The sequence below is a fragment of the Schistocerca piceifrons genome, chromosome 7, assembly GCF_021461385.2.
Source record: "Schistocerca piceifrons isolate TAMUIC-IGC-003096 chromosome 7, iqSchPice1.1, whole genome shotgun sequence".
Taxonomy (NCBI): Eukaryota; Metazoa; Arthropoda; class Insecta; order Orthoptera; family Acrididae; genus Schistocerca; species Schistocerca piceifrons.
The window spans coordinates 486,710,342-486,946,711 of NC_060144.1; the positions used below are offsets into that span (position 1 = coordinate 486,710,342).

The 236,370-nt window shown below is 40.8% G+C and overlaps 2 protein-coding genes across 6 annotated transcripts; one reads left to right on the top strand and one right to left on the bottom strand.

Annotated features, from left to right (window-relative positions):
• The first annotated feature begins 52,839 nt into the window (after nt 1–52,839).
• LOC124805361 (zinc transporter ZIP1-like) lies at nt 52,840–93,471 on the top strand. Of its 5 annotated transcripts, none has more exons than XM_047265905.1 (5): nt 52,840–53,041; nt 89,976–90,122; nt 90,226–90,403; nt 90,484–90,586; nt 92,490–93,471. In XM_047265905.1, exons 3-5 carry the CDS (start codon nt 90,276–90,278, stop codon nt 93,261–93,263), a joined length of 1,005 nt encoding a protein of 334 aa, XP_047121861.1. In that variant the 5' UTR covers nt 52,840–53,041; nt 89,976–90,122; nt 90,226–90,275; the 3' UTR covers nt 93,264–93,471. The 5 variants fall into 5 exon arrangements, with proteins under 5 accessions (XP_047121861.1, XP_047121863.1, XP_047121859.1 ...); XM_047265907.1 differs by having other exon boundaries at nt 89,976–90,093; XM_047265903.1 differs by lacking the exon at nt 52,840–53,041 and adding an exon at nt 67,181–67,338.
• Nucleotides 93,328–197,247, bottom strand: LOC124805360 (ubiquilin-1). Its single transcript, XM_047265902.1, has 10 exons — nt 197,095–197,247; nt 196,741–196,942; nt 190,010–190,254; nt 177,682–177,820; nt 175,047–175,166; nt 154,766–155,118; nt 129,705–129,859; nt 114,509–114,728; nt 110,336–110,453; nt 93,328–94,903 (listed from the first exon to the last, which is right to left on the bottom strand). The coding sequence occupies exons 1-10, from the start codon at nt 197,194–197,196 to the stop codon at nt 94,827–94,829; spliced, it is 1,731 nt and encodes a 576-aa protein (XP_047121858.1). The 5' UTR covers nt 197,197–197,247; the 3' UTR covers nt 93,328–94,826.
• Nucleotides 197,248–236,370: the final 39,123 nt, after the last annotated feature.

Sequence of the window (236,370 nt, forward strand, 5' to 3'; positions counted from 1 at the left end):
CTAGCAATGTCTGTACGGACCAACGTACAAACGCCACCAGAAGCCCGCAAGGGTCCGACCCGATTTCGACAGAAAACACGGAACCCACGGAGGGTCGGTGAGTGAGCATCAGTAAAATGAGATTCCTGGAGAACCAGGAGGGCTGTGTGGCATAATGGAGCCAGCTGCAGCAAGATCAGGAACAGAAAGAGACCGGGCGACCTGGGGGCCGATAGACCGCGGCTCTCGGGGTCGCCGCGCTGCAGCAGACCTTTGACCTGGAAGGTGCCGGGAAGGGGCATCCCGGGAGACGCGCCCTTGACCGGCAGACGCCGAAGGAGTGGGACACTTCTCCGGCTGGGGAGGGGGAGCAGCGCCCAGAGGAGAAGGTGTGGGAGCCGCAGGGGAGGGGGGAAGGAGAGGGGTCCGGGATGGGGGTAAGGAAGGGGGAGGAAGGGATGAAGATGTAACCAAGGCGTAACTAGATGTCATGGACACAGGGTGCAATCGTGCATATTTCTTACGGGCCTCTGTGTAGCTTAAACGATCAAGGGACTTATACTCCTGTATCTTTTTTTCTTTCTTATAGACTGGGCAATCTGCTGAACGTGGAGAATGACTACCATGACAATTTACACATACAGGAGGGGGAACACAGGGACTCCCCTCATGGAGTGGACGTCCACAGTCACCACAGAGAGGGTCCTGGGAACAGCGAGAAGACATGTGGCCAAAACGCAAGCACTTAAAACACCTCATAGGAGGAGGGATGTACGGCTTCACATCACAGCGATAGACCATAATCTTAACTTTCTCAGGAAGGGTATCCCCTTCAAAGGCCAGGATAAAGGCACCAGTATCAATACGATTATCTTTAGGACCCTTCTGAACACGCCGAACAAAGTGAACACCCCGCCGTCCGAGATTGTCCCGAAGTTCCTCATCAGTTTGAAGGATGAGGTCTCTGTGAAAAATCACAACTTGTACCATATTTAGAGACTGGTGAGGGGTAATGGACACGGGTATTGTGCCAAGATGGGTACAGGCACGAAGGGCCACAGATTGGGCAGCTGAAGCAGTTTTTATCAGCAACGAACCCGACCGCATCTTGCTCAGGGAGTCCACTTCGTCGAACTTGTCTTCAATGTGTTCCACAAAGAATAAAGGTTTGACACTGGTGAAAGTATCTCCATCAGTCCTGGTGCAAACTAGATAACGGGGGAAAGGTTTTGCCCCTAGACGACGGGCCTGACCCTCCTCCCAGGGGGTAGCCACGGAAGGGAAGGCCGAAGGGGCAAGAGAAGCAGCACTTGAGGAATCAGTACCACGCAGAGAGACGGCCGCAGAAGAGCGGCCAGGGTTTTGGACCCGTATGCGTTTGATCTGCATAGCGTCCGCCCTGATACCACCCACTCCGATCAGGGGCTCTCCTCACGGGCGCCACCCAGCCACAGCAAGGGCCGTCTGGCACGGCGGCCATTGCCGGGAGTTCCGATGCTCCAGGATGACGAGCAACCACTCCAAGGCATGCATGAGGAGGTCACAGCTCAGGTATCAGAAGTGTGATCCCTGTGTGTTCAGGGGGCTCAACCAAAAGGGTACATAGCGACCCCACCACACGGGCTGGCTACCGTGCTGGCTATGCACCCTAGCATCAGACAACGACGTAAAAGAAAAGGTGGAATGTACTAAGAGGGCACACGTCGGAGACACTAGGTAAGGTGCTCTTCCCCAAATGGCTCACACTACGGAAGAGAAATTTTGGAATGGAGGTCAAACCCCAGAGGGGACCAAGGAATGCCAAAAGGAGGAGATGATTACGCAACAAAGCCGGAGTGTAAAACCAACAGAACCAGGAGGATAGCGGGGGCCAACATAAGCAAGGACACCAATAGAGGGAGAGGAGAGGGCGAGGGGAAAGGGGTATGGAGGGGAAAGGAGGGGAAGGGAAAGGAAATGCAGCCCGTGAGAGAAAGAAGGCTGCAATGGCTCGGGGCCCCGTGCTCGCCACGCACGTATCCACAAAAGAGTTGTGGACCCCCTGGGGGGGGGGTTTGTATCGTGACCGTGCCACCATGTTCAATTACAGTTGACTTGGCGATCACTTGAAACGTACTTATCATTTTAGCAGTAGCAGCACCAAATCTCCAAACGAAATGGAGAGAGAGAGAGAGAGAGAGAGAGAGAGTGAGAGAGAGATCCGTCGCCAATATCAGGTGAATAGTGAAACCCAAGCTCCGAAAATTATGCACACATATACATTTTTACACAATTACCTGACAGTTGGTATTACAATTTACCGGATTACAATTATAAATTATCACACCAAATTAATCTGACATATATTACACAAATGTTATGATTACTCCTCTTCGTTTCATGCATACAATTTGGTCAGAAAACAATTTTATCACTTGGCTTTACATGAAACAATCAGAACGAACAATGCCTTTGATAATTTCATTAATTAGTCGAAGATGTGCCTACCATGTTTTCGATATACGTATGATTTGGCTTTTTATAAGTATTAACAGTAGTTCGGTGTTTTTAACAGAAAAATATCTTCTGATGATTTGTTTGCTTTTGTTTGGTTTCATTATTTCGCAAGGTTTCACAATTATTTCGAAGATTAGTAAATTGAATTACACATTTAAGTTATACAGATTGGTAATAGCAGTACACATGTTAACCCAAACTTTGTTCCGTGTATTTTAGTTGACAAACGAAAACGAGTAACATGATACAATACGATTTTATTATATGCCAATTACAATAGCCTGCGGTAATTTCTGATGTTCCTACCAATTAACTGAGTTCCATAGTTTTGATATGTTTGTACTTCATAATAACAAAGTAGAGATAGCTGTTTCTGACAACATAATGTCGTTAGTTACAATCTGAGCGATCATTTGCTCTCAATGAACCGAGATTTCTGGTACTAGACTGTTAAATATGCCCTCTAAACTGGTCTACTAGGTAACAGTGGGAAGAACGATTGCTGGCAGGCCTCGATATGAGCTCCAGTCTCTCTAGTCTCACTATCAAAATCTTGTTGTTAGATACATGGGAGGAAGCTATATGTGGGTGCCTCTTCTACGAACGTATGCTTATGGAACTTCGACAGCTGACCACGCTGCAACTCACAACCTTGTGAACAGTCTGCCACTGGAGTTGGCTCATCATCTCCATGACGCTTTGGCGCTTACTATGAACCGTCTCTATCTCCTCCATCGCTCATAATTGGTACGGATCCCAGAGTGACGAGCAATACTAAAGCATTGGTGGAACGAGAGATTCGTGTAAGCTATTTCCTGTACTACATTTCCTGAGCATGCTTTCCATGAACCTCACAGTAATGCAACTGCCTTACCTGCGATTTACGTGCCCGTTCCACTTAAAATCGCGACGAAAGCATACTACACAACTGGCCATTAAAATTGCTACTCCACGAATGTGACGTGCTACAGACGCGAAATTTAACCGACAGGAAGAACATGCTGTGATATGCAAATCATTAGCTTCTCAGAGCATTCACACAAGGTTGGCACCGGTGGCGACACCTACAACGTGCTGACATGAGGAAAGTTTCCAACCGATTTCTCTTACACAAACAGCAGTTGACCGGCGTTGCCTGGTGAGACGTTGTTGTGATGCCTCGTGTAAGGAGGAGAAATGCGCACCATCACGTTTCCGACTTTGATAAAGTTCGGATTGTAGCCTATCGCGATTGCGGTTCATCGTATCGCGACACTGCTGCTCGCGTTGGTCGAGATCCAATGACTGTTAGCAGAATATGGAATCGGTGGGTTCGGGAGGGTAACGCCGTGCTGGATCCCAACGTCGTCGTATCACTAGCAGTCGAGATGACAGGCATCTTATCCGCATGGCTGTAGCGGATCGTGCAGCCACGTCTCGATCCCTGAGTCAACAGATGGGGGCGTTTGCAAGACAACAACCATCTGCACGAACAGTTCGACGACGTTTGCAGCAGCATGGACTATGAGCTCGGAGACCATGGCTGCGGTTACCCTTGACGCAGCATCACAGACAGGAGCGCCTGCGATAGTGTACTCAACGACGAACGTGGGTGCACCAATGGCAAAAAGTCATTTTTTCGGATGAATCCAGGTTCTGTTTACAGCATCATCATGATCGCATCCGTGTTTGGCGACATCGCGGTGAACGCACATGGGAAGCGTGTATTCGTCATCGCCATACTGGTGTATCACCCGGCGTGATGGTATTGGGTGCCATTGGTTACACGTCTCGGTCACCTCTTGTTCGCATTGAACAGTGGACGTTACATTTCAGATGTGTTAGGACCCGTGGCTCTTCATTCGATCCCTGCGAAACCCTACGTTTCAGCAGGATAATGCACGATCGCATGTTGCAGGTCCTGTACGGGCCTTTCTGGATATAGAAAATGTTCGACTGCTGCCCTGGCCAGCACATTCTCCAGATCTCTCACCAACTGAAAACGTCTGGTCAATGGTGGCCGAGCAACTGGCTCCTCACAATACGCCAGTCACTACTCTTGATGAACTGTGGTATCGTGTTGAAGCTGCATTGGCAGCTGTACCTGTACACGCCATCCAAGCTCTGTTCGACTCAATGCCCAGGCGTATCAAGGCTGTTATTACGGCCAGAGGTGGTTCTTCTAGGTACTGATTTCTCTGGATCTATGCACCCAAATTGCGAGAAAATGTAATCACATGTCAGTTCTAGTATAATATATTTGTCCAATGAATACCCGTTTATCATCTGCATTTCTTACTGGTGTAGCAATTTTAATGGCCAGCAGTGTACTGAATGTTTTCTAGATGTGACTCCTACCAGTCATCTGCAATGGCGTGATGATACAATAATGATTATTTCTGCCAATGTGCACAATTCATTACATTTGTTTATGTTTAGGGTCAATTGCCACTCACTGCATCACGTGTCGATCCTCTGCAAGACTCGCTGCGTTTCGCTATCATTTTCTAGCGTTGCTACTTCTCAGTATGCAACGGCATCAAGCCTCATGTAGCTTCTGACGGTGTCCAGGAGGTCATTCATACGTATTCTGAAAAGTAGTGGTCCTGTAACACTCACTCCGAGCACGCCAAAATTTTTGATGTCTGAAGATTTGTCTCCCTTAAGAATGACATGTTGCGTTCCGTTTGGTAGACGTTCTGCAATCCTGTCACACAGCTGGTCTGATACTTCGTATGCTCGTATGTTATTCGTTGGGCAACAGAGCGAAACACTGTTTAATCTATGCCGAAAGTCACGGGACATGACATCAACCCGGCTGCTGGCATCTAATGGTTTTCTGGGCCTCACGGACGGCAGAGAGAGCTGATGAAGTATTTCTCATTATTATTCCTGTTTCGCCCTAATTTTTACTCTCATAATTGATAATGTAATATTGCGTAATAAGAAGAGGATGGCTCATTTGTAAAAAACCAGTCTGTGATACACACAGCTGCGAATTGTTCGAAGATTCCATTTAATACGGCAAACTTCCAGAGTTTGAAGTTGTAAATGCAAAGCCACTAAGTATAAATGAAGGAGCGCTGCTTTCTAATCTTCTTCCTGTACAATTATTTCTTGTTCGCAATCTCTTGACTGTGAAGACCTGAAGTGTGTAGCCAGTTTGTCTGCAGGATATCTTATTTATATTTATGTCTGTTCCGTCATTAATACGTACCACTAATTGTCTTCTTCGCATTTGTGAAATTTGCTTTTTAATTAACGATTGTTTCAGCAGTTAGCAAGTGAGTTGGGAGACGTATTTTTTGCACACGAACTACAGGACACTACTGACCCCCCTTTCGTTAGTTACTTCTCAAATGCCCGGACACTCCTGAGACAGATTATGGGATCATTTCTCGGGTGCACGCAGTATTTTGCAATCAAAACTACGCGGTTCTGATCTGTTTCCGTTTTCGAACGTCGACGTTTGCCAGGTTGCTCAATGGTCCAACACTAAACAGCTCTATGAATAATGAATATGAGAGTTGACTTAGAAAGTTGCGATATAAAACCGGAGAACTTTCCTGTGGCTTACCACACTGTGTTCATCTTAGTGGAATTATCCATCCTCAATGTGGGTTGCCTGCACGTGGCGGGTGTCTTACTGTTCTGACAGGGGAAATTCCATATTGCACCCAGCCTCAGATTTGGTGGTAAGATGGCCCAGTGGATAACCCGTCAATAACTGAACACAGATGAAGCATGAAAACAGCAAGAAGGTTGTAAGGGGCTCACCACCCTGCTGGAGAAAATGTAATTTGCGCGCTGCCTGCGACAGAAAATTTCTTTGCTGCAATAGAGTCGCAGGTCAGAGCAGTCTCGGCAGCAGTTGCAGTCGCTCGCTGCCACAGTGCATTTGTAGTCTGTCGCTGGTACACCGCAGTTCATAGACATGTATTGTAAGGTATATTTTATTATTTTTATTGGCATGCGCGTAGTTACGTCACTTGTCTGAGATGTTAATATGAATTTGTTTCAATCTTTTTGTGATTTGTCAGCAGCAGTTGACCTGTATTTGTAATATTCAATTGTCCACTAAATGGATTGCAGATCTTTATCAGTGATGTAAATGATTCAGACTATAATTTTTACCAGTCTACAAAAAAGGAAGGAATAATTTTGCCTTAAGTCATTACCAGTCCCGACCCAGCCATTTATTTAAATTTAAATATATCAGAAATTTTCGCAGATCAGAGTCATGTGTTCTTTAGTAACCAGACGACCAGCTGTGCAGCTGTGTCAATAAGCAGTCAGTTTTTCTAATAATTCAGATTTCAGACAAATGTTGTCCAGTATTAGTGGATAGGCCAGTGTTACACTGAGCTGTGCCATTTACGAACAGATATATAGACAGCGTTATCCGGCGACACCATCATGAGGTAACAATTTTTCAGTTTATTCAGATTGATTTCACAGGGCCATGGCGTAGCGCTGCTTACGTCAAAATTTATCAGTTTTCATGACTTAATATATTAACAAAAAAAAATTGTTTTTATTTTTACACGGGAAGGTTACAAGGTTTACTGAACTATGAGAAAAAAAAAGAAGCAAAATAGAAACAGCGAACAGTCCAATCTCAAGATGTGCAAAATCGAGCGAACTGAAAGAGTCATCTTGTCTTGGTAGTGTGCTCATGGTGTTGGACTGCAAAGTGGGAGACCGTGTTCAAATCCACCCGGTACACCATTCTTTCTTTTTTTTCTTCACAAATTATGAACTGACCATCTGATCACTGACGTGCCTATTCTCTTTCTGTAGCCTTGGCAGTTGTCATACTATAAAATTATTGTGGAACATGTATCATGTGGTACGAATGTAAATGTGGTGAATAGTCAGAGCAGGCGAGATGCCGTATGGACTTTTCACAGAAATGAAAACAACAAATAAACGGGTGTTAACGGTGTTACAACAAAGGAATTCAAGAGTCTAAACGGAAGGCAAGAGTCGTAACATATGCTACTTTTGTAGATCACATAGGAGGTACGTACATGTGGAGATTCCTTCGTTACAATTCGTTGCTGCAGAGGGACGTCACACCACGACATAGGCCAAAATCTGAATACAGCCTACGGACACGTTGGTGACTGGACAACAATTCCTAATTTTGTGAAAGAACGCGTTTTTCTCGAAATGACTTTTTTATCCACACTAACTTCAAGTCTACTGAACCGATTGGCATGGCTCTGTTTCCGACGAAGCTAACTAATGCTATGTGATCGCCGTAAGCTTATTGACACCAGTGCTTACTGATTTAAGTTATATATTACAGCACTGAAGATGGTCACTAAGTGACCGAAAATCGATTTTGCGATAATAAACAAAAATATACAACCAATGCTGTCTCTCCTTCCAAGTATACTAACTAAATGGTCTAGGAGTTGTACCACTTATTCCGATCCATCAACTATAAATATTTTTACTTGGCCGACGAAGTCGAAAAATCTATGAAAAAACCCCATTTTTTTTCAAATGGCTGCCATTTTGTTTCCTATGGTCTAAATAACTTAAGCGAGGTACAACCCCTAAAGAATCTTATATATCCATCTTTTGAATTGCACATCCTTGTATTGGCCGTGTTTGCAGTTAAAATTTTTGGTATTTAAGGTCCGCCAGTTCCGCAAAACACCGTTTTCCTCAGTACCCAAACATGTTTCGGCACCACTGTGCCATCATCAGTGGGTTTTCATTTTTACCTATTCTGCAATGTGAACATTTTTGTTACATGATTATAAAATTATGTGTATTTGTAGTTCAAACTACAGATCGTTTCTTTTTGTAAATACCTTTACATTTGGTGAGCATGAATTTTCTGGACCACTTTTGTGTTAATTATTACAGGTAGCTTGTCATCTGCAAACAAACGATGTTGATGAGAAACTTTTTTTGCTGAGAGTTAACCGATCTTCTAGAGTGTAATTTAGTTTTTCGCGATGTTTTCGCGCCTATTTTCGTATTTACTTACGTTTTCGTGTGGCAAGCACTTCCATTCTCCGCATCATACTGAGAAGTTGTGATGCATACGTAGCAATAACAAGTATTTTCCATAAATAACGTAGTAAAACGCTTTTCACTACACCAGAACACAGTGTGATTGTGGTTTATTATGTGTCCCAGCCCAGTCAGTGTTCATTCGTTCACCAGAGAGTTCGGCGCCAAACTTGAATTTTATGTTTGCGCGTGCGCGTGCGTGTGCGTGCGTGCGCGTGTTTTCTGTGTGTTTCTTAGCTGTGTGTGTTGTCTTATATGGTATTCTAATTTGTGTGCAAATGGTACGTCTTTGCAGATTTTAGTGTATTTATTTTTCGTGTGTGTGTGTGTGTGTGTGTGTGTGTGTGTGTGTGTGTGTGTGTGTGTGTGTGTGTGTATACACATGCGAGCGTGTGCGTGCTTGTGTGTAGACTTTATCTGTTTGTGCTGTTTTTATTTGTTATGTTACTTTAATGTATTAAATAGTGTGCCCTTGCAGAGTGGAGAGCAGTGTATTCGTTTAAGACCTGTTTTCCTGCCGCTATTGCCTTCTGTATATGTAAGTTTTCCTCAATGGTCAGTTTGCTGTATAGGGTGTGGCTGGGTTTCAGTATTCTTAAGTCTGTTTCTATTGTGGTTGGGTGGTGGTTGTTGGCTATATGTAACAAAAATGTACACATTGCAGAATAAATAGAAACGAAAACCCACTGATGGCACAGTGGCGCCGAAACATGTTTGGGTACTGAGAAGAACGGTGTTTTACGTAACTGGCGGACCTCAAATCCCAAAGAATCTTATATACTTCGCTAACGTCGACAAAATTTTGATTTCAGACGAGCCGGCTGACCTGTTACATACCGCGCGTGGAGGTCTACATCGCAATTTTGTTTCGTTCCGACGGCGCTTCCGCCTTTGCTCTTCGACATTGCCGGTCGAAAAAATTCCAGTTCGTAGAGGAAATATCAATAAACATTTTGACCAAATTTGACATTGATATTGCAACTTCACTCAGGCTTGTACACAACCTTTTATCATGACTCGTCTGTAAAAGGGGTTCGGTTGTGCACAGTTGCATTCGCGCCCTATATTGAGTAAATAGCCTGCCTAAGTACAGCAGTGAATGAATTCAAGTATTTGTCTAAATCACGATCGTTCACAAATGATTTACATCGACAACAGTTTAGAATGAAAAATGTTTTTATTTTACTAAATCACATCCACAAAACAAACTGATGGCCACGTGACACTACGTCGGCGGCTCTTAGCCGCACCGACGGACCACGATCAAAAGACTGCGACCTTTGTCCTCTATCCTATGTCCTGTGTCCGGTCACGTGACACTAGAGTAGTCAAATATATTATTTCTAAACATGGCTATCATGCATTTACAATGTTACAATATTAAAATATGTGAAACTAAATACCTTATATTATTTTGAAGACAATCATCAGATTATTTACATATTTAAGGGCACTCCACTTTTTTGCAGTTTCACCCCCCTTCTTTTGTTTATCACGTCTTTGCCTAAAAGATGTGGCATACGAAATACTCATTTTGCTCTACATAGATCGAAAACTGAACAGTACCTTCACAATAAAAGACAATAACTTATTATGCAGAGGTTCTCATATATCCTTACAACTTTTTATATAAAACATGTTCTTTAATGTGCAAAATATTATCCCTGATACTATACTTTAAATTTGAGTTTTGAACTATTTTGAAGAGTTCTTATGTTTATGGCGTACTCCTATTTAAGTGACCAGATACCCAGCAAATCTAATGATTACAAAGAGAAGCACACCTTACATTATTAACATATGTACCAAGTTATATACTGAGGCATAGGCAATTATGTAACTAAGTAATTCAATGTGAAACTGTTATACGCTGCCTTCTCTCTTTATCAAGAAGGTGACTCCACAAATATATTGACTTGTGCTTGCTACACCCCCACTGTTCTTCCACAGTAAACATTACCACATCCAGAAAATTAGTTATACTATTACAGTATCCCTAGTAACCTCACAATATCTACAACACATCCCGAGTAAAAAATTCTGAAGGAACATGCTTTTTTCGGTCCTTAGATACTAAACCTCCCCGTAAGGCACACCGCTTTAACTCGTCACAAGCACTGGTTAGAAGTACTGTTACCAGCAAGCTCAAACTGATCGACACTCGTGTATGAGAGGAAAGAAAATGGTTCAAATGGCTCTGAGCACTATGGGACTCAACATCTTAGGTCATCAGTCCCCTAGAACTTAGAACTACTTAAACCTAACTAACCTAAGGACATCACACACACCCATGCCCGAGGCAGGATTCGAACCTGCGACCGTAGCAGTCCCGCGGTTCCGGACTGCAGCGTCAGAACCGCACGGCCACCGCGGCCGCCTGAGAGGAAAGACTTTGCAAGTGGGTACTACACGCGGTAAGTAAAGTGAACTGGCGACGAGTGCGGAGCCGACGATGATATTCACGCACTCGCTGAACACGCAGCTGCAACTTCAGCAAAGGCAGGCAGCAGGCAGGTATGTAGGTAGGTAGGAAGTGTGCAGGACGCGACACGCACGGCCGCCTTGTGACGGTCAGCGTGGCCCTGCCGGCAGATGGGGAGAGCGGCCGACCCAGACCCAGACCTACATACGCGACGAAAGTGATGAGCGCAGCCGGAAGAGCCGAGCTGAGCCGAACCGAGCCCAGCCAACGAAAGGCGAAGCAATGAGCAGCCGCCCAGCTCACGAGGGCCGTCTTAGGCCATAGAAATGCAACTGGGATAGCCTAAATCAGAGGTGCCCAACCTTATAGCTTACCTGGCCACGCTGGAAGAAGACTAGTATTTTGATTCGCACATTACATACTTGACGCTACGAACAGCAACGGCTGAGAAAAAGAATGGGGGGGGGGGGGGGGGGGGGGGGATGGAGCAATGACTCAATGGTATCGTCTGGTGGGAGTTTCAGACCGAAATTATTCAATTCGCCATGTTGTTGTTGTTGTTGTTGTTGTCTTCAGTCTTGAGACTGATTTGATGCAGCTCTCCATGCTACCCTCTCCTGTGCAAGCTTCTTCATCTCCCAGTACCTACTGCAACCTACATCCTTCTGAATCTGTTTAGTGTATTCATCTCTGTCTCCCTCTACGATTTTTACCCTCCAATACTAAATTGGTGATCCCTTGATGCCTCAGAATATGCCCTACCAACCGATCCCTTCTTCTAGTCAAGCAGTGCCACAAATTTCTCTCTCCAATTCTATTCAGAACCTTCTTATTAGTTATGTGATATACCCATCTAATCTTCAGCATCCTTCTGTAGCACCACATTTCGAAAGCTTCTATTCTCTTCTACGGCTGAAAGCAAGGGGAAACCACAGCCGTAATCTTTCCCGAGGACATGCAGCTCTACTGTATGATTAAATGATGGCGTCCTCTTGGGTAAAATATTCCGGAGGTAAAATAGTCCCCCATTCGGATCTCCGGGCGGGGACTACTCAGGAGGACGTCGTTATCAGGAGAAAGAAAACTGGCGTTCTACGGATCGGAGCGTGGAATGTCAGATCCCTTAATCGGGCAGGTAGGTTAGAAAATTTAAAAAGGGAAATGGATAGGTTGAAGTTAGATATAGTGGGAATTAATGAAGCTTCGTGGCAGGACGAACAATTCTGGTCACGTGATTACAGGGTTATAAACACAAAATTAAATAGGGGTAATGCAGGAGTAGGTTTAATAATGAATAAAAAAATAGGAGTACGGGTTAGCTACTACAAACAGCATAGTGAACGCGTTATTGTGGCCAAGATAGACACAAAGCCCATGCCTAGTACAGTAGTACAAGTTTATATGCCAACTAGCTCTGCAGATGATGAAGAAATAGATGAAATGTATGACGAGATAAAAGAAATTATTCAGGTAGTGAAGAGAGACGAAAATTTAATAGTCATGGGTGACTGGAATTCGAGAGTAGGAAAAGGAAGAGAAGGAAACATAGTAGGTGAATATGGATTGGGGCTAAGAAATGAAAGAGGAAGCCGCCTGGTAGAATTTTGCGCAGAGCATAACTTAATCACAGCTAACACTTGGTTCAAGAATGATAGAAGGTTGTATACATGGAAGAACCCTGGAGATACTAAAAAGTATCAGATAGATTATATAATGGTAAGACAGAGATTTAGGAATCAGGTTTTAAATTGTAAGACATTTCCTGGGGCAGATGTGGATTCTGACCACAATCTATTGGTTATGAACTGCAGATTGAAACTGAAGAAACTGCAAAAAGGTGGGAATTTAAGGAGATGGGACCTGGATAAACTGAAAGAACCAGAGGTTGTACAGAGTTTCAGGGAGAGCATAAGGGAACAATTGACAGGAATGGGGGAAAGAAATACAGTAGAAGAAGAATGGGTAGCTCTGAGGGATGAAGTAGTGAAGGCAGCAGACCATCAAGTAGGTAAAAAGACGAGGGCTAATAGAAATCCTTGGGTAACAGAAGAAATATTGAATTTAATTGATGAAAGGAGAAAATATAAAAATGCAGTAAATGAAGCAGGCAAAAAGGAATACAAACATCTCAAAAATGATATCGACAGGAATTGCAAAATAGCTAAGCAGGGATAGCTAGAGGACAAATGTAAGGATGTAGAGGCTTATCTCACTAGGGGTAAGATAGATGCTGCCTACAGGAAAATTAAAGAGACCTTTGGAGAGAAGAGAACCAGTTGTAGGAATATCAAGAGCTCAGATGGCAACCCAGTTCTAAGCAAGGAAGGGAAGGCAGAAAGGTGGAAGGAGTATATAGAGGGTTTATACAAGGGCGATGTACTTGAGGACAATATTATGGAAATGGAAGAGACTGTAGATGAAGACGAAATGGGAGATAAGAAACTGCGTGAAGAGTTTGACAGAGCACTGAAAGACCTGAGTCGAAACAAGGCCCCCGAAGTAGACAACATTCCATTAGAACTACTGATGGCCTCCGGAGAGCCAATCATGACCAAACTCCACCATCTGGTGAGCACGATGTATGAGACAGGCGAAATACCCTCAGACTTCAAGAAGAATATAATAATTCCAATCCCAAAGAAAGCAGGTGTTGACAGATGTGAAAATTACCGAACTATCATTTTAATAAGTCACAGCTGCAAAATACTAACGCGAATTCTTTACAGATGAATGGAAAAACTGGTAGAAGCCGACCTCGGGGAAGATCAGTTTGGATTCCGTAGAAATGTTGGAACACGTGAGGCAATACTGACCTTAAGACTTATCTTAGAAGAAAGATTGAGGAAAGGCAAACCTACGTTTCTAGCATTTGTAGACTTAGAGAAAGCTTTTGACAATGTTGACTGGAATACTCTCTTTCAAATTCTGAAGGTGGCAGGGGTAAAATACAGGGAGCGACAGGCTATTTACAATTTGTACAGAAACCAGATGGCACTTATAAGAGTCGAGGGGCATGAAAGGGAAGCAGGGGTTGGGAAGGGAGTAAGACAGGGTTGTAGCCTATCCCCGATGTTATTCAATCTGTATATTGAGCAAGCAGTAAAGGAAACAAAAGAAAAATTCGGAGTAGGTATTAAAATTCATGGAGAAGAAGTAAAAACTTTGAGGTTCGCCGATGACATTGTAATTCTGTCAGAGACAGCAAAGGACTTGGAAGAGCAGTTGAACGGAATGGACAGTGTCTTGCAAGGAGGGTATAAGATGAACATCAACAAAAGCAAAACTAGGATAATGGAATGTAGTCAAATTAAGTCGGGTGATGTTGAGGGAATTAGATTAGGAAATGAGACACTTAAAGTAGTAAAGGAGTTTTGCTATTTAGGGAGTAAAATAACCGATGATGGTCGAAGTAGAGAGGATACGAAATGTATACTGACAATGGCAAGAACAGCGTTTCTCAAGAAGAGAAATTTGTTAACATCGAGTATAGATTTAAGTGTCAGGAAGTCGTTTCTGAAAGTATTTGTATGGAGTGTAGCCATGTATGGAAGTGAAACATGGACGATAACTAGTTTGGACAAGAAGAGAATAGAAGCTTTCGAAATGTGGTCCTACAAAAGAATGCTGAAGATAAGGTGGGTAGATCACGTAACTAATGAGGAGGTATTGAATAGGATTGGGGAGAAGAGAAGTTTGTGGCACAACTTGACTAGAAGAAGGGATCTGTTGGTAGGACATGTTTTGAGGCATCAAGGGATCACAAATTTAGCATTGGAGGGCAGCGTGGAGGGTAAAAACCGTACAGGGAGACCAAGAGATGAATACACCAAGCAGATTCAGAAGGATGTAGGTTGCAGGAGGTACTGGGAGATGAAGAAGCTTGCACAGGATAGAGTAGCTTGGAGAGCTGCATCAAACCAGTCTCAGGACTGAAGACCACAACAACAACAATATTCTCTTCTTGTCCAAACTATTTATCGGCCATGTTTCACTTCCATACATGGCTACACTCCATACGAATACTTTCAGAAATGACTTCCTGACACTTAAATCTATACTCGATATTAACAAATTTCTGTTCTTCAGAAACGCTCTCCTTGTCATTGTCAGTCTACATTTTATATCCTCTCTACTTCGACCATCATCAGTTATTTTCCTCCCCAAACAGCTAAACTCCTTTATTACTTTAAGTGTCTGATTTCCTAATCTAATTCCCTCAACATCACCCGATTTAATTCAATTACATTCCATTATCCTCGTTTTGCTTTTGTTGATGTTCATCTTATATCCTCCTTTCAAGACACTGTCCATTCCATTCAACTGCTCTTCCATGTCCTTTGCTGTCTCTGACAATTACAATGGCATCGGCGAACTTCAAAGTTTTTATTTCTTCTCCATCGATTTTAATACCCACTCCGAATTTTTCTTTTGTTTCCTTTACTGCTTGCTAAATATAGAGATTGAATAGAATTGGGGAGAGGCTACAACCCTGTCTCACTCCCTTCGCAACCACTGCTTCCCTTTCATGCCCCTCTACTCTCTCAACTGCCATCTGGTTTCTGTACAAACTGTAAATAGCCTTTCGCTCCCCGTATTTTACCGCTGCCGTAAGTTTACATAAACGGAATTTTATGGAATTTACCAGTTGATATGGCGCGCGACTCTTTCCTGTGATCTTGTTCAGAGAGCGCACTGTAATCGATTATAGTTCGATGTCCGGGTGCGGGTGGTGCTCCGGTGGATTCTGAAGCTCATTCTGATGTGGGACGGCGTTGTTGGAACTTTTTGGTGTGTGTGTGTGTGTGTGTGTGTGTGTGTGTGTGTGTGTGTGTGTGTGTGTGTGTGTGTGTTTGTGTGTGTGTGTGTGTGTCTCGATACGATATTTGTTGGTACTAATTTATTTGCTCAACTGGAGTCCCGCCCGGAGTTGCGTTCATGTATGGTATATCTGACATTTGATGTGTTAGGTAAAGTGTACCTAAGAAGGGCGGTTTGGTACAGTATATACGTAGTGAGTTACTGCTGCTTGGTGTGTGTGGTCTTCTGGGACCTGAACAACACGATCCAGTCGATTTGGTTGTGTAACAGCATTTAGTCGTATGTTCTGTATTTTTCTCACTGTGTTATTATTAACTTGGTGGAATAGTCGCGTTTGGTGTCGTTAAGGCACTTTTAACACTGTGGTTTCACTATTCGTGTGCGCTTGGCTTTTATTGTTTTATTTTAAGAAGCGAGAATTGTTTATTAAGATTTGTGTGTGTGTGTTGGCTTCCGGCACTTAGAGCGCCAGAGTTAACGACGCCGTGGTTATGTGCTGTCGGGATGTTATATTGTATTTTTGAATTTTATCTTTTGTTGATATTATCTGTCATGTGTTACAAAACGTAACCAAGGTGCGTAAGTGGTGGGCAGTTGTGGGAGGCATGTCGGGGAGCTCTCAGCGGCTTGTTTCGGGGACCGTTTCTAGTGGGAATGCTCCGAAGTGTTGAGAGCTCGCTCGTCTGTGATTGCGTTGGGAGTTGCCCTCGCCCTTTGGTTGTATCAAAATGGTTCAAGTGGCTCTGAGCACTATGGGACTTAACTCTTGAGGTCATCAGTCCCCTAGAACTTAGAAATACTTAAACCTAACTAACCTAAGGACATCACACACATCCATGCCCGAAGCAGGATTCGAACCTGCGACCGTAGCAGTAGCGCGGTTCCGGACTGAAGCGCCTAGAACCGCTCGGCCACCACGGCCGGCGATGCTGTAGTACACAGAGAAGTTGCAGCATTAGAAAATTGCAGCGAAATGCACGAAGATCTGCAGCGGATAGGCACTTGGTGCAGGGAGTGGCAACTGACCCTTAACATAGACAAATGTAATGTATTGCGAATACATGGAAAGAAGGACCCTTTATTGTATGATTATATGATAGCGGAACAAACACCGGTAGCAGTTTCTGTAAAATATTTGGGAGTACGCGTAAGGAACGATTTGAAGTGGAATGATCATATAAAATTAATTGTTGGTAAGGCGGGTACCAGGTTGAGATTCATTGGGAGAGTCCTTAGAAAATGTAGTCCATCGACAAAGGAGGTGGCTTATAAAACACTCGTTCGACCTATACTTGAGTATTGCTCATCAGTGTGGGATCCGTACCAAATCGGGTTGACGGAGGAGATAGAGAAGATCCAAAGAAGAGCGGCGCGTTTCGTCACAGGGTTATTTGGTAAGCGTGATAGCGTTACGGAGATTTTTAGCAAACTCAAGTGGCAGACTCTGCAAGAGAGGCGCTCTGCATCGCTGTGTAGCTTGCTGTCCAGGTTTCGAGAGGGTACGTTTCTGGATGAGGTATCTAATATATTGCTTCCCCCTACTTATACCTCCCGAGGAGATGACGAATGCAAAATTTGAGAGATTCGAGCGCGCACGGAGGCTTTCCGGCAGTCGTTCTTCCCGCGAACCATACTCTAGTGGAACAGGAAAGGGAGGTAATGACAGTGGCACGTAAAGTGCCCTCCGCCACACACCGTTGGGTGGCTTGCGGAGTGGTTCATCTGAAGTGTCCACCTGCCGCCACTCAGTGGACGTTCAGATGCCGTACTGGCGTGAAAATTACAGCCTTTTCGCCGATGAACAGCTGTCAGTATGCTGGCGTGAACCAGGCGCCTGCTGCGTAGGCCCACTTGCAGCGACGTTCGCTGAACGCTCGTTGCGGAGACACTGTTGGTAGTCCCTTGGTTCATTGGGCTGTCAGTGGCTCAACAGCTGCACGTCCATTCTCCCACAGACATCTCCGCAGCCGTCACCCGTCTCTATGGTTCGTGGTGCATCTCAGTTGCCTCGGTGCCGATTTTGGATAGCGGTATTTTGCCATGCACGGTGTACTTTAACCAAGACGGCATGCGAACAGTTTAGACGCCTGGGCATTTCTAAACGCTTCCATCCTTGGCAACAAAGCTAATGATCATGCGGTTTTTGGATGTCAAATAAATAGCTCTATTTCTATATTGCAACTGCTGACGTCCAAATTTACCAGTTTAGATTCACAGTCAGTTAATTATTGGAAGGTTACATGTGAGTCACATATTTTATTGGGAGTTAGTCACTTTATTATTGCGAGGTTACAGAATAATAAACTGGTGGGAGGTTACACTGAATGTGAACGATGTACATATTTTTTCCGTTGGGAGGTTACACTTGTCAGCAGTGCTGCGTCATGGCCCTGAAAGATCATTCTGAATAAACTGAAAATTCTTACCTCAATGAAGTCGCCGGATAACGCATATATATCTGCTCCTATAAGAAATTTTTCTGGCACAGCCCTATGCAATGCTGGCCGCTAGATTTGCCATGTATAAAAAGACACAACTGATTTTTCTTTACAATAATCGGGATGACCATGGATTGCAGAAATTAGTAAATTCTTTAAATTCAAATGAATGTGTCAAAAAAGTGTCCCTCTAACACTTTCAACCCTATCAGTTTTCGTTACTAACTGTGATACTCGCTGTATAAGAATCTTGCACTTTTACAACTTTCCCAGCATGGTGCCTCGTGTGGTAACTGCTAATTATGGTAAGTCCTGTGTGGAACTTTTATAGCTGTGGTGCTCCTGGCAACCCAAGCTGCGGCTCGTGTCGCTTGGGCCTTCAGCGGCCCTGTCTGACGAATAGTCGTTATGGCCTCATGAACTAGCGAAGAGCGTGTTACTTTAACAGAAGAAGCACGACTACAATCTTTCGGGAAAAAAGAAACAGCAACGATGGCAAACGAAAAATGTGCGCCTTTACAATTACACCAAGTACGCTTGCAAAATTGAAGTATGTATTAGGTTGGTGTCCAAGTTCGTTTTAAAGAAAATCGTCTGTTTTGCATGTTGGTATTCCGATTGCTAAGGGCTTATTAATCGATTTTCATTTTTTATTTTTTAGTCCATTGTTACTATTTGAGTTTGCATATTGTCATTTCAAGACAGCGAGTGGAGCTGTGGACGCTATAAAACGGAGTGCAAAGTGAAGAAATCGGAATATTTCCGACATATTCTTCTGTTTGAGTTCAATTGGGTGGGGGGGTTACCAACAGCGAAGGCAGCCAGAAATATCTGCGCCGTGTATGGGGGCAATGCTACTGGGCAGAGCATGGCAAGAAACTGGTTTTCTCGTTTTAAGGACGATCGTTTTGACATTTATGTCCCTCCTCTTTCAGGAAAACATTCGGGGTTTGAGGAAGATCGTTTGAACGCACAATGATTGAAGTCAGTGTGCTCGAGGACTGGCGAATGTGATGACTGATCATTTCGCCATCGTGCGACATCTGCATGCAATGGAGAAGGTTCAAAAATCGGATGTACGGATACCGCATGCTCTAAGCCAAAAAATCACAAAAAATTAGCAGCTGGCCGTATTAGCATCTCTGTTTGCTCGTCATCAATTTGCTTGTGAACGACCATTCCTATGCTGTATCGCTACTGTTGACGAGGAATGCAGTATTTATGTTAACATAGGGGGATTAGAGGGAGGGAGGGAGGGAGGGAGGAAAGGGAGGGAGAGCTGAGCCCAAACACAGCAGCAACACCCCGTACAAAGATCTCCGCACATCCACAAAAGATAACGTTATGCATCAGGTGGAACAGCACTGGTGTGGTGTACTACGAATTGCTTCCTCTAGGTGTAACTGTCATTGCAGACATTTGTTGTGAACAACCGAGACGTCTTGAAGACGCAGTCTAAGAACAACGGCCAGGAAGACTGCGTGAAGAGATGCTACTACGTGGTAACTCCCGCCCGCATTCTGTTAGAATGACAAAAAAAACACTATACAGGAGTTGGATTTGGCAGTCATTCCGCACCCCCTTATTCACCTGATTTGCATCCTTAGATTGTTACCTTTTCCGCTCTCTGGAACCACCTTTCAGGACGAAAATGTACTCCGAACATACGACGAGATCTTCGCATCAAAACCACGGTCATTACACTCGTGGAATCGCAAAGTTACCCCAGCGTTGACATACTGTTGTAAATAGTGGAAGAAAATATATTCTTGATGACTGAAGTCTCTTCTTTGTTTTTGTTGTGTTTACTGAACTTACGGAAAAAACCCTATGAACTAATGGACCTACCAATAGAAGGCATCATGTAGAGTGACGAAAAGTAAATGTACGATATCAGAGCCAGATTACGAAAGATGGGCGTAACATTCCACTCAAAAGAAAGATATCAATAATTAAAATACAGCTGTCTATAAAGACAAGAACTACAAGAAATGCCAAAATTCATTTGAGGATGTTGGAAAACATGGCTAAAATACATTCTAGCATCGGGAACACTAATTTTAGGGCCTTAAAACAGTTGAAAAATCAGAAGAAACAAAGGGAAGTGTGAGGTACTCGGACAGTAGAAACATTAAAACCAGTAAGTAATAAATATATAAACACAAAGAAAATCACAGATGATTAATTTTCCATGGGTACACCTATAAGCGCGTGTCCTTTCAGTTCATTTGGGATTTCCACCTTTTACTTGTCACATATTCCTAGTGACACAGTTGAGTCGAACACTCATAGCAATTCTTTCTTCTGGGGCGATAAAAAAAGTTCGGTTGGTTCCTTTAAATACTGAAACAGAGCTACAGCACCTCACCAAGACCGCTGTGGCTCTCTTCCAACTTTATCAAGAGAAACTATAAAATTATTGCCCACATTTCCTTGTACACGCTCTTACATGAAAAATCCATTACGTTCACCATAAAATAATCCCTGCTGTCAAAAGCATTCACGTGTCATCGAGCGGCATGACACAAAGGCAATAAATAAAGAGTAATTTGTTTTGAGTAATTAAAATGTGATTGATTTGCCAAAATATAAAACTGCTATTATTAAAAGAAAAAAATTGGGACCAGATGTCCAACCATACGTTCGTCCCTCAAATTGTCGCCGACCGGATGTGACAGTGTGCTAATTTGCCTGTCAAGTAATATTCCGACCGTACTTCAAACCTGTTGTAAAAATATTTTTCGTGCGTCGGGGCGTAATACGCCCAACAAATTAAAGTCTCACTTTCCCTGATACTGAATTTAGGTGGTCTTCTCATTCCATGTCTCTTCCGGGATTGCGTTTAAATGTTTTAAATGACGTGATGCTCTCCAGACGTTCGTCATTAACCTTTTAGTCGGCTAATGTAGAGTTCTCTCTCTTCGTTATAGTCATTATCTTACATTTACCCACATTTAACAAAGGGCTAGTCGTTACATCAAGTCGAAATTTTGTCCTCAAAGACGATATTTTATTGTAGACAACAGTATAACGGTTATCAATCTTAGAAAGCTGCAGATCTTACCCAATAAATCGTTTGTGCATATTGAAAATATTAAAGATTAAAGATCACTCGCGAGATTTTCGTATTCTCTCGCTCGCTAAGAGTCCTATAGGCAAAATTAATAGGTTTTTTTTGTAGGAAATTTAATGTAATAACTTTTTTACTGGGAGAGGCTGTTATTCAAGAGAAACTTCCACACGTGACTTTCATACACACCTCCACTCCCATACTCAGGTCCCACAGGTCAGGATTTCTAATATGTTGTTCCTGGCAATCCCTCGTACCACTGTACAAAAATTTTTAACTTCACGGATTACTTCCCACATTCAACCTATTTTTGTCTTCATTGGCTAGTTTTACTACACCACCGGCTTAGTCGAGCCCTTACAAATTGTAAAAATGACTTTACTTTTGAATGCATTACGGGAACAGCAGTGATCAATGTCAAATATTTACTATAGTAAATATTTGTAAAATTGACGTTTACGTAAATTTTACCCAACAATTTTGTGAATTTTAACAGCATAAAATAAACAATTACATCCTTGCCTTCGTCAGGTCTTCTGACAACGAAACTACTGTGCTTGTAAGAGTGAAGTTTGGATCAAATTGTCAACGCAATTAGTTTTAGTGTAAAATTTACAAAATTTCGTCTTCCTTTCATTACCCACACGGACACGTTTAAATTAATAATAACGAAATAGGCGACTTTCCCGGTGGAGTAACAGCCCAATTAAGAGACAAAAAAGGTCGAATACCGGTAATAGATCGGGTAGTCTGAAGTTTTTGTACAATTGTAGGAGGGAGTGCCACGAACAACATACTAGAAATCCTGACTGGAGAGTGTGGGGATAGAGGTGCGTTTGAGGGTCACTTTCGTACATTTTTCTTCATTAACTCGAGAGCTGTGGCCTCCAGCGAAAACGTATCCCAGTACAAAATTTAACTACATTGAATTTCCTGCAAAAAGGTCCTGTTCAGATTTTCTGTAGCACTAATAGTTTGCGCGTAGCGAGTTGCAGAGTATGAAAACATTGCGCGTAGCTTTTGATTGATTTATGACTGCTATGGGACTAAACAGCGAGATCATCAGGCCCATAATTCAAAAGGTACGTGCCTAACAGTCACCCGTATAAAAACTGGGCGGATTCAGTCAGAGGAGTCAAACTATAAAACGAGCAAGCTAAAAACTCGCACAGTAGAAAGCGTAGTAGAGCAGATCAAATCTAGAAACTGGAAAAACAGACGGATTAAAGAGCAGTCTTTGCACGGAGGAGTGGTCATGGGTACCAGACTCAGAAAACACGAAGAGAAGCCCCGATCACAACCACACTGCCCTTGCTTCAGGAGGAAAGCAAAACCTTAAAACTGAAAATAAAAACCACTTTCACGAAGAAAACTGAGAATCAGTTCGGCCATCTGCGGAATCGTTAATATTAAAAACAAGGAATCTGGAATCCATACTTAGTACGAAGGGCCAAACGAAGGGGACATTCCACCAATACTTGGGATACCGTCAGTATGGTTCCACAACCACGTTTGGGTGGGGAGCGGTTCATTATGCAAGACGAAACGACGGGTGAGTCTAGTGTGACACATGCATATTAAACAGCGTAAGACAGTGGACTCGTTCCCAAAGGAGCGGAAGGAAGTGCGCCGAACTGCTGTAGTCTCCTTGATTGTGCGGAGTTTATTACTGAGAGCACTAGCGCACCAGACGTTATTCTATTTTTTGGCAAAAAGAGATTTGATGTGAATCCGCATATCTTCACCTGGAATCATGAAAGGGAATAGGGGGTAAGTATCTACATTTCTACCTAGACTGTCAAGCAGATCATTCCCTTGAATGTCCTCGTGACTTGGACCCAGAGAAAGACAACTGAGCAGGCGGAACGCCCAAGGGCAGAAAGAAGGTCATGGATAGCAGAGACCAAATGGTGAAGAGAGTATCATTGGTCTATAGCCTGCAGACTGCTCATTGTGTCCATATACACTACTGGCCATTAAAATTGGTACACCACGAAGATGACATGCTACAGACGCGAAATTTAACCGACAGGAAGAAGATGCTGTGATATGCAAATGATTAGCTTTTCAGAGCATTCACACAAAGTTGTAGCCGGTGGCAACACCTACAGCGTGCTGACATGAGGAAAGTTTCCAACCGATTTCTCATACACAAACAGCAGTTGACCGGCGTTGCCTGGTGAAACGTCGTTGTGATGCCTCGTGTAAGGAGGAGAAATGCATACAATCACGTTTCCGACTTTGATAAAAATCGGATTGTAGCCTATCGCGATTGCAGTTTATCGTATCGCTACATTGCTGCTCGCGTTGGTCGAGATCCAATGACTGTTAGCAGAATATGGAATCGGTGGGTTCAGGAGGGTAATACGGAACGCCGTGCTGGATCCCAATGGCCTCGTACATTGCAAGCATGTATTCGTCATCGCCATACTGACGTATCACCCAGCGTGATGGTATGGGGTCCCATTGGTTACACGTTTCGGTCACCTCTTGTTCGCATTGACGGCACTTTGAACAGTGGACGTTACATTTCAGATGTGTTACGACCCGTGGCTCTACCCTTCATTCGATCCCCGCAAAACCCTACATCCCAGCAGGATAATGCACGACCGCATGTTGTAGGTCCTGTACGGGCCTTCCTGGATACAGAAAATGTTCGACTTCTGCCTTGGCCAGCACATTCTCCAGACCTCTCACCAACTAAAAAGGTCTGGTCAATGGTGGCCGAGCAACTGGCTCGTCACAATACGCCAGTCACTACTCTTAATGAACTGTGGTGTCGTGTTGAAGCTGCATGGGTAGCTGTACCTGTACACGCCATCCAAGCTCTGTTTGACTCAATGCCTAGGCGTATCAAGGCCGTTATAGCCAGAGGTGGTTGTTCGGGGTGCTGATTTCTCAGGATCGATGCACCCAAATTGCGTGAAAATGTAATCATATGTCAGTTCTAGTATAATATATTTGTCCAATGAATACCCGTTTATCATCTGCGTTTCTTCTTGGTTTAGCAATTTTAATGGCCAGTAGTGTACATTGAAACACTGTGGAGAGAGGCCTGAGTAACAAAATGGATGCCCTGTTAATGGCTAGCAGCTCTGGTTTGGCCACAATACAAGATTCCAGCAGTAAATTTTATTCCATGCCAGTAGGAGATGTAAAACCTTATCCCGCATTATCTAACATTTTAGTATCATAAGCGCAGAAGACGGTAGCACCCTGGAAATCCTCAAGGATGGAACATACGAGAAGCTGATATATCACAGGAGTGACAGAGACCTTAGGACTCCAGAATAGGTCCGTGTTAATCCGTGGTCCAGGCACCGTCCACGGGGGAGGGAGGGGGGAGGGGGCGGTAAGAAATCCACGGGACACATTCCAGTGAGTGGAGATCCCGACAGAGGGAAGTGAGGCTCATTTCAACTGGCAATCCCACCCGAGGGCATGTATCAGGAGGGAGAGATCCCTCGTTTGCTAGTATAATTACCTACATGGGATGTTCAGGGAAGCAGAGATTAGCGATTCCGTAAGAAACAAGGAGTTGGTTCCATCATATTCGTATCCCCGTTTCTGCAAGGAGGCTGTCGACAGAACTAGTGCAAAGGCACCGATAGCCAGATGCACCCCATAATGATGAACAGGGTCAAGTAGTTTCAGAGCGGAAGCCACAAACCTGACTATAATAATCTCATCTGGACGAAACCAGAGCACGGTAAAGCTGGAGAACAGGGTGGAACAGTCTGCACCCCAAGATGGGCGGGCCAGGAAGTGGAGAGCATTAAGCTTCTGCATGCACGTAGTGTTCAGCTGACTAATATGGGCAGCCATGTCAGCTTTTTATCAAAAAGAGGGCCAAGAAACGGATCTGCGCCACAATATGTGGGCGCTGGTCGCCAAAATAAAGTTCTGGATCAGGATGTACTGTAGGTCTACGGCAAAAATGCATAACCCGCGTTTTGAAGGGAGAAAATTGGAAACCATGGGAAAGGGCCCACGCAGAAGCCCGTTGGATGGTACCTTGAAGCTGGCATTCAGCAGATACTACAGAGTGGGAGCTGCACCAGAGTCAAAAATCGACAGACATCGGAGTAACCAGAGGCCCAACAGAAGGTACAAGCCCATTGATGACGATGACACAGAACCCTGTTGGATACAATTGTCCTGGGTCAGAGAGGTGCTGCGTGAGGTGCTAACTCGAACCCAGAAGAGCCGGTGGGATAAAAATTCGCGGATAGTAATCCAAATGGGGCCATGAAAGCTCCAGTTATGGAGAGCAACTAAAATGTGACAGCGCCAGGCCATGTCGTGTGCCTTACTTAGATCAAAGAAGACGGCGACAAGGTGTCGGCAGCTAGTAAAAGCCCGTCTGATTGCTATTTCCAATCTAGGTAAATTGCCAGCCACATTGATATGGGGACGAAAGGCCCCGAGATTCGAGTGCCCAACGTAATCGGAAGCTAACTATCCTCTCTAGCAGTTTACAAAGTACGTTGGTCAGGCTAATGGGACGGTAGCTGTCTAGAGACGTTGGGTTCTACCCAGGCTGAAGATTGCAAAGGGAAAGCACCTGTGAGCCAAATGCGCTTGAAGACCTTGAGTAGATGTTGCACTGTATCGGATACTCGAAATTTGACGTCAGTTTATGCGAACCGATGTGCTGAATCTTATTCAGATGGCACCTTCTAGTGATTGAGAGACGAAGATGTTGTGTCACTGATGGCTTGGGTATAATGCCGAGCCACAACAGTAGAAGTGGCTGCAAATAGTTTCAAAAATTTATTATCTATCTTTGTGAACCCCAGATTTTTTCCTTCTTCACAGTGTGTAGCATGTGCTGATAGAACCTCAGAAGCTACATCAGGGCGATTGTCGACTGCAGTCACTTGTATGAAAGGAACAGTGGTTTCTACTTTTGAAATCATGTCACCTCATCTGCTTCCACCGTCAAATCCAGCATCAAAAGTACGTAAAGGAACAGTGTTCACGTCATCTTTTATGAAGCCTTTGGAGTAGTCCCTGCCTAAAGGGAAAAAGAAAACAGGACCAAAACTACAGGAAATACACCTCATTTAACAGAGCTTACTCCAGCAGCTTCATGTGATGCTTCTGATAAACTGTCAACATCTGGAGTTACCAGAGAGAAGCTCTTCATAAGGAAGAATCAGAGTGTCACGAAGCAGCAGGGTCATGGTGAGGAAGCCTCCAGTTCAAGCGTTGATGAAACCGTCTTGCAAGACTCATCTGATATGAAGAAGACGAGGAGTGTATTTACTGCGACGAACTGTGCTCAGCTGACACTTAAAGATATCTGGATTAAGTGCACTGTTACTTTCGCTGGTTTTATGAGCTTCGTGCAGGTATCTACTATTATACTTGGAAAGATTTTGCCGGCCGCTGTGACCGAGCGGTACTAGGCGCTTTAGTCTGGAACCAAGCTGTTGCTAGGTCGCGAGTTCGAATCCTGCCTCGGGCATGCCTGCGTGTCATGTCTTTAGGTTAGTTAGGTTTAAGTAGTTCTAAGTCTAGGGGCTGACGACCTCAGATGTCAAGTCCCATAGTGCTCAGAGCCATTTGGAAAGATTTTGAAGGTGACTTCTGTATCAAAACGCATGTAGACTAAACATTTTTCTTGTTACAAATGTTCAAATGTGTGTGAAATCTTATGGGACTTAACTGCTAAGGTCATCAGTCCCTAAGCTTACGCACTACTTAACCTAAATTATCCTAAGGACAAACACACACACACACACACACACACACACACACACACACACACACACACACACACACACACACACCTGCCCGAGGGAGGACTCGACCCTCCGCCGGGACCAGCCGCACTGACCACGACTGCAGCTCCTAAGACCGCTCGGCTAATCCCGCGCGGCTTTCTTGTTACAGCTGAAGCGTCTGCAGAGTAGCTGACAATTGTGCAACACACTTCACTTGTTGAAAATTCGGTACTAATAAAGGCTATGTTACCAATTCACTACATTTTAGCGTTCATTTTCAACCGGTAATTAGGAAACCCGGAATTAGAAACCATATTTTCCGGAGGTAAAAATTACATGTTTTCATTCTTTCTCCTGTCATTACAGAATGAGAACATATTCAGAAGATTTTTGCGCGGGTGGTATTCAACTATTCCCTAGTAATAGTACAGCACATTTTTCATGATTTGAAAACTGCTAATTAACTGGTAATCTTAAATTTGAAAACGGTACCCGGCGATAGGGCATTTTCCCCTACCCCAGACGTGGTAGTGGATATATTACGTTTTAGTCAATTCATTGACTTAGTAATGCCAACAAACAAAAAAAAAAAACAAAAAGAAAAAAAAAGTGGTTCAAATGGCTCTGAGCACTACGGGACTTAACTTCTAAGGTCATCAGTTCCCTAGAACTTAGAACTACTTAAACCTAACTAACCTAAGGACATCAGACACATCCATGCCCGAGGCAAGATTCGAACCTGCGACCGAAGCGGTAGCGCGGTTTCAGACTGTAGCGCTCGGCGTAAGGCCAACAGTTATCTGATGAATAAGTGAGTTTTGATGTGAAAGCGGACACTGGCCACATCCGAAACATTTCTTCTCCGTCCACCAGTCTGGGAGGCGAGAGTCAACTACAGGAAGCTCTGGAACTCAATGGCAGCCACGAGTTTTGCTGGTTTTCGCACAAAGATAAGAGTCCACGCTTGTAGCGCGGAAAGCGGCAGCGGCGATGCCACGAGGTCGTCGAACAGTGGGCTACTGTTTTCCGTTCGCGGTTTTGCCGTTAACAGCGTGTGGCGTTTACAAGGCCGGGCCTTACGTAATGAAACCGAGGGTTACAGTAGCGGCACGTGTGGTCGCCAATTACAGTGACACACCCACTTCGACGAACTTCCGACACTAGTCGGGAGGTGGCGGAACCATTTCAGGTCACCTGAAAATAAGAAAATTTTACGGGGGCGTTCAGTAATCAATGTTATACATTTTTTCTCGGCTAGTTACAGTTAAAAAAATGGTTGTTTGTTGAGGCTGGAAAAATGCAGGATTTGCTGTGGAACATTCCCGCTTCAGCCCCTATAGTTTCATGAAGTTCCGACAGGTGGCGGAGCTAGAAGTAGCCTTCAAAACGACATCTGTTACGGAGGTGTGTTTTAAGTGGAGACCTGTCATTGAGTTTATTTTGCGAAGAATCAGAGCAGCGCAGGTATTTAGAGGCGCTTGCAGAATGTCTACGGAGACCAGGCAGTGAACAAAAGCACGGTGAGTCGTCTGTCCTCAACACAACAAGGTCGCGCAAACTTGTCCGATCTCCCTAGTACCGGCCGGCCGTACAGAGCTGTGACTGCTGCAGTATTGGAACGTGCGGACACGCTCATTCGAGGTGACCGACGGATCACAATCGAACACTCCGCTGCACAGCTAGACGTCTCTGTTGGTAGAGCAGATACACTCATCCATCAGCTGGGGAACTCAAAAGTGTCTGCTCCCTGGGTTACTCACCGCCTAACGTAAGAACAAAAGAGCAACGGAGGACCATCTGGTCGTCATCATTCGAACCGGAAAGAAAACGGCAGTCCATGGAGTGGCGCCACACCACGTCTGCTACGAACAAGAAATTCAAAGCGTCGCCCTCAACCGGTAAAGTCTGGCTGCGGTCATCTGGCAATCTGAAGATGTTATTTTGTTTCATGTCCTCCCTCATGAAGCAACTATCAACTCTTATGTTCATTAAGTTACCTCACGAAATTGGAGAAACAACTTCAGTGTGTTCGTCGCCACAAAAATGCGAACTAATTGCTCCTTGAAACTTCCTGACAGATTAAAACTGTGTGCCGGACCGAGACTCGAACTCGGGACCTTTGCCTTTCGCAGGCAAGAGCTTCTGTGAAGTTTGGAAGGTAGGAGACGAGGTACTGACAGAATTGATACTGTGAGGACGGGTCGTGAGTCGTGCTTGGGTGGCTCAGTTGGTAGAGCACTTGCCCGCGAAAGGCAAAGGTTTACGAGTCCCGGTCCGGCACACAGTTTTAATCTGTCAGGAAGTTTCATATCAGCGCACACTCCGCTGCAGAGTGAAAATATTCTGGTAACTGCTCCTTCACGACAACGCAAGGCCTAAAGCCTGGGCACGCGAGAAGAGCTTACGGAATTTCACTGAACTGCTCTTCCTCCCCCGCCGGCCGAAGTGGCCGTGCGGTTAAATGCGCTGCAGTCTGGAACCGCAAGACCGCTACGGTCGCGGGTTCGAATCCTGCCTCGGGCATGGATGTTTGTGATGTCCTTAGGTTAGTTAGGTTTAACTAGTTCTAAGTTCTAGGGGACTAATGACCTCAGCAGTTGAGTCCCATAGTGCTCAGAGCCAATTTTTTCTTCCTCTCCCACCCTACAGCCCGGATCTAGCATCTTCCGACTTCAACTGTTTAGCCCAATGAAGGACGCACTCCGCGGGAAGCAGTACGTGGATGATGGGGAGGTTATTGAGGCAGCAAGACGTTGGCTCAGACATCGACCAGTAGAGTAGAATACAGGCCCTCACAATAAGGCCGTCCCACTGAACGCAGATTATGTTGACAAATGAGGGGTTTTTTTTTAGCCAAAGAAGGTGAATGATAAAGTGTATTGGAATCCTGAATAAAACCAACCTACTTTAAGAAAAAAAAATGTGTTGCACTATTTATTGAGCGCCTTCTGTGTTTATCCATATTAGGCCCCATCCTAAGAGTTAGTTCTTAAATAGAGGTTTCAGTCCATTGCAGGTACACGGTGATTATAATTAAACTTAAGCTACGTGAATCAGTGTAGACAAACGCACACTATTGGCCATTAAAATTGCTACACCACGAAGATGACGTACTACAGACGCGAAATTTAACCTACAGGAAGAAGATGCTGTGATATGCAAATGATTAGCTTTTCAGAGCATTCACACAAAGTTGGCGCCGGTGGCGACACCTACAACGTGCTGACATGAGGAAAGTTTCCAACCGATTTCTCATACACAAACAGCAGTTTACCGGCGTTGCCTGCTGAAACGTTGTTGTGATGCCTCGTGTAAGGAGGAGAAGTGCGTACCATCACGTTTCCGACTTTGATAAAGGACGGATTGTAGCCTATCGCGATTGCGGTTTATCGTATCGCGACATTGCTGCTCGCGTTGGTCGAGATCCAATGACTGTTAGCAGAATATGGAATCGGTGGGTTCAGGAGGTAATACGGAACGCCATATTGGATCCCACCGGCCTCGTATCGCTAGCAGTCGAGATGACAGGTATCTTATCCGCGTGGCTGTAACGGATCGTGCAACCCCGTCTCGATCGCTGAGTCAACACATGGGGACGTTTGCAAGACAACAACCATCTGCACGAACAGTTCGACAACATTTGCAGCCAGCAGCATGGACTGAGACCATAGCTGCGGCTGCCCTTGACGCTGCATCACAGACAGGAGCGCCTGCGATGGTGTACTCAACGACGAACCTGGTATCACGAATGGCAAAATGTCATTTTTCGGATGAATCCCGGTTCTGTTTACAGCATCTTTATGGTCGCATCCGTGTTAGGCGACATCGCGGTGAACGCACATCTGAAGCGTGTATTCGTCACCACGATACTGGCGGTTCACCCGGCGTGATGGTATGGGTTACCATTGGTTACACGTCTCCGTCACCTCTTGTTAACATCGACGGTACTTCGAACAGTGGACGTTACATTTCAGATGTGTTACGACCCGTGGCCCTTCATTCGATCCCTGCGAAACCATATATTTCAGCAGGATAATGCACGACCGCATGTTACAGGTCTTGTACGGGCCTTTCTGGACACAGAAAATGTTCGACTGCTGCCCTGGCCAGCACATTCTCCAGATCTCTCACCAACTGAAAACGTCTGGTCAATGGTGGCCGAGCAACTGGCTCGTCACAATACGCCAGTCGCTACTCTTGATGAACTGTGGTATCGTGTTGAAGCTGCATGGGCAGCTGTACCTGTACACGCCATCCAAGCTCTGTTTGACTCAATGCCCAGGCGTATCAAGGCCGTTATTACGGCCAGAGGTGGTCGTTTTGGGTCCTGATTTCTCAGAATCTATGCACCCAAATTGCATGAAAAGCTGGCCGCGGTGGCTGAGCGGTTCTAGGCGCTTCAGCCCGGAGCCGCGCGACTGCTACTGTCGCAGGTTCGAAGTCTGCCTCGGGCATGGATGTGTGTGATGTCCTTAGGTTAGTTAGGTTTAAGTAGTTCTACGTTATAGGAGGCTGATGACCTCAGATGTTAAGTCCCATAGAGCTCAGAGCCATTGCGTGAAAATGTAATCACATGTCAGTTCTAGTTTAATATATTTGTCCAATGAATACCCGTTTATCATCTGCATTTCTTCTTGGTGTAGCAATTTTAAGGGCCAGTTGTGTATTTACCGTAGGAGTACCCACTTTTATAGGAATCACGTTCAGATAGTGCACTGGAGGATTTGCGTTGTTAGTAATGCTAGTATCATGACCTGCCGTTAGGCGCTGGTACTTCTACGGCGACATAGGGTTAGAACTCCAATCCCACAATTTATCATAGTCACAGCTTCCCGGTCTCAGAGATAATTTAATTTTTTAAATACATCCTATGGCTTTTTTCGCTCTAAATTTATTTTTAGGACAAATGCTAGTGCTTCAGTGCAGCCTTGCACACTCTTCTGTCGAAGCCGTCTCAGTGAATGAATGGAGTAGAAGGCGGTATCTTATAATGTTAGTTTAACGAAGGTGTTACATTATTCTAAAAATTTACTTGATACATCAGTACTGTTTAATCTACTACTTGTCCTCATCTGGTTAATTTTTCATGTTTTTCAGCAAATATTCGTTGTTGGTCGTCTTAATAAAATGATGCAATAGATCAGCTGCCATTGTCGCAACCTTAAGTGCTCATAGCACTTTCCAGAAAATGGACCTATAATCATTCACTCGCGTAATGGAATCGAATGCCGATTTATGAGAGTCACTTCATTGCGAAGTTGATACTGACAACAAAACTGTTTTATCATCTTCCCACGATGACACTTCATCGTGTGATCGGTACGCCGACATAAAGGCTTCGCCGATTTTCGTCCATCTCATCATCGTAATCGCCGTTTCTCTCTTGCTTTTTACGAGTATATTGACTACAATCAATATTACCAACTTATTAAACGGAGAGAGCGCTGTGTGTACAGTTACGGATAATCAACATGGGTCTGGACCATATAAGCAGCGCTTTAATCGTAAAGCTGTTTCATCGAAACAGCAACAGTGCCGCTGCTCTTCGCGACTGTCGACGCAGTAAAGGAATACGGAGACAGCCTCTTTCCGCACAGGCGTTGAGGAACAGGACTCCGAAGTTTCGAATTAACTGGCGATTTTGGAATTGCTCATGGGATCGGTCGACGGCCAATTGCGTTAAAGACTGTTGAAGTTACTGTTGCCATGGTTGAGAATGTTTTACGCAATGTTCCATCTTCAGGCAGTGCACCAGGTGTGTCACGACATCTGAACATTACATGGTCGACCGTTGTTTCAAACAGTAGTAGTAGAGTCTCTAGCGCAATTCCAGGTTGTGAATGTAGATGGTCGTCACACTGAGCAACGATGGGAACCCGGTACGTCAACATGGTATGAAATTAACAAGTGTTACCCTCACATGTGAAAATTAATAAGTGATTCTTTCAATGGTATATTCGTTATTTCTCTTCCACATTGCCCTTCGATCACTCTTATCATGGGGGCCCTCTCAAATAGCGAAAGTTTAATTATAACCACCCTATACGCTAGAGGAAAGGCCTTCCTAAACAGTGTGGTGGCCAAGCAGTACTTGCTATCAGGTCACAGGCAAAATCTCATCTCTGGCCCAGACGGTACCCCCGTAAGACTATGTTGACTATGCTACAAATATAGCACCATTCTCATGCGTCATCTATTAGTGATCATTGGAACGGCAGAAAGTTCCTCGGGACTGGTAGAAGGCCCAGGTCATAGCAATCTATAAAAGGGGTAGAAAATCGGATGCACATAATTACCGGCCAATTTCACTGACATCGATTTGTCGTAGAATCATGGAATATACTTTGTGTTCAGACATAATGACCTTTCTAGACTCTGAGAAGCTCATCTGCAGAAACCAGCACGGTTTTAGGAAACAGCGGTCATGCGAGACACAGCTGGCTCTCTTTGTGCATGATATACAACAGGCTCTGGATACCGGCTCCCAGGTTGATGCCATATCTCTCGACTTTCGAAAGGCGTTCGACTCAGTTCCGCACTGTCGCTTGCTACAAAAAGTGCGCACTTACGGTCTATCCAATGACATATGCAGTTGGATAGAAAGTTTTCTAACAGACAGGGAGCAGTATGTCGTCCTGAACGGGGTAACTTCAACAGAAACAAGAGTAACTTCAGGTGTGCCCCAGGGCAGCGTAATAGGTCCTCTGCTTTTTACTATTTACATAAACGATCTGGTTGATGGTATTGACAGCGGCCTTAGACTGTTTGCCGATGATGCTGTAGTCTACAGGAAAGTAGTAGCACACGAAAGTTGTGAACAAATCAATGAGGATTTGCAGATAATAAATGCGTGGTGTAATGACTGGCAGTTATCTCTCAATATTATTAAGTGTTGTCTACTGCGTATAACGAGGTGAAAATCCCCATGAATGTATGAGTACAAAATAAATGATCAGTCTTTGGAAGCGGTAACATCAGTCAAGTATCTGGGTGTGACTATTCGAAATGATCTCAAATGGAATGATCAGATTACACAAGTAACGGGTAAGGCGAACTCTAGATTGCGGTTTATTAGTAGAATCATGAAGCGATGCAGTCCTTCAACAAAGGAAATAGCTTACAATACGTTAGTTCGTCCAGTCTTTAGAGTGTTGTTCGTCTGTATGCGACCCTTACCAGTTTGGTCTGATTCAAGAGATTGACCGAGCGAGGTGGCGCAGTGGTTAGACACTGGACTCGCATTCGGGAGGACGACGGTTCAATCCCGCGTCCGGCCATCCTGATTTAGGTTTTCCGTGATTTCCCTAAATCACTCCAGGCAAATGCCGGGATGGTTCATCTGAAAGGGCACGGCCGACTTCCTTCCCCATCCTTCCCTAATTCGATGAGACCGATGACCACGCTGTCTGGTCTCCTTCCCCAAAACAACCAACCAACATCAAGAGATCGAGAAGGTCCCCCGGCCGGAGTGTCCGATCGGTTCTAGGCGCTACAGTCTGGAACCGCGCGACCGCTACGTTCGCAGGTTCGAAAACTGTCTCGGGCATGGATGAGTGTGATGTCCTTAGGCTAGTTAGGTTCAAGTAGTTCTAAGTTCTAGGGGACTGATGACCTCAGATGTTAAGTCCCATAGTGCTCAGAGCCATTTGAGAAGCTCCAAAGAAGAGCGGCAAGATTAGTGACTGGTACATTTAGCCATCGCGAGAGCGTTACAGATCTCATAGAAAGTTTCAAGTGGGACACACTTGAAGATAGACGGCGCGCTAAACGGAAGGGGCTGCTCACTAAATTCCGAAATCCGATCTTCACCATGAATGTAGAAAAAATGGTTCAAATGGCTCTGAACACTATGGGACTTAACTTCTGAGGTCATCAGTCCCCTAGGACTTAGAACAACTTAAACCTAGCTAACCTAAGGACACCACACGCATCCATGCCCGAGGCAGGATTCGAACCTGCGACCGCAGCGGGCTCGCGATTCCAGACTGTAGCGCCTAGAACCGCACGGCCACTCCGGCCGGGCTGAATGTAGATCATTTATAATTTCCACCAACTTTCAAATCGCGTAATGATCATCATTCAAAGATAAAGGAAATAAGAGCTCGTACTGAGGCGTTCAGACAGTCGTTTTCCCCTCGCGCTATCCGCGAGTGGAACAGAGTGGGGGAAATATGACTGGCGCGAATTGTGCCCTCTACCACACACCGCTTGGTGGCTAGCGGAGTATATATGTAGATGTAGAATCGCACGATGCGATATTTTTGCAATATGCAGAACATGAAAGCTCTTTAAGAATTTATGTATTGCTATTCTTAATAAAAAAAATTAACATACTTGCGAAAACAGACTTCTTAGAAGCTGGCTTCCAGACGAATTACAAGAATTATATCCCGAGGTGACAAGTCACGGGATAGCGATATGAGCATACACAGATGGCGGCAGAATCGCGTACACAAGGAATAAAAGGGTAGTGCATGGCGGAGCTGTCAGTTGTACTCAGGTGATTTACGTGGAATGGTTTCCGACGTGATTACAGCCGCACGACGGGAATCAAAAAAAGTTTGAAAGCGGAATGGTAGTTTGAGCTAGACGCCAGGGAGCATTCCATTTCGGAAATAGTCAGGGAATCAATCCACAGAGTCAAGAGTGTGCCGAAAATACCCAATTTCACGCATTAACTCTCGGCACGGACAATGCAGTGGCCAACAGGCTTCACTTAACGACCGAGAGCAGCGGCGTTTGAGTAGACGTGTCAGTGCTAACACACAAGCAACACTGCGTGAAATAACAGCAGAAATCAATGTGGGACGCATGACGGACTTCCCTGTTAGCACAGAGCGGCTGAATCTGGCGTTAATGGTCTACGGCAGCAGACGACCGGGCCTTTGCTAACAGTACGACAGCGCCTGTAGCGCCTCTCCTGGGCTCGTAACCATATCGGTTGGACTCTGCTAAAAACTTAACTACGTCCGAACAGACCATGAAGGCCTAAAGGTTCTGACCAGCCGCCGTGTCATCCTCAGCCTACAGGCGTCACTGGATGCGGATATGGAGGGGCATGTGGTCAAAACACCGCTTTGCCGACCGTAGGTCAGTTTACGAGGCGGAGCCGCTACTCTTCGATTAAGTAGTTCCTCAGTTTGCCTCAAGGGCTGACTGGACCCCGCTTGCCAGCAGCGGTCGGCAGATCGGATGGGCACCCATCCAAGCGCTAGCCCACAGCGCTTAACTTCGGTGATCAGACGGGAACCGGTGTTACCACTGCGGCGAGGCCGTTGGCGATTGGACTCTATACGATTGGAAAAACGTGGTCTGGTGAAATGCGTCCCGATTTCAGTTGGTTAATAGATGATGGTAGTGTTAGAGCGTGGCGCACACCGCACGAAGCCACGGACCCAAGTTATCAACTGTGCATGCTGGTGGTTGCTCCATAATGGTTTGGGTTGTGTTTTCATGGAATGGACTGGGTCTTCCGGTCCACCTGAAGCGATCATTGGTTGGAAATGGCCATCTTTGGCCACTTTGAGACCTTTTGCAACCATTCATGAACGTCGTGTTCCCAAAAATAAACGGAATAATCATCTTGGGGTTTTTTCCTTGTTTGCTTTAACAATACGTATGTTTTTGGATACGGTCCGCCTTTAAAAAAACACAATTTTGTTTTTTAACCCAAACATGTTTCACTGCAGTTGCAGCATCTTCAGTGGGCTTTCATTTTTCATCTGTTAAAGTTAAAGAGTATTCTGTGCTGTTTGTACACATGTAGTTATTAGTTTTTAAATCGTAATTACATACATTTGAAAAAAAACCACATAAATTATGAATTCATACCTTTTTACCATATGGTGTGGTTTTCTGATCTGTTGTGTTTCTACAGTGACCGTTTTGGTCCACAGTTTGTCATATGCAACCACTTATACCTTAAAGTACATAAACTGTTTAAGCCAAAATTACGATTTGAAAAACGTGTTATTTCTATGCCTGAAATTATTTAATTCTGTGTGTGTGTGTGTGTGTGTGTGTGTGTGTGTGTGTGTGTGTGTGTGTGTGTGTGTGTTTTTACATAATGTTTCACTTACATTTTCTTTTTGTTCATCTTCATCACTGTCAAACACTATATAGTGAGTTGCCACTGTCACTATTTACCAACTGTAAAAACGAACATGGTGGGCAGTGCAACAGTTGAAGATATAAAAACAAGATGGCTGACAGTGGAACAGTTGAAGGTATAAGAAACAAGATGGCTGACAGTGGAACAGTTGAAGGTGTTCCACTGTCGGCCATCTTGTTTTTATACCTTCAACTGTTCCACTGCCCGCCATGTTTGTTTTTAGAGCTGGTAAACAGTGAAACAGTGACAGTGGCAGTGGCAACTCAATATATAGTGTCTGGCAGTGGTGAAGATGAATAAAAAGAAAATTTAAGTGAAACATTATGTAAGTAGACACACACACACACACACACACACACACACACACACACACACACACACACACACACACACACACAGAATTAAAAAATTAAGGCATAGAAATAAGTTTTTCAAATCGTAATTTTGGCTTAAACAATTTATCTATTTTAAGGTATAAGTGGTTGCATATGACAAACTGTGGAACAAAACGGTCACTGTAGAAATACAACAGATCAGAAAACCACACCATGTGGTAAAAAGGTATGAATTCATAATTTCTGTTTTTTTCAAATATATGTAATTACGATTTAAAAAGTAGTAACTACATGTATACGAACAGCAAAGAACACTATCTTTAACAGATAAAAAATAAAAGCCCACTGAAGATGCTGCAACTGCAGTGAAACATGTTTGGGTTAAAAAAACAAAATTGTGTTTTTCTAAAGGCGGACCCTATCCAAAAACATACGTATCATAAACCGAATTTTTATGGGCGACAATGTGCCATGTCACCAGGCCACATTTGTTCTTCATTGGTATGAAGAACATTCTGGACAGTTAGAGCGAATGATTTGGCCACCCAGATCGCCCGACACGAATCCCATCGAACATACTCGAGAGGTTAGTTCGTGCACAAAATTCTGCACCAGCAAAGCTTTCGCAATTATGGACGGCTATAGAAGCAGACAGGGTCAGTATTTCTGCAGGGGACTTCTAACGACGTTTTGAGTCCATGCCACATATAGTTGCCGCACTACGTCGGGCAAAAGGGGGTCGGACACGGTATTGGGAGGTATCCCATGACTTATCACCTCAGTCTAACTTTAGTACAGGAACCAGACGATGGTATGGTATAAAACGTTGATTTGTACTGAACCACAACCGGTTTCGAACTTCATTTTTTCTGCAATGGAAGCCTAGTGATCTAATCCCTTTTGATAAAAGTTAGTTTCGAGTGTCCCACGACTAGTATACCGGAACCCCCGAAGCCGGTAGGTCGCAGGGTCTGCCCCCGCCTCTTCAGATAAGCCCTACTGGATACGGCGACGTCCGGCGGGCCAGCTATAAATAGGCACTCTCCGTAGCTGGATCTCAACTGCTGACTCTTACGCTTCCCGTCATTTCGAACCGACGACTGTACTTCCACGCCTGCCTTTTACACCTGTAGTCTGCGTGGCACTGTCGCCCGCTACAGCTTCTGTCTGCCAGTTGTAGACTGTCTTTAGGTTAAAATTCACGAATGTATGTCTGATTCTTCTTAAATATTAAATTCCGCTCCAACTTTCTTATCAGCTAGTGAATCCCATGCCCGAAGGGCGCTTCAGGAACGTCTGCAAAATTCCTCACCTGCATTTCACTGGAATCAAACCGTTTACAGCCACAAATTTGATGCTGTGTTCAGCGACTTCTGAAAGAAATTCCGGGACAGTTGCAAACCTCGTTTTGTGAACACAGTAAAATCTCGCCGCGTATGAAACCGGCTTTCTCACTAGATTTAGGGTTGCTTAGCAGATAAGCTCACCGGACAACAAACCAGTCACATCTAGAGAAATCATTACAAACATCCTTTAATACCGAGTAATTCCGCTCCTGGACACGCTAACCGTCTGGATTCGGTTAGGAAGTGAGTCCACGAAGTTGTGTAGGTACGTCGCGTCCATGTTACGCCACTTGCTGAGAATTATATCGTGCAATTGCTCCAAATTGTGGGGATTCTGATGTTGGCGTTTCACCCGCTATTCTAACCTCTCCCACAGATTTTCGATGGGGTTTTGTAGGCCAGCTGAAATGTGATTGGGTGGGGGAGTGGTCAGAAAACCCGTCACATATTTTTCCAGTCCGACGAACTTTACTGTTGTCTTAATGTGTCTGTGTGAGCAAGGTGACAGATTCCAAGCGTTCATGGCATGCAGTTCCCTTCGCAATCTTCTCTCACTAACGAGTCACTATGGTACTTCCATTCTCTGCCTGCAGCAATTCCTGTCGAGTTTGCAAGCGTGAATCGCATTTCCAGTCCCTCTCAGTACCTTTTTCCGACCGCTATTCTGACATTTTTCGTGGCTGCCTGTGTTACGCCACTAATAAATTCAAACACTTCACACAACGTATGACCATGCACAAGTCCCAACAGGATTGCCCCTTTTTCCACTTTGTCACGCCCTTCATATTTACCTAAGTTTACGTACCAAGCCCGCTTTAAACTTACATGTCTCACTGATCGCTACTGCCTCACAGACACAGGCAGAGTGTGCACGGTTGAGCACGTCGCTATCGCTGCGCCATCTGGAAAGTCTTAACGATTCATCTGCATGTACGTACTGGGGTGACTATTTTTTTGTCCATTGAACTTAGAATACAACGAATTATTCTTTTCAGTTCGTAGGTTTGATGCAGTTCTCCGCTCTACTCAATCCTGGGCAGGCTTCTTCAATTCTGCCTAACAACCACAACCTACATTCATTTGAACCTCCTTACGGTCTGTTCATCCCTTGTTCTCTCCCTACAATTCCCCCCCCCCCCCCCCAGTCGTTCAACACAATTTCTATTACCAAACTGACGATCGATTCCATGACGTTCCAGAGCCACTGGATGTGTCCAGTCAGCCGATCCTTTCTTTCAGTTAAGTTGTCTGATAAGTTTCTTTCCCAGTTCGATTCAGCGCCCTCGCGCTACTTTCGTGAATTACCCATCTGATCTTCAGCATTCTTCTGCAGTACAACATTGCAGAAGCTTCTTTTCTGAACTGCTTATAGTCCAGGTTTCACTTTCGTACAAGGCTACACTCCATATGAATACATTTAGAAAAGAATTCTGAACACTTAAATTTTATATTTAATATTAAAGTTCTTTTTCAAAAATGCTTTTCTTGCTATAGACGATCTGCAATTTGTATCATCTCTATTTAATCAGTTAATTTTCTGCCCTAACAGTAAATATCGCTTACCGCTTTCACTGTCTCATTTGGTAATCTGACTTCCTCCGCATCGCCTGATTTAATTCGGCTACAATCCATTACTCTTGCTTTACTTTCTTTTGCGTTCGTCTTATAATCTCTTTGATCTCTTACAAGACACTATCCATTCCGTTCAACTGATCTTCGAATTCCTTTGTCATCCCTTGCAGAATTTCTGTATCACTGGAACTGAAGCTTTTATTTCTTCTCCCCGAACTTTAATTCGGTTTCCAAATTTCTCCGTTTCCTTTGCTGCTTACTCAGTGTAAACATCGAATAACATCGGGTAGAAGTTACAATCTTCACTCACACCCTGTTAAACTCCTGCTTTCTTTTCATGCCTCTCTCTTCTTAAGATTGCGGCCTGCTTGCGGTACAAATGTCGAAAAGGATATTCGAAATAAACATTGTCAAAACCTTTCTCTATATCTGCGAATGCTGTGAACATAAATTTGCCTTCCTTTAAAATATCTCCTGAAATAATTCGTGTAGCTGATATGGCCTTCTACAGCACTGCTTTTCTGTGGAATTTTAACTGATCTTCCCCAAGGTCGACTTCTACCAGTTCTGCCATTCAGTAATATCCTACAGGAGCCTTATAGGGCCGTAACTGTTTAAGATAGGTGACGCCTACCTTTTTGAACTACTGCCCATTTTGTCTCTGTTAGTCGTAAAATTTTCTAACCGTCCACCAGTTCCACAGTAATGGTGATTTATGATGTATGAAAGTAACTTCATATTCCAAAATTTATCAAATAGAAAAATAACAGGTTAAAGCATATAATAGTACCTACTTACCAAACACTTCATGTCAAATTTTTATGAAAACTTAAAGAAATTTTTTTTTCAATTCCTACCGCCGACCATGACAGCTGAAACCCCCACTAGTGGGTGGTAACGAGCAGGTTGACTATCACTGATTTACAGCAGGTATGAAAGTAAATGATGCACTCAATGTTGGATAATGGACATTCTACGGAGCTGTTCGCGGATGATGCTGTTCTCCATGGGGAGACAAACTCAGGATGACCTGAGAAGGAGCGCCGATTGGTGTAGGGACTGCCATATTGCACAAAAATAAGGATATATTCATTGCAGTTCTGCTACACTATTGGCGATACTTCATTGGTAAAAAACATCATCCACCTTTGTAAAACATCTCAGAGCTACCTGCAGTAAAACGAATGCATTAAACAGTTGTAGAAAAACGCTTGCAAGACTCATTCATTTGATTGAAGAACGCTGAGGAAATAACTGGCCTATAACCATTCGTTGGACCGGTTTTTTTATTACTGCCGGTCAGTCTGGAATCCTTAGCAAGTACGATTTATAGAGAAAACATCAAGGGCCAAAGGTGAACCCTCCCAAATAGCTGTGCGTGTTCCGGGATTCGGGCAGGCACGTCGGTCCCGGATCGAATCCGCCCGGCTGATTAACAACGAGGTCCGGCGTGCTGGCCAGCCTGGATGTGGTTTTTAGGCGGTTTCCCCACATCCAACTAGGTGAATAACGGGCTGGTACCCACATACGTCTCCGTTAAGGTATATACCCGTGTAGATACGGAATAAAAGAAGAGTAAGAAAGGGGCAAAGAAAAGCGGTGCATTTATTCGCGAAATTGTTTAGTAGACGCGAGAGCGTTGCGGAGATGCTGAGCAAACTCCTGTCCGACGCCACGAGAGAGGCGCTGGGTTCGTGGAGATGTTTACTGTTGAAATTCTGAGTGCTGTGAGGCAGCTGACTACTTCCTCCCACGCACATCTCGCGAAATAATCAAGACGAGAAAATCATAAATTATAGCTCATACGTAACTGACTGCAGCTCACATATTGTTAAAACGTTGGCATTACAGTTCCAATATCTCAATTTCCCTTCATCTGTAGTTGTTATAAAGCAAAACACTCCTTTAACACCTGTCGGGCAAATTGCCGAGTTCGGATCGGACAACCTTTCTTCAACCTTGTCTGGCGAAGATTTCAATGGACGAAGTTTTCGTGACACCACTGGACTCTACTATAACAGTAATTTTCTAGTCTTTCGTGCTTTCGAGAACCTGTTCTAAATGTCAACCAGTTCGTCGGTTTGGCACCTTCGACTAAACGAAGAAGGTAGATATGGCGGTGGTTGGACACCCATCGCTGCCATATAGCATCACCAAATTAAAAAAAAAAAAATTCCTATCCACGTGAGTGCTCTCATCGCTTCCTTTTCCTCTCGTGTGAACATCGATTAATATTAATCACGCTTTAACATTAACGAGATATTAATCAATTTGCATATAAAGTCTGCAATCAGCCTATTAAAATTAACGAGTACTCTGTATCAGTAACGAAACCTTCATGAAATTAAGACAGAGGTATGTTCCTATAAAGATATTTTGCACACGAAAAACGTTTCTTCAGAACTGGAATGAGGAATATGCTAACGCCATACGTCCCCTGGACTTGCTCGTCAACAGTTTATAGCCTTCAGCTTAGAGGCACAAATTTCTACCTCGATTTTCTCTAAGCGTTGAAGCGTGAATCCAAAATCCCAAATAGCACACGATTTTTTTTAAGTACGCTTGTACGATATTTCATCCTCGTCCGTGACCCACAATTGACGACATCCTCTTGTATGATTATGACTCACGTGCCGACGCTCTGTGGCCGTCGAGTTCCAATATTCTGCGAATTCAAGCCTTCGTCGCCGGTCAACAGCAGGCAGCAGGCATGCATGAAATAGGCACCTCCTGCAGAGGTCCATACGCGGCAGTGTTCGCCGAAAGGTCGTTGAAGAGCCATTTGGTAGCACCTTGGTTCATCTGGGAGGTCACTTGCTCAACAGTTGCGCGTCTGGTCGCCCATACACATCTCGGAAGTAGGCGTTCACCACTGTCATCTATGGCCCGTGGTCCACCAGTTGCCTCTGCGCCAGTTTTGCAAAGCGCCATTTTGCCATTCACGGTATACTTTAACCACGGCGGCCAGCAAACAGTTTACGAACTTTGTATTGTCGGAAATTCTTCCACTCTTGGCCTGGAAGCCAATGGTCATGCCGTTTTGAACATTTCCGCATTACGACAACGACTGCACTGTTTTCCGCGTGCCCCTACACGCTTTATATACTCTTCAGTGCTAGTGCAGCCGCCTCCCGTCTGAATGGTTACTGAACATTGACGTCGAACATTGGCGGTGGTCATATTTATGTGAATCGACAGTGTGGTTCAGCAAACGAAATAGGTATTCTAGCTGCCGTTCTCCAGAGAAATTGCGAGCGCCTCTGCGATAAGTCAGTCCAGCGATGCTGAAATTTTGCCCGCGAACAGCTCCTATCCATATCAAGTGGCGCTTCACCAGCAACTCCTCAGTGGGACTGCAGAGGACGCATGGAATTCTGTTGCTCGATTCTCATGGGACATTAGGTTCTTCTTTCAAAGAGTTCTCCTTACCAATTAAGCTACCTATTTATCGAACTAAGCAAAGCCGAAAGCAAGGCACAGACATTATTAGGACACTTTTGGTGCGGATTATTGGAGACTTCATGATTGGTCATTACATCATTAAAGAAACCCTAACCGGGAAAAGATTAAATTTCTTACCGATCGTCATTGTTTTAGCGCGCAAAAAACAACTAGGGTCATACGCGTCCGAGTCAAAACTATAGAACACGAACACAGAGGAGTTAAACGACTATACGTCAGTCCCAATGGACAGAATAGGAGACAGCTAAAAACAGGCACGTGGAAAAAGGGCTGAAAAGCGCCATACAGAAATGGAGGTCCAAAACCAAAAATTAAATGGCTTTCGTCATATTGCTTCGGCGGATAAAAAGTAAAACGCGGTCGACAGCCCGCGCGTCATTCGCTAAAACGGCTGATAAATCAGACGGTAAACCCAAGCTGGAAGGTAAATTTTCAAAAAAGGGGAATTCCAGCAGGAAGTGGCGGACAGTTAAAATTTGGGCACAATGTGTACAAAGTGGTGGGGTAGCACCACTTAGCAAATGACGATGGCTAAAAAAGCAGTGCCTAATACGTAGCCGAGTTAAAATAATCTCCTCCCGGCGGGAGGGCCGAGAGGGGGTCGTCAAACGCGCCAGGAGAGGCGATGCCAAAGGGACCACCACCTGATAGACGGCAACGCAGAGATCATCGGAGGGAATAGAGGTACCCACGGGCTGAGGTACGAGGACTGCAGCCTTGGCAGCAGCGGCAGCAGCCTTGTTTCCTGGCAGACCAACGTGACCAGAAACATGACACTGGCTCCACGAAGAGTGAGCAAGTGACAGTTCTCGTGGGCCCGCTGCACTAAGGGATGAGCAGCGTACAGCGCACAGACTTTGGAGGGCACTGAGTGAGTCTGAGCAGAGAACACAATTCGAAAGGCTGTGTCGCCAGATCATGGCCTGATACAAGGCGAAGAGCTAGGCTGTAAATACTGGTGAGTGTGTCGGAAACTGATATCGAAAGACACGGGTGACAAGGACGAAGGCACACCCGACCCCACGGTCAGAGAGCCATCAGTGTAGACCAAGCTACTATCACTAAGTTCCTCGCGAAGGTCGTGAAACTGGAGGCGATGGACCGAGGCTGGGTGAATATACAGGTGCTGGTGCCACCAAAGTTCACTATACCTCTGGACGCCCAGCTTCAACCACGGAGCTTCATCCAGTCATCTCTAATTCGGATACTTTTTAATGCATGATACGAACCTTTGTACTTGAAACCGTGTTTCAAATTCTGGTTTCGTTCGTGAGCATTCTTATGAAGCACAGTACGCTCAGAACATTGCCTCCGTTCTTAATAGCATTCAGTTATGCACACTTCACTTGTGAACGAGGCACAAGCAGTGTGAATGCGGGTGCACAGCACACAGTCTACACTGAATTCACTCAACAAACGAAACGCCACTGGAACTATGCGGTTCTATGTAGACTAAGTGAATGAACTTGCTCCTCTTCTAGCAGCAGTCCATCGCAAGGCCGATAATGGAACGCAATATTCCTAGTGACTGGAAGAAAGCGCAAGTCATTCCCGTTTACAAAAAGGTGCATCGCATACTTGCATAAAACTATAGGCCTGTATCTCTAACGTGTGTCTGTCGCATGGTTTTGGAGTGTGTTCTATGCTTGGCGTATTATGACATTTCTCGAGACTGAAAATATTCTCTCTAGGAATTAACATGGACTCCGCAGACAATGTTCGACTGAAATCTGTTCGTCCACACAACCCAAAAAAGTAGCAATAGATGCTGGCGCCCAGGCTGATGCTGTGTTACTTGACTTCCAGAAGATATTCGACATAGCTAAATGAACAAAATACGAGCGAGTGTAATATCCTATCAGCTGCGTGACTGGAATACAGAACTCCCTGCAAACAGACCACAGCACGTTACCCTTAACGGCGAGGACTCTTCAGGCGTAAAAGTAACCCGAGGGAGTGTTATAGGTCCATTTACATTCACAATATGTGACCAAATGGACAACTGCGGTAGTTCCATGAGGCTTTTCGCGGACGATGTTGCTATATACAGAGAAGTAGCGAAATATTTTAGCGAACTGCAAGAAGACCTGTAGAAGATCGACACTTTGTGCATGGAATGGCAACTGACCCTCAGTATAACGAAAGTTATGTATTGGGCACGAATGGCCAGAAAGACCCATTATTGTATGACTGAAGGATTGCAGACCAATCACAGGCAGCAGTTACATCCATACAATGTGTCTGAGTGCGCATATGAATCGATTTACAGTGGAACGACTACATAAAACTAATCACAAGTACGTTAGATGCCACATAGATACACTGTAAGAATCTTAAGGAAATTTAGTTCGCGAACAAGTTGATTAGACTACATAATTCTCGTTCGAGCAACACCGTAATATTGGTCATCAGTTTGGGATCCGTACCAGATAAGATTGGAAGTATTAGAGAAAATTTTAAGAAGAGTAGCACGTTTCATCACAGGTTCACTTAGCAGGTGCGAAAGCGTCAAAAAATGGTTCAAATGGCTCTGAGCACTATGCGACTTAACTTCTGAGGTCATCAGTCGCCTAGAACTTAGTACCAATTAAACCTAACTAACCTAAGGACACCACATACATCCATGCCCGAGGCAGGATTCGAAACTGCGACCGTAGCGGTCGCTCGGCTCCATACTGTAGCGCCTAGAACCGCACGGCACTCCGGCCGGCCGAAAGCGTCACAGAGGTTTTCAGCCAACTCTGGTGTCAGGTGCGAGAGAAGAGTCTGTGCTATCTCAGTTTCATTTTTTACGCATCCTGCGTAGAAAGTTTCAAAAGTTCTTGTTGTTGTTGTTGTTGTGGTCTTCAGTCCTGAGACTGGTTTGATGCAGATCTCCATGCTACTCTATCCTGTGCAAGCTTCTTCATCTCCCAGTACCTACTGCAACCTACTTCCTTCTGAATCTGCTTAGTGTATTCATCTCTTGGTCTCCCCCTACGATTTTTACCCTCCACGCTGCCCTCCAATACTAAATTGGTGATCCCTTGAAGCCTCAAAACATGTCCTACCAACCGATCCCTTCTTCTGGTCAAGTTGTGCCACAAACTTCTCCTCTCCCCAATCCTATTCAATACTTCCTCATTAGTTATGTGATCTACCCATCTAATCTTCAGCATTCTTCTGTAGCACCACATTTCGAAAGCTTCTATTCTCTTCTTGTCCAAACTAGTTATCGTCCATGTTTCACTTCCATACATGGCTACACTCCATACAAATACTTTCAGAAACCACTTCCTGACACTTAAATCTATACTCGATGTTAACAAATTTCTCTTCTTCAGAAACGCTTTCCTTGCCATTGCCAGTCTACATTTGATATCCTCTCTACTTCGACCATCATCAGTTATTTTGCTCCCCAAATAGCAAAACTCCTTTACTACTTTAAGTATCTCATTTCCTAATCTAATACCCTCAGCATAAACCGACTTAACTCGACTACATTCCATCATCCTCGTTTTGCTTTTGTTAATGTTCATCTTATATCCTCCCGTCAAGACACCATCCATTCCGTTCAACTGCTCTTCCAAGTCCTTTGCTGTCTCTGACAGAATTACAATGTCATCGGCGAACCTCAAAGTTTTTATTTCTTCTCCATGGATTTTAATACCTACTCCGAATTTTTCTTTTGTTTTCTTTACTGCTTGCTCAATATACAGATTGAATAACATTGGGGAGAGGCTACAACCCTGTCTTACTCCCTTCCCAACCACTGCTTCCCTTTCTTGTCCCTCGACTCTTATGACTGCCATCTGGTTTCTGTACAAATTGTAAATAGCCTTTCGCTCCCTGTATTTTACCCCTGCCACCTTTAGAATTTGAAAGAGAGTATTCCAGTCAACATTGTCAAAAGCTTTCTCTAAGTCTACAAATGCTAGAAACGTAGGTTTGCCTTTCCTTAATCTTTCTTCTACAATAAGTCATAAGGTCAGTATTGCCTCACGTGTTCCAGTATTTCTACGGAATCCAAACTGATCTTCCCCAAGGTGGGCTTCTACTAGTTTTTCCATTCGTCTGTAAAGAATTCGAGTTAGTATTTTGCAGCTGTGACTTATTAAACTGATAGTTCGGTAATTTTCACATCTGTCAACACCTGCTTTCTTTGGGATTGGAATTATATTCTTCTTGAAGTCTGAGGGTATTTCGCCTGTTTCATACATCTTGCTCACCAGATGGTAGAGTTTTGTCAGGACTGGCTCTCCCAAGGCCGTCAGTAGTTCCAATGAAATGTTGTCTACTCCGGGGGCCTTGTTTCGACTCAGGTCTTTCAGTGCTCTGTCAAACTCTTCACGCAGTATCATATCTCCCATTTCATCTTCATCTACATCCTCTTCCATTTCCATAATATTGCCCTCAAGTGCATCGCCCTTGTATAGACCCTCTATATACTCCTTCCACCTTTCTGCTTTCCCTTCTTTGCTTAGAACTGGGTTTCCATCTGAGCTCTTGATATTCATACAAGTGGTTCTCATATCTCCAAAGGTCTCTTTAATTTTCCTGTAGGCAGTATCTATCTTACCCCTAGTGAGATAAGCCTCTACATCCTTACATTAGTCCTCTAGCCATCCCTGCTTAGCCATTTTGCACTTCCTGTCAATCTCATTTTTAGACGTTTGTATTCCTTTTTGCCTGCTTCACTTACTGCATTTTTGTATTTTCTCCATCCATCAATTAAATTCAGTATTTCTTCTGTTACCCAAGTATTTCTACTAGCCCTCGTCTTTTCACCTACTTGATCGTCTGCTGCCTTCACTACTTCATCCCTCAAAGCTACCCATTCTTCTTCTACTGTATTTCTTTCCCCCATTCCTGTCAATTGTTCCTTTATGCTCTCCCTGAAACTCTGTACAACCTCTGGTTCTTTCAGTTTATCCAGGTCCCATCTCCTTAAATTCCCACCTTTTTGCAGTTTCTTCAGTTTTATTCTATAGGTCATAACCAATAGATTGTGGTCAGAGTCCACATCTGCCCCTGGAAATGTCTTACAATTTAAAACCTGGTTCCTAAATCTCTGTCTTACCATTATATAATCTATCTGATACCTTTTAGTATCTCCAGGGTTCTTCCATGTATACAACCTTCTATCATGATTCTTAAACCAAGTGTTAGCTATGATTAAGTTGTGCTCTGTGCAAAATTCTACCAGGTGGCTTCCTCTTTCATTTCTTAGCCCCAATCCATATTCACCTACTACGTTTCCTTCTCTCCCTTTTCCTACACTCGAGTTCCAGTCACCCATGACTATTAAATTTTCGTCTCCCTTCACTATCTGAATAATTTCTTTTATTTCATTATACATTTCTTCAATTTCTTCGTCATCTGCAGAGCTAGTTGGCATATAAACTTGTACTACTGTAGTAGGCATGGGCTTCGTGTCTATCTTGGCCACAATAATGCGTTCACTATGCTGTTTGTAGTAGCTTACCCGCATTCCTATTTTCCTATTCATTATTAAACCCTGTGTTTATAACCCTGTAGTCACCTGACCAGAAGTCTTGTTCCTCCTGCCACCGAACTTCACTAATTCCCACTATATCTAACTTTAACCTATCCATTTCCCTTTTTAAATTTTCTAACCTACCTGCCCGATTAAGGAATCGGGCATTCCACGCTCCGATCCGTAGAACGCCAGTTTTATTTCTCCTGATAACGACATCCTCTTGAGTAGTCCCCGCCCGGAGATCCGAATGGGGGACTATTTTACCTCCGGAATATTTTACCCAAGAGGACGCCATCATCATTTAATCATACAGTAAAGCTGCATGCCCTCGGGAAAAATTACGGCCGTAGTTTTCCCTTGCTTTCAGCCGTTCGCAGTACCAGCACAGCAAGGCCGTTTTGGTTATTGTTACAAGGCCAGATCAGTCAATCATCCAGACTGTTGCCCTTGCAACTACTGAAAAGGCTGCTGCCCCTCTTCAGGAACCACACGTTTGTCTGGCCTCTCAACAGATACCCCTCCGTTGTGGTTGTACCTACGGTACAGCTATCTGTATCGCTGAGGCACGCAAGCCTCCCCACCAACGGCAAGGTCCATGGTTCATGGGGGGGGGGGGGGGCAAAAGCTCTTAGGAGTGTGTAATTATCGTCAACAATTTACAAATTAAGAATGAAATACACTTGTTTTATAATTTGTAGTACACCGTTTCAATGTAACGGAGCATTTAAAATTTATCACAAACACATCATCATCATCATTAATTGTCACTTAAAAACGTATCAATGGCACAAGCCCTCCAGATAGAATGTGACGGCGAAGATTGGAGTTAAACAACACATGGTTAAGTGAAAGCGTAATGAATAACGTCGTGATTTCTGGTGTCCAAAGTTGTTCGTTCGCATCTCATTACATGCTTTCTTCTCGTCATTGTGACGTGTAGTATCGTAGTGCTTATCGAATTACGCTAAGATATACAGGGTGATATTTATTAATGTTTAAAAACCTCCGAAGCGGTATAGACGACGCTGAGACAATTTAATGTACGACACATGGGGCAGTAAATGTCGGCAAATATCTCAAAACTAGACGACAAATATTCAACATGTGACGCCACCAGATGACGTACGTCGCCTCACAAGGAGCGGTGAACCCTCTGTCTGTCGCACCTGGGGCTTAGAGTTCGATTCTTGCTTCTGGCAGACAGTATTTTTGCCATTGGTTTGGACGTCTGTGCGTTTACATTGAGGTAAGATAATTGTATTTACCGGTCTCGCGGTCTCCGTTGATTTATTGCAAAGTACAGTACAACGAGTTTACAGACGGTGCTTTGTGTGCCGTTTGAAATGTGCGTTGGGATATTCCACGAAAAGTTCCTCAGTAAGAGCCTTTACAAAACATTGCGTAGAATATACAAGGTGATGATTATTATTAACGTTTTAAAAACAGCCGAAGCGAGGTAGACGCTGTTACAAGTGGCGTGATATGACACATGGGGCTGAAAATGTCGGGAAATACCCCAAAAGTGAATCGCCGCACGTGCAGCGGTTGGACTTGTCGATCCTACAGTCGCCGGTAGGAGGCAGAGACACATTGCTGCACAACGATGCAAATTTCGAACACCCTTCGTAAATGTCTTCCACTTTTGCCAGCATTCTCAAAAATTTTAGAAAAAGTAATGTACAGGCAGCTTCTCAACCATCTGACCACAAATAACATATCAAGAACACAGTTTGGATTTTTGAAGGGTTCTGATATCGAGAGGGCTATTTACACCTACAGTGAAAATGTACTTAATTCATTAAATAACAGATTACAAGCAGCAAGTATTTTTTGTGATTTGTCAAAGGCATTTGATTGTGTGAACCACAACATCCTTTTAAATAAATTAGAATTCTATGGTGTCACGGGCAGTGCTGCAAAATGGTTAAAGTCATACCTCGCTAACAGGAAACAATGGGTGTCAGTGCAAGGGACTAGTGAATTAAGTCATCAGTCATCATCAAAATGGGAAGAAATTACATGTGGTGTCCCACAAGGATCCATCTTAGGGCCATTGCTTTTTCTTGTGGACATTAATGATCTCTCATCAGTTACACTGCCAGAAGCAGAGTTCGTTATGTTTGCAGATGACAGTATTGCAATAAGTAGTATGTCGAGTGTAGCTGTAGAAAGATCTGCTAATGATATTTTCATGGATATTAATAAATGGTTTAAAGCCAACTCACTGACATTAAACTTCGAAAAGACTCACTATATGCAATTCAGAACCTGTAAGAGGTTTCCACCCATCATATGCATAAAGTAAGAAGAAGAGCAGATAGAAGAGGTTGACAGTCTTAAATTCCTGGGATTGCAACTTGATAATAAATTCAGTTGGGAGGAGCACACCACAGAACTGCAGAAACGCCTTAACAAATCTGTATTTGCAATTCGAGTGTTAGCAGACATAGGCGATATAAAAATGAAAAAGCTTGCATACTTTGCCTACTTTCATTCCATAATGTCATGTGGTATAATATTTTGGGGTAACTCTTCAAGTCAAACAAAAGTTTTCAAAGTCCAAATGTTTAATCCTTATTTGTGGTGTAAATTCACGGACGTCCTGTAGAAACCTCTTCAAAGAACTGGGTATACTAACTACTGCCTCTCAGTATATTTACTCCTTAATGAAATTTGTCCTAAATAATATATCTCTTTTTCCAACAAACAACTCAGTTCATACATACAATATCAGGAACAAAAATGATCTGCACAAGGATTTAAAAGCACTTTAGTTCAAAGAGGAGTCCACTACTCAGGAACACTCATCTTCAATAATTTGCCAGCAAACACAAAAAATTAATTACAAATAAAGATCAGTTTAAAATGAGCCTGAAAGACTAGTGGCGAACTCCTACTCCTTTGACGAAATTTTTAATAGAAACAAATGATGTATTGTATATACTCATACTATTAGTATTGTTATTTCAGCTAAAAAAAAGAGACATGTTCCACATCCACGAGGATCTCCTCAGCACTGATCTATGGAACGAAAAACTAATCTAATCTTATCTGCGAGGTGTGGTAAACGTAAAGTGACAAAACTACTGCCCTCGTAATCAAACTACAGCTATTCTTATTTTATTTTTTGTTTTCTTCCTTCTTTTTCTCTTTACATGCATTTAGTAGAAGAAACGTCGGTCATTGATAGATAACGACGAAATTCGGAAGCTTGTTTATACTCGTTTACTCTTAGTAAAATGGCTTGCGCAATACCTGTTTAAATGTGGACGTGCATGGAGTAGGAAGAGGGTGACAAGACTGGTGCACTAGTACCCTCCACCTTACAACGCACGGAGGCTTTGCGGAGTACAGATGCAGTAGGAAGACTGGAAAGAGGTAGGCGAGGGCACGTGTGATGAGATGGGAACTGTTTTATGTAACAATGTGACCCAGGCTGCTCAGACTTGCAAACAAAAAGGGCGATTATACTGCAACTGCTGGCTGATACTGTTTACATAAGCAGGGGACCAGCATCCGGCCAACACGACGACTAAGAGATGAGACAGAAGTTTTGGCGCGTGTGCAGACGCTGATGTGTAGTCAGTAGCTGAGGCGGTTTCGTCCACAGCACCGGACGGTTGTATGCTTCGGGCGGAGAAGCGGCACTCATTCCAGCAGCCACACCTGGCGCACTTTCCGTCATCTTGCACGGAAGATTGCACTTTGATGGATACCTAAGGTGGCCACACCAAGCGTGTCTTTAGGGGTTCAACCGCCAACCGTTGTTTCTCCGGTAAGTGGTAAAAGGCGCTTTTAAGTAAAATCCGGTCCACACTAGATCAATAATATAGTTGTTGTTGTTGTTGTTGTGGTCTTCAGTCCTGAGACTAGTTTGATGCAGCTCTCCATGCTACTCTATCCTGTGCAAGCTTTTTCATCTCCCAGTACCTACTGCAACCTACATCCTTCTGAATCTGCTTAGTGCATTCATCTCTTGGTCTCCCTCTACGATTTTTACCCTCCACGCTGCCCTCCAATACTAAATTGGTGATCCCTTGATGCCTCAGAACATGTCCTACCAACCGATCCCTTCTTCTGGTCAAGTTGTGCCACAAACTTCTCTTCTCCCCAATCCTATTCAATACTTCCTCATTAGTTATGTGATCTACCCATCTAATCTTCAGCATTCTTCTGTAGCACCACATTTCGAAAGCTTCTATTCTCTTCTTGTCCAAACCATTTATCGTCCATGTTTCACTTCCATACATGGCTACACTCCATACGAATACTTTCAGAAATGACTTCCTGACACTTAAATCAATACTGGATGTTAACAAATTTCTCTTCTTCAGAAACGCTTTCCTTGCCATTGCCAGCCTACATTTTATATCCTCTCTACTTCGACCATCATCAGTTATTTTGCTCCCCAAATAGCAAAAATCCTTTACTACTTTAAGTGCCTCATTTCCTAATCTAATTCCCTCAGCATCACCCGACTTAATTAGACTACATTCCATTATCCTTGTTTTGCTTTTGTTGATGTTCATCTTATATCCTCCTTTCAAGACACTGTCCATTCCATTCAACTGCTCTTCCAAGTCCTTTGCTGTCTCTGACAGAATTACAATGTCATCGGCGAACCTCAAAGTTTTTATTTCTCCATGAATTTTAATACCTACTCCGAATTTTTCTTTTGTTTCCTTTACTGCTTGCTCAATATACAGATTGAACAACAGATTGAAGTAGAGTGAGTTAATAAGCGTGCATCGACAACATTTTTAGGCGAGTTGTTCAGTGAAATCTACATTATCCTCCGCAAGCCACCTAATGGTGTGTGGCGGAAGGTACTTTTGTACCACTAACTGAACCCTCGTGAATCGCGCGTGGGAAGAATGTTTGTCAATAAGTCTCCGTAACGGCTCTAATTTCTCGAATTTTCTCGTCGTGATGATTACGCGAGACGTATGTGGGGGAAGTAAAATGTTGTCCGACTTCCCGGAAATTGCTCTCTCGAAATTTCAATAGTGAAACTCTCCGAGACGGACAACGCCTCTCTTGTAACGTCTGCCAGTGGTGTTTGTTGACTATCTCCGTAACGCTCTCACGCCGGCTCAACGATCCCGTGACGAAACGCGTCGCTCTTCGTTGGATCTCTCTCTCTCTCTCTCTCTCTCTCTCTCTCTCTCTCTCTCTCTCTCTCTCCCCTATCAATCATACCCGGGAGGGATCCCAAACAGATGATCAGTACTCAAGAATAGGCCGAATAAGCACCTGATAAGCCACTACCTTCGTGGATGAGTTGCGTTTCCTGAAGATTCTTCCTATGACTGAGTCTGGCATCTGCTTTTCCCGCAATTTGTTTTATGTGGTCATTCCAATTCAGTCGCTCTGGATGGTTACTCTTAATATTTTACGGTATATATTGTTTCCAACGGACAGTCATCAACGTGTAACTGTACATTAGTGAATTTCTTTTCCTATGTACGAGCAATATGTTACATTTACTTACGTTCAGAGTCAACTGCGAGAGCCTGCACCATTCATCACTTCTCTGGAGGTCATTCTGCAAATCTTTAATATCTTCTGGCGTTGCCGCTTTGTTATAGACGACTGTATCATCTGCGAACGACCTTAAAGAGCATCCGATGCTTTCTACTTGACCATTTACATATACTGCAAACAGTAATGGTCCTATCACACTCCCGTGGAGCCTGTCGATTTTGTTCCGTTAAGAGCGACATGTTGAGTTCTGTTGGCAAGAAAGTCTTGAATCCAGTCGCAAATCTCTTCCTGTGCTCGATAAGCTCTTATTTTTTCATTAAACGGCAGTGCGGAAAGGTGTCAAATGTTTTCCAGAAATCAACGAATACAGCATCAACCTGAGCGCCTTTGGGCCGGTCTAACTCACTTATCATTGGACAGAAGTGACTAGGAAGAAGGATATTTAATGTAACTATCGAAATAACACTGTTTCTGAGTCTTATTAGTTGCTGTGATCTTCACTCAGAGATATGTTTTGAGGCAGGTCTCCGCAGTAGTCGACCCCGCACAAGCTTATCTCTGAACAACTGTTCAGCCATGTTAAGTTCCTTACTGTACTCAAGCCTTTGTCTCCCTCTACACTTTTTAGGGACTGGGTGTTGTGTTGTCCTAATCATCATCATCTCATCCCCATCGACGCGCAGGTCGCCGAAGTGGCGTCAAATCGAAAGACCTGCACCAGGCGAACGGTCTACCCGACGGGAGGCCCTAGCCACACGACATTTCATTTCATTCCCCAGACTTACTTCCATTACCAACTTCACAGCTTATGTAAGTCTTAGGATATGTCCTATCAACTAATCCATTCTTTCCCGATGTAATCTTCGGCATTCTCCTGTAGCACCATAGTTCAAATGCTTCTACTGCATTCGTGTCTGAACTGCTTATCGTACACGTTATACTTCCGTACAGACTAAAACCCATACAGATACACTGGCAGGAAAGAATCTCAACACCAAGAAGTAGTTGTGCGACATAAAATAAAGTTGGTAGGCGTGTTTCTACATCTGAAAGATGTACTCTACTGGCCATTAAATTGCTACACCACGAAGATGACGTCCTACAGACGCGAAATTTAACCGACAGGAAGAAGATGCAGTGATATGCAAATGATTAGCTTTTCAGAGCATTCACATAAGCTTGGCGCCGGTGGCAACACCTACAACGTCCTGACATGAGGAAAGTTTCCAAACGATTTCTCACACACCAACAGCAGTTGACCGGCGTTGCCTGGTGAAACGTTGTTGTGATGCCTCGTGTAAGGAGGAGAAATGCGTACAATCACGTTTCCGACTTTGATAAAGTTCGGATTGTAGCCTATCGCGATTGCGTTTTATCGTATCGCGACATTGCTGCTCGCGTTGGTCGAGATCCAATGACTGTTTGCAGAATATGAAATCGGTGGGTTCAGGAGGGTAATACGGAACGCCGAGCTGGATCCCAACGGCCTAGAATCACTATCAGTCGAGATGACAGGCATCTTATCCGCATGGCTGTAACGGATCGTGCAGCCACGTCTCGATCCTTGAGTCAACAGATGGGGGCGTCTGCAAGACAACAACCATCTGCACGAACAGTTCGACGACGTTTGCAGCAGCATGGACTATCAGCTCGGAGACCATGGCTGCGGTTACCCTTGTCGCTTCATCACAGACAGGAGCGCCTGCGATGGTGTACTCAACGACGAAACTAGGTGCACGAATGGCAAAACGTCATTCTTTCGGATGAATCTAGGTTCTGTTTACGGCATCATTATGGTCGCATCCGTGTTTGGCGACATCGCGGTGAACGAACATTGGAAGCGTGTATTCGTCATTGCCATACTGGCGTATCACCCGGCGTGATGGTATGGGGTGCCATTGGTTACACGTCTCGGTCACCTCTTGTTCGCAATGACGGCACTTTGAACAGTGGACGTTACATTTCAGATGTGTTACGACCCGTGGTTCTACCCTTCATTCGATCCCTGCGAAACTCTACATTTCAGCAGGATAATGCACGACCGTATGTTGCAGGTCCTGTACGGGCCTTTCTGGATACAGAAAATGTTCGACTGCTGTCCTGGCCAGCAACTGGCTCGTCACAATATGCCAGTCACTACTCTGTGGTATCGTGTTAAAGCTGCGTGGGCAGCTGTACCTGTATACGCCGTCCAAGTTCTGTTTGACTCAATGCCCAGGCGTATCAAGGCCGTTATTACGGCCACGGGTGGTTGTTCTGGGTACTGATTTCTCAGGATCTATGCACTCAAATTGCGTGGAAATGTAAACACATGTCAGTTCTAGTATAATATATTTGTCCAATGAATACCCTTTTACCATCTGCACTTCTTGGTGTAGCAATTTCAATGGCCAGCACTGTATATTCAAATTACAATCCAGTCGCATAAGAGTCGCGTTAGCAGCGCCACTACGGTGATGCAAATCAGGTTTGCTTTCAAAACACGCTGTAACGTCGTAGGCGTTCGTTACCTTTGAGATTGGGCGTGATGAGACGATTTTAGTCAAGAATGCCTCTAACGCGACGAAGACGCCATTGTCAATACCTCACTGAGTTTGAACGTGAGCGCGTAATAGGGTTACGAGAAGCTGGATCTTGCTTCTACGGTACTGCAGAAAGATTTGGCAGGAATGTAGCAACTGTACAGGACTGCTGGCAGCAATGGTCACGAGAATGTACAGTCGCAAAGAGATCATGCTCCAGACGGCCACGTGGCACTGTCGAGAGGGAAGACCGTCGTGTTCAGCGTGTGGCTCTGGTCCATTATACTGCATCTACAGCAAAAATTTGAGGAGCAGTTGGCACCACAGTGACAAAGAACTGTTACAAATCGGTAGCTTCAAGAACAGTTCCGAGCTAAACGCCTTGTGGCTTGCACTCCACTGACCCTAATCCACTGCCATGGGCGACTTCGGCGGTGTCAAACGGGACCACGCTGGAGAGCACGGCGGAGGCCTGTTGAGGTGTCTGGAGAAAGTTGGTTCTGCCTCGGTGCTTGTGATGGTCCTATGTTGGTTAGAAGGAACCCAGTTGAAGGCCTGGAACTATCGTCTGTGTGCCACACGCACTGGGCCTACACCTGGAGTTATGGTTTGAGGTGCGATTTTCAATGACAGCAGGAGCACTCTCGTGGTTCTCCTACGCACCATGTCTGCAAATTCGACATGTACTGCCACTCATGAACAGCATTCCAACGGGCGTTTTTCAACAGGATAACGCTCGCCCCCATACCGCTGTTGTAACCCAGCAGGCTCTACAGAGTGTCGACATGTTGCCTTGGCCTGCTCGATCGCCAGATCTGTCTACAATTGTTGATGACGGTGGTAATGATTGCTGTTTGTGGAGCGCTCAACAATGTGGTTATCAGTGCCCTTACAAATCCCCAAACTTGTTCACTGTCCAGTCTCGCCCTTTTCCCGAACGATGATGAAATGGTGAGGACAACAACCAGTCCCCAGGTGGAGAATACATCCGGCACCTACACAACACAATGCATGCACCTTTGCTACATGTACATCTACATTTATACTCCGCAAGCCACCCAACGGTGTGTGGCGGAGGGCACTTTACATGCCACTGTCATTGCCTCCCTTTGCTGTTCCAGTCGCGTATGGTTCGCGGGGAGAACGACTGCCGGAAAGCCACCGTCCGCGCTCGAATCTCTCTAATTTTACATTCGTGATCTTCTCGGGAGGTATAAGTAGGGGAAAGCAATATATTCGACACCACATCCAGAAACGCACCCTCTCGAAACCTGGACAGCAAGCTACATCGCGATGCAGAGCGCCTCTCTTGCAGAGTCTGCCACTTGAGATTGCTAAACATCTCCGTAACGCTATCACGCTTATCAAATAACCCTGTGACGAAATGCGCCGCTCTTCTTTGGATCTTCTCTGTCTCCTCTGTCAACCCGATCTGGTACAGATCCCACATTGATGAGCAATACTCAAGGACAGGTCGAACGAGTGTTCTGTAAGCCACCTCCTTTGTTGATGGACTACATTTTCTAAGGACTCTTCCAATGACTCAACCTGGCACCCGCCTTACCAACAATTAATTTTATATGATCATTCCACTTCAAATCGTTCCGCACGCATACTCCCAGATATTTTACAGAAGTAATTTCTACCAGTGTTTGTTCCGCTATCATATAATCATACAATAAAGCATCTTTCATATGTATTCGCAATACATTACATTTGTCTATGTTAAGGGTCAGTTGCCACTCCCTGCACCAAGAGCCTATCCGCTGCAGATCTTCCTGCATTTCGCTGCAATTTTCTAATGTTGCAGCTTCTCTGTATACAACAGCATCTTCCGCGAAAAGCCGCATGGAACTTCCGACACTATCTACTAGGTCATTTACATATATTGTGAAAAGCAATGGTCCCATAACACTCCTCTGCGGCACGACATTTCGACATTCTGGCGGCTACACCGGTTATTAATGTACCAGAATCTCACATTTGCCGTGGCTTATCTCGCACTTATATAAACCCTTGATCTTGCAATATTAATCAGTTAAATATGTTACTGAGACAAATGTATTCCCGAAATATCATTACTCTACATTATTTTTGGTGTCGCGATTTTTTTCCGTCAGTATATTTTCGGTAGACTGCCTAACAAATTTAAACTCGACGTTAGTAAATTTCCCATTTTCAGCTATGCTTTTCCGGCCGCTGCCAGTTTGCATTTTATATAGTCTCTACTAGGGCCATCATCAGTTATTTTGGTGTCCAAGTAGCTGAACTATTACTTTTAGTGCCTTATTTCATAAACCAGTGCCCTCAGGATCATCTTATTTCATTCGACTACATTCAGTTATCCTGAATCTTTTGAGGACATTGTTCTATCCGTCCAAGTGCTTTACTGTCTGACAGAATTGCTATGTCAGTGGCAAACCTAGATGTTTTTATTTCTTCTCCTTTAATACTGATTGCATTTCAAAAATGTTCTTTGGCTTCCTTCACTGCTCGTTCACTGTGTACTTTTAATAACATCGGTGATAGGGTTGCACCCTATCTCACTCCCTTCTCAACTGCTGCTGCAACTCTATTCTTGTGACTGCCGTCTGGTTTCGGTACAAGCCGTAGGTAACTTTCCGCTCCCCGAATTTTACCCCTAGCACATTCAGAATTTTGAAGGCTGTATTCAACATTGTCAAAAGATTTCTCTAGATGTGCAAATGCTATAAGCGTAGGTTTGCCTTTAAGCTGTCTTGTGAATAAGCCACTAGCGTCACGCGTTATCCTATGTTTCTTCGGAAACCAAACTGATCTTCCTCGGCCTCGGCTGCTACTACTTTTGCATTCTTCTATAAAAAAATGCGTGTGAGTATTTTGTAACCATGACATATTAAAATGATAATTCGGTAATTTCCAGATCTGCCAGCACCTACCTCCTATGGTGTCTGTTCTTTCGGACATGTCCGAAAGAACAGACACCATATCCATGTAAGTATACTTTTGTTGCTGTTCTCTTGGAATTAAAAAAACTGGCTAGTAAACAGAAGAGCCCAGGTTTGAAACCCATTCCAGCAAAAATTTTAACTCAACGCTGTTGATTCCGCACCAAGTCCCGATTCAGCTGACATCAATTAGTTCCTTCCCTTTCCTTTTTCTCCCCCATTCACCTTCAGTTTAAGTAACATGTATCACAGCTGCGGATTCCGCATGGCGTCTGTTCTTTTGGACATATACGGAAGAACAGACAACAAGTACAAGCCCTGTTCGTTCATGACATCCAGACCGCTGTAAATAAAGACGCTCAGGCTGATGCTGTAGTCCTTAACTTCCGCAAGCCATCTTCGCGAAGCCATTCAGAACAGTTTCACACTGCCGTTTCATGAATGAAAAATATTCTTACCGAGTATTGAACCAGACTTTTGACAGGATACTGGACTTCTTCGCAGACAGAACTCAAATTCGACAAATGTAGTAGTAATTTCAGGAGTTCCCAAGGTAATGTTAGGGCGCCCTTACTGCTTACGACATTTATTAGTGATCTAGTAGATAGCGTTGGAGACTCCTGGAGGCTATTTGCAGACGTTGCTGTTGCCTGCAGGAAGGCTCCAACGCCGGAAGAATGTGGCAAAATGCAGGGAGAGCTGCAGAGGATCAGCGGCTGGTGCAGGGAATGGCAGTCGACCCTGAATGTAAATAAATGTTACGTGTTGCGGATTAATAGCCAAAGAGGTCGACTACTCAGATTACACTATTGGCGACAAATCCATGCAAAAACTAATTACCTGAGAATACATTGGAGTAACCATGCGTAAGTACATTAACTGGAATGACCCCATTTAGTGGGAGAATCTTAGAGATTTTATTCATTCACGAAAGAAGTGACCTGCAAAACACCGATTTTGATTACTGAAAAGTTTCCGATCTCAACATCTAGATAGCATTTATCAACGAAAGTTTGGGAATTTGCGCTTGCCTAATAAGGCACACACCAAAATTTCAGCAGCTTTTGACACCCAGTTGTTTGACAATAGTTTTAACGAGACGATACACGTGTTTTCTGATAATGGACAAAATCGAGGATAGAGCTGTCCTTAGATTTTTGTTTTTGAAAGGCAATATTCCTGCGCAAATGAAATATACCTGGTGATCAAAAAGTCAGTATAAATTTGAAAACTGAATAAATCACGGAATAATATAGATAGATAGGTACAAATTGACACACATGCTTGGAATGACGTGGGGTTTTATTAGAACCAAAAAAATACAAAAGTTCAAAAAATGTCCGACAGATGGCGCTTCATCTGATCAGAATAGCAATAATTAGCATAACGAAGTAAGACAAAGCGAGGATGATGATCTTTACAGGAAATGCTCAATATGTCCACCATCATTCCTCAACAACAGCTGTAGTCGAGGAATAATGTGCACAGCACTGTAAAGCATGTCCGGAGTTATGGTGAGGCATTGGCGTCGGATTTTGCCTTTCAGCATCCCTAGAGATGTCGGTCGATCACGATACACCTGCGACTTCAGGTAACCCCAAAGCCAATAATCGCACGGACCGAGGTCTGGGGAACTGGGAGGCCAAGCATGACGAAAGTGGCGGCTGAGCACACGATCATCACCAAACGACGCGTGCAAGAGATCTTTCACAAGTCTTTTTTTGTTCTAATAAAACCCCATGTCATTCAAAGGATGTGTGTCAATTTTTACCTCTCTCTCTACATTATTCCGTGGTTTATTAAGTTTTCAAATTTATACTGACTTTTTGATCACCCGGTACATTGAGCGCTGTTAACAGTGACTGCACCAGCATTAACCACCGTGACATTTTGGTCAGTTGAGTTTAAATGTGCCCTACCAGTATGGGTCACGAACGTTTGGGACGGCCAAAAATTGCAATCCCTGACGAATATATTGCTCGAGTTCACCAAATGTTGCTAGAAAAGCGTATTAAGTTGAGAGGTAGCAGGAGCTATGAAATTGTCTAGAGAACGTGTTTGTCACATATTGATCCAAAATTTGGGAATGAGAAAGCTGACCGCGCGCTGGGTACCACGATTGTTCACTCCGTGCCGTCTCACATCTCGGCTGGTGCCATGGCGAAAACCCACGAATTGCGGTTCCAACTGCTAGGTCACCCTCCTTACTCACCAGATCTAGCCCCAAGCGATCTTTTTGTTCCGCCGGCTAAATGTTTGTCGAATCAAAAGGTCGTCACATTTTATAAATGTTATGCAGAGAAAGACACTATATTTGGATGGGTTAAAGAGATTGGAGCATGGCGGGGAAAAGTGTATAGACTTGCAAGGAGATTATATTGAAGAAAATAAACTGGAAGAAAAACGCCATTTCTTTGTTCCGTTGGAAACTCTTCAGACTGCCCTCGTAAGTAAGATTAGCAGAAGAGGTACAGAAGACTCAGCAAAGAGCGGTACGTTTCGCACGATCGCTGTGCCGGGCGAAAGAAGTACCGCTATGACCAACACACCACAGTGGTAGACACTACAAGAGAGGCGTTTTGCATCGCGGAAAAGTTTACTGATGAAATTTCGAGAGCGTACATTCCAAGACGATTCGAGTAACGTCCTCCCACACGCGGCGGGTCAATTAAAGCGTGCGATTCCAACTCTCGGCTTTGAGCCACGACGTCATTTGTGGCGTCATGAGTTTACGATACTAAGGATGTAAGCGGCATGTTATTAAATGTCATCTGTGGCTGCCTTTATTAATTGTAAACCAAGCCGTTTATTCCGAGGGTGCGATTTGGCAGGAGCGAAAAAACTAACATTTATGAGCTTCTTTCTCACAAACATATAGCCCTTTTTCGAATGTGGCTGCGGCTGGTCCCGGCGGAGGTTCGACTCCTCCATCGGGCATGAGTGTGTGTGTTTGTCCTTAGGATAATTTAGGGTAAGTAGTGTGTAAGCTGATGACCTTAGCAGTTAAGTCCCGTAAGGTTTCACACACATTTGAACATATTTTTTCGAATGTGGCACGATTTCTTCTAGGATTTACTGATGAAATTTCGAGAGCGTACATTCCAAGACGATTCGAGTAACATGTCCTCCCACACGCGGCGGGGTATCTTTTTGGTATCTCTGTCTACTTTAACTAATCAGCTCAATTGCCGATCCCACATTTCTTTTTTCCTTTATTTTTAACTAACTTGTTCCTGTCTGTTGAGTTTCCTGTATTTTATCATTGCTGTGATTCTGACGTTCTTACCGTAAATGTTAATTTCTCCCCAGCCGTAATTCCATTTTCCCCGAGGTTGTTCCGTTAGCCTATACATTTACTAAGAATTTAATTTCCGCGATTCTAGAGTTCGTCATTACATTACAGCAACATGTAAACGTTTACCAGTTGCATCTCTGCGTCAGGGAGCCAAAGCTGACAGGTAGAACCAAACGCTGTAATTTACCCCATACGTCCCGCGGAAGGATCACAACGAGAAAACTTGAGAAAATATTTGTTAAATAGCTTTACCGACAGTCATTCATTACACGTGCCATTCGTGAGGAGTAGGAAAGTAATGGAATACATTATGGTACCAGTAGTAGCCTTCACCACACACCTTCATAGAGTATTGATGTAGATGGAGACTAACCCAGATTTCCTGATTTTCGCGAGCTGCCGCATTCGCCATTAGCGTACTCGATTACGCCTCGAGACAGAACTAATTCTCATAGGTTTGGTGTTGCTACCTATTACTTCTCAATATCACAACCACTGGTTCCCACAAGCGCTGTGTGGGGCAGAAACACCTCTGGGATAGGTAGCTGGTGGATGGTAACGGCTGATCCTTTCACACAGGGTGCATGTGAATTCAATCAAATTGACTGACATGAAATGAACAGCTCGGTGGGGATGAAATCAATGCACACGTAATGACATGAAATTAAATCAGCGAGATTGCCTTATACCAATAGGGAGAACCTCTCCCGTAGTACTCAAAAATAATGCGACGGAACATCAGTGATATATGAATTTACTTAATTACATTTGAGCCGAACGTGGACGTTTGTTCAGATAGCCTAGAAATTTAAAAAAACTGCTCGCACTCAGCAAGAAATCCGGTAGAGTCCTGGTATGGTATATCTTTTCATATAAGAACATTGCAGATTCAGCACTTCTGAACAGTTTTCGTTTTTATCATTTTATATCATGCCATATTCCCTGATTATAGCTCAACTGACTTTTTCATTTCAGTGCTACTCGAAAACGTCCTCTAAAGTAGTCCTTTGAAAAAAAAAAAAAAAAAAAAAAAAAAAAAAAAAAAGAAAGCTACCGTCATACTATACCGTACTGTGGAAATTGCCTACGAATGGAAGGGGTGGTAAATTTCAATTCTTATGAGCTTCCACATTCACACTGAACGGAAAGTTGACTCCTAAGGGCTGTGAAACCTTTCCAGCTCAATATGTTCATTCGTGGCGCATGTACTGTTTCTACTAGTAGAGTACATCTTCCAAGATCCTGATTTAGCCACTGGAAATATTCGAGATTGGTTTGATATGTAGAAAGATGTGTAGATTAGCCCTATGCCAGATTATGTGCGCATTTCTTGCAACTTCAGTGTATCATTATGTTGGCGGCGAATTTCCAAGTCGCAGATTTATGCAATAAATATTTGTCGTTTTGCGTTACGGTCCCCATGCATTTTAGCTATCCGCCCGTTTTCTACAAATGAATCTTTCTGGTAGATAATGCAGAAAATTATAGTTAAGTTTTCCTCTAAATTTGTTGGCTACTGTCTCTTAACTAGATATGTTCCATGGCCATCGCCGGTAGGTGCTATTGTGTCGAATTCTGCACATGATTTGAGAACAAGTATAATATTCACGTTACAGCTATGTCGAATGACACAGTACTAGAAAATTATAAAGTAATTGTTGTAGCGAATGAAACTGCAGTTCTTTCTAAAATGTTCGCAGATTCATTCACGTTTTGCCAGTCAGCAATTTTGTGTCCTCGGTCTTCACATACCCCCTTACTGTTGAGTACACTTTCTCGTGCTATTTCTGAGCAGCAGCCACAAAAAGGATGAGGTCTATTACGAATCCTTTTGTAAAGACAGCCAATCTCCATTCCAGTTTCACCTGTTACTGACGTATCACGTAAGTATCCCTTTCCCATTCACAGTGAAAGTAACTAAATAAAAAATGAAAACAGTCAAACTGCGCAAAAACTCACAACAATAGCAGGTGAGTCACCGCAGTGATCAGGACTTTCAGCGCCCCCTTAATGGAGTCTGCACACCTCATCAAGACACCGGGCGCGGGTCATGAGGAGCGGGGTTCAAATCTTCGTTTGGCCAAGTTTTGCCATGCTTTCCCCAATAAATCTTTAACAACGTTTCTGCACCAAGACTGCCATCGATTTGCTCTCGTACACTCAGCCGTATGAGCTACGTCTTTATCACCCGTGACTGCGGCGGGTTAATCTTTGACAGTTATTCCGTCGTAATATCCATTATTTTGACGCCAAAACATTTCCCATTTTATGCTATATGATCAAGAAGCGCTCCTCTTTAGTCGTTCGCTTATATGTTAGGAGATCATTTTTCCTTTTTTATGCCAGCTATTGAGTTTTACGTCACAACATATTACTCGACCAATCACCTGAAAACATACATTATTCAAATATGAAACTAAAGGATTAGCACACAAATTCCCAAGATGTTCTCCATTCTTAGTAAATTTAGGCCTACATATTATGAACTTATTTTACGTTGAAGCCTGCTATTGTTGGAAATAAGTCTGCAAATACTACGCTAACATTAATACAAAATCTATTTATATGTTGTGCTGAACAAAACTTGCATTAGAGTAGCTCCACGTCTCCACGTTGCGCTTTTTGAAAACCATCTTCCTGCGTCATATTGGCACTAAATTTTATAGGTAATATGCAAGGTAATTTTGAATAACTCTTTATGCTACTTAAACATCGGTGCACGTAAATGCAGTACAAAATGGTTTTTCCATTTGCTACTAACACTGGTTTTAAATTTCATGTTCACGCTAGGGCATACAGTTGTCTTTACGTCGTAGATGCGCACGTTGTAAGTACCATGTCGTGTGTCTTTTTATACATGAAAAGTAGCTCTGAATGAAAATAAATCTCACCGGCGAGTTTTCTTCACTAATCAAAAATGAGGCCGATGTATATTGCACTCCAGTGAACAATTTGCTGTTTTAAACAAGATCCTCACCTGTTTCTGTAGCGGCACAGCGTCCTCCAGTCGCTCGAATCTTTCGAACTTGAAGCTGTTGCTACGATACAGTTCATTTTCGTGTTTTTTCCCTCCACAGAAACGTCGTGTTATGGCCCTCGGTCGAAATTCCATCACATGAGAATCGAGATAATGAAAATTGAACATTCGGAGCCTTCGCGGCCAGCGCGCCGGCTCCTCTCCGGCCAGCTGATTTTGACAGTCACTGACAACCGGCCCGCACACGCTCTTAAAACTCAATAAATCACACCACTGGTGATCACCACTGCTTGTTGGACTTCTATCGGCGTCGTCCGCATTGCCACATCCTGCCTCTTCCGTTTCATCCGCCGACTGTTTATCTGTCTCAGCTGTCTTTCTGCCGCTCTGTAACCCCACTCTCTTCAACATTCTCTCCATCATGCTCCTGCCTTCCGATTTGACTAGAGCTACCTGTCGAGACAGCGCTAAACTAACATCTGCGTCACAGCCTTCGCGATTTGTTGCCCCTACACATGCTTGCACAGTGGATCAAATATATAAAACCACAGTACATTTTTCAAAAGTTAAAGATTTTGAAACGCTGTACTATGCGAATTAATGTCTGCATTCCTGTTTTGTAAAACATTCAGTCGAAATAACTTCATCATTAAGATTATCAAATCGAGGCTATTTTGGGTGACGTATAATCTTTGACCAATGTTGAAAAACAGTTCAGCGGTTTGTTGTCAATATTTGTGTCTGTGTACTGTATATGCTTAAAGTTTGATGACTATGAATCATTCGTGTAAAGTGAGATGTGGTAGTCTGATTTGTTTTCATCGCAGTAGCAGTCTCACGAAACGAATTAAACTGTCCATATGTGAGGTTCGTACAATACTTACAAGGGTATATATTTCACTAATCACCGCTGTTGCGAAGATGGTATAAGTAAAACAACAAGCTAAACAAAAATGTGTCCCAAAAATGGATTTTTATTTATGTGTGACTTGTATGCTGTCGTCTTTTCAATGTTTGATAATACACTGAGCGATAAAAATCCATATCAAACGGCCGTTATTACTCTTAAGCTACCAAGAGCGCACTATGAGATATGTAATCATTTTGTAAGTTTCCTGATTTCGCGCCAATCGGTTTTTCGCAGTGATTGTTTTGCCAACTGCCTTGTGTAAATGTTGCAGTTAAAGCGAGATACATCATACGCGAATATATGTCGTAGTGATATGATTTGAGTTAGAAGGTATATCATACAGTGAATATAAGATATAGAACACAACCACCATCTTTTTTTTTTTCATGTATTTGTTGTAGCCGTACATGTCTGGGACTAGTGAGCATAGGAATTTACGAATGTTGATAGAGGAAGTAACTTATGCCAAATATTCTAATGTGATCTCTTTGCACCGTAAATTTCCTTTTGCCACAGTGAGTTTCCCTAACACGTTTTCTCTTACTGCACCTTTTTTCATCTACTGTTTCTGTCTGCATGTGCGTTTTGCAGAACATAGATTTACCTGTTTGCTGTTTACTTAAAATTTGACTTGTTTCACAGTGACCCTAGACATAATGTTAAAGTAGTTTTGTACTTAAGATAATCACTTTGTATCGTATGTAATTACATTTCCTATTATTCAGTCTCAATAAGCACTGTTATTCGAAGTAGAATTCTTGTTACAGGGTACAGAATTCATGAAGTTTATTTGCCTGTGGCTAGGCCATTTCAGTAAGAGACTGCACATGTGTTTCTTTGTTTTTTGTAATTAATCTGGTTCTGATGGGAAAATAAGGCTGAAAATAGTTATGAAACTATGTAATTTCTTAACACTTGTAAATTTTCTTATTGAGCTAATGCAGAACAGCAAAAAAAAAGGTATGTATTTCTGCTGTAGTTAATTTTCACGATACAGTGGTATGCAGATGATTAACTCATGGAGTGGTACCATTATATTACATCTTGGAGACTAATTTTATGTGAGGAAATTTCACACTGATGTAATTAATGACAACTAATTGAGATTACCCAAAGTCATGGACGTCCAGTTTTGATGTATTATAGACTGGGATACTGTAGTGAAGTAGCAGTGTATTTTAATAAAGATTCTGAAGGTGCATTAATGTATGCAATTCAGTTTGAAATGCCTTGTTAATTGCTCTCTATAGATTTTGTGTTGGCAACCCCACAGAAAATGCCATTTGATCTTTTATTCATGATGTTTTAGCATATTTACGTGTGAAGAATAATCCTGTGGACATTTTCTTTCACTTCTAAGACATAGCAACATATATAAACAGACAGAGGTGGAGGGGGACTGTGTATATTATAAAATTTTGATTGTGCGTATTATAAAATATTGATAGAGGTATTACATTAACAAATAGCTGAACTAAATACAGCTTTATAGAATAGAATGATCACTGTCTTTTGCATTGGTAATAGTGGTGACTCACTCATCTTGGCATGAACACGAGACACTGAAAGCTTTGGGGAACTCTGTATTGATTCTGTTGGCTCATTTTCATTCAGCACCCCATGAAAACCCTTGAAATGATCTAGCATAAATGCATTCCTATCAACAAATTTCTTCTTCTAATGTAAAAGCTATTTATTTAAGGACATCATCACCTGTGGTATGGACAGTGCCATGTTCACAAGATGACTTAATTGCTTAATATGCGTTTCCACGTACTTGTACCCTACCTTCATCATATACTGAAACAAACCGTGATTTATAATTTTTAGCAATCTCTTTTCCCATGGCAAATGCCGGGATGGTTCCTTTGAAAGGGCACGGCCGATTTCCTTCCCTCACCCGAGTTTGCGCTCCATCTCTAATGACCTCGTTGTCGACGGGACGTTAAACACTAATCTCCTCCTCCTCCTTCTTTTCCCATGGTGTCAGTCAGTATAAGTTTTCTTCTGACACTGCTAAACCCTGTGTCCTGTAACGAATAGTTGGCAGAGATGCCTAAGGGAGTTGTCGATTTATGTGCCCTTTAGGAAGGAGAGGATTCTGTATCATATTGTCACTCACATGTTCCTGTTCAGCATTAAATTGGTGAGTGTTCAGTTAGCCAGCCGAGGTTCTCTGCATTCACAAATTGTTGACATAATCCTTGAACAAAATGCTGTAAACAGGTCACCTAAAGAATATTTTTTATCTGCCCAAATATATAAACCAGTTGTATACTTAATATGATGACCATCACCTGAATCCACCATGAAGAAATATGTTTATTACTCTTTCAGTAGTCAATATTGTCTCCAAATCTATTTAATTTGATGATCCTGTCTTCATGTTACATGACATGAATTTCCACCTCCCATATTAAATGTACTCCACCAAGAGTACCTGCTGCCGCCTATTTATCGTGAAAACTTGTGCTCTACAGATGGCTTATCAGTCACTGCTTCACCCACAGTTTTTATTTGAATATAAATGGCAAAGGATACTTAGCATTGTGCAACATGTTTGGGTCTCTTCCTTTTCCAATCGCATTTGGAGCAGGGGAAGAATAAGTGCTTAAATGCTTCTGTACACAACTGTAATTCTTCTAATCCTACCTTTGTGGTCCCTACAAGTGATATGTAATGGGCTGAAGTATATTTCTAGATTGTTCTATAACACTGATTCCTTAATACTGAAAACTTTGTAAGTAGGTTTCAGTGCTTTAATGTGGCTGTCTTCAAGCATGTGCCAATTCATGTTTCTCAGCAGCCTCTCATGTGAGTCAAACATACATGTGACCAATTGTATTGTTCTTTGAACACTTTCAATATCCCCTCTTGGTACTATTTGGTATGGGTCTCATAAACTTGAAAAATATTTCAAGATATAACTGTCCTCTGTGGACCAATTACATTTTCTCAGTTTCCTGCAAATGAGCCAAAGTTTGACACAACCTTTGCAACTGAGCCTATGTAATCATTCATTTTCATGTCCCTACAGAGAGTTACACTACATCTGCAAAAAATCTGAATGTAACTATATATAACTCGCCAGAGGTTACTTATACCTCTGTCAATAACTCTCCATTCAAACGAACATGCCACATCCTTCTTTTCGAAAGAAGCCTCAATCCAGTCACAAATTGTGTTTGTTAACCAATATAATTGAATTTTTGTTAATAAACATTGGTGTGGTTCTGAGTCATATGCGTTTCAGAAGGTAAGAAATTCTGCATCTGTGGGTTTCAGGGTGTCATGAGAGAACAGTGCAACTTGTTCCACATGACCAGTGACGTCACTACCAGGGTTTTCATTACACCTCTTTTTTTGTCTAGGGTGGTGGTTTGAATCTTTATATAGATAACGATCAGTATGTGTGGCCTTTCTACACACCTTATGGCCCAACGTTCCGTACCATCGTTTAATCATAGACACATCCAGGAAATTCAATTGCTCATTCCTTTTCGTCTCCATAGTAAATTGAATTTTTGGATTAATGCTGTTTAAATGTGTCAGGAAGGCATCCAACTCCTCTGCTCCGTGTGTCCATATTACGAATGTGTCATCGACATAGCGATACCATTTGCTGGTGTCTTTCTGGCAGTCTGCAATGCCCGTTGTTCAAAAGTCTCCATAAATAGGTTAGCCACAGCAGGACTAAGAGGATTACTGTATGGTGTGGCAGGTGGCAGTTGATGTTAAATAACGAAAAGTGTGAGGTGATTCACATGAGTTCCAAAAGAAATCCATTGGAATTCAATTACTCGATAAATAGTACAATTCTCAAGGCTGTCAATTCAACTAAGTACCTGGATGTTAAAATTACGAACAACTTCAGTTGGAAAGAGCACATAGATAATATTGTGGGGAAGGTGAGCCAAAGATTGCGTTTCATTGGCAGGACACTTAGAAGATGCAACAAGTCCACTAAAGAGACAGCTTACACTGCACTCGTTCGTCCTCTGTTAGAATATTGCTGCGCGGTGTGGGATGCTTACCAGGTGGGATTGAGGGAGGACATCGAAAGGGTGCAAAAAAGGGCACCACATTTTGTATTATCACATAATAGGGGAGAGAGTGTGGCAGATATGATACACGAGTTGGGATGGAAGTCATTAAAGCAAAGACGTTTTTCGTCGCGGCGAGATCTATTTACGAAATTTCAGTCACCAACTTTCTCTTCCGAATGCAAAAATATTTTGTTGAGCCCAACCTACATAGGTAGGAATGACCATCAAAATAAAATAAGAGAAATCAGAGCTCGAACAGAAAGGTTTAGGTGTTCATTTTTCTCGCGCGCTGTTCGGGAGTGGAATGTAGAGAGATAGTATGCTTGTGGTTCGATGAACCCTCTGCCAAGCACTTAAATGTGAATTGCAGAATAGTCATGGAGATGTAGATGTAGACTGCCTGTAGCCACCCCGTCAATCTGTTCATAAAAGTTATTATCGTATTGAAAGTAGCTTATGGTGAGGCAGTGTCGGAAAATGCCACAATATCGCTAGGAAAAATATCCGCTATGCATAAGATAGCTTCGTTTACCGGAATCATGGTAAATAACGACACAGTATCAAAACTGACGAGGATATCATCCGGGCCATCGCTCGTTTCCTTTAGCTTGTCAATGAAATGTACTGAATTTTTAATATGATTGTCCATCCTACCAACCTAAGGTTGCAGCAATGAGGCAAGGTGTCTAGCTAACTCATGTGTTGGTCCGCCTATAGCGCTGACAATTGGTCTCAACTAATCTCAGGTTTATGTACTTTGGGTAAGCCGTAAAGTCTAGGTGGGTATGCTTCTGTTTTACAAAGCAGCTTCTTATCGTCGGAGGCGAATGTAGACGCTTTCTCCAGTCGATTGGTCATTCTTAAAATCTTCATGGTAGGATCTTTCTGGAGTTTTTTGTAATTAGAGGGAACCAAAATATCATTGATTTTTCCATGATAGTCCACACTGTTCAATATGACAGTGGCATTACCCTTATCTGCATTAAGAACAATAATGTTTTTATCTGCATTTATATCCCTCAACGCCTTCCTTTGTGCCTGCGGCAAATTACTGTTACGTGGCTTACATGTACGTAAAATCCTAGTCGTTTCCATCCTAATTATATCAGCGGACTGCTGTGAAAGCTGACGGGTACCTGCCTCAATATTTGCTACAATATCCTTTGTGGGTAAGTTTTGGGGCATCAAAGCAAAATTGCCTCCTTTCGCTAGTACAGAAATTTCAACTTTTGACAAATCTTTATCAGACAGGTTAATAACAGTTCGAGAATTGTCCTCAACTGAACCTCCCTAAATGCTGTTTTGTAAGTTATTTAACTTCTTCTTCTGTCTATTTACTAATATTTCTGCACTAACTTCCATAGTTTTGAATGTTAGACCGTTAATTTTATTCCAGTCACCACACTGCATAGTATTACTAACAAGGGAACCTCCCCATTGCACCCCCCTCAGATTTAGTTATAAGTTGGCACAGTGGATAGGCCTTGAAAAACTGAACACAGATCAATCGAGAAAACAGGAAGAAGTTGTGTGAAACTATGAAAAAAATAAGCAAAATATACAAATTGAGTAGTCCATGTGCAACATAGGCAACATCAAGGAGAAGTGTGAGCTGAGGAGCACCGTGGTCCCGTGGTTAGCGTGAGCAGCTACGGAGTGAGAGGTCCTTGGTTCAAGTCTTCCCTCGAGTGAAAAGTATAATTTTTTTTTTTTTAGTATTCAGACAATTATCAAAGTTCAGGCACTCACACATAATCAACTTCACTCTCCAAAATTCCAGGACATGTTCAGATTTGCTTGGACATATGCAGGATTTGACGGTCTACACAAGGAAAAATTTGAAACCGTTAAAAAAATATGTTTTGACAGAGCACAGGGAAAACTGTGCGACTATGAAACTGTTGCATTCATTTGTTGCAGTTTATGTGACACACACTTATGTTTTCATCACTTTTTTGGGAGTGATTATCATATCCACAAGAAAACCTAAATCAGGCAAGGTAAAACCCATTCGCCAAGTGTACAAGTTAGGTGGGTCGACAACATATTCGTGTCATGTGACGCACATGCCGTTACCAGTATCGTATAGAATATATCAGACGTGTTTTCCTGTGGAGGAATCGGTTGACCTATGACATTGTGATCAAATGTTTTCGATTCCCATTGGAGAGGCACGTCCTTTCGTTTACTAATCACACGGTTTTGCGGTGCGGTCGCAAAACACAGACACTAAACTTATTACAGTGAACAGAATCGTCAATAAACGAACGGACAGATCATAACTTTGCGAAAAAAAACTTTTCAGTCGAGGGAAGCCTCGAACCGAGGACCTCTCGTTTCGCAACTGCTCACGCTAAACACGGGACTCCTGAGCCTACAGTGTCCTTGATGTTGCCTATCTTACACATGGACTGCTCAGTTTGTACATTTTGCTTATTTTTTTCATAGTTCCACACAACTTCTTCCTGTTTTCTTGATTGATCTGTGTTCAGTTTTTCAAGGCCTATCCACTGTGCCAACTTATAACTAAATCTGAGCGGGGTGCGATGGGGAGGTTCCCTTGTAAGAACCAAGTGGAGATGAAAAAGCTTACTGCTGGTTTCCGCCAGTGCTCGCCGCATCTAATGAATTCTCTCACGTAGCATTGCAGATTCCATACGGTTGTAGATACAATGAGTTTGAGCCGAGCGAAACGTCCTCTTCACCTTCAGAAATTTCGGAACCGTCGAAGTGTCCCTGCAGTGCAACAGGAAGGTGAGGTTACACAGTTGTTGTTCTTTCTTCTTGCGCATTCCTTCAAATCGTCGAACCAGTGCTGACTTATCCTCCCCGTAAAGGCGTTTGATCATACAATGTAAGCTTGTCTTCACTTAAAATTAAGAATGACCAATCGACTGGTGAAAGCATCTTCATTCACCTCTGACGATAAGAAGCTGCTTTGTAAAACAGAATCGTACCCACCTAGACTTTACGGCTTACCCAAAGTACATAAACCTGAGATTACGTTGAGACCAATTGTCAGCGCTATAGGCGGACCAACACATGAGTTAGCTAGACACCTTGCCTCATTGCTGCAACCTTAGGTTGGTAGGATGGACAATCATATTAAAAATTCAGCTCATTTCATTGACAAGTTAAAGGAAACAAGTGTGGGCCCAGATGATATCCTCGTCAGTTTTGATATTGTGCCATTATTTACCGTGATTCCGGTAAACGAAGCTGTCTTATGCATAGCGGATATTTTTCCTACCAATTTTGTGGCATTATTCCGACACTGCCTCACCACAAGCTAATTTCAATACAATAATAACTTTTATGAACAGATTGACGGGGTGGCTATAGGCAGTCCTCTTAGTCCTGCTGTGGCTAACCTATTTATGGAGACTTTTGAACAATGGGTGTTGCAGACTGCCAGAAAGAGACCAGCCAGATGGTATCGCTATGTTGATGACACGTTCGTAGTATGGGCACATGGAGCAGAGGAGTTGGATGCCTTCCTGACACATTTAAACAGCATTAATCCGAAAATCCAATTACTATGGAGACAAAAAGGAATGGGCAAATAAATTTCCTGGATGTGTCTGTGATTAAACAATGGGACGGAACATTGGGCCATAAGGTGTATAGAAAGGCCACACATACTGATCGTTATCTACATAAAGATTCAAACCACCACTCTAGACAAAAAAGAGGTGTAATGAAAACCTTGGTAGACAGGGCATACAAAATTTGTGAACCTGTTAATTTTAAAGATGAGATTGAACATCTACGGTTAACTTTCGTGAAGAATGGCTATTCTAGCAAGGATATAGTTCCAGCACTTCGCTCTAGGCAGAGAATCAGGAGCAATGACGGACAACGGTCGCCCAAGGGCAAAGTTTTTCTTCCGTTCATTAGTAAGGTCACAGACTGCATTGGGAAAGTTTTAAGCAAGTATGGGGTGGAATCTATTTTCAGACCCACCAGAAAAATAAAAGAATATTTAAGATCGGCAAAAGAGGCAAGACACCCTTTGGCTACAAAGGGGGTATATAAAATTCCGTGTAGTTGTGGCCAGGTTTATATCAGTACCACAAAGAGAAGTGTGAACATCCGTCTTGTTGAACACAAGAGGAATTGCCGCCTGGGTCACATGGATAAATTGGCCGTAGCGAAACATGTTTACCAGGAAGGTGATCATTAAATAAAATTCAGCGAGACAAGTGTCATATCAAAAACCTCGCGTTACTATGCATGCATGTATAGAGAGGCTATCGAGATTGATAAACACCATAATAATTTTAACAGGAAAGATGAAGGTGTTAAACCGAATAAAATTTCGAGGTCAGCGTTGCACCGCAAGCGTGACGATCGATTACTTTCAATCGAGAGTGTTGGCATTACCAGAGACAATCTCATAGCCGACGTCATGTGATCAACAGTGGCTCCCTCTGTACTGCTTGTATAATCAGTGCTTCCTCTAGTTCTCTTCGCAGTTCACCTCTGTACCTGTGAGGATGTCTCCCGCAGTCGGAGACGAAACGTCAGGGGAGAGTTTTATACTTCGACCACTGCCTATCAGCCCGGAAGTTTTAAGTGAAGAGTATTCTGTCAAATTGCCACACTTCCATTTCTCTCTCTCTCTCTCTCTCTCTCTCTGCTTCCTATATCCTATACCTATTTTATGACAGTTCTTCATACCCATGAAGAGTGAAAAAAGTTCTCATTTATTTATCAGCTCTGCTGCTAATTCCGTTGCATTTTGTGTGTGCATTACAACCCACCACTTGTCCACTTTGATCAATGTGTATTGTCAGCTGTTGCCAAACTTGGAATAGACCATCAAATTTGCAAGTATATTTCTCATTAGTACATATTTAGATTTAACAGTTGCATTAAAACTCCTGTCCAGTGGATCATCCTATCCTTCCTTGGAGACAGTTCCAAGTTAATTTAAACCTCACAAGTAGGAAATGTCTGTTGCGCACATTCTGTACTCAAATAATCTGACTTGAATGTTTACTGTCCCTGTCATCCTGCTTGTGCATCTATTCTTTGATACTTATGTTTCTCTCCCTCTCTTGCCTCTTTTTTATTTATTTCCCCCCCCCCCCCCCCCCCGCCCCCCGCCCCTCACACACCCTTCAACTTAAACTCTCTCAATGTTCCTGTAGCCCTGCCCTACCACCTTTGTTCTTCCTCCATGCCACAGCCTTTCGCTATCTTCACCTCTCTTCCTTGTCCTATAAGTCAGCCAAAACTTCTGTGATAACCAGTTAAGTTATACTGTTATTAAGTCCAATACTTCTAATAAGGAACACATCTCATGTGCCTGTCTTTGTTTTAACATGTTGATTGCCATGTAGTTACTGGCAGCCACAGCAGGCAGCTCTATTGTGTGGCCCCCCCGTCTTGTGGAAGCCATCATGTGAAAAGGTGAATGTTCTTGTGCCCACTCAATCACTATTTAAACCAAAAGGTTGGTCTTCAGCAAGGCTGGCTCTATTTGCTGCATTGTGTGGAATTTTCAAGCCCCCATCCTTCCCAGGCTGCCTCCTTGCATTTTCAGATGTAGTCAACCTTTTTAACAGTGCAGTTAATCCTTGTCATCTTATTTTCACATACCACACTACTCATATGTCATTTTGGCGTGAATATGTCTTTAAGACCAGAGTCAGGTATGAGGCACCAGTCAGTGAAACAGAAGTGGAACGATTTCAGTGTAGTACATTTTGAGTCATAACTTCAGAAATAATTATGCAAGCAAAATTAAGTTATGTCATTTGCAGATTATGTAATTGTTATCCATTCAAACAATGTAAAATCCATTGCCCCCCCTCCCCGAGAGAATTTGTGCTCTCTTAGACCAACACCTATTACCCACAACCTACCCCCCTATATAAAAGATACCAACTATTTCCTCCACCGACTCTCCACAGTTCCTGTTCCTGTTCCTGTACCACATGATGCCCTGCTCGTCACTTTTGATGCCCCCTCACTTTACACTAACATCCCTAATGCCCATGGCCTTACTGCTATTGAACACTACCTTTCCCAATGTCCGACTGATTCCAAACCCACAACCTCCATCCAAGTCACCAAGACCAACTATATCCTCACCCTCAATTACTTCTCCTTTGAAGGCATTACCTACAAACAAATCCACGGCGCGGCTGTGGGCACCCGCATGGCACCATCCTATGCTAACCTATTCATGGGCCATCTAGAGGAATCCTTCCTCAAAACAGAGATCCAAAACCCCTCACTCGTTTCAGATTCATTTTGAAATCTGTGTGATCTGGATCAAGGGTGAGGACACCCTATCCACACTCCTCCAGAACCTTCTCCCCCATTCACTTCACCTGGTCTTATTCAAACCAAGAAGCCACCTTCCTCAGTGTTGACCTCCACCTCAAAAATGGCTACATCAATAGCTCTGCCCATATCAAACCTACCAACCCCCAGCAATACCTCAACTTCGACAGCTGCCACCCATTCCATACCAAGAAGTCCCTTCCATATAGCCTAGCCACCCATGGCTGTCGCATCTGTAGTGACGAGCAGACCCTCTAAAAATATATTGAGGGTCTCACTGAGGCCTTCACAGACCATAATTACCCTCCCAACCTTATACAAAAACAGATCTCCCATGCCTTATCTCTCCATTCACCCACCACCTCCCCAAGTCCCACTGTCTGGCCACAGAGCAGCCTTCCCCTCATGACTCAGTACCACCCAGGATTGGAACAACCAAATCACATTCTCCACCAAGGTTTCGACTACCTCTTGCCATCCCCTAAATGAAGAATGTCCTGTCCCCTCCCACAGTGGTATTTTGCTGCCCTTCGTATCCACACAGTGTTCCTATCCATCCCCAAAACAACTCCTGCTCCCAACCCCTTGCCTCATGGCTCATATCCCTACAACAGACCTAGATGCAAGACTTGTTCCATACATCCTCCCACCTTCACCTGCTTCAGTCGAGTCACAAGCATCACCTATCCCATCAGAGGCAGGGCTATCTTTGAAACCAATCATGGGATCTGCAAGATAAGCTGCAACCACTGTCCTGCATTCTACATGGGCATGACAACCAACAAGCTGTCTGTCCGCACGAATGGCCATCCACAAACTGTGGCCAAGAAATAGCTGGACCACCCCGTTGTTGAGCACTCTGCCCAACATGACATTCTCCATTTGAAGGACTGCTTCACAGCCAGTACCATCTGGATCCTTCCCACGGAAACCAGATTTTCTGAATTATGCAGTGGAAACTCTCCCTGCAATATATCCTACGTTCCCCTAAACCTCCTAGTCTCAACCTTTGTTAGTCATTGTCCCTACCCATCTAGCCCCTTCGCTGTTCCCATTCCAGCACTACACAGCCCTCATTCCACCAAAGCACCCTGTCTCTTTACTTCTCTTCTTTCCCATTACCCCCCCCCCCCCCCCCAGCCCTCTGTCTAACCTCCCAACTGCACCTAGCTGGCCTACCCTCTCTCCACATCGTCCATGCATATTCCCACAAGCAGCACTTTACCATCCCCCACCCCAACCCTACCCTTCTCTGCCCCAGCCTCCTCCTTACCACCAACACCCAGTTGCTTCTCGCATCATGCACAGCTGCTCGGAGTCAGGGCTCAGCAGCCAGAGATTGTGGTCATCGTGTGTGTGTGTGTGTGTGTGTGTGTGTGTGTGTGTTTAGTACATAAGGGAAAAAAGGCTGTGGTTGAATATCAGGAAGGCTTGCTATCCAACATGCCACGACCAATATTTTATGGCCAAAAACAAGCAGTTTTGAAAGTGCTTCCACTTATTGTTGTGAAAAATTAGTTTTATGCTAAATAAAGTTCTCAGAGCACAATCAATGTGAAATATGATGAAATTGGATAAACAGGTCTTGCATTTCAGTTGCTTCAGCTCCAAAATAAGGTTTGATAGATTTTTCTGTTTTACCTGAAGAAGAAGAACAGTGTAAATGGTATTAATGGCAGATCCAAAGAAGGAGTGATGGGGGAAGGATCCCATAGATGTCTTCATGTGTAAACACCCTTTAATCACAGTGCCTGGGTTCAAACGTCTATGGCATGTGACAGGAGTGCATAGTTAACAAATTCTTTCTCAATTTTTTACAAAGTGTTTTTTTTCTCAGTGTTTCTCTGATGGGTTTCTAAGAAATTGTTAGGCCATTGTATTCTGACATTTATCTTTGTTTCTTTATTATAAAATTTTTCGCTTATGTAGGGACTTTCAAGCTGACATCAGTATATTTCAAGTGTTGTGTAGGCACATGTTAGAAACAGAGCTGTCAACACTGCCACTTGAAATCTTTTCTGTTTTGAAAACCAAGATGACCAAATCCAGTGCTTCCTTTGTCATCTGTTTCACGATACCATAAATAATTTCCAGTAAGACACTAAATTTTATGGATGATTTTGTATTTACAACTTATTCTCACATGTCTTCATTTATACAAAACTTAGTCTTGTCAAATTCACCCTTTTGGAACCAAATTAAAATTTAAGATTTTGCTGCTCCCCACTCCCCCCCCCCCCCCACCCCACCCCCACCCCAAAAACTGTCGACGTGGTTGGTATCACAGGTCTCACCCCACCCACCCCCCATCTTGAGCGACTTCATATCAACAGCTTATATATATATAAAAACAAAGATGAGGTGACTTACCGAACAAAAGCGCTGGCAGGTCGATAGACACACAAACAAACACAAACATACACACAAAATTCAAGCTTTCGCAACAAACTGTTGCCTCATCAGGAAAGAGGGAAGGAGAGGGGAAGACGAAAGGAAGTGGGTTTTAAGGGAGAGGGTAAGGAGTCATTCCAATCCCGAGAGCGGAAAGACTTACCTTAGGGGGAAAAAAGGACAGGTATACACTCGCACACACGCACATATCCATCCACACATACAGACACAAGCAGATATATATATATATATATATATATATTTTAGTCGTAAAGCTCCCAACATGGAAGACGCTAAGTAAAGATGGTTCACTTCTGGGGCTTCTTATTCTTCTTGTTTGCCCACCAGGTCTTCATTCTTTGCGAGAATTCAGCTTTTCTTTCTTCGCTCCATTTTGTTCCAGTTCTCGGCGCTTTTGTCTCTGTTTTGACCTCCCATTTGTCAACTTTAAGTTTGAAATTGTTTCTTTTGTTCATGTCTTCAGTAGTAATGTTGGCTAATTCCAGATCTTTCTTTACAATTTTTGATCCATTCTCCTCCATTAACAAGGGATGCTGCGTATCTTACTATTTTTTTTGTAAGTCTGTGATCGGGAAGTCTCATTATGTGGCCATAGAATTTTAGACGCCTCTTCCTCATGTCTATCTCTATGTTAGAATATTCTTCAATTTTAGAATTTTTCTGTAATCTATACCCCTCTTTGGTCCATCTTGGTCCCAGAATTTTCCTAATGATTTTCCTTTCCTCTTTCTTCAGGTTTTCCATATCTGTTTTCCTTTTAAGTGTCAAGGTTTCGCTGGCATATAGCATTATTGGTTTAATTACCGACTTATAATGTTTAATTTTTGTATTTATAGATAGACATTTTTTATTGTAAATGTTTTGGACCAGCCCTAGACCCCTACGAGCTTTTAATATTCTTTCTTGTTGTGAGTATTTTTCAGAAATTATCTCTCCTAAATATTTAAAGTATGGTACCCTCTTAATTTCTCCATATTTGGTTTGTAACTTAGAAATTTCTAGATTTGTTGTTGTAAACACCGTTTTCTCAAAAGATATTTGTAGGCCAACTTTTCCTGCACACTCTTTTAAGGTTTCTATCTGTTTGACTGCCATTTCAGTAGAATCTGCCATTATTGCAAGATCGTCTGCGTAGGCTAAGTAGGGGATTTGTAGGTCATCTTTTTTGGTTCCCAGTGATATTGGTTTCCAGTACTTTTCTTTTTTGAGTTCTTTTTCCCATTCTGCCATGACTCTATCCAGAACTAAGTTAAATAACAGAGGTGATAATCCATCACCTTGTCTAACCCCAGTTTTTATCTCAAATGATTTTGAAAGTTTTCCCATGAATTTCACTTTGCATTTTGTATTTGTTAATGTCTGCTCTATGATGTTCCGTGTCTTCTTATCCAGTCCTTGTTCTTCAAGAATTTTAAATAGTGTGGGTCTGTGAATTGAATCATATGCCTTTTTAAAGTCGACAAAGACATATACTGTAGGCTTCCTTCGCATTTGTCTCATCCTTGTAATCAATTTCAAGTTTAAAATTTGTTCTGGACATGATCTGTTTGGTCTGAAACCAGCTTGGAAATCTGAGATTTTGGGTTCTAGCAGTTTTTGTGTTCTTTCAAGAAGACAAGCTGATAATATCTTGTATGTGACGGCAAGTAAGGAGATTCCTCTATAGTTGTTCACATCCGATTTATCCCCTTTTTTATGTAACGGATGTATTAGGGCACATTTCCAATCTTCTGGTATTTCTTCAGTAACCCATATGTTTTGAATAATTTTAACTAGCTCATTTCCTGAGTTAGACCCTAGACTTTTGAGAAATTCGGCTACAATTCCATCTTTTCCTGATGCTTTGTTAGTTTTGAGTTTGTTTATGTGTTTGATAATTTCTTCTTCAGTTGGCGGTACAGAGTCTTGCTGTTGCGGGGCTTTAGTGCTGGATATTGGAAGAGCTTCTGTTGGTTTTGGACAGTTTAGTAGCGTTTCAAAATATTTGGCTAATTCTTCACAGTTTTCTTCGTCGCTTAGTGCCAGATTCCCATCTGATTTCCGAAAACAGACATTTTGAGGGATATACCCTTTAATTTGGCTTGCAAAAGTTTTGTAGAATCCATGCGTATTATAATTTTTAAAATCTGCTTCTATTGATTCCAGTTGCTGAGTTACATACTTTCTCTTCTCTTGTCTAATAAGTTTATTTGAAAGTTTCCGTGTTTCTAAAAAGTTTTGAAGAGTTTTCTCATTTTTATTTGAACTGTACTTCGCAAAGGCTTCTGTACGAACTTGAATTGCCTTTTCGCATTCCATATTCCACCATGGATGTTTGTGCTTCTTCTTCAGTGGTATTTGCTCCTTCGCTATTTTTGTGATTTTTTTCCTTGAATGTTTCCCAGTATATATATATATATATATATATATATATATATATATATATATATATATATATATATATATATATATATATATCTATATCTCTCTCTGTTGTATCTCCATTAAATGATTTATGGAGGTTAGCACAAGGAAACTGAGTAGTACAAAATAATTATGTTATTCTCTGAAAACATTTGACTCTCCCCAGATTTTGAAATAAACACTACATTCAGTTCTGTACAACAAATAGAATTATTCCAACAGTTGATGCACACTACTGGCCATTAAAATTGCTACACCAAGAAGAAATGCAGATGATACATGGGTATTCATTGGACAAATATATTATACACTCCTGGAAATTGAAATAAGAACACCGTGAATTCATTGTCCCAGGAAGGGGAAACTTTATTGACACATTCCTGGGGTCAGATACATCACATGATCACACTGACAGAACCACAGGCACATAGACACAGGCAACAGAGCATGCACAATGTCGGCACTAGTACAGTGTATATCCACCTTTCTCAGCAATGCAGGCTGCTATTCTCCCATGGAGACGATCGTAGAGATGCTGGATGTAGTCCTGTGGAACGGCTTGCCATGCCATTTCCACCTGGCGCCTCAGTTGGACCAGCGTTCGTGCTGGACGTGCAGACCGCGTGAGACGACGCTTCATCCAGTCCCAAACATGCTCAATGGGGGACAGATCCGGAGATCTTGCTGGCCAGGGTAGTTGACTTACACCTTCTAGAGCACGTTGCGTGGCACGGGATACATGCGGACGTGCATTGTCCTGTTGGAACAGCAAGTTCCCTTGCCGGTCTAGGAATGGTAGAACGATGGGTTCGATGACGGTTTGGATGTACCGTGCACTATTCAGTGTCCCCTCGACGATCACCAATGGTGTACGGCCAGTGTAGGAGATCGCTCCCCACACCATGATGCCGGGTGTTGGGCCTGTGTGCCTCGGTCGTATGCAGTCCTGATTGTGGCGCTCACCTGCACGGCGCCAAACACGCATACGACCATCATTGGCACCAAGGCAGAAGCGACTCTCATCGCTGAAGACGACACGTCTCCATTCGTCCCTCCATTCACGCCTGTCGCGACACCACTGGAGGCGGGCTGCACGATGTTGGGGCGTGAGCAGAAGACGGCCTAATGGTGTGCGGGACCGTAGCCCAGCTTCATGGAGACGGTTGCGAATGGTCCTCGCCGATACCCCAGGAGCAACAGTGTCCCTAATTTGCTGGGAAGTGGCGGTGCGGTCCCCTACGGCACTGCGTAGGATCCTACGGTCTTGGCGTGCATCCGTGCGTCGCTGCGGTCCGGTCCCAGGTCGACGGGCACGTGCACCTTCCGCCGACCACTGGCGACAACATCGATGTACTGTGGAGACCTCACGCCCCACGTGTTGAGCAATTCGGCGGTACGTCCACCCGGCCTCCCGCATGCCCACTATACGCCCTCGCTCAAAGTCCGTCAACTGCACATACGGTTCACGTCCACGCTGTCGCGGCATGCTACCAGTGTTAAAGACTGCGATGGAGCTCCGTATGCCACGGCAAACTGGCTGACACTGACGGCGGCGGTGCACAAATGCTGCGCAGCTAGCGCCATTCGACGGCCAACACCGCAGTTCCTGGTGTGTCCGCTGTGCCGTGCGTGTGATCATTGCTTGTACAGCCCTCTCGCAGTGTCCGGAGCAAGTATGGTGGGTCTGACACACCGGTGTCAATGTGTTCTTTTTTCCATTTCCAGGAGTGTACTAGAACTGACATATGATTACATTTTCACACAATTTGGGTGCATAGATCCTGAGAAATCAGTACCCAGAACAACCACCTCTGGCCGTAATATAACGGTCTTGATACGCCTGGGCATTGAGTCAGAGCGTGGATGGCGTGTACAGGTACAGCTGCCCATGCAGCTTCAACACGATACTACAGTTCATCAAGAGTAGTGACTGGCATATTGTGACGAGCCAGTTGCTGGCCAGGACTGCAGTCAAACATTTTCTGTATCCAGAAAGACCCGGGTACAGGAGCTGCAACGTGCGGTCGTGGATTATCCTGCTGAAATGAAGGGTTTCGCAGCGATCGAATGAAGGGTTGAGCTATGGGTCGTAACACATCTGAAATGTAACCTCCACTGTTCAAAGTGCCGTCAATGCGAACAAGAGGTGACAGAGACGTGTAACCAATGGCACCCCATACCATCATGCCAGCTGATATGCCAGTATGCCGATGACGAATACACTCTTCCAATGTGCATTCACCGCGATGGCCAAACACGGATGCGACCATCATGATGCTGTAAACAGAACCTAGCTTCATCCCAAAAAACTGACGTTTTGCCATTCGTGCACCCAGGTTTGTCATTGAGTACACCATCGCAGCCGCTCCTGTCTGTGATTCAGTGTCAAGGGTAACCGCAGCCATGGTCTACGAGCTGATAGTCCATGCTGCTGCAAACGTCGTCAAACTGTTCGTGTGGATGGTTGTTGTCTTGCAAACATCCCCACCTGTTGACTCAGGGATCGAGAAGTGGCTACACAATCCGTTACAGCCATGTGGATAAGATGCCTTTCATCTTGACTGCTAGTGATACGAGGCTATTGGGATCCAGCACGGTGTTCTGTATTGCCCTCCTGAACCCACCGATTCCATATTCTGCTAACAGTCATTGGATCTCGACCAACGCGAGCAGCAGTGTCGCGATACGATAAACCGCAATCATGATAGGCTACAATCCGACCTTTATCAAAGTCGAAAATGTGATGGTACGCATTTCTCCTCCTCACACGAGGCATCACAATAACATTTCACCAGGCAACACCAGTCAACTGCTGTTTGTATATGAGAAATCGGTTGGAAACTTTCCTCATGTCAGCACGTTGTAGGTGTCGCCACCGGCGCCAGCATTATGTGAATGCTCTGAAAAGCTAATCATTTGCATATCACAGCATCTTCTTCCTGTCGGTTAAATTTCGCGTCTGTAGCATGTCACTTTCATGGTGTAGCAATTTTAATGGCCAGTAATGTAGCATAGGAGCAGGAGACATTAACTAGGGTAGAGTGCTCCAAATGTTCGGGTGTACATATCAATGAAAAACTGAAGTGGAAGAAACATATTACTAAGCTTTTCAAACAATTAAATTCAGCTAATTTTGCTCTTTGAACAATTGCTTATCTTGGAAACAAATGTATCACGCTCCTGACAAGTTGTTGTTGTTGTTGTTGTTGTTGTTGTTGTTGTTGTGTTCTTCAGTCCTGAGACTGGTTTGATGCAGCTCTCCATGCTACTCTATCCTGTGCAAGCTTCTTCATCTCCCAGTACCTACTGCAACCTACATCCTTCTGAATCTGCTCAGTGTATTCATCTCTTGGTCTCCCCCTATGATTTTTACCCTCCACGCTGCCCTCCAATACTAAATTGGTGATCCCTTGATGCCTCAGAACATGTCCTACCAACCGATCCCTTCTTCTGGTCAAGTTGTGCCACAAACTTCTCTTCTCCCCAATCCTATTCAATACTTCCTCATTAGTTATGTGATCTACCCATCTAATCTTCAGCATTCTTCTGTAGCACCACATTTCAAAAGCTTCTATTCTCTTCTTGTCCAAACTATTTACCGTCCATGTTTCACTTCCATACATGGCTACACTCCATACGAATACTTTCAGAAATGACTTCCTGACACTTAAATCTATACTCAATGTTAACAAATTTCTCTTCTTCAGAAACGCTTTCCTTGCCATTGCCAGTCTACATTTTATATGCTCTCTACTTCGTCCATCATCAGTTATTTTGCTCCCCAAATAGCAAAACTCCTTTACTACTTTAAGTGTCTCATTTCCTAATCTAATACCCTCAGCATCACCCGACTTAACTCGACTACATTCCATTATCCTCGTTTTGCTTTTGTTGATGTTCATCTTATATCCTCCCTTCAAGACACCATCCATTCCGTTCAACTGCTCTTCCAAGTCCTTTGCTGTCTCTGACAGAATTACAATGTCATCGGCGAACCTCAAAGTTTTTATTTCTTCTTCATGGATTTTAATACCTACTCCAAATTTTTCTTTTGTTTCCTTTACTGCTTGCTCAATATAGAGATTGAATAACATCAGGGAGAGGCTACAACCCTGTCTTACTCCCTTCCCAACCACTGCTTCCCTTTCATGTCCCTCAACTCTTATAACTGCCATCTGGTTTCTGTACAAGTTGTAAATAGCCTTTCGCTCCCTGTATTTTACCCCTGCCACCTTTAGAATTTGAAAGAGAGTATTCCAGTCAACATTGTCAAAAGCTTTCTCTAAGTCTACAAATGCTAGAAACGTAGGTTTGCCTTTCCTTAATCTTTCTTCTAAGATAAGTCGTAAGGTCAGTATTGCCTCACGTGTTCCAGTATTTCTACGGAATCCAAACTGATCTTCCCCGAGGTCGGCTTCTACTAGTTTTTCCATTCGTCTGTAAAGAATTCGTGTTAGTACTTTGCAGCTGTGGCTTATTAAACTGATTGTTCGGTAATTTTCACATCTGTCAACACCTGCTTTCTTTGGGATTGGAATTATTATATTCTTCTTGAAGTCTGAGGGTATTTCGCCTGTTTCATACATCTTGCTCACCAGATGGTAGAGTTTTGTCAGGACTGGCTCTCCCAAGGCCGTCAGTAGTTCCAATGGAATGTTGTCTACTCCGGGGGCCTTGTTTCGACTCAGGTCCTTCAGTGCTCTGTCAAACTCTTCACGCAGTATCATATCTCCCATTTCATCTTCATCTACATCCTCTTCCATTTTCATAATATTGTCCTCAAGTGCATCGCCCTTGTATAGACCCTCTATATACTCCTTCCACCTTTCTGCTTTCCCTTCTTTGCTTAGAACTGGGTTTCCATCTGAGCTCTTGATGTTCATACATGTGGTTCTCGTATCTCCAAAGGTCTCTTTAATTTTCTTGTAGGCAGTATCTATCTTACCCCTAGTGAGATAAGCCTCTACATCCTTACATTTGTCCTCTAGCCATCCCTGCTTAGCCATTTTGCACTTCCTGTCGAACTCATTTTTGAGACGTTTGTATTTCTTTTTGCCTGCTTCATTTACTGCATTTTTATATTTTCTCCTTTCATCGATTAAATTCAATATTTCTTCTGTTACCCAAGGATTTCTACTAACCCTTTTCTTTTTACCTACTTGATTGTCTGCTGCCTTCACTACTTCATCCCTCAGAGCTACCCATTCTTCTTCTACTGTATTTCTTTCCCACATTCCTTTCAATTGTTCCCTTATGCTCTCCCTGAAACTCTGTACAACCTCTGGTTCTTTCAGTTTATCCAGGTCCCATCTCCTTAAATTCCCACCTTTTTGCAGTTTCTTCAGTTTTAATATACAGGTCATAACCAATAGATTGTGGTCAGAGTCCACATCTGCCCCTGGAAATGTCTTACAATTTAAAACCTGGTTCCTAAATCTCTGTCTTACCATTATATAATCTATCTGATACCTTTCAGTATCTCCAGGGTTCTTCTATCATGATTCTTAAACCAAGTGTTAGCCATGATTAAGTTGTGCTCTGTGCAAAATTCTATCAGGAGGCTTCCTCTTTCATTTCTTAGCCCCAATCCATATTCACCTACTACGTTTCCTTCTCTCCCTTTTCCTACACTCGAATTCCAGTCACCCATGACTATTAAATTTTCGTCTCCCTTCTCTATCTGAATAATTTCTTTTATTTCATCATACATTTCTTCAATTTCTTCGTCATCTGCAGAGCTAGTTGGCATATAAACTTGTACTACTGTAGTAGGTGTGGGCTTCGTATCTATCTTGGCCACAATAATGCGTTCACTATGCTGTTTGTAGTAGCTTACCCGCATTCCTATTTTCCTATTCATTATTAAACCTACTCCTGCATTACCCCTATTTGACTTTGTGTTTATAACCCTGTACTCACCTGACCAGAAGTCTTGTTCCTCCTGCCACCAAACTTCACTAATTCCCACTATATATAACTTTAACCTATCCATTTCCCTTTTTAAATTTTCTAACCTACCTGCCCGATTAAGGGATCTGACATTCCACGCTCCGATCCGTAGAACGCCAGTTTTCTTTCTCCTGATAACGACATCCTCTTGAGTAGTCCCCGCCTGGAGATCCGAATGGGGGACTATTTTACCTCCGGAATATTTTACCCAAGAGGACACCATCATCATTTAATCATACAGTAAAGCTGCATGCCCTCGGGAAAAATTACGGCCGTAGTTTCCCCTTGCTTTCAGCCGTTCGCAGTACCAGCACAGCAAGGCCGTTTTGGTTATTGTTACAAGGCCAGATCAGTCAATCATCCAGACTGTTGCCCTTGCAACTACTGAAAAGGCTGCTGCCCCTCTTCAGGAACCACACGTTTGTCTGGCCTCTCAACAGATACCCCTCCGTTATGGTTGTACCTACGGTACGGCTATCTGTATCGCTGAGGCACGCAAGCCTCCCCACCAACGGCAAGGTCCATGGTTCATGGGGGGGCTCCTGACATATTTTGCATATTTCTACTCAGTAATGCCATACGGAATTATTCTTGGGGGTAACTCATCATTTAGAAATAAGGTATTGACTGTGCAAAAGCGAGCGGTAAGAATAGTGTGGTGCTCACCTACAGATACCATGTAGGTACGCCTCCAAGGAGCTAGGTATTTTAACTGCCCCCGTCATAAATACATATTTTCGATAATGAAATTCGCCATAAACAATCCGCACAATACGAGAAGAACAGTGATGTACATACCTACAACACTAGAGAGAAAAATGACCGTTACTACGCATTGTTAAAGCTGTCTGTGGCTCAGAATGAAGTTCAGTATGCAACAATAAAAATTTTCTGAACATTTTCCGAGTAACATAAAATTCTGTCAGGTAGTGAAACAAGTTTTAAATCATTTCTGCTGGACATCTCCTTCTATTCCATTGGCAAATTTCTGCTTAAAACTGGTGGTAGGTAGCAGTAAAAGAAGAAGAGGAGGAATAGTTTTTACGTGTAGTCACGTGAGTGAAACAAAATGATAATAGGTTCATTAATTTTGACACTGATCATGTACACATATCCTGTAAACTGACTTGTTCCATATCATTTGGACAAAATATCCATATCATTTTGACAAGATAATTGTTCAAATAACCTTTGGAACATATAACTAGCTAACTACCTTGAGCAAAGCCATACTTGATGTCCCACTATTTTTAGATAAGCTTCATATTCCTGTGGAGGAACCTGATATCCCTTTGAATGAGCAACTCACCTGTAGGGTAATAACTGAAAATGAAATCAAGGTTGTTTAAACGTGTTTTTCTGCATATCGCTGGTATCAGTGCAGTGACAATGCCAGTCCTACGCAGTATATGGTGTTAGGTGTTGTACAGGCTATTGCTGACAGTTTTCCTGTTCAGTATGGAATTATTATTTTATTTTCCATGTTACAGGTTTCCCAGCCAGTTGACCAGTACAAACAGAGTAGAGTGCAAGAAGTCTCACAGCAATTGTGAGGCTATTTCACATGTTATTTTTAATAGAGAAGAGAAGACTGCCTTTTATATAAATGTGAGATACATACCCTCATTGCAATACAGGTTATTTACTAGTCATGGATTGCCTTATGCTCTGTGTAATCATTATTTTAAGGCTATTATGTCATTTACTTCACTAATTTATTGCAATTAATTCCATTTTCAGCTACATACACTTCAACAAATAAAGAATATCCTGAAGAAGAAAAAAAAAACATGGAAATCAATGAAGCAAAGGGACTTGTACTTGGTACTCTATTTGTCCTAACATTTCTTTTTAGTATGTTACCACTTTTACTTATTAAAAAGTTTCGTGGAACCATAGATCCAAGCAAACGGCACAGGTGAATTTTAAATACAGGACTCCTAGCTTGTGTTGCTATGAAATATGTACATGCCGGACTAATAAACACTCTCTGTACAGGTATGCTGTGGTCATAAGCCACTTGAGTTGTTTTGCAGCTGGTGTTTTCATGGCTACAGCTCTTCTACATTTGTTTCCAGAAGTGAATGAAACTCTTAAAAGGGTATGTTGAAAATAAATGGAAGTGTGAGTCTTAAAATTGTTAATGGGTTCTTGCGTCATACCTTAGCAAAACAGTTTCCTTTTTAAGAACTAGATTCATTATTAAGTACATTGGAAAATAAGTCTTTAAAATAAGGCCGCAAAGGATGTTCACGAGATTGTCTTTTCTCTTAGTTAAAGTAAAATGCAGAAGTTTTTATGGCATTAATTATAATGTTCAAGAGAGAACATGCTATAACATTCCTACTATTCTCCCTATTATGCACTGTTTAAAGTGAGATGGAAAAATGGTCATACTGATTAATTCAATTAAGATGCACCTCTACCCCAGTATTTTGCAGGTATATGTTCTGACAGTGCCTCATGAATATTTTCCCTTGTGACATACACATCAAGGGGTTTGGTTTCATAATATAGAAAAATCATGTATGACCCACATGTACATTTTAAGGCCCCTTAAAGTTAATTGGGAGACACTGTCCATTGTACAACTTAATCAGTCACCATTATGGATCAGTTGTTCTCTGTCCTCTCCTCTTGCTCCTGTCATGTCAGTAAAAGCTCCCATATAGACATTCCCAGTTGCAGTATCTTATTCACGAATCACATTCTGCAGGGGTGAGTTTGCAAATGAAGAGTGTATATTGCAAGACTATGCTTACCCATATGTCAGGACTAAAAGTTAATTGTTTTGTCACTCAATGCTTAGAGCTTCACTTTCCTTTGATCTGAGCATTCTCTGCTTATGCCACAAGTAAAGCCCAGTTATGCTGTCCTTGTGCCTCACTCTTCACTCGGTTGGGTAATAAGTACTTTGGCCACTCCACTTACACTTTTTCAAAGTTACTTCGTATCACTAATGAATTGGTTAGTCACTTGTTTGTGAATAACAGTTCAAGTTTGCAAATGCCGATCTAAAAGTGATAAGAAGGCTAAGTTGGACTTTTCAGGACTGTATGACTACACCTCATACTTACACTGGCTGTTGTAATTGCCCCACAGTGCAATGCTTTGGATTTTTATCTGTTGCAACACAGTAAAGTCACTTATGTGCTACCGATCCCTATGGATGTAAAGAGTTAATTCACTGAAAAAATTATAATTGTTATAAGCATCCATTTGTTTTTAAAATATTTGCTGTTATGATACACTGCTGAATTTCTGCACTACTTTTGTGGTGCCAATTCTGATGCAACCATTTTTCCACCAGTGTTAAAATGGGACTGTACAGGATGCAGGAATACCTAACATGCACACTTTTTCCTGGCAGATTTTAAAACAATCGAGGCCGTCTGAAAGTTTCGCAGTTAAGAGAATCAGTTTTGTTCTGTAGCGGATGTTGACATGTCTCTAGTTGACAATAACAGTGAAAATCCGATCCAAGAAATTGTTACTGGATTGTCTCAACTAATATAGTGGCCATGTTGACTACTACACGGCAGGCGGCTCTCCTGCGCCACCACAAGTCTTGTGGCAGTTGAAATTTTAAGGTGTAGTTGTCATTACATTTAAAAGGAAGGAAGGTCTTTATAAATTTACATTTGATTTTAAAATGTAATATTCTTTCTCTGCTTGTAAAGCAAATTTATTTTAGCAAGTCTTTGATGTTAATTGTATTAACTCTGTGAATTATGTTCTCTAACAATATGAACTGAATGTGTGTATACCTACATGATTTTCCATACAATTTACTGTGCCTAAGACTTCAGTTCAGATGTTACTTTCTTGACTAAGATAGTTACGAATGAAATAATATTTTGAAGTATCTCAAGTTATATTTGATTTTCAAAGTATTTTAAGTGACTGTTTTCATAACATACTCTTGTATGTTGTGGTAGTGCTCTTATTTGCATAACTTCTGTTGTGAATTAATAATGCTTCTCTTACAATTGTCTGATTTGTAGGCCCTGTATTTCCTACAAATCAAAACTGACTTTCCTGTTGCCGAGTTTGCTGTATCTGTTGGATTCTTTGTGATACTGATCATTGAACAAATAGTCTTGGACTATAAAGAAAGAACGTTAACACAGGATATCCTTACACAGCCGGCAGAAGCGGAAGGTGAACAGTGGCTGTCACAACGTCGTAATAGCATAGAAGGCATCAGTGATCAGGTGCATTCTAATGAGCATGACGTTCCAGCAGAGGAGCCAGCTGCACACTCAGTATTCCGTTCAGTACTACTATTGGCAGCCTTGTCAGTGCATTCACTGCTGGAAGGTGTAGCAATAGGACTACAGCCTGATGTAATGAGTGTACTGCAGATATTTATTGCTGTGGTGCTCCATAAAGTTATTATAGCCTTCAGCTTGGGACTCAATCTCGTACAGAGCAGACTGAAACTTCATGCAATCATAAGATCCAATATTATATTTTGTGTTACATCACCTTTGGGGATAGGAATTGCAATGGGTTTAGAAGAATTTAGTCATAATGTAAACTCGTCAGTGATAAATGGTATTTTACAAGGCTTGGCTTGTGGAACATTTGTGTATGTTACTTTCTTTGAGGTCTTGCCACATGAAATCAACCATGGAGGAAATCGTCTCACTAAAGTTCTTGTTCTTCTGCTAGGATTTTCATTTATATGTGGGATCTTATTTTTGGAACCCAGTGACAGTACTCATTCTGAGACTAGTTCCTTAACAGTCTCTGGCAGACACATGTGGATAATTTAATTTAACATGTATTGTTCACTTTGTTGTTAATGTGAAGACTGTTATACCAAGGAAACACATGAAACAATTGGATAATGTAACTTTTTTAATTTTTTAAACTGCAATATACAATTTTCTTTTGTAACTATGACACCAATCATACATATATTGTCTGGACTGTTAAATAGCCCATATTTTGATGGAAAATAAAAACTGATTCCTAAGCTCACATGTACAAAATCATATTCACTAATTTATTTCAACACCAGCAACTTGCAGATTATGAACATAAATGGAAAAACAAAAACTAAAAGGAATTTGCAGTTTTTTTGCAACATGATTACAAAACAAAATTTACCAATTCTAAATGTGTATGTAATCTATTAAAACAGTGGATGCAGTACAACAGCTTTTATAAATGATGTGAAAAATTGCATATGCATAGCTTTATATTCAATTGTTTTCTGGTTACTGGTCAAAAGCTTGTGATCTCAAAATATATCTCATTTGACATGAATGAGTACTGCATTCAGTTTTGATACTGCAGTGACAACTTTTAATTCACTTTAATAATTGCCATCAAAAACTGATCTCAAATAACGAATGTAGATGAAACATCTCACACAACACGTAGCACATGCATTCACACCTTTACCGACATACCCAACATAAACAATCAGAGAAAGCATAACAACCTGCGGCATATCAAAATAATGTGCAGCACCTACAACACTTTAAACTGGCACATTGTGGAATCAAAAATAAATGTTTATTATGTCCAGGATCTACCACATAAATGACGTGATTTTGCAAGTTACATAATTCTCCTGAGAGAAAACTCCATAGATTTGCAGAATTAGTGACTATGAAATAAACCTTTGATGTTGACTTCAAAACTTGGATGCTATTCAGTATTGAATATAACTGTTACACTGTACCAGTCTTTCATTTGTGGACTCCCATATTTATCCACACACTTACCTAATTATATACACAAACAAAACAGACCTTTGGCAATATTGCTAGCACTGTTCTTGGGTTTGCATGTTTTCATTACTCAGAAAATTACATTACACGATGATTAGTAACAAGATTACAGTATTAGGCCTGAAGCCAGTTACAATGGTTTTTTCAAGATCCGGAAAAGTAGGAGAAACACTTTCCAACTACATATTTAACATAACACTGAAGAAAAGGCTTAACATACTAGAGAGAAACAGGTAATATATATATATTATTTATATAAATACACAGATGCACACACACAATCTTAAGAAGCTATAGTATGCCATATTGTTGCATGCTTATATGAACTTCTAAAATTTAAGTGTTGGGTGATCTGGTTTCTTGGTTTCCTTTTTTTTATTATCATCATTATTATTCCTGTAAAGTTCAAATTATGACAAATTTTTGTGTCAATAGTGAATAGTATCCACAAGTTTCAATGCTGCGCTGTCCAAATATCTTAATTATTTCGCTGTCCTCTTGAAAATATCTCTCTTAATGTAGTAGCCCCACAGTGGAAACCCAAACAAACCTGGGCAAGTACTACTCAGGGAATATGGAATTACCTCTGTAGTATTGTTAGCTTTGTGACATCTGACGACTTTGCAGTAGCCTCTCAACTGCAGCATTTATGTCCCCAAATGTTGCAATAAGAGCTGAAATTTTGAGAAAGTTATATGACAACTGAGAAAACTTGCACATTATCTGCAATCTGCTCGTATGAAAATTTTGAAATATTCAACATAATAGAAATTATATGCACGGACATAAACATTTACTAAGTAAAAATTACTCAGTGGCCATTAGAAGTAATAATAATTTACAATAGAAACATTTAAATGGATAACTACTAACACTTTTTCTATGTGGTGGTGTTTTTGTTGTTGGGGTGGTGGTGTTCAGTCTTAAAAGAACTATTTGATGTGGTTCTCCATGCCAGTCTATCCTGCGTAAGCCTCTTCATCTCTGTGTATCAACTGTCACCTGCATCTGTTTGAAATTGTTTACTGTAGCAGGGTTTATACACCCGAGGACAACTGGGGAAAAAAAACGTGTTTTTCCATCCAGTAAAAAATCAGAAAAAACCCAGGAATTTCTTAGAATTCTGGTAATTTTTCATTGCTTTAGTTTTCAGTTAGATTTTTGTAGTATTGAATGGTAAAACTGATCTCTAACGAAGAATTTTACTTTCGCTCGCTACTGCAGAATAATACTGCAGCCATAAAACAAAAATGAAAGAAAAACAATGTAAAACTTAATTTGCAAAGAAAATGGACCATTTACAACAACAACGACATATGGTGCACAAGCTTCTGCCAGCAGCAGAATACTTCAAAGGGTTTAGGACGACGACTACACAATACTTCATAACAACAAACTGCCTATGATGAGCATGATGTCACAGCTGTTTAAATTGGGTTCATGTGAGCAGTTGCTAGTGGGCATGTGGAGAGATGAAGTTGCGTATGAGCAGTGCCTTCTTCCACTTCTTGCTACTTGAAGTGTGGCTGTTGGCTAAATAGGCAGTAATTGCAAGCAGTCAGATGCTATCCAGAAAAATTTTTCTGGTGTGTTAAAGCTACCAGATTCGTACATATGCAGAGCAGTCACAGTTGTATTGGGGAGTAGTCTCTACATGATGCACATTTACATTTCACAATTTTTGCTGTTCTCTCTTTGTTTACCTGTAGTCATGTCAAAAATGGATTTTTGTGGCTGGATGCTATCAAGTGAATTGACATACATCCACAGGCTAAAATGTTATTAGTTTCAGTTTTCTGATTTGACCTGATTTCCACGTTATTGGCAATCAAGCATTAATCACCTTGAAGAACACTGAAGTAATTATTGTCAGTTTCCTAAATAAATTTAGTTTTTATTAATATTTTACACAGAGGCAGTAAATTTGTTTCAAATGAAATGTTTAATTCCACTCTATTGGCTAGTTTCAACTGTTCGCTGAATTTCAAGTGCACTTTTTCATCTTCTGGCATTTATGGCATAATGCCATAATAAAGAACCAAACACAAGATAACACAGTACTGGTACTACAAGAAAATGCTTCCCAAAAACCACACTGAAAAATTTTAGCAGAATTTTACATATCTATGTTCAGTGAAACATAACATTTCTTTTTATCACAAGACATATAACAACACTTGTTTGGTACCTCCTCTAGGCTTGTCACTATTTTTTAATTTGTTTTGTTTACTTCTTAAATTTACAGAATGTCATTTTACAGTCTGTTATTGACAGACAGCAAACCATTTTTTATTAATATTTAACTGGCCACAAGGCTTTATATACTGAAGCACCAAAGAAACTGGTATAGGCACGCATATTCAAATACAAAGATATGTCAACAGGCAGAATACGGCGCAGCAGTTGGCAACGCGTATATAAGACAACAAGTGTCTAGTGCAGTTGTTAGATCAGTTACTGCTGCTCTGCTACAATGGCAGGTTATCAAGATTTAAGTGAGTTTGAACGTGGCGTTATAGTTGGCGCATGAGCGATGGGACACAGCATCTCCGAGGTAGCGATGAAGTGGGGATTTTCTCATACAACCATTTCGTGAATGTACCGTGAATATCAGCAATCCAGGAAAACATCAAATCTCCAACATCGTTGCAGCCAGAAAAAGATCCTGTAAGAATGGGACCAATAATGACTGAAGAGAATCTTTCAATGTGACAGGATTGCAACCCTTCCACAAATTGCTGCAGATTTCAGTGCAGGGCCATGAACAAGTGTCAGAGTGTGAACCAATCAACGGAACATCTTCGATGTGGACTTTCAGAGCCAAAAACCCAATCGTGTACCCTTGATAACTGCACAACACAAAGCTTTATGCTTCACCTGGGCCCTTCAAACCAACAGTGGACTGTTGACTGGAAACATGTTACCTTCTTGGACAAGTCTCGTTTCAAGTTGTATCGAGGGAATGGTCGTGTACAGGTATGGAGACAACCTCATGAATCCATGGACCCTGCATGTCAGCACAGGACTGTTCAGACTGGTGGAGGCTCTGTAATGGTGTGGAGTGTGTGCAGTTGGAGTGATATGGGACCCCTGATATGTCTAGGCACGACTGACAGGTGACATGTATGTAAGCATTCTGTCTGATCACCTGCATCCATTCATGTGCATTCCGACAGACTTGGGCAATTACAGCAGCAGAATGCGACACCCCACATGTCCAGAATTGCTAGAGTGGCTCCAGGACAAACCAAACAACATTTCACAGTGCTCCACATGGTCACATGATTCCCCGCTACACACCCAATTCCCCACAGAAATGCGACAAAAAAAGCATGAGCAGAGGACGTCATAGTAGTTGCAGTTCTGCTGGCCACCAAACTCTCCAGACATGAACACTATTGAGCATATCTGGGATGCCTTGCAGTCTGATGTTCAGAAGAAATCTCCATCCTCTTGTACTCTTACGGAATTATGGACAGCCCTGCAGGTTTCGTGGTGTCAATTTCCACCAGCACTACTTCAGACATTAATCGAGTCCCTGCCATGTAGTGTTGCGAGACTTCTGTGTGCTAACGAGGGCTTTACACAATATTAGACAGGTGTATCAGTTTCTTTGGCTCTTCAGCATATTTACTCCTGGAGTAGAATATAAACTGCCAATTATACAGCCTTCACATATAACTTTTTGATTTTTTATACAGTAAGTCATGAAAAGCTGGTTGTTACAAACAACAGTTTATTTTTTATTTTTGGAAGAAATTTGTATTCTTTCTTAGTAGCTTTTGCAGTGCAGTGTGGATGCAAACTTGACTAGAATACACAACAGTAATGCAGAGTGCTTTGAGTTATACAGTGTAGTTCTGAATTTAATATTGTGCCAAGGACTGATATGTCATTTTGCATTCCTTATTTGGGTAGGACGGCAACAGCCTTGCTGCAGTGCATACACCGGTTCCCGTGAGATCACCGAAGTTAAGTGCTGTCAGGCATGGTCGGCGCTTGGATGGGTGACCATCCAGGCCGCCATGCGCTGTTGCCGTTTTTCAAGGTGCACTCAACCTCGTAATGCCAACTGAGGAGCTACTCAACCAAATAGTAGTGGCTTCAGTCAAGAATACCATAGTAACAACCGGGAGAGGGGTGTGCTGACCCCACGCCCCTCCTATCTGCATCCTCCACTGAAGATGACACAGCGGTCAGATGGTCCCGGTAGGCCACTCGTGGCCTGAAGACGGAGTGCTTTTTTTTATTTGGGTAGGGCATGATAAAACAACTGCCCTAAGGACAAACCAAACAACATGCCACAGTGCTCCACATGGACACGATTCCCCGCAACACACCCAATTCCACACAGAAAAGCGACGAATTCCACACAGAAAAGCGACGAAAGATGTATGAGCAGAGCACGTCATAGTTGCGCAGTAACATCTGTTTTCTGGTGCTTTCTAGCAACTGCTCAAACATATATAATCCTTACAGGTCGTGGGAAAATACTGTGAAAAGCGCTTTGAGAAGCGTTACTTTCAAAGTAAATTTCTTTCTATGCAAGATGAATTATGTTACGTGTGAGAATGTACAATGAATTTCTTAAATCACAGTGTGTTTGACTCTCATTAAAAACTGAATACTTTGAGAACCAGCCACATAGAAAAATTTCAGGCCCACATTTATGTCACTATTTAAAGTATTACTGGGACATTTGTGCTTGATACAACTTTAAGGGTAACATATGCTGTATGTGAAAGCTTAAGATTTTCTTGTACCTATACTATATGTGTATTAATTTAAACTATGAACTTTTCCTATTTGTGTGTTTGCACTGCTTAACAGTGATATTGCTATTTGCTAACAACAGCTGACAACATCAGTATCCAGTGCTCTGAATATCTGCTGTCACTGGCTGGCAAAGTCATGTGATGTTAGCTGTAATCGGCTGGCAAAAGCGCATCATTATCTTGCTTTCGATACTTTGGAAACTAGTGTGCTATGTTTGGCAGAATTCATATTTATACTTTCGCAATACAAAAATACGCAGCATACATGCTGCTGTTCACTCGTATTTTTTTCTGGGTTTAATTTCCTAAAGTGCTGGGAAGCCCTACGCCAGTATATAAAACCTTTACCATTCAAAGATTGGATAAATTTTACAGTACCAAGGTCAAGTATACTGTCACTTAAATGGTGAAAGTGTGTTTTCACCCAGGAAGATGTGTATTTTCACCCAGCAGAAAGTGTGTTTTTAACAGGGAAATCACAGGGAATTTTTTTCCTTGTCCACGTATACACCCTGTATAATCAAGCTTTGTTCACGATTTATAGTTTTTTCTCCTCACACTCTGCTCTCCATTATCAAATTAACTGTTCCCTGATGATGCCTCAGAATGTGCCCTGCCAACTGATCCCTTCCTTTAGTGATGTTGTGCCATTAACTACTTTTCTCCCCAATTCAATTCAGTATCACTTTATAGGATATTTGATAGGCTAATGTAATAATCAGGATTCTTCTATAGCCCCATGCTTCGTAAGTTTATATTTTTATCTTGTCAGAACTGTTTATTCTTCATGGTCTACTTCTGTGTAAAGCTACAATCCATACAAATACCTTCAAGAAATGACTTCAAACACTTAAAATTAATATTTCTCTCTTTCAGAGACACCTTGCCATTGCCAGTTTGCTTTTTATATCCTCTCTGTTTTGGCCATCATCAGTTATTTTGCTGCCCAAATAGGAAAACTGGTCTATCTTACTGTCACCAAAGCTTTCATTTCTTCACTCAAAACATTAATTGCCTTTTGAAATTTTTCTTGATATCCTTCACAGTTTGCTCAATGTATACATTTAATAGCATCAGGGTTATGCACTCTGTCTCAATCCCTTCTCAAATACGAGGTGTAATTGGAAAGTTTTAAGAATGGGCTTGGAATTGTACAATGGTGGTACTTGCATGCTACTGTGATGCATCTCCTTCAAAATAGTCCCCTTCTGACTGAACATTCCCAGAATTTTTTTTTTCTGTATTGTAGTACGACACTCTCCATATTTGCCTGGATGTATTCAATCTAGTCAAGTCACTTCCCTTTCAGTGAAAATTTAAGTTTAGGAAACAGGTAGAAGTCTGCAGGGGCCAGATCAGGCAAATATGGCAGTTGTGGAAGCACAGGAATTTTGAATTTGGTCAAAAATTCAATGATGGAGAAGGCATGATGAGCCGGAGCATTGTCATGGTGTAGCACAAATCTCCTGTCTTTCCACAATGCAGGCTCTTTCTTCCGCACCTATCGCGCAAACGCTCTAGGACACATCTGTAGTATTACTGGTTAATTATCTGTCCTCCAGGGGTAAAGTCAAGATGCACAATACCGCTAGAATTGAAAAAACATATCACCAACACTGTCTTCACCTATGATCGACTTTGGCATGCTTTTTTCGGTCATGGTGAACCTGGAGTCTTCCACTGTGAAGACTGCACTTTGGTTTCTGGATCATATCCATATACCCATGATTCATCACCTGTAATTACCCTATTTAACAAATCTGTATCATTTTTAGTACGATTAATCAGTTCTTGGCACACTTCAAGTCGGTATTGTCTCTGGTCACTTAACAACACTTCTGGAACGAATTTTGTGGACAATCTATGTATGTTCAAATCTTCAGTTAAAATTGACTGAACTGCATAGAAACTTAAATTAATTTCACCAGCCATCTCCATAATTGTAAGTCTATGATCAGAGTGCACTAAGTTGCGATCTTTCACAACATTTTCATTTGTTTCTGAGGTGGAAGGACAGCCAGATCATGGTTTATCTTTAAATGATTCGCAGCCATTTTTAAATCTGTTGAAAAAGACAAAAACATTTGACTGGCTCATACAGTTATCTCCAAAAGCTGTTTTTAATAGTTTGTAAGTCTCAGAAGCTGATTTCCCAGTTTTAAAAAAAATATCACACAAACTTGTTGCTCTGTTTTTACATCCATTTTCACGCAGACAGAATCTGGCAACAAGCCCTAACAGACCCGCACTCAACCAGCTGTCACAACCAACTGAAAAAAGAAAACACAGTTTCCTGTCAAGAGGGCATTCAAGGATAAGGCAATAACTCACTCCTCACCTTGCGTGTATCTGCCTGCCACACTAGTAAGCAGTAGTGGATCCATTCTTAAAACTTTCCAATCACACCTCGTACTACTTTCCTTTCATATGCTTCAATTCTTGTGACTGCCATCTGGTTGCCATATAGATTGTAGATCCCCTTCTACTTCTTGCATTTTCTCTCTGCAACCTTCCATATTTTGAAGAAAATATTCCAGTCAATAAGTTCAAAAGGGTTACTCTAAATCTACAAATGGAGGTTTGCCATTTTCAGCCTGTTCTCTAAGGTAAGTCATAGGGATGGTTTTGCCTTGCCTGTGCTTACATTTCTCCAGATTTGGTTGCAAGGTATACATTTTATGACCAGCTCAACTTTCCACAATTGAGTGATTCGCCAATAGTTCCCACTAGCTTTTCTGGCAACTTTTTTAGATTACAACTACCCACCATGATAATTGGTTACTATACCACTACCTTGCTTGACTTCTGCAGTGTGTCAGGTCTGGGATAGCTGCTCTGCTGAAGGTGAAACAAGTTCTTACATCATTCATGTTGTGAACCATGTTTCCAATGTTTTATCATGGAACTGTGCTTGTTTGCCTCTGTTCACACAGGTAAGCACCATCTCCCTTACTACGTTCTTTTCATGGTTTATTTTGTGCTGAGGAGTGTGCGGGCACAAGGTGGAGAGAGGATAGGGCAATCCCTCCCCTCCCTGCCACAGCCTCCTCCTTACTGCACCCAGTTGCCTCTCCCATCATGCACTACTGCTGCTGCTGCATGTAGTCTGGCTTCAGCTGCCAGAAATTGTGTGTGTGTGTGTGTGTGTGTTTTTGACAAAGGCCTTGTCAGTCGAAATCTTGTTTTGTGACAGTCTTTTTGTTGTGCCTACCTGCGACTCAGCATCTCTGCTATATGGTGAGTAGCAACTATCCTTTTCATAATGTTGTTACAGTCCATCATGGATTTTCCATTGTTTAATATTGAGATTTTAATTATTAAATGTTATCAAAGCAGTTTTGTTCATAAAATTATGTTTTTAAAATTATGAAGAAGATCACTCATCTCTTACACCACAATGCCATCTTTCAGTATGTCTGTTGCTTTTCTAAGAAAGGGGTTTCATTGTCACCTACGACTCTTTAGGCTGATGCGATTTACTAACTGTGTGTCTAAAGAAACACACTGGTTTGGTTTCAAAGTCCTGTCTGACTTTCTTTGCTGTCCACATTTCAGAACCATACAGGACATTCTATGCAAAACACTTGATCAGCCTTTTCCTTAAATATTTGTGCAAAAAACTCATTTTCTTATAAAATAACTGTTTTGCCATTATTTTCTATAATCCCTATATGGTTGTCTCCAACGGGTGTATACGACCCAGGATAACCGGGAGATCCGGTAAAAACCTGGGAATTTATTCATCCGGGAGAAAACTGGGAAAAACCCGGGAATTGTTTAGAATTCCGGGAATTTTTCATTGTTTTAGTTTTCAGTTAAATTTTTGTGATTTTGACTGGTAAGAACCAATACTCTAACAAAGGGTGTTATTGTATCCCGCCACTGCAGAATAATACTGCAGCAACAAAACTTGAACGGCAGAAAACCTCGAGTTGCAAAGGAAATGCGCCATATACAACAACAAAACAGTGCTCATACAAGCGTCTGCCAACAGTAAAGTGTGTCAAAGGCTTTAGGAACACTATGCAGTGCTTTATAACAACAAATTGCCTCCAATGAGCGTGACATGACAACTGTTTAAATTAGATTGGTTTGAGCAGTTGCAGGCAGGCTCTTGTGCATGCACAGTTGAGTCACGTATCAGTAGTACCTTCTACCGCTTTTGGTTACGGAAGTGTGGCTTGCCGCCACTACTTAATATTGCCCCTGTTCGGAAATATCGTAGATCCGGGGGATAACAAAACGGATTTTTGTGACCGGGAGCTATCAAATGAATTAAAATATGTTTGCATAAGCACGCTAAAATATGTTAATAGTTTCAGATTTTATTTCCACCTTTGACAGTCAAGCATTAATCGCCTTACAGAACATCGAAGTTATTTTTGCCAGTTTGCTAAAGAGATTTGGCTTTTATTAATCCTTTCTACTGAGGCAGTCAATTTATTTGAAACAGAGTGTTTAATTTCACACTATTGGCTAGTTTCAACTGTTCACTGCATTTCAAGTGCACGTATGGCATTATGCCATAATAAAGAACCAAACACGAGTACTGGTACTCCAAGAAAATTTACATACGGATGCGCATTTTAAGCCAAATTATGCATTCTAGTATGGTTCGCAAAATCCCAATGCTCTTGAAGTATCCTTTGATGTCTTGTTTCTTTTATGACATAATGTGAGATCTTTTAATGTTTTACACATACGAACATATGGGCTTCCGCGTCATCGTAGCTGCGCAAGTGCGGTGACACCAGTTATTTGGCACTTTCTTGCAACTGCTGAAACGAACCTATTTCTAACAGGTCGCGGGAAAATATTGCGAATGGTTGTTTGAAAAGCCTTACATTCAAAGCAGATTTCCTTCTATGCAAGATGAACTATGTGCGAGAATGTATGATGAATTTCTTAAATCACAAAGTGTATGACTTATTTAAAAATTCAACTCTTTGACCATTTAGAAGAATTTCGAGCCCAGAAGATGAGACATTTGCGTCGTTATTAAAAATTTTGCTGGCACATTTGTGTGATGTATCGATCAACATTATATGTGGAAGCTTAGCTTCTCTTCCAACTCACTAATCTTCGAGACCAATATTATATGTGAATGCTATGTATATTAATTTAAGCCATAACTTTTCTTATTTGTGTATTCGCGCTACTTAAGAGTGATCTTGTTATTGGTTGACTACATCACGTGTCCTATTGCTGTCATCAGCTGGTGAGATCACGTGAATGAGCTATGATGCTTACAAAAGTGCATCGCAATCTCGATTTTAATGCTTCGGAAAGTAACATGCATTGTTTGGTGGAATTCCAATTTATACCCTCATAATATGAAAATGTGCAGCGTACATGCTGTTGCACATCAAAGATCTTTCAAAACGTGTTTTTCCCCCGAGTTTTGTTTTCTAAAGTGCCGGAAAATTCTACGTTGGTATATAAAACCATAAACATTCGAAGGATTGATGACCTTTACAGTGCCAAGGAAGTGTATATGTCGCTTAACGAGGAAGAGTATACTGTCGCTTAACACGGAAAAAGTGTATTTTCACCCATGAGAAAGTGTATTTTTAACCGGGAAATCCAGGAAAAATCTGGGAATTTTTTTTCCTTGTCCTCGTATACACCCTGTCCAAGAGTTGGGTCAGAGGGATGTCTCCCAGATACAGATGGTAGAACAGAAAATTTAGCACTTCCAGCACATCGAAAGGCACTGAAGCACCTGACCTACAGTGGGTGGCTGCAAAAGGTGTCTGTACTCTGAAAAGCTTCCAGAGTTACTGTGGAAGGCATCACAAAACCACTGCAGATTACATTCCCTACATAATCCATTCTTCATTTTGTGAGCTCCTCTGTACTATTAGTAAAACCACATTTTCAGTGAACGAATTCAGATTTCTTTTCCTTAACATTTAAATTTTGTTCATGGTAAAGTTGCAGGTCTACAGAAAGTTAAAACAAACTACTAACTTTGTTGGCTTTCAGGCTAATGTCATTTTGGAGAAGGTAATTTTGGGTACTGGGGCTTGTCATTGTAAACTACTAAAACAGTTAAACTGCTGATGTTTCAAATGACATGCTGCGGTCCTCTTGAGGGCAGTTCACTGCTATATACTGGTGAATGTCTTCCTTTATATACTATCATTTTCAGTTATGTGGTGGGTACTGACATCACTTATCTGAGACGCCATTGGACAATTTGAAAAGGTTGTTATGGAGAGGTGATTGTACAGTACACTATTGCCTGTGCTAACATGGTGGCTGATTAGAAGGCAACACTGGTAGAAAATAGCGTTATCAGCTGTCTGTTGTTGCCTCTGGTAAGTGTTGGTAGGCAAACTCTCATTGGTGATTGCAAGATAATAGCAAACCGGCAGTTTTTATCCAAGGTGCGGTGTTTTCCTGCAGCAAGGCATTAAGGCCACATGGAAGTTCTCTCTCAATTGCTGTTTATACCGTCAAACACTGGTGGCCAGCAAGCACACGTGGTCAACTGGGCTGGAATCGCCAGCAGCCAGGCCTCAGGTAACTTACAACCATCCTCCCCATTCACATTGTTAGAGTGTTTTAGTATTTCAGTAGTCTGGGAGACCCATTAGCATTTGCATTTCAGAACACTAACAATATGTACTACTGGGACAGAACAAGTCAGACCACCAGGAAAGTGACCATCCTATCAGTTTTGAAGAACCTCACTGGTTGCTCAAAAGCCGTGGATGCAGCAACAGAAAATAGAGGCTACTGAAATAATTAAATGCCCTAATAACATGAAAAAAAGTGTGGTTCCTGGAGAGGGGCAGCAGCCTTTTCAGTAGTTGCAGAGGCTAAAGTCTGGATGACTGAAAGCTCTGGCCTTGTAACACTAACCAAAACGGCCTTGCTGTGCTGTTACTAAGAACGGCTGAAAGCAGGGCAAGCAGCTTTACTGTATGGTTAAATGATGATGGCGTCCTCTTGGGTAAAATATTCCAGAGGTAAAATAGTCCCCCATTCGGATCTCCAGGTGGGGACTACTCAAGAGAACGTCATTATCAGGAGAAAGAAAACTGGTGTTCTACGGATCAGAGTGTGGAATACCAGATCCCTTAATCGGGCAGGTAGGTTAGAAAATTTTAAAAGGGAAATGGATAGGTTAAAGTTAGATATAGTGGGAATTAGTGAATTTCGGTGGAAGGAGAAACAAGACATTTGGCCAGGTGAATACAGGGTTATAAATACAAAATCAAATAGGGGTAATGCAGGAGTAGGTTTAATAATGAATAAAAAAATAGGAGCGTGGGTAAGCTACTGCAAATAGCATAGTGAACGCATTCTTGTGGCTAAGATAGACACAAAGCCTAAACATACTACAGTAGTACAAGTTTATATGCCAACTAACTCTGCAGATAACGAAGAAATTGATGAAATGTATGATGAGATAAAAGAAATTATTCAGGTAGTGAAGGGAGATGAAAATTTAATAGTCATGGGTGACTGGAATTCGATAGTAGGAAAAGGGAGAGAAGGAAACATAGTGGGTGAATATGGATTTGGGGGGGGGGGGGGGAGGGGAGAAATGAAAGAGGAAGCCGCCTGGTAGAATTTTGCACAGAGCATAACTTAATCATAGCTAACACTTGGTTCAAGAATCACGAAAGAAGGTTGTATACATGGAAGAACCCTGGAGATACTAGAAGGTATCAGAGAGATTATATAATGGTAAGACAAAGATTTAGGAAACAGGTTTTAAATTGTAAGACATTTCCAGGGCAGATGTGGACTCTGACCACAATCTATTGGTTATGAACTGTAGATTAAAACTGAAGAAACTGCAAAAAGGTGGAAATTTGAGGAGATGGGACCTGGATAAACTGGCTAAACCAGAGGTTGTACAGAGTTTCAGGGACAGCGTAAGGAAACAAGTGACAAGAATGGGGGAAAGAAATACAGTAGAAGTAGTATGGGTAGCTTTGAGAGATGAAATAGTGAAGGTAGCAGAGGATCAAGTAGGTAAAATGACGAGGGCTAATAGAAATCCTTGGGTAACAGAAGATATATTGAATTTAATTGATGAAAGGAGAAAATATAAAAATTAAGTAAACGAAGCGAGCAAAAAGGAATACAAACGCCTCAAAAATGAGATCGACAGGATGTGCAAAATGGCTAAGCAGGGATGGCTTGAGGACAAATGTAAGGATGTAGAGGCGCGTATCACTAGGGGTAAGATGGATACTGACTACAGGAAAATTAAAGAGACCTTTGGAGAAAAGAGAACCACTTGAATGAATATCGAGAGCTCAGATGGAAACCCAGTTCTAAGCAAAGAAGGGAAAGTAGAAAGGTGGAAGGAGTATATAGAGGGTCTATACAAGGGCAATGTTCTTGAGGACAATGTTATAGAAATGGAAGAGAATGTAGACGAAGATGAAACAGGAGATACAATACTGTGTGAAGAGTTTGACAGAGCACTGAAAGACCTAAGTCAAAACAAGGCCCAGGGAGTAGACAACATTCCGTTAGAACTACTGACAACCTTGGAAGAGCCAGGCCTAACAAAACCCTACCATATAGTGAGGATGCTGTATGAGACGGGCGAAATACCCTCAGACTTCAAGAAGAATATAATAATTCAAATCCCAAAGAAAGCAGGTGTTGACAGATGTGAAGATTACCGAACTATCAGTTTAATAAGTCACAGCTGCAAAATACTGACACAAATTCTTTACAGACGAATGGAAAAACTGGTAGAAGCTGACCTCGGGGAAGATCAGTTTGGATTCCATAGAAATGTTGGAACACGTGAGGCAATACTGACCTTACGACTTACCTTAGAAGAAAGATTAAAGAAAGGCAAACCTACATTTCTAGAATTTGTAGACTTAGAGAAAGCTTTTGGCAATGTTGACTGGAATACTCTTTCTGAAGGTGGCAGGAGTAAAATACAGGGAGCGAAAGGCTATTTACAATTTGTACAAAAACCAGATGGCAGTTATAAGAGTCGAGGGACATGAAAGGGAAGCAGTGGTTGGGAAGGGAGTAAGACAGGGTTGTAGCCTCTCCCTGATGTTATTCAATCTGTATATTGAGCAAGCAGTAAAGGAAACAAAAGAAAAGTTCGGAGTAGGTATTAAAATCCATGGAGAAGAAATAAAAACTTTGAGGTTTGCCGATGACATTGTAATTCTGTCAGAGACAGCAAAGGACTTGGCAGAGCAGTTGAATGGAATGGACAGTGTCTTGAAAGGAGGGTATAAGATGAACATCAACAAAAGCAAAACAAGGATAATAGAATGTACTCAAATTCAGTCGGGTGATGCTCAGGGAATTAGATTAGAAAATGAGACACTTAAAGTAGTAAAGGAGTTTTGCTATTGGGGAGCAAAATAACTGATGATGGTCGAAGTAGAGAGGATATAAAATGTAGACTGGCAATGGCAAGGAAAGCGTTTCTGAAGAAGAGAAATTTGTTAACATCGAGTATAGATTTAAGTGTCATGAAGTCATTTCTGAAAGTATTTGTATGGAGTGTAGCCATGTATGGAAGTGAAACATGGCCGATAAATAATTTAGACAAGAAGAGAATAGAAGCTTTTGAAATGTGGTGCAACAGAAGAATGCTGAAGATTAGATGGGTAGATCACATAACTAATGAGGAGGTATTGAATAGAAATGGGGAGAAGAGGAGTTTGTGGCACAACTTGACCAGAAGAAGTGATCGGTTGGTAGGACATGTTCTGAGGCATCAAGGGATCACCAATTTAGTACTGAAGGGCAGCGTGGCGGGTAAAAAACATAGAGGGGGACTAAGAGATGAATACACTAAGCAGATTCAGAAGGATGTAGGCTGAAGTAAGTACTGGGAGATGAAGAAGCTAGCACAGGATACAGTAGCATGGACAGCTGCATCAAACCAGTCTCAGGACTGAAGACCACAACAACAACATTAACAAGGAGGATGGCTATAAGTTATCTGAGGTGTGAGTGCCAGCTGTGTGTGCTTGGTAGCCAGAAGTACCACTTGACCCAGGTTTAACAGTGCAAACAGCAGCCATGAGAGAACTGCCATGCGCCCTCAACACCTTGATGCAGGAGACCACCACCACCACCACCTGGATACTAGCTGCCAATCTGCTATTGCCTTCCAGTCACCAACGAGAGTTTGCTGCACCTACTAAAGTTGTCTTACAATCAGCCAACAGAGTAGCACAGGCAATAGCACACGGTACAGCTACTCTGCCATAACTACTTCTTCAAATTATCCAATGTCATCTCAGATATGTGACATCAGTATTCACCAGACAATTGAAAATGACAGTATATAAACGAAGGCATTCACCACTCTACAGCAGTTAACTGCCCTGAAGTGGACCACAGCAAGTCAGTCAAACTGTTGGCAATTTAGCTGTTTTAGTATTTTACAATCATGCAGCCCAATACCCAAAATTATCTTACAAGGGAAGGGCGCTAATTGTGAAATTCAGATTCAATTCATACTGCGCATAATAAAAGCTCATGGCCAGTGGTATAATGTGGCAATCCAAAACTACTAGCTTATATATATTTTGCTGCGAAAATGCAATTACTCAAAATTTCAAATTATATTTTTCAGGATAACGGATCTACTTGCATTATGTTCTGTGCATCATGCCAAGAATGAGAACCTTCAGGGATGTAGGACAAGTCAAGGTCTAAGTTAACAAATGAAAAACATAACAGGCACAGTCTGCTCACTGTATTAGCAATGATGTATACCTACACTGTCAATTATTCTTTGTGCTTATGTCAGCTAAACAACCCAGTTAATAAGACAGAGAGCCACTACTTAGGCGGGGGAGGTTACTGCTTCCTAAACTTTATTAAATAACTTGATCCAGTTTAGAGGAATTAGTGACATTTTCCAACTCAGCCTATAATTGGTATTACTAGCAAAAAATACCCACAGTCTCAAACTAATAAAAGAACTATGAAATAATGAAGTAAGGCTCTCCATCCAAAGGTTGGTTTCACCATTGTGCTTTATTACACAGGGTCTTATTGGAGGTCTAGTCTCACTCCTATCTTTGAACTGACTGGCGAAGCAAGCTGTAAGCGGACCTATAATTTAATGTAGATTTAGAACCAGGGAGCAATTTGGCTCATTTCATATTAACAATTCATTGCCAGAAGTGAAAAAAGCAATAAGGCAGAAGTGAAAAAAGCAATAAGTGACAGCATACAATCTTAGTACCAACATGGGATTGAACACCAGACCCTTGGATTTGTTGTCTGGCATTTACTGTTAGCCACACACTAATAACATATCTGTAATTTAATAATTTCACACATTAACATTTAACCTTTGACCATTATTACCTTGGAGATTAGCTTCCCTATTGACAAATCCCATGGCTGCCAACTGCTCCAGCTGTGCCCTATATCTTTCTTCCGGTGGCTGGTTACCGACTCCAGACTGTGTAGACATGCTGGACAACTGCAACACAAAAGAAAAGAGAATTCAGAGAGTGCAACCAATTCCAAAATTTAACAAAAGTAGTTTGAAGTAAATATAAGCTTGAAGGATAAACCGTTCCATAAAATAATTTATCCATGAGAGCTATGAATAGGATAATTTATGTCCTGTAGAAGCTCACTATACGTTTTCTGACTTGCATAACTTAATACAGTTACTGCACATTTGGAAGTGAACAGGATGTTAGTTAGTTTGTTCTGTGGCTCATTAACTGTGACCTCTAACTAATATAGAAAAAGAAAAACACACACACACACACACACACACACACACACACACAAGCACAGAAATTATTTTACGCAGTAGCAGTTGTCAAGTAGATATGATTTCATTTTGTGTTTGAAGTTAATTTTATTTCCATTCAATTCTTTACATCACTCTGTAAGTAGTCAAAGATTTTTTTTTCTCCGAACACCTGCCTGTGACCAATAGTGTAACTTACTTCTCATTCTAGTATTACATTTATGAATGTTACTGTTTCCACTGTGACAGTGTTGATAACACATTTCATATGGCAATAAATTTAGAGACTCTTGTTGCTGCACATCTCAATAGAATCTAGTCATCAAAATCAATTACATTTCAAGAGAAAGGATTAAAATAGCATGGGGACTATTTGGAGTAAACATGCAACACACTGGACTCTATGGCTTGAACTATTCTTCTTCTTCTTCTTTTTTTTCTAATAAAATATTTATGGTAAAATAGTCACATTTGTTCAGAGATAACAAATCATCCGTGAGTGGTAATCAGAAGACTTTTCTAACAGTATTAAAGAGTGCTTGTGCATTGTTGAGCCAGCAGACAACAGCCAGGTGTCTAGATGGTGCAATGAAGAAGGTAACTAAACTTAGGCAACTAGTACAGGGGTACTGAGAATGTAACTTCTGTTTGTAATTACTACCACAGTAGACTTGTATACACAACAGTGTTCATTGTCCAACAGTAGCACAGAGCTGCCGGTATTCATGGAAATCAATAAATGGAGAGTGCAATAATGTTTTTGACACAGTGGAGTGAGGAGATTGTGACTGGAGCTAAGACAATGATTTTGACTCGGAAACAAATACAGCGGACACCAGACACAAATGTCTTCATCCACAGAAAATAAAAGTCACGTTAATTCCAACTACTTGGTAGGTTCCCTGTGTTGTATTTTAGGACAGCAAAGGTTTGAACCTGATTTGAGATTTCCGACCAAGACAGTTATTATGACACCCTACTAGAATCGTATTACACAATCCAGAATGTTTTTGTCTGTGATGAATGCCCATCCCCTATGATGGTTGCAATGCACTGACACACTATATACTTTGGCTGGGAAACAGTATCTCATCCTCTCTACAACCCTTTTCTTAATCTTACTAATTGTAGCATGAAATTCAATGCTATAAACTTATCCTCAGTATAAGCAACATCATTCTTCAATATAGGGATAAAAAACATCTATTATTACAAGTACCACAACATGGATGGCAATTATGTTCCAATCAAATCCAAGACTTACTTCAATGTTTTGTTTCATTACATTTTGTGCTCTTAACTGGCCAATAGCTCTTAGTTTCCAGAAACTTCTTGTAAATATTTTGGTCTAACACTTTTCTCCTATCTTTTTGGGTGTACTTTAATTTCAGATTATTAATACACGTATAAACTGATGTATTATTATTATTATTATTATTATTATCATCATTATTACCACGAGTGCCCACATAAATTTATCTGGTGTGTGCGGGGCTGCAGGTCGGGGGAGCAAACTTTAAAATTACTGTTTTCATATAAATGAGTTGGTCAGTTTCAAGACGTTTCATGCCATGAGAACTAATTCTCATAGGTGAGACAGAAAAATTATTTTATCTCAAAGGGCTGATGGTTATCACTCACTTCTAGAAGTGTATGAGAATTCGGTAATGAGTAAAAATTATGTCTTACTGGTTCCAGGGGTATGGTAACTACCTTGGTTTATATTTCTGTTATCCCTTTTTTGTTCATACCTTCTCCTTCCTGCCATTGCAAGCAGGCCTCTTTCTGCTCTTTCATGCATCACTTTTGTTTATTTTTCATTCATTGAATTTAGTGTTTTACTTGCAATGGTTTGCAACAAAAATTTTATGTTAATGGCTTCTGTAATTTCTTATATTGCATATTGCTTTTTTCCATGATTAAAAATTATTATTTTGATTGAATTTCAGAGGCAGGTTTTGTTAAGACTTGAGATCCTATACAAGACATTTTTCCAGAACCGTAACTCTCTTCTTATGTCATTAGCAGAGAAAATAGTGAGGATAGCATCAGTACTTATATACTCATACAACATGGAAATAGTTTTTGTCCAACATCTGTGAAAAAGGGCAGCACTAATGTGCTTCTGCATTAGCTACATTTTAGTATACATAGTCTGAGCTCATTTTTTAAGAAGTTACCCACTTTGTGTGAGTCGTCAAAGTGTTACTTTTTGTGTTTGTGTGTGAGATATTTCATAGTTTTTAATACTATAACATTCTAATTTAATTATTACACCTTCAAATATGGTGCAGCTCTCCTGGAGCTTCTGTAAAGGTACTGGCAGAAGTAAAGCTGTGAGGACAGGGTGTGAGTCGTGCTTGGGTAGCTCAGATGGTAGAGCACTTGCCCGCGAAAGGCAAAGGTCCCGAGTTCGAGTCTCAGTCCAACACACAGTTTTAATCTGCCAGGAAGTTTCTTTTAATGACTTTACTATACAGCCGGCAGGGTTAAAATCGTACCTATACTCTGCATCAAACAACAGTGAAGTTACTTGCATGTCTAGTAGTCAAGTTATGTTTCAAATAACACTCATCTCTCATATGGTATATGAGGTTAATTCTTTTCTGTGATTTTTGTTTTCCTTCACCTCTACGGATGTTTTAGGATTTGTTTTGAGAGTGTTGGAAAAAGGGGGGGGGGGGGCTGATGTGTACTCTTCACACAGATCTGGAAACATTTTGTGGGACAATTTCTTCGTATCCCTCTGCTCTGCCACCCCCCCCCTCTCTCTCTCTCTCTCTCTCTCTCTCTCTCTCTCTCTCTCACACACACACACACACACACACACACCTGCTTTTGACACTATAGTGGTACTAGGATTTTGTTCTTAATTTGCTTTCCTGTTAATACTAACATGTTCTTTATTTGTTGAGTTTTTATTTTTGCCATTTTTATAATCTCCTTTATTATTTTTCTCTATTTGGCTATATTAATTTTATGTGATCTTGACAGCATTATGAAAAAAATGTTCTGCTTCCGTAGTGAAAATATCCTTATATTAGTGTTTATTGTGTTATGTTACTGAGATAATTGAAATATTTCTTCAAATGCTATTAATACCTATTCTCTAGTGAGTCAGTGAACTTTCTTCACTGTGTGTGAAATGTCTGCAAGCACCAAGTAAATGGGCTACTGCATCAGTTTTGCAATATTTCCACTCTCATTTATGAGAATGTCCATGGTACAGTTTTGAATGTTGTTCTAAAGATTGCACTGTTGGTCACCTGTTTAGATAGGTTTATATTTCTTTTGGGAATCAAAATGTTTATAGCAAAATTAACAAAGTTATTTTTAATAACACAATAGACAATACCAAATAAAACAGTTGACTTATTCAATACCAATGAATTATTAAAAATGAGATGGGCTAAAAAATAATATGAGTTCTGTTTAATTCCCCTTTTTAATTTTTAACCTGTATTTTCTACTTTCTCCCCCTTCCTCGGATCTCTTTTCCACAGACCTAACTTTTCCCCATTTACCCATACTATTTGCTGCTGGGGCTTTCAATTCCTCCTGTTCTTTCCCTCAAAGCCACCTTCTCGCATTTCACAGAAATGGTCCTCATAATTTTTCTCGTCTTTCCACACTCCTCAAGCCAAGATACATTCTCCATTGTCTGCTCTAGACAATACTGATCCAATAGCACCCTTCAATGACTCTACAATAAATACAAATACACATATAACATATGCTAATAAAAACAATTTGCCACTGCAACAAGAACATACCATTCTAGCCATGAACTGCGAGAAGACATCCTGTTGGTTTGCTCCCTGAGTATCTCCTGCAATGGAGCTGGTAGTGGTCGTGGTGCTTGTAGGTGTTGATGTAGCAGTTGTTGCTGATGAAGTGTTTGTTGCTGCTGCAGGTGAACTGGTAGTAGCACTAGAAGAAGTCGTCGTGGCAGCAGTAGTACCTCCCAATGTTGCAGGTGCAGTCATGCCCATACTGCACACATATTTGAAATATTACTGTTGTGCACAATGTATCTTTATATGTTAAACGGTCAGTTTATATTCTGCTACAATAGTGTCTTGTTCTTGAATCCACAAAATAACAAGCACAAAGTGGAAAAATTCAAAACAGGCCAGAGCTGCCTTATCAATAACTTCAGCAACAAGCCTACAAATCTAACACTTACTAAAATGCATTTCTGTGCAAAACTTTTGAAAACTGGAATACTTCTGCCAAACATTTACTATTCAATATATACTACCAAATTAAGGTTTAAACTATATTTGATGAATTAAAATTTGCTGTCTGATGGACAGAAATACCCAGAAAGCAGTTATTAAGACCATCATATTCCATTAAGTTTTTACTTGTGCCCCATATTATTGATGATTGTCAAATGGTTTATGGGTATGAGTAGGGTACTAGATTAGTCCTGCTCCCTTACACTCTGTGTTGCCTTCCATCAACTTACTAACTTTGAAAATTTGCACTGCTATCAATCTGCCAACACTCAATTGTTTAGTTCTTTTCTTCGTGATATTTCATACACAGCAATGTGGGCACAAAACAAGCTTAGCTTTAACAAGGGCAGATAAGAATTATTTGTTATCTTTTGTGAAAAAGCTGATGGAATGATCTGTGGGCACTGTGAAAAATACATCTTAGGAGTGGGCCACAATTTCAAACTATCTTCTCTTTTGAAGCAAGATTAATGTTACCACTCCAGCTCAATAAGTCTAATTTCCAGAATGGCATTCCTTCTTCAAAGACAGTGAATGTTATCTTCTGAAGAAATGGGGGGGGGGGGGGGGGGGGGGAAGGGGACAAAGTACACAGATACCATCGTAAGTCATAAATAACTATTGTCAAAAGTGTAAAAGATATATAAATGTGCTATTAGTTTTAATCACATTTGTTTTGAGAAATAATTGATAAAATAGTTTGAATAGTGTAGAACAGATAGGTAGCATTCAATACTGTTCTAACATGATCATTCACTGATTTCTCTCCGATACATCTGGGTATGAAAGTAGCTACAGTAACTCCCTCCATCAACAAAACCCACTTTTAAGGAAAACCATCTTTTAGCGAATATTTTCATCAGTCCTGGTGAAACTCGCATAAAGACAATGTCATTCCCTCCCCCACTTCAAGAAAAAGTCAACTTTTACAGACTAAACATGAAATATTCTGCAAATTAAAATCTAGTTTTTACACGATTTCTTACATGCCCTGTGAGTTTCTGATTTCTTTCAGTTTTACACTAGCCATATTTTGTCATGTACCACAGTAAATGGAAATTTATTCAATTGGTCGACAGATACCTAGTTAGTAGCTTGACTACCTTGTAGTGATAATCAGCAGATGCACTGAATTAATTTGAAAGAAATTTCCATCCTGCCTAATATGCAAGTTAGGTCATATGGTCTGATGTCACAGTCATCAAGCCTACGAAGTGCAAAAAATGTAGATGTTTGTCTATTGAAGTGTCAAAGTTTTCAGTTTTACTTCTGTGGAGTTACAGCCTGCAAGTGTAGAAAGATTAGAACTTAGTAAAAGCTGCCTATCATCCGTGATGTCAATGACAATCTTAACTTCCTAACATGGCGAACAAATATGATTTAGCGCTGTCTAAGTGTGCAGCATACTAAAAAATAAGAAAGCGTTCTTAAATGCCAAAGCTAACAGTTACTATGGATCCACATGGAAGAACATTCACATGTCTAAATTCAATTATGTGGAAAAAATTCTTTTAAAGTGGTTTCAAAGAATGAGAAGTGGCAGCATTCCTGTAAAAAGAAACATACCATACGAGAAGGCTCATGAAATTTCCCTGAAACCAGTGTTGAAAATTTCAGAGCATCAAATGGCTGGTTGAATGTTTTAAAAATGTCAATCTGTTGTTTTCAAGTGTAAATGCAGACAGTGGGATGGTAGGATGGTGGTCACAGGAAGTGTAAACTACTGGAAGAACATTACATGCCTCGATCGATGCAGGATTATGAGCTTCAGACACTTTCAATGCTAATGAAACTGGCACCTTTTATAATTTACCTCCTGCAAAATCATATTCCATTAAGGGAGTAAAATTCCACAGAAGTAAAAATAAATACAGAAAGGATGATAATGCTAATGTGAGTAAATAGTGATGGAAGTGAAAAGTTGCCTCCATTAACAATACAAAAATTTAAAACTTCCTGGTGTTTCGAAAACTTAAAAATGTTATTTTGTACTTATCAGTACAACAGCAGTGTCAGGATGAGGTTAGAAGTCCTTACGAGATTTTACAGGCATTTAGATACTAAGACGGGTGCAGCAGGAAGGAAAATTTTACTCATTATTGACAACTGCCCTCCACATCCCAAAGGAAACAATTTCTATGGAATGTAAATGTTGTGTTCCTCCAAACACCACAAGTCAACTGCAGCCTATGGATCTGAGCAACAAAATACGTTCTGTTGAAGCCAGAGTAGCAGTTGTGTTGAAGACAGTTTCATTCCTGACAGACAGGATGTGATTGCAGAATTCTACAGGCTATGCCTATATTTGTTGCTGCCTGGAATTCTGTAACCTAACAGACTGTGTTAAACTTTTTCAGAAGACTGGTTGCAGTATGTCAGCTGCTGTTGGAGACTACATTCTTCCAGAAGGAGATACTTCTGAGAATATGACATCTAGGATTTTGTTTTGATGATGTCATCCTGACTTCCCCATCCAAGATTGATGCAAGTAAAATGTGTGCATGCTTGTGTAGGAACACTCAGGCAGGGGCTGGTGGTGACATGATGAATAATAGTAATAAGAAGAAGAAGAAGAAAAGGAGACCGTTGCACCAAGTTTCACTGCTGCTGTGCGAGGAGCTGATATCATCAGAAATTTCCTTAAATCTTTTAATGTAGAGGAATCAATTTAACTTATATCAACCAACTGGAGCGATGACTTCTTTCAACACAATATACTGAAAGGATAAAACAAGGAAGTCTTCTTGATTTTAAAAGGATGTATTCTATGAGAAGTGTAATGATTATATATTTACTGCATTAAATTTGCAGCACAAAATACTGATTATTTTGTAATTAAATAGCACTTATATCATGTAAGGATGCTTCAATTATGATTTTGGGTTGCTCCTGTCACATACTCTGGCAAAAATCCCATTTAAGGAAAACCCCTGTTTGTGAAAACATTTTCTGGGTCTCAAAGAGTCATTGAAAATGAGTTTTACTCAGTTTCACTGTAGCTTGCTACAAACTGTCCTTCATTCCACTTTAAGAGCTTTCATTTGGACAATGTTTTCTTGACTCAAAATGAATCACATGCCAGCACTCCTTGGAGGATGAAGATGATAAGTAGTTGACACCTGAATGTTCAAACTCTTCACCTAAGTACATGCCTTTAAAGAAAGTCAAAGTTTAAAACTGACCTGATAAATGTCACTTACAGCAATGATAAAATGTATACTGATGAGGTAAAAAAATAAATAAATAAATAAAAAGGCCAATGAGGAAAAGCTAAACAGCCATAACAGAAACATGTGGATGACTGACAACGTACAAAGAAAAGCATGAGCTAGCCGTTCTGTAGTACACGAAAATGAACAACATAAAAGCTTAGGCTGGAGTCCAGAAAATAAACAAAACTAAAACATTTACCTCTTTGTGAGCTGATATAAAGTGCAGATGCCCACCGCATTTTACTGACATTCTTTCATAAGAAAATCAAATACGGCATTAAAATGTGACACACAGATTTGTACACCAGAGGCATCACAAATGACTAGTTACTCTCGCCGGATCAAAAAGCCATTGCTCAGGGAGTGTATTATCTAATGGGGCAGGTGACCGACATCTCGCCTCTGTGACTGGAAGCAGAAAAGCAAAGACCAGGCCATTGTGTTCACCACCCACAGCTTGCTGTATCTCATTTCCAGTCACTCTTCCTCCCACTAATTCATGACCTACATCAACAGTTAAATTAAAGCCAGCAGAGGAGCAACATATAGTTCAACCCTGTCTCCTCCACACTTATCCTTAACTAATATCAGCTTGCTTATTTTCCATTATCTGCATGTGTCCTGGTCCCAGAAGAATGTTTCCCCATTGTTGTAGCAAGAAAAGTGTACCTTCTATGTTTTGGGGCATTCTATTTGCTGGGAACATTTACTAAACTCCAGTGACATTAAGAGAATTAGGGCATATGAGGAATTTCTTCCATTAGTGATGCCCACTCATCTGGTTCTGTGATGTCAAGAACATATACAACTAATAATATTATGCCCTATGTGGGTATCTTGTGAATATATCCTGGAAACACAATGAGGGAAAGTCTGAGAAGCCAAGGGACTAAATCTGTTTTGACTTTCTTTGTTGCAGTTATAATACACATTACAATACTGTGAAACAAATATTTAAAATAACATTTGGAGCACTTTCTTTTCTAAAATTTGTAAAAAAAACCGCCTGTCTGATCTACTTAAAAAGTCAAACCAGTGATTTACTCTTACTTTAACTACATTTGGCCAGAGTGGCTAGAGATAGCAGTCACGTGCGCGCATGCAAGACTTAGGCAAAATCTCAATGCATAACAGTGATGTTGTGCCTGTTTGCAACTCAACATGTCACCTTTACGGTTAGTAGCAATCTATCCTTTTCAGAATATCACTGATATTCCAACCTGGATGTCACACTGTAAAAAATATATTTTGGATGCTTGTTACAACTTGATGAACTGACACCTGATCGGGAGTGGCAGCTCATCAGCCTTAGTACAGAAACTGGAAATGAGCTCAAGATTGGGCTAGTCCTGATGGCCCTTAGGGCTGTCTAATCCCCTAACAGTAGACTGCAATGAACGACAGGAACAGCTAGTAACAACACACATTTTCTTCCTACCAAAAATGTAAAATCGTTGTTTAGTGCCCATTTCTTGAGTCTCATTATCATCTGCAGCTTGCACATACTTGTCATACTGCTGGGAGATGAAATGGAAATTTTGAAGTTGTACCGAAGGTAACAGCACTGAATGTGGGCCCTCTACTGTGAATGTAATACTACCTGTAGTCATTAAAAAAAACATGGTAACACAACATTACTATGAGTGGCACTGTCCTTTTATATAAAACTATCAGATAGGACATCACTGACTCAACGTAAGTGCATGAAGAATATTGGAGTTTAACATCCTACTGACAAAATTGTTAAAGACCATGCAGAAGTTCAGGTTGGAGTGGGATCTACCCATTCTGGATGCTGACATGATATTTAACCACAGCAAAATGGATGCAGAGCTTCTAGTTAGTTTTGTTACTTACTCGATTGCTTTCTTCCAGCCACTACTCTCTCTGGCAACAGTATCAAGATTGGTAACTGGTCACTGGAGTGAAGATCACTGGCCAGGTCCTGTGTGTATGTATCAGCGAAGTCCTTTGAGTCTTTCACGGCAGCATGTGTGAATAAACTCTTCTCGGTTTTCAAGCCATATCAAATCAAAAAAAATTCTCAAGCTTTCGATTGCCATATCCACCACCATCATCAGGAGCAATACCACTGACTGTCAAGGCTGGCGCGGTTTTTTTACTTATATAGTCACGAGTGTGGCCTCTACCACCAATCAGCGAGGGCCAAAACAACATATGCCCGGAAAGTGAGTTGGGCAGCTCGTAATGCCTCTGGCTCACCACAGGACTGAGTGACATCACGTGGCACAAGGGGTCAGTGCCACATTTGCAACTGCTGCTCCTGCCTCACTTCAAGTATCGAGCATCTGTCGTTACTTCCTTTCAACATCCAAAACTCTCCACCATGCCCTACTAAGTGTGTACGCCTGATCTCTGTTGAAATTGTTGCTGTTCATTCTGATATAAGCTGCCTCTTTTATAACAGGATTCCATTATGTTGATGCAAGAGCCAAGACTCTTGTGTTTTCAAACTGTATTTTGGGTCTGTTTTCCAGGAAATGCTCAGCTGTGGCCAACTTGTCAAACTCCCTTCTTTAATATGAATCTTGTGCTTGCTGCAATTGTCTGACCTATATAGATGCTGCCACATTTACAAGGGCACCATACACACCAGGCACACAAAGAGCTATGTCTTCTTTAACAGTGCCCAGTACACCTCGTATCTTGGGGTGGGCAAGAACACTGGTCCCAGTCCATTTCTACACAGCACATGTCCTAATTTATCTGTCATACTGTGGGGCAATGAGCAGCAAGTTAAGACATGTGCTGGAGAGCCATGGACTGGGACCTGTGTTCTAGCCCACCCCAAGATATGCTGCACCCTCTTCACAGCTCTTCATGTGCCTAGTATGTATAGTGTCCCTTGTGAATGTCGCAGCATCTATGTTGATCAGACTATCTGCACAGTTGCAGAGCATTGTACCGAGCACAAGCAAAATATGAAACAGAGGGCGTTTGTCAAGTTGGCCACAGCTGAGCACTGCCTGGAAAACAGACACAAAATACAGTTTGAAGACTGATAATCTTGGCTCATGCATCAACATACTGGGATCCTGTTACAAAAGAGGTGGTTGGGATTAGTATGAGCAGCAACAATTTTAACAGAGACCAGGGGTACACACTTAGTAGGGCATGGGGGTGGGCTTTGGATAAGCAAAGGTGGATGCTTGCTTGACACTTGAAGGGAGGCGGGAGCACCAGTTTCAAATGTGGCTCCAGCCACTCGCACCAACTGACATCACTTGGTCCCCTGGCAGGCCAGAGCTTCTTTGAGCTGCTCAACTCACCTTCTGCGCACACATCATTTTAGCCATCTCTGATGGTGCGAGAGGCCACAATCATGGCTACTCAAGTGGAGAAACGTGCCAGCCCCAACAATCAGGGATCTTACTCCTGACTATGGCAGAGATAGCCATCAAAAGCTCAAGAATTTTATTCAAATTGATGCAACATGAAAACCAAGATTTTATTCAGTATCAGTGAAGGTCAGAGAGCATATCAAGGAGATCAATTGAGGAGATTAATCACATAGTAGTGCTGAAGTACATGTGTTCAGAAGCCCCCTCGAAGGAATACGTGCATGAGCTCTATTAGTCGAGTAGTACCTCTTCACATCTATGTCACTGTGTGGTAATAGAATGGGTAAAGCTACTTGGCACATACACCATGATAGTAACTGGTAGTGACAAGGTGAGGTAAGGAGTGACATGTACCACTAACAAAGACAGCTGCTCCTCTTTCTCCCTCCCCAAAGAGATATCCTTTCTGTGGAGGTTACAGCCTCTTAGTAAAGGTGAGTCAATAAGCTTTGAGTTATGTATACACACAACCACAAGAGCTTTTCCTTGAGCCTTAATTACTCCACATGCAACCTTGGCCCATCAATGAACAACTGTTTGGGAACCACTTTAGAGGTGAGGTTTTTTCCATGCTGAGATGGGGAAACTGTTCTAACTGGCAGCTTAAATGAACTGGTTCTCTCCATTTGGCCCCCACATCCATATAATCCCCTGGAGGGTCCTCTTCTTTTTCTTAAAGCAGAATTTATTCAATTTGGTCACTGGTTTTAATAAGCTTTCCAAGATTTTGGAAAGAATAACATTTCAAGTCACAGAGGAGACGTCAATGATCATTCAAATACTTACTTTGAAAATAATTTATTTTCTGGCACAATCACACACAATATCAATACAAAATTACCAGTTTCAGCTGTTTGGCAGCTATCTTCAGATCTACAAGATAAATAAGTTTGAAAAAGAAGCCATGTAGATTACGTTAAAACAAAACAAGTTTAAAGATTTTTTTGGTTTTGCATAATTTTTCCCCTTCAGTGATGAACATTAGGGCTTAACAATTTGCAGCACACACAACTGAAGTTTTCCTCATTTGTCTGTTATGGCAAGATTGTGGATTTGAGTGCAATGTTTGCTTTGCATTTTCTAGTTCCTGGCACCCAATCAATCTGTCAACTTTATAGCAAGCACTTACACTCTATATGTTTATGCCAATTTCCATAGCTGCGTGCATTGAAGTGGTTTTTGTACTCTTTTGTTCACTGACGCAAATGGAAATTACCATGTGAATATTCATCTTTTGGATTTACAGCTCTTGTAATGTTTCCACATTTGCAGTTACAATTATTGGATATAGGTTATGCTTTTTATGCAAAACATTACTTTCCTTGTTACTCAAACATGTTTTGTCACCTCTATGCCATCATCAGTGTGTTTTTTGTATTGAAATACTGTAAAAAGTTTGTATATTTTAGGTTGTAACTAGTCAAACAAAATGTGGCCTTAAGACAGTTTTTCTTTGTATTTTTTCTTACCTTGACTTTATATTACATGGTTTTGCAGGACCACCTATATGGTGTCTGGCACTAATAGCTTGTCATCTGCAAACCAGACAATGTAAATGTGAATTTTTTCCACAGGTAAACACATTCCATTATTTTTAAAAACGTGACTTTGACATGACTAATTGTTTTATTTATATATTTGTTATTACTCATGTTTTGTTATGATTGATCCTCTTCCTTTCGCATTCTGAGGGCTCTGTACACATATATTCAATGTACTCTCCGTAATTTCAATACACAAAGTTGTTCTCTCTCTCTCTCTCTCTCTCTCTCTCTCTCTCTCTGTGTGTGTGTGTGTGTGTGTGTGTGTGTGTGTGTGTGTGTGTGTGTGTGTGTGTGTGTGTGTGTGTCACATTTGTTCCTTTTCCGTTTACAAACCATATGGGGTTTGTAGCTATTTTCCTCTGTTATTTGTTTTATTGTGTTCAGCTCCTGTGTATAATTCTGTTTGCTTATGGGTGTTCTGTACAATCTGTGGAGCCTGAATATGAAGCTTGCTTGTGCGCCACTGTGTGGTTCGATAGACTGAATGGTGGTACTCTCAGTTGACGGCTTCCTGAATATTATGAAGCCATGGGTGTTCTCTCTCTTTTCGTACGATGAGACCCAGAAATTGTAGTGTGTTGTCTGTTTCTAATGTGAAGGTATTTTTTGGTGTAAGTTACTTATTTCATCGTGCAGCTGTTCTTTGTGTGTGTGTGTGTGTGTGTGTGTGTGTGTGTGTGTGTGTGTGTTTCTTCAGTCAGCCATATTATGTCATTGACATAATGGTAACAGCACATAACTCTGTATTTATTATTATTATTATTTGCATGAAGATCTTGTTTTCTAGGTTGTTCGTGAATATGTTGGCTAGGAGGCCACTAACTGGTGATCCACTAACTGACGATCCCATTGGCAGTCCTTCATGTTGGGAATAAAATTCTTTGTTGAATGTGAAGTAATTTTGCATTGTTATGGTATTGAATATGGTTGCTATTTAATTAATGTGCGAGTCTGGTGGATTTCCTTGTTGTTTTAGTCTTTGTGCAATGTGCTGATTTTTTCTTTTACTGGAAGGCAAGTGCATACCGATGTGACATCAATGATATATGGCTTGCTGCATCTGGTATGTCAATGTTCTTGATTCTCTCTACTGGTTCCACTGAATCTTCTAGGTTCCTGTTGTTTTCGAAAGTGTATATTGTCTTTAGTAATGTTTGTGTATGTTGAGCTAGGTGATACGATGGAGCATTTCTGAAGCTGATGATCAGTTTTAAACAGGTATGTTCTTTGTGCACCTTTGGTAGGGATTTCAGAGTGAGTGCCTTCTGAGATTTTTTGTGTCATTCTTTTTTATCAGGCCTTTCAAAAATGTATTTTCACTGCTGTTCAGTGCTTGCTGAATATTTCTCTGTCATTGCTGTTGGGTCACTGGCCAGTTTGGTGATGCTGTTGTCCTTCAGAAACACTAATGCTTTATCTATGTATTCCTTTTCATTCATAATCACCAGAGGCAGGTGTTGTGTAAGAGCACGAGAACACAGTAACACCCTAACTTTTGACACCTTGCGAATTTATTGGTTACTTTTCTTTGAATGCTGTAAACATAACACAGATGCTGGAATACAGCACTACTGCCCCTCTCAACTCCATGGAACTTGGCATCAGGGTCGTGAGCACATCTTCAGTTGCGCATGTTTTAAGGAGCTTTTGCGCACGTGCAACTCCAGTGATGTAATCGCCTTACAGGCCAAATACATACAGATTTCACAAACAACATGCACGGTTCACTATGTGCACAGCTAGCCCTTGCCACTCAACCAGAAGTTTACGTCAGTGCCCCCAGTTGGTAGCACACTGCAGAGACTTTTATCCCCGTTCACTCGGCATAAACACTGCTAGTGATAGCACACTCATCAGATATGCCAATTCACTCACTATACACTATAGTAAAATTACACTGGCTATCAGTATGTGTTAAAGTTGTACTGACAGTAAACCTATTTTGTGGGTTTCTGATTGAGTTATAGTATGTTAAGTTATGACTTATCATCCAGTAATCCATTTGAGGCAATGAGAACCAGAAGGGCCTAAAGCAGATCCATGTTGATTGTGAAATTTGTAGCATTAATTGAAGCTTCTGAAAGCTGTTGATCCTATGGTGCATCAGGTTTTTCTGTGCTGTAACCCCAAATTGTACAAGTGTATATGAAAATTTACAAAAAGCTGTATCACTGGTTTCTCTGATACTCACTTAAAAGTGGAATCGATGGCGGTGTGCTTTAGGTCCTTATGGATCTTGGCACCTCATTTGCATTCTAGTCAAGCGACCATGTAGGTAGACATTACTACTTGGATTTAATCATCTCCACAAATGGCACTTTGTGTTTGGAGTTGGTTGTTTACTGTGCAGGAATAGGTTTTTATGTGCAGCGTAAACATGAAGTATGTTGAATCTATTTGAAAATGTTAACAGAAAAGTAAAGCTGTGAGAAGGTGTCGTGAGCTGTGCTTGGGTAGTTCAGTCAGTAGAGCACTTGCCCGTGAAATGGAAAGGCCCCGAGTTCAAGTCTTGGTCCAGCACACAACTTTAATCTGCCAGGGAGTTTCATATCAGTATGCATTACACTGCAGAGTCAAAATCTCATTCTGGGAACAGAGGAGTAAATCGGCAGGGAAAAATAGCCACAAAGGAACTAGGGCCTCCAAGAACAGATCCTATGATTGAGAGAGATGAAATCAAATAAGCTCAACTACAAGCGAACATTAAACCAGGAAATGTACAGTTAGCACTAGTAGTTGTGTGAGTACAGTGTAAGAATATCTGATTTTCAGCCCAGAAGTAAATTTGTTAACTAATATAACTGTTAGAGATCTTGTACATTTGTCCAAAAAATTGGAAAAGTACAAAATCTCCCATTTACACAAAAATGTGAAGTGGTGAGCTGCAAAAGCTTTCATGTTATTTTGTTATTGCCCTAAACTGTACTTAATTATGTATAAAACAACAAAATTCCACAACAACAATCATTTCTTTGTCAGGTAAGCTATGCATATTATTATTATTATTATTATTATTATTATTATTACTATATCATCACCACCACCACCATCACCACCACCGTTTCCAGAATGAAATTTCACTCTGCAGCGGACTTGTGCTGATATGAAACTTCCAAGCAGATTAAAACTACGTGCTGGACCGAGACTTGAAATCGGGATCTTTGCCTTTCGTGGGAAAGTGCTCTACCATCTGAGCTACCCAAGCATGACTCACGATCTGTCCTCACAGCTTCAATTCTGCCAGTACCTCATATCCCACCTTCCAAAGGTCCCAAGTTCGCGTCTTGGCCCGGCACACAGTTTTGATCTGCCAGGAAGTTTCATCATCACTGCTGTTATTATTATTAGCAGTGGCTGTATTTGTAAACTTGTCGATAAGCATAACTGTTATACAGCAGATGCTATTAATTTCTCACACTCAAATTTATCTAAATCTAAAAATTTATGAATGCATTAAAATTTGGGGTACTCCACCTTTCTTGTTCTGTTATAAAGTGTTCAGATTCTGTAAGATCTTCTATTGTTTTGTGTGACAAGTGTTTCTCAATGTTGTGTTTTGGTCCTTTTTCCAGTAGGGTTTTCTCCTGATTTGTGAGTTTAATGCCAGTTAGGGTGACGAGTCTGGAATTGATGAGTGTAGCAGGTATGTTTGTGCTGTTTATGTTTCTCCCATTTTTCTTGTATTATTTTCTTTATTTTTTAAAGTTCGTTGTTGTGCAACTGTTTTTGCATACAGTTCCCCGATTTCATGTTTGAGCTGCATAATCTCTACTTTCCTTTCCAGTTTACTTGGTGCAGATGACATGCTGTTGACGGAGTTCTTTACATAGTCTGGAACCATATCATGAGTTAGATAGCTTTTGTTGAACTGTATGTTGAGGTTTGTATTCTGAAGTTTCATTAAAGTGTTCCCGTATTTACTGTGGAGCTTGCTGTGTAATGCCTGGCTGGGCCACGAAACATTAATCTTCTGGATTTGCAGCTCTTATATTTTTTTATGTTTGCAGTTAAAATTATTGGATATAGTTTCTGCCTTTCATTCAAAACACTGTTTTTCTTATTACATAATACAGGTGGTAATGCAAAGCCACATAATGTAAACTCAAGGTAAGAACAAAAAAACTACCAGAACAGTTTACACAAAATAGTGGCAATGAACATGTCTTAATTTTGTGAGCAGCTTTGTCTCTTCTGCTATAGGTCAACTGGCTCTTGCAAGGCACCTCATTGGGTAAGGCATATTTTAAACCTGAAGAAAGCACTCTGAATATGTTATGCCAACACCTGTGAATTAAAACTGGAACTGCAGCATCTTTATTTCTCGTCATTTTCCCCTCATCCAGATATTTTTTTTTTTTTTTTTTTTTTTTTTTTTTTTTACGTCTCTTACACCTAGGGACTAGAAAAATTCACATTTGCAATAAACATGAATATAGATGCAAATTCTGCATGAAAATGCAAAAATGTGAATTTGTGTAATAAATGCTATTTTGCAGTGAACCACAAAATGGTTCAAATGGCTCTAAGCACTATGGGACTTAACATCTGAGGTCATCAGTCCCCTAGAACTGAGAACTACTTAAACCTAACTAAACTAAGGACATCACACACATCCATGCCCGAGGCAGGATTCGAACCTGCAATCACAGCAGCAGTGTGGTTCTGGACTGAAGCACCTAGAACCACTCGGCCACAGCGGCCGGCGCAGTGAAGCACATCCAGATGAATTGTTTCATCAGGCATAGCTGAAATAGCTTTTTTTTTTTTTTTTTTTGCATACAAATATTGAAAAAGTAACCTGTTTTCAGTTACTGGTATTGCATATCATCTGGTGAAGCCCAATTTGGAAAGAGAGTCAGTGTAAGAAAGCATTTCCAAAATAAAGTGCACACCTATGCACAACGTATCACTGTGCTCATATGTTACACTCATGTCACATCACAAACAGTGGGCAGTTGAATTGGTACTATAAAATACACATGTGGCAATGTAGGGCTCAGCCATAATGCTTAAAATTTTAGAACAAAGAAATGTATTTGTCTGTCTGCTAGCTGAAGTTGACATTATGCAAAACTGTGGGCACTATAACATGGCAGTTTTAGGTGTAGGGTGTTTTGTACTACATTTCATAAGAAACTGGCAAATTTCCAACTGCAGCCAGCATAGCCATTACCAAACGTTTGGTGCACTCTGCTTTGCTTTGTGTTCAGTTCATTATTTTCTTAAAATGAGCTTGGAGACTAATCCTGGTACATCACAGGGTTCAAGTGCTATTCTCATGACACCCCAAGGGATCAGGGGGTCCATGTAGCAAGTCTGCTTTTGCAGAAACAAAGAACACTGTGTAGACTGTTTGGCCTGCAAGAGGGAAGTGGGGCCTGTTACCACCACACTACTCCTCACTTATCGAGCATTCGAAGTTCTCGTTTCTTTATGCTCGTGCCCCTTCGCTATACTGTAGTGTCTGCACTACTGTGACCACATCAAGAGTCTTCCTGTAAAGCACAACTAAGTTATTTCCAGTTATGCTTCCACCCTATGTAACTCATTGGGTCTATGTGTAGCGATGTCAGAGTATGGGCTGCATGACCCATGCAAGGGCTTTACAATATGTTAATCAACACTTATAAGTACAGATTCAAAATCTTTGTCAAGAACCACTGTCATTCAGAGAATCACTCTGCCCACCAGCAAAAAAGTGCTGCTGCTTAATGACAGAACAATCATTTATTGAAACTGTCAATAGAGCCGAAAAAAAAAAAAAAAAGAAAAGACTTTTTCTGAAAAAACTGTTGAAGTTTCCGTAGAAGCAACTATTCCACTCACAAAGCTAATAATTATAGAGAATGAAAATTATTTATTCCCTTTTACTATTATTTCATCTTCAATAAGTTTTTTCTTTTCTTTTTTCCTCTCTTTTACAATCAACTTTGTCTTAAGCCACGCAGCATGCCAAACTTTATGTAAAATAGATGCATATTATGCCAAAAACAGATGCTACTGTCATTCATTCACCAAAAAAAGGTGCTACATTTTAGGTTCTGTAGTTGTACGTTTGTCCTATAATTCTTAGAGGTCCATCATCATCAGACCTGTACAGCAAAAATACCCTCATCCAAATTCTGAAAGGCATATTAATTTCATTTTGTCACCTGATCTATCAACTCTGCTACTTCCCACTTTCCCAAAATTATTCATATGATATGCTACTTACCAAAAAAATGTTTCAAATGGCTCTGAGCACTATGGGACTAAACATATGTGGTCATCAGTCCCCTAGAACTTAGAACTACTTAAACCTAACTAACCTAAGGCCATCACACACATCCATGCCCGAGGCAGGATTTGAACCTGCGACCGTAGCAGTCGCGCGGTTCCGGACTGAGCGCCTAGAACCGCTAGACCACCGCGGCCGGCTACTTACCAAAACTGGCACTTCCAATGTTCTACACAAAGCCTTCAAACACCTGAATCTACAAACGTTTCATGTGTTTAGAATGACTTTAGTGCTAAATAAGTAGCATTGTAAATATATTTTCAGAGACAAAAGAAGTAGTGTACATAGATTACAGATTTAAGTGTAAACAAAACAATGCTTTACGTTACAAACCTGTTAACAAAACCAGGCGCAATATTACGTAACTGTTCTACTCCCTGCTGTATTTGAAGCAATGCATTTAATGCCTGGGGATTTGACATCAGATTATGGATTTCAGGATTTTGCAACTGCTGTAGAAAGTTTGGTAGCATCCGCCGTATCTGGTCCTGAAATTTATACAGAGACAGACCACATAAGTGTATCAGACTATTTATTAAGAGAAAGTAAACCAATGAAAGTAATAGCCATGTGTCTCACTGTTTAAATAACAGCAGCATGGCAGCTACTTAAATTTTATCATCATTTATATTGACACTCAAAATGACACTCAAGATGCAGCCTGAAATTTTATTCACTTTTCAAGAGAAACTAAACTGAGAGTAACGCAATTGTGCTGCATTCTGGCAATTTCTTTTAAGCATTTTTAACTGATCAATCTTTGGGAATAAGAATCTTACACTGTCTCCATAATTTGTAAGGTTTCAAGTGTGTTTTCAATTAGATAAAATGGGAAAGGTTATCCATATGTCTTCTTATTTTGGATCACAGTAGTACTTGATGAGGGCTACTTTAAAAGAGATTTATGTGAATGATCTTCTAATGAATGGAAGTTTTGTTGTATGATCAACCTCAGTTACTGCATCCAAGTGTTGTTAGCAGCTTCCCAACAGTGGTACTGTACTTTTGTCAGTAGTCACACGGATGTGATGCCATTAGAAGGAAAAAAGTACTGGGGTTCAAACACTCATCAACAAGGTAATCAAGATCTGACTGGATAAGGGTGGGCAAAAAAGAGACTGTGGTCTTTTCAAAGGAACTGTCTTGGTCTTGACTCATTTACGGAAACCATACAAAAGCAAATTATGGATATCTGGAGAGGGATTTGAACCTTATTCCTCTCATGTGATACTCCAATGTGTATACTATTTCACAATCCACAAACAATAGAAGACAGCTCAGGCCAGGATTTGGGAACAGGGAAGGAGGAAGTGAATATTTGCTATTGTGAACGGTGATTAACTGTAATTTTGTTGAGAATTAATGATGAAGCATTACACCTGTCTCTGACTTCTGAGAGAACAGCAAAAGGAAAGCAGTTCATTTTCGTGCTCATTTTCTGGGCTTCTAAATGAAAGTGAGTTACTTATTTAGAATTGTCTACATACTTTTGTAGTTTAATTGTAAATTTCTTGCTTGTTTGTGTATTTCGAGGTATAGTCTTGTGCTTTAGAAACTTTGTAGTACAGGTTTACACCATGTGCATTGCTGCTATCATCAGCCAGCAGCCGTCGTACTGGGCACAGTCAGTCATTGAATTTTGAACTAGCAGCAACAGGAGAGTAGTTTATTTTCCACCATCTTCAGTATGGACAGGGCTGGTGAATGCTGCATTCAGATGCATCTTGAGTTGGACACAGTTCACTCACAGCACCAGGCAGTGCTTGCTTTGGTCATGCAGCTTAAGCCTGCTGCCTATGGGTGTCATTGTGAGGGGCTGAATGTAATGATCCAAGGGACGACCAGCATGTCCCATGTGTGCACCAATTGGTCTACTATTATGGTGGGCCTAATTACTGCCTGCAATGAAATTGAACCTTCACCAGTGAGCGAATGGGAGGTTGTATATGCCAGGGTGCACCAGCTGGCAAAAAGACTTTCTGGGGAACTGATAGCAAAGCCTCCACAGTATGTCTGACAAACAGGTTTCAGGAGCTGTCTGTAGCTGATAATAATCCTGAGTCAGCTGCAGTCATTTTTTCAGTTCCACTGGAACCCCCTTAGTCTCCAAGAGCTGGGCATTAACAGTGGGTGGGATTATTGGTAGTAGGGAACTCCAATTTGGGCATATGGTGGAGCCCCTTAGGAATATGACTGCCAATCAGGGGAAGATAATTGTGACTCAGTGTATACTGAGGGAAATGATCTCAGATGAACAGCAGTTCCTTCAGATGTCACAAAGAGCACAGGGTGCAGCCATCAGCAGGAAGTGGCTCTGCCAGTACTAATGATATGAGCCATTTTGGATCAAAAGAGATTCTCTCATGTTTCTGGTGGCTCAACCAGTTTTGCTTCCAAGATGAAGCCAGGGCTACCCATGTATAGCATCACTGACAGACAAATTGTGGACCTTTGGTAGAGCTATGTGGAGGGTCTGAATCAGAGGCTCAGATGGTTCTGTGACTGTAAAGACTGCAATTTCTTTGACTTTCACCATAGGATGGAGAGGAATTAGGATCTGCTTAAGAGGTCAGGGGTCCATTACATACAGATGGCGACTAACTGGGTAATGTGAAGTGAACTGGGCGTTAGGTTCTCAGGGAAAATGCAAACACGGGTTCTGTTTCAAAGGACGCAGGTCAAGCAGAGGATGAGGATAGACTTCAGAAGCATTGGCATTATAAATGTAAACTGTAATAGCTATGTTGGGAAAAAACTACCAACAGGGTGTATCACTGACATGAAAGAAAAATCTCAGATTTTTACCAGATTACCTGATTAAATGCCCCCCATGAACCATGGACCTTACCATTGGTGGGAAGGCTTGCGTGCCTCAGCGATACAGATAGAAAGGTGCAACCACAACGCAGGGGTATCTGTTGAGAGGCCAGACAAACGTATGGTTCCTGAAGAGGGGCAGCAGCCTTTTCAGTAGTTGCCATGGCAACAGTCTGGATGATTGACTGATCTGGTCTTGTAACACTAACCAAAACAGCCTTGCTGTGCTGGTACTGCGAACGGCTGAAAGCAAGGGGAAACTACAGCCGTAATTTTTCCCGAGGGCATGCAGCTTTACTTTATGGTTAAATGATGATGGTGTCATCTTGGGTAAAATATTCTGGAGGTATAATAGTCCCCCATTCAGATCTCCGGGCAGGGACTATTCAGGAGGACGTTGTTATCAGGAGAAAGAAAACTGGCGTTCTATGGATTGGAGCGTGGAATGTCAGATCCCTTAATCGGGCAGGTAGGTTAGAAAATTTAAAAAGGGAAATGGATAGGTTAAAGTTATATATAGTGGGAATTAGTGAAGTTTGGTGGCAGGAGGAACAAGACTTCTGGTCAGGTGAGTACAGGGTTATAAACACAAAGTCAAATAGGGGTAATGCAGGAGTAGGTTTAATAATGAATAGGAAAATAGGAATGCGGGTAAGCTACTACAAACGGCATTGTGAGCACATTGTTGTGGCCAAGATATATACGAAGCCCACACCTACCACAGTAATGCAAGTTTATATGTCGACTAGCTCCGCAGATGACGAAGAGATGATGAAATGTATGACGAGATAAAAGAAATTATTCAGGTAGTGAAGGGAGACGAAAATTTAATAGTCATGGGTGACTGGAATTCAATAGTAGGAAAAGGGAGAGAAGGAAATGTAGTAGGTGAATATGGATTGGGGGGAAGAAATGAAAGAGGAAGCCGCCTGGTAGAATTTTGCACAGAGCATAACTTAATCATAGCTAACACTTGGTTCAAGAATCATAAAAGAAGGTTTTACACATGGAAGAAGCCTGGAGATACTAGAAGGTATCAGATAGAGGATATAATGGTAAGACAAAGTTTCAGGGACTAAGTTTTAAATTGTAAGACATTTCCAGGGCAGATGTGGACTCTGACCACAATCTATTGGTTATGAACTGTAGATTAAAACTGAAGAAACTGCAAAAAGGGGAAAATTTGAGGAGATGGGATCTGGATAAACTGGCTAAACCAGAGGTTGTACAGAGTTTCAGGGACAGCATAAGGGAACAAGTGACAAGAATGGGGGAAAGAAATACAGTAGAAGAAGAATGGGTAGCTCTGAGAGACGAAATAGTGAAGGTAGCAGAGGATCAAGTAGGTAAAAAGACGAGGGCTAATAGAATTCCTTGGGTAACAGAAGAGATATTGAATTTAATTGACGAAAGGAGAAAATACGAAAATGCAGTACATGAAGCAGGCAAAAAGGAATACAAACACCTCAAAAATGAGATTGACAGGAAGTGCAAAATGGTTAAGCAGGGATGGCTGGAGGACAAATGTAAGGATGTAGAGGTGCATATCACTAGGGGTAAGATGGATACTGACTACAGGAAAATTAAAGAGGCCTTTGGAGAAAAGAGAACCACTTGAATGAATATCGAGAGCTCAGATGGAAACCCAGTTCTAAGCTTCTAGTCCAAACTATTAATCGTCCATGTTTCACTTCCATACATGGCTACACTCCATACAAATACTTTCAAAAACAACTTCCTGACACTTAAATCTATACTCGATGTTAACAAATTTCTCTTCTTCAGAAACGCTTTCCATGTCATTGCCAGTCTACATTTTATATGTTCTCTACTTCGACCATCATCAGTTATTTTGCTCCCCAAATAGCAAAACTCCTTTACTACTTTAAGTGCCTCATTTCCTAATCTAATTCCCTCAGCATCACCCGACTTAATTAGACTACATTCCATTATCCTCATTTTGCTTTTGTTGACGTTCATCTTATATCCTCCTTTCAAGACACTGTCCATTCCATTCAACTGCTCTTCCAGGTCCTTTGCTGTCGCTGACAGAATTACAATGTCATCGGCGAACCTCAAAGTTTTTATTTCTTCTCCACGGATTTTAATACCTACTCCGAGTTTTTCTTTTGTTTCCTTTACTGCTTGCTCAATATAGAGATTGAATAACATCGGGGAGAGGCTACAACCCTGTCTTACTCCCTTCCCAACCACTGCTTCCCTTTCATGTCCCTCGTCTCTTATAACTGCCATCTGGTTTTTGTACAAATTGTAAATAGCCTTTTGCTCCCTGTATTTTACCCCTGCCACCTTCAGAATTTGAAAGAGAGTATTCCAGTCAACATTGCCAAAAGCTTTCTCTAAGTCTACAAATTCTAGAAATGTAGGTTTGCCTTTCTTTAATCTTTCTTCTAAGGTAAGTCGTAAGGTCAGTATTGCTTCACGTATTCCAATATTTCTACGGAATCCAAACTGATCTTCCCCGCGGTCAGCTTCTACCAGTTTTTCCATTCGTCTGTAAAGAATTCATGTTAGTATTTTTCATCTGTGACTTATTAAACTGATAGTTCGTTAATTTTCACATCTGTCAACACCTGCTTTCTTTGGGATTGGAATTATTATATTCTTCTTGCAGTCTGAGGGTATTTCGCCTGTCTCATACATCTTGCTCACCAGATGGTAGAGTTTTGTCAGGACTGGCTCTCCCAAGGCCGTCAGTAGTTCCAATGGAATGTTGTCTACTCCGGGGGCCTTGTTTCGACTCAGGTCTTTCAGTGCTCTGTCAAACTCTTCACGCAGTATCGTATCTCCCATTTCATCTTCATCTACATCCTCTTCCATTTCCATAATATTGCCCTGAAGTACATTGCCCTTGTATAGACCCTCTATATACTCCTTCCACCTTTCTGCTTTCCCTTCTTTGCTTAGAACTGGGTTTCCACCTGAGCTCTTGATATTCATACAAGTCGTTCTCTTATCTCCAAAGGTCTCTAATTTTTCTGTAGGCAGCATCTATCTTACCCCTAGTGAGATAAGCCTCTACATCCTTACATTTATCCTCTAGCCATCACTGCTTAGCTATTTTGCAATTCCTGTCGATCTCATTTTTGAGACGTTTGTATTCCTTTTTGATCGCTTCATTTACTTAATTTTTATATTTTCTCCTTTCTTCAATTAAATTCAATATATCTTCTGTTACCCAAGGATTTCTACTAGCCCTCGTCTTTTTACCTACTTGATCCTCTGCTGCCTTCACTACTTCATCCCTTAGAGCTACCCATTCTTATGCCTGTCAATTGTTCCCTCATGCTCTCCCCGAAACTCTGTACAACCGTTCCACAGGTTAGTGTTACCTTTTTTCAATTTTTTTTTATTTTTTTTTTTTATACGCCCCTTGACCTTTTTTTCTGGGCTATATAAAGGACAGAGTCTTCATCACACCAGTTGCTGACTTCGACGAACTGAAGGCTAGGATAAAGGCTGCTGTGGGTACTGTGACAGAACACATGTTACAGAACGCCTGGCGGGAACTGGAATACTGCCTCGACATTCTCATTCTCAGATCTACCAAGGGAGCACACCTTGAGGTTTACTAACATAAGTTATCTTAAAAAAAACTACGATCACTAACCTATGTAACGGCATCAAATGCAAATTATTATGTCAAACGGATATTATGTAACAGATTGTTGTAAGCAGAGCAAGACTTTGTGCTCACCCTGTATATTCCCTCGAACTCTAAAATTTATCCATCCTTTGAAAGGCAAAAGATTTATACACTGGTATAGAGCTTCTTGGCACTCCCAGCCAAAAAAAACACATTTTGGAAATATCTTTAATGCACAGTAACATGTACGGTGCCTATTTTCAGATTACGGAAGTATAAATATGAATTCCACCAAATACAGCACAGTATTTCAGAACACACAATACCAAAATATCATTAGTGTGATACCCATGCTACAATATGGAAACAGAGACTGTAGCAATGCTCTTAACGGCCTGGCAGTGAACTTCAAACTCTGGAAAATATGGCACGATAATATATATTCTTGCTTTGCAAAATACAACTACTACAAGCTGTACACTAAACATTTTTTGAGTTACCTGGTTGAATACATGTTGATTTTTGCCTACATTATTGATAATCTGCAAATGAAAGAACTAAAATAAATATGAGAAAGTAACTTCTAAGCTGGGTCGTCTTAAGTGTGTGTTACTCTGTAAGATATGTCGAACACAAATGCGACAGTAAAATTTTAAATAATGAAGTAAATGTCTGGTCTTCTGGGCCTGAAATTTTTCTAAGCAGCTATTCTTCAAAGTGTTTTGAATGAGGGACAAACACTCCAAAGAAATTTACGAGGGCCTTTCTTTTACAACCTCCAATCACTTAGTATGGAAGCTACACGAGCGGCAGAAAGTGGACAAGCTCTGTAGGAAACTGCGTAACTCTCGTACTACACACTCTGCCATTGCCGACCTCAGGGCATCAGTCTGCGTTACACTACAGCCACGTAAACATGGCTGCCGTCATTGGTGTAATTCAGTTTCTGCAAGCAGAAGAGAATAGTGCAACAGAAATTCATCAGAGAATTAGCCGAGTGAATGGCAATAACTTCATGACTGATGGTGTTGTGCATAAATGGTGCCAAAAGTTTAAAGATGGCCGAAATGGAGTGCGTGACGAAGGGAGCCAAGGACGCAAGTCTGTCGTTACAGGTGACCTTGTTGAACAAGTTGACAGAATGTTTAGAGAAAACTGTAGGTTCACCATGACTGCTTTGTCTATGGAAATTCCGGAAATTTCAAGATCTGTCATACACACCATCATTACTGAACATTTAGGCTATAAATAACTTAGTGCTCACTGAGTTCCAAAAATGTTGATGGACACCCACAAAAGTCACCATACGGTGTCAGCTTCTTTTTGAAATCGTTACTGTAGATAAAACTTGGATCCAATATGACACACTGGAAACAAAATGACAATCACAACAATCGATGCATCCAAATTCACCAAACAAACCCCAAAAATTCAAAAAAATCATTCAACAACAGAAAGGTTATAGCTACCACGTTTTGGGATTAAAAAGGTGTGTTGCTTGTAGAGTTTATGCAGCCCGGAACCACTATCAATGCAGCTGCTTGTTGTGAAACTTTACGACATTCGCGGAGAGCCATTCAAAACAAACAAAGAGGAATGCTGACTTCAGGAATTGTGTTGACCATGACAACACTCGTCCACACACTGCTGGCACAACCCAACTGCTCCTTGAACAATTTCAATGGGACATTTTCGATCATCCGCCATACAGTCCTGACCTGGCACCCACAGACTTTCACCTTTTTCCTGAACTGAAGATGTGGCTAGGAGGGCAGCACTTTCAAACCAACAAAGATCTTCAAAACAACATCAATGCTCATTTGGCATCACTGACGACAACATGTTTTGAAGAGGGTATTACAAAGCTTGTCCACAGCTATGATAAATGCCTCAATCTTTTCGGTGGTTATGTTGAAAAGTAACCATAAGTGTACAAAACTTTTGGTAGTAAAATAATTGTTTTCTGTGAACTTGTCTTTTATTTATAGTCTAACAAAGGATGAAAAAATAAATGGCCCTCATACTATGAAAGTAATGCCTCTCAAATCACCATTCGCAATAATTTCCCACAACGTGCTAGAAATGTATATAGCTGTGATGTCATGCTATCACACGAATAGTCTCCACTTCTTCCAAACTAACTACGAAAGTGTAGAATGGATATGACACATTCAAAGAAGTAGTACAGACAGCAATTGAGAGATTCATACTAAATACATTAGTAAGATACAGAACAGATCCCCAAGGTTCAAAAAAACAGATCATGACAATGTTTCAGAAACATGAGCTCTAAATTTAGCGCAGACTTCAATGCAAGATGCTTTTGACACTTTAGTGACCCAGCCCAAGCATAACTCGGGTTCGCCACACTTTGTCCAAAATAGTGCATCAGATTACGTCATGGATCACGATGTTCTCAAGGTGTAATTCTGCTGTTGCTCGAAACTTGGACTCATTTCACACAAGAACAGAGTATGAAAGTCTCGCTGCCTGTCCATTGAAAGATGCTATCTTCTGTTGTCAATTTCTAGAATGATTTCGAAAGGAACAGTAACAAATGCAAGAGTTGCTGTCGCAACTGACTGACCCAATTTATACTCTAATTAACCTGAGTTTTGTGGTGTATTCTTGAAGGTTTTGCAGTTTGCTGTAACTCTGCAACAAATATGTAGTTAGGTGAGCAAGAAATTTTGGATGTTCAACAGGAAGAATCCTGAGATTCTGGACTGGAGGGAGAAATATCTGAGGGGGGGACACTCCGCAAAATTCATATTCAAATCTGCAGTTCTCTAAAATTTTTAGTTGTTAGTATCGTTGCTACAACTACTGCTACTCTAATTTAGTTTGTTTTATTCATCTTAATCTTATCTTTTTTACAGATGAATGCCATGACAAAGACAAAGCAGCATCCAACATGGCTTTCCAAGATCTGTTTGGAGAACGCTAGACAATTTAGTGGCAAAATGTGCAGGAAAGGAAGCAACTGGTATTGCCCTGATTGCAAGATACCTCTCTTCATGCCAGAATGCTTCAGACTTTTCCACACAAAAACCAATTACTTGTGAATCTCCTGAAGAGCTCATCCCACACTTCTCTCTGATAAAGTGTGAAGAGAGCATATTTTAAAGTTCTATTTATGTCATTGCAGGTTTCACTGTGATTCACCAGGTGGTAAGGTGATAGCAATTTGCAAAATGGCGACTAATCAACATAAAACTTTTTGTGTGTTGCAGTATAAGATGACTTAATCCATCACTACCATGCAGCATGCATTGTGTCGATACTACAGCATACAGCCACTAACCCAACACAGCTTTCTGCAGGGGTGGCAACAGTTCAACAACACAGGTTGCCACTAAAGGAAAAAGCTCCACACAATTAGTTGAAATAGTAGAGTGTCTAAGAGACAGTCCTTCACACAGCCAAAAAAAATATCTACCAGTTGTCTGAGTCGCAAACTGGGCATTCCATATTCCACTGTGTGGAAAGAGTATGTGGAAGTTATTAGATCAGAAACCACATGATACCGCATACAGTTCCTACACTGTTTAAGGCCAAGTGACAGCGCCATCGGCACGTGAATTTTGTGAACTTTTCTAGGAAACAACAGAAGATGACAAATTTACACCTCAACTTGTGTCAGTGATGTGATGTCCCACATAAACAGTCAACCAAATCGTCACAATGACTACTAATGGAGCATGGCAAATTCCAATGTTGAAGTGGAGACAGATTTTCCAAAGATGGGTTTCTTCTGTGCTGTTTCGCACACGAAGGTATACGGACCCCAGTTTTGTCCTGGGTAAACTGTGATAGCTGATATCCCAAACTTCGTATTCTAATAAGATGGAGCTTCACCTCACTGGCATAGAGTAGGGCATCAGTATCTGAACAGGAGCTTCCAAACCAGTAGACTGGGTGCTGTGCTCAGGATTACCTGTCACTCTTCATGTGGTCCCCAACGCCTCCTCATCTTACAGTTTGTGATTTTTCTTCTTGGGGGATATGCGAAGGACTATGTTTGAACTTTGCTGATAACACCGACTAAACTCCTGGATTCCATTATCGCTGCATTGGAGAACACTGACAGGGACATGCTTGAGCACATATGATTCGAACTTGATCGCTGCATAAATGTTTGTAATGCAACAGGAGCAGTGCACATAGGGCATTTGTGATGGTGTGTAAGAAACTTAAAAGTGTACTTTTCCATACAATCTATCGTTCACTATTTTTATGCAATACTCTGTGAAATACTTTTATCCAAAACACATGAATTTCTACATTTCTAAACACCATGTACTTTCTGTCATCATTAGTGCAACATTTGTAATCTTTAAAACAACTAAAATAAATATGAAACATAAACCTTGAAACTTGGTATTCTTTTAATGTGTGTAACTCTTTTAACGTATAACAAACACAAACACCATATTTTCCACAACGAAACAATGGCCAGCTTCACTATGTGATAGCAATGGTTACATTCCTAGTGACAGTTCCCCCAAAAAGAGTACTGAACATGGCATTCTGAAAATCCTTCACGAAAGAAAATTAAATAAACATTCCAGTGTTTGACACAAGACAGCTGCCAACATGAATAGCTTAGAAGCATCTTCAGTGTAGCTACACTGCTTAAATCATTTAATAAAGGTAAATCTCCTTGTCAAGACTGTACACCTATTATGGTCCTTTCTGAGTTTGCAAATGTAATAGCTCCAAATTCAGTAGTCATGTACAACCACCCATGCTCAACAAAAGATCCGTACCTAAGGACTGGACAGTTGCACAGGTCACACCAATACAAAAGAAAGAAAACAGAATGAATCTAATGAATTACAGACCCATGTCACTGACATCTATCTGCAGTAGAACTTGGGAGCATGTATTGTTTGAACATGATGAATTATCTAGAATAAAACCATCTACTGACCCATAGCATGCATTTAGAAAACATTATTCTTATGAAACACAACTGGCTCTTTAGTCACACAAAGTGCTATCAACAGGGGATCACAACTGATTCCATATTTCTGCATTCCAAAACACTCTTGACATTGTTCCTCAAAAGTGGCTTCTCATCAAATTGCATGCCTATGCAGTGTCATCAAAGACGTGTGAGTGGATTCATAATTTCTTGTCAGAAAGGTCACAGTTCATGTAAATGATGGAAAGCCATTGAGTAACACATACAGAATATCTGGTGCTCCCCAAGTAAGTGTTACAGGCTCTCCGTTGCTCCTTATCTATATAAAATATTTAGGAGACAGTCTGAGCAGCTATATTAGATTGTTTGCAGACAATGTTGTCATTTACCAACTAGTGAGGTCATCAGAACATCTAAACCAATTGCAAAATGATTTAGACAAGATATGTGTATAGTGCAAAAGTGGCAACTGAACTGAAATAATGAGAAGTATGTGGTCATCCACACGACCACTGAATGAAAGCTATTTAAATTTCGGTTACATGATAAATACGATACAGGTTTCTTCTGTCGGTCACTCACTGTTTTTTTACTTCAAAATGATGAGTTTCAGTCAATGTTGCCCATCTTCAGATCATATGCTGTAGTTACAGAGTAATGTAATGGAACTATCAGTCCAGTGTCATACAAGATGAGCACCATTGCCTGAAACTGATCATTTTCAAATAAAAGTAGCCACACAGACAGAAAATAAGCCGATTTTGTATAAGGTTTGCAGATAACTCCCTGTTAATAACATGTCTGGTTTTGATAAACAATAGATCACGCAAATTTAACTGCTGCCGATTCAATTAATACTAGGTGTTACACTTACAAACAATTTCAACTGTAACGATCACAAAGAAAATTTTGTGGGGAAAGTGAACTGCATTTTGTAGACAGAGCACTTATAAGATGCAAAAAATCTATTTAAGAGCCTGCTTACATTATGCTTGTCCGCCCTCTTCTGCAGTACCGCTGCATGGTATGGAATCTTTACCACATAGGACTAACATTGGAAATCGAGGACAGCTTGTTTTGTATCATCACGAGAAAGGGAAGAAAGTGTCATGGATATGACACACAAGTTTGGGTGGCAATCAATAAAACAATAGTGTTTTTTGCTGTGGTGAGATCTTTTCACAAAATTTTCATCAGTAGCTTTCTCCCCCAAATGCGAAAATTTTTGTTGACTTACAAAAACACAGGGACGAATGACCAACATAATAGAATACAAGTGTGATTTTATAAGTCTGGTAAATTTCCACAAAAGAATGGAACATTTCATGTTTTGAGTCTTCATGGTTGGTAAGCTTTATTATTCCATGGATCATATAGAGAACTTCAACAATGTACAGCACACAGTTCGTTGTTGACAGCCGTCTGAATTGGTCAGTGTGTCTAAATTGATTGAAAATGGAGAGAACAGTTTCATGCTGTTATTAAACATTTTCATTTGAAGGGTTGGACTGCTGCACGAATCAGAACAGAATTGAATGAAGTTCTCATGGACTCTGCACCATCACTGAGGACCATTTACTTTTGAATTAATGAATTTAAATGAGGTCGGTCATTCAACTGTGGTCACCACAAATGAAACCACTGACAAGATCCATGATATGGTAATGCAAGACCGCCGAATAACAACTCGTGAGATTGCTGAGACTGCAGGCATCTCAACTGAGCGAGTACATAGTGCCTTGCACAGAGAATTGGCTATGAAGAAGCTGTGAGCAAGGTGGGTGCTGTGATTGCTCACAGTTGACCAAATGCTCATCTGGCACATTTCAACACAATGTCTGGATGTTTATTCGCAATGCACAAAATTTTTTGTGCTGATTTGTGACTGCTCATGAAACCTGGATCCATGGTTATAAACCAGAACCAAAACAACAGTCAAAACAAGGGACAAAAGCTGAGTAAAGTGCTCTGAAGAAGGCAAAGACCATTTTCTCAGCCAGTAAGGTGATGGCCACTGTTTTTTGGTATTCCAAAGGAGTAATTCTCATAGATTACGTGGAAAAAGACAGAACCATAATTGGACCTTATTATGCTTCTTCAACAGATCATTTCAAAATTGCATTGGCTGAAAAAAGACCACAGTTGGTATGCAAAAATGCACTCTTTCACCAGGATAATGCAGCATCCCACACGCCAGTGATAACAATAGCATAAGTGCATGAATTGGTTCCTCATCCACCCTATTCAACCGACTTAGCCCAAAGTGACTCCTTCGAGTTTTGTAACTTGAAACTCCAGCTGGCTGGGAAGAAATTGTCATTGAATGAGGAAGTGATAGCTGCAATCAATACGTATTTTGCAGAGTCTGACATAATCTTATTTTTGTGATGGGATGAAAAAACTGCAAGCTGGGGGACTGCTGGAACAAATCCCTCAAAGGAGACTACATTGGGAAGTAAGGGGAGTCTTTATGTAACAAACATTTTTTCCATGCTTTCTTTTTACCAGACTTATCAAACCATCCTTGTACGAGAAAACAGAGCTCACTCTGAAAGAGCTACGTGTTCATTTTTCCCACATGCTATTCGAATATGAAACGACAGAGAATCTCCTGATAAGCAGTTAGGTGTGAATTCCATGTAATAGACAAAGCAGAACCAAGTAAAGAGAAACTCACTGTAATGAATGAACAAATACTTGGGGATGCTGAAAGAGACTAAACGTCAGTCATATTTCCCCTTTTTCCTTTAATAACTGAAGCCTAAAATTTCCAGCAGAAGAAAGGATAGATTGCCAATTTGATCCTTGAAGCATCATCTGAGTGCCAGGTAAAAAGCACAGGGAAGGAAAGAAGGTAAGAAACTGTGATGAAGTAGGGCAGATGTGCTAGTCTGGAACAGCCAGAGACCTCCCGATGTCTGGTCTGCGCTGTGAGGCCAACTTGGGCGCACAACCACAAGACAACTAGCTTCATACAAATATACGTAATCCACTCTTGAATAATATGTGAAAAACTTCATCTGCTGCTTTGACTCTGCTCTCAGCCCCCCCCCTGCCCCCCCCCCCACCCCACTTGTCACTTACACCAAAGTGAATGAAAGAGAAAATGAATAATGTAGCATTTAGGAAGGATGGAAGGAAGAAAGACTGTTACACACTGATCTTTCAGCCAAGCCTTCTTCAGGCTGCAGCAGCCTACGAGGGGTCATGTATGCATGAGGCATGTTTGCTTGCGTGAATATTGAGTGTGTGTGTGTGTGTGTGTGTGTGTGTGTGTGTGTGTGTGTGTGTGTGTGTGTGGTTTTTTCTGAAGAAGACTGTCCAAAAGCTCAGTGTGTAACAGTTGTGCCGATCTGCAATTCGACATGTCTTCTTTATGGTCAATAGCAATCATCCTTTTCATAATGATTTTGATATTCCAACCAGGACTTTCCACTGTTTGTATAGCACAAAATGTATTCACTGGACATATCACATTTTGTGTGTTTTAGAGCACTGTTAAAGCTTATGAAACGTATTTAACATTTCAGAATTGTTTTTTCAATCTGGAGTGTAGCCTTGCAAACAATTTTACTAGCTAATCGTACAAATACTCTCAATGAAATCACTGTACAAAATGTTGAATTTACTGACTGCTTATGCTTAGATGGCTGCAAACTCTGGCAGCTCAGGCCAGTATGCAACTATCACATAGGATGGCAGCATCACTCTGAAGGGGGGCGGGGAAGGGAAGGGATAATAGTGTATGAGTGGGGGACAGAGAAACACTGTCTGGTGGAATATACAGGGCCTAGAATCCCAACAGGTGCAGCATCAGAAGAATGTAGGGCATGGCGATGGGGAAAAAAGGGAACGAAAAGGAGAGGAGTGGGGAAAGATGGGCAGGCACTAGCAGAGGGCATCAAACAAAGAGGCTGGAAGACAAGAATGGAGAGGAGATGATATGACAGAAGGGATGGAAACTGTTGGGTGGGTGTGATGATAGTTTGTTACCGTAGGTTGAGGCCAGGATAATTACATGAGCAGCGAATGTGTTTTAAGGAGAGCTCCCATCTGTGCAGTTAGAAAAGCTGGTGATGGAGCGGAGGATCCAGATGACTCAGGTAGTGAAGCAGCCATTGAAATCAAGCGTATTATGCTCACCTGCTAGTCATGCCACAGGGTGATCTACTTCACTCGCCCAGAAAACATCAAATCATGCTGCTGGTCAGCAACATGAACTCAATGAAACATAAGACGGTTCAGACAGCAAAAGGCAATAACTTTTAGCTTGTTCCAGCAATAGAAAAACATTTTCTGGAGCAAAACATAGTCAGTATAATACATTAGAAACTGTGCTGAATGATTTGTTTAGGGAGCAGTGAGAGAAGTGCTTAAACCCGTGAGTGCAGAAATTATCCAAGTTTAACCACATGAAATTGCTTGACAGCAAAAAATAACAAATTTCAAAGGAAGCCATTAGTGGGTTGCCACTTTCATAAAACATTGGGGATTTTCTCTTCGTAGACATACTTCAGTTGCAAAGGAGCTGTCGGTATACTTCGAGGAAAAACATGTCGCATTTCAGGATTTCATAATCAAACGGTGCACTGAAAATAATTATCTTCTTGATCAATATTTTGATAAGGAAAGTTGCCACTCACCACATAGCAGAGATGCTGAGTCACAGATAAGCACAACAAAAAGACTGTCCCCAATAAAGCAAGCTTTTGGCCTGTAAGGACTTCATCAAAAATAGACAGTAGGCACACGCGCGCACGCACACACGCACACAGACAGCCTCAGGCAACTGTAGTGACACACTGTAGTGTGGCTACAATTGCCGAAAGCTTTGTGACAGTCTTTTTTTTTTTTGTGCCTATCTGTGATTCAGCTTCTCCACTACATGGTGAGTGGCAACTTTCCTTATCATAATACTGTTACATTCTATCCTGGATTTTCCATTGTTTGTTTATCTTCTTGATAAGGAAGATAATGCATATCAAACTCCAGTGTATTTTGATATGCCAACAAATTAAATGGTAGAAGCAAAAGGGAACCAAGAAATCATGAGTGGTGAAAAGCAGCAAATGCCTTTCATGTTTGCTTGCACAGTCGATGGTCACAAACTGCCATTATTTATTGTTTTTAAACATAAGATATTATGCAAGTCTGAGGCATAACCAAAAAGCATTATCATATGTTCTAATAAACGTGGCTGGTTCACAGAGAAAATAGTATCAGAGTGGATTAAACTTTTATCGTAATGTTGTCGTCGTGCCTTTTTAGGTATGCTGACTGCAAAGAGAAAATTAGTAGTTGCTAGAATGGACTTGACTACAATTCCATGAGGGATGATGCCAATTCTACAGCCACTAGATGTTTTCTTAAACAAACTATTTAAGGACGAATGTAAAAATTTGTACACACAATTCCTAATAAAAGAAGACAGGCAACTAACACCTACAGGATGTGTAAAGTTTGCAAGCTTGTCTCAAGTGAATAAGTGGATTGAACAATCTTGGAAATGTGTCCTGAATAAAACTGTATATCATGCAGTTAAAAAATGCTGTGTTTCTAATGCATTTGATGGCACAGAGGACGATGCTCTCTATGAAGAGAGTAATGACACAAAATTGAGTGACTATGATCTGAGTAATAATTAAAAACAATATATACATATTTATGATAGTTCAATAAAATTTGTTTTGTACCTTCACTTTTCATTTCTAAGTCATTTTCTTTGTAGATATGTGATTGTATCCAGCCAGTTAGTGAGACTATGCCACTATGAGTCAGAAGACATGGTGTGCATTTTTTTCATGCATGTTTGTGTGATAGTTATTTACAGCTAATTGTTCTATTATGTGTTGTAAATTTGCATTCTTGTTTGCCACATCATTGGGGTTTCTCTGTAGCACCTGATTATTTAGTCTACCATACACCTGTGTGAGCCTCTTCATCCAGAAAAAAAAAGTCCCTCTTGGATGGAGAAAGAGGTTGATGTCCTTAGGAGCCTTAATACTAACATTTCACTGAGCATACAAGAAAATGTGAAAAATCCAAACTGTGCCCAGGTACGCAGTGCAGCAAGCCTCCCCTGTGACATCACCACTTGCAGTCAATCTGTGTGTAGTTTCTAATTATGGCCTCCTATACTATAGGTGGAGCGCTTGTGCTGGAAATGATTCTGTGTAGACAAATTATATTGTTTAGAATGTTAAAAAGTGCTCTAATAAAGACCATGTCTAGCCTCTAACACAAACAATACAAATCACTGTCTTGAATAGGTAGATTGCTATTCACCAAATTTATATCCTTCAAAACCGGTGCGATACTATATCAAACTAAAAATGTAACTTTCTTGGATGAAAATATTACGTTTCATTGAAAGAAAAAACAACTTTGGACGACATTCATATGATATGGAAAGACTGTCATATGACTTTAACACGAGTTGCGATATAGTCTTATGGCTTCAGTTGCCTTATTTCCACTCAGAATATTTCAATGGATATCGTAAATTCTCGCTGCTGACAGTAATAGTGACGTAACAGTTATTTTAGGTGTCCAGCAGGGTAAATTTACTTCCACGTAAATTACTACAAATAATTACTACTCCCTGAAAATTTCAAATTTCTGAAATGTGGAGCCACTATACACTTTCTCCATCATATGGTGAGCTACAATTATTTTGATTTTTAAATATGGCTTGAAATGAGGTATAAAACTGCATTACAACACTGCACAGAAAGTTAGTACAGTCAACAGAACAATAGCAAGCATTTATAATACGCAAGATCACACACTATGACATCCGACCTTCGTTGATGCAAAATATGATATAACCATCCCATCCAAACACATGCTTGAAAGGCATGGAAACAGGTTCAAATTTACATAAACATACATGACAAATGTATTATATAGATGTATTATGCCTCAATAGTGGGAAGCAACATATAACAATGTTTGTGCATCTTTTGGTGAAAGGAAACGCATTCGCCCTGTTGCTGCTTTCACATTGACCTTCGTAAGAATGTCCTTATCCACAGTTAAGATGTCAGGTTTCTCACGGTATACATATGAATGTACAGGCCTATAAGGATGTAGGAAGCTAATTGTAACATAATTGGTTTCTTTAATCTTCTCACTCTTTGTGGTACTGGTACTGAATTTCTCTGTCTATTGCATCATCAGCGTTTCAGATTCAACATTTGTTTCACAATCTGTATTTTCTTCCTCACTTTGGAATACCTCAGACATTTGCTCGAACTCTTTCTGCGTACGTGCTCTCTCTCCCAGTCTTCCCTTTTTCACTGGGGACTATGCAAGAGTTACCAAACTACCATTTAGTGCATCTTGAGCAACTTTTGGACTACAGATGTGTCTGACTCATCTGAGGAGCTATGCAGGTTTGTGGTTTACACTTAATTCAATGTAGTTGGGTCAGACATATGCCCTTGTACCTGAGAATTTTTTTCTACATTATCACATATTTTGTAGTCTGTTATTATGCCACTGATCATACACCCTCCCACAGCAACCACCCACATTTGCATATTGCATAGGTTTTTCTTGTATCTATTGTGCTCATCTTCCCAGAATGGATTACAGCAATACACGATTATCTCAAACTCCACCTTTAAGGTACGTTTGTTTAATTTCAACACACAACACCTTTTGCAGCACACACTGCCGCCCAAAATTTGACAGCTTGATATTGCCTTGTCTATATTGTTTCCTCCCCCCCATGAACCATGGACCTTGCCGTTGGTGGGGAGGCTTGAGTGCCTCAGCGATACAGATAGCCGTACCGTAGGTGCAACCACAACGGAGGGGTATCTGTTGAGAGGCCAGACAAACGTGTGGTTCCTGAAGAGGGGCAGCAGCCTTTTCAGTAGTTGCAAGGGCAACAGTCTGGATGATTGACTGATCTGGCCTTGTAACAATAACCAAAACGGCCTTGCTGTGCTGGTACTGCGAACGGCTGAAAGCAAGGGGAAACTACAGCCGTAATTTTTCCCGAGGGCATGCAGCTTTACTGTATGATTAAATGATGATGGCGTCCTCTTGGGTAAAATATTCCGGAGGTAAAATAGCCCCCCATTCGGATCTCCGGGCGGGGACTACTCAAGAGGATGTCGTTATCAGGAGAAAGAAAACTGGCGTTCTACGGATCGGAGCGTGGAATGTCAGATCCCTTAATCGGGCAGGTAGGTTAGAAAATTTAAAAAGGGAAATGGATAGGTTGAAGTTCGATATAGTGGGAATTAGTGAAGTTCGGTGGCAGGAGGAACAAGACTTCTGGTCAGGTGACTACAGGGTTATAAACACAAAATCAAATAGGGGTAATGCAGGAGTAGGTTTAATAATGAATAGGAAAATAGGAATGCGGGTAAGCTACTACAAACAGCTTAGTGAATGCACTATTGTGGCCAAGATAGATACGAAGCCCACACCTACTACAGTAGTACAAGTTTATATGCCAACTAGCTCTGCAGATGACGAAGAAATTGAAGAAATGTATGATGAAATAAAAGAAATTATTCAGATAGAGAAGGGAGACGAAAATTTAATAGTCATGGGTGACTGGAATTCGAGTGTAGGAAAAGGGAGAGAAGGAAACGTAGTAGGTGAATATGGATTGGGGCTAAGAAATGAAAGAGGAAGCCTCCTGATAGAATTTTGCACAGAGCACAACTTAATCATGGCTAACACTTGGTTTAAGAATCATGATAGAAGAACCCTGGAGATACTGAAAGGTATCAGATAGATTATATAATGGTAAGACAGAGATTTAGAAACCAGATTTTAAATTGTAAGACATTTCCAGGGGCAGATGTGGACTCTGACCACAATCTATTGGTTATGACCTGTAGATTAAAAAGGAAGAAACTGCAAAAAGGTGGGAATTTAAGGAGATGGGACCTGGATAAACTGAAAGAACCAGAGGTTGTACAGAGTTTCAGGGAGAGCATAAGGGAACAATTGACAGGAATGGGGGAAAGAAATACAGTAGAAGAAGAATGGGTAGCTTTGAGGGATGAAGTAGCGAAGGCAGCAGAGGATCAAGTAGGTAAAAAGGCGAGGGCTAGTAGAAATCCTTGGGTAACAGAAGAAATATTGAATTCAATTGATGAAAGGAGAAAATATAAAAATGCAGTAAATGTAGCAGGCAAAAAGGAATACAAACGTCTCAAAAATGAGATCGACAGGAAGTGCAAAATGGCTAAGCAGGGATGGCTAGAGGACAAATGTAAGGATGTAGAGGCCTGTCTCACTAGGGGTAAGATAGATACTGCCTACAGGAAAATTAAAGAGACCTTTGGAGATAAGAGAACGACTTGTATGAATATCAAGAGCTCAGATGGAAACCCAGTTCTAAGCAAAGAAGGGAAAGCAGAAAGGTGGAAGGAGTATATAGAGGGTCTATACAAGGGCAATGTACTTCAGGACAATATTATGGAAATGGAAGAGGATGTAGATGAAGATGAAATGGGAGATATGATACTGCGTGAAGAGTTTGACTGAGCACTGAAAGACCTGAGTCGAAACAAGGCCCCCGGAGTAGACAACATTCCATTGGAACTACTGACGGCCTTGGGAGAGCCAGTCCTGACAAAACTCTACCATCTGGTGAGCAAGATGTATGAGACAGGCGAAATACCCTCAGACTGCAAGAAGAATATAATAATTCCAATCCCAAAGAAAGCAGGTGTTGACAGATGTGAAAATTACCGAACTATCAGTTTAATAAGTCACAGCTGCAAAATACTAACACGAATTCTTTACAGACGAATGGAAAAACTGGTAGAAGCCGACCTCGGGGAAGATCAGTTTGGATTCCGTAGAAACACTGGAACACGTGAGGCAATACTGACCTTACGACTTATCTTAGAAGAAAGATTAAGGAAAGGCAAACCTACGTTTCTAGAATTTGTAGACTTAGAGAAAGCTTTTGACAATGTTGACTGGAATACTCTCTTTCAGATTCTAAAGGTGGCAGGGGTAAAATACAGGGAGCGAAAGGCTATTTACAATTTGTACAGAAACCAGATGGCAGTTATAAGAGTCGAGGGACATGAAAGGGAAGCAGTGGTTGGGAAGGGAGTAAGACAGGGTTGTAGCCTCTCCCCGATGTTGTTCAATCTGTATATTGAGCAAGCAGTACAGGAAACAAAAGAAAAATTCGGAGTAGGTATTAAAATTCATGGAGAAGAAATAAATCCTTTGAGGTTAGCCGATGACATTGTAATTCTGTCAGAGACAGCAAAGGACTTGGAAGAGCAGTTGAATGGAATGGACAGTGTCTTGAAAGGAGGATATAAGATGAACACCAACAAAAGCAAAACGAGGATAATGGAATGTAGTCGAATTAAGTCGGGTGATGCTGAGGGAATTAGATTAGGAAATGAGGCACTTAAAGTAGTAAAGGAGTTTTGCTATTTGGGGAGCAAAATAACTGATGATGGTCGAAGTAGAGAGGATATAAAATGTAGGCTGGCAATGGCAAGGAAAGCGTTTCTGAAGAAGAGAAATTTGTTAACATTCAGTATTGATTTAAGTGTCAGAAAGTCATTTCTGAAAGTATTCGTATCGAGTGTAGCCATGTATGGAAGTGAAACATGGACAATAAATAGTTTGGACAAGAAGAGAATAGAAGCTTTTGAAATGTGGTGCTACAGAAGAATGCTGAAGATTAGATGGGTAGATCACATAACTAATGAGGAAGTATTGAATAGGATTGGGGAGAAGAGAAGTTTGTGGCACAACTTGACCAGAAGAAGGGATCGGTTGGTAGGACATGTTCTGAGGCATCAAGGGATCACCAATTTAGTATTGGAGGGCAGCGTGGAAGGTAAAAATCATAGAGGGAGACCAAGAGATGAATACACTAAGCAGATTCAGAAGGATGTAGGTTGCAGTAGGTACTGGGAGATGAAAAAGCTTGCACAGGATAGAGTAGCATGGAGAGCTGCATCAAACCAGTCTCAGGACTGAAGACCACAACAACAACAACAACAACAACAACAACAACCACAACATATTGTTACCTTCTGTACTGTTATAACACCACCTTTTTAACAATAAACATGTTTTTCAGAGCTTTGTGTCACACTGTTGGAGTCTGAATGCAATTTAGTTTGCACAATGCAACACATTGATGTAGATATTAATTTATATCTCCTAATCCCATTGTCACCCAAACTTGATTTTTTACTATGTTGTACAGTGCAACACGAAGAAGCAAATTTATTTCTTGTGTCAATTTTGAAGGTGACTTGCTTTATTATATTCAAGGACAAGGTCACTGACTTTAACTGTGTACATTCTTCGAATACGACAAAATTGCGTATCATTGAAAAGCTTGTTTCAAAACCTTTCCAAAATTACCTGGTTCATTGTTCTACTTTTATTACACCAGAAGTTATATCTGCTTTCGTCAGTAGTGTTTATCAAATTTCTAGTACATTTTTAGAGCTTCGAGTGACCATTACTTTTCTCTTACTTGTGATAAAACTCTGTGATTTGATATTTTCCATTCTCTTGTCATGTGCAACGAACATACCAAATTTTACATAAATTGAAGACGGTCGGGTTGAAAACTGTACTTTTCCGTGTTGATTTGACATGGAATGACCCAGTTGCTGAACAGACAACAGTAAGGATCAGGGGAAAAGATGAAGTAGGACGGTGGAAGCCATACAACATGTGAAGTAAGGAGGGGCCAGGGAAGTACTGAGAGATGGGGAAAACAGTAGACAGGTTGTACTCAGCAGCAGTGTAAAAAGGTGCATGAATTCTCGTAATAACACGAGAGGGACGTGGCGACAGAGAAGAATGAGAGTGAGGGAAAGTGTATAGGTACAGGGCTATTACAAATGATTGAAGCCATTTCATAAATTCACTGTAGCTCCATTCATTGACATATGGTCACGACACACTACAGATACGTAGAAAAACTCATGAAGTTTTGTTCAGCTGAAGCCGCACTTCAGGTTTCTGCCGCCAGAGCGCTCGAGAGCGCAGTGAGACAAAATGGCGACAGGAGCCGAGAAAGCGTATGTCGTGCTTGAAATGCACTCACATCAGTCAGCATAACAGGACGAAGTTCAACAAAGATCCACCAACTGCTAACTCCATTTGGCGATGGTATGCTCAGTTTAAAGCTTCTGGATGCTTCTGTAATGGGAAATCAACGGGTCGGCCTGCAGTGAGCGAAGAAACAGTTGAACGCGTGCGGGCAAGTTTCACGCGTAGCCCGCGGAAGTCGACGAATGAAGTAAGCATGGAGCTAAATGTACCACAGCCAACGGTTTGGAAAATCTTACAGAAAAGGCTAAAGCAGAAGCCTTACCGCTTACAACTGCTACAAGCCCTGACACCCGATGACAAAGTCAAACGCTTTGAAATTGCAACAGCTCATGGAAGAGGATGCGTTCAGTGCGAAACTTGTTTTCAGTGATGAAGCAACATTTTTTCTTAATGGTGAAGTGAACAGACACAATGTGCGAATCTGGGCGGTAGAGAATCCTCACGCATTCGTGCAGCAAATTCGCAATTCACCAAAAGTTAACATGTTTTGTGCAATCTCACGGTTTAAAGTTTACGGCCCCTTTTTCTTCTGCGAAAAAAACGTTACAGGACACGTGTATCTGGACATGCTGGAAAATTGGCTCATGCCACAACTGGAGACTGACAGCGCCGACTTCATCTTTCAACAGGATGGTGCTCCACCGCACTTCCATCATGATGTTCGGCATTTCTTAAACAGGAGATTGGAAAACCGATGGATCGGTCGTGGTGGAAATCATGATCAGCAATTCATGTCATGGCCTCCACGCTCTCCCGACTTAACCCCATGCGATTTCTTTCTGTGGGGTTATGTGAAAGATTCAGTGTTTAAACCTCCTCTACCAAGAAACGTGCCAGAACTGCGAGCTCACATCAACAATGCTTTCGAACTCATTGATAGGGACATGCTGCGCCGAGTGTGGGAGGAACTTGATTATCGGCTTGATGTCTGCCGAATCACTAAAGGGGCACATATCGAACATTTGTGAATGCCTAAAAAAACTTTTTGAGTTTTTGCATGTGTGTGCAAAGCATTGTGAAAATATCTCAAATAATAAAGTTATTGTAGAGCTGTGAAATCGCTTCAATCATTTGTAATAACCCTGTATTGGGAAGGGGAGAATGGTTGTGAGGTGGAGAATGACAAGCCATTGGGAAGTTTTCTTGCATATGAGCAGGGGATTGGGGGGGGGAGGGGGGGGGGGGGAGCTAGTCGGAAAGAGGAGAGGAAGGTATTATGGAGCAGGAAGATGAGAGGTGGATAAAGGAGTGAAAGCAGGCAACTGTTTATCCATCATATTCATTAAACACTGCATTATAATGATCACATAGCTCACAACGGCATGACTGTTTTCACTTGTGGTCCCACCATTGTTCACACAAGATGATCTGAATTTGGTGTTCTGTGGAAAACAAATGTTCAAATGTGGGTGAAATCTTATGGGACTTAACTGCTAAGGTCATCAGTCCCTAAGCTTACGCACTACTTAACCTAAATTATCCTAAGGACAAACACACAAACCCATGCCCGAGGGAGGACTTGAACCTCCACCGGGATCAGCCACACAGTCCATGACTGCAGCACCTTAGACCGCTTGGCTAATCCTGCGCGGTTGTGGAAAATAGCCTATGTTGTTTCCTCCATAACATTAACTACAGTTAGATAAAAGACTACAAAGTTTCAACTGAGCTTCTTAAACCTACAATTTTGTCATTAGGAGACTAGGAGAAAAAGAGTTGTCAGAAATGTAATTTTGGATGCTCGTTTAGAATCTTAGACCAAGGGAGGCAGCCTAACAGTTGGTACTGAAATTAATAATGAAATTATGGCAACAGATGCATTATGAAACCCAAGATATTAGCAGTGGCAGAGGAAAATACCGACAGGATCAGTATGAGGGCAAGGGAGCTTGAGAAATGATGTGTATATATACGAAAGATGGCTAACAGATATTATTGTCAATTCCAACACACAGAATCACTTACCTGTAGTGCAGGATTTTCAGCAAACAATGGGTTTGTGTTAATGATTGCAGCAGCAGTACTTGGGTCAGCAGCAAAAGATTGCAACATTGATTGGGTATAAGGTGCAGACAGCATACTCTGTATAAGCTGAGGGTTGTCCACCATCTGCTGCATGACGCTTTGCATTGCTGGGGTGCCTAGGAGAGTAGCCGGACCAGAATCAGCTCCTGCGGCTGGTCTGTTTCCATTTCCTCCTGCTGTGGTCCCAGTAGTTCCTGTTCTAGTTCCTGTGGTTCCCGTTTCACTGCTAGGTGGTGACCATGGATTTGGCAACGGGTCTCGATTCTCCTGACCTTGCTGTGGGTTGTTTCCATCTGTAAACAATTACAAACTTCAAAATTCTGATAGCATAGTTATTGAACTGTGACATTAAATACTGTCATGCTTTATTTACTTGGTAGAACTCTTAGAAGAATAAATAAGCTCAACCACTATCTGATGACAGAGAGCGGAAAAAAGACATTAACTGTAGTATGGTTGCTACAATATTTGAACCTGAACACACACAAAAAAGCAAGATAATATGTAGCACCAATTTCATGATCATGCAATGAAAATCATACATTTTACATTTTTGTATAAAAATTGTTATTATTGTTGTCTGAGACTCATTTCACACAGCTCCATGCTATCCTATCCTGTGCAAGCCTCTTCATCTCCCAGTAACTGCTGCAACCTACATCCCTCTGAATCTTCTTAGTGTATTCATCTCTTGGACTTCCTCTGTGAATTTAAACCCCACAATTCACTCCAATACTAAATTGGTGATCCTCTGATGTCTCAGAATGTGGCCACCCAACCAATCCCTTCTTGTAGTCAGATTGTGCCACCAGTTTCTTTTCTCCCCAATTCTATGCAGTGCTCCTTATTACATCTACATCTACGTGGATACTCTGCAAATGACATTTAAGTGCCTGGCAGAGGGTTCATCGAGCCACCTTCACAATTCTCTATTATTCCAATCTCGTATAGCAGGCGGAAAGAACAAATGCCTATATATTTCCGTACGAGCTCTGATTTCCCTTATTTTATCGTGGTGATTATTTCTCCCTACGTAGATCAGTGTCAATAAGATATTTTCACATTCGAAGGACAAAGTTGGTGATTGGAATTTCGTGAGAAGATTCCGTCGCAATGAAAAACGCCTTTCTTTCAATGATGTCCAGCCCAAATCCTGTACCTTTTCTGTGACGCTCTCTCCCATATTTCGCGATAATACAAAAAGTTCTGCCCTTCTTTGAACTTTTTCGATGTGCTCTGTCAGTCCTATCTGGTAAAGATCCCACACCCCCCAGCAGCATTCTAAAAAGAGGACGGACAAGTGTAGTGTAGGCAGTCTCCTTAGTAGATCTGTTACATTTTCCAAGTGTCCTGCCAATAAAAAGCAGTCTTTCGTTAGCCTTCCACACAGCATTTTCTGTGAGTTCCTTCCTATTTAAGTTGTTCATAATGGTAATACCCAGGTATTTAGTTGAATTTACGGCTTTTAGATTACACTGATTTATCATGTAACCGAAGTTTAGCGAATTCCTTTTAGCACTCATGTGGATTACCTCACACTTTTCGTTATTTAGGGTCAGATGCCAATTTTTGCTCCATTCAGATATCTTTTCTAAACCGTTTTGAAATTTGTTTTGATCTTCTGATGACTTTATTAGTCAATAAACGACAGAGTAATCTACAAACAACCTAAGACGGCTGCTCAGATTGTATCCCAAATCATTTATATAGATAAGGAACAGCAAAGGACCTATAACACTGCCTTGGGGAACACCAGAAATCACTTCTGTTTTGCTCAATGACATTTCATCAATTACTATGAACTGTGACCTCTCAGACAAGAAATCACAAATCCAGTCGCATAACTGAGACAATATTCCATACGCACGCAATTTCACTACAAGCCGCTTGTGTAGTACAGTGTCAAAAGCTTTCTGGAAATCCAAAAATACGAAATCGATCTGAAATACCTTGCCAATAGCACTCAACACTTCATGTGAATAAAGAGCTAGTTGTGTTTCAAAGGAAAGATGTTTTCTAAACCCATGTTGACTGTGTATCAATAGACAGTTTTCTTCAAGGTAATTCATAATGTTTGAACACAACATATGATCCAAAATCCTGCTGCATATCGACATTAACAATATGGGCCTGTAATTTAGTGGGTTACTCCTACTTCCCAGTCTTTGGGTACAGATCTTTCCTCAAGCAAATGGGTGAATATGATTATTAAGTATGGAGCTAATGCATCAGCATACTCCGAAAGGAACCTAATTGGTACACAGTCTGGACCAGATTAGTTACATGCTCTACCTATCTGATCAGCATTCTCCTGTAGCACAACATTTCTAAAGCTTTTATTCCCTTATTGTCTAAACTGTTTATTGATTGTGTTTCACTTCCATACATGGCTACACTCCAGACCAATACCTTCAGAAAAGACTTCATCCCACTTAAATCTATACTTGATGTTAACAAATTTCTCTTCTTCAGAAACATTTTTCTTGCCATTGGCAGTCCACATTTTGTATCCTTTCTCCTTCAGCCATCATAAATTATTTTGCTGTCCAAATAGTAAAACTCATCTACTACTTTAATCTACTGCTTTAATATTTTGTGTCCTAATCTAATTCCCTCAGCATCACCTGATTTAATTCGACTACATTCCATTGTCCATGTTTTGCTTTTGATGTCACCAGCAAACCTCAAAGATTTTATTTCTTCTCCCTGAACTTTAATTCCTACTACAAAATTTCTTTGGTTTCCTTTACTTCTTGCTCAATCTACAAATTGAACAACATCGGGGACAGGCTATAACCCTGTCTCATTCCCTTCTTAGCACTGTTTCCCTTTCATGCTCCTAGACTCTCATTACTGCTAACTGGTTCCTGTAAAAGTTGTAAATAGCCTTTTGCTCCCTGTATTTTATCCCTGCTGCCTTCTGACTTTCAATGAGAGTATTCCAGTCAATATTGTCAAAAGCTTTCTCTAAGTTGACAAATGCTATAAACATAAGTTTGTCTTTCCTTAACTTGTCTTCTAACAAGGGGAGGCCGCCAATTGTGAAATTCAGATTCGATTCATACTGCGCATAATAAAAGCTCATGGCCAGAGGTGTAATGTGGCAAAGCACCAAGATGGACTTCTCAGCCGTTGTCGAGAAAATCGACAGTTAAAAGAAACCATTGCAGTGAAATACTCTCTACGATTAAAAATTTTCTACAGCGACGTGGCGCAGCGGTAAGCGCTCAGGTTCGTAATCCGAATCCGGATCGAATCTCACGCCATGCAATTTTTATATATATATATATATATATATATATATATATATATATATATATATATACACTTACCAAACAAAAGCGCTGGCAGGTCGATAGACACACAAACAAACACAAACATACACACAAAATTCTAGCTTTCGCAACCAATGGTTGCCTCGTCAGGAAAGAGGGAAGGAGAAGGAAAGACAAAAGGATATGGGTTTTAAGGGAGAGGGTAAGGAGTCATTCCAATCCCGGGAGCGGAAAGACTTACCTTAGGGGGAAAAAAGGACAGGTATACACTCGCACACACACACATATCCATCCACACATACACAGACACAAGCAGACATTTGTAAAGGCAAAGAGTTTGGGCAGAGATGTCAGTCGGGGCGGATGTACAGAGGCAAAGATGAAGTTGAAAGACAGGTGAGGTATGAGCGGCGGCAAATTGAAATTAGAAATTAGCGGAGATTGAGGCCTGGCGGATAGCGAGAAGAAAGGATATGCTGAAGGGCAAGTTCCCATCTCCGGAGTTCTGACAGGTTGGTGTTAGTGGGAAGTATCCAGATAACCCGGACAGTGTAACACTGTGCCAAGATGTGCTGGCCGTGCACCAAGGCATGTTTAGCCACAGGGTGATCCTCATTACCAACAAACACTGTCTGCCTGTGTCCATTCATGCGAATGGACAGTTTGTTGCTGGTCATTCCCACATAGAACGCTTCACAGTGTAGGCAGGTCAGTTGGTAAATCACGTGGGTGCTTTCACACGTGGCTCTGCCTTTGATCGTGTACACCTTCCGGGTTACAGGACTGGAATAGGTGGTGGTGGGAGGGTGCATGGGACAGGTTTTACACCGGGGGCGGTTACAGGGGTAGGAGCCAGAGGGTAGGGAAGGTGGTTTGGGGATTTCATAGGGATGAACTAAGAGGTTGCGAAGGTTAGGTGGACGGCGGAAAGACACTCTTGGTGGAGTGGGGCGGATTTCATGAAGGATGGATCTCCTTCATGAAATCCTCCCCACTCCACCAAGAGTGTCTTTCCGCCGTCCACCTAACCTTCGCAACCTCTTAGTTCATCCCTATGAAATCCCCAAACCACCTTCCCTACCCTCTGGCTCCTACCCCTGTAACCGCCCCCGGTGTAAAACCTGTCCCATGCACCCTCCCACCACCACCTATTCCAGTCCTGTAACCCGGAAGGTGTACACGATCAAAGGCAGAGCCACGTGTGAAAGCACCCACGTGATTTACCAACTGACCTGCCTACACTGTGAAGCGTTCTATGTGGGAATGACCAGCAACAAACTGTCCATTCGCATGAATGGACACAGGCAGACAGTGTTTGTTGGTAATGAGGATCACCCTGTGGCTAAACATGCCTTGGTGCACGGCCAGCACATCTTGGCACAGTGTTACACTGTCCGGGTTATCTGGATACTTCCCACTAACACCAACCTGTCAGAACTCCGGAGATGGGAACTTGCCCTTCAGCATATCCTTTCTTCTCGCTATCCGCCAGGCCTCAATCTCCGCTAATTTCTAATTTCAATTTGCCGCCGCTCATACCTCACCTGTCTTTCAACTTCATCTTTGCCTCTGTACATCCGCCCCGACTGACATCTCTGCCCAAACTCTTTGCCTTTACAAATGTCTGCTTGTGTCTGTGTATGTGTGGATGGATATGTGTGTGTGTGCGAGTGTATACCTGTCCTTTTTTCCCCCTAAGGTAAGTCTTTCCGCTCCCGGGATTGGAATGACTCCTTACCCTCTCCCTTAAAACCCATATCCTTTTGTCTTTCCTTCTCCTTCCCTCTTTCCTGACGAGGCAACCATTGGTTGCGAAAGCTAGAATTTTGTGTGTATGTTTGTGTTTGTTTGTGTGTCTATCGACCTGCCAGCGCTATATATATATATATATATATATATATAATAGAGGGAAACATTCCACGTAGGAAATATATATCTAAAAACAAAGATGATGTGACTTACCAAATGAAAGTGCTGGCAGGTCGACAGACACACAAACACACACAAAAATACACACAAAATTATTAAATATGTCTGCTTGTGTCTGTATATGTGTGGATGGATATGTGTGTGTGTGCGAGTGTATACCCGTCCTTTTTTCCCCCTAAGGTAAGTCTTTCCGCTCCCGGGATTGGAATGACTCCTTACCCTCTCCCTTAAAACCCACTTCCTTTCGTCTTTCCCTCTCCTTCCCTCTTTCCTGATGAGGCAACAGTTTGTTGCGAAAGCTTGAATTTTGTGTGTATGTTTGTGTTTGTTTGTGTGTCTGTCGACCTGCCAGCACTTTCATTTGGTAAGTCACATCATCTTTGTTTTTATATATATATATATATATATATATATATATATATATATATATATATATATATATATATGCGCCCAAACTCTTTGTCTTTAATATGTCTGCTTGTGTCTGTATATGTGTGGATGGATATGTGTGTGTGTGCGCGAGTGTATACCCGTCGTTTTTTCCCCCTAAGGTAAGTCTTTCCGCTCCCGGGATTGGAATGACTCCTTACCCTCTCCCTTAAAACCCACATCCTTTCGTCTTTCCCTCTCCTTCCTTCTTTCCTGATGAGGCAACAGTTTGTTGCGAAAGCTTGAATTTTGTGTGTATGTTTGTGTGTCTGTCGACCTGCCAGCATTTTCATTTGGTACGTCACATCATCTTTGTTTTTAGATATATATTTCCTACGTGGAATGTTTCCCTCTATTATAACCATATCATTAATTTGAACCCAACAATTACGTTTGTTATTGTCGCTGTTGCATCTCGAAATCTTTCCTGTCGTCTTATTTTCTCTTTATTTTCTCGTTCTGCGTTTACCAGTAGTCTCACTTTCTATTCACCTTCCCTTTTTACCGTAATACAAATTTATCCCGCCTATATATACTCTATAATACGTAACCCACTTCCAAACCATAACCAAAAAATTTTTATTTTGCGCTTTCAACAATACCGCTAACCGTTTCTAGTTCAATAACAGCTGCCTTCACGTATTAAACAACCATTTCGGCAAGTTCTAATAACTTTTACTTTATTTCCACTTCCGTTTTTCGTACATCACTGATCATTTTTAGCCGCTCTCCACAGGTTTTAACGTCATTATTTACAATTGTTAGCCCCATTTTCGTAATCTTTCACCACACCACCACGCCTTTTAATACATTTACACGTTTTTTTCGAAATTTTCCCGAATTTCTCCGTCCTTTAACGTGTTTTAGCGGCAACACAACCACCTAACCTTCATGCACATCGCTGTCTACCAACCCAAGTTCACCACAGGATCAACTTAACCAACACTTTTTCGCATTTTTTCATACCAGATCTCCAGTTATTTTCTAGTTCACCCTTATCTCTCCCCATATATTTTTATCTTTCATTTTCATTTCAACCTCATCTTACACTTTCCACCTTCTAATACCATGTCACCCTCACAACACCCCCACAACGACCCCATTAAGTTTTATTTACATTCCCTCCGCAAACATGCCTTCACCCTAGCCAGATTACGCTCGCATATTTTATTTTCTCAGGCTTGTCTGACATTTGGCATAACCCCCAAAGGCCTCACACTTAAAGTTCCCATCTCTGGCTGCAACCCTTCTTTCCATCAGTCCCTATACCAATTCCAAACTGAACAATCCACTGCCCTCACCCACCTAATCCTTGGTCTTTAAATATGTCTGCTTGTGTCTGTATATGTGTGGATGGATATGTGTGTGTGTGCGCGAGTGTATACCCGTCCTTGTTTCACCCTAAGGTAAGTCTTTCCGCTCCCGGGATTGGAATGACTCCTTACCCTCTCCCTTAAAACCCACATCCTTTCGTCTTTCCCTCTCCTTCCCTCTTTCCTGATGAGGCAACAGTTTGTTGCGAAAGCTTGAATTTTGTGTGTATGTTTGTGTTTGTTTGTGTGTCTGTCGACCTGCCAGCACTTTCATTTGGTAAGTCACATCATCTTTGTTTTTAGATATATATTTCCTACGTGGAATGTTTCCCTCTATTATATATATATATATATATATATATATATATATATATATATATAGAGAGAGAGAGAGAGAGAGAGAGAGAGAGAGAGAGAGAGAGAGGGGGAAACATTCCACGTAGGAAAAGTATATCTAAAAACATAGATGATGTGACTTACCAAATGAAAATGCTGGCAGGTCGACAGACACACAAACAAACACAAACATACACACAAAATTCAAGCTTTCGCAACAAACTGTTGCCTCATCAGGAAAGAAGGAAGGAGAGGGAAAGACGAAAGGATGTGGGTTTTAAGGGAGAGGGTAAGGAGTCATTCCAATCCCGGGAGTGGAAAGACTTACCTTAGGGGGAAAAAAGGACGGGTATACACTCGCGCACACACACACATATCCATCCACACATATACAGACACAAGCAGACATATTTAAAGACAAAGAGTTTGGGCAGAGATGTCAGTCAAGGCAGAAGTGCAGGGGCAAAGATGTTGTTGAACGACAGATGAGGTATGAGTGGCGGCAACTTGAAATTAGCGGAGATTGAGGCCTGGTGGATAACGGGAAGAGAGGATATATTGAAGAGCAAGTTCCCATCTCCGGAGTTCGGATAGGTTGGTGTTAGTGGGAAGTATCCAGATAACCCGGACGGTGTAACACTGTGCCAAGATGTGCTGGCCGTGCACCAAGGCATGTTTAGCCACAGGGTGATCCTCATTACCAACAAACACTGTCTGCCTGTGTCCATTCATGCGAATGGACAGTTTGTTGCTGATCATTCCCACATAGAATGCGTCACAGTGTAGGCAGGTCAGTTGGTAGATCACATGGGTGCTTTCACACGTGGCTCTGCTTTTGATCGTGTACACCCTCCGGGTTACAGGACTGGAGTAGGTGGTGGTGGTGGTGGTGGTGGTGGTGGTGGTGGTGGTGGGAGGGTGCATGGGACAGGTTTTACACAGGGGGCGGTTACAAGGGTAGGAGCCAGAGGGTAGGGAAGGTGGTTTGGGGATTTCATAGGGATGAACTAAGAGTTATGAAGGTTAGGTGGACGGCGGAAAGACACTCTTCGTGGAGTGGGGAGGATTTCATGAAGGATGGATCTCATTTCAGGGCAGGATTTGAGGAAGTCGTATCCCTGCTGGAGAGCCACATTCAGAATCTGATCCAGTCCCGGAAAGTATCCTGTCACAAGTGGGGCACTTTTGTGGTTCTTCTGTGGGAGGTTCTGGGTTTGAGAGGATGAGGAAGTGGCTCTGGTTATTCGCATCTGTACCAGGTCGGGAGGGTAGTTGCGGGATCCGAAAGCTGTTGTCAGGTTGTTGATGTAATGCTTCAGGGATTCCGGACTGGAGCAGATTCGTTTGCCACGAAGACCCAGGCTGTAGGGAAGGGACCGTTTGATGTGGAATGGGTGGCAGCTGTCGTAATGGAGATACTGTTGCTTGTTGGTGGGTTTGATGTGGACGGACGTGTGAAGCTGGCCATTGGACAGGTGGAGGTCGTCAAGGAAAGTGGCATGGGGTTTGGAGTAGGACCAGGTGAATCTGATGGAACCAAAGGAGTTGAGGTTGGAGAGGAAATTCTGGAGTTCTTCTTCACTCTGAGTCCAGATCATGAAGATGTCATCAATAAATCTGTACCAAACTTTGGGTTGGCAGGCCTGGGTAACCAAGAAGGCTTCCTCTAAGTGACCCATGAATAGGTTGGCGTACGAGGGGGCCATCCTGGTACCCATGGCTGTTCCCTTTAATTGTTGGTATGTCTGGCCTTCAAAAGTGAAGAAGTTGTGGGTCAGGATGAAGCTGGCTAAGGTAATGAGGAAAGAGGTTTTATGTACGGTGGTAGGTGATCGGCGTGAAAGGAAGTGCTCCATCGCAGCAATGCCCTGGATGTGCGGGATATTTGTGTATAAGGAAGTGGCATCAATGGTTACAAGGATGGTTTCTGGGGGTAACGGATTGGGTAAGGATTCCAGGCGTTCGAGAAAGTGGTTGGTGTCTTTGATGAAGGATGGGAGACTGAATGTAATGGGTTGAAGGTGTTGATCTACGTAGGCAGAGATACGTTCTGTGGGGGCTTGGTAACCAGCTACAATGGGGCGGCCGGGATGATTGGGTTTGTGAATTTTAGGAAGAAGGTAGAAGGTAGGGGTGCAGGGTGTCGGTGGGGTCAGGAGGTTGATGGAGTCAGGTGAAAGGTTTTGTAGGGGGCCTAAGGTTCTGAGGAATCCTTGAAGCTCCGCCATGTGCCACACTGAAATGTGGGGGCCACCTTTATTTAAGAGGCAGAGATCGAGTTGTGACAGTACATTTTCGACATCTCTACCTCGGCCAGTAAGCACGGTGCCACCCCACAAGGGGTTATGAGCATTAAAATCTCCCAAATGTAGATAAGGTTTAGGGAGTTGATCATCCAGTGCAGCCAATGCGCTCAGGGGTACTGCACCATCTGGAGGAAGATATACATTGCAGACAGTTATTTCCTGTGTCGTCCTTATCCTGACAGCCACAGTTTCAAGAGGGGTTTGAAGGGGCACAGGTTCACTGCACAGTGAGTTCAGGATACTGATGCAAACCACACCTGACATTCGATTATAGTCGCTACGGTTCCTGTAATATCCCTTATAGCTGCGGAGGGCAGGGTTCTGCATTGCCAGGAACCAGGTTTCCTGGAGGGAAATGCAGAAAGCAGCTGTTAAGCTTAACATTTGCCATAGCTCAGTCAGGCGGTGGAATAAACCACCGCAATTCCACTGGAGGATGACGTGATCGGAAGGCTAGGAAGGCATGGAACATTCAATGAGGCAGTTTACGCCTCAGGGTCACCTGCTGCCACCGATTTATTTCCTGAGCAGTCTGTATCCATGGTGTCTGGGGGTCTGGCGAAATCTAGGTCCTCAGCGGACGCCAGAATCTCCACCTCATCCTCAGAAGGAAAGCATGTAGATAGTGGTGATGTGGGTGCCATCATTAGCCCCTTGGTCTTGGGGGTCTTCTTTTTGGATTTCTCTCGCTGCTCCTTGGGTTTCTCTGGCTGGGAGGGCTTGGCTGATTCTGTCTCCAGGACTGACTATGATCGTGAAGCCCTACGACCAGCTACTTTTGGGCACTTCAGCCACTAGTGGGAGTATCTTTCCCAATAGCAGAAAACTGGGAAGGGAGTGACCCAAGGGACCCCTTCCTAACGATAGGTGCCGAAGAAGACTTGCACTTCTCCGGCTGAGAAGTGGGGACTTAAGTCCCCAACGGTTGGGGGAGGGTGGAGGGGGGGGGGGGCCGCAGTGCTCCCGAGGTAGGTGGTGTGGGAGCAACAAGGAGGGTAGTGCCCACGGCCATCAAAGGGGCAGGTGTAATCTACCGGCTCGGAGAGCCGACCGGAACTCACGGAACGGATGGGGCTACAACTGTTCTCGTAGCGGCAGCAGGGTATGAGGAGGCCATAGCCACAGGATGCAGACACTCAAATTTCCTCTTAGCCTCAGTGTAGGTCAGACAGTCCAGGGTCTTGTATTCCATGATTTTCCTTTCACGCTGTAAAATCCTGCATTGCACTGTGACTTATTACGCTCAGAGACTGCTGGTGTTTCATCACCAGCAAGTGATGACGTGGTATGCTTCATCGCGCGTCATCCACCTTGATGCCACCCACTCTGACCAGGGCCTTCCCCCCGGGCACCACCCAGCCACAGCAAAGACCATCTTGCAGGATGGCCATTGCCAGGAGTCCCAATGACCCAGGGTGACAGGCATCTACTCCTTGGCAGATGTGGGGAGTTAGTGGTGCAGGCATCAGCATAGCGATCCCTGTGTTCTCAGGGGGCTACAACCAACAGGGTACATGGCGGCCCCACCACAACAGACTGGCTACCGTGCTGGATATCAGGTGGAATCAAGTCCATGGTCATTGTCAGTGCAGAAAGCAACACTGCATAGTGCATGATGGAAAACACACCCAGGAAGGTGTCCTCACCCAAGAGATGGCGAATGAGCGGGACTGCAATGCGACAATGAGAAAGTGGGCTACAGATCTCAAGGTACGATTGACACAATGCACCATGTAAGGCGCCCTTCCCTAATTGGCTCGCTCTTCGGAAAATTTTTGAAGAATGGAGGTCAAACCCTACAGGGGACCATCACATAAAGGCCAGAACATGTGAGACTCCTTTTAGTCACCTCTTACGGCAGATAGGAATACCTTGGGCCTATTCTTACCCCCTGCGGGTCCGGAGGTACTCCGCCGTCCACCAAACCTACACAATATACTTGTCCATACTCACACAACCCCTGCTCCCAATCCATTACCGCGTGGCTGTAATAGACCTATATGCAAAACCTGTCCCATACATCCTCCTACCACCACCTACTCCAGTCTGGTCTCTAACATCACCTATCCCATCAAAAGCAGGGCTACCTGTGAAACCAGTCATGTTATTTACAAGCTGAGCTGCAACCACTGTGCTGCATTCTATGTAGGCATGAGAACCAACAAGCTATCTGTCCGGATGAATGGCCACTGACAAACTGTGGCCAAAAAACAAGTTGACCACCCTGTTGCTGAACATGGTGCCAAACACGATATCCCTCATCTCAATGACTGCTTCACAGCCTATGCCATATGGATCCGTCCCACCAACACCAGCTTTTCTGAATTGCACGGGTGTGAACTTTCACCTGCAATACATCCTATGTTCTCATAACCCTCCTGGCCTCAACCTTCATTAGTCACTGTCCTCAGCCATCCAGCTCCCTCCCTGGTCCCATTCCAGCACTACACAGCCATCATTTCACGGCCAAACCCAGTCTTAATTTCCTTTTCATTTCTCTCCTTTCCGCTACTTACCCCCGCCCCCCCCTCCCCCACCTTCTCTCCTGCCCTCCTTCTAAACTACAGAACTTCACTGTCTGCCATCCCCACCATATTATCCCTCCCCCTCCCCTCTCCAGCCTCCTTCTTACCCCCACCCAGTCGTCACTCCCATCATGCACTGGTGCTACTGCTCACAGTGTGGTTTCAGTTGTCCAAGACTGCAAGTGTGTGTGTGTGTGTGTGTGTGTGTGTGTGTGTGTGTGTGTGTGTGCAAGTTGTGTGTGTGTGTGTGTGTGTGTGTGTGTGTGTGTGTGTGTGTGTGTGTGTGCGCGCGCGCGCATTTTGTATTGCTGACGAAGGCCTTAATGGCCGAAAGCTATAATTGTGTGAATCTTTTTGTTGTATCTATCGTGACTCAGCATCTCCACTATATGGTGAGTATTAACTTTCCTTCTCTAATATTGATTCATAACCAACAGATTGCGGCCAGAATCCACATCTGCTCCTGAAAATGTCTTACAATTTAAAACCTGGTTCCTCAATTTCTGTCTTACCATTATATAATTATCTGAAACCTTGCAGTGTCTCCAGGGCTCTTCCACGTAGACAACCTTCTTTCGTGCGTCTTAAACAAGTGCTAGTTATGATTAGGTTAAGCTCTGTGTAAAATTCTACCAGGTGGCTTCCTCTTTCATTCCTTACCCCCATTCCATATTCACCCACTGAATAATTTCTTTATCGCATCATACATTTCTTCAATCTCTTCATCATCTGCGGAGCTAGTTGGCATATAAACTTTTACAATAATGCATTCATTACGCTGTTCATAGTAGCTTATTCACATTCCTATTTTTTTATTCATTGTTAAACTAACTCCTGCATTATCCCTATTTGATTTTGTATTTATAACCCTGTATTCACCTCATCAGAAGTCTTGTTCCTCCTGCCACCGAACTTCACCAATTCCCACTATATCTAACTGTAACCTACCCATTTCCCTCTCTAAATTTTCTAACCTACGTGCCCGATTAAGGGATCTGACATTCCACGCTCCGATCCGTAGAACTCCAGTTTGCTTTTCCTGATAACGACTTCATATGGTCACAAAATACAGCATGATACCCATATACTGGTATTCAACATCATACTAATATAGAGTTTAATGTTATACAATGCTCAAAACGTAAATGAAAAGTTACTCCAAGTAGGTACTACCCCTTTCACAGGAGATGAAATGAGCAGAAAAGTTAAAAGAAGATAAGAAACTGATATCATAATGCACATCTTGGCAAATGGTATTTGCCACGCAAAGAAAATTTATTTTGGTGTTGTTTACTGTTATTGCTCTACATACTCTTGCTTCACTAACTGTATTATAAATTTTTGTACCAAATGAAAATTCAATCATGAAAACTAACAAATTATGAGACAGAATTGCTGTCCATGTTTTACCTTCAGGAGACAAAATATTCAGTAGCGTCAAAAGACATGTACAAACGTAAAAGTGATAACACTATCCTAGCTTTCAAAACTAGTAGATCCTTTCTCCCTGAGGAGAGAATGATAGGTCAGGGAAGGCTGAAAAGAAAAGCAGGTCACTCAGACCTCAGGACAATAGGGACCAAGCAAAACATGAGTGGGTAATGAGGTAGCATCCGTTTGATACTGAAAAATCTGTTACTTTTTTTACACATCCACAGAACCATATAAAAAAATAATTATAGTCCACAAAAGACGCTGCGTCCACAAAAGACGCTGCGTCCACAAAAGACGCTGCGTCCACAAAAGACGCTGCGTCCACAAAAGACGCTGCGTCCACAAAAGACGCTGCGTCCACAAAAGACGCTGCGTCCACAAAAGACGCTGCGTCCACAAAAGACGCTGCGTCCACAAAAGACGCTGCGTCCACAAAAGTCAACATCCATATACCAGCAAATACTTGCTGATACGTTAATAAGTTCAAGCTAGTGGCAAAAGTGTAGGTAATCAAGATTTGCGTCATCTGTTCATTTGATTTTTAAAGTGATCTTTCTACACATATTTTCACTTCAAATCATCATCATCTTCATTAGCATACTGAGATAAAATAAATGTATATGATCAAATGACCCTCACTTATGGCCCATCATTGGCAAATTCGGAGAAGGACTTCTGCCATGCTAAATTTGTCCACTCACAGCTGAAAAATTTTGTGTACTTCTCATTCTTTGCCAAACTGGGAGAGCACTGGGAAGCTGAGAATGCCGGAAAACCACTCTACAGCCAAGTTCCTCTATCTGACTTCACAAATCTGGATGACTTAACTAGTTCTGCAGCTGTATCCTCTATCCTGTGACGTAGCTCATTAAAACTGGCATATGGTGGATATTGTTTGGACATGGGGGACTTCAGCTTTCCCTCTGTAGACAATTGCCTCCCACTGAATTGCCAGTGAATAAATTCCAACCAATGATGAGCCTGCACGTTTATTTCAGTGCAAACATCAACTTTCAGAGTGCAAGCATAGTTGTATCAGATATATACATTTACCAGCAGAACAGCAAATTGCCAGTAACAGTACTTACCACTTGTGGTTTAGCATTACATCTTGAGACACAATTTCATTAACTACACTGTTTCTGTCATTAACCTTCAGTTTTGTGCAGGCACAGTGCTAGTTGTGCACCAGAATGTTGTCTGGGGTAACACGGAGGTATCTGAGGCACGGACTATGCTCCAATAGCATACCTCTTTATGTAACCTGGAGCCCTTTGTCTGCATGCCTACTGTGGAGATGGAAAGGGAAAACTGGGATGTTTGTACAGTTAGGCTTAAGCTGGTCACAAAAGTATTTTTGAGCCTCTCTGGCGCTTCTGTTAGTCTTGCTTTAACCTCCTCTTTAGGATCTGCACAGGTGTGACAACACCGTTACTCTACACTGCCAAAGCAGATACCTCACACGCCGATGGTGGCTCGATAATAACTGGGGAGCAGAAATCAGGGAGAAGGAACAAACCTCACCATGTGTGTCAATCAAGGGAATGAGAGAGCATGAAAATATATGGAGATGTGCACATGAATAAAATAAGTATGCAGCTGGCACGGGTGGCTGACAACTGAGCACTCAGCACAAAGTACAAGGAGAGCTCTACGGAGGTTGAACTCAGCATAAACACTGGTCCACTTAGCTTACTGCCACCTGCAAGTAAACACTTCTGTCAGCGGGTCTGCACACACTACGTGACCTGTGCACCGTTCCGTGATAGGTTTTCACACTATTCCACCATGCTACCCAAGCCAGCTCATCTGCTCCATTGCAATGCCCGCTGGCATGGATATTGAAACCTAACACAATGCCCTGAATAGCTACAGGTCAGTCATCAGCTTATATGGAGCCTTTAGAATGAACCAGTACTGCTTGGTTATTGACAAATATTTATAAATGTCAATCTGTAGTGCTTTGTTATCGACAAATATTTACAAAGTTTTGGGCCAGCACACTGTCCTGAGGTAGATTATTTTTCTGTCCCCAATACTTGCTTCTTTCATTCTGGAATTCTACAACAAACATGAAGTTTTTCGATAGTGACTGGTAGCCAAGGTCAATGTGTAGTCTTTTGTTAGAAGGTATATCTTTTACAACAACGAAAATAATCAATTTTTGACAATATAATGTAACTGGATGGATAAAAAATCTACTCACCAAGGGGCAGCAGGAGAACAGACACATAAAAGAAGGTTATACTTATGCAAGTCTTTCCTTCTTATCCTGTCAGGTAAGTCTCCCCTGACCTGCGGTTCGAGCTGACTTTTCCGAAATCTACTCCTTTTCCTAAACCTCTCTAGTCCTTTTCCTTCACTCCTCTTCTTTTCCCTTCAACCCTTCTACCATAAGGAGCCACTGGCTCCGAAATATTGCGTAAGTGTAACCACCTTTCATATGTAAGTTCTCCTGCTGACACTTGGTGATAGATTTTTTTATCTATCCAGTTACATAATAATGATATGAATATAATAAAGGGAAACATTCCATGTGGGTACATAATAAGGTATATTATGGTACATAATAAGGTATATCTTTTGAACCCAATGTCTGAGAATAACTGTATCATGACTAGCAGACATGTTTATGTATGCCACGAGGGTTCTGTTTCATCTAAAAGATGAAGCTATATGGTTCCCTCACAGTTCTTACAGATTTGGAGGGGGAAGAGATATATCACAGTTGCTACAAGGATTATTACACAGCTTTTCCAGTTTTAGAACAGTAACAATCTTAGCTTCCATCCAGACGTAATCGGTTAGTTGATTACAACACAATTGTCGCATAATTTTAGTGGCATTTGTTTTCATCTACAAATGATCAATTTCTTTTGCTAGGATATCATCCAAACCTGAAGCCTTCCTCACTTTGCTTTTGGCTGTTACCTTTTTACCTGTGTGCTGAAGAGGAGTGAGGCAATGCTAGTTTCTTCTTTGCTCCTAGTTATTTTTTGAATTTAATTTGGAGTGCTTCTGATAGCATCTGTTGTTTTTAAGAGCTGGCTGGTGTGCTAGGAGTTTCAATGCTATTTGGCTCATTGATCCCATATCTAGCCTTGAACTGTCTTTAGCCAACATTTTTCACAGTTAGTACCGAATTGATTAATTTCTAAGAAACAGTAATTGTATTCTCAGAGAAGGTGGTTGTCTTCAAGTAACTATATATTCCTATCATTTCATTAGTGTTTCATTCCTTGTGCAAGAGCCTTGATGTAACTACACTGTCTCCACTTAGCATAGGCTGCCTTGACCTTCCTTTCACCGCTTCAAAAAATTTGCCCAACAACTTTGGTGTCAAGGTTATTTCAGCCACTGCACTACACAGTAGGATTTGGAATTTCTTCCAGTTACATTCTGTCAAAATTAAACTTTTAGTGGAGGGACTGCATGTGTTACTACATTGAAGTATTATTCATGGTGCACTGCCATTTATAGCTGAGTTTGATTCCCAACTGAAGATGACTGGGTCAGTCATCAGAATATTGTGCATAAAATGGAATCAACAATTTGGCTGTACATCTAAAAATACACCATTAATTAATCATACTGAGATAACCTGAGAGGTCAGAAGATTACTCTATTATGATCATCATCTAAGAGGACACGTTGGATGATGTGGCAGTTAAGTCTCCCATGACATAGCTGACTAACCCTGTCAGAGTTGCACAAGTGAGCATTCAGTGGCTTGTACACTGAGGTGATCATGCAGTCACATCGTTCAATTATCAGCATTTCCTTGCCATCTATGCCTTACACATCTGTCATCTGGATCTGTAGACTTGGTCTATTGCACTGCTGTACTGTCTGTGTGGCTTATCTCCCACTCACTGCATGACAAAGTCAGTCCTCAATTTTTCTAAGTTTTATTATTCACAGAGATTGAAAATTTTTACTCTTCTCTTCCCATACTAAGTCCCCACAGCCCAGCACTGCTTCACTGCAGGGATACATAAACACAAACCAACCACAAAGTGAAAAATTTTGACACGGCTAATTGGTCACCAAGAGTGCAACAGCAACACTCGAGTGTGTGAGTGAGGGCAAGCTCAGTGAAAAAGTGTGGGGAAGTGCACACCAAACTGCCTTTGCTGCTTCATAACGCTAAGTAAGATGCACTGGACAGGACACACCACCACCTATCAAGGACCTGACAGAGCAGTTACGGTACTGGAACAAACTAATTAATGTAGCACCCAGTGAGTGCCGAGCACATGTAATAAACTGGACTGATTAAGTCATTACGAATGACACCTCACAACAAAGCCTCTCCTCAGTTCAACATAAATACCCCAATCAGCTAGCTTAGAGGCAGTCGATTAGTAGGTCTGATGGCGTCTAGCTCTTTCACACTCAACTCTCTGATTATTCTATTGTAACATCTTTATAAGATTGTTCCAGTATTGTCACACTGTGCCAGTCATACTATCACTGCCTGGTGTAATGACAGAAGTTCTGTATCCATGTATAATGGACGACAGAGTCCAGGACTACAGCTGGGTTGTCCATGGGTCCACCATTATTCCAGTTCAGAACACATGCTGCTCTGATACTTCAGCTTTAAATGGACCAGAGAGTCTACCTAACCAGTGGACCTGAATCAGTATACATCATGACATCACAGTGTCTGACACCACGGTCCATCTCATTAGACAATGTGACGCAAGAGAGGGTATCAACCAAGCACTCAATTAATTATGATTAGTTCCTGATGAAGTTTCCAGAAGTTTTCACCATCGTGCTGTCTTAAGATTACACGATAGTAATGTATCACCATAGTTTTGTAAGTAGCATATACTTTACAAAAAAAAACACTGTTGCATTCATTTCCTAACCAAAGGCTTCAAGTACCTCCCCAGCTAGGCTTTCAATAGTTACATTTTTCACTTTTAATTTTTGGTGTGTATTCTTTTTCCTTTCACCTCAACCAAGGAACTAACTATTTTTATATGTGAAATACACTATGTGATCAAAAGCATCTGGACACCCCCAAAAACATATGTTTTTCATATCAGTTGCAGTGTGCTGTCACCTACTGACAGCTACTCTATATCTGTGACCTCATTAGTCATTAGAAATCGTGAGAAAGCAGAATGGGGCACTATGCAGAACTCATAGACTTCGAACATGGTCAGGTGATTGGGTGTCACTTGTGTCATACATCTATACGCAAGATTTCCACACTCCTAAACATCCCTTGGTCCACTGTTTCCGATGTGATAGTGAAGTGGAAACACGAAGGGACACAAACAGCACAAAAGTGTACAGGCCGACCTCGACTGTTCACAGACAGAGACCACCAACAGTTGAAGAGGGTCGTAAGGTGTAATAGGCAGGCATCTATCCAGACCATCGCACAGGAATTCCAAACTGCATCAGGATCCACTGCAAGTACTATGACAGTTAGGCGGGAGGTGAGAAAACTTTAATTTCATGATCGAGCGACTGCTGATAAGCCACACATCATGCCAGTTAATGCCAAACCACGCCTTGCTTGGTGTACACAATATGGCGATCCAATGGCAAGAGTGTGGGTACGGCGAATGTCCGGTGAACGTCATCTGCCAGCGTGTGTAGTGCGAACAGTAAAATTCGGAAGCGGTGGTGTTATGGTGTGGTCATGTTTTTCATGGAGGGAACTTGCACCCTTTCTTGTTTTGTGTGGCACTATCACAGCACAGGCCTACATTGATGTTTTAAGCACCTTCTTGCTTCCCACTGTTGAAGAGCAACTCAGAGATGGCGACTGCGTCTTTCAACACAATCGAGCACCTGTTCATAATGTACAGCCTGAGGCGAAGTAGTTACACGCCAACAACATTCCTATAATGGATAGGTCTGCACTGAGTCCCGACCTGAATCCTGCAGAACACTTTTGGGATGTTTTGGAACGCCAACGTGCCAGCCCTCACTGACCGACATCGATACCTCTCCTAAGAGCAGCACTCCGTGCAGAATGGGCTCCCATTCCCCAAGAAACCTTCCAGCACCTGACTGAGCGTATACCTGCGAGAGTGGAAGGTGTCATCAAGGCTAAGGATGGGCCAACACCATACTGAATTCCAGCGTTACCGATGGAGAGCACCACAAACTTTTAAGTCATTTTCAGCCTAGTGTCTAGATATTTTTGATCACATAGTATGTGAGTTCCACTCTGCACTCTTGCAATTCATCGAGGTGTCAGTCCTAGTGCAGATGTCTCTGTGCAGAAACTAGTCAGCATTGACACCTTTGCTTGCCTACTTATAATTTTATTATTAGTAAGTTGAGAAAGAGAGTGATCTCCATTAAAAATCCTGCAACCTCTTACAATATTTTTTGTCAATATAATTTCAGTAATTGCAGATTTTGTAAGCTGCATCACTATATGCTTGCAACGTATGCCTCTGTTTCTGTAAGATGCCTAAAACATGCAATCATTTCCAGTGTTATCACTACCATTACAAGTAGCTTATGTTGTTTAGTTTTCTAATTTGCTATAAAAAAGAAGTGCAAATACATAAACTTATCAATAGTCTACCAAACAACTGAAAGTAAATTTCTACTCAAAGTTAATTCGTGGCAGAAACTGGAGTTGACTGGAAAGGAATAAAACAAATATTAAAAGGCTAAATAAACCATTAAGAACGCACCACTATTGTTACTGCTACTGCCTGTTGTTGAATATGGATTTCGAACAAATTGCTCTGTTGCTGCAGTCAACATTGGCTCTTGAATGTCACGATACATCCGCTGCAGGGCATTATAACCACCTAGAAAAGAAAAGGAATTTAGTTATTTTCAATAAAAAATTTAATTTGTGTAACAAAGCATTATGTTTTATCTTAATGCTGATGATTTCATGCACAATGCTGTATCAAGACTCCAAGAAACTACTGTGAAGACCTGCTTGTCTCCCGTTGGCTGTGAATCACACAGCTGTTCAAAACTAAAGATGTGTTCACAAACACTGTAATTTTTTTCCCATATGGACTGTTAGACAGTGAGAGTTTCAGTACATCTGCTAAAATTGTTACAAACTAATATGGAAAAATTTTTAATTAATGTAAGATATAAAGTCAGTCAACATCCCATTCACACTCAATAGTTCACGATTTGAACTAAAAACATGGTCTAACTTAAAAATCTGCTGTAAAACCAGATCTATGAAGAGAATGAAAAATAAAGTAAGTAAACAGGAAAGTTTCATTTTCTTATCACTTAAAAAAATGAAAACAATGGAAAGGAAGAAAATAGCCAAGCACACAACAGCACATTAAAAAATATTGTGTTGGTGCTTAAGTTCATAGCATTTTTGTTTTGCATGTTGTTATTTCGGTTGCTATGGGTTTATTTATTGCTTTTCATTTTTTATTTGTAGTTCACTGTTGCTAACCGAGTCCACATATTATCATTTGGAAATAGTGGGTGGAACTGTGGATACTAGAATATAAAAGCGCCAAGTGGAGAAATCTGAACATATCCGAGATATTCCTCTGTTTGAAATCAACTGAAGGGTGACAGCAGTGGAGGCAGCCAGAAAGATTTGCAATGTGTATGGGAATAACACTATTGGAAAGATCACAGCAAGAAAATAGTTTTCTAGTTTCAACAACGATTGTTCTAACATCAGTGACTCTACATTCAGGTAGGCCTTCCGGGTTTGATGGAGATCATTTATACACATTAATCCATAATGATCCACATCTGTGTACTTGATAACTGACCAATGTGATGAACTTTTCCCCATTCCATCATCATGCAACATTTGAATGCAATAGGGAAAGTTCAAAAATTGGGTGTATGAATCTCACATATTCTAAGCTAAAATCAGTGGGTACCCATATTCACATTTCTGCTTACTTGTCATCAATTGGCTTGTGAACAACACAGGCCATTCCTATCCTGTATCATTACTGGTGTCAAGAAATGGTGTCTTTATGCTAACGTAACGAATCGAAAGGAATGGTTGAGCCCCATACAAAGACCTGTGTGCATCCACAAAAGAAAATGTTATGCATCTGGTGGAACTGCAATGGTGTGGCATACTATTAATTGCTTCCCTGAGGTGTAACCATCACTGCTGACATTTTCTGTCAACAACTGAGACATCTTACAGATGCAATCCAAGAACAACGACCAGAAAGACAGCATGAAGTGATGCTACTCATCGATAATGCCTGTCCACATTCTGCTAAACTGACGAAACTGGGTTGGGAAGTCATTCCACACCCATCTTATTCACCTGATCTTGTGCCATCAGATTTTCACCTTCACCACTCTCTATAGAAGCTTGACAAGTTCCTTGCCTTAAAACCACAAGATTTTTACAGTCACAAAATCGAAAAGTTACCCCAGCTTGGCAGACTATAGTATATAGTGAAGGAAAATATATTATTTATGACTAAAGTCTCTGTTATGTGTGTGTGTGTGTGTGTGTGTGTGTGTGTGTGTGTGTGTGTTCTGTATTTACGAAACTTATGGGAAAGCGCTATGAAGTTATGCACCAACCCAATACCTTTGTTTATAATTTAGGAAGCATATTGGGCATTTCACGAAATCTCAAAGTCATACTTGATTCATCCACATTTTGTAAATAAATCTGTCATCAACCCAAAGATTTGTCTGAACACCAAGGTGAAATGTTCTACTGGAAGTGGCATGTCCTTGCCTTCCTGATTTTGACATAACTTACACAGTTATAGGGGAACTTCTAACCATGGTGACACTTTGCATTCTTCAGAGATACAAATCACTGACAGGGGTGGAAGAAATGACTGGGACTGACTGATAACTGAACTCAATCTTTGGATAGTTAGGCACTTAGTCACCAAATCACACTTTTAATTTGTACCAAAATTAAGTTGGTAGATTCAAATATGAACAAAGTTATAAAGTCAACCCATGTCCATAAGTGATGACAGCATAAAAAAGATTATGAAAATATGACAGGACAGTAATAGGAATTTCTTTAAAAAAAGAAAAAAAAATAGGAGGGGGTGACAAAGTTGAACTGATAACGAAAGCTATATGGTGCACACTGTCAGAATATCTCAAGCTATGCTTGTCTATGTCAAGATTTTGTGAAGTTTGTTTTCCATACAGGAGGGTAATCTATGACTAGTGAGATTAATTTCAAGCAAAACAATGTCATTACAAAATAGAATTTCATAAAATATAACTGGTTCAAATTGCAGAGAAGTTTTTTCAACTACTTATGAGGTTGATCATTTTTCACAACACACTCTTTCATAAATTATTTCCAAGTAACTTAACCACAAAAATTACCTGGGATTGATTCAAGATTAGATATAGCACGGTCATGATTTCGCATTAGTTCCTGAAGCATGGATGGATTTCTCGCTAACTCCATTGTCTGGCGAAGCAAATCAGGATTATTCAACATGTGGCTAATTTCGGGATTTCTCTGAAAGAGAAGTAGCACTTTGAAATTAAAATTTTAGACATGTAGGAAATTTCATATACTACATTAATAGATAACGATAATGAGCACAATACCTATCAAATTAGTTTGAACTCAAGCTACATATAAAAAAAATCTTAAGACCCTACTGAGCCAGTGCACTAGTGCATCACAAAATTACATACCTTATGTGTAGCAAACCCTATTGTGTCACAGCTTGGATTACATGATACACATAAAATTACTTCTGCGTCATTAAGATTCATGATCCCTCAAAACTACTCATAACTCAAAAAAATTAGTCATAGCTGGATCCAAAACATGTAGCTCCTGCTTGACGGCTTTCCAAATGTACTCAATAAGTTTGTGGTAGTGGGGTATTGCAAGTGCACACTCATGCCCACGGAGTGTCCCTAAAATAATTCAGTAAGTTGGGAGTCAGGAGCAAAACACTGTTCCCCTTAAAGTATATTTCAGTTACAAAGTTCTGTAAAAAAACAAATGAGTGTTGTGATCCCACAGTAAATTTCTGTATCACTCCCCAATGAAAAACTATGACAGACATACCATGGTTGCCATGTTTTCCAATGTAAATATTCCTCAGATTGAGTATCTACGCTACTTTCTGAGAAATGGGATGCATCACATATTCTTCATGATACATTGGTACCCTGCCACTGAAGTATAGTAACATGTAGCAGAACTCAAATCTACAAGGCCTTTTTCCACATTTCAAGCAACCAACAGTGGTGTTCCTACAGAAGAAAATCTCTCTGCCTTGTAAGGTATAACTTTTATATCCCTGTACTGAACAGGTAATTCTGGGTGGCACTGATGCTCACTGGTGGTTGTTTTTGTTCAGCACTGAATTAGTGATTGACAATGTTCCACTGTGGTTTTTACGTCCACTGTTACAATCTGTAATAGTATCATCTGTCAACACATTACAGACATTTTCGAATGCATGCATATCCAACTGTACTATTCATTACAATTTACATGTCTGCAATTTCGATCTTTTAACTCCTAAAACTACATTCATGCTTACTGCACATACTAGCAACTAACACTGTTACATTCTGAAGATGTATATGACAAATGCTGAAAGAACCACAAAGGCTTACATAATTTTTATTCATTTCACTTATGGTGGAAACTACTGTATTTTCAGCACCTTTAGCCACTCCAAAATAATCTAAGGTTGAAGTTTCAGTCATGGAAATTGTAATAAACAGCACAACTGATGACGAATATCATGTCATTCACAAAATTCTGAGAGAATGTGACCCACAACAAATATAGGCAGTCCAGTCCCATTAATGTAACCACAGCCTATGTTCAACATCAGTGTGCAACAACTGCTCAGAGATAGCAGGTGGCAGCACTAGCAGTGGAGGGAATACAAGGCAAGTCAGGGAGATCCAGACAACAATGCGGTCATTGACGCAATGTGCAAAGGGAGTGATTTATGTGACATCCAAAAGAGCACGATCATTGGTTTTTGGGCCAAGGGTGGAAGTATTTCCGAAACTACTAAGCTTGTAAACTGTTCACCTGTCACCGTTGTTAAAATATACCGAGCATGGCAAAATGGTCCTATCCAAAACCAGCGCCGAGGCTACTGAGGTGATTTTTTTTTAATGGTTTTCGGGCGCAAAAGTGCTACAGTCATAAGCGCCCATTCTGTGGCTCAGTGAAGGGTACAAAACCGAAATTTAAAGCAGCAGTTTAAAGCAGCAGCAATGGGAGCGAAACTCCAGAAGGAGGGAAACTAAAAATGGGAGAAAATCTTAGAAAATTGCTATTGAAAGGGGGATTGTTTTCCCCAAAAAGAGCTTCAAATGACCAATGTCATCTCACTAACACTGATAAACTCAAGGATGCAATTGCCGAGTGCGCGTCATCTGCTAAAAGGGAAGATGTATCAGGCAACAGCTGTGAATGGATGTGTAGCAGACTAAAACAGGGGCACTGAAGTAAAAGTTGCTAAAAAGACAGTGCCCAATCCAGAATCTAGTTAAAATTACCTCCTCATGATGATGAGGATGGGAAGAAAGAGGACCAAGTACAGGGAAGAGGTTTTATTTCCCGTAATTTATTATCGGGGAGTGCAGATCAATGTGTGTGCTATAAAAGTGCAACATAATGACATAATACACTCTGTAGATCGGCAAAGGGAACCATGCAAACACTGGGCTGAGGAAGTGAGACAGCAGCCTTTGCCGCTGTATTGGCTGCCTCGTTTCTGCGGATACCAACATGCCCTGGGATCTAAAGGAATGCCATAGAGATGCCCCCCAAGTGCAGCATGTGAAGGCAGTCCTGAATCCGGTGGACCAGAGGGTGGACGGCATAAGGAGCTTGGAGGTTGAGAAGAGAGTTGAGCGAATCCGAGCATATAATATACTGTATCTGCTGATGGCAACAGATGTGTCGGACAGCCTGGAGAACAGCATAAAGCTCCGCAGTACGAAACGAACACTTGTCAGGAAGCCGAAATCTAATAGTGGTGTTGATAACAATATAGGCACTTCTGACGCCAAAGGTGGTCTTGGAGCCATCAGTGTAAATAAATGTGGCATCCTCCATTTGTGCACATAGAGCAGCAAATGTCCGATGATAGACTATAGGGGACGTACTATCCTTGGGAAGCTGACAAAGGTCATGGAGAAGGCAGGTCCGGGGATGAAGCCAAGATAGCGTCATACCCTCAATTGTAAAGGAAGTTTTAGGAAACTGGAAGGAAGGGGAATGTAGCAAGAGGACAGCTCGCCGATTGGACAGCAGAGGTTCAGCAGTCTCAGCGTAAAGGCTCTCCATGTGGCTGGTGTAAAAAGCTCCAACTGCTAAACGCTATCCACAGTGGCAGACAAGAGTCTAGACACCGAAGAATAGACGGTCGTGCAGAGGAGTAAACTATGCTCCCATAGTCCAATTTTGAGTGCACTAAGGCGTGATGTAAGCGGAGGAGGACCACTCTCTAGGCTCCCCAGGAGGTACCACTCAAAACACAAAGGGTGTTGAGGGATTGCAGACAGCGAGCCGAAAGACAAGAAACATGGGAAGACCAGCACAGTTTTCTGTCAAACATCAGTCCCAAGAACTTGGCAACATCTTCAAACAGAAGGGCAACAGGGCCTATATGTAGAGAAGGTGGATAAAACTTCGTACGACGCCAAAAATTCACACAGACGGTCTTACTGCGAGAAAATCAGAAGCCGGTTTCGATGCTCCATAAGTAAAGGCAATGGAGACATCCTCGAAGACATCGTTCAAGAAGGCTGGTCCGTTGAGATCTGTAATAGATCACAAAATCGTTGACAAAGAGGGAGCCCAAGACATCGGGAAGGAGACAATCCATAATTGGATTTATAGCAATGGCAGACAGTACAACACTTAGCACGTAGCCCTAGGGCATGCAGTTTTCTTAGGAGAAGGTGAGGGATAGAGCAGTGTTCACCTGCACCTTAAATGTGTGTTCTGTCATAAATTCTCCAGATCAAAAAATGTTGCTACCATTTGGTGTTTCCGGAGAAAGTTGTTCATGATATAGGTTGAGAGAGCAACAAGATGGTTAACTGCGGAACAATGCTTTCAGGAATTGCATTGGGCAGTGGTTGAAAGGTTTCGGGACTCCACCCACCAGCCTAAACAGCTATTTACCATACGCTCCAAAACCTTACAAACAATACTCGTTTGGTGATAGCTGGAGGGGAGATGTTTGTCCTTTCCAGGTTTTGGAACAGGAATGATGATAGCTTCCCGCCATCTTCTGGGAAAGATACTGGCGACCCGAAGTTGGTTACAAAGGCGAAGGAGGTAGCACAGACTAGGGTATGATAGATGCAGCAATATTTGGACATGGATACCATTTGGTCCCGGAGCAGAAGAGCGAGAGGCTAACAGTTTACGTCTCAGTTCCCGCATAGAAAGAATGGCATTATAGCTTTCGCAATTTGGAGAAGAAAAAGCAAGAGGCCGCCCTTCCACTACCTGTTTCTTTGGGAGAAAGGCTGGTGGGTAATTAGAAGAGCTCGATATCTCAGCAGAGTGTCGACCCAATGAGTGCGACTGGGTCCACTAAGGTATCCAGTGTAATGGTTAGCCCAGAGATCAGGGAATAGTTGGACTGTTGGATTCGGCTCTAAACAACTGATGAGGGAGTGAAGATATTAAAGGAGCTGGTAAGGAAGTCCCAGCTTGCCTTCTTGCTATCATGTACGATGCAACAGCATCACACACGTAATTGCTTATAGCAGATACAGTTGGCCAACATAGTATGGTGGTGGGAAACACAAAGATCACGCCTCTGCTCGTGTACTGCATCACGACACGCCGCGTTCCACCAAGGAACTTGGGGGCACTTGGACACAGGAGAGGTATGGGGTATTGAACATTCTGTGGCTGAAAGAATAACTTCTGCAACATGAGTAACCTGATCATCAATGCTAGGAAACTGACGGTTATCAAATGTTGTTAGACAGGAGAAAGTGTCCAAGCGGCTTGGAAAAACTTCCAGCATCTTGGGCGCACAGATGGCAGTCGTGGCTGTAATCAAAGGACTCATGGAAAATGGTCACTCGAGTGTGTATCAGCAAGAGCCAACCATTCAAAGCGCCGAGCTAGCTGAACAGTATCGACCGAAAATTCCAAATGAGAGTAGGTTGACATGGAGGCAGACAAAAACGTACATTCCCCAGTTTTGAAGCAAACAAGTCCTGCTTGGTGGAAGAGGTCACTCAACAAGGAGCCTCTCAGACAAGGGCACAGAGATCCCCAAAGCAGGTGGCGGGTGTTGAAGTCCCCAACCAGCAAATGGGGGGGAAGGGGGGGGGGGGGAACTGACCAAGGAGATGAAGGAGATCAGCTATTGCCATTGGTGTAGATGATGGGACGTTTATGGTACAGAAGAAAGAAGGTGAATCCAGAAAGGGAGAGATGTACAGAGATAGCTTGGAAGGAATTGTATTAAGTGGATTGGGTGATAAGGAATAATGTCATGGCGGAGAACCACAAGTCCTCCGTGTGCCATAACACCAGCAACAGTGGGGAGGTCAAACCAGACTGATTGGAAACGAGGGAAGACAAAGCGATCTTGAGGATGTAGTTTTGTTTTCTGAAGACAGAAAATGAGCAGGGAGTAGGACTGTAAAAGGATCGACAGTTTATCCTGATTGCAATGAATTCTGCAGATATTCCAACGGATAATTGACATAAGGTGGACAAAAAAAGAAAAAATCTCAACACAGTTGCCTTCAACTCAACAACTAAATGGCTCTGAGCACTATGGGACTTAACTTATATGGTTATCAGTCCCCTAGAACTCAGAACTACTTAAACCTAACTAACCTAAGGACATCACACAACACCCAGTCATCACGAGGCAGAGAAAATCCCTAACCCCGCCGGGAATCGAACCCGGGAACCTGGGCGTGGGAAGCGAGAACACTTCTGCACGACCACGAGCTGCGGACAACAACTCAACAACTGCTGAGAGCTGGTGGATGTAGGCATGGAATGGCATTCAGCCAGAGGCAGAAGATCCTGATCCATACGTTGTGCGGGGGCAGCTCCCGTCGCCAGTGATCGACCGGTTGATCAGCCGCCAGCAGTGCGTCTCAGCGGCACGGAAGATGGCCAAGAGCGGCTATCGCTGGGTGGCACTGTAGAAGAGACACGCCGTGGCGGAGAAGGAGAGGAACTGTGTTTCTTATGAGCACTTCTAGGAAGCACGATGTTGAGATGGAGGAGGAGTGAAGGGTTGTGAGGTCTGAGTACGTAAAAAAATCTTCACAAGTAAGCTCTTTTTTGGAAGTCCGGGTGTCCAATTTTGGGGCCTGTGATTTAAAAAGCAGGAGACAATAAAGGTTGAGCCTTAGTGTGAGTGGATGGAGATGTGGAATCAGCAATCTTTGGGCTTGCCGATTTGATGGCCATGGCGCTAAAGGTAAGATCGGATTTCCTGAATAATTCATTCATCTTTAAAAATAGGATATTCTCTAGAGGAAGGAGCGTGGTCCCCCATACAGTTGATGCAGTGAGGGGATGGGGATGGGCAATCACCCTCATGGGTATCCCTGCCACAGGTAATGCATTTGGCTGTATTGGAACACAACTGGCTGGTATGATTGAACCTCTGACACCCATAGCAACGCATAGGGTTGGGGATGTAAGGCCGACCTGAAATTCTCATTATCCACTTTAATGTTTGATGAAAGTTGAACTCTGTCAAATGTCAAGAATAGAGTGCGGGTCGGTACCAATTCTGAAAAGGGCAATGAATCAACATAATTATGCATCTACACTTGTTGATCATGTCCAACCCCACATCCAGTACATTTTTCCTCTGCATTATGTTAATTATTGGCAGGACAATGCAACACGTTACACTGCTCACAGCATACATGAGAGGTTTGAAGAGCACTAGAATGGCTTTACTGTACTCCCCTGGGCACCAAACTCCTTGGATTGAAACCCAATCTAGCAACTGTGTGACCACCTCAGTCAGGCTGTTCATGTCATGGGTCCTCAGGCGAAAAACCAAGCACAGCTGGCCATGGCACTGGAGTCAGCATGGCTCCCAATCACTGTCAGCACCTTCCCGAACCTCAGTAACTCTCTTCCTGCATGTATCACAGTGGCCAGTGCTGTATAAGGTGGTAATTCAGGCAAAGACAGATGGTCACATTAATGTGGCTGGGCAGTGTACACTGCAAGCGACTCATCTGAATAATGGAAATTCCATTCACCTTTTGTTTGTGAAAGGCATACAATACACGAACATTTTCTGTAATATAATTATTGATAATAACTTGGTTATGTGCATTGTACACAAGTGAAGAGAGTACAGATCTTTCAGGTGTAGAGTTGACACCTTGAATGGTTTGAGTGCAATGCGTGATAAAACAACTATCTTTGTAGTTGGTTGTAGTACTGAAGAAAATACGTCTAGTGAAATTTAACGGTACAATGTACTTGTGTACATTATAGACTGTGGTAGTTTCCCTTGTAAAAGGTGCTCTAACTCATGACTGACACGGTAGTATATGAAAAGCACAGTACAATTTCTAACAATATACCACTCTTGTGATGCATCTATACTTGATTAAAATTACTTTATGATTGGCAGGTTGCAGTGGTGGGGAGGAAGCAGAGGCGGCTATGGTGCTGGCATGCAACCAGCCACAATCCACAAGGCTCTGCATGTACCTACAAAACAGGTAACACTGCAAGCACTTGACACTCTAAAAAGAACTTTGATTGCATGGTGGCTGGCCCCTGTCACTCAACTTGAGAAAACAGCAGTTGCAAAACAATTTTAATCAGTGTAATTATTCCATTCACCATGAAGACAGGCTCACTCTTACTCATGAAGCACAGCATCTAATTCAAATGTTCCAAATTCCAGTCTTACCTTTGGTGTATACTGGTCAACATGCTTGGTACACTGTGCATGGCTATTGAGTAGTTGTAATATCAAAATGCCGTCCAAATGATCATACTGCACCTCAAGCTTTGGGTACATGTTATGGATACAATGGGGATGGGTGACATTTATCCTTAAAAACCTCCTACCGATACAAATGATTGATTGCAATGAGCTCAAAACATGCCTACCACTTTACAATACACTTCTGCAAACCTCCCAGATCCAGAGGCTTAACATCTGTTTGCATGACCTGCTGCCACATGCAAATAAAGAAACCAAGGACAAGAATTTCAAAAGAGTTCTGGAGTAGAGATTACTCTATAGTCCATAATATATAACTTTGTTTAAAGTCTTCTAACAGAATTAAGCTAACAGTAGCACAGCAAGTAGGAAAACAGGGAGCCATACTGACTGAGTATTCTATTGATGATTTCCGGCAAAGCTCAACCAGGATGGAAGGCAAGGAACAAGAAACTACGCAAACAAATTTTTTACAAAAACAATGAACTATTGCCTTCACAGTGATGTAGAAACTGACCACAAATATACAGTACAAACACTATAAATGAATTATATAGTACAGAGAATGTTTCAAACTTAAGAGAAGCACAAAACTTATGAAGAGCACTTAAACAGTATACAGATAGGTTGCACTGCCAAAACACTTCAGCTGTATGTATAAGTGAAATTCTGTCAGTTCAACGAGTCCAACGAAAAACACTGTCTGAAGAATAAGCAACAAGTTCAATCTTTATATAAGTCTTTCCGCTCCCGGGATTGGAATGAATCCTTACCCTCTCCCTTAAAACCCACATCCTTTCGTCTTTCCCTCTCCTTCCCTCTTTCCTGATGAGGCAACAGTTTGTTGCAAAAGCTTGAATTTTGTGTGTATGTTTGTGTGTCTATCGACCTGCCAGCGCTTTCGTTTGGTAAGTCACATCATCTTTGTTTTTAGATATATTTTTCCCACGTGGAATGTTTCCCACTATATATATATATATATATATATATATATATATATATAGGGAAACATTCCACGTGGGAAAAATATATCTAAAAACAAAGATGATGTGACTTACCAAACGAAAGCGCTGGCACGTCGATAGACACACAAACAAACAAACACAAACATACACACAAAATTCAAGCTTTCGCAACAAACTGTTGCCTCATCAGGAAAGAGGGAAGGAGAGGGAAAGACGAAAGGATGTGGGTTTTAAGGGAGAGGGTAAGGAGTCATTCCAATCCCGGGAGTGGAAAGACTTACCTTAGGAGGAAAAAAGGACGGGTATACACTCGCGCGCGCCACACACACACACACACACACACACACACACACACACACACACACACACACACACATCCATCCATCCACACATATACAGACACAAGCAGACATATTCAAAGGCAAAGAGTTTGGGCAGAGATGTCAGTCGAGGCGGAAGTGCAGAGGCAAAGATGTTGTTGAATGACAGGTGAGGTATGAGTGGCGGCAACGTGAAATTAGCGGAGATTGAGGTCTGGTGGATAACGGGAAGAGAGGATATATTGAAGAGCAAGTTCCCATCTCTGGAGTTCGGATAGGTTGGTGTTAGTGGGAAGTATCCAGATAACCCGGACGGTGTAACACTGTGCCAAGATGTGCTGGCCGTGCACCAAGGCATGTTTAGCCACAGGGTGATCCTCATTACCAACAAACACTGTCTGCCTGTGTCCATTCATGCGAATGGACAGTTTGTTGCTGGTCATTCCCACATAGAATGCGTCACAGTGTAGGCAGGTCAGTTGGTAGATCACGTGGGTGCTTTCACACGTGGCTCTGCCTTTGATCATGTACACCCTCCGGGTTACAGGATTGGAGTAGGTGGTGCTGGTGGTGGGAGGGTGCATGGGACAGGTTTTACACCGGGGGCGGTTACAAGGGTAGGAGCCAGAGGGTAGGGAAGGTGGTTTGGGGATTTCATAGGGATGAACTAAGAGGTTACGAAGGTTAGGTGGACAGCGGAAAGACACTCTTCGTGGAGTGGGGAGGATTTCATGAAGGATGGATCTCATTTCAGGGCAGGATTTGAGGAAGTCGTATCCCTGCTGGAGAGCCACACTCAGAATCTGATCCAGTCCCGGAAAGTATCCTGTTACAAGTGGGGCACTTTTGTGGTTCTTCTGTGGGAGGTTCTGGGTTTGAGAGGATGAGGAAGTGGCTCTGGTTATTTGCTTCTGTACCAGGTCGGGAGGGTAGTTGCGGGATGTGAAAGCTGTTGTCAGGTTGTTGGTGTAATGGTTTAGGGATTCCGGACTGGAGCAGATTCGTTTGCCACGAAGACCTAGGCTGTAGGGAAGGGACCGTTTGATGTGGAATGGGTGGCAGCTGTCATAATGGAGGTACTGTTGCTTGTTGGTGGGTTTGATGTGGATGGATGTGTGAAGCTGGCCATTGGACAGGTGGAGGTCGTCAAGGAAAGTGGCATGGCATTTGGAGTAAGACCAGGTGAATCTGATGGAACCAAAGGAGTTGAGGTTGGGGAGGGAATTCTGGAGTTCTTCTTCACTGTGAGTCCAGATCATGAAGATGTCATCAATAAATCTGTACCAAACTTTGGGTTGGCAGGCCTGGGCAACCAAGAAGGCTTCCTCTAAGCGACCCATGAATAGGTTGGCGTACAAGGGGGCCATCCTGGTACTCATGGCTGTTCCCTTTAATTGTTGGTATGTCTGGCCTTCGAAAGTGAAGAAGTTGTGGGTCAGGATGAAGCTGGCTAAGGTAATGAGGAAAGAGGTTTTAGGTAGAGTGGCAGGTGATCGGCGTGAAAGGAAGTGCTCCATCGAAGCAATGCCCTGGACGTGTGGAATATTTGTGTATAAGGAAGTGGCATCAATGGTTACAAGGATGGTTTCCGGGGTAACAGATTGGGCAAGGATTCCAGGCGTTCGAGAAAGTGGTTGGTGTCTTTGATGAAGGATGGGAGACTGCATGTAATGGGTTGAAGGTGTTGATCTACGTAGACAGAGATACGTTCTGTGGGGGCTAGGTAACCAGTTACAATGGGGCGGCCGGGAACTTGCTCTTCAATGTATCCTCTCTTCCCATTATCCACCAGGCCTCAATCTCCGCTAATTTCAAGTTGCCGCCACTCATACCTCACCTGTCATTCAATAACATCTTTGCCTCTGTACTTCCGCCTCGACTGACATCTCTGCCCAAACTCTTTGCCTTTGAATATGTCTGCTTGTGTCTGTATGTGTGTTGATGGATGTGTGTCTGTGTGCGAGTGTATATCCGTCCTTTTTTCCCCCTAAGGTAAGTCTTTCCGCTCCCGGGATTGGAATGACTCCTTACTCTCTCCCTTAAAACCCACATCCTTTCGTATTTCCCTCTCCTTCCCTCTTTCCTGATGAGGCAACAGTTTGTTGCGAAAGCTTGAGTTTCATGTGTATGTTTGTGTGTCTATCGACCTGCCAGCACTTTCGTTCGGTAAGTCACATCATCTGTGTTTTTATAATAGAGGGAAACATTCCATGCGGGAAAAATATATTTAAAAACAAAGATGATGTGACTTACCATACGAAAGCGCTGGCAGGTCGATAGAAACACAAACAGACACATACATACACACAAAATTCAAGCTTTCGCAACAAACTGTTCCCTCATCAGAAAAGAGGGAAGGAGAGGGAAAGACGAAAGGAAGTGGGTTTTAAGGGAGAGGGTAAGGAGTCACTCCAATCCCAGGAGCGGAAAGACTTACCTTAGGGGGAAAAAAGGACGGGTATACACTCGCACACACACACACACATCCATCCACACATATGCAAACACAAGCCTATATATATATGTGTGTGTGTGTGTGTGTGTGTGTGTGTGTGTGTGTGTGTGTGTGTGTCACATCTTTCTGTCAGACACAGAAAGTACCGTTTTTGATAGAGTGGCCATAAATATCAATCCTTCAGGGAGTTGAGACACGTCCGACAGGACAGGACAGGACAGGACAGGACACCCCCCCCTCCCCCGCCCGCCTCCCCCCCCCCCCCACACACACACAGACACACAGTGTGTCTGTGGGCTTGACTGCCACGATATCCTCAGTGCAGACGCACAACAGCTTCTGAACATTTTGTGGGAATACAGGAAATGCTGTGGGCAAATGAGGCAAATGGACAGGAACACAATTTTGTAGTATTTGACAAGTTGAGAATTTGGGTCGGACAGCAAGCATATTCTGTTAGCCAATGAGGTTAAGAAGAACACTTGCAAAAAGCAGGAAATTAACTTTCGCCATTTATTTCAATACCCCATTGTGGCTGACATTGGTACCTCCCTGAAATTCACTCTTGCTTATGCACCAGCTGACTGCTCAATACCCCAACTGTAGGTTTGTATTCCACCAGACTTTCATGTGCCTTATACAGTCATAGAGATGGACCCCGTATAAAAAAGAAATCATAGAGAAAATCTGTGAAGTTTCACATAAACTTTCCACAGAATAAAATGTGATTGGTCTACTATGTTTTACCTAATCCTGCAGACTTGTGGAATTCCCAGCTTCTGTTTTCCCATGTAGTTTTTACAAGAGAAAGTAAGGTAACTCTTTTCATTCACAGCGTTATAGCTGTATTTAAAATAACCACACTGATCCCCAGTACATTATTTCTACTGGGTGAAAAATAAAGGACTTGTGAATATTCACTTTCACGAAGAATACTGCACAACATTCGTAACAGATCTTTATTCCACAGATAAAAGGTTAGCAATATATTAATAACCTCACCTCCATGAGTTCTTGCATCTGAGGGTTTGATGTAATAAGTGCTCGCATGTTCTCAGGATCATTCATGAGCCTCTGTACAAGAGGATTATCAAGAATTTGTCGCATCATGTCAGGATTTCCAAGTAATTCACGTTGCATTCTCTGCTGCAGTTCCATGAAATTGGCTGAGCCCATTCCTAAGCTCTCTAGTCCTGCCAGGCCACCCAAGGTACCCAAACCAAAGGGTGTTGCACTAACATCAGCAGCTGTAATGTGAAAATTATGTTTTGTCAGTGAATCTATCATCCTAAGCTTTATACTGATATTATTTCAAATAAATTAAACAATACAGAACAATTCAAAAGTAAATTTAAAACATTAAAACTTTCTGGCAGCTCTGCCACTCAGGTCCATGTATTTTTCAAAATTACGAAAGGGTGCCTTAATACAAAGCAACACACTTGATAACACAAACCTCTACAAATAATTTTTTTCACACTACTTTCAAAATAAAAGTATGATGAACAAACACTGCCACTTGAATTATTACTTTTCTAACATAATTCTAATAACTGTATGAAATAGCTGGGAGTGTGGAATGATCTATTCACAAGATCCATGTAGGACGAAAAATATATTGGTTGGCTCATCTAGGAATGTACTCTCTCAGAATTTTAAAAGTAATCCAAATTGTATCACCAACATCTCCTTATAAGGTCAGCCACTGGAGTTGGCTGAACATCTCTGTAACACTTTTGTGCTTACTAAATGAACCTGTGGTGAAATGTGCTGCTCTTTTTGAACCTTCTATGTTTCCTATATCAATCCTATCCGATACGATGAGCAATAGTCCAGTACTGGTTGAACAAGTGTCTTGTACGGCACTTCCTACAAGGGTAGATAACACTTTCTGATGGTTTTTCCAATCAATGTAAGCCTCCATCTGCCATTCCTGTGATTATTTTTATGTGGTCATTTCAATTTAAATTGTCAGATATTTAATGAAGGTGGCTACTTTCAGTGATTATTCAGCTGCTGTGTAGTAATGAAACAGTGGAACTTTCACAGAATGTCTTTTCCAATACGTTAAAACAATCTTCAATTTTAACATTAATCTTTATTATATACGTCTGTGATTGAAGTGACACTGTTTTATGTTTGCTTTTTCTGTCTTTTTACATCATTGCCTAATTGCTACAATACATGCCTTTTTGATCATTATTTACTTCCTTATTATTAAAAAGAATGAGTGCTTGTGCAGAAAGAGGTAACAGAATATAAGTGTTTTAATTATCACTTGGGTTTACTTTGCTTCTATCCGATCATGCCTCCAAAAGCAACTATCAGAACCTGAGCTAAAATGTGGTTTCACTATTGTTCTAAATTTCTCTTTCATTTAGTTTCCATTACGATATCGCCATGCAAGAGAGCTAGTAACATGCCGAAATACATTGTTCCTTTATACACTAAATTGTGAAGTTACATTTATACTCTTGGATTTCCTTTCTACTGATGGTAAAATACTTCTGCGCAAAATAAGAGCAAAACTGGTGAACTACGAAAAGAAATATTTCATTTCTCAAAATACCAGTACTACCAAACTGGAAAGATGATGTCTTTGGTTTCAATGGCAATTCCAACATCGAGCTGAAAACTACAATTTGCAACAACTTACGTAAAGCTTCCATCGATGCCAGAATCCCTTATTTTGAAACTACACAATCCTATATCAATAAAGCTTTTGGAAAAGTACATGGACAAACCTGTGCCCACCAAGTCAAGTTTGCGAAAATGTTACAATGCACTAATGAAAATCATTAAAGCTGAAGTACAAAATAATAAGATCTGGATTTCAATCAATGAGTCAACTGATCATATGGGTCATTGTATTGCCAATGTTTTGCTTGACCGTTAGATTCTTCAGAAGGTGAATTAATAACAGGATTTCAGCTTACAGCAGTTTGTCTGGAAAAAGTTAACAATTCAAGTATTCCTTGACTATTCATCCATTCATTACAGTTCTTATGGCCAAAAGAAATTCAATACAACAACTTATTACTTTTTGTATCAGATGCTGCCCCAGAAATGAAAGCAGGTGAGCCAACTTCCAAAGTGCTCTTGCCAAACGTGCTTCATATGACGTGCATAGCACATGACTTTCACAGAGTGTCAGAACACACATGAAGATCTTTCTTGATGCCAACAAAATGATTTCTAGTATCAAGAAGATTTTCATGAAAGACACACCAAGAAGTCAGACATTTAGAGATACTGCCCCACAAATTGCCTTCTCAACCCTTCATAACAAGAAAAGGGGCGGAGGAATGGGGGGCGCATGATTTCAGCAGTGGTTTACTTCACTTCAGATTTCCCAATTATGATGATGGATGAGATTAGTGTTTAACGTCCCGTCGACAACGAGGTCATTAGAGACGGAGCGCAAGCTCGGGTGAGGGAAGGATGGGGAAGGAAATCGGCCGTGCCCTTTCAAAGGAACCATCCCGGCATTTGCCTGAAGCGGTTTAGGGAAATCACGGAAAACCTAAATCAGGATGGCCGGAGACGGGATTGAACCGTCGTCCTCCCGAATGCGAGTCCAGTGTGCTAACCACTGCGCCACCTCGCTCGGTCCCAATTATAAAAAGAGTGATTATTGCTATGGAGGATGAAACATCTTCAACTGTGGCAGCAAAAAAAATCTCGAAACTTCAGAAGTGAGAAATGACTTAACTTTCATTGGGGCTGAGTTTAGTTTTATGCCCCAAGTGAGCTGCCATCTTTGAGAAACGGGAACCTTTGACAATGTTTCTGAAAATTGTGGATGAAGCAGTGCAAAGTTGGAGAATGTGCAAGGAAAATGGCATTCGCTGGTTAGGGAAAAGTGTAAAATAATGTTTTCAAAAAAATCCTTATCTTATTAAACATTGAAACATTTCAGAAATTTGATAAAATCACAATTAAATTGTAGTAGAAATGGAGTCTACAATAGCTCAACATTTTACATTTGCTCCATTTACCTCCGTAGATTATCTGACAGATGACTTAAAATAAATCCAGAAAAAAATTTGGTTGTCATGTGCAACAAAAAAGTCAATAATGAATTGCAATGCCTGTGCCCAAAAGTACAATTAGCATAACGTTGCTTTAAAAATATTTTACAACACAACGTCAAGAAAAATATACTGATTGAGTTTTAATTATTTATGATGCCTATACTTCCAGTCTCTGGTAATAACAGAGAAATGGGCTTTTCTGTCTATTTATGCACAATATGTTACTTTTTTTCTGCTGAGAGTTAAATGCTAGTACCTGCATCAAGCATTGCCCCTCTGCATATCCTCTTCCATTTTATTCCCTTTCCACATACAACCTCATTATGAACTAACATCCTCATGGATTTTTTCTACATTATTCACTAGGCCACATACATGTTGTGAAAAGGAATTGTCCTATAACATTCTATAGGGATACATGCAAAGTTAGTTTTGTACATTTGAATATTGATTTCCGTTAAGAATGAGATGTTTGAACTCTGCAATCACAAAACTGGTCTGATTATTCTGTATGCTCTTGTTCAAACCCTGAAGAACGTATCGCCTTTAGCATCTCATGGAGCACAGCATCAACCCTGGTGCCACTATCTACTGCCTTCTGGGTCTCACACATCAACGGGGCAAGCTTGCTTTCCCTCAATCGGCATTTATAGAATCCATACTGATTTCTATACAGATCATAAAATGCGAACACAAAACGTTTACACAAAACGTTTCCCAAAATTCTCCGACAGGCTGACAACAGCAACACATGCCTATAGTTGCGTGCACTGTTTGATGATTCTTCTTGAAAGTGAGAATGAGCTGTGCATTTTTCCAACTGCAAAGTGGCATACAATTGGAAGACATAGACAGCACTGTTGAGCCACACAAAATAACTCAGTACAAAAACAACAACAATTATTATTATTATTAGGCCTATTATTATTATGAATCATCATCATCATCATCATGGTGATAAATTATCGTTACTATGTGTGGTTCAACAGTGCAGTGTTACGTCTTTCAATTGCATGTCACTTTATAACGACTTCGGTGTTCCTGACCTATCCAGGAATCTTAAAGGAAAACAGGACGAAAAGTTTAACGGGTATCTTCTGTGACCGATCTGGAGTAAGTTCATCACTGATTTAGATGAAGAAGATTACTACTACTACTACTACTACTACTACTACTATCTCCTCTGCATGCAATGGTCTATACCTGCATCAGAATAATACAGCAATTGGCGTAACAGAGCATGGGAGGCGGTGGTGATGTCAGTACCTTTTGGTCTAAAAAAAGAATATTGCTGCAGCAATAACAGATGGGCACATCCTTCCTGGGCACATTCATGTGCAGCCTATTTACATGCAATACTGAATTTGCTCACCAGGGTGGCAAGAGTATTTTCATATACGTGCAAATTTTTGCAGCTAATTGTTTACCACTACCACAGCAACAACCAGTCAGAGAATGAGCTTGATCACACCTTCTATTCTGCTCACAGTAACATCGCTCTGCTACCTCACATGATAACTGCTATGGTCAGTTGCTGATGACACATGCAGCTGGTAATGTAACATTGTTTTCATTCTCTCTCAACACCATGTTTACTTTTTCGCAGCAATGTCAAACTAGTTGCGAAAGTGTGCATATATATGAAAAGACTATTACCACCCTGCTAAGCAAATCCAACACTGCATGTAAATGAGATGTACATGAATGTATCTAGGACATGCCGAGCTGTTGCTGCTACAGCCATACTGTGTGTGCAGACCGAAGAGAAGTGACATCACCACCCCATCCAATGCTCTCGTACGATTTCGATTTAGACACAAGTGTTTAACAGAGCCTGCATTTCTACATCCTTGCACCCTACTAATAAAACATAAAGAGAAAATTCAACAAATAACTACATGCGAACATACCTGTCACAAAACTTGAGAATGGTAACTGTATGAATAGGTCAAACATTCAAATGTTTTACATTATACTACTGAACAATTCATTACAACAACCTTTGCAAACTCGCAAGCAAATTGACAAATTATAACTCAATCTAGATAGTGGGTTATTATGCCACCACATTCGAGATTTCAAATGAAGACCATATCAAACTCAATTCAGTATAAAGTGTAAGTCCTTCGGCACTTATGCAGTTTACAGTGTACATGCACTAATCACGAGGAAAGTACCTATTTTTGAAGGAAACATGTATTTCTGAAGATATAAACATATATATGCACGGAATAGCAAAAAAGTATTTATTTTCATATGGATGCAAAAAAATGAAAGATAAATTAACTGTCTGCTTTCACCAACTTATTCATGTTGCTATGCCAATAGGCAGACACTTTAATATATTTCATTGAGCATGTTCGAAAAATCTATCCTAATGCTGCAAATTAACTTGAGGTAGCTGTTTTTATCTGATCTGTGTCCCGAGCTTTAATGTATATCTGTACAAAATAAACAAATATGAGTTTTTGAGAAAATTTTGTTATTAATTCCATCTTTTTTGCAAAAAAAAAAGAAATTTTTTGAAATTCCGTGCATACATATGCAATACATCATTTTTGAAAAGAAAAAAAATTGAGACAGTTAATTGATCTTTTTTTTGCATCCATATGAAAATAAGTACTTTTTTGGTATTCCGTGCATATATATGCTTAAATCTTCAGAAATACACGTTTCCTTCAAAAATAGGTACTTTCCTCGTGATTAGCGCATGAACCCCCTAAGCTGCATAAGTGCCAGTCCTTCAGCCTGCAAGCATAAAAATATTGTGCCTGTCTAGATGACAATATAGCCATTCATGTGAGAATTTTTCACACAGTACTAGATAAACATAAAAACATTGGATCAGTTTCTACACAGTTTCACGTAAACAGTTTCTTAGCAGAGTAGCTGACTTAACTTGACAGTTCTCAAAACTAAAGGAATACCGAGTGTTATTTATAGTGTCAGAGTATTAGTCATTTTACAGTCAGTCATTAAAATTACCACCCTGCAAATGCAGCCAAATTACTCCATATTTCACTATCATCATTTCACTACAGTTACCTCTAATAGTTCTGCTAATCATACGCCAGAGCGTTATTAAACAGAATGTACATTTTTTGTGGCAGGAGAAGGATTTTTTTCTAATAATATTTATGATCCATCTTTTATTATGCCTAGCCCACATTATCTCTGCTTTTATATGGATAAAATACCAATGAATTCGCTGAAAACATTTGAAGAACAACGTGCAACACCTACCTTCAATGTGCAAGTTGTAACAGCAGGTGTGAACATATTCAATTTGACTGATTTATCATTAACATGTCGCACTAGTATTATCATGTGTAAGATGGTTTTTATGCAAAGCATAAACTGAACGAATTTCATCACTGACATCACTACAATTATATCATATAATTTAATCTGATCTTCTGACCACAACACCAAACATATAACGCTCTATACTGTCCAACTAGATGTCCTTCAAATATTTAGTTTTGCTTTATGATTCATGCTCATTTGTTAATAAAAAAAAATTTGAACTAGTCACCAACATGGCAAATAAATTAGCATTCTTGTCCGTTGACGAAAACTAACGTCGTTTAGTTCTTGTATAAGGCGATTATTTGTTTGGTTTCACCCCTACTGCTCACATCAACAAAACATGACCGCCACTGCTCATCCAACGTAGCTCAAAACCACATTCTCTTTTACCTGTTGTTCTCGGCGGTGTAGGTGTGGTTCCTGGTTGTTCACTTGCGTTGCGTGTAGTAGTTTTAATCACGAGGTGCACCGTTAACCCATCTTTGATGTTGTGTGTCTTAAGTGTTTCATGATCTTTCATTATCTTACCAGCGAATATTAAACAAAGCTGTTCAGGCTCGGCATTGAACTTCTTAGCTACGATCACCTTAAACTGAAACAGAATGACAACACGCAGATTACTATTAAAATATTACAAATAATTACACTAGCTTTGCCGAAAACTGGCTTCGTCATCAACTATTTACATGTGTAACCCATCAACACGGCAGTGCTGCGTAGTTGATGAATAAAAGGTGTACTCACGTCCTTTATTGATGCATCAGAGTCCACTTCCACTGTTTGTTTGTCTTTCGGTGTTTTAACAGTTAGATTAATTTTCTTCGGAGGCTCCTGACCTTCCGCCATCTTGGATTAGCGGGATGACTTACACAGCAAAGTGTATTTAATCTTTAAGTGCGTACATGGTCTAAGAATTCACGCAAATACATTGCCCTAAAAAGACATCTGCGGTAATGTAGAGTTTGTGATAAATAGTTGAAATATTCTACCATCAAAAGCGAAATCATTCAGCGTTGTGGAAGACAGAAAGAAATAAAAATCTGCTATTAAAGGATAAACTCAAATGCCAACGGGAAATCAGTACCGTGCGAAGTCTGCCTGTTCTTATTCACGGATCCAAAATAAATGTAAGAAGAAGTTCTACAATATTATTCCGTGACAAGTAGACGCAGCTATTACTGCCAAGATGCTCTTTATTACAGCATTTCGACGGGTTTTGTTCCAAAAGAAATAAAATACTTCTATATTACATCTGCTCTTTAAGTCGTTGGACGGTCAATGGACTAAGTATGCACACATTCTTGGTATCAATAAAAGTAGCTGAAATGAAATAAGCAAAAATGCTGCTAGAAAATAATACAGCCACCTGGAAACATTTAACGTACATAACGGCTTTGATTGATTTCAGCAGTAATTGTCTTACTCATGCTACAGCAAAAGTATTATGCATGCAATAGTTCTTTAAAAATAGCGATGCTGACCATATACACATCACATGTGTCTGACTAAGTTCATATTAATCGTTTCTAACCATCCATCAAGACTAGTTTTGTCAAAGTCACATGTTAATACAGTCATCTTTGTACTTCTAAACAGGTCTAGCCTATTATAAGTCCAAGATTCAAGTAGGTTTTCTGATTTGATTCAAGTTGGTTTTCAGATTTGATCTGGTTTATTTATTCACCCAGGGATCATAGAGGGGTCATGCTACGAATGCGAAACGTTACATATGTATTATTTGAAGTCTCCTGAGTGAGTGCGCCAAGTTCCCGTCACTTAAGAGAGATGGTGTAGCTGCAAGACAGTTTCAAAATCGTTTCTGTAGGTACGAAACCTGTTCAAAAAGTAAGGTGACTTTTCAAATTGAGCGGGCAACGTACATTCGATTATCGATCTCTTTTGTTATGTTGGTACACAATACACATGTCCCGAACACACGTTCACAGTTTCAAGTGTTAGCATACTACGTTTGTTTTTGATGGATTAAAAGGTTAGACATGTTTTAGTGTGCTCGGCAATTTTAGATTATTATAAAAGTTGAGCAAAGAACTTGCATCAAATTTTGGATGAAAAATGGAATCAAGTGCTGTAAGACATTTGAAATGTTGGCAGTGGACTGCTCTAAGTAAAAAGAATGTTTAAAAGTGGTACAAGCTCTTCCAAGATGGCCGAGAAAATGCCAGTGACGAACCTCGCTCTGGACGCCCTAGCACCTCAACAACAGATGATAACGTCGAAGCTGTGAAGAAAATTGTTTTAAAAATTCGTCGAATTACCGTAAGAGAAGTTGCTGAAGATGTTGGCATAGGGGTCGGCTCGTGTCATGGAATTTTTCGGATGTTTTGGACATGAAACGTGTGTCAGCGAAGTTTGTTCCAAAAACTTCTCACTTCTGATCAGAAGAACCATCGCATGATTATCGCTCAGGAGCTCTTAAATGACGTCAATGATGATCCTGATTTGTTCAAAAGGATCATAACTGCCGACGAAACATGAGTTTACGGTTAAGACTTCGAAATCAAAGCCCAATCGTCCCAATGGAAGCATTCTGGTGAGCCAAGACCGAAAAAAGCACGCCAAATTCGACCAAATGTCAGAGTTTTGATCGCTGTTATTTTCAATTACCATAGCGAAGTGCATCATGAATTTTTGCCTCATGGTCGTGCCGTCAATAAGGAGTATTACCTTGACGTTATGCGCCGTTTGCGAGAAGCAAAACGCAAAAAACGCCCGGAATTGTGGAAAAACAATTCATGGCGTTTGCACCTGCTCATTCATCATTGCTTGTCAGAGAGTTTTGGCGAAAAACTACATGACAATCATGCCTCAGTCACCATATCCACCGGATTTGGCCCCCTGTGACTTTTTCCTATTCCCAAAACTGAAAAGACCTATGACAGGATGAAGATTTTCAACGACTTAGGAAATAAAAACTGCATTGCTGGAGGTATTCAAGGCTGTACCAAAGAGTACTTATGAGAAGCGCTTTGAGGATTGGAAAAAGTGTTGACACACGTGTATTGTATCTGAGAGGGATAACTTTGAAGGGGACATCATGAATATTGATGAATAAATAAACATTTTCTCATAAACATATAAAGTCACCTTACTTTTGGAACACAACTTGTATGTTGCAAGCAACGTGCCATTATTGAATTCCTCACTGCAGAGAAAGAATCTGTGGGGAATATTCACAAACGCTTGTGCAAAGTCTATGAAGCAACTGCAGTCAACAGAAGTGCAGTTAGTCGCTGGGCAAGGAGGTTGAGGTCCATGGAGGTAAAAATAAGAGGAGTTGTCATGACGTCACAAACTTGCAGCCGAGCCATGTTAGCTAACCCAAAATATTCGCTTCTGTTAGTTTGATTCCGTGTAGTCATGAAGTGTTTTAATAAAAATGCCAGCTTGCGTCGCTTACTGGTATACTAATCGTTCTGATTGTAGTATAAAGTTTAAACAAATCAAATTTCATTCGTAAGTGGACTTATTTAAGCGCTATTTTCTTATATATACTTGAAATTCTGATGCACTGAAAGTTTTACACTACGGTTTTATTTCTGTAATTCGACTTTAGATTTCCTACAAATCCAACGCGAAGAGCTCTCTGGAGGTCAGCAATACACTTGGTTTTCAATGTTTGGTTATTCCCAAGTAACTGAAAAGTCCTGGCAAAAAATATCCTGGAAATGGGGACTAAGGTTTTAAAATTCCTTCGGAATATGTTTAGTGTATTCATCTCTTGGTCTCCCTCTACGATTTTTACCCTCCACGCTGCCCACTAATGCTAAATTTGTGATTCCTTGATGACTCACAACATGTCCTACCAACTGGTCCCTTCTTCTTGTCAAATTGTGCCACAAACTCCTCTTCTCCCCAATTCTATTCAATACCTCCTCATTAGTTACATGATCTACCCATCTAATCTTCAGCATTCTTCTGTAGTACCACATTTCGAAAGCTTCTATTCTCTTCTTGTCTAAACTATCTATCGTCCATGTTTCACTTCTGTACATGGCTACACTCCATACAAATACTTTCAGAAACGACTTCCTGATACTTAAATCTATACTCGATATTAACAAATTTCTCTTCTTCAGAAACACTTTCCTTGCCATTGCCAGTCTACATTTTATATCCTCTCTACGTCGACCATCATCAGTTATTTTGCTCCCCAAACAACAAAACTACTTTAAGTGTCTTATTTCCTAATCTAATTCCCTCAGCATCACCCGACTTAATTCGACTACATTCCATTATCCTCGTTTTGCTTTTGTTGATGTTCATATTATATCCTCCTTTCAGGACAGTGTCCATTCCGTTCAATTGCTCCTCCAAGTCCTTTGCTGTCTCTGACAGAATTACAATGTCATCGGCAAACCTCAAAGTTTTTATTTCCTTTACTGAGTGCTCAATATACAGATTGAATAACATTGGGGAGAGGCTACAACCCTGTCTCACTCCCACTGCTTCCCTTTCATGCCCCTCAACTCTTATAACTGCCATCTAGTTTCTGTATAAATTGTAAATAGCCTTTCGCTTGCTGTATTTTACCCCTGCCACCCTCAGAATTTGAAAGAGAGTATTCCAGTCAACATTATCAAAAGCTTTCTCTAAGTCTACAAATGCTAGAAATGTAGGTTTGCCTTTCCTTAATCTATTTTCTAAGATAAGTCGTAGGGTCAGTATTGCCTCATGTGTTCCAGCATTTCTACATATCCAAACTGATCTTCCCCGAGATCGGCTTCTACCAGTTTTTCCATTCATGTGTAAAGAATTCACGTTAGTATTTTGCAGCTGTGACTTACTAAACTGATAGTTCGGTAATTTTCACATCTGTCAACGCCAGCTTTCTTTGGGATTGGAATTATTATATTCTTCTTGAAGTCTGAGGGTATTTCGCCTGTTTCATACATCTTGCTCACCAGATGGTAGGACTGGCTCTCCCAAGGCCGTCAGTAGTTCCAATGGAATGTTGTCTACCCCCGGGGCTTTGTTTCTACTCAGGTCTTTCTGTGCTCTATCAAACTCTTCACACAGTATCGTATCTCCCATTTCATCTTCATCTACATCCTCTTCCATTTACATAATATTGTCTTCAAGTACATCGCCCTTGTGTAGACCCTGTATATACTCCTTCCACCTTTCTGCTTTCCCTTCTTTGCTTAGGACTGGTTTTCCATCTGAGCTCTTGATATTCATACAAGTGGTTCTCTTTTCTCCAAAGGTCTCTTTAATTTTCCTGTAGGCAGTATCTATCTTACCCCTAGTGAGATAAGCCTCTACATCCTTAAATTTGTCCTCTAGGCATCCCTGCTCACCCATTTTGCACTTCCTGTCGATCTCATTTTTGAGACGTTTATATTCCTTTTTGCCTGCTTCATTTACTGCATTTTTATATTTTCTCCTTTCATCAATTAAATTCAATATTTCTCCCGTTATTCAAGGATTTCTACTATCCCTCGTCTTTTTACCTACTTGATCCTCTGCTGCCTTCACTACTTCATCCCTCAAAGCTACCCATTCTTCTTCTACTGTATTTCTTTCCCCCATTCCTGTCAATTGTTCCCTTATGCTCTCCCTGAAACTCTGTACAACCTCTGGTCCTTTCAGTTTATCCAGGTCCCATCTCCTTAAGTTCCCACCTTTTTGCAGTTTCTTCAGTTTTAATCTACAGGTCTTAACCTATAGATTATGGTCAGAGTCCACATCTGCCCATGGAAATGTCTTACAATTTAAAACCTGGTTCCTAAATCTCTGTCTTACCATTATATAAACTATCTGATACCTTTTAGTATCTCCAGGGTTCTTCCATGTATACAACCTTCTATCACGATTCTTAAACCAAGTCGTAGCTATGATTAAGTTGTGATCTGTGCAAAATTCTACCAGGCAGCTTCCTCTTTCATTTCTTACCCCCAGTCCATATTCACCTACTATGTTTCCTTCTCTCCCTTTTCCTACTGTCGAATTCCAGTCACCCATGACTATTGAATTTTCGTCTCCCTTCACTACCTGAATAATTTCTTTTATCTCATCATACATTTCATCAACTTCTTCATTATCTGCAGAGCTAGTTGGCATATAAACTTGTACTACTGCAGTAGGCGTGGGCTTCGTGTCTATCGTGGCCACAATAATGTGTTCACTATGCTGTTTGTAGTAGCTTACCCGCACTCCTATTCTTTTATTCATTATTAAACCTACACCAGCATTAGCCCTATGTGATTTTGTATTTATAACCCTGTATTCACCTGACCAAAAGTCTTGTTCTTCCTGCCACCGAACTTGACTAATTCCCACTATATCTAACTTTAGCCTATCCATTTCCCTTTTTAAATTTTCTAACCTACCTGCCCGATTAAGGGATCTGAGATTCTACGCTCCGATATGTAGAACGCCAGTTTTCTTACTCTTGATAACGATGTTCTCTTACGTAGTCCCCACCCAGAGATCCGAATGGAGGACTATTTACCTCCGGAATATTTTACCAAAGAGAACGCCATCATCATTTAACCATACAGTAAACTACATGTATTTCATTAAATCTTCAGTAACCTGTTACAGTGGTTAAATTATAAGTACCTAAAGGGTTACACATTTGTGAAAGCAAATTTCCCGATCTATGTCCAGGCTATTTAGATCATTACATTAATCACTGTGTTGTCATGTTACCCTGTAAATTGCTGTTATTTGCCACACTGAATGTCACTTGGTAGGTACAATTTAAAAACAAAGCAGATGTGTAAACTACAGTGGGCCTGACAATCTTAAATTCCATTCTTTTCCTTTGTAATTTAACAAATCTTTTACTTTGTTGACATGACAGCTGGCTTGTTTACATCATCCCTGCATACATCTATGGGACATCAAAGGAAATAAGGCTAGTTTCTTGCAAACTTGAACATTTAAAATTTGCATTTGATTTGAAAATGCAATGAATACAAATCGGTGCCTCTAAACTATCAGTCATTGCTTTTGGAGTTCTGGCTTTATCAAATATCGACACAAAAACAATGAAAGTGAATAGAAATGGATTATAAAAGTACGCTTTCATAGCACATACTTCTCTTCTCCGTTATTGGAAGTGTATAAACAAAAAGGAATTACAGTAATGAGGGCAGAAGCGTCATATTTTCGTGGTGTATTACTGTATCAAATACACATTAAAGACCAGAAAAACGTTTGAAGTTGCGTTCCTTATGCTGTGTTGTTCACTAAAACAGTGTAACATTTACTATATAAAATAAATATCGCGTGCACACAACAGAAATAACGAACAAGAAGGAATTGTAAACACACGTCTGTTAATGTTTTGGGGGATCCAAGATGGCCGTAAGCCCTTCCCTCTGGCTTTAAAACAACGTACAGCATAAGTCTGTAGCTCCATCTCCCCTTATTCTACCTCCATGGTGAGGTCATCGGAAAGCAGTTCAGTGGAGCTCCGATTTGTGGTGTTTGGGAGACCATCCATGGGTGTCACACTTGACATGTTGCAGCAAGCTGATTTTGTCATTTGCGAGGACAGACGAGTTCGTGGAAAACATTTTGAGGATGATGATGAGGTGATTCACACAGTAAAGCACCGGCTCCACCTCCAGGACAAGGAATGGTACCGACAGGGTATACTCGCCCTTGTTTTGCACTGGAGGAAGACGATAGAACGAGATGGAGATTACATGGAAAAATAGCGTATGTAGATAAAACAATATCCTTCTGTGTGTGTAATTCTCATTATGTTCAGCAAAGAATTGTTGGAGAAAAAAATGCGATGCATTACTTTCTGGCAAACATTGTACTTTTTAATGAAGGAACAGTCCTGGAAATTCACTGAAGTGGTTTAGAAGAACCACCAAAATCCATATAATCAGTGCAGTTCTTTATCGCAAAGCATGTAATTTGGCCGGCCGCGGTGGTCTCGTGGTTCTAGGCGCGCAGTCCAGAACCGCGCGACTGCTAAGGTCGCAGGTTCGAATCCTGCCTCGGGCATGGATGTGTGTGATGTCCTTAGGTTAGTTAGGTTTAAGTAGTTCTGAGTTCTAGGGGCCTGATGACCACAGCTGTTAAGTCCCATAGTGCTCAGAGCCATTTGAACCATTTGAACCATGTAATTTGGGTCCATACCTCTGTCTAGAACCCATTTTTAACTTTAGTGGTTCACAGGGTAACTGCCTGGCTATCAATTGCAAGATTTGTCGATCGATTCCCAGTCAATCCTGCAAAGTTTCTACACATAGAACAACCTCTACCTCCAGTAATGATAATATGTGCAAAAAATTTGAAGCTGTACAGTGATTCATTGTACAAATTAATACTATGAACAATAGAACTTTGCCTAGAAAATATCTGTGGTGTTTAAAAGAATCCATCAGGTTGAGGACAGTTTATTTTTATGGAATCATCACAGTAAATACTCTACTTAAACTACACTGATGTGACAAAAGTCATGGGGTAGCGATATGCACATATAGAGGTGGTTGTATATGTATGTGAGGTATAAAAGGGCACTGCGTTGGAAGAGCTGTCACTTTACTCAGGTGATTCATATGGAAAATTTTTCTGGCTTGATTGTGGACACACGACGGAAAGTAACAGACTTTGACTGTGGAAAGGTAGTTGGAACTAATCACATGGGACATCTCATTTCGAAAATCGTTAGTGAATGCAATATTCCGAGATCCACAGTGTCAAGAGTGCGCTGAGAATACCAGATTTCAAGCACTACCTCTCACCGTGCACAGCACAGTGGCCGACAGCCAACTTTTTTGTCGGGTTGTCATTGCTAATAGACAAGCATATAGCTACAGAAATTGAATGGGAAGTACGACGAAATTATCCATTGGGACAGTATGGCGAAACGTGGAGTCAGTGGACTATGGCAGCAGATGACCGACATGAGTGCCTTTGCTGACAGCATGACATCGCCTGCAGCGTCTCTTCTGTGCTCATGCCCGTATCAGTTGTACCCTTCACAACTAGAAATCTACGTCCTGATCAGATCAGACGCTAATTCAGTTGATAAGAGGTGATGGTAGGAGTCGAGTGTGGCACAGACACCACGAAACCATGGACCCATGTTGTCAACAAGGCACTGTGCAAGCTGGTGGTGGCTCACAATGGCGTGGACTGCGTTTACATGGAACTAACTGGGTCCTGGTTATGTTCAGCTACTTGGAGACCATTTGCACCCACATCAACTTCATCTTCCCAAACCACAACAATGTGCCATGTCACCAGGTCAAAACTGTTTGCAGTTGTTTTGAAGAGCATTCTGGACAATCCGAGCAAATGGTTTGGCCACCCTTATTATCCGACATGAATCCCCTCAAACAATTGTAGGACATAACTGGGAGTTAAGTTCGTGCACGAAATTATGCACTGGCAACACCTTTGCAATTATGGATGGTTATAGAGGCAGCATGACTCATTATTTCTTCAAGGGACTTCCAACAACTTGATGACTCCATGCCTTATCGAGTTTCTGCATTACACCAGGCAAAAGGAAGTCCAACACAGTATTAGAATGCATCCCATATCTTTTGTCACCTCAGTGTTTATCAATCTCTGTGGCAACTCTGAGCATATGGATAAGTCAAATGCCCCTTTACATCCTTTCTCCTGAAGGTACTATATTCACAACGCTGTAGGAGAGCATATGTAATGTTTGGATGAAAAACAGACAAACTTGTGACAAGTTGAAGCTTTGGGTAAATGCCTGATATTTGTTCAGATAGCATAACTTTCAGGGACTATCCAATAATGGGAGGAATCTGGGTTCAGATCTCAGTCTGTCAAATAGTTTTAGCTTTCACTTACAATCAAGACAGCAAAGCTTTGCTTAAGACAAAAGAAATAACCCCCAAATCAATGTGTTGACTCTAGTGAATACAGTGTATCATCATAACAGAAAGCAAGTTATGATAAAGTGCTCAGTGCAGTGCAGCAGCGAAATAACCTTAAGGATGTCTGTAAGCCATATGAATGGTAACCAGAAAAGAGATCATCCAAAAAATACTTTAATTACCACTGTTAAATTTAATTTTATTTTGATCAACAAATTGTATTTCTATAGAATATAAAATATACACACTGATGTGCCAAAACATTATAACCATTTGCTAAATATAGTATTGGTCCTCCTATGAAACATCATCCAGTGGCGATTCTGCATCATATGGTTTCTAAAAGGCTTTGGGAGATTTCTGGATGTATGTGGTACCAGATGTCTATGCACAGGACATTAAATTTCCATAAAATACAGACAGGTTGTTTGCAGCCACACACCTGGCATCCACTAACATCCCAGGTGAGTTCCAATAGGTTCAGAGCAGGTGAATTCGGTGGCCAAGACGTCAGTGTGAATTCACTACCCTATTTCCAGATCCCATGTAATATGACTCTCTGGACTTCTGACATGCACAGTTGTCCTGGTGGAAGATGCCATCACTGTTGAAGAAGTCATCAAACATGAAGGGATGCATAAGGTCTGTGTTGTGTTCATATAGTCCACAGCCATCATCAAGGACGCCTATACCCATCGCCAAGGGAAGGGTCGCTTCCCCCTCCCCCCCCCCCCCCAACTCTCAGAAAAGGAAAAATTATAATGTACTCAGATTGTTTTCTTTCAAGATAATAATTTTAAACTCAGTACTACACAGGTTTTTAACCAGATTGGAACTGGAACCTTTTTATGGCTATTTACAGATCGCCATTTGTCTTCCAAAATATCAAAAATACACCACATCCCCAGGTCTAGATCCTCTCCAATAAGCTATAATAGTGGCGCACTTATCTGTCATGTTGACTTCGTTTACTCATATCGGTCGCATTAAAACCCACCTTAATGTCCACCCATAGCATAATTCTACCCCTGCAGCCTTGCAACCATGGTGCAGTGCATGTTTTCAGCAGCTGCTCAGCTTCGTGATGGCATATCTGGACAACACCATTGACCTTGTATAGCAAGAACTGTGATTCACTTGGCCAGGTGACATGTTCCTATTGACCCCTGGTCCAATGTCGATGATTATTAGGTCAACATGGGAACACATAGGAGTCCTCTGCTATACAGCCAAATTTTCAACTATGGTGCTGAATGGAGTTGTTCAAAACACTTATACTTGCACTAGAATTGTCCTCTGTCATCAGATCTGCCATAGCCCAATCTGCTTCCATGTCCTGTGATGTGGCATGGACACCCAACACCTTGCCATCTACTGCAGGTTTCGTCATTCTTCAACCACTTTCCACAGACGTTCACGACCATAGTATCTGCCCCTAGTCAAAGTCGTTTGTGTCAATGGATTTCCTCCTTTGCAGAAAGTATCATGACTAGAATGATTTCCCATACGTGTCTATTCTGCTAATATAGTTTGCTTTTAGCGATATATGCCCACAACGCCACCTGTTGTCATTCATTCCCACAGTGGGCAGTCATCATAATGTTGTCGCTCGTCAGTTTATCAGTTAACAGTTTAAGGGGCAATTGTTCAATCTCAGGTTAAATCCAGGGATAGCTAATGAAGGAAAAGGCTAACCATGAGATAACTTGGAGTGTGCGTTGTACGACACCATTTTATTTACCAGTTAGTTGTTCCTGGAGTAGAGTTCTGGTGCAGTTAATTTGACAACAACTTACGATAACACTGGGTATTTTCGCGTACATTATTTAATATTTACTTCAGTCATCGTCTGCAGAAATTGTGTGTCTTACTCGAGCAATAAGCGTTGCAGATCTCAAAATTATTCGTCTGAGGATATTTTGTTTCTGGTAGATAGACACTGTAGATGACCTCGAAAGTGTAATAGAAAACACGAAAACCTCTGCGGTCTCATTCATTAAAAACATTAGTGCAGATATTTAACTAAGTCTGTAGGGTAATTACATGCATAACAGTATTTGGTCTTTCATGAAATTAGTTAAAGGATCAAGTATTTGTTGTTTGATCAGTAACAGATCTTTCTAGATTTCCAAACAAAGTATAGGAAAAAATGCACAACAGTTTCCATTCATAAACAACTTCATACAGACCGACATAGCAGCTACAACAGATATACGATTTTTTCCCCCAAGAAACACACATATAAATACTACGCCTAGAAAAGGTAGCAGAGGCTACAGACCGGTGGCATCCCCTATGTGAAATGTAAGTTTCAAGTTGTGTTCAATGAAATTTACGATTTGATGAAGTATTCAAGCGAAGGACGCCACACCCCAAATAGGGACATAATATAAAAACAGCTTTGAAATGCGTTCTGCTTTGTGAAGTAGTTGGTCTTTTTAGAGTCTCTAACTGTGACAACACTGACATCATTAAGAGTGATTTGACTGACAATCACGAGAGATGTTACTGCTGTCGTATTTACGTCTTAGAACTATTAATTCACTACAATAGCAAGGGGTTTCTATGGAAAGCATCTTTGCTGAGTTATTGAACAGTGTGCATCTACTTTTGCAGTTATTGAGCATATATAAATCTTGTTTCTATCATGTGATTATTAATAATGAAATAGAGCATATACACTCCTGGAAATGGAAAAAAGAACACATTGACACCGGTGTGTCAGACCCACCATACTTGCTCCGGACACTGCGAGAGGGCTGTACAAGCAATGATCACACGCACGGCACAGCGGACACACCAGGAACCGCGGTGTTGGCCGTCGAATGGCGTTAGCTGCGCAGCATTTGTGCACCGCCGCCGTCAGTGTCAGCCAGTTTGCCGTGGCATACGGAGCTCCATCGCAGTCTTTAACACTGGTAGCATGCCGCGACAGCGTGGACGTGAACCGTATGTGCAGTTGACGGACTTTGAGCGAGGGCGTATAGTGGGCATGCGGGAGGCCGGGTGGACGTACCGCCGAATTGCTCAACACGTGGGGCGTGAGGTCTCCACAGTAGATCGATGTTGTCGCCAGTGGTCGGCGGAAGGTGCACGTGCCCGTCGACCTGGGACTGGACCGCAACGACGCACGGATGCACGCCAAGACCGTAGGATCCTACGCAGTGCTGTAGGGGACCGCACCGCCACTTCCCAGCAAATTAGGGACACTGTTGCTCCTGGGGTATCGGCGAGGACCATTCGCAACCGTCTCCATGAAGCTGGGCTACGGTCCCGCACACCGTTAGGCCGTCTTCCGCTCACGCCCCAACATCGTGCAGCCCGCCTCCAGTGGTGTCGCGACAGGCGTGAATGGAGGGACGAATGGAGACGTGTCGTCTTCAGCGATGAGAGTCGCTTCTGCCTTGGTGCCAATGATGGTCGTATGCGTGTTTGGCGCCGTGCAGGTGAGCGCCACAATCAGGACTGCATACGACCGAGGCACACAGGGCCAACACCCGGCATCATGGTGTGGCGAGCGATCTCCTACACTGGCCGTACACCACTGGTGATCGTCGAGGGGACACTGAATAGTGCACGGTACATCCAAACCGTCATCGAACCCTCGTTCTACCATTCCTAGACCGGCAAGGGAACTTGCTGTTCCAACAGGACAATGCACGTCCGCATGTATCCCGTGCCACCCAACGTGCTCTAGAAGGTGTACGTCAACTACCCTGGCCAGCAAGATCTCCGGATCTGTCCCCCATTGAGCATGTTTGGGACTGGATGAAGCGTCGTCTCACGCGGTCTGCACGTCCAGCACGAACACTGGTCCAACTGAGGCGCCAGGTGGAAATGGCATGGCAAGCCGTTCCACAGGACTACATCCAGCATCTCTACGATCGTCTCCATGGGAGAATAGCAGCCTGAATTGCTGTGAAAGGTGGATATACACTGTACTAGTGCCGACATTGTGCATGCTCTGTTGCCTGTGTCTATGTACCTCTGGTTCTGTCAGTGTGATCATGTGATGTATCTGACCCCAGGAATGTGTCAATAAAGTTTCCCCTTCCTGGGACTATGAATTCACGGTGTTCTTATTTCAATTTCCAGGAGAGTACATAAAGAATAAGATGCGTACATTTACAATAAACAATAGTAATCTTTTTTATAATCCAGAGGTAGGAATGTACCTATGCCACATATCCAAAATTGAAGCTGTTATTTTATCTCACCCTAAATGTTTGAGGAACAGTTTCAAACATAATTTTAGCTTTTTCAATCATCTTGAGCAGCTATATGTAATGTGGGAGGGAACGTAAAGTAGCAGGAGGCATGACACCTTCACTGTGTTCTTCCTTTTCTATACTCATCTCAGTTTAAAACGGTCAGTTTTGTTTTTAGAATAAAAATTCATGCTCTCAAATGTGAAAGCATTCGTAGAACTCCAGATTGTGCTGCTTCAAAAACAACATGACAATATGACACCTCCCTTACTTTATGAATGCATATGATTTATTTACGGATGCATTAATACAATTACTTATATATTTGCACCTGGAGTGGACGTAAGGGCGATGCATAACAAAGTATTTTTGTTTTACTTATCTTGTAATTTGCCTGAATCTGGTGTCTGGTGATTCCTTCTAATTAAAACTCCAGGTCATACAATTTGCGGAGGTTAATTTTTTGATGATAACATTTTTCCAAAGTCATTGCAGAATACATTAAACTTCACATATAGTCTCTTTGACCATCCAACAGACGACAGAGTGACTTACTGACCGAAAAGACTTGACTACAAAGTGAACCCCTAGGCGAACGGATGCTGCATTGGCCCATTTGCTGATATATATTCCAAACAATGAGTGTTCATTACTTCGATTATTACACCATTGTGAAATTAATAGTTACAATTAAAAGTTTAAATATACAAAAGGTTGACAATCAGATTACGTACGGCAGTAGTTCATTACAGTTGAGTTTAAGGTTAGAAATTGTACAATTTAAGATTGAAAATTAAGTATGACTTTTTTACAATAATGTGTTTTATTAATTTAATAAATACAAATCAGTTATCGATCAGAAAATATTGCTAACATTTACATAATATATACACAAGTTGCTTAACCTCTTTAATGGCTCATAACTTTGAAATATGCATCCAAACGTAAGTAATGGAGTTAATTACATGTGCTAACAAAGATCAATTAATTATTTTAGTAATGGTATTAATTCTGGTTTACAAATTTTGGTTTGAAACTACATATCACTTGAAATTACGTGAATTTAAATTTGGTTCTTGCTTTTTGATCGATTTACAATAACGTTTTCCAAACTGAACTTTCGATATCTAATTGCAGTAAATAAACGAAAGTAATAACGATGCTAATATTTATAACTACTTCTAATCAAATGAATTACATACTGGTTATTGTAGTTCTGAGTAAATGTTGATGGTTCATAGTGATTATTATGTTACATATTTACATATTATTTAATTATTCGTAAATTTTGTTTAAAAATCATTCATAGTATTATACAGTACAATTATATAACAGGAAAAGGTGCCATAGTGGCATGATTTTTATTCTTTGTGTAACAGAAAGCACCAATACCCAGCTACAAAATCCGGGTATCGAATACTACAGTAATGTTGGGGGGGGGGGGTTGTTACAACACATACCAGAGAAGAGAGGAAGAACTATATTGGATAAAAAAAGAGCATGAAGTTGAAAATTGGGATCAGAAAACACAAATTAAACAAATTAAATAAAAGTAAATTATTCCATATCCATGTGTTTATTTTATTTTTACTTAATGGCACCAGAGAACTGAAATAATTAACAAAACCATCTCTTATCCATGTTGTCCACTGTCATACACATCCTTTTAATAAATCTGCTGGCTGTCCCCTTGCCAATACCAATGAAGTCTTCAATGGACAGAAAAAATCACCAGAGGCAAAATATTTGAGTGTCAGCTGTAGCTACTTCATTGGTGGAACAAAGCCATTTCTGAAAGAAAGAAAAAGAATGACATGAGACGATTTGTTTAACAACTCAAGATAAATTTAGATCATAGCTTGCTAGCTACTCCTTCCACTATTATGATTATGTAGATTCAGTAACTAAAAATTCCCTTTTACCTGAATGACAAGTACCTTTATGCTTATGACACACAGATAACAATTCCTTTATGATAAATATGGATGTGGTTACGTGTATAATACTAATAACTGAGAAATACAACTGCCATATCCTGTAGTTTTCTTTAAAAGCATGATTTTACAGTTGATTTTACTGTGTTGAATTTAGGTTGAATAAACACAAATAATTTATTTTTTATAGGAATAATTCTAGGTGGCGTTAAATTTTTTTGTTGTTGTTGCTCTGAAGCATTCACTAAAAGAAGGAAAGTGGTTGTCCTAATGGGAGATAAGAGAGAACAACATTTTCTGCTACAGCTGTGGCTGAGTGAACTCTGTACATTACTGTACTATCAAACTTTTTGATAGAGTAAAGAGTCATAAGAAGCCGTCAATTTCTTTCAAATGGTACATCTCAGAAGTGCAATATAAGTTATTTCGGTTTAAGTTGCCTTCAGCTAGCTACAATCTGAAACAAAGGAGGACACTGAAAATAACTTGATATTCAAGTCAAGATAAAGACATAGCATTCCAAGCACTCTTTCCACATACTACAACTACATAGATTCATTAACTAGATTCGCGTTCTGCTTCTAAAACATACATATATCGTTATTACATTAGAAAATATGGATGGATATACGTGGATAATACTGATAGTTGGGATACGCAACAGCTATGTTCTGTGTTTGAGGAGGCGTCACCGTTTTTTTAAATACTAACTTTCCTGTTAATCTTACTGTGTTAAACTTAGCTTGAGTAAGCATAGATAGTTCACAGGCTTCAGTGGATAATAGTAGGTGGGAGACAATGTTGTTGCTCTGAAGCACTAATGAGCCTGTAATCTTAATATTTTCAGTAAAAGGCAGCAGCTGTTCTGACACTGCTGTGGTGTTTACAAGAAGAGTCATTTGTAGTAGAAAACAGTGTGGAACAACATTTTCCTCTATTTAAGCAATGTGGCCGAATGAAATTGGAACACTTCTGTTCTAGCAAAACGTTTTGCTGCATGAAAAATCAATGTTATGTCTAAAATTGAAACAATTATTAATACAAATAGTACCTGTAAGTGGTCGATCTAGTTAAGTCTAATGAGGCACTACTAAATAGAGCGAAACAGTCCTTTCCACTACTGCAGGAATTTTAACTCACGCCATATAAAATCTCGTCACTGCTGTTAGCAACTGCATCTGTCACTATTCCTGTCACCTTGAAAACTGATCAACCAGATCAGTTCGCTAAGCAGCCAACAATCTTTGGTTAAGTTACCCTGAGTGTATTCTCTGGTTAGACATTGTTCAGGATTCATATGACACATTCTTCACACTATTCCTGGAATAGAGCTTACCTGGCTGCTAAACAGAGTTTGTACAACTGGCTCTAAGGAAGTTTATAAAGAGATATTGAAATAGAAGGAGTAAGAACCTTGTGCTTGTAAAAAAAATTATAAAAACTGCAGATGTATACATATTGTACAGCAAATTAATCAGTATGAAGTAGTCGAATCGCCATGGCACAAGTGGATAAGAGAAGGGTGAAACAATAGGCAAACAATAGCATAATAACGATTTACAGAGACACAAAGAAGGAACACTAGGTTCAAAAATTTTGAAGTTGTGGGTCACAGTTATAAATAATTTTATATCTGTGGGCTTGTCTACAGACCACATGTCTGAATTCAGTTGAGTTTGTTTTGACTTTTTCTTGTACTATGATCGGTAAAATAACTATTGAAACTGAATGAAGGGTACAAAGATAAACATGTCACTTTAGTGTTTAATGGTTTCAGAAACCTATACCGTAAATATCAAAACTGTACATGTCATATGGTTTCAAGAATCAAAAAAAGTAATATTTTCATGCAGGATGTATATCACTAATTGAAAAACCGGGAGAGTAATGCTGGCTATTATTGGAAGTAATCTGAAATACTCCTGAATTTTGTTTAATATAGCTCTCTCTGTCTAGTATATTATGTGAAGAAATTTCCATCATTTTGTGTGCATGTTGTGGAAAAACGTTATATTTTAAGCATTTCTTTACAAATTGTCGTTATTGTGATGATATTGTACTATAATAATGATCTACTTATTATTTTGAGTGAACAAAATAGATGTATGGGAAACAGTAAACTAAAAGAAGCTTGAATGTGAAATAAGAATTTAAAACAAATAGAGGAATAGGAATAATAAAAATAATAATGAATGTTTAGCTATTTTACTAAGTATGTTGGAAATATTCCTAAAACACATTTTGTACAGATTATTTTGCATAAATGGTTTTTAAGAAATCATCTTTTATTATGCATGGATGTATGTGCCCTGAAAGCTACTTCAATATCAGTTGTAACAAAAGTCTTCACTATTCAAAACTAATTAATGGTGGTGGAGTATTTCGCAAAATTTCAAATTATTACAAAAGCTGATTACATGGTTTTTAAGAACATAAATTAGATATCAACATTTAAACATTTCTTAAATATTATCGTTTGTCACGTATTCTGTCTAAATCTAATATCCCAAACTACATTTTGCCATCTGTTTTACCAGTTAGTTGTGAAACTGGACAAAAACAAAAAAAGAAATAAGTATTGTATTATTTTGCCCCCCCCCTCCATCTTATATGCAGCCACTAATCATCAAGTTCGTTTATTTACAATTCAGACTGTTCTCTTGTAAGATTACTCATAGGAATATACATTATTCGGTAGTTATCTGCACTACTACATATTTCTTATCATGACAGGACATTGTGTTTTAGTACTAACAGGACCATCTAAATTGTTGAGAGGGTTGTATAACTATAATTACTGTCCTTAGGGGTAACTGTGAGTATGGAGGGGTAAATTTTTCTGTTTGAAAGGTTTATAGAACAAAAGAAGTAAGTTTCAAAAAAGGATAGTGCATGAACAAACTTCAAGTACAAGATACATGAAGTGACAGAAACTATAATTGTTTGTACACATCGATCACAGGCACACAGTTTTTCTTTGATGGAAATTTATTGGAAGTTCTAAGCTTGAAAATCAATGAAAACACAATATCAGGATTTTTGGTCTTTGAAACTGAATGTGTAGGTAAGAATAAAACCCGATTTATTTATTAACCTATTGTTCTCATCACCAACACAATATGAGACCATTATACCCAAACAGTAGAGTGAGATAACAGTGATAATCATTATCAGTGTGTATTGTTCATTCTACTTTTAAATTTACTGTGTTTATGGAGAGGATCTGCAGTCTTTATTTTTGTGTGAAATTCGACTGTAATGCTGACAGCTGACAATGTCCTTCAGTGCATAGAAAGCCAGTCACACCAAACAGTACCTGAACATAAAAATTTCCATCATCTTATCCACAAGAAAATTGTTTTAAACAGATTAATGCAAATGGCCAATCGTATTTTCATTGACAATCATCTCCAATCTGAATTGGATAAAGTAAGAATTGTTTTCAATAAAAAGCCATATTGGCGCTATTTGTTACTGTGCTAATATTTGTTTGAATGGTTACTGTTAAACGGTATGCAGAAAACAAAGTTATTCCACGTGAGGTACATTCTCTTTCTTTCATTGCAGAGCATATCTCTCAAGCTTCATTATATTAACATATTTGTATTGACTTCAAATGTAAAGTGGTAGGGCTGGTTACTTCTAAATAAGTGTTTAAAATTAAAGTAGAACTGATCTTTGATTTGAGTGTTACAGTACTCCCAACACTGTACTGTAGAACAGAAAGAATTTGCTATATTCATCTTTAAGCCAAAAACTAGTTATCTTTGCATTTGTAGGAACAATGACTTCATACATACAAAATCGCAAACTCAGTCCTGCATGATACAATTTTGGGTCCACTTCAACTCTTTAGTTATTTGAATGACCTTCTATTTAATATCCATCAAACTGAATTTGTACATTTTGCAGACAATTTTAGTGTTACAATTAATTCCATTAGAGAGAAAGCAACAAAAAAGAGACATTTTCACTCTTCAGTGGAGTGGGCACTGGTATCGAACTTCCTGGCAGATTAAAACTGTGTGCCCAGCTGATACTCACAGGCAAGTGCTCTACTGTTTGAGATATACAAGCACATCTCATGACTCCTCCTCATACTTCTAATTCCCTCTGTACCTCATCTCCTACCTTCCAGATTTCACAGAAGCTCTTCATAGAAACTCGCAGGACCAGCACTTCTGAAAGAATGGATATTGCAGAGATATAGCTTAGCGACATCCTGGAGGATGTTTCAAGAAAGAAATTTTCTCTCTGCAACAGAGTAGGTGCTAATATGAAGCCTCCTGACAGATTCCAAATGCTTATAATAACTTTCAAAGAATTAGTAAGTGACTCTCAGAAAACGAACTCACCTTAAATTTCCAGAAAACACGCTATATTCAGTCCTCTACTACAAAGAGAGTCTTATCAACAATTGTTGGGCACATGGGCAGGAGTCAATCAACAGAGGAGACAGCTCACAATTTTTAGGTTTGCATATTGATAAAAATTGGAACTGTAGGAAGCGTATTACTGAGATTCTAAAAAAATTAACTTCAGCTACTTTTGCTCTTCATATTAATTGCTAGTCTTAGAAACAAACTAATTAACCTCGTGATGTATTTTCTATACTTCCATACAATAATGACAAAGTTCAAAACCATCGTACAATATGCGCTACGTGAGTATGTGCCAAGCAGGATCGTAAGAGATGGAAAGGAGCCACCCTGGTGCAACAATAGAGTTAGAAAACTGCTACGGAAGCAAAGGGAACTGCACAGCAAATATAAACATAGCCAAAGCCTTGCAGACAAACAAAAAATTATATGAGGCGAAATGTAGTGTGAGGAGGGCTATGCGAGAGGCGTTCAACGAATTCGAAAGTAAAGTTCTACGTACTGACTTGGCAGAAAATCCTAAGAAATCCCCGTTTTCAAGAAGGACCTCGAACAGATGCGCAAAGCCGTAAACCTATATCTCTAACGTCGATCAGTTGTAGAACTTTGGAACACGTATTATGCTCAGAGAGTAGAAATCTACTCTGTAGGTATCAGGATGGTTTTCGAAAATGACGATCGTGTGAAACCCAGCTCGCACTATTTGTCCACAAGACTCAGAGGGCCATAGACATGGGTTCCCAGGAAGATGCGATGTTTCTTGACTTCTGCAAGCCGTTTGATACAGTTCCCCACAGTCGTTTAATGATCAAAGTAGGAGCATATGGACTATCAGACCAATTGTGTGATTGGATTGAAGAGTTCCTAGATAACAGAATGCAGCATGTCATTCTCAATTGAGAGAAGTCTTTCTAAGTAAGAGTGATTCAAGGTGTGCCACAGGGGATTGTTGTAGGACTGTTGCTATTCACAATATATATATAAATGACCTTGTGGATAACATCAGAAATTCACTGAGGATTTTTGCGGATGATGCTGTAGCATATCCAGAGATTGTAACAATGGAAAATTGCACTGAAATGCAGGAGTATCTGCAACGAATTGTTGCATGGTGCAGCCCGCATCTCATGGTCGTGTGGTAGCGTTCTCGCTTACCACGCCCGGGTTCCCGGGTTCGATTCCCGGCGGGGTCAGGGATTTTCTCTGCATCGTGATGGCTGGGTGTTGTGTGCTGTCCTTACGTTAGTTAGGTTTAAGTAGTTCTAAGTTCTAGGGGACTGATGACCATAGATGTTAAGTCCCATAGTGCTCAGAGCCATTTTGTTGCATGGTGCAGGGAATGGCAATTGAATCTCAATGTAGACAAGTGTAATGTGCTGTGAATACATGGAAAGAAAGATCCTTTATCATTTAGCTACAACATAGCAGGTCAGCAACTGGAACAGTTAATTCCATAAATTATCTGGGAGTGGGCATTAGCAGTGATTTAAAATGGAATGACCATACAAAAGTAATCGTCGGTAAAGCAGACGCCAGACTGAGATTCATTAGAAGAATCCTAAGGAAATGCAGTCCGAAAACAAAGGAAGTAGGTTACAGTACACTTGTTTGCCCACTGCTTGTATACTGTTCACCCGCGTGGGATCTGTACCAGACAGGGTTGATAGAAGAGATAGAGAAGATCCAACAGAAAGCAGCCCTCTTTGTTACAGGATCATTTAGCATTCACAAAACGCGTTACAGAGATGATAGATAAACTCCAGTGGAAGACTCCGCAAGAGAGACGCTCAGTGGATAAGTGTGGGCTTTTGTTGAAGTTTCAAGAACATATGTTCACTGAGGAGTCAAGCATTATATTGCTCCCTCCTATGTATATCTCGCGAAGTGACCATGACGATAAAATCAGAGAAATTAGAGCCCACACAGAGGCATACCGACAATCCTTCTTTCCACAAACAATATGAGACTGGAATAGAAGGGAGAACTGATAGAGGTACTCAAGGTACCCTTCTCCTCACACCGTCAGTGGCTTGTGGAGTATGGATGCAGATGTAGATGTAGATGAATAAATGTTATGGGTTAACTTATCACTTAGAAAGAAAGCATTGAGGGCACAAAAACAAGCAGTAAAAATAACACATGATGTTCACCTGCAGTCCTGTATGTACCGCTTGAAGGATCTAGGTATTTTAACTTCTCCATTACAATACATATATTCACTAGCGAAATTCGTGATAAACATCCATCATAATCTGAAAAGAATAGTGATTCCAATACCTATAGCATTAGAGGAACAAATGACCTTTAACACATTATTTATGCTGTCACTGGCTCATAAATGGTTTCAATAAGCAAACAACAAAAAGTTTTGATCATTTTCCCAATAACATGTCTGACAGATAACAAAGTAATTCTTAAAGCTAACCTAATATCATGTTACCTATACAGCTCCTTCTATTCCATTAATTTTTTGTTTAAAAGTTAATAGCCCAAAAAAGAAATATAGGTTTAAAGTGTAGTTCCATCACGCAAGAGAAGGACTTAAAATAATACATTCACAAATATCAACACTAATCATGTGCACTGATACTGTAAACTGACTCATTCATAATCATTTCAATAAAATGACTGTTTAAATGATCTATACCACATGTAACTAACTAACTAAATACACATTTGAAAAACCTAGAGATGGTTCGCACTCAGCTTTATAGGTAAGGTTAGATCTGCATGGTAGTGCAGAGGTATGTCTTTTGGGTAGCTAGTTTCATTCCTGAAACAAAATAATTTTAATCAACAGTACTTGGACAGTATATATATATATATATATATATATATATATATATATATATATATATATATATATATATATATATATATATATATATTAGTTTGCAGCACACTTTCCAAAAAATGTGAGAAATTGTAAAATTACACTAAATTTCTTAAGAAATAGACCAAAACCCAACAAAAGACTTAAATGCACTATTTTACAAAAAAAGTATCGCAACATAAAAAGACCAATATATTTACTGCTTTGATATACACCATTTGTAAGAAAATTTTTGATTAGAAAACATGTATTCCTCATTCTTATAACTATTTTAATTTCTTCTTTTTTAGATAATAAATTAAATTTTATAGTCCTGATTCACTAGTAAAGACAGATTATTTTCCATTAATTTTAAATTGTTTTTTGTTTTAAACTGAACTGATAAAGCGACTACTAAAGCAATCTTCAGCCTGCAACTAAACCACAAATTGTAAAATGTGCAAAACAAAAAGAGCAATTCAGGATTTAGTTCAAAGAAACCCTACAAAAGTTGGTCATAGAACAGTATATAGACAATGTTTTAATAAGTATTATAGAAAACTGTATAAAATACATACGATTTCTGTGTGTATATGCGAAATATACTTGTTAATGTCATCAAAACAATCATATAAAACGAAATTTAAGTAATGAAGATATAGTCTAAAATGTTAGTGACAATGAAAAATAATGTTGATAAACATCAGTATAGTCTTATAAAAACACAAAATGTTTTAATCGTCTAGTAATTAATACTTTAATTGATTTTACTCAATTCCAGCATCAAAGATAAATATTCAAGCAGAAGTGAAAATTTGCTAGGATATACTAAAAATATGAAATCTCATGTTACAAATCAGCTGGGACCCAGTTTAAAATATTTTTAATTTATCTATATCTTGTACTTCATTAAATGTTCCCTAATATTTAAATACTATTTCGTCATTTTTAATTCTGTCATTTTTAAACAACTTTTTCTCTTATAAACAATAAAGAAATCAACTGATAAAAATCAGCTTCAACCTATTTAAAAATAAGTTAAAATGATATTTCTTAATTTATCTTTACCTCGAAAGCAATTAAATTTACTATCAGCTGATTATCAATTAATTTGTAATAATTTTCAATTAATTTCTATTTTTGTTCCTTGCATATAATTAATTTTTAAAATTTTTTAATTTTATCATTCTTTAATTTTTCTAATAAACTCTATAAGCAATAAATTGAGACAGTTTACACTTGCTAAACATTGTGATTATTCTGTGAGTACGAATATAATTGGTTTTGTCAAATAAAAAGTGTGATTTAATTGAATTTATAATTAAAGATAATATCATGAGGATAAATACTTAGACAGAATTATCTTATTTTGAAATCGAAAATAAAAAGATTGTTGAAAATGATGAAACAAAACAATTGAAAAATATGTTACATTTTTAATTTATGTATTTAGGAAACTAAATAAACAAGAAGCTGATCAGAATCTAATGTATAAAGCATTTCAAATCAGATTACAAACAATAGTTTCGATACCAATGTTATCTTGGTTGATTAAAATTTCTTTTTAATAAATTATAGGAAAAAATTAATGAAGTAGTGAAAGAAATGTTTAATTACATAATGGATTTTAAATGTATGTTATACTTTTTTGTGCTTGTAGGGTGAAATCAAGTCATGCTGAAGAACAGTGGAATTTAAATTTCAGACATATAACTATTCAAATATGAACGAAGGGATTTATTCAATATTTATGAAAATGGAAAAAAGAAATTACAGCACAATTGTCAGAAATTCAAGCTCAAGGATCTGGTTGGATCACATCGAATAAATGGATTTTAATTAGCAAATAATAAATATATTCCATTAACATATTCATCTTACATCGATACACCAGAAAAAGTAATTTTTTCCATTAGCATTATATCTTGCAAATAAAGCTCCACAATGAATTAGTAAATAAAATAATGTTGGGCTAATAACACAAAAATACTTGGAAATTTTGAATTTCCAATTGTGACTGATAATATTTCCAAGACTGAGACAGAAAGCAATGTCACTAAATATTCTTATTAATTTGTAAAAAATATGGGATAGGTTCACTGAAAATAACTGAATGTAAACTAGTTAGTGTATTGATCTAGGATAAGTAAAACTGATAATAGCTTGTGTTATTGTTGATGGAAAGACTTATCTCAAGGTATTTCTTGTGAAGCTATAAAACATAAACAATCAAAATTTATTTGTGATATGTGTTTAAAACCTATTTATAATAAAGATAAATTAGATTTTCACATCACAAACTGAATAGTCATTAAAATAGTATTATCCATTAAAAATCCAAATACAATTCTAAATTTATTAAAACAGTATGAAATTTCGATTGTTATTTGCGCTCACTTTGGAAAATATATTGGTAATTGTCGGTCTGCTCCATAAAAATACATACAGAGAAATATCAAAAATATGAACAAAGTGGTTTCTGTTATTACATTAAATATATGAATGGACAATAAAAAGTCTGGTTGTGTGCAGATGTCAAAATTGTGATGAATTGTTTATCAAATGTATGAAGCAAGAATGTAAAGAAACTTGTAACTTAAACTCTGAGATTAAGGAAATGAAACCATTAAATCCTGAAGAACAAATCGAGACATAATGTATCAAAGATATTTCCATTATACACAAAAAAAATAAAAAAGTTCGTCATTAACATTATTATAGTAGTGAATATGTATCCATTATGTAACAAACGGAATTTGCAATTAAAGGATCCTAGTTTTGTACCATTTTATTTTATAATTTTTCTCAGTATGAGTGTCAGTTGTTCATAAAAAATGAAGTTATGAAAAAACAAAAAAATATTTAATACCAAATAATTAAGAAGTAAACATTATTTGTCCTAAGAACCAGAGACTTTGAAAACAAGATTCATTGATACATTTAAATTTATAGATTCAAGTCTTGTGAAATTATTATCGGATTCGAGAAAAATCAAATGATAAACATTAGATCAACTTCTCCAGGATATCTGGTAGATTTAGTTATAATAAAATGTGCAAATACTTATGATTATTTGGATAAATTGGAAAAAATTCGGGAAATACTATCGTCCATCAAAATAAGATTTTTCTAACAAATTAAATGAATGAAATATTAGCTATCAAAATTAGGAATGTATTAATTTTTATGAAAAATGTTAAAAAAGTATTAGCGAATTTCATGCCTTACATAAAAAAACTGATGTTTTATTGTTATTTGCCATTTGGGAAAATTTTTGTCACTGTTGAGAGGATATGTTAGGCCAAATAATAAATATTTGAAACGTAATGACTAAAATAAGAAATCATATGATTCAGGATATTCAGATACAAATAAGTTATATGGGTAAGCAATAAGTCAATAAATTCCACACGAGAATTTAAATGAGGTAATCCAAATATTCTGATTTCAGAAAAAAACGAAATTGCTGATCATATATAATATTGATATATATTTTAAGTAGATTTAGAATATCCAAAAAAATCTGCATGATGAGCATTAGCATTTACCATAAGCCATGAAAATAAAATTGTACTTGGCACCAAAAAATTTTATTAACTATTTTGAATGAAGAAAATAATTATGTAGTTAACTACAGATATGAAATAATATAGGCCTCTTGGAATGAAGATAACAGAAATACAAAAACTTTTAAAATTTAAACAGCCTGATTCGTTGAAAAAATATATAGCGTTAGAAACAGAAATGATGAGTGTATGCAAGTTAATGGATAAATCAGGATTTGAAAAGTCAATGGAAAATGTAAGAAACGGAGTGTTTGTAAAATTGGCTTCATATTCAAAAAATGTGAAAAACTTACAGCAAACCAAATTTCTAAGGAAGAACAATATTTCGTGAAAAGCTTGCTGTGAGTCAGGTGAGTAATACTAAATTCACATTTAATAAACCAATTTATATTGGAATGAGCATACTCTACTTATCTACAGAATAGATGTATAATTTGCACTGTAATGTTATTAAACCAAAATACGGAAAATTGCACTTTGTAATTAAGCCATTTATAGTATCATTTAAAGTATAGAAATAGAAGATTTTTATCCAAATATGAAGAACATTCTTGATGAATTTGATAGAAGTGATTATTCTGAAGATAATTCATACAACATTCACTAAATAAACAAAATAGTATTTGAAACTTCCTGGCAGATTAAAACTGTGTGCCTGACCGAGTTCGAGTCTCGGTCGGGCACATAGTTTTAATCTGCCAGGAAGTTTCATATCAGCGCACACTCCACTGCAGAGTGAAAATCTCATTCTGGAAAATAGTATTTGCCATTATGAAAGATGAATGTAATAGAAAAATAATGTCATTAATTCTTTCATGTGTAGAGAACTGGAAAATTTTTTTATGTTTTGAGATAAAGAATTATAAAATTGTTGATTTTAATGGAGAAAAAACAAAAGTAAATTAAGAAATATCTTGCAAGAAAACAAAATAAGTTTTGAAGATTACAGTTTGTACTAAAATATAGATCACTGTATTTGATACGAAGTAGTAAACATGTAATTTATTCTGTCAAGATTAATAGAAAAACGTTAAGTGTACATAGTGATATAAGATTTTTTTTGGTAAATAAAACAGGTATATTACCATATGGACATTGGAAATTTGAATAATTACTTGATGAAATCTATGTTTAATATATTTTAATTTTTATAAAACTCACATTTATTATATTTATGTTCGCCATTGAAAAAGCATCACTGATAATGTCTTTGATTCCTAAGATATATTCCTTGCCATCATCATCATTTTTAAACATATAATGCGAGTAAAATTTGATAAACCTGTTGCATCATAATTTTCGATATAGAATGTGTATGCACTAATAAAAATCTTCATTGATTTATCAACTAACACCTTTGATGTTCCTCTTAAATATGTTTAATGTTAAATTTTCTAACCCTTCCCATCCATTGATTAGACCCATTTATACTAAGAAAATATTAAAATAAACATTTTATGGAATTAAATGACTGAGAGAAGTTAAAAAGTAATTCATGTTTTACTGAGTTTTATCATTTTATTAGCCACACATTCAAGGAAAAAAAGTGATGAAGCTGAAGAAACGATTTGAAACTTTTATGTCTTTATTTTAAACTTGATTTTTTTTATTATTTTTGACTAAATTTCTAGATTTTTCATTGAAGTGTTTGGAAAATGATAGGGAAATAATTGGTCATGAAAAAACAGTTTCGAAAAAGGTGTTGAAGAACTTGCAAATACAGAAAATATGCGAAAAAGTAAATGAAAATATTTGTCAGAAAGCATGTAATTTTATTCGTGCACATGAGTTGGCGTTTTTTGTTTTGTTTTCTGATATTTCGATAGCTTCGTGTTTTTTGTTGGCATTTTGCTGTTTTTATGCTAGTTTTGTGTAATTTTTGGAATGTCATGACTTTCCAAATTTTTTAGAGAAGTTTGCTAGAAACATCAATATATATATGCATTTTGGACAGAAATGGTAGAAGACTGTTCGGAACATTCATATTTTACTCTTTGATATGTTATATGTATGGTAGTTTATGTTTTCTCCTTGATCTTCATTGTGTACATCGTTGAATAAATGCTCTCTAAAAATGTGTGTTCCTGGTAATATGGTGTAGTGCGTATTTGATGAAGGTTAACTTTATAATCTCACAGTGGACTAATTAGAGTCAATATCTAATAAAGACGCTATATCAATGTCCTGGATTAAGTTTCGATCTACTCTGAAGGTTCCCTTGGGCTGAGTGTATGTCACTTGAGAATGTTCATCCATCAGTCTGATGATGACATAAAGGTTTCCACCTCATCTCTTCGTTATATGAGATATCATCTATAACTACAATGCACAGATGTTATACTGCACTAGTACTTATCCAAATTAGCCATAAAATATACAACATATCAGTGGAAAACAAAAGGAACAACCATTGACTTCTCAAATATTACAGCTGCTGAGAATAATGGCGATTTTTCTATTAAGGCTCTGTCATTAGTGCTAAGACATATTATTGTTTCAATATCTGTATTATACATAATTGTAAAATGTACATTTATGGAAACCTCAATAACTCTGAATCTGCAGAAGCTATGTCATATGCCTACCAAGCAAATAATTTAATCCTAATTTTGGTCTCCTTCAATACTCGGTTTTTGACTATGTTGTGAGGATCATATATGAGGCATGTTTTTTTTTTTTTAAATTAAGTACCTTTTTGAAATTAAAAAAAGACCTGCTAAGATATCTCAATAATTATATTTTTACATGAAAGCGTGTACCTTAATCTACTTTTCTACAAAATTTCCGTCAATATTCATACACTTGTCATAACGTTGTACCAGTTTTTGAATAACCTCCTCATAGAAGCCTGCCGCCTCACTTGAAACTGAAACTGCATCACCACTGTTTTGACTTCGTCATCGTCTTGAAGACACTGACTGACCAGGTGTTTCTTCAAATGCCAAGAACAGATGGTAGTCACTGGGCGCAAGATCGAGGCTGTACGGAGGATGATCTAGAGTTATCCATCGAAAAGATGTGATGAGATCTTTGGTCTGATTCGCCACATGCGGACGGGCATTGTCTTGCAGCAAAACGGCGCCCTTGCTCAAATTCCATGGACTGCTGCTTTCATTCTGGTGTGACATAAGCCACCCATGTTTCATCGCCCGTAACAATTTGGCTTAAGAAATCATCACCGTCGTTGTGGTACCGCTCAAGGAAAATCAGTGCACTGTCTAAACGTTTGGTTTTGTGCACATCCGTCAACATTTTCGGTACCCAACGTGCGCACAATTTTCGGTAATTCAAGTGCTCAGTCACAATGCCATACAAAACACTACGAGAAACATTAAGAAAGTCATCCCGCAAGGAGGAAATCGTAAAGCTTCTGTTTTCTCTCACCTTACTGTCCACTGCCAGCACTAAACTTTCATTAACGACCGAAGGACGCCCACTCTGTTGTTCATCATGCACATTTGTGCGGCCGTTTTTAAATGCTGTCACCGACTTTCTTACCATTCCATCACTCATAATGTTTTCTCCGTAAACTGCACAGATCTCACGATGAATATCGATCGCTTTTAGGCCTTTAGAACTAAGAAATCATAACAACCCTATTTCACAGTCGGCGGGACTCACGATTATCGGAGGCATCTTGAGCACTCAGTACACAACGTAAACTAGAAAGAATCAGACTGTAATGGTGTCAGTGCGTAGATTCAGGTACAGGCTTTCATGTAAAAATAAAATTATTGAGATATCTTAGCACGTCTGTTTTTAATTTCAAAACGGTACTTAAAACACACGCCTTGTAGCAGAAACATTTTTCTACAGTTTGATGCAACATTTTAAATCCAATTTTCCTAACAGTAGCTCCACTTCCAATGTTCCCGATTTTTTCTTGAATACGCAATTGGTTAGTAAAGATTCGTAGCTTGACTGAAAATATTCGAGATGTCTATAAGATATTATTAGGATAATTGTCCATATCAAACGAAGGCTTCCACTTACGTAATTTAACAGAGTGTGAGAGCTCCTTCTCAATAATTAGATATAGGTAAGTCTCGTACTGGAGTGACATTTTCACTCTGGAGCGGAGTGTGCACTGATATGAAACTTCGTGGCAAATTAATACTGTGTGCCGGACCGAGACTCGAACTCGGGACCTTTGCATTTCACGGGAAAGTACTCTACCAACTGAGCTACCCAAGCACGACTCACGCCCAGTCCTTACAGCTTTACTTCTTCCAGTACCTCGCCTCCTACCTTCCAAACTTTTCAGAAGCTCTTCTGCAAACCTTGTAGAACTAGCACTCCAGAAAGAAAGGATATTGTGGAGCCATGGCTTAGCCACAGCCTGTGGGATGTTTCCACTGTAGAGTGGAAACCTCATTTCAGGAATTAATAAATTTAATATTGTGACCATCCATATAATCTGACCATTTTCAATCATATTTTAATATACCAAGAATTGAGTGCTGATTCTCTAACAGATTGTTAATATCATAAGTATTTGAACTTGTGATATAAATTGTCTGGTCTACTAGCCAATTTTCGTCCTTAACCAGTTATATCTTGTATCACATTCATTGTTGTCCAGAGAAAGTGTAAGTGTTATTATGCATCTAGACAGGTTTATGAAGCCGAGTGTGACTTGGTCATAGAATGACAGACTACAGATGCAAAAGTCCTGGATACATTCCTAAGATTTCTATCAATCACTTATCACTACTTCAACTCTGGAATATTTGTTAATGTTAAACATGCAAGTAGCACTGTGTATGTTAAACTGTAGGTCTCTGCATAACTGGGTGGGTATGTCACTTGAAAGGTTGAGGAAGCAACAGCATACCACCCGTGTGTGGTAAACCACTTATGAAGCCGCTGCTGAGGGCTTTTCTTAACAAGAATCTTTAAAAAAAAGTAACTGTAATTAGGTACAGTATTTACAATTACACATATGTGAGATGTTTGACTGTAAAATATTGCTCTTGACTGAGTTAGCTGTAAAAACTTGTGTCACACACGAATTATTTAGGATGCTAGATTACACAAGATATTAAAAATTTCTTATTCTATAACTGAACACCAAAATTTTGGGCAATGTTGCTAATATATATTTTAAAAGGAAAAACAACTAGGTTTGTAAAATGCTAGTAGACTTTACTGGGGACATCAGTGTTTTCAAATTATCTCACTATTAATACTCAGTTGTTTTTTTTTTAGTCAAAGGACAGTTTTCTCCTATGTTATTTTTTATAATATTCATTTAATTATGGACATAGGGAAAATTAAGTTCATCTATGTGTTCATGAAAAATTTATATACTTTTCTATGATTTACAATATCAACAGTCCTTAATCAGAATTTTATGATTATTAGAAACCTTCATTAATCAAAGTTGATATGAGGAAAACATACCCTAGTCTAAATGTATTTTATAAAGTGTTGTACTCTATGTTGATCATTAAAGTCTGAAGACAATTACTAAAAATTGTGAAAACAGAGAATCATTTTTATGTTTTAAACATCCTAATCAGTGCAATGAAAGTAATAAAATGAAAAAATATGTATAAAATGTGTCAGGTATGGGCAGAGTGAAGTCAAAGTTGTGTATCTGATGTATATGAGAACAGTTATAATAAATATTATACATACTGTTTTTTCTGATTGTGTTGGTAGTACTAATATTGCAGATTATAATGACATGTGATGTAATTTCATTTCCAGAAGTGAAGCAGCAATAAGTGACAGACATAAATCTTAGCACTGACTGAGACTGTACCCAAAGCTTCTGCATCTGCAGTCTGTTATTTTGCCACTAAGCCGCATTCAGACTTCTAATCCTGTAAGAACAAGCTTGTGATATTAAATATTAGTTCTGGCAGCAGGTACAAAATCTGCCTCCAGTATCCACAGCAATATTTAGACACAACGACTGCATCATTTACAACAATACATAACATAAATAAAAGAATAGTTTATGAGACAATCAGTGAAACATGACTAAATATTGTTTTTTTTCAGTTCATTTCGTAGTATGCTCTTGAACTATGTGACAAGTATAATTAACTTGTTTTAGGAGTGATTGTATGCACTTGGGCACCAGTTAGCTACTGCACAAGTACATTTTATAAGTTTTACGAGTTAATTAGTGAATGGTAATTTACCCTCTGTATCAAGAAATTGCAACTGTATTCCTTTCATATTGCAGTTTGTGAGACCTCTAATTGATTTTCATCAATACTGAGACATTTTTTGTGAAAAGTGTAATGTATAACATATACAGTTTCTCATCAAGTTGTTATTACATTTCCAAAATTGTTGAAAAAATAACTATCCACTGTGGATAGTGATAGAAATGCCATTTGTATTTTTACTGTTGTTTGGGTGATGTTTTTCACAGTCAAATGTAAGGTGCACTACAAATTGTCTTCTAACTCTAATTTGGAATAAAACATAATTCTGACTTCTGTAATGCTCTTTTTTGCATATGATCTGCTTTGGATTTCACTGTATTTCTGAATTTATATTATTGATCAGTAATAGCACCAAGGGCATCTAGAACTGCTAGAGTCTAGCAATCTATGATTTCCAATGGTAAATTTTTGGCAATGGTTAAAGGATTATTGAAACTAACACTATCAGACTCCCAGTATTCAGATTAGCTACTGTGTTTTGGCTTAATCTAATTGTGAAAATCAAATTTTAAAAATAATGTATGGAAATCAATAAACTTTACATTTTAAAAGATAAACGTGTAGGAATAAACATCACCAGTGGTTCAGTCACTACGTACAGGGAGAATTTTCAGGGTGAATGCATTGTAGAGTTTCATAACGAGAAATTTTCTTAATTTTTTGACAATTTGGAATGTGTTTTTATCTACCTTAGATGACGGTTAAATTAAACAAATACAGGGATAAGACATACATGCCAATTTCAGTCATTAAATGTGTTGATGAAGAAGAGTATCAAAAGGGAGCATAAGGCAACTATTGACTGTAAATGGTGTGAGTAATACAGTAAGTACAATACAGATGATAGCAGTAGTGATTGCAACAAAGGAACAAGCAGGCAAGAAGACTAGGCACAATAGAAACCCTCCAATCAGAAATGAGATACTAAATTTTATTGATGGAAGGAAATATACGTAAAATGCAGCAATTGAAGCTGGAAAAGGGAATACAGATACTGTATCTAAAATGTAATGCTAATTTTTTTTGAGTCATAAGCCTTCAGACTAGTTTGTTGCACTTCCCTTGAAGTATATAGGTCAACAGCAAGTACATATACCACACTATAAATCTCAAAACGTTCACCACCACCACCACACTTAATCCTACCACAAAAAAACACCTAGATAATCAAAACTGAAATCGAACACTTACCTTGACCTATATAGGTCAAAAGCAACTACGAATACCACACTATAAATCTCAAACTTTCACCACTACCACACTTAATCCCACCACCTAGAAAAAGCCAATATTGGAATCGAACACTTGCTTTGACCTTTATAGGTCAACAGCAACTACCGATACCACACAATTAACCTCAAATCTTTCACCACCACCACACTATATCCTACCACAAAGAAAATCAAAATTGGAATTGAACACTTCCCTTGACCTACATAGGTCAACAGCAACTACCAATACCGCACTATAAAATTCAAAATTTTCACCACCATAAAAAAAATAAAAATAGAAAATCAAATTTGGAAATGAACACTTCCCTTGACCTATATATGTCAACAGCAACTACAGATTCCACACTATAATACTCAAAACTTTCACCACCACCACCCCCACCACCACACTTAATCCTACCACAAAAAACCTAGAATATCAAAATTCGAATGGAACAGTTCCCTTGACTTATATATGTCCACAGCAGCTACCAATACCACACTACAAATCTTAAAACAACCACACTTAAACCTACAACCGACAACACCTAGAAAATCAAAATCAGAATTCAACACTTCCCTTGACCTATATAGATTAACAGCAACTACCAATACCACACTATAAATCTCAAATCTTTCACAACCACCACACTTAATTCTACCACAAAAAAAAAAAAAAAACACCTAGAAAATCCTAATTGGAATCTAACACTTGCCTTGACCTATATAGGTCAACAGCATCTACAAATACAACACTATAAATCTCAGAACTTTCACCACCACCACATTTAATACTACCACAAAAAAAGACCTAGAAATTCAAAATTGGAATCGAACACATCCCTTGACCTATATAAAACAACAGCAACTGCGAATACCACACTATAAGTCTCAAAAATTTCACCACCACCAAACGTAATCCTACCACAAAAGAACACCTAGAAAATCTAAATTTAATCCTATCACAAAAAAACACCTAGATATTCAAAATTGGAACCGAGCACTTCTCTTGACATATACAAGTCAGCAGCAAATACTAATACCACACTATAAAACTCAAACCTTTCACTTCCACGACAGTTAATTGTAAAACAAAAAAACACCTACAAAATCAAAATTTAATCCTACCAGCAAAAAACACCTACACATTCAAAATTGTTATCGAACACTTCCCTTGACCTATATAGGCCAACAGCAAAGAACAGTACCACACCATAAATCTCCAAACTAACCCTACCACCACCCTTAATCCTACCACAAAAAAACACCTAGAAAATCAAAATTGGAATTGAGAAATTCTCTTGACCTATAAAGGTGAACAGCAACTATCAATACCACAGTATAAATCTCAAAACTTTCACCACCACCACAATCCTACCACAAAAGCACCTAGATAATCAAAACTGGAATCGAACACTTCCCTTGACCTATATAGGTCAATAACAACTACCAATACCACCCTATAAATCTCAAAACTTTCACCACCACCCCATTAATCATATCACAAAAAAACACCTCGAAAATCAAAATGCAATCCTATAACAGAAAAACACCTAGACTTCCAAAATTGGAATTGAACCCTTCCCTCAAGCTATATAGACCAACAGCAACTACAGATACCACACAATAAATCTGAAAACTTTCACCACCACTACACTTAATCCGACAACAAAAAAACACCTAGAAAATCAAAATAGGGCAACAGAAACTACCAATACCACACTATTAATCTCAAAACTTTCACCACCACCATGCTTAATCCTACTAAAAAAACACCTAGAAAATCAATATCGGAATCTAGCAATTCCCTTGACCTATATAGGTCAATAGCTACTACCAATACCACACTATAAATCTCAAAACAAACACCACCACACTTAATCCTACCACAAAATACACCTAGAAAATGAAAATTGGAATAAAATACACCTAGAAAATGAAAATTGGAATCGAACACATCCTTTGACTTATATAGGTGAACAGCAACTTAGTTACTACCAATACCAGATTATAAATCTCAAAGACTTTCACCACCACCACAGTTAATCCTATCACAAAAAAAAAAAAACCTAGAAAATCAAAATTGGAATCGAACACATCCCTTGACCAGCATAGGTCAACGGCAACTACCAATACTACACTATAAATCTCAAAACTTTCATCACCACACTTAATCCTACAACAAAAAAACACCTAGAAAATCAAAATTTAATCCTATCACAAAAAACACCTAGATATTCAAAATTGGAATCTAACTTCCCTTGACCTATATAGGTCAACAGCTACTACAGATCCACACTATAAAACTCAATACTTTCACCACCACCACATTTAATCCTACCACAAAAAACACACAGAAAATCAAATTTGGAATCAAACACTTCCCTCGACCCCAATTGCATTCGAAACAGCTTCCAGTCATTTCGGAATCAACAAATACAGGCCCTGCATAGTTTCAAAGTGAATCTTATACCATTATTCTTGCAAAATAGTGGCAAGTTCAGGTAACAATGATTGAGGTAAATAGCGATCACACACCTTCCTCTCCAAAATAGACCACAAAGGCTCAGTGATATGGAGTCTGGTGTCTATGGTGACCAGGTGAGGACAATTCATTCTCTTGCTCACAACACTAGTTCTGGACTATGACAGCTTTGTGAACAGGGGTGCTGTCATCTTAGAACACAGCATCACCATTCAGGAACAAACATACTATGGGGTGGAGTTGTTCAGCCAAAATGGTTAGATGTTCTTTGGCAGTAATGTGTCATTGTGAAGAAACCATGGAGCCCGTGGAATACTAGAACTTGTCTAACCATATCATTACTGAACCCTCATAATGTTTTTCCTATTGGGAAGTAAACTCAACAAGAAGTTGGAAACTGTGTCAAACATGACTCATCCAACCAAAGGACTTTCTTTACCTGCTCCGTAGTCCAGATTTTGTCGCTTCATCACCACGTTTTGCTGTTGTGGGCATCTGCATCAGTGATGAGTGGTTTGGGAATTCCAGCTCGCCCTTCAGCTCCATGATTATGGAAGTCCCTTCATGTAATTTTGGTGCTGATAGGGTTCACAAGTGTGGCATTCAATTCTGCACTTACTGTCGCAGCTCTTGTCTCCTTACTTTTACTCACAATCCTCTTCAATGACCTTCTGTGATGATCACTCAACACACACTTTCATATGGGTTGTGACTGAGCAGAGGGTGTTTTTTTGCTTTTTTGAAAGTGGTACAAATCTTCAATATGGTGCCTCTTTAAACACCAAACATTTCGGTTCCTTTGATTACAGAAGCACCCACCATAAGAGCACCAACAATTTTCCTACATTTGAATTCACTTAGCTTTTACATAATGCACCTACAACTACAAAGAACAGTGTTCGGACTGCGGCTGACACTTGCAACATATTGAGGACATTTCGCAGCTTCCATTCGTGTTCAAATGTGACAGTGCAAACTGCAGGCTTGGCTAGAATTTGCACTTATGTTCAACATGCATTTCTTGTAGTGTTTCTATATTTTTGCTCAACTCCTGTATGTGCATAATGCTCCACACACCACTGAAAGCACTACCATGTTGAGGAAATGGCATAATTTCTACTGAACAGTGCAACATCCAAACAAATTTAAATTACACACTTACAGCAAAGGACCCTGTTATACTATGAACACTTTTTCCAAACACTACTAAACCGATTTTCCAGAATTTCAATGTCTGCGGGTATCTTGATTAAAATTTCATTCTTATATGAGCTTATTTTCAACACTGAAAAAGAGCCACTCCTACAGATGTAGATTGGTATATGATGGTTGTTGGAAGTGTGTAAAGTTAGTGGCACATTTCACACAGAGATTAAAATACAGCAAACCCAGAGAATATGCATATGCATATCCCATCTTTTGGACTTTGACAAAGGTAAAATCCAACATTTCTTTCAAAAAATCATTGGTATAAAGAATACCGGAGAATCATATTGATAGCTCACACGTACTGTGGTGAGAGCAGAATGAATGGGGATGGGATGGAATCAAAATAACATCGTGGCAATAAGAGTGGCTCATATCCTTCTATAAGAACTACACCACAAAAGATCACAGGATTGTTTGGCTAGCTCTGACTAATGGACAGACAAAGCAGCAAACAATCTGGACCGTAGTTAGAGGCAGCATGTCACCAGAAACAACTGGGAACAGTGTGCTGGGTTTAGATCTCAAATTACCATGCATCACTCCACACCAGTCCACAGGCAACAATGACTTGCATGGTGTAGAACTATTAGTCGACTGGGACACTGAATAGTATTCTGTGGTCTTCAGTGATAAGTCTTCATTCTGTATGTCACAGCCACATCAATGCCAATGTGTCTGTAAATTGCTTGATAAAAAATTATCACAGAAAGCAATGACTATTGGAGACCCATACCTCTCCAACTCCTGGAATCATGGTGTTGCAAGCTATTGGACATGACAACAGAAATGATTTGATAATTGTTGTAGGAAGGCCAAATATTTTGCAGTATGTGGCAAGAACAGTAAATGCTGTTGTCATACCCTTCATGACCAGTGTACTTAATGACATTCAAGCACTACAGGGTGATTCAAAAAGAATACCACAACTTTAAAAATGTGTATTTAATGAAAGAAACATAATATAACCTTCTGTTATACATCATTACAAAGAGTATTTAAAAAGGTTTTTTTTTTCACTCAAAAACAAGTTCAGAGATGTTCAATATGGCCCCCTCCAGACACACGAGCAATATCAACCCGATACTCCAACTCGTTCCACACTCTCTGTAGCATATCAGGCGTAACAGTTTGGATAGCTGCTGTTATTTCTCGTTTCAAATCATCAATGGTGGGTGGGAGAGGTGGCTGAAACACCATATCCTTAACATACCCCCATAAGAAAAAATCGCAGGGGGTAAGATCAGGGCTTCTTGGAGGCCAGTGCTACATTTTCATCACTCGTTCTCAGCCGTCCAGAACTTTTCCCTTTGCACAAACACCCATTCTCTGTAAACTGTTTATACCAACGTTTAATACACCACCTATCAGGAGGTTTAACACCATACTTTGTTCGAAATGCACGCTGAACAACTGTCGTCGATTCACTTCTGCTGTACTCAATAACACAAAAAGCTTTCTGTTGAGCGGTCGCCATCTTAGCATCAACTGACGCTGACGCCTAGTCAACAGCGCCTCAAGCGAACAAATGTACAACTAAATGAAACTTTATAGCTCCCTTAATTCGCTGACAGATAGTGCTTAGCTCTGCCTTTTGTCGTTGCAGAGTTTTAAATTCCTAAAGTTGTGGTATTCTTTTTGAATCACCCTGTGTAATGTAATATTTCATACTAACAGAGTTGCCAGATTAAACTGACAAAATTACAGAACACTGACTGGTGAAAGGATATGCTGAGCTGACAGTGAATACAATAAAACAGTAAGTAAACACTAGAAATTACATTTATTCTTGTTAGTTACAGTTTTCAATCAACTTTAGTCACTTTTAACTTTTTGGTACAAATCATTGAACATTACAAACTTCAAATGACAGTGAATGCATAATTATGCTTTTACCATATCGACACTCAGTTTGTATCTAACATCAGACCATAAATGATTCATGTGACTGAAGACTTTTTCCACATAAGCATTGCTGCATGGAGCCGCCATTATCTTTTTGATGACCTTTTTTAAAAAATTTTGGGCTTTTATTCTCTGTTTAAACATGTTTAGCATGAAAATGAGTTTGACATAGAAGTCTGATGTTGTAATTGTTCCAAAGTTTTATTTAGTATACAGATTCCTTCATATAAATTATCTTTATCAATGTCTTCTTCAATACCCACCACCTTTGATGCCTGTATATATTTCTCATA

Bases quoted from the DNA above. Each gene is read 5' to 3' on its own strand.
- LOC124805361 (XM_047265905.1), top strand. From the start codon at position 90,276: ATGGAAATCAATGAAGCAAAGGGACTTGTACTTGGTACTCTATTTGTC. The intron at 90,404-90,483 runs GTGAATTTTAAA...CTCTCTGTACAG, and splicing joins GATCCAAGCAAACGGCACAG to GTATGCTGTGGTCATAAGCC. The intron at 90,587-92,489 runs GTATGTTGAAAA...TCTGATTTGTAG, and splicing joins TGAATGAAACTCTTAAAAGG to GCCCTGTATTTCCTACAAAT.
- LOC124805360 (XM_047265902.1), bottom strand. From the start codon at position 197,196: ATGGCGGAAGGTCAGGAGCCTCCGAAGAAAATTAATCTAACTGTTAAA. The intron at 177,821-190,009 runs GTGAGGTTATTA...CTTCTCTTTCAG, and splicing joins AGATGCAAGAACTCATGGAG to AGAAATCCCGAAATTAGCCA. The intron at 114,729-129,704 runs GTTTGTAACGTA...ATATGTGTGCAG, and splicing joins GCGCCTGGTTTTGTTAACAG to TATGGGCATGACTGCACCTG.